Consider the following 288,358-nt stretch of genomic DNA (forward strand, 5'->3'; position numbering starts at 1 on the left):
TAACTTATGGTGCTCGGATTACAAATCCGGACAATTCCACGGCAGCCGATTGTACCTACCAGATTGGCCCGATGGACTCCTTCATCGGCAAGGACTGCCGCCTCAGTGTACAACATACTGCTACAACAACCAATCCGGAGTTCATGTCTTCGATTCCCACCAGAGGCCTGGTATCTCGCTACAAAAATTGGTTTAGAGAAACTTAGTAGATGAACCATCAAAACACTCATATTAATGATACTTACTGACAAAATATCCAACTTTATACTAATTTTTATTTCATGGCAACACTACTATAGTTGAGTTGCAATCCATAATCGACCCATTAATACATTCTGTCAGTGGAAACTAGCCCATACCACCATACATTCAGATTTCGTCGTTCGCTTTATTTAAATAAATCCACGAAAGAGTCCTATATCATAAAAGTGATGCCCACATCGAGAAAAACGCAACCAAACGATGTACGATGTTCCTTTGTAAAATGCATGAATACCTTCTATTTTTAGAATTTGTAATGCGCAGACGGCGTTATTGCGAGTCTTCAAGACATCCAATGGTGTATTGCTGAACACAGAGACAGCTCTAGCTATTGCTCCAAATATACAGTCTCATTGGAATCCTTGCCTGTGTAGAGGCCTTTCAGAGAGAGTGAGTAAAACGTAGAAACGAATAGCTTGGTTGGAGCTCCGCTTAAGAATGGTAGCCGTGAGGCCCTTGAAAATATCGCCGCCTGGCAACACAACTATAGTTGAGTTGTCAGCCATAATTGACCCATTAATACATTCTATGATTGGAAACTTGCCCATACCACCCACCATACATTCAGATTTCCCGTTCGTCATTCAATTAAGTCTCCTTATTTTATTGTTCGTTTTTATTTACTTTGTATCTTATATTGTATGTATATAAAGTATATGTATAAATTATTACATAGATAGTGGTTATCTACATATATTGTTTTTATTTTATTATTATTATTATTATTTATTATTATTATATTATGCATTTGTTTATTAATATTATTACTGATTTATTTAATAAATACATTTTTACCTCTTTTTAATGTTCTTCAAAAAAATGTTGTTTGTTTGTATTATTATTATTGTTGTTGTTGTTGTTATATCAATAATGATTAATCTTCGAAATATAATTTGTAGTAGTTGTAGTAGTAGTAGTAGTAATAGTAGTATGTAATAATAGTTGGTATAAAACAATTGGGTTTTTGTTGTTTTTCTTTGTGTGTGTTTTTGTTTTTTTTTTATTATCTGTTTGTATTTTACTTTAACTCGGTACAAAATTACAACAGAAAGAAAATAGAAATTATAATAGTAATAGTAATGAATATTCTTAAAGGAGTAAACACTTTCGCCTCCTTCTTTTTATTATTATTATTATGTATTATTATTACTACTTCAGCATTGATGTGTTTTGGTTGTTGTTTTTTTGCTTTCTTACGGGCGATGGAGAGTGAAGTGTGTGGGTGAGCGACTAATGGAGCCCTAACGAAAAATCAGCATCGCAAAAACGATGGTGGCAAACAATGTCTTCCGTGAAAGGTTCAATAAACACATCGACGACATCGACATAAGAAAATAGGTCTTGTTGTGGGCTCTCGATCGCGACGCTGCGCTGCTTTCAAAACGATTTATTCTCTATCATTAAACTATTTCGTTTTTAGTATGTGTTTGTTTGTTTATTTGCATGTAAATGTTGCTGCTTGCTTTCGTTATTAAACTATTTGTATTTTTTTTTTGTTTTCTCCGTGTTGTTTTTTTTTTGTTTTGTTTTGTTTTGTTTTGTTTTGTTTTTATAAGATAAATTTTCGCTATAAAGAATAAAGACCCTACAAAATTAAATTCTATTTTAGGCTGTTATTATTCAGTTAATAATTATGAATATTATTTAAGAAGTAAACATCACACGTCAGTCTGTCTGCTGCATGTCTGTCTGTTTCTCTGTCCGCATGTCAGTTAGTGCAGTCGTCGTTTGTGTCGTTTTGTTGAATTGATGCCAAGGATATTAGGATGTCCACGTTGCAATTCAATTTGCCAGAGTTTGCCTTTCACATTGAGTCTATTTTCTATGGATATACATCGTAGGCATGTAAACCGAGCTTATGTCTACAATTATTTACTTCTAAGTGTGACTATGTGTAAGGGTGTAGTGGGGGCAGAGTGTTGGTAGATGCGTACATGAGCGTGTTTTTGTGTTTTTGTATCGGTGTGTGTGGTTTTTTTTTTCTTCTCTTTTTTTTATGGGAAATTATTATAAATGAAGTCTCTGGCAAACTGTTAATATAACAGCTTTATACGTAAATTTAAAAGTGGAACTTATTTTCGTTGTTAACTTTGTTGTTGTTGTTGTTGATGTTTTTGTTGAATCATTTTCATGTTTATTGCAAATGGAAGGTGACTCTTGGCCTCTGAATTGCATTGTAACATCCATCTTGACAGGTTGGACATCTTTATATCGCCAGCATTTCCACTTTACGGTAAAGATTCTTTTTCGAAGTCAATCAATTTCATTAAAACTCTCATGAATTAAATACAATTCAGGAATTTCATTGTGTTTTTGTATGTTGTATGTTGTATGTCAATCTTGAACCAAACCCAGGACCATTAAATCGTTAGACAAATAAATATCCATTGTTAATATTGTTTTTTTACAAACCGCTTTAGATGGTAGTAAAGCGAAAACTATAGTTCACATATTTCCAATTCTCAAACATAACTAATTCCAATTCTAAAACATAACACCGTCACCTAGAATACAAATGGTGTAACTATGACAAAAACACTTTATCTCACGAAGGTTACAGAGATTTTTTCAATTAAACCAATTTTCAATGAATGACCGATTTTCTAAATTTAGATGTTCTCTCCTTAGGTGTACGTCGATAGTGGTGTGGGGCGGTGTATTATAATCTGCACCCTTTTTTTAAACCTAACCCAAACTGGGCTGTTCCATACATTTAAAAGATTCTATTAGAAATCTTTTCCTATTCAAATCAAACAAGAGCCAGATTTTGCTTCGAAGCAAACTTGTTGAAATTAAAAACTTCATGCGAACCTCATGCGAACTTCATGTGTGTGGTGCACGTGCCATCCTTAATGCTAGCATTGTATTCTTGTTTCCTTTGTTTTAGCCGTTGTTGAGAAAACAAAGAATGCGAGCATGTGACAAGCGATAGCAAATTTAAATGTCCTTTACATTAAGGCAAAAAAATTAATTTCTACTCATGGAGAAAGTTGGAGAGCATTCAATTTAATTTTTATTTTGTGCACCACTGATCGAAAATATTTTTTCAGTGTAATATCAGTGAAACTTTTGATGGAATTAAATTTACAAGCTTTGCTTTTAAACATTTTTTGTGGAAAATTAGACCGCAAAAAAAACTGACTATTCGGATTTTTCTTGAATTTGTATGCTTAGAAATGTATTTACGCTATAGTTGAGGTTAGGTTATATTGGCAGTCTGAAATCAAACTAACTTAGACCATATTTGTCCAATGTGACACCAAAGTAGCGACAGACCAAAGCCTCGAATTCACGTCCACCGTATCGATCAACTGAGTTCGCTACTAACTTAGCTACTGGGCGCCCATTTGCCCTCTAACGCTTGCACAATTCTGGTGACGGTGTTTGGATTTGGAAGTGAGAACAGATGAGACATATTATGGGAATCACATGGGTCACATTATTTCAACAAGGATAAGTGTTTCTCAATTTTATTTCTTCTTCTGCGATGGGTAGCAATGTTTTTTTTGTTGTTTTTTGGGTTTGCCTTCAATTGAAATCTGCGGATTTGGATTTTTCTGTTTATTTTTGTATTTTTGTTTTGTTTTCTTTTGTTTTTTTTTAATATATATAAAAATGTTGCTTCTTTACAATTAGACTTATACTTGTAGTGTGGTTTCCTGTTGTTGTAGTTTTTAAAGTGTGTGTGTGTGTATGAGTGTGTGTATAGTGTGCCTTTCGCGGTTTGCATGGGAAGAAATAGAGTTGGGGTATACCAGATGTAATATTCAGGCTATTTACTTTTTTTTCTTTTGAAAACAACGAGTTCACAACTGACCCGTCTGGACAAGAGTGTGGGGATTTTTTTGAAAATTTTCCTCATGATAATAGAGCAAACATTTGTTTGTCCTTTTTTGTTATAGAATAACATTTTTTCTTTTTTGTTTGTTTGTGTAGAGGTGTGTGTGTGTGTGTGTGTGTGTGTATTGACCTTTATGACTTTATTCGAAGCGAACATACCTCTGTTGTATTATAACAATAATATTCTTTTGTTATTAGAGAAGGGGAGGAGTGGGGGATATAGCAGTGTTGTTGCTGTTGTTGTTGTTGTTGACGTTGGCATTCTTCAATATTTAACTCAATCTTCTTGCTGTTGTTATTGTTGTTGTTGTTAATATTATTGTAGCTAGTAATGGTAGTGATAGCTTTAAGTGTCCTGTTGCGGTGTTTGTTTGTTTGTTTATGTTTTTGTTTGTTGTGGGTTTTTCTTTTGTTTCCTTGTTTGTCATTAGAGTGAGTGTTTATTAGGATTAGATCGCGTACATCGCATATATAGATCAAACGATCTCTGTGTGTGTCTGTGTGTGTGTTTGTATGTATGTTTGGGTGGTGTGTGTTGGGCGATAGACTCCTTTCGCGATTTGAATAAACGTGAACACGGCTTATATTGTTGTTGCTGGCATAGGCAATATGTGTTATGGTATAAACAAATGCTTTGCATCATTTCTATTGCATCGATGCCAGGGAATTGCTAATATGTGATGAAGTACCTAATGTGGAGGCCATGTCCTGGTAACTGAACTGTATATGCAAGCGGGCATTGAGGAAGAAAATATAAAAAAAGAGACAAAGTTTATGTTAGAAACGCATTCATTTGTACAAAAGCTCTTTGTGGCTGAATAGGTACCTGAGGGAAATGTGGTTCTTCTGCTATTGAACCTAGGGGACCCGTTGGATCTGGTGGTGTTAACTCGACACTTTCGCCAGTAAACTCTGTATCGAAGTAGCGTGTATCTGTGTCTGAGGTTACTTGGGGTTTGAAGGGGGGCTCAATCTATAGCGAAACAAAATGAAAAACACATATATATTTTTTTTTTCATTTTAAATCTCTGCTTTCACAGCCACGTACCTTCTTTTGCACCAGGTCTGTCCAATTAATACTGGCAAAGAAGGGGTGCACTTGTATTTCGTTGACATCGCCTGGACCGCCGCCCAAACGTTTTTTTGGATCCTTTGCCAAAAGACCGGCCAGCAGGCTTTTGGCCTCGTCGGAAAGTGTACGTGGAAATTTGACTTCTTCCATGAGAATAAGCGTAAAGAGGACATCATGATCGCGATTGTAAAATGGAAGACGTCCACACATCTAATATTTAATAACAAAAAAGCAAAACAGATATTTAAATAAAAACACAATCATAACGTTTATCCTCAGCTTACCATTTCGTACATAACAACTCCGGTGCCCCACCAGTCCACCGCTCGTCCGTAATCGTTATCTTCTAATACTTCGGGAGCCAAGTATTCTGGTGTTCCACAGAATGTTCTCGTCGTGCGCCCATATGTTATGTCTTCTTTGCACAGACCAAAATCTGCGATCTTAATGTGACCGTCTTTGTCCAACAACAGATTCTCTAACTTCAAATCTCTATAGATAATGCTCTGAGAATGCAGATATCCGAGGGCCGAAATTATTTCAGCACCATAGAAACGAGTTCGTTCTTCACTGAAAACACGTTTGCGACTCAAATGGAAAAACAACTCCCCACCGTTAACATACTGCATTACGAAACAAAGACGATCGTTTGTTTGGAAGGAATATTTGAGAGACTGCAAGTAATCATAGCAAGCATAGAGACATTGGTTAGGAAAAATATTGCAACAGGAATGCCACTTGAAACTTACTATTAAAAATGGGTGATTTGTTGTCTGTAGAACTCGACTTTCAGTGATTGTGTGGGCAACTTCATCCTTTTGAATGATTACTTCCTTCTTTAGGATTTTAATGGCATATAATTTGGCAGTTTCCTTCTCGCGACACAAAATCACCTTGCCGTAGGTTCCTTTGCCCAACACCTTTAAAAATTCAAAGTTCTCCAGAGTCTGCAAAGAAAAAATAAGCGTACACAACATGTTTAGAACGTATAAAAGACAAGTGACGGGTAGCTCAGTTTATATGAGGATTATTTAAGTAATGTGGCACATCTATCGGGACCATACTTGTAGTGATCATTGAAAAATCAAATTTACACCTATAAGTGTTCTCTGATGTCAGTATTTGAGGAAAATAACCAACGCTGCAAATACATGATTTAAATCCTTTTGATTAGCGTCGTAATCGGACATGGTATGCTCTGCGCCACGGTGACCTCCATGTATTAGACACTACATGACACAGAAGTTCTCTCACCAGGATTCAAATCCTTTTGATTAGCGTCGTAGCCGGACATGGTAAGCTCTGCGCCACCCTGACCTCCATGTATTGGACACTACATGACAGAGAAGTCCTCTCAGTAAAAAAAAGTTACAGAAAATAGTTCATACACTCTGAATATATGTATAGAATTTATTTAGAACTTTGGGTTTAAACATAAATGGACTTTGGGAAATCTGATGCGGTCTCACAAAGATAAAGAAGTCAGATCAGATGACTTTAAACAAATGTTAACATAAAGAGGTGCTCCTGCTTGCGTTATTTTTTCGCTCCCTCGGCGTCCTTATCAGAATTCGTTGCTATGTATCAGCATTTCTTATGATCAGATATTTTCCTGTCATAAGGCGTTCAAACCAAATTATAAGGGCAAAACGACTCGTTTCAACAAAAAACAAATGCCAAAATCGGGCCTCTAAATTTGGATGAAATTTGAGCTCTGATCTGTGTCGTGGTTATCGTTATCACGGATAGTGGAATGCTCCATACGAAGTAAGTGTAATTGCAGTGGTGGACAATCAGCGGTTTCAAGTGAAAAGTCTCCGTGAAAGGCCGGGCGGTATCGACTCTTGCTTAAATACTGAGTGCTCACCTACAGGAGCTTGACGAGGATCGCTACCTACAACAACACTAATCACGACTCACAAGTGCGTGGTCATGCGTAGGTAAAAAAAGTCGAGCGTAAGTGTGCGTAAATAAATATTGATCCGGATTGATCCGATGGAGTTCTTCATTTGCCGCCTCAGTGTATAACACCCTGCTACAACAACAACAGCTAAACTTGAGGTATTTCATATTTTTCTGCCTGTTCGGGCGAAGATGATTTGCTTATGGTTTCCTATTTCTGTCGAGACGATTTACGCCGTTCGGACTTGGCTATAAAAAGGAGGCCTCTTATCATTGAGCTTAAACTTGAATCGGACTGCACTCATTGATATGTGAGACGTTTGCCCCCATTCCTTAATGGAATGTTCATGGACAAATTTACAAATTTTACTTCTTACTACCAGAAAAAATTGCAACAAGTAAGAGCGTGCTAAGTTCAGCCGGGCCGAATCTTATATACCCTCCACCATGGATAGCATTTGTCAAGTTCTTATATATATACCATAAACGACTGGAATGCTGCTTGCGCCTTGTAGGGGCTCAAGAAGCAAAATCAGGAGATCGGTTTATATGGGAGCTGTATCAATGGGACACGTATGTTGAAGGTCATAGGAGAAGGCGTTGTACAAAATTTCTGCCAAATCGTATGAGAATTGCGCCCTCTAGAGGCTCAATAAGTCAAGATTCCGGATCGATGTATATGGCAGTTATGAACCGATTTGCACCATACATAGCACAGTTGGAAGCTATAACATAACACCTCATGCAAAATTTCAGCCAAATCGGATGGGAATTGCGCCCTCTAGAGGCTCAAGAAGTCAAGACCCAAGATCGGTTTATATGGCAGCTATATAAAAACATGGACCGATTTGCACCATTCTTAGAACAGTTGTTGGAAGCTATAACATAACACCTCATGCAAAATTTCAGACAAATCGGATGGGAATTGCGCCCTCTAGAGGCTCAAGAAGTCAAGACCCAAGATCGGTTTATATGGCAGCTATATTAAAACATGGACCGATTTGGCCCATTTAAAATCCCAAACGACCTAAACTAATAAAAAGGATTTGTACGAGCGCGTAGCTTTACTCCTTTTAAAGTTGGCGTGCTTTCGACAGACAGACGGACGGACGAACATAGCTAGATCGACTTAAAATGACATTATGGGGTCTCAGATGCACATTTCGAGGTGTTGCAAACAGAATGACGAAATTAGTATACCCCCATCCTATGGTGGAGGGTATAAAATTAGTTACGAAAAATAATACCCTACATGCAGAACCTTCCATTCACACTGAGGGGCCAAGCCTTGCCGATGAAGAGCTCTATCGGTTCATTCCGGTACGTATAACCGGCTGCCATGGTATTGGCAAAAAATTTATTCTTATACACATGCATGTGCATCTATCACATACAAATATATATACTTGAAAATATTACTCAAAATCTACAAAAAAAAATAAAGTATGAGGTCAATAATTCAATTATCAACTATTGAGTTGATACGTCAGTTATTTGTTTATTGCGATATTGGGGGGTGGCAGAATTGCTTTATACTCACCACTTTCTTGACTCCGCCACTGCTTCGTGTTGAAGTACCTTGCACAGAGAATTTCTCACACAATTCATCCTCTGCTATGGAAGCCATGTCAACATCTGTCATATCTGTGCTATTTGTGGTACTCATAGCTGTTTCGCCCAGCTCACTTAAACTACTGGCCACAGTTCTGCAAGTGTAACGAGCATTCACAAAAATGTTTGTTTGGTTATTCGACATAAATTTCATGTTCCGCTGCTATCGTTCGTACTCACCTGATAGCATCGGTCCATTCCTGTCTTTCTCTTTCCGTATCAACGGAAAATGTACGCTCAACCACAGAGGTCCATTGAAGGCCGCGTATTATAAATGTGTACGGCCTTGGCCTATCCACTGTCATTATCTGACAGCCCTTAATTGTGAAATCGTTCAAAGGCCTTTCGGGCGGTGCATTCTCGTTTGGCTTATTTCGCCATCCGTGTAGGGTGCCATCGGTTCGCAATATGAAGTATCGCGAACGCCATGTTTTGATGTGTTCTCCGCGCTTCTGCAGCCAACCCTCCTTAACTATTGTGGCATTTGTGTTTGCGCCGCCAGCTTCGTTTGCGGCAGGAATTGAGCCGATTTCTGACATGACTACTTTCTCAAATATCTGTGTGCTACTTGATGATTTGGCGAGATAATTTTGTGGCAATTGTTGCTCGGACACCGATAGCCGATGATTGCTGCTCGAAATGGGATTATTGTTGCTGTTTGTGCCGAACGCACTAAATGGACTGCTTAGCGAGAACACCAAGTTCGAGCCCAGCAATCCCGACGAGGTAGATCCTGAGGCAGAGGCTGGTGTTGTTGCCTTACTGTCGGCCTTTGCCACTACAGTCGATCTCCTCGATGTGGCAAATGGTAGATAATTCGTGATGAAGCCTTCCTATTTGCAGATAGTCCAATTAATTGTGGTTTTCTACCAACTGTAACGAAGAAGAAGAAGAAGACGAAAATAATAGAGAAAACAAGTATAAGTTGGATGTGTACAACTAATTGAACAGACTTTTTCAAATATTTCGCTTAATTGCATTCACATTTCGTTGTTTTTGTATTGTTCTTGCAGAATGGAAACCAACTCAAATGTGTGGTAGATAATATCGATAGTCAGCCTTCCCGTTATATCCCGTTACAGATGCAATTTCTTCACCTTTTCTGCTAAAGCACAAATGCGAATGCGAATGCGAAACAGCGAAAACATCATCCACAAACAAACATCATCCTACAAAACGCTAAGAGCAATGACAGTACAACACCACCTATTTGCTAAGAAAGACGAATTGCAGGCAGGCACAAGTCGCATGAACCCCTTTCCTCGCCTCGGTACACAGTTTCGGGGTATGTATGTTAATCGATGTTGACAGCCAGCGCCAGCGCCAGCGCCAGCAAAGCCAACAAAACGAACAACAACGACAACAATAGTGGCAGATCACTGATCTGTGCCAATGCGACTGACTACGGCAATGATTTCGAATAAGAAAAAGAACAACAACAAAATCCCATCACATAATTGCAAATACAGCTTTAACTCCTCCTTCGGCCGCCTTGGACCAGTGAAAGTACTATAATAGATTTCTCAAACTGACATTATCATCTTGCCATATTCCAAATTTGCCATATGTATGCATTTCACTTCTATGTACCATTACCAAGAGAAAACATAAAAAATGTCCTCAAAATCGCATCAACAGTAAGACATTGGAACTTCAGATAAAACAATTTTTGTCTACGATAGCAGTAACTTTGGACTCTTCTCTCTCACTTCTTCTGACCAAAACAACATGTTTCTGGCAGTACCACAACAGCTACAGCTAACAAGGATCTAAGCAATACATATTATAAAGGAATGCCATTGAAATTATAAAATTGTTGTAGGGCACTGCTTTCAAGTTACCATGTGATCATGTTTTGGAAATGACCTGTCTAATTTCTATAACATATAGTGCAAAGTTTATTAATATATTGGGTTGCCCAAAAAGTAATTGTAAAGTAAAATTTTTCACATAATCGGCGTTGACAAATTTTTTCAACGGCTTGTGACTCTGAAATTGCATTCTTTCTTCTGTCCGTTATCAGCTGTTACTTTTAGCTTGCTTTAGAAAAAATGTGTAAAAAAGTATATTTGATTAAAATTCATTCTAAGTTTTATTAAAAATGCATTTAATTTCTTTTAAAAAATCCGCAATTACTTTTTGGGCAACGCAATATTATCGGCTATGCGAATTTTTGCCATGCAGGAACTACATTGAAGCTTTCCCAACAGAAATATAATATCCAAATTTGCATCAAAATCGGCCGACACAAAATGGCATGTAATAAGCGGTACATTTACAAAAATTCAATTCAAATACCTCCCCCGTGGATTGAGGGTTTGTTTATTTCACACCCTTTTGAAATTTTTGCTACTACAATAAATCGCACCGGCACGGAATAGCTGTGAAAACCATACGAGAAGCTTAGCTGCGAGCGTCCACAAGTTGCGGATATTGGAATGCTTCATACGGAGTCGCTGCAACGGCAGTGGCGGACAATCAGCGGTATCGAGCGGAGAGTCTCAGTGAGAGGCCGGGCGGCATTGGCTCTTGCACAAATACTGCCTATGATGCTCAATATGATTTCTTTACTTTAGACCAAAATATGTGGTATTTGGGAACGTAGTGCGTTGGCAATGTCATGTTGTGCAAAATGAAAAGTAACTCCAGCCATTGGATGGTTTATCCAAAGGCAAAGGCTGAAATTTTGTTCAAGTGGGGAAAGATTATCACGGTATCAAATATTAGAAAACGGGAAAAAATAGTAGTAGTAGCTCGGCCGACACGGGGTAAGTGTGAGCACCACACGGGCTGGAACTTTGAGGTACGGGTTGTGTGATGTTCATCGTTACCACGTAAAGTTTAGCTGACGCTATTCGCGCCTTCAAATAACTAATGGTCAACATCAGCATATGTTCTCAGGGGGAGACGAGCGTCTGCTCTTGGAGCAAGCGGCTCGCGACATCGAGAGATACGTCTGCGTCCTAGCACCCCACATGCGGTTGGGGTGCTGGGTCAGTAACACCCGGAAAACTATAAGGATTAGTCTGAGAAACAAAAGAATAGTAAAAACAGACTCCCCTAACGTTGACGAGCCAAGCAAATGAAAAAAGGATCATGACCTATGGATCTGCAACGGAAATATTCTTCTGATTTTTCCTAGGGAAAGTGCAATATAGGCGCTGGAAGATTTATTGGAGACGTACAAGGCAGACATTAACGCTTTACAGGAAGTGCAATGGAACGGCAATGATGTCACAACAACACAAAACGGTGACAAACTATGTTCAATTCCATATGGCAGCCGATTGTACGTACCGAATTGCCCCAACGGATTACTTCATTGGCAAGGGCTACCTCCGCAGTGTACAACACTCTGCTACAACAACAGCAACAATATCCAAATAAAACCCAAATTTTTCAACATCGGCCTTTTTTGTGATTTTAATGCGAAGAAAGGATTAAGGCGAAAAGAAAATATCTTTGGTCCAACAGTCGAAAATTTTAACCTCCACACGATAACGTCCGATATTGGGTTGAGGCTAACAGATATCGCTGCGGCATAATACGTGGTTGTTAGCGATAACAGCTTTCAATATAAAAAAATTCACAAATCCCCAAATCAAGAAGTAAGAAACCAAATTGATCACGTAGTGCTGGATCTGGATCATTACCTTCTCGCGGCAAAAGTTCGCACCCGTTTGAAGATGGCGAGAAAAGTACGATCTGACACTGCACGAAAGCTGGACTTTGAAAAGCTGCAAATACGACAGTTGGCAACGGCATACTCAACTCGACTGAAACAACTGCTCGACGAAAGCACTCCGTGTCCCGATGATATAACGGCGCAGTGACAAACCATAGCCCACTCTATGGAAAGTGCCGCATAATTTGAACTTGTGTCGAAATGCTGTTGAAGCCAAGAATGAGACATACATAGATAACAACCCTGCAATCAGTAGCAACGAGCCATATGAAGGAGAGGTATCAGGAGAAAAGGAGGGAGGAGAAAGGTCTATTCTGCTTAAAGAAAAAGAAAATGGAAAGACGTGGGTGTGAGCGAATTGAGTTGTACAGAGTCAGAATGAAGTCAGGAAATTTTAACAATATAAAACCGATGGCTTTGTTGCAGGCACATCCTCTTGCAGATACAAAGAAGGAAATTTGTAACTATGTAGGAAATATTTAACTAATAGAGACAGCCTACTTGGGATATGTAAAGAAAAATTTTCCCAACTGCTAGAGTCCGACCTTGGCGGCGAAGAGGATGCCGCAGAACAAATATCTGTTGATGTATGAAAGATTAAAACCTAAAGTCAATTAGATAATTTGGTTATATCAATGCAGCTTTAGACCTGGCACCGATTTACGGCATACATGATCGAGAGCGCTTTCGTATGGATTCAAATTCCATCTCTTATTTAATGGGTATTATGCCAGTTTTGTATAAATTTTTAAGTCCAAATTTCCATAAATAATGCTCGAATTAAACATTCGTGATCATAAGTTTCAAAATTAACGTTCAATAAAGATATTCGTAATTCACAATAGTAATTCGATCCCTGATAATTCCACCAGACATTCACAGTGCGCCAAATGGAAAAGTTCCGAGAAGAATATGTCAAATCTTACCATCCCTTCGTTGACTACAAAGCCGCTTTCGACAGCCCCATACGTTCAAAGGTATTTCAAGCCATGTCTGAGTTTGGTGTACCTGCAAAATTAATAAGACACTGCAGGATGACGCTTGCTGATACACGTTCCTCAGTAAGAATAAGAAAGAATCTCTCCGGACCATTCAATACCAAACGAAGTTTAAGACAAGGGGACGCAGATGTGAATAGATATGACACACTACTCACAAGAAAACACATGTTACTCGCCACCGTAGCGCAGAGGATAGCATTTCCGCCTATGACGCTGAACTACTGGGTTCGAGTCCTGGAGAGACGATCAGAAAAAAAATTCAGCCGTGGTTTTCTTCTTCAAATGCTGGCAGCATTTGCGAGGTACTAAAAACTTCTCTCCAAAGAGGTGTCGCACCTCGGCACTTTGTTCGGACTCGGCTATAAAAAACAGGTCCCTTATCATTCAGTTTAAACTTGAATCGGACTGCACTCATTGATATGTAAGAAGTTTGCCCCTGTTCCTTAGTTCATGGGCAAAATTTTCAATTTTTTACTCGCCTTCGCAGACGACATCAGCTTGCAGCCTTTGAAAGAATCGAAAGAATATCAGTAAAAATGGGCCTGGCAGTGAATAGAGATAAGACAGAACTCCCAAAACGCCTTATACGACCGAGGAAACAAAAACTTTGAGATTATCAGCAATTTTATCTACCTCGGCTCCGTAACCGAAACGAATGACACCAGTTTTGAAATAAAGCGAAGAATAATATAGGCAAACAAATGCTACTTTGGATTAATTAGGCAGTTTAGAAACAAGGCCACCAGACAGTCTGACAGACGAAAATAACATTATACAAGACACTCAATCTCATGGCAGCATGTTGTACGTACCGGATTGACCCGATGAAGTCCTTCATCGGCAAGGGCTGCCGCCTCAGTTTACAATACACTACAACAACAACAACAACAACAACAACAACTATACAAGACACTGATACTTCCCGTGTTGTTATATGGTTCCGAGGAATGGATACTTGTGGAACCAGACGAGGCAGTGCTTGGAGTGTTTGAGAGAAGATTCTTCGTAAAATTTCTCTAAAATTCTCTATGACAACGTTAGCGTAGTTAAACGTAGTGAAAGTGAAAAAGTCTTTTAAAGGCGAGATTGTAGGAGAAGCGCAAAAGATCTAGGTGTTTGGATCGCTATTCTAAAAGTAGCAATATCTAGGCGGAGCACGCCGTAGCATTTTTAAGATACTACACTATGTAAAAAACTTTTCCCCAAAAAGTTGTCGCACTGTGTCACACCGGTCGAAAGCAGGTATAAATAGGTCCCTTTCATTGAGCTTAAACTTAAATCGGACAGCCCTCATTGATATACGAGAAGTTTGCTCCTGCTCCTTAATGGAATGTTCATAAGCAAATTTGCTGCATTTGCAATACCGAGGCGCTTAGACAAATTTATTTCATTCCTGACTTCGTTATTTTAATTTTTTTTAGTTCCCACTAGGTCTTCGGAGGAAATCCTCGGTTGAATGTGTGTTGTTGTTGTACCAGTATGTTGTTGTGTACACTGAGGCGATTGCCCTTGCCGAAGTAGGACTTCATCGGCTCAATCCGGTACATACAACCGGCTGCAAATTTTGGGAAATTTCGCTGACAGGTGATGACTCGACAAGACGCTATCACACAGGTATATAAAGCATAAAATGTTGGTGTAATTATCAACCAAACACTAGCATAGAAAAGCCATAACAGTGACTGGCAAAACTTTCAGAATGTAGCTCTATGAAACCCATTTATGCATAACACAGAGCATCAACCCTCTTTAAGCGAAATCATATCTTATACCCTTGCATAGTATTGCTTTCGGCGATATACTAAATGTTAGAACATTTTAATGATAAAAAAAGTTAGTGTACAACAGAATTGCTGAAAATTTCCACACCAAACATGTCGAGTCTCAAATAGAAGGTAGAACGAAACTAACATGGAAATATGACGTCAAGTCATCTGGGGATTTTCCCATCACTTAAACCGCCAATTTAATCTAATTCGAGGCATTTGAGTGTAGAACAGGAACTTGACATCCCAATTTTGGCTCAAGTATCTGTATGGCCGCCAAACCTCCTAAATAGGACATGTAGTAGCCTATTTATCTGTGTGGTGTTCATTGCTGTCACGAGGAGCTTATCTGCGAGCTACCGGGAGCGTCCACAGGTTGCTGATAGTGGAATGCTCCATACGGAGTAGCTGCAACAGCAGCCGCGGACAATCAATGGTATCGAGCGGAGTGTGAGTGAGATGTCAGGCGGCTCTTGCACAAATCTAATTGGCTATGATACTCGCTATAAGAAGGCGAGTTATTAGCGCCTATATGATATTTGTCGACCGCCGTTAAAGTGATGAAAATCCTATCCGCCTAGTCCGCCGTTAAACTGATGAGTCCCAGAAATCTTTTTCCACATATTAATGAATAACACAACAGTTGGTTTTACTTGAAACAGTTGAGCCTTTTTAAAATTGAGTTCCTTATCAAGGCCGCGCCAAAATCAAGCATTTGAGCAGGCCACTAACCCAGGCACATCAGGTGATTTTGTTGCTGTTGTACCAGGGCTAACGACGGATGTCCTTAAGGCTAATGGGGTTATATGTAAACCTTTCTGAGCGGGCCCACCTCAGCCCAGAGTCAATTTGATTTCTAATCCATGTCTAAGTACAGTACAGTAAACGAGGATTCTTTTTCCATCAGTGGGCTGATCTGTCGCTACTCATGGACTAAAATTATCTAAGTGAGTCTGTTTCAAACAAAAACAGTCGGTTACTCTAACCTAACCCATCCCCTTCTAGTGACATTCTACCTTACCTTAAGTAATCAGTCGTGTAAACTTCTCTCCCAAGTGGTATCGTTATGCAACTTGTATCGAGCAGCGCTCGTTGAAGTGAGAGAAGTATCCCCGTATTCCATTAACCATAATAACTATAAACACCACACAAATCTGAGTTAATCTGGTCTCGGTCCTGTAGAGCCAGTGTTCGAGCCTACAGCCCGCCCCGATCTGGTGGTCTCAATACACCCCCGAATGTGACACATTCCGGCACGGGATAGCTGTGGGCACCACTCAGGCTGTTGCATTGAGCTCCAATTTGTGTTGCATTGAGCTGTCACGAGAACCTCCGTTGCGAGCTACCGGGTGCGTCCACAGGTTGCGGATAGTGAATGATCCATACGGAGTAGCTGCAACGACAGTCGCGGACAATCAGCGGTATCGAGCGGAGAGTCTCAGTGAGAGGTCGAGCGGCACCGGCTCTTCCACAAATACTGTGTGCCTATGATGCTCGATATGACAAGGCGGGTTATTGGCGTCATTAAATAGCCAATGTTTAACGTTTTCCCGCGGCGATCGGTCGAGCTTACTCACCTACAGGAGCTTGATGAGGATCGCCAACTTCACTCCTATATATTTGACATTGTGTCATATTGGTCCACCTTCGTCTTTCTCGTCAACAGGCAGATTGCAGTCTTTTTTGGGTTGACATTGAGAAACCTTTCGCCCTTTCTACATAGCTGATTCGGACCCCTACCCCTAAGAAGTATTATAACATAGTGTGCGTAACAGATGGGTTCAAATCTCTTTTCAGTCAGCATCCGTAATAGGTTGTATTTGGTGGTTATTCATAGGAGTGTTAAACAAGTCAATCAATATCGGCACAGCTTTGATATATCCACATCTAATCTTTCATGATGCAAGACTTTTTGGTGTTTAAGAACACAATGGAGGCTTTTGAGCGGCGTGTCTATTTAATCTAGAACACATCAGTATCAATTGCTCAGAAAATTTGCATTGAAGGACGAAATCTCTTGGTTGTAGATACAAATTTCTTGATTGCTTCGTTAATAACAGCAGATCATTGATCATGGCATTCGCCAACCAAATGGATTAAATTTAGATTGATTCTGTTTTTTTAACGTACAACAAGATAACAATTGCCTTATAATTACTGTATGTGAGATATCAATGAAATTTAACTCAGTTTATCACAGTTTAATATTTGATACATAATAAACAAAAAATCGTAATAATAACAATTATTTTTTTAAGACTTAAGATTGCTATCTTAAATGAGTTCACGTTGCCAATGGCTTGAAAAGGTGAGGGCAAATTAGGGCGGAATGCGTTTGTAAAAAATAGTGCCTCTTATCTGGCTTGGTTTTAAGATTTCGCATGGGAACTTTCGGCATAAAACTCAAGTATGGTTTATAATCCCATATGAATATGGTCCGGGGAATTTGAATAGTCAGTAGGTAGTACCAACCAACTCTGCATTTCTCTGAATTTGGACGCTTTTTCAAATGGTTATCAGTTACAAATAACAGTAAGAATTAGATGCAAAAGCAACGTGGGCGAAGCACGCGTTCACGCAGCAGCCGCTCGCTTTATACCAGCCGCTCGAATATCCCAAGTGCGGCTCAATTTCCCGGCGCAGGCAGTGGTACTCGCAGACAAACGAGATGGGATTCGTTGCACGGACTCCACTAACCCCAGAATCAGCGAGCTGAGTCTGGAGTCGAACCCAAGCGTACTGTTACCGGTTTAGGCAAGCTGTGGTCTACTGTTAAGTCACTCTCAAACCCCGTGACTTCAATCAACCTAGGCCATGTGATAGGACGGTCCTCGTGGCACTGGATCTATCGAAGGCATTTGACACGGTCAGCCATGCCAAACTATTTGAGCACATCGCCAACTCGAGACAGACCTGAAACCCTGGGTCGCGAATTATCGTGGTCGCCAGTCTTTTGTGGAATTTAGAGATAAGAAGTCGAAGAACCGTAGAGTGAAATAGGGATTTCCCCAACGCAGGGTGATATCTCCGGCAATGTTTAACCTCTACCTATCCTTAATTTCACCCCTCACCATCAAAGATCCTACCCGTGGGAAGACATAACTACATACTGTCTAAGCAAAACCTTTTGGACTGTTCTGGCAGGGACCACCTAAATCATCATCTTGTGGATAGGTATCCACCGCCCAGAAGCCTTAAGGTAGATCTACATGGTCTAGAGTGTGAGGTCAGCGCTACAAAAGAGAACCTCTAGATCACGCGGCATATCAAGAGGATCTAGAGAACATTTTTGCAGACCCGGTAAATAGCTACCGGATAAATGTAGTTCTTGGAGAACGACCGCCTCCCAATGCACCTGAAGAAATTGACCTCCCCCGGCAAACCATAGTAGTTCTGGCTCAATTATGATCCGGCAGATGCAGCCACCTCAACTCCTACAGAGCAAGGATTGATGCTGACGTGCAGGATGTATGTCCCGATTGTGACCAGGGACCACACGATACACATCACCTATTTAACCGATCAGCCAGACCCAAATCTCTCTGGAGGCACCCCATTGTAGTCGCAGTGTTCCTGAATCTGGATACCCAAGAGAATCAAGAAGACGAAAGATAGAACACAACAAACCGCTACAACAACAACGAAGCAGATGTTAACTATTCAAGAACCATTTTGACTTGAGACTTTCGAAGCCTTTGACGGGCTCAGGCAAAGGCACTCGCAATAGAAGTGAATAAGTTTCGTAACATCTTCTCCGGTTGGCTACAACATAAATTAAAACATGATTTTTTCTCTAACCAACCGTTATGAGCCAAGCCTGTCATATGAACCTAACCTACTAGTGTGTGCACATGAGGTCCGAAAACAGAAAACCACGGCAAAAGTCAAATGTTAGTCTTTGGTTCGGCAGGATGTGAATGAAACCTTGCTCATTGTGATCTTTGCACAAAGACACAATTTTTTGGGCTGGTTTTTTTGTTTTGCTCTGGCGTCATCAATGTTAGATACGCTGTTTTGCAAATCAAGGCAACAATAGATTCCGAAGAAGACTTTTTTTTAATAAATTGAAGGTGTTACGAACGAACGAATGCATTAGCAAAGATTCATAAATAAAGAAATTAAATTTCTTTTTTCCCAACACAAGAAAGAGATTAATCAGCCAACATGTAAAAAAAAAGACAAAAAGTCAAACAAACTGGCAAACACACAACCCAGCAGCACACGCGACAAAAATAAAAATTAGAAAAACTAAAATAAAACTGAAGAAAATAACAAATAAAAAAAAGAAAACTAAAACATATATGATATATATGCGACTGGCGGTGTATTATATGCATGCATACAAATATAAATAAATAAATATACAAACTTATATATAGACTATATATATGTACAAGCGACCATACATACACCCATACACATACATTTGTACATAAATAACAAAAAAAATCTGAAAAGAATTTCCTTCGTCTAGACGAAAGACGGCGAATGTGTATGCCGTCGTAGTCTGCGAATTCTTTTTTTTTTTTGTGTTTTTTATTTTTGTTTTTACAGTGAGAGAATGTGTAACGTTAAAAACGTTTTATGTTGGCGATGATTGTGATGGTGTTGTTGCTCGTTGACGATGATGACGATGTGTGCTTTTTGTTGTTGTTTGTTTGTACCATCCATTGTTATTGTTGTGACTGTTGAAATTGCTGCTTGCTTTTACTTGCGGCGGCAATACAAACACAAATCATCGGTAATATCCCAAGAGGTGGCGCTTGTATCGATATAGCGACGATATGCACATATAGCGAGTAAAATTTTTAATGCACTCACCCCATTCCCCCATGGATTAGTCGATTCCTCTTGATCAAGGAACTGAATAAAGTATAATGCAGTCTAGAAATATTTCTCTCCTCGGAAAAAGGAAGAATCGTATGAGTGTATACCATTTCATTTTGGCAAATGTCTGTGCTATCATCACTCACTGTATTATGGTATTAGTTACCACTCCGACTCATAAGTCCCCCCCAAATCAAATGGAGACGGGGCTGTTGCAAATTGTGCATTGGTGCAATTTCACATTTAGAGAAACCACATTTTAGATGAAAAAACAAAACAGGACAACCTAAAAAGTCTAGATATGTGGAAAGTTTCCATCGTGTCCGCATTATGACAATCTAAAAAGACTAACAACAATTTTGAAGGGGAGTTACCTTTGTTTTGTCGGTGTTTATCCAAAGTATTGCGTTTGTGTGTGCGTGTGTGAGTTTGTGTTTATTCTTCGACTGGCTGAAAGTTGCAGATAACACGTTTATTATGTAGTTATTTTCAATGAATTTTTCGACGAAGTAATACTTTATTATGGTGGCATCACATCGAATTTATCAAAACCGTAACAGCGCATTACCAATCACACCTGTTTTCTGTTCATCAATCTCGCAAAAAACAAAACAACACACCTTATTGTATTTTAAAGAAATTTGATATCGCGTATGGGTCGAACGTTAAATAAATTCCGACTGCTTAAAGCTGTAACAAATTTTTGATTTCGATTTGTGATTTTTTTCACGCACAATGTCGACTGTATGACTTTTAACTGTGACGACGTTCCTTCAATACGCCTCGATTATTTCACTTCACATTCACATGCAACACTTTCTTAAAGAACAATTTACCATATAATTCATAGAAAAATGCGTAAACGGATAAAATTGTAGCGGCATTTGTTTGGAATTATATTAGTTATTACTTAAAGTATTTCTAATTATTCCTTGATCTCTGACGGCGGCCAGCTATAAAAAAATATTATGTCGCCATTTTTAATTTCGAGTACTGGGTACCGAAAATCGGGAAAAGTAACCAAAAATCGAAATTTGTCTTCCCCCAGTTATCGAATGGTTTCAGTACAATTGTGAATGTTTGCTTCATATTGTGAATTATATTTTTGTCCTGTCATTGTTTAGATGCCGACCACATTTAAAGTCCTAACAGCAAATTTATTTTACATTGCAAGATATGTTATCTATTTAAGCCTAGTTCTCTATCAAAATGCATTTAAGAAAGAAATGGTAACGAAGAAAATGCGAACATATTCCGTAAAGGTGGTAATGAGTTCTTTGAGTTAAATACCAGCGACATGTCGCTAGGCCAATACAAATTTCACATCAATTAATTGCCAATGTAAATAAATGCTCACGAAATGGGCACCAATCAACTCTGTTTCAACGATATTGTCGTTGTTGTGTGTTGTTGTTTAACTTTTGTTTGTGTTCTTGCAAAGAATAGAGTACGTCGGATTTCGCAATTAACAGGCATTTTCGCTGCGAATGAAGTCAGTACTTATAGGTGAAATGATTGATTGATTCTCCAATGGAGAACACAAAATTTCAATGCTAATTGACTCGGGTTCTTGATAAACAGGATTGGAAATTACGATGTGGAATATCCGAAGTGAACCTGAAAATCAGTTCCTGGAGACAATCACTTCTAGGGCAAGTAAAGGCAATCAAATTGGTTGTGTTCAAATAGTATTGAAGAGGTCGAACCATTTCCCAAGATTAAAGGTAACATTGCCAATAGAAGAATCCGTGAAACCTGTTCAGCAACTGCTACCTAGAATTGGATGACGCTGTAAGCATGGAAATCATTGAACCGGTTGTGGGATCGACCTTGAATATCTCCGGTGTTAAATGTATTTACAGGACATGAGAGGTGCTAATCAGCCCATACTTTCGGAAAATTACCCACATTCAGCTTTTGATATGTTAATGACCAGACTCCAAGGAGCGAGATATTTTCCAGGCTAGATCTTAAAAATGAATAACACCAGTTGGAATTGGACATCGGTAGCCGCGAGATAACAACATTTACAACAATAGAATCGCTTCGGCAGTTGAAGAAAAGGGATGTGAAATTCGACTGGAATCAACGCCACCACGAAGCATTTCAGAAATTAAAGGAAAAATTCTGACCTTTTCGTATTTCAATCCCAAGTGACAGACTTACAGCGGATGCGAGTCCTGTAGCTCTTTAGTTCATCGACGGTACGCCCCAAGTAATATTGTTTGTGAGACGAAGCGGCGGTACTTACAGACGGAAAAATAATGTCAGACCTTGGTTGGGCGGTGGAACGTTTCTATATTACTTGGCTGGTATTGAGTTGGAACTGGTTACGGATCAAAAGCCTTTTGAAATGATTTTCAAACCGACATCAAAGGTGCCTGCTTGAGTAGTACGATGTGTTCTACGCCTTCGATAGTTCAAATTCAGAATTATTTACCAATCTGGAAAATATAATATTGCCGACTCTTAATACAGGTTGTGTACCAGAGTGTGTTCAATAATCGAGCAAGTGGTTCCATGGGGCATTTCGATTGTCGAAAATAACTAGTGCGATCCACAGGCCCTTACGGGCCTGGACATCGCTGATGTAACATAGAAAAGACATTTTAATACCATCAAACTGGCCGGCTGTTTTCAGTTGTTCGCGTGAGACCACCTTTCTTAATCCACCATGCTGGAATCGTGACCAGCGTGAAGTTAGCGACGTCTACAACTTTCGATAATACAAAAAATTCTAAAATCACAGTGTGACAAAAGGTAATGAAAAATCAAGAAGTACGGAAATGATCAACTTTTTAATATTTTGTATCACCCTGTAATTTTAGAAATTTTGTGTTATCGAAAGTTAGCGACGTCGCTAACTACAAGCTGGTCACTATTCAAGAAAATTCGAAATTCAAATGCACCACTGCGTTTGTATTGAATACCGGTTATTATCGGTAGTTTTGGGCATAATTTTTTTCTACAACTAACAATTTCTAATCGAAATTATAAAATATTGTGGTCCAATATAAAAAAGTGGCTTCACTAATTTAGTTGCTGAACACAATAAAAATAAAAACGCTAATCGCAATAAAAACGTTGTTAAAAATATCCCTGCTGACAAATACGAAACACTTGAATCGTAGTATTAACGGGTTTAGGAGATTATCTCAAATCAAGTGGATTTGGGCTCTGGTGTAAACATGGTTGACAAAATGTCTGCCGGCGGAGGCAAGTCTTCACCCACGCCGCCGTCGGCTGGCGCCAGTTCGGCTCCGTTCTCTGTTTAGAACGGTCATTCCTTCATTCCACTTACTTTCGTGTGAGCGGCCATTCCTCCATCCATTCAAATTCTAAACAAGCAAAAAACAGAGAAAACCATAGTTACCTTCGTATAATCATACCTCCGTCCTTTTTTAGAATGTATCGCGTCTGGTGATGATTTCCAGATATCTTTTGTACTAGGCGAAGTGGCGAACTTACATCGATTATTTTAATAAATTTAAAATCGGCTTGCATGCTCGCATGCATGTGTAATTTGTTAATTGTTGTAAATCGTTAAATGGACTTTCTTATTGCGTTAAAAAGCTAAAAACATCGCTGGCAGATTAAGCGTTAAAGAACCGATACTAGAGAAAAGGTGTGTGTGTCATAATTTTTCACAACTACCAAATCAAGTAGCAAGCAAAAAAAATTGGTGCAAGCAAAAAAAAGAAAAGAAACGGGTAAGTTGAGAATAATTTAAAATAAAAGCAAACTAGCGGCAGGAATGTTTAAAGTGATTTTCTTATTTTGCTGAAAAACAATTTATCTCTGACAGATTAAGCTCTACTCTCGAAACAAAGTAGCGACTATTAGAGAAAAAGTGTCGTGTGGGTGTAAGCACTACATCATAATTTTTCACAACTACAAATCAAGAAGCAAAAAATTAGTGTAAAAACAAACGGTAAGTCGACGTCATTTTGTTTTTCCACAGCCCTTTTTGCATTATTAATATGTTGTGGTTGACCTGATCAGCCAGTATTCACTCAAATACCTCTACATTAAGGTACTATTTTAATATATTTTTTTTAGTAATGATGTATATTTGCGATGGCCTACTAACATTTGTCATAGCCAGCTTTCTAGTGGTGTGGATGCACAAACAAACAAAACAATGCTTTCCTCCTTTTCCGTTAAATTTTGATACTTGTGTTTGTGTTGAACCCCATGAGAGTCGCAGAGCGTAGTTGTTATTACTCAACATGACTAATTAAATGTTTTTTTTTCTTGGGTTTGCATTAAGGATTAAGAGAGCGTGCGAAAAGAGCAAATGGTCTGCATTGTTTTGTTACATGGTAAACACACAGTTTTGTAAAGCATTTTTTTTGCAGAATTTGGGAAAATGCCTAACTAGGTCCAACAAAATTTTGCAATTTTTCATCTTATCTATCTCCTTAGACACCGTCGGTACGCCGATCGGAATTTTCATGATTGAGTTTCATGAGTATTGGCCCGCGTTTGAGGTTCTTTCCAATTGGAATGCAATTTGCAGCTGCCGAAGATTTATTTCCATTGTTGCTTTACAAATACCTTCATACACATATTTCTATATCGACAGCACATGGCCGTTGAAAAGGGCAGGTCCGTTGCAATACGTTGTAATATGTATTTCAATAGCTTTGCAACGCCATTCTTCCTTAGATGGCTGAATAAATTAGCATTGTTCCTTGATTTAGGTATACAGCGAGTAAAAAGTGCAGCTCAATGTATACCTCTGTAAATTTTGGAAAAAAAAATCCAACCACACTAATACTAAAAGCTGTCTCGTTGCAAAGAAAACTGTTGCCCAAATTATCAAGCTGCTGATGACTTTTCAGCTAAGGCCAACCGCTACCATTGCGACAGCACGGAAGTAGACAGTGGCAAATTGTAGACATAACAAATTGCAACGACGTACTCCAGTCGGCTGACACCGTCTCCTGACAATAACGCTACACAATGGCCCATATTATGGTAGGAGTGCCAAAATCCCTACCATGACACGATCACCATGCACCCAACATCAAACGTTTTGTAATGAAGCGATTAGTAAGGAAGAAAAGTTTGTTTACTTGAAAAAATAATGAAATAGCAAGACATGAATAGAAGCAAAGCGAAGTATTCAGCAATCATAATAAAGGTAATCTTGTAACGGATACAATTCGACGATACCATCGAACAAATCCCTGATGACGGTATTGAGTGTTTATCGCTCTGCCATAATAAGATCTACATAAATCGATGGCTTAATATAAAAAGGACCTAACTCGATTTTTTGTTACTTGACAGGAGAAGGGAAAAACCATAAGAAGCCATTTATTAGACATAATTGAGTTAGGCCCATTTTCTTTAAGCCATAGATATGTATTGCCAATAAATATATAGGTTAGGTTAGAGGAGCTGTCTATTATTAAAAAAGACTCACTTAGGCAATTTTAATCCATTATGATACCACAGACAGATTCCTATGTAAATTGAACCCACGCCCCCCGCACTCGTAATCTGAGTATGCAAACAACTAGGCTACCGGAGCGAACTGTTAAAACGATAAGACTCATAAATAAAAAGAAATTCCTTACTTATTCTCTTTAAAGAAGCATCTTCGACTTCATTGTACACAATCAATTGAAGATGAAACTTTTATTACTAAAAGGAAGTTGCTTAGCTTTGTCAATAGAAATTTGTTGTTGTTGTACAATAATTGTGTCTTAATTCTTTAGTTGCTGCATAGACATCATATTCGACTTTTTCAAATAATGAGGGCTGATCGAATTAGGCTAAAAAAAACCACAAACTTTTCCATATTTAATATACACAGGCAAAATTGCAATAAAAATTTCTTTAAGCACAAAATATTAATGAAATCATCACCAAAGTCAACATTTTAAGAAATCTTCTCCAAAGACAAAATTAAACTCATATTTTCCTTAAACGCAAATTTTAATAAAATTTTTTTGCAAATTTCTCAAAGGACAAAATTTCAATGGAATTTTGAATGAGGGCTAACTTTCAAAATGGTAGGCAAAAAAATTCTAAAAATTAATTCATATTGCCATTTAGAATTTTTTCCGGAACTTATTCTATTATTATAAAGAGCTAATATAGTTCTGGCAAATAACTTCTGGCCTTTTTACCGAGATGGTAAAAACCCGACTATACACAATATTCAGCAAAAAACGTACCCCGTTTGCCAATATCGACCAGATGACCTCAATAATTATGTCACCTTCAAAGTAAAAAATTGTCGTCAAAACGTAAAGAGACTAAATGCCAAAATGGTCATGCGTGGGCTATCGGGCTCGAATCCCTAAAGAAAAAAATTAAATTAAATTTATTCCAAACTCAAATTTTTAATAAAATTTTCTTTAATGACAACATTTCATTTTGTTAATATTCATTATTCTTAATTTGGCGCGGGTTTAGGTCGTCTCAAAATTATTTTTCATAAGGACACACATATTTTTCATAAGGAAAACATATATTTCTAAAAACAAATTTTCAATGAAATTTTTCTGCCTTATTGACAAAACTTAATGAAGCCTTCAAATAAGTTTATTCGACAGTTAAAGGAAAAATGTCATATAAATCTATTTCAAATATTTGTGAATACCGGCCAAAATGTTGCTCAGGCCTGGGACCCTTTGAAATTAATTTTTCGGAAAGAAACATTTCAAGCAGTTTCTATAAAATCTTTGCAAAGACAACATTGTCGTCTAAAGACAAATATCAATAAAATATTTTTTAAAAAACAACAATTTGGTAAAGTTTCTTTAAAGACAGAATTGCAATTTAATTTTTCAAAAGATAAAATTTTTGAGATTGTTTTTAAAAAAATCACTAAAATTTAGCTCTGACTTTAAGACCAAGTGTCAACGTCGGACAGTGGGATATAATGCCAAATTACAATACAAACAATCAAATCCAAAAAAATTTTAAGAAAAGATAACGACTGGAGATATTTTAATAATTCTTATTGAATATTATATATAAACCTATCCTTAAGAAATCCAAAATTAATTTTGCCCGAAATGTTTCACAAAAATTACCCAAAATAGCCATTTTGGACTATTTTTGTGTAGTATTTAATTCCTGATTAATTTTTATGAAAGCTTTAATGAATTGTTAATTTTGTAGTGTTTTAGTCATATATAGTCTAACGACTTGACTAATAAATGAGCAAATTAAAAATTAAAAAAAAATCGGCATTTTTTAGTGAATTTGTTAGGAACGCTACAAATGTTGTTTGTTGCAAAAATTTGTTTGCATGGATACGTTTTTACAATTTTTTAATAAAAAACTGCCTATATATTGCACCCGTTTAAATGGACATATCTTATAGAAAATTTATTTAAAACGCATCTTCAATATGTCCTCTTTACAATAGGAGAAGAAAAAGTTCAGACACTTTCTCATATTTGATTTCCAAACTGTATAATTTTTTAACTGATTTGTCGGATATTGACGAATTCTGCAGCAAAGTATTTGTAAATTTTGTCACCAATTAAAAATCATGCATCAAAATGATATATTAGACTTAAATGTCTTCATTAATCGCCAGTCTTTTTCTTTTTTAGCACTATCCAGCAAAAAAAGAATTTTTGGAAATCGGACTACAAATATAGATAAATATTTGATAACTTAGTGCATTTGTTTGTAACAGAAGGAAAAGAGATAAACCCATTAATAAAATATACCAATCGACTCAGAATCACTCTCAGATTCGATACAGCTATGTCCGTCTGTCCATGTTAATTTGTGTACAAACTACAGTTAGCATTTTTCATCCGATTGTCTTCATATTTGTTACATACTGTTTTTTTTTTGGCGTAGAGACGAACCCTATTGAAAATGAAAAAAATTGGTTCAGATTTGGATATGGCTTCTATATATATGTTTGTCCGATTTGCAGTAATAATGCAATAAAATTCTTTCGACTGTCGATATTATTGTTTAGTTTCATAGAAATCGGTTCAGATTTAGGAATAGCTCTCATATATATATCGCTCGATTTTCACTACCAAAGCCACTGTCAGCTCATGACCAGTCTTCTCAAAATTTTGTACATCGCTTTCCTCGACGGGTTCCACAATGTCTGTGGAGTTTGGACGAAATCGGTTCAGATTAAGATATAGCTTGATTATTCGATTTTGAGAAATATTGCAATAAAGTGCTCATTTGTTAACTGATTCTCTTGAAATTTAGCAGGAAGAATTTTCTAATGACTCTCGAAATTATTTGTGATTTCATAGAAATCGCTGCAGATTTAGATATAGCTGCCATATATGTATATCGCCCGATTTTCACTTCTAGAGCCACTGCAAGTGGATTTATTGTCCAATCTCGCCAACATTTTATACAGCGCTTTCCTCGAAAACTACTACAATATCTAAGAAGTTTGCTCGAAATCGGTTCAAATTAAGATATAGCTCGAATATATATGTTCGTTCGATTTTGAGAAATATTGCAATAAAGTTTCCATTTGTTAATCGATTCTCTCGAAATTATTTGTGAATTTCATAGAAACCGGTCCATATATGTATATCGCCCGATTTCTAGAGCCACTGCAAGCGCATCTAAGAAGTTTGGTCAAAATCGGTTCAGATTTAGATGTAGCTCCCATATATATGTTTGGCAAATTTTGGGTAATTTGCAAGAATTTTGTCATTTGTCATCCATAGTTATTACAGTTTGAACATATGTGCTCGAAATTTCATAGGTCGGGGCCAAGGTCCATTAACATAGGTCAGAACTAGATATAGCTCCCATTTTGTATTTATAGGGTAGGTATTTTAAAGTCAGCACCGCCCGACTTTTGTCTGGTTTGAAATGCCAATTTTGCACATAATCTCGGTAACACTTTAGCTTCAACCATTTAAAATGTCAAAGAGTTATCTCTATCAGTTCTCAAATGGCATATTTTTTTACTAGTTATACACTCCACCATAGGATGGGGGTATACTATTTTCGTCATTCATTTTGTAACACCTCGAAATATGCGTTTAAGACCCCATAAAATATATATATTCTTGATCGTCATGACATTTTAAGTCGTTCTAGCAATGTCCGTCCGTCCCTCTGCCCGTCCGTCTGTCCGTCTGAGTAAAGCTAGGCGCTTGAAATTTTGAACAAATTCTTTGTATTAGTATAGGTTGGTTGGGATTGTAAATGGACCAAATCGGTCCATGTTTTGATGTAGCTGCCATATAAACCGATCTTGGTTCTTGACTTCTTGAGTGTCTAGAGGGCGCAATTCTCGCCCGATTTGACTGAAATTTTGCGAGTGGTGTTTTAGTATCACTTTCAACAACTGTGCTAAGTATCGGTTCCGATCTCCCGAGTTTGTTTCTTGAGCCCCTACAAGGCGCAATTCTTATCCAAATGGACTAAAATATTACACAATGACTTCTACAATGTTCAACATTTAATATATTTATGGTCCGAATCGGACTATAACTTGATATAGCTCCAATAGCATAACAGTTCTTATTCATTATTCTTTGAGATACCGCGCAAAGAACTCGACAAATGCTATATCCATGGTAGAGGGTATAAAAGATTCGGCCCGGCCGAACTTAGCACTCTCTTACTTTTTTTTTTTTTCGATTCTATCCCGCTGTGCACCGATGGGCGAGTTTCTGCACCCTTAGCGATCACATTTTTCAATAAAAAATGTGGAGTATCTTTACCAATTTCACAGTAACAGAAGAATTGTGGCAATTTTTGGATTTTGAAAAAAATATGGGTGGATAGAGAAGTTTTAACATGGAAGGACAAATATAGCCAGCGTTAGGGGACAACTACCGGCGAAAATTTTTCTGATGTTCACGCCGGGATTTGAACCCATGCTTTCAGCGTCATAGGCGGACATGCTAACGGCTCACTATTAAGGTAGATCTCGTCAGTTCCCGGTTGCTACCCACATAAATTTCATGTAGTTGTACTAACGTCAAACGTCTATACCGCACAGACCTCCGCAGAATCGGCTGTCATGAGATTGAACATCAATGTTTGACTTTTGCGGCAACTTTCATACGTGCCATATGCAGGACAAGGAGTGCTGTAGTGCACTTATGTTTATTTAATTGGTTTTGCAACTAATTTGGAATTTATTAAATGTGGGTTTGAGTTTAGGCTATAAAAATAAAATCATTTAAAAACCGCATGTGCTTATAAAGCACCAACAAATTATTGCAGCTCTTTCTCACAACTTGTGATTATCGGAAAATGTTTGGGAAATCAATAAAAGTGAGAAAAGAAATTGCAACAACATTGACCTAACCATCTTTTTCTTTTCGCACACTACTGCAATTTCATACAAGTCGAGATGATATTATAGAAGAAGAAAAAATGAAGAAATTGTGTGGAACAGCAAGGACTATTTTTAAGTTGGTTGAAGAAGACGCAGAATCATGCCAAGTTTAAAAATAAACCAAATTCTCAGTAGATAAATGGTGCTGATTTTGTTGTTAATGGTGGTGGTGATGATGATGATGATGATGATGATGATGATGACTGTGACGATGACAAAGCTAAATAAAAGACACACACTCCACATAGAAGGCGAGTTTGAAGACCATTATTGATTACTTGCAACTTGACTGAATAGGGGGATATAACGTTTTCCGGAATTTAATGAAGCATTCGGTTGGGCTGTGACTTTTGGTGCGATTCGTCAATTTGGTTTATGCTTGAGTGCGTTTCGAATTTGGTCTTGGTTTTTATGATTTTTTAATTTTAATTTTGACGTAATGCACGGCCACACATGAGCCACATTTCCATACCGGTGGCAAACGATTTGAACATCATTTTAGAATTCCCAGGCATTGAAATGGCAAATTTTGTTTCATTTTAGAGAAAACGTTGCGAAAAGTGAATTTGTGCGGCACATAAGTTTTGGTTTTGGCCATCGGACCAGCAGAACTCGGACAACGACATGGCAGAGGACACAGAGTACAAAAAGCTTCCGGTTGATGAGCGTTGCGTTCACAAACTATGGAAGGCTCGTGTGGATGGCTATGAGGAGGCAGCAAAGATATTTCGTGAAATCGACGATGAAAAGTCCCCAGAATGGATGAAGTTCCTGGGTCTAATTAAGAAAATGGTTGTCGACTCGAATGCCATGGCCCAGGAGAAAGGTCTTGAGGCTGCCCTAATTTTTGTAGAAAATTGCGGACATGCTGGTAAAACGGTTGGAGATGTTATGTCTGGCATAGTCCAGAAGTGTATAGCCGCTCCCAAAACAAAAACGAAAGATCTTTCAGTGCAGGTCACACTTATGTACATTGAGATTGAAAAGCACGAGGCAGTTCTAGAGGAACTCATTAAGGGAATGGAGCACAAGAATCCCAAAATCATAGCAGCTTGTGTTGCGGCCACAACATTAGCCTTGAAAGAATTCGGCAGTAAGGTGGTGAGCGTAAAGCCGCTCATAAAGAAACTGGCTCCCCTAATGAGCGATCGCGACAAGAGTGTTCGAGATGAAGGAAAACAGTTGGCCATTGAAATTTACAGGTTTGTTGTAACTCATATCGAAAAAAGATTCATTCCGCCTAATTTGGCTTTTTTTTCAGATGGATTGGTGCGGCAATGAAACAACAAATATCAACTCTTCCTCAAGTCACTATCAAGGAATTAGAAGATGAGTTCGATAAGCTCAAAGGCGAAAAGGCTGAGCCTACACGCTATCTAAAGTCACAGCAGGAAAAGCAACAGCAAATATCCGCGGCTGCTGCTGAAAATGAGGATAATGGCAATGGTAAGTTTTCATGATGTTTTATTGAGACTTATCTCCTTAACCGCTTGCTCCTCCCAATCAATGCAGATGATGACGGCGATGCTGGAGGTGAAGAAATCGATCCCATGGATCTGATCGATCCTGTTGATATCCTTTCAAAAATGCCCAAAGACTTCTATGACAAGTTGGAGGAGAAAAAATGGACACTGCGAAAAGAATCCCTAGAAGCTTTAGAGAAACTACTCACAGATAATCCCAAATTGGAGAGCGGCGATTATGGGTCCGTAGTTACGGCCTTAAAGAAGGTTATCACCAAGGATTCGAATGTGGTACTGGTAGCAATGGCCGTCAAGTGTCTGGCCATGCTGGCCAAGGGTCTGGGCAAGCGCTTCTCCCCATATGCAATGGTAAGTTTATTGCTTTTCTCTCTTAGTGCACAGATTGCTTCATGATGTATGGTTTGTGAGCAGGCCTGTATTCCGTCGCTGCTGGAGAAATTTAAGGAAAAGAAATCAAATGTCGTTTTGGCCTTACGCGAAGCTATGGACGCTATATATCCGTCAACAAATCTGGAAGCCATGCAGGAGCACATCGTAGAATCGTTGGGCAATAAAAACCCCAGTGTGAAATCGGAAACAGCATCTTTCCTAGCCAGAGCCTTTTCTCGCACGCAACCTGCAGCGATAAACAAAAAGCTATTGAAGGTCTTAGTTGCTACGTTAATAAAAACTTTGAATGAATCGGATCCCACAGTTCGCGATTGCTCAGCAGAAGCCATTGGGACTCTATTGAAATTGATGGGTGAGAAACAAGTGGGACCTTTCCTGGTGGATGTTGATGCATTGAAAATGGCCAAAATTAAGGAATGCCAAGATAAAGCAGAAATCAAAATTAAAGTTGCCGGCGCAAAGAAAGAAAGACCCTCCACGGCTCCCACATCGGCCCCTTCCAGTAGAGCAGCTTCGGCAACAGCCCCAAAGGGAGGTTCAAATGAGCCCAAGCCAGTTAGTCGACCCGCAACTGCTGGCGCCAAAAAGGTCGTGGCGAAAAAGACTGGCGCAATCGCGGGTGGTGGTGGCGGTGGTGGAGGCGCTCCCTTATCAAAGAGTGCCAGCACTGCAAAAGTGTTGGCCACAGAGCGCGAAATGGCACCCGAAGAAGTTCAGGGAAAGGCCGAAGAGCTTTTACCACCCAACATACTTTCGGGACTAGTGGACTCTAATTGGAAGAATCGATTGGCTGCAGTAGAAAGTCTGCTGCAGCAAATTGGCGATTTCGATCCAAAAACACCTGGATTGTCACAGGTTTTGGTGAGGACTATTAGCGGCCGTAAACCTGGCTTGAAGGAAATGAACTTTCAGGTTTTGAAATTCAAATTGGACATAATAAGAACGATAGCAGAGACATGTCCCATCACCGCCACCACAATCGATGTTGTGGTAAATGAAATAACCGAAAAATTGGCAGACGTCAAGAATGGTCCGACTGCTGCTGACGTTCTCACGGCCTTTGCGGAAGCCACCAAGCTTGAATACGTTGTGGGCAAAGTGCTTTCCTTCGCCTTCGAGCAAAAATCTCCCAAAGTTCAGTCAGAAGCAATAAACTGGGTCAATAAGGCAATTTTAGAGTTTGGCTTCCAAATTCAACCAAAACTCTTGATAGAAGATGTGCGGAAAGCAGTGCAAAGTACCAACCCAACAGTTAGGACCGCAGCCATTGGTTTAGTGGGCACCATGTCCATGTACATGGGCAATGCCTTGATGATGTTTTTCGATAGCGAAAAACCTGCGCTTCGATCACAAATACAAGTAGAGTTTGACAAAAACGTGGGCGAAAAACCCCCCAAACCCATCAGAGGGGTCAAGAAGGCTGGCGGTGCTTCGGCAGCTTCCGCCGATGTAGGCGGCGATACGGACGGAGCAGCCGATGAAGAGGAGGAACAGGAACAAATGAATTTGGCGGATTTACTTCCAAGAGTTGACATTTCTACGCAAATAACTGAGGCTTTGCTGAAAGAGATGTCCGATAAAGACTGGAAGACTCGAAATGAAGGTCTCAACAGACTGCAGACGATTATAAGTGAAGCACGTCTGATTAAGCCAACAATCGGAGACTTGGCGCCAGCTTTGGCATTACGCTTGTTAGACTCAAATGCTAAGATCGCACAGACGGCACTGGCTATTTGCGAACAGTTAGCCAACGCCATGGGATCTGGGTGTAAGAATCACGTGAGGGTTCTATTCCCCGGTTTCTTGCATGCTTTGGGAGACAGCAAAAGTTTTGTTCGAGCAGCTGCTTTGAATTGCATTAACTGCTTTGGCGAAAAGGGTGGTTACAAGGAGTTCTTTGAAAATGAAATGATTGCTGATGCCCTGAAATCCGGGTCTCCCGTCTTGAAGTCCGATCTGTGGGCTTGGCTGGCAGAGAGACTACCACAGATGCCGCCCAAAAGCATATCCAAGGACGAGTTGACATCAATGATCCCGCATTTGTACGCCCACATTTGCGATCGCAATGCAGATGTTCGCAAAAATGCAAACGAAGCTGTTTTGGGTGTTATGATCCACTTGGGATTTGAGGTAATGGTTAAGGCATTGGACAAACAGAAACCGGCGTCCAAGAAAGACATACAAGCCGCATTGGATAAGGCCAGACCGAATTTACCGATTAAACCCTTGCCAAAAGGTAAACAACAGGCACCCATTATTGAGGAGACCAAGAAAACCGTCCGCGGTGGTGGAGGTGGAGCTGGGGGAAGCGCTGCTGCCGGATCACAAAAGGCGGCAGCTAATAAAACTTCAGCTGCTGCCAAGGGCGCCAATACATCCTCATCGCGCAAGAAGGAGGAAGACGTCGACACTTCTCCACTACTCGCTGTAAACAACACCAAAAATCAACGACTAATTGATGAGCAAAAAATGAGAGTTCTGAAGTGGACATTCACTACACCTAGAGAGGAATTCATCGATTTGTTGCGCGAACAGATGACAACGGCTAATGTCAACAAGGGGTTAATGGCCAATATGTTTCACGATGACTTTAGGTGGGTGCATTCGACAGTAGAGTGTTTGAAGAGAGCGAGAGAGAGTTTAATTGTATCCCTTATTTAGATACCATTTGAAGGTTATTGAATCGTTGATGGAGGATTTGCCCCAAAACCCGAAAGCCCTTATTTGCAATTTAGACTTGATTCTGAAATGGCTTTCGCTGCGCTTCTATGATACCAACCCTTCTGTCCTCATTAAGGGCCTGGAGTATTTGCAGCAAGTGTTTGAGACATTAGTCGAGCATGAATATGTTTTGGCAGAGAATGAAGGTAGTTCATTCGTACCACATCTATTGTTGAAGGTAATTATGACAGATGAGACCGCATTTGCATATTTCCCACAGCCCCATTTCTAAATTTCTCCCTCTTACAGCTTGGCGATCCCAAGGATGCTGTCCGAAACGGAGTGCGCTCTTTGCTGAGACAAATAATTTTGGTCTACCCCTATGCTAAAGTGTTTGTCTACGTTATGGATGGTCTGAAGTCCAAGAACGCTCGCCAACGCACAGAATGCCTGGATGAGTTGGGATATTTGATTGAAAACTACACCTTAACGGTGTGCCAACCGTCGCAGCAAGCGGCCCTTAAAGAAATAGCAAGGCACATATCGGATCGAGACAACAGTGTGCGCAATGCCGCCTTGAATTGTGTGGTACAAGCCTACTTCCAAGCTGGGGAGAAGGTCTACAAACTTATTGGGCAAATGAACGACAAGGATCTGTCCATGTTGGACGAGCGCATCAAGCGGGCCAAAAAGCCTCAACGAAAAGCTCCCGAAGCCAACGTCAGTGCTAAATCGAGCCCAGTTGTACAACAGGACAGTATTGAAATTGAGGATCCTTCTCCGAATGGCTGTGACGAGTTGCCGCCACCAGAGGAGCACAATCAGAGGTATGTCCTCGACACTTATCATGCAAACTCCTTTCACTCATAAAGAACAACTCTTTGTCGCGTTGTAATTTGTAAATAATACCTTATCTGCTCGCATTTACTTGGCCAACTATGTTTACTCAAACTTTTTACCATTTTTTTGCTTTAGTTCTGATTATGAAGCGAATGATGCTAATAATTGCTCGTTGGAAGAAAAAGATGTGCGCGCGACATCGCTCATACGACAAGCGTAAATTTCATTATTGTTTTCAGTTTGTGCTACTTGTTTTTGTCCGTCCTTCTTCCTCTATATCTGTACTACTCTCCATTGTATTCATAGTTTGTAGTAACTTGGTTTCGTTTTTTTCTTGTTACGCTTTGCTTCGTTTGTTTCCAACCCATTGCTGGACCGCATATACCGCAAACATTTATTAACCACCTCTCTACCTACATACATTTGCCAGATATATACTAAGATAATGTTGCTGCCGCTGCCTCAGTGCAAGAATGATCGTAGCGCTCAAAATAGAGATGGTCTACAAAATGCATGACTAAGGCTCTAAACTATAACCCCTACGCGCCTATAACCCCCCTATGTTGACCACACAAATACGAATCTACCTCGAATGCATTAAGCTATGTACCATTATACCATTCCAACCAAAGTACCACCTCTCCAACCAAAGATCGCATTCGTTCGACTCAAATGAGGCACAGCTACCAATTGTCGCACCACAATTATTATTTGATATAAAAAGAAATAAAACAAGTAAGAATAGCTTAGTCGGGTTAACCGACTACTTTTGTACGTTCCCACACTGAATTTTGGGGACATTTCTATGGTAGGTATACGATAACAATTTTAGGGTCGTAATCTGGGGGTGGAAAACTCTATGTATTAGGCCAGAAGAACAAAACCACAAAGGGTTAACTGTTCTCATCTCTTTTTTAGGGCCCTTTTCACATGGCCTAAAAAGAAGAAGAAGGGTCCCCATGTTTCGCCGTATATCAGAGATTTATCCGAATTTTTGTTGTTTGTACCTTAATAAAAACCCAAAAACAATAATCGCATTTAGAATTTGGTGTCAAATACGTAGGGGGTACGCCCCTCCCCAAAAAACGGTCATAGAGACCGGTCGGTATAACATGGGACTTTAACGAAGTGTATTTGCGAGTAGAGTACGAGTCGAATGTACAAAATTAGGGGTCATATGTAAGTGGTGCCGCACCATCCCCATAAATGCCCGAAACCTTTCAATTCAATCTTATAATGTGCCATAAAGTCTATATGCCAGTTTTGTGTTGTTTTAGAATTTTAACGGGCCCTCTGGCACTTGGCCCCAAATTTTTATATTAGATTTGTACTCTACTCTTACGAGTAAAATTGTTTGAAATTTATCAACTGTGAGTCATGCATTTCATAGATTTGGGCATGTCACAACATCACACTCTCCAATGGAAATGTCAGATAACATTTAGTGTTGCCTGGGCCAGAAATATTCATAGCAGCCCTCGTATGAGGTAATTCGGCCCAAGATTTATATATAAATCTATTCGAATATGGATATAGCTTCCAAATACATATAGGAGGCCACCGTGGCGCAGAGGTTAGCAAGTGCAAAATTTGCATACACATACCTTATACCGATAGTACACCTAGTGAAGTCAAAATCTAATCAGATATCCTTATCAAATTCCATAAATACCGTCCATTCGATATGTTAAACTATTTAGTCCATTAACGCCTGACCCCCCTCCCTTGTTCGATTTTGGTGAAATTTTATTTACAGCAATTATTGGGTTGCCCAAAAAGTAATTGCGGATTTTTTAAAAGAAAGTAAATGCATTTTTAATAAAGCTTAGAATGAACTTTAATCAAATATACTTTTTTTACACTTTTTTTCTAAAGCAAGCTAAAAGTAACAGCTGATATCTTACAGAAGAAAGAATGCAATTACAGAGTCACAAGCTGTGAAAAAATTTGTCAACGCCGACTATATGAAAAATCCGCAATTACTTTTTGGGCAACCCAATATATTGATTTCTCTATGCTGCTGCAAAAAAATATTTTCTGTATAGTTTATGACCACTGATAATAATTGCGCCCTTTAGAGGCTCAAGAAGTCTAGATCCCTGATCGGTTTTTATGGCAGCTATATCAGTTTATGAACCGATTTACACCATACTTAGCACAGTTGTTGAAAGTCATAACGAAACATGTCATGCAAAATTTCAGCGAAATCGGATAGCATTTGCGCACTCTAAAGGCTCAAGCATTTTAGGACCCCAGATCGGTTCATATGACAGCTATATAAGGTTATGGGCCGATTTCACCCATACTTGGCACAGTTGTTGGAAGCCATAACAAAACACTTCATGCAAAATTTCAGCCAAATCGAATAAGAATGACGCCCTCTATTGGCTCAAGAATTCAAGACCCCAGATCGGTTTATATGGCAACTATATCAGGTAATGGACAGATTTGAACCATATTTGACACAGTTGTTGGAAATCATGAAGAAAAACGTCACGCAAAATTTCAGCCAAATAGGATAGAAATCGCGCCCTCTAGAGGCTCAAGAAGTCCAGACCTCAGATCGGTTTATATGACAGCTGTATAACGTTATGGACCGATTTCAACCATACCTAGCACAGTTGTTGGAAATCATAACAAAACTCCTCATGCAAAGTTTCAGCTAAATCGGATAAAAATTGCGCCCGATAGTGGCTCAAGAAGTCATGATCCAAGATCGGTTTTTATAGCAGCTATATCAAAATATGGTCCATTTTCGGACGGACGGACGGAATGGCTAAATCAACTTAAAATGTCATGACGATCAAGAATATACATTCTTCATGGGGTCTAAGACGAATATTTCGAGGGGTTACAAACAGAATGACGAAATTATTGGGTTGCCCAAAAAGTATTTTTTCTAATAGTCGGCGTTGACAAATTTTTTTACAGCTTGTGACTCTGTAATTGCATTCTTTCTTCTGTCAGTTATCAGCTGTTACTTTTAGCTTGCTTTAGAAAAAAGTGTAAAAAAAGTATATTTGACTAAAGTTCATTTTAAGTTTTATTAAAAATGCATTTACTTTCTTTTAAAAAATCCGCAATTACTTTTTGGGCAACCCAATAGTATACCTCATCCTATGGTTTGATTGGAACAAATTCCAATCAAAACAGTTTGGCCATTTTTTTTTTTTTTTTTTGGGAAATTTACTTAATTTTGGGTTCAAATATTCGAAATTTGGGGACAAGGTATCGAAAAATACTGGTAACAATGCTCTCGACGTTCCACTGCTTCCAAGACCAGAGTATGATGGCAACTGAAAGAAGCGGGAAACAAACTTGGGTACTTCCTAATCCAGATGTGCTCCCTTTTACCTCAAATATGCAAGTTTCTCTGAAGCATCCAGCATAGGTCTTGTTTTATTCTAGCGCTGGATAGGCAAGCCGTGGAGGACAAACAGAGAACACAAGAAGTTTTTTTATCTGACACGAGGTGGCAACACCGTTAGATTTATCCACTTAGGTTTATAAATAGTTGGTTGAAACTATACTCTGCCATTCACAATAGACATATTGTGGACCACATCCATTTGTGAATAACATCATGACATGGAGACAAATGTAATACTGATGCAGAATTTTTTGTACTGCATCATACTAAACAAAGCAGATATATAGTGGCAGTAGGGTACTGCTTTGTTAGTTATCATCGCTGAATAGGCTGTTGTTATGTTCAGGCGTTCGGCACGAAAGGCGAGCATGCTAACTTTCTTTTTAAAGTATCAGAGAGGCCTTATTGGCTTTATATTACATATTTGGTTAATAAATGAAATGAAATGAAATGAACTGTCTGTCTACCTGTAATTTTAATTGGAGTTTTTTACAATGAGCCACCATGAGATATTTGAAGTCCTAATAGACATTATTTCTCATTTCAAATTTTCTTTGCCTGTTGGGGTGAATATCATTAAATTTCACAATTTTTGTTTGTTTCTCTTTCGAGACGAGATCAATGATCGAAAATTTTTTTCTCAAATGGAAAGGGAAACCCAGAGATCGCAAAACACACCGTCTTCGGTTAGAAGAGTTTTCAACCATATTAGGTGTGATGGCTTCAAAGGCCGTATGTTGCATTTGTATGGTATTTTTTTTTTGCGAAAACGCCTCTGTGATACAAAGACCCCATTAACCACGCTCGACAGCCCTGTCTGTTGGCTGTATTTTTCCCAAAGCATGTGTTCGTGGAATGGCAGATTTTTTGTCTGCAACAATTACACTACTCCCATGGTGATACATGATTTAGTGCATCTGTTGGAAGTTATATTGATGGCTTCGAACGCTAGACAACGGCAACGGCTCTCGCTGTTGCTCCGTGTGACCAGGTTCGAATCCCAGCTGGGCTCTGCCGATTTTTTTTTTAATTTAAATTTTTTTCTCGCTTTGACGATTATGAACTAAATCTTACCTTGAATGGCCTTTGTTTTCTGGTTATTCCTGTTGGAGGAGAATCCCCTGTCTGTGATCAATTATTTTGAAAAACAAAAAGGAAACTTTTATTTGTAGTCCAAAAATTACAAACACTCCATAAACAGTTTGTAATAATCAAACAGGTGCTTGCTTTTCTATGCCTTTGTGCTACCATATTTTGAGCAAATTTGGATTTTTCAGAGCTACGACGATGTCCTAGAGTACGTAAAATATAAGCAAATATATGAAGCGTTTGGCATGGTGTGGTTTTGTTCGTTCAGAAATTCATTCATTTGCGTAGTGCTAGTAACATAAGCGTCGTGATGTCCTGATTCATATATGTATTGCCGAAATGTATAATGTTTATATATAGTCCAAGCATAATTGTTGGTATATTTCTTGCATATCGTTGTATTGCGTTTGTGGTTATCGTTGTTGTTGTTGTGGCATACTCTTTTTTACGCGCGATTTTAATCTCTCTAGGACTTTTTTGTTTCGTGTATTTTGTGTCTTTAGGACATTTGATCAGCCCGTCTCAACGCCAATGGTTAATTTGCAACAACATCACATACAAATGCAACCAAAGACAACGGGGCCATTTGGCTTGGATCCAAATAAAATAGCCGAAATTGAAGAGAACTGGGTTCGAGTCGATCAGATTGAACGAGTGGTGGTGCCAAACGTAGACATATCGCTGCTCTTTGAACCCATTAAAGTACTGCCGACAAAGGATGGTATTAAATATCCCCAGGAGAAATTCGATCAGTTGTTGTCGCGTTCGCGCTACATGCAACAAACCCATACCACACCTCCCCCGCCTTCGGCAATGGGCAGTGGAGGTGGCGGCATTATGGCTAATAATGTTTCACCCTATATGAGTCCCCAGCAACAGCAACAACAATTTAATGCCGCCCTCTACCAGCAACAGTCCTTTGGAAATAATTCGACCAAGTGCGTTGGAATTGTTTTTTTTTCTTGTAATACAACGTCTTAAAATTTTACCATTATCTTGCAGTTTGGCCGATGTTCTGCCAAAGCATGATCCACATTTGATAAAAATTATTAAGGCCACTAGCAGCACAGACACTCTGAAGGCGAGGGCAGCGATCAATGAACTCAACGAGATCATAGATTCTCCCGAAAAGCAAGCAGTTTTACGTGACTATGAGGAGATCTTCATACAAAATGTGCTGGCACAACTAAAGGTATACTCAGCGTCCAAAGTGTGGGTGCGTGTGTGTGCGTGAGGAAAATGTTAACATATTTATTTTTCAGAATCTTTCCCAAATTCCTATCTCAGAGTCGCTGGTTGTTTACCAACCTTTGCTATCGATTCTGTACTCATTCTTCCTCTCCAAAACCTTGGGCAAGACTTTGAGTGTGGCTTGTATCAAAAATCTTATGTCAGTCCTGCTGCATTTGCTGGCTGATCAGAAACTAAACACGGGCGATGACGGTCAATACAATAAAGTCATCAATGGGATTTGTGTTAAAGTGCTGGATAAGTCCAACTTTACAAATATGAACTGGTAGGTGGGGATCGGTGTGAGATCACGCAATTTTGTTAACTCTTTCCTCTTGCAGTGCTTTAATTCGTTTGCTGCGCGAAACATGTCCAGAGGCTGGCCTTCCCAAGTTCACGGATCTCTTGATGAAATGTATATGGCGCAATGTCAAAACATTGCCCGAACGTAGCAATGAGCTTAACTATGATGCCGTTATGTTGGAGGTACATGAATTTATGTTAGCTTTACCCAGTTCCTGGTGGCAAACGAGGCCCTCAGACACGCCCTTGCGAACCGTTAAAACAATCATACACAATATGGCTAAGGTAAAGGGCAATGCCATCCTGCAACATCTAAATCAAATACCAACACACTCGGAACTACATGCGTATCTAATTAAAATCCTCAAGGTATTGTATCGAAACTTTTAAGCACTTCCGATGTTTTGTGATTATAATAACAAGACTCCTTACTACTTGTAGAACCTGCAAAAGGAAGGGAATCTGCCAAGTTCCTCACCCCAACGTTCGATATCTTCCAAAGACTTATTGGCCAAACAGCGTATTTCCAACCAGGCTCACGAGACCATGTCCCAGATATTCAAGCTCATATCCGATAAAGAGACAAAGCAACAAGGACTGCAGAAATTATATGAGTTTAAGGTGAGCTGCTGCGAAATGCATGTTTGACATTTACCATGAACATTTCTTCTTTTAGTCCAAGAATCCAGACATCGATGTGTCGGCGTTCCTTAAAGGAGCCAGTCCAAGCTTCCAAAAATACATTGAAGAAGGCTTAGCCGAAATCCAGCGTAGCACAGGCAATGTAGGCGATGTCAATCCAGCGCAATGCAATCTTGCATCGCAATCAAATGACAATCGTTTAGGTAAGAATGGCAAATGCCTCACTCCCACCAACTGCCTTCAACTGACTCTTTCTGTTTGTACTTATGTTTATGATATGTTGACACGCAATTCCTATCTGTAATTCAACACTAAATGAAAACACTACACTTTCCACTACACACGCAAACGCACACAAACACACATGGCGCATATGAAACAACCTTTGATATGGTTTTTAAATAAAGCTCCTCGGTCTTCGTATCTCACAGAGCCCAACTATCAAAATCAACAATGTCCCGCAATTAGCGATAGCACCGGCGCTAAACCTGATCCCGACTTTTGGATGGATAGACTGAATCATTTGAGAGCAAAGGCTAACCTGGCCCCTCATCGAAATCCCGATGGTAGTCTCGTCAGCAACTCCCATTTCCCAATGATGGACAATAAAGTGATGGATGAAAATCTCAGCTTGAATTCCATGAATGCCCAAAAGGTATCTGTTATACGAAGAGATGTAAGTCCACACACACGCACACACATTGATTTTGGAAATATCTGAACTCATGTTATGTTTTTGCCTTTGCCCTTTAGAAACCGGAAATGTCACCAAATCGCTTGCAACACATACAGGCCAAACTGGCCCAAATAAAGAAGGAAAGCCACACCTAGATCCATCCATCCATAGATATAACCGTATATGGCTTATGACACATCTACACATATATTGAGTATACTTCAATTTTGCTCTTACTAAACAAACGTTGAAAAAAAGAAAAATTCCACACGTTCCGAATTGGTCTCTCCATAAGATGATGGGTGGCACAGACACACCCTTTTATTGCAAAATCGCACACTTCTATTTTGGACAAAAAGCCTTTGCGCTCCTCTCTTCTGTTCTTAGTGCACATAGTTTTGCAAGTGTATAGCTCAGAAGGAGTAAAACAAAGTACTTTTGTCAAGCCAATTTACTCCTTGAATCCAATACTCATGGTCGTCGTCATCATTCTTATCATTGGAAGTAAATTGGAACAACAACAATAGCTATAGAAACTCACACACACACACACACACACACAACACAACTTCATTGTTATCCATCATTAGCCATGCATTACATATTAAAACCCCCTGCCCCCGAACGTATGCGACCGCGTTTTTATCACAATCGAAAGCTTATTGGTAGAGCCGATCTATGCTGATCTGATCTGAGCCCAGCATCAATCAAGAAACAAACAAGAAATGGAAGAATAACAAAATAAATACAAAGAAAGCATATTTTCTTACTGATGATTACAGCTGTAGTTTAGATACATATAAATCTTTAAATATGATTTGCTTACAAAATTTTTGCCTTGTTATTTAGCAAATCAGCTCTTAGCTCATTTTGTTTTTTTGTTTGTTTTGTTTCTTCTTGTTCCTCATTAAATTGTTACTTATACAACAACCAATAAATACGAGTTTCCAAACTATCACAAGTGTCAACGATGAAAAGGAAACGCAAACAAAGCAAAGTAAGAAATGCAAAAAAAAAAAAGTTCCAAACTCTACTTCCTTAAAAAGCTCTCTCTTAAGTATTGGGAGGAAATTTCTCTTTAGGCTGCCTCAAAATGCGTTGTGTTCCCAAAGGGAACATCTAAGCGCAGGTCTGAGCATTGTTTGAAGTCAAAACTTTACTCCCCTCCTCGCCGCAATTGTGTGTCGTCGTTTAATTGTTCTTCATTATTATTATTATTATTATTATTATAATCATTATTGTTATCGTTAATTTAATTCTTCTCACAACATACATCCCCCTTCCCCCTTTGTCATGCGTTCATTATTACTCTTTATACTTGATTTTAGTAACCTAAGTAACTAGTATTGCTAACTTTTTTTCATATTGTTTTTTTTCTTTTTGTTTTGCTAAATAAGTCGTCATCACAACGGATGAAAAATAATATTTCTCTTAAATTTACTATTTAATTCATAACTACTATATTCAAATAAAATGTATCAAATATATATCCACATAAATGGTTTTTAATTTTCTTACTTCCCTTCATCGGCAAGGGCTACCGCCTCAGTGTACAATACACTGCTATAATAGCAACCACTAATGTTTGCCAAAAAGTAAGTGGTTTTGGCAGTTCAAATTAAAAATGTTCTTTTTAAAGCAAATCTTGACAGGGCACTTCACTGATGTTCATGTCGGGATTTGAACCCAGGCGTTTCGCGTCATAAGCGAAAATGCTAACCTCTGCGTCATGGTGGCCTCCAACAAATTAAAACACCACATTAGCTGATGGCATTAGCAGCCATTGCTATCATATCCCAGATATTAAATTTATATTTACTATAAGCTTAGTATTTAAATAAATAAAAAAAAACCCCTAATGTTGATTTTATTTTGAGCTTTATTTCTAAGAAATTCGCCTTGCCATGCAATTTTGTTAATGATTATCATATCACTTCGCAATGTATTAGTGGCAGTATTTAATCAACTCACCTAGATATTTTGTTGTTGGTTCCCTTAAGAAATGCATTGACATACGCTAAGCGAAATTTTCGGTTTCGATACCGTTAAATTACAAATTACAAATTTCTTTTGCAGGTACGCAGCTCAAATGAAATTTTCTTTTCGTAGCAGAGCGACATCATAGGCAATGAAATGTATGTTTTGATAGATCCATGCAACATGAAATAAAATTATTTGCAAAAACGTTTAATTTCAGTACATATGTACTTTATTAGCCAAAAATTATAAAAAAAATCTGACAAAAATTATAAATCGATGTTTGTCGTCATCTTGTAGTTTACACAACTATTTTCCAGTCGACACATGAATGCAACCGAAAATTTCATTTGATGAGCCTATTCTACTTTCAGCGATGTCACATGAACAAAAGAGGGAAGTAGAGGAGGAAATAAAACGCAACTCCATTAAATAGAGGCCACAAAGTACAAATTCAAAAAATTGAGTTTTTTGTAAAAAAAAAATCCGTTTGTTTGTTAAACAGACCATTCTGTTCAGCTTTTCAAGCGGAATGCTGTCAAACTCCAAATAAAAAAACGTCGGCGAAACATTGACAAAAAACTATTATATTGGCAACACTTGAAACTATTATCGGCATCATTTTTGCTGTCAAATTCCGCTCGCGGAACAAATAAAAATTTCAGTGGCTATTCCGAAAGCGGAAAAGAATACCAAACCTCAGTGATTTTTTTAGGAGTAGCGTTATGTGATGTGTTGAAATTTTTTCGTAATGGCGGTACTTTATTTGCTTTCAGCAAATTTTTTCATGACTACTTTTTTAGATTAATAGATTTTCAAGCACAAAAACCTGCTGATTACATCCACAAGGACATTCCATTTTTCCTTTCAAAAAAAAATTTATAAATCATTTGGGTTGTTTTATTTACCAGTCTAGCGGATTTGCTAGCTAATCATTCAGATTTTTGTAGTGTTTCAAAAAAGTAAACGCGAATAACATGTGTTTTCACCTATAAAAAGCGATTATAGTAAGTGTGTTCGTGTACTACAAAATGTTTGCAAATTTACACAAATTGTTACTGAAAGGCGTTCGCGTATTTTATATGCCCGTAGAAGGGAGAGAATTTTAGTCTTGTACATCGGTTTTTGGTTTTGGTCGGATTTTGTAGGGTTTTTTTTTTGAAATTTTGGTAGGAAATAATTTTCTTGAGTGGCAACACTGTTTGCTACTAATAAAAACTTCTTTCAACAACCACCATATGCTTAGTTTACTCTTGAAGATTGGTACTACGTTCATTTTTGTGGAAAAATTTCCGAAAATCGTTCTTTCGGTGGTTTGACAAGGTAACCACATTTGATTTGTTTTTGGCTATCTTTGGCCAAAATATTGCCATTACATATAAAAATGAATATGGCATCAAACAATTTATCAGCTGCTTACGTGCATGTGTATGTGAGTGTGTGGGTCGCACTGAAATCCATGTACGTTGTTGTAATTTCAACCAAAACCCACCCGTTCGTAACAAAACATTTTAAAAAGAGACAAATGCAGCATTTATTTGTAAAAATAATAAGATTTTGTAGTATTTTCACTGTTAGAAGTAAAAAAAAGCTCAATTTTCCAAAAACCTTTGTCAGCATCTTCCACTTTTATCCAAATATTGTTGTTGTTGTTATTGCAAGACCAAAAGCACAACACATTCTTTCACAAACCTTATTATTTCGAACAGATCGATTGAGAGTTACTTGTTGTGAATGAAATATTTATTTTTTTTCGAGTATATTTATTTATATTTAAAAAATACTTTCTTATTTATGCATTTACAAACACTTTTTTTTTGCCACCCAGAGTAAATACATGTGAGCAACATCACTAACACTAACAAACACTCAGTTACAATTAGAAGTTTATCGATCGCGTTTATTTTGCGCAAGAAAATGACTTGTTGCATAGCGACTGTGGTTGTGCCCTCAATGGGCGTCCCGAAATGTAAATTTTCCCTAGCTTTTCCCGGCCTTGAGATGGTAACAGTAAATTATTGTCGGTTGATCGATTTTTTACTCCAAAATCGATAACTTTTTGTAAAATTACGATTGCAACCCATCATTCAATGGGTATTTACGGAATGGAGTTATTCTACGCAAAAGAAAACTCGCTCGAAACGGATGCGAGAAATAGCTTTTGGAACATCCTTAAAAAATCCAACCCCCACAGATCGGACCTCAATGTTTCAGCTTGTGTGGTGCTCACAGCTATCCCGTGGCGGGGCTTAACTTGGTTGTTGTAGCAAAGTGTTGTACACTTAGGCGGAAACCCTTGTCGATTTAAGACCGGTTGTCATGGGATTGACTTAACTTGGTATTTATATATTGGAAAACCTTACCAAAAATGTAGGTCAGCCTACCAACCAACCAAGAGAATAAAACACTATAAACGTTCATAGGAACTTACCAAAAATGACAACATTGGTAGCAAAATTTTTATATATCGTGATTTCGTCTGTCGAAATCACGATAGCGGTCGAAAGCGTAAAGCTTGCCGCTTGAAATTTTGCACAGTTACTTTTTATTGATGTAGGTCCTTGGGGATTGTAAATGGGCCAAATCGGTTTAGATTTGGATATAGCTTACATGTGAGCTATATCCAAATCTGAACCGATCTCCGGATTTGACTTTTGAGTCCACTATTTTTGTCCGATATGAATTAAAATTTTGTTTTTTTTTCTAACTTCTAGTAGTCATGACAAGTACGGTTCACAGCTTGATGTATCTTCTATATACAGATATATGAAAAAGTCATTCAAAGGACATATCAAATTTAATCCATGATGGTAGGATTCGGCCTGGCCGAACTTAATGAGCTTCTGCTGGTTTGCTTTGGCCTAATCCATAACTGATGGCATCATCCAAAAATGAGCAACTGGATCGTAATAAACCGATTACGGATGCAGGAATAGGGAAACTTCCCAATAGTTGTGTCCTCAAAATGCATAACAAATTCTACAACACTTTCTTCTAGAGGCATATTCCATTTCAACTCGTCGGTATGTTCCAAGGTCTGTAGATGGATACGTTTTCTGGTTAGTTAATATTTAAATTAAACCTAATTTTTATATATTTTTTTTTGGAAAATTTAAAACTTGATGGACAATGGAAGGAGGAAAAAGTTTTCTTAAAACAAAAATAGTTTTTATAGTTCAAAAATTGTGTGGACACAAACATTTTTGCCACAAAACTTCTAAAAAAAAATCAATAATAAAACATTGTAACGTATGGAAATGTCTCAAAGACGGATTTTAATGCTGCTTCATTTGCTGTTTGTTTTTTAAGCATTTTTTATAATAGATTTTACAACAAGAGGAAAAAAGAGTTTTATTTTGTTTTGGAATAGGCTCAACAATAACAATTTGGAGTATAGAACTAAGTTTCGGCCTCCTCAGCGGAATCTGCATTTTCTGCTTCTTCGGCATTTTCCTTCAATTCTTTCGGTTTTGTCTTTTGGGTATCAAATCTCGACGATATGGTGGCCACTCGAATGGCAGCCTTGAATCCAACCTTTGGAGACGGACATTGAGAGGGGGTGTTAGTTAGCAACAAAGAGGGGTGCTATACAACTACAAGCAATACTACTTACCTTTGCCTTCATTTTGGCCAGCTTTGCTTTCCAATTCTCATCCCTCGATGGCAAGGCATTGAGCCATTCAACCATGCCCTCTTTGTTGGGGTCACAAATAGCCAACGTAGAGAGGCATCCATCAACCGTACCCAGGACAAGACACCGTCCGTCTTTGGTGCTCTTTATAGCGGTAAGCTCCGCCTGCATTCTGTAGTTGGCAATAAGCTCAGTGTCGGACGTTCGAAAGACTCGGATAGTCTTGCGGCCACTGTGATAGTAGCACACATACTCATCGTTTTCGGTGAAAATACATATGACGGAGAACACGCCCTCGGCCACTTTGGGTATGTATGTCTTGACGGTGGTGCCCTTTCGCAATTCCAGCATTTCTAGGCCGCCCCGTGTGGGCGCATACAGACCACATTTGCCATCCTTGGTGATGCTGCCACCCCATTTGGGAATGGCTCGCAGATTCTTCTTACTTTTGATGTCGAATATGTTGCCCTTTTCACTGCTTATCACCGCCACCTGGGTCGCTTTATGCGGCATTGGGACCAGGGATATGATTTCCTTTACACCACAACCCTTTAGCAGTACTTTCGATATGAACGAGCCATTGGTGGCACTGTACACGGCAATGCAGTCCTTGTTGGACTTATCAACTGAGCAAACTATGATGTAGGCACCGTCAGCAGAAATCACCGACTGCCGAAATGGCAAACCTGGCACCATTCGTATGGGAAACTCGAATCGAAACAGGACAGTTCCCTCTAAGGTTAGCAGCGTTAAAAGACAACAGATGTAAATGTAAATGCCTTGACAATCATCACATTACAATCCCTTACCAGGTACAGATCTAACTGTGGTGATGGCCATCAAACGATTGCCCTCATCGCCTTCCTTGGGGTCTCTCTGATTGAGATTGGGACAGGAAACAGTCATGACCTTGTAGCCAAAGTCCATGAATGAGATTTGCTGGATGCCCGGCTGGTCGTCCCTATAGATAACCTGCTCCGAAACTCTGTTCCAAATGAGAAATTTACCTGTTTCCGATGAAATGATGTATCTTCCGTCGGGTGTAATTTCCGCATGCGTCACAATCGCACCCAAAGGGCTATCTGCCAGTTTGGTTATGAGCCTGCCGGACCTAGTTTCCCAAACGCCCACACAACTACGCGTCACTGTCACAGCCAGGTCCACTTCGGAGAGGCTTTTGCAAAAAGACTGCATGAGAATCATCCTCTGTGGAGCATTAACAAGCATACCCTACCTTATGTCTTCGATTTGCAATTCGTGTCGCTCGATTACATGGACCTTTTCGAAAATGTTATTGATGTTCCACACTTTGACGGACCTATCGATGGACGATGTAACCACGTTGTTCCAATTGCCCACTGTGAGAGCTTCCAATTGGATAATACGGCCAAAGTGGGCATCCAACACTTTGGCCAACTGCAGCGTTTGCAAACACCAAACGTACAAATTCTTACGCACCCCGGCCACAGCATAGTCGAACTTCGAACTGACCATTATGGAGTTTGATTGCATTATCTTGGTGGTGATATTTCGCACGCCGTGCGGCAATGCCAAATACATGGCCTGATCGGTGAGGCGATTGCCCTCGTCATCGCCGAAATCCCAGAGAACGAATCCCTTGCCAGCGGTTCCCAGGAGCATACGGTCGTATTGGTCCAATCGCAGCTGGAGCAGCATCTCCTTTTCATCATTCTCAAATCTTGGCAACTTTTCCTCCAACACCCACTCTATGGACGAACCATCATCCACAAATCGATAGGCACTGACTTCGTAGTTTTCCTCATTAGCGCAACTATAAAGGCGATCTCCGGGCTTGTTCAGAACCAAAGCACTAAAGAACAACATGGGCTGCGTATAGGAGTCCCCATTTCTGCACGAATCGAAGCGTATGCGCGTCTCATTTATCGAACCAGACCAAAATGTCACATTGTAATCCGATGGAGTTGTGAACTCCATGTTCAATATCTCCCATCCGCTGCAATCACCGTTGACCGTAAAGATATCCACCAAATTTCCTCGCATGTCGTACTGAGCCCATTTCAATTTACACGTAATGAACAGACTGAAATGGAAGAGAATACAAACTCAAGCCAAAATATTTCGTTATGGATAAAAAAACTGAGCTGAGCTGAGCTTCAGGACACAAGACTCATATTCTGTTACATAATCGACCATTTTTACTCCAAACATTTTGTAATGTTTTTTCCAATAAAATCATACATCGGTACAAATTTTCTGCAACCAACTGATTGAAAAGCCTCTGTTCCATGTGTACGTCGTTTCGTTTAGTCTTGGGAGAGGCACATCCCGAAGTGCCCTCTCCAAACAGGACTGGACAACATTCATGCTGACACGGTAGCAGATGCGGTGAATAGCTACCGGATAAATGTTGTCCTTCACCTCTCCCGTAAACCGGGGCAATTCCGGCTCAAATACCATTCGGCAGATGCAGCCGCCTCAACTCCTACTGAGCAAGGATTGAATCTAACATGCTGCATGTGTGTCCCGATTTTGACCTGGCACCACACGGCATACCACCTAATTAACTGCTCAACCAGACCCATTCGACTCAGACCCTGATCTCTCTGGACACACCCGACCTAAGTAGCAGAGTTGATGGATCTGGATATTCAATATTCATCCAAGCGGACGAAAGATAGAACACAAAACATTGTTACAACAACAATAACAGCATACGCCCTGTATGTCTTCAATAAGTGAAATCTGTAAGGGCAACATTCATATATAAAAACGGGAGCTGTGTGCAAATATATTTGGAACAGATATAGAAGGGGCTAATACAACAAACCATTCCAGTACTCTTCAGTACTTCTAGCTTAAAAGATATCAAGATTTATCCCAATATATCATATCTTCGAAAGACAGACGGACAGACAATCATAAAGACACGTAAAATATGGCTCCAAAAACATAAAAAAAGTGGTTTCCAAACTCTGGGGGTGGTGGAGTCCCTTCCCTACATCTTTGCTTACCAAACTCCTCTATCGTCTCTGAACACATTAATTGTACCTAAGGTATAAAACATAGCCGAAAAGGGAGAAGAGCAGAATTGTGCACGCCAATTTCTCTTCTTTGATCAGTAGCCAAATCTCTTGGCGCACCACAATTATTTACACAGAACATTGTCAAACTGATACTAAAGTTCCCATGAACCTTACATTAAGAAACAGGGGATCTTCTCTCATATCAATAAGTGCAGTCCAATTAAAGTTTAAGCTCCTCCTTTTGTATGCCGAGTCCGAACGGCGTGCCGCATAGCGAAACCACTTGATAGAGAAGATCTAACATGGCAGGATACCTTACAAATGTAGCCAGCATTAGTAAGGGAATAACCACCGCTGAAGATTTTGTTGATATACACGCCGGGCGTTCGGCGTCATAGGCAGACATGCTTACCTCTGCGCTACGATGGCCTCCCCAGTTGAATAGAAGACAATGAAAGTGGAAATAAGTGTAATTTTTGAACGGATAAAGATATCACTTAACGAGAATATCATCTCAGCTATTCCCTGTGCAAAAATGCAGACCCTAGGGGGGTACGGTTTATTGGTTGGCTCATAATGTTGGTGGGGAGATGGGACTCAGCGGATGGTTGCCGGACCGCTAAGGCGCTCTTGCCTATCATCGACAGGAGAAGAACGACGATAAGGGATCGCTGAGCACATTGACAGGTATCACAAACAGACACAATCCAAGCCCCTTAGTGAAAGGGGAGCTCCCAAGTTGGGATAATATTCCCGGAATAGTTGAACATCTATTGCTCTAATAGTTGAACATTGTATGCTGATGGCATCAGGCACGTGCGTTAGGAAGAGCGGTTACCTTAAGGACAGTTATTTACCATCACATTTACCACCACTTTTTACCAGTGGGTGGCCAAAGAAAAGCGCTATGAATGAATATTACCTTTGATTTATCAAATACAGGCTGCTAAGCGGTCCGTCCAGTTCATCAAAGGGTGAATCGATGACAACAAACTCACTGGAAAGCATGTTCAACAGCACCGTTTGGTTGTTATTCGAGTAAGCTGCTGCCCATTTGTTGTCTGGACTCAGTACCAACTGTTGCATAATTCCCTCAATGCCGGGATTAACATCGCGCGTCAAGTCCGATGTCGACAGATCGAACGTTATGAAGTGTGTGGAAATGGAGACCATGTAACGCATGTCACTTGTCAGAGTGAAACCAAAGACGGCAAATTGATGACCTTCAAGGGAATACTAAGAACATTTTGGGTTACCACCTCAAATACCACATGGTGTCGAATTATATTTTTTCGCTGCATACCTTAAGGGGACCTCCGGGTGTATGCAGGCAATGGTTAACGGGAACAAGAGCACAATCTTTGGGCCCGCTATGATCACAAGCCCTAAGCAACATTTTGATGTTGGCATTGCCACCGATTTCTGGCAAAAGACGACCAGTCAGCTGTGGGGCCAACATGTTCGGGTAGACGGCTAATATGGCACCACCCAAGCGCAGGGCATCGGCCACCAGCATAAGCTCTCGCTTAGCCTCTTTGTCGTCCGTGTTACACGAGGCATCCTCAAAATCAGCCAACACTGCCTGAAGCGGACAACTGGATAACTTTGCGTGCAGCCATTCGTAGTTGAAGAGCACATGCTCGAACAGATCTTTGAAACGGCGTGAACGCACAAAATGGAACGGCAACTCGCCAAACTACAATGAAAAATGGGAGCTAGAATAGAACGACCACTGTGTTTGAGGATGAAGATTATTACCTTGCGCAGATTGTACCTTTTGGCGCTGCCATCCTTGCTGGTGAAGACCAACGGTTGAATGGGCACTTTGCGGTCGGCCGAACCTTCCTTTTCGGTCAGACCGAAGCGATGTCTTTGAATTTCCGTGAACTTGAAGGGCTTGGGAACACCCCCGCCCCATATACCCAGATAGTAGTCCGCAATCATGGAATGAAAATACATGGCCATATTCATGTTCTTGAAGTAGCGCTCCTTGGCGGTGTCTCGGAACTGCCTGTGGTACCAGTTCATGACATTTACCCCGTCAGCTTCGCGTTCGCTCAGATAGTTGGGCAAGTCATTGCGAATACGCGTCCACAGCAGAGGAGGAATACGACGGACCGGCGGCAAGTGATACTGATAGACATCGTCGAGCACCTTATCGTCCAGCGATATCAAATCTTCCAATTCACTTTCCGAGAGGCCGGACTTTGAAGCGGTTATATAGGCCAGGGCGTGGAATACCAAGATGCGGCCGTGCTGTTTCTCGATTCTCTCGAACAACATCATGATGGAGTCCATGACATTGTTCGCCAAGTGTGTTTCCTGGGGTCTGGTGTAGCTGCGCCATCGACATATTTCGGCGAATACCAACTTAACAAAAATCGGCAGCGAGCATTTGCTGATCGCATTGGCTACCAAACGCCATTGATAATTGTTCAGATCGCGACATGCCGTCCTCATCCACATTTTGATGACATTCATTGCCAGATCCTCGCCCAGGGCTGTCACCTCAATGAAATTCTCCTCCACATCGATCATTTTGCGCAGAACGTGGTATTCGCGAGACACTATGGGGTTGCTTTCCTCATTGGCACATGAAATGATGATCTGTGGGGGGCGAGAACAAAAAGTTTCTTTAGAACAGAGTCAAACTTCGCATGGACCTCACCACACGCACTTACGCACGCCCCCAATCAGGGCGTGGATGCAACTATTCTCAAATGTCAATTTAGCAGTCACAGTTCAAGCAATTTGGAAAAACTTATGTATCTAGGCCGAATACATGAGTCACCATCATCATCGGGTAGGCAGGTCGGTCATAGTTACGCCAATTGATCCGTCCGTTTTGAGAATCATTGATCGAAGAAGCGCGCGTGCAGCTGCTCTTGCCAAAAGAGCCCAAAGAAAAAAGGTCATACATACGTACCTTGCAATGAGGCGGTAGCCGCGTCGGTATCCACGACACATTGTTGGAGTCTTGTGTGCCGGTCAGTTGATCGACCGAATCCAGGTACAAGGTCAGGGGCTGATTCGGATTTGCATAAGTTAGTAATTGCTTAAAATGTGCTGTTAAAGGAACTAAATCGTCCGGAATGTTCTCGAAGGGTAGCATGTAATTATAGGAGATCTAGAAAGAAGAATATCTAAATGGACCTGTTGTGGGGGTGTCTCTCACTCTCTGTTACTTCCAGGCGCATGCAATTGCCAGGGTTTTAAGGACAACAACATACCTGTTGACATATCGATATCAGGGTGGGCGTCAGGGCGCTCGAATCGGGTGTGGTGCCCAGAAAGCGTATCACATTGATCGGCCTCTTGTCCGCAAACCATTCGCCCGCTACCAGTGCTGCGTTCTTAGCTAGAAGGGAGGTCTTGCCGCAACCTCCTTCGCCATAAAGGACAAGTGGTTTATCTGAATCCCCCAGCATATAACGCTTTACTTGTTCTAGACTTTCTTCGCGTCCGTAGAAAACCCGCACCGAATTGTTGCAAGCGTGCAAATGCTGAAGGATTTCAGTGACTATCTGTCCCTGTGCGCTGGAGTCTTCCTTGCGCATCGCGCGGTCGACTAACTTAACGATGTTCTTATAGAAGTGCGATATGAAGTGGTTCAGATACTCTTCGTGCGTCTCGATGTCGAGACCCTCGCGACCTATCCACTCAACCGTGTACTTTTGCATGTTGCTCGACTCAATCTTGGTCGGCAAACGATTGTCCCTCAAGTCGCCCAGCAACTTGGCCGATTCCGTGTCCAAGCTACGATTGATGATGTCCACAAAGAGTGACGCTTTTTTCAGATTTTGCAAATTGATGTTGTTTATGTAGCGCACATAAGCCAGACAATGATCTTTGGTGTTCTTCACATTAAGAACGCCGTTGATGACTTCACGTTCCGTCACTGTTGAAGCACATGGAAAACGCACAGGGAGAACAAAAGCAAAGCATTGACGACATTAATGGGGCAATATAGAGGCAACATTGTGGTTCGTTCATCAACGTGGAATGGAGACGCATTGGCGAACATTGAATTGCGATGGATTCGATTTTTTTTTGTTTGTTTTTGTTTTTGTTTTTGCAAATGTAGCGAAATATTTCTTGAATGGATCAAATTGGACCATGTCCCCTTGCTGTTGGTATGGTTTAGTTATGATGAGCCAATACAAATAGACTTATTCGATTACCAGCTTTTTGGTTTTTGGCAAGAACCAAAACCCATTCATCGGGGTTTGGCTTTTACTCATGCTTTGAGGCCAAACATTTGGTTGCCCAAAAAGTAATTGCGGATTTTTTAAAAGAAAGTCAATGCATTTTTAATAAAACTTAGAATGAACTTTAATCAAATATACTTTTTTTCTAAAGCAAGCTAAAAGTAACAGCTGATAACTGACAGAAGAAAGAATGCAATCACAGAGTCACAAGCTGTGAAAAAATTTGTCAACGCCGACTATATGAAAAATGCGCAATTACTTTTTGGTCAACCCAATAATTGCCAGCTCTTTACAGCTTCTCTATACATTTCAAAAAAAACTAGGGCTGATTATCTATTCAACAATATTTGAGCCGATATTCGACCCCATTGATTGTTAAATGTTGATATTTTAGCACTTGTAGGCATACCATAGAAAAATTAAAATCCCTTCTGACGCTGAACACAAGGGGTGGAAAAACACTGGCGAGAAAAAAAATTCAGCGATAGTGATTCTCCCACAGATGCTTACAACATTTGCAAGGTCTTCAACCATGTAAAACTTCTCACCCGTAGAGGTGTTGTTCAGAGGCACGACGGTCAGACACGGTTAAAAAGATGACTAGCACCCCGAAAATTTATGATAAACGAGGATTTCGTAAACTCTCAGGTTAATGAAGATAGTTAATCGATTGTTGCTTGGCATTGTTAAATTGTGTATAACAAAATATTGATCTTTTTAGTGGCTATATCTAAAAATAAACCGATCTGAACCATATGCGACACGGATGAGGAAAAGCCTAACATAAGTCACTGTGCTAAATTTAGGCGAACCCGCACAATAAATGCGTCTTTTATGGCCCCAAAACCTAAAATCCAGAGATCAGTCTATAAGGCAGCTATATCCAAATCTGAACCGATCTGAGCCAAATTGAAGAAGAGTGTGGAAGGGCCCAACACAACGCACTGTCCTAAATTTCGTCGACATCGGACAATGAATCCACCTTTTACGGGCCCAAAACCTTAAATCGAGAGCCCGGCCGATATGGCAGCTATATCCAAATCTGAACCGATCTGAGCCAAATTAAAGAAGGATGTCAAAGGGGCTAGCACAACTCACTGTTCCAAATTTCAGCAAAATCGGATAATAAATGTGGCTTTTATGGGCCTAAGGCCTTAAATAAATAGATAAATAAATAGTCCGATATAGCCCATCTTCGAATTTAACCTGCCTATGGACAAAAAAAGAATCTGTGCAAAGTTTCAGCTCAATATATCCATTTTTAAAGACTGTAGCGTGATTTCAACAGACAGACGGACGGACATGGCTTGATCGTCTTATATTTTTACTCTGATCAAAAATATATAGGGTCGGAAATGGATATTTCGATGTGTTGCGAACGGAATGCCGTATAGACCGATCTCTCCATTTAAGGTCGTGGGCCCATAAAAGGCGCATTTATTGTCCGATTTCGCCGAAATTTGGGACAGTGAGTTGTGTTAGCCCCTTCAAGACCCTTCTTCAATTTGTCACAGAGCGGTCCATTTTTGGATATAGCTGCCATATAAACCGATCTCTCGATTTAACGTCTTGGGCCCATAAAAGGCGCATTTATTGTCCGATGTCGCCGAAATTTAAGACAGTGAGTTGCATTAGGCCCTTCGACATCGTTCTTCAATTTGGCTCAGATCGGTCCAGATTTGAATATAGTTGCCATATAGACCGATCTCTCCGTTTAAGGTCGTGGGCCCATAAATGGCGCATTTATTGTCCGACTTCGCCGAAATTTGGGACAGTGAGTTGTGTTAGTCTCTTCGAGATCCTTCTTCAATTTGTCCCAAATCGGTCCAGATTTGGATATAGCTGCCCTATAGACCGATCTCTCGATTTAACGTCTTGGGCCCATAAAAGGCGCATTTATTGTCCGATTTCGTCATCATTTGGGACAATGAGTTATGTAAGGCTCTTCGACATCCTTCTTCAATTTGATCCAGATCGGTCCAGATTTGGATATAGCTGTCATATAGACCGATCTCTCGATATAAAGTCTTGGCCCCATAAAATGCGCATTTATAATCCGATTTAGCTGAAATTTGATACAGTGACTTATGTTTGGCTTTTCGACGTCCGTATCGTATATGGTTCAGATCGGTTTTTTTTGGATATAGCTACCGAAAAAAAAAAATATTTTGTTATGCAAAATTGAACAATGGCTTGTACCACTTAATGTCTGTGACGAATTGGGACCAAATCGGACCCTATTTCGATATAGCTTCTATGGAGGCATAAGTTATGCATTTTTCACCGGATTATATACCCGAGGTGGTGGGTGTTGAAAGTTCGGCCCGGCCGAACTTAACGCCTTTTTATTTGTTTTTGTTCCAAATTCATTTGATTCTGCGGCAGGGATTTGACGCACAGAAAAATGTGGTAGTGAGCTTCAAAGGAAGCCTGTTCACTTCTCTTTTAAAGCCTGTCCTCGTTTTGCGTACAGTTATTCAAAATTGTATACCTTTCTTGCTGCAGGTTCCTAGAAAAGGAAACCTGTTTGGTTTAGCGGCTTTGGTTTAGTTTTAGAATTGCTAGAATAGATAGCTACAACAAAAGCTTTTCAAAGGGCTGTGGAATTCGACGTGGTAATCGTTGCTATTGGGTTAATTTTGTTGCATAACAGACTTCAATCAGAAATTTAGATTCACCAATTACCTGAGACATGCTCTTCATTTCAAATGGAGTTTTATGGGGGTTAACATGAAAAAGTCCCTTTTAGGGGGACCCATGGACTTATGGCGGCGATATGGTTACCAGACTATCGTACCTGACATAAAATAGTTGTGCACAGCATCCTTGTCCATTTTACCACTTGCACCCAGAGAGGCAGAAGCCTTGCGCAATAACTTTTGCATTTTGCCCAAGGTGTCCCACCAAACTGCTTGATCTTCTGCTTGCAGTTTCGGCACTCTTTTGTTGTTAAAGTTGATGAGAATCGATGAGATGGGCTGCAGCACAGAAATCGGGGGCACCGCATTACTGTCCTTCTTATACCATAAGTCCAGCAGGGCTCGGTCCACGCCCATCGATGTCAATTCTTCACATATCAACTGCAGCTCGGCAGATAAAATGTATGTGGGTATGGGCCGATAGCCATACTTTTGTCCTAGAAACACCACAAAGTTGGGTCCCATGGACAGACGTTGACAATTTTTGATTTCACGCATGCAAAGCTCTGTGGTCATGTGATCATCTGTGGCCTCGTCACGCACACCCCATCGCATATCCACCACCTAGCAACAAAAAAAAACCAAAAACAATTGCATGTACACGACCTTGAAAAGTGTTTCAATGTCAGAAATGGGCTGCCAAAGTATACCTGAAACTCTAAGCCATGCTTCTCGCGGCAATAGTCCTTAATGCGTGGATAGCACTTTGCCATCAGTGAATTTCTCTCCATGGTGGTATCTATTGAAAACAAATTTAAAAAAAATCATCACTTTCACCGAGTGCATTATATAACCACCAATTACAAGACGGATGGATAGGAAGCATTGGTACAAAAAAACGAACCTGTGAATGTTGAGCTAGTGAATATGCGCACAATTTTGGAGCTAACTGGTGGCAGGGACTCCAAAGAGCCTGCAAAAATCGAGTCTATGGTTCGATCGTCCATTTTTCCTTATGCTTCATTCGAATGGTTTCCGCTGACCACAAATCGCTCACTTTCCTTGAATACGAATCTGAGAGGTGTGTGTTTTAGTCCGCAAATTTCGCCATACGTGTGTCCTGATGGAACACCTGCTCTCGACAGTTGGTGAGCTGACTATGTTTGGTCGATAATTTGGTAATCAACGGCAAGCGAGATTTGTTTAACAACCGAAAAGACATCGGCTGTTTGTTTGTTTGCGTTGCTATGTTTTTGTTTGCCACAATCAACAGGTCCCTTGGCAAAGGGCGAGTGGGCGTGGGCGTGTAGTGAGTGAGTCGTTGTACCAGGAATTGCGTGTTTGACTTTCCACCAACTTTTATTGGCGTTTTTCACTTTCGTCAGTCTCAGGTGTTGGCAAAAGTTTTTCAATATCCTATCCTGCCCCCTGGCGTTTTGTTTTTCTTTCAAAGTTCAAAGTCATTCTTATTTTGATGTGCATAGCTTAACGCATCCAATACACGAAGTATTAAACGATTGGCAAACGTTTCCAGGACAAAAATAATTCATCAAAAATTGACAAAGTGTTACACTTGCAAGGATTGATTTAACGCCATCGATTGGTGTTAAATCACCATATCCCGTGTTTGAATATATCGTGACCTTAGCCACTTTGGCACTATGCATGTGGCAAGTGACGTGGCTAATTCTATTTTAGCCCATTGGAAATTTTGTCTTAAAGTTTAGGCATACCTATATTGCCATAAAATTAAAAACGCAACTAGAGATATATTAATATATTGTCGGTTTGATGACGATTTGCTGAAAACGGCAAGGCTTTGATGGCCAACGTGGTATTAAAACAACGCTTCACTGTTCATTTATTTTAAAATAGAGGAATACATATATTGGGTTGCCCAAAAAGTAATTGCGGATTTTTCATATAGTCGGCGTTGACAAATTTTTTCACAGCTTGTGACTCTGTAATTGCATTCTTTCTTCTGTCAGTTATCAGCTGTTACTTTTAGCTTGCTTTAGAAAAAAAGTGTAAAAAAAGTATATTTGATTAAAGTTCATTCCAAGCTTTATTAAAAATGCATTTACTTTCTTTTAAAAAATCCGCAATTACTTTTTGGGCAACCCAATATATATATCAGCGTTTTGAAGGTATGCACACTGTGACACCCTAAAAACGAGGTAACAAAGTTCGGAACAAGTGTCGGGCGGCTGCGCAACTTCCGAAGCCCCTAAATGGACTCATAGTCCAATGGGAACATTATGGGTATCAAATTAATAGTACTTAGGAGAAATTGCGAACCTGACATTCAAATTTGTAGTCATGCGTCACTTTGAGGCAATGCAAGCTATTGACAGTAGATAACAAAACAGATCATACAAGGAAACCTTATTGACAACACATGAGATGTTTGCCCGGTAAACTATGCAGCGCCATAATAGACTCGCCAGTGAGCAACACGCAATAGAATAAGATCGAGACCATCAAGAGTGCTGCTCTAAGAGCTGCGACAGCGTGTCTCCTTAGTTCTTCTGTGAATCATCCATATCAGGAGTTCTTCTTTAGATCATCCATATCAGACAAATACAAGGGTTGCCTTTTATATTTCGGGATCGGAGAACACAAAAATAAATATGAATCATCGAAAATCGCTTTATTGTTTTTCCAAATATTCCCAATTAAGATTTATACACTTTTACATGCGTTCGAACTTTTGCCATTCTGATTCAGGTGTCTCCAAAACATGCATTCTGAAGGCATCATCCGCTTCTTCAGGAGTCGGGAAACGTTGGCCTCTCATTTTATTTTTTATGTACGGGAATTAAAAGAAGTCATTCGGTGCCAAGCCAGGACTATACGGCGGATGACTCATCAAATCGATGTTTTACAGTTGTTTCATATTTTTGGAGCATTTCTTTCGACCAATCGACACGAGACTTTTTTTGAGCGATTGAGAAATTGTGACGGTAACATATTCATGCAATATTGAATGTTTGCTGGTCCCACTCATGCCTAAGGTTCACATGACAATGTTGCAATACCAGTTGGCGCACAGCATCAATGGTTTTTGGAACAACAACTGATTTTGGACGATCTTCACGAAGTTCGCCTTGGAGTGAACTATGACCTCGGTTGAATTCACCATACCATCGATAAACACTTGTCCTTTTTGGAGCTTCATCGCCCAAAATTTAATTGAAGTTCATCGATGCGCTGTTGTTGTCGCCACGCCGAAAGTTGTAAAAAATAATCGCACAATAATTTCCACAATTTAATTTAATTTTTTGGGTGAGATGACGTCTTGAAGTTACTGTAAACAACACAAACAGCGCTCGTATGTCAAAACTTTCTGAGTACGTATAACCTAAAAAAATGTCAAGCTTTACGACAGAGCTGTGAGTTAGCAGATTGCAACACAATCTTTAAATATTAAAGGCAACCCTCGTATTATTCCAATATAACGACACAATTACAATTTGTCGAGCAGTGACTGACATCGCAGCAGTCGTTCAAATCACTATTTTCTGGTCTTCATGGCTTTGAGCGAGAGTTCCGGGCTGGAAGAGAGATCAAGTTTCAGGCAGGATTAAATTACATTGACCAGAATGAGTTAGCGATTAATAGCTGCAGATAGATCATGCTTGGTGAACATTCGCTATCCATGGCACCTGAGGAAATTTACTTGCGTCGCAAAAACTAGAGTAGCGCGGACTCAACTATCTTCGAGCTAAAGGTGCAGCCATCGAAATTCTTTTTGGACTCGAATTAATGCCAGTGTGCTAGTTATTACCGCTCAAGTTGAAGAGTTCCTAGGTCTGGATATTTAAGAGAACCTACAAAACTAACAAATGAAGGACGAAAATTCACCAAATTAGTAAAATAATAACGATATCCGGCACGGTATTACTATGCACTCCACACAGGTTGGAATTTTAAGCTTAGGTCTGTGTCATGTTCTTCGTTATCCTGAGAAGCTCAGTTGGAAGCAGTCGGGTTCGTCCACAGGTTGCGGATATGGAAATGCTCCATAGCATGCCATAATTACCAGGTAATGTAATGTTGTTCTCGCGAAGTGCACTATCTATCAACGAGTTTTGGTTGTGTGTGTGTGTATTATAGTTAAGAATCATAACACACAAACAACGAAAAATGGCGCGAACTAGTATTGGGTTGCCCAAAAAGTAATTGCGGATTTTTTAAAATAAAGTAAATGCATTTTTAATAAAACTTAGAATGAACTTTAATCAAATATACTTTTTTTACACTTTTTTTCTAAAGCAAGCTAAAAGTAACAGCTGATAACTGACAGAAGAAAGAATGCAGCTACAGAGTCACAAGTCGTTGAAAAAATTTGTCAACGCCGACTATATGAAAAATCCGCAATTACTTTTTGGGGCAACCCAATAGTATACACAAAATCAAAGTTGCACTAATCATTGATTTTGACAGATAGTGTACTCAATATTTTGTTGTTGGGCAACTGCCCCTACCTGTAAATAAATATTTCTTGCTCCATAGGTATATGGATTAGCTACAATTGCAGTCGCCTATAATTAGCAGTGTCAAGCCGTGATACTGTGTGCCAATGAGGCTCGATATGACGATGCACCCATGGCGAAACAATTACAGGTGGTCTCATTTGTACAACAACCCAAATCATATGGTGCAGTCCGCCATGTTTCATCAAGCTGATCGACGTTTTGCCAACACACACAAAGAAATTTGTGTGCGTGTGTGCATACGTGTGCGTAAATGAATATCCGAGAAAGAATGTAAGAACAAAGAGAATGAAAACAAAAATCTGACATCTTAATACCCTCAAACTTGACCGACTGTTAACAGCTGTTAGCGTGAGGGGTCCTAAGGACCGAAACGAGCTTGCCCACCGAAAGGAGCTTGACGGGAATCGCTACCTCCATCTGCATACATACATAAACTTGACATAACATTTATAAATGGCTAATAATGTTGTTAGGTGGTGTTGCTACAATAATCTTTTACAATTCATTTAGTTGCTGCAGGTTTAAAACAATAATACTGAATGAACTTTTATTTAGTTTTATATCTTCTAGTTGAGTTGCCATCCATGGTAATTATGCCTGTGATTGTTGTTGTAGCAGTGAAAAAACACTAAGGTAGCAACTCCAGGCCAATGTAGATGACCATTGGGTCATTAAACGGGTTCCCATTGGATTTTTAGGCCCAGTGGTGTCGCAGGCGCCCATAGCGAGAAACTCAGCAAACGTTCTGCGATCGATAACAATCGATAACCAATAGTGCTGGTAACATGTGTGAGGAATTCAGACGCGTATAACTTCTCCACGAGGAGGCGTCGTTCCGACTCGGCTTTAGATAACGAGTCCCCTAATAATTCTCATTGATATGAGACAAATCTCACTACTATTTTGAGTGGAATATCCGTGGGTAAATTTTTTGTAAGATTGCAAAAGTCCTTTTATCCTGCATTGCATTCCTGAGAAAATTGGAAAAAATTCCCCTCTGTACCAAAAATGTTTTTTAAACTCTAATTTTAACAGCAAAGTCTATGCGATACTTACATTTGATCAAAATTCCAACAAAGTCATCAAATAAAAGCCATTGGTTGTATTTTTTGTTTGTTTAGTTAATAACAATGTATTCCGCGGTAAAATGTTCCGTCGATTATGATACGATTATGAATGAGATGATTTAGTTTTTGTTTTTTTTTTTTTGCTATCGTGTTCACAATAAGTTTAAAAAAGTTTAAAATTTATTTAGGAGAGTTCATGTGACATTGAATTAAATAATTTCGAGTCTATAATGACAATATGAATATGTATGTCTGTATGTATGTATGTATGTACGAATATAATTAGTGGAACATAGGAATTTCAAGATATAGGATGAGATGATTACGGCGAATAAGTTTTGATAGGTTTAGGTAATATATTTATCTATTTTTTTCTTCTTCTCTTTAATGCCTTCCGTTATGATGAAATGGTGATTTATGATATTAAATACTTGGTAATATTCTTGTTTTTGTTGTTTTTATTTTTTTATACTCTTTTATTAGAAAGCATAATAATTTAATAATAACTATCCATTAGAGTTTGGAGTTAAGGGAGAGTTTTGTTTTAAATATATAATCAATAATAATAATAATAATAATAATCATAATAATGATAACAAACAAAAAAAAAACTGTTTAAATGAAACAATTATTTATTTATTTCTAAATATATTCATGGTTATTTTTCAGTTTTCACAATTCATTTTATTTGTATTATTTATAATAAATATATTATGTATGTACGTATGCACTATGCATCATGTTAACCAAGTGATAATGACATTTTGTATGAATAAATAATATTACAAATTATCAAAAAAAAAAAAAAATAATAATAATATAAATATATATATATATATGGTATAAATACATAAATACAATAAAACAATTTGAATTGAATTTAAACGAAATCAATTGAACTAAAATGAGCAGCAAAGAATTACAAAGGAAAGAAAAGAAACAATAATGATTTTATAAACGCAAAACAAAACTTCTTTTTCTTATGAGATACGCATGAGAATTAAAGCATTTTCAACCTTACTCGACTTTTGTGTATAGTGTTGTTGGAGAGTGGTTGCTGTTGTTGTTGTTGTTGTTGATGTTGGTTCCATTCAATTCATGGCTGAAATTCAAATATTTGTATATGTATTGTGGTATTACAAAAATAGTGGGATTATCATTTAGTTAGAGGAGAGTAGGCTAGAGTTGATTAATTCGAATTTACATGTTCGTAGGTGGTAGTGGCGTTGTTGTAGTTCTTATTGTTGAGGGTGTGGTTATGCTTGGGATCTTAGCAATTATCCTTTGAAATAATCGCTTATCATTACAATTCTTACTGCCGGTTAACTATCGTTTGCTTATGCGCACGCACGCACGCACGCACGCACATACGTAAGTAAGGAAGTATGAAAAGCATATGGTAGTGGTGTTACAATATTGTGCCACTCTCTCTATTATTTTGTTTGTTTATGTTTTCTTTTAAGTTATCTTTTGTTCACATGAATTACAACCGATTTATATGTGTTTTTGTTGTTTGTTTTGTAAAGTACCCATATTATCCAAATAGCCTTAGTAAGTGGCTACTTTCAAATAGTCCATTTTCCTCACAATTGAGGATTGCATGGGATGGTTGTCGGGCAGCTTTGCAACATATTGCGCCTGCTTATAAATGTGCGGCGAGGAGGGAGAGGTCAATGTGATTCTACAACAAGAGAGAGCCTTTGCTGTTGACATTACGTAATGCATATTTGGGGGTGGGCAAATTGAACACAGGCTGCGCAAATTTTAGGCGAAAGTAAGCATGAAATGCTGTTTGGAAACGTCTGTTTGTCTGTTGTATGCATGTAGAATCAAACAAGAGCAAGTTGACGTGTGCGAATGGTGTTTGTTTTTTCATTGCTTGAATGGTTTTTTTTTTACAAACAAACTGGTGATAAGAAGATGTCGTTGTTTATGGTGATGGTAGTGGTAGTGAACGAATAGAGTCATGGTATCTGGGCTTGCTCGGCGGCTTGCAGCAATATTAGGTTTGGCATGGGCAAAAAGTGCATGATTCCATTGATTAGTCTATGGCCTCTAAGTGCTGGCAACTAGCAGCTTTGATTAGGTTCCATAAAAGGTTGCCCAACACCTACCTGGGACTATTGTCAGACTTTTCATGTACTAATGTCTTAGTGGTGCTAACAGTAGTACCTCCATTTTGCCTCCGAGTTTGTAGGGGTTTGAGACGTTCCTCTAAATCGCTGATGGACCCATCGGAAGTGGGCGACTCCTCACTGTGGAAAAACAGAAAGGTTAGTGTTGTAGGGGAAGTAGTAGACTTTATAGATTACCTGTCCGACAAGTCCTCATCACCCTCCTCCATGGCTTGCTGAAGATCAGCAATGCGCTGTAGGGCCAGTCGCAAATCATTCTTTAGAGCGCTAGCCTCTGACTCCACCTGCTCGACTTTCTTCTCCAAGTCTTTACGTTTGGTTACAGACTCTTGCTCGCGGCCCGATACAGCATGGAATTCCTCGCGTAGTTCACGCAAACTTTTCTGAGACTTCTTGAGGGCTTCTTGTGCTTGCACTTCCCTAACTTTAGCTTGCGTTACATCGTTTTGTAGTCTTTCCAGTGCTTCTTTGTGACGATTGACTTGGACCTCCAGACGGGATCTGGTCGCCTGTTCCAGTTCCAAGCGGGATTCTAGTTCTTTGGAGCGCAACTCCAAACTTTAGAAAAATAAAAAAATTAACGGCGTTTAAATAAAAAGTCGTCATTACTCAAAGCATGGCATGAATTACCGTTTCGACATCATTGCTGCTGAGGGATCAGCTAGATTTTCCACGTTTTCTAGCCTGTGTTGCAACTCGGTTACCAGCTCTTTGAGGCTATTGCGTTCAGCCTCCAACTCTGAGAGCTTGAACTCATATTCGGAGGCGGCAATTTGCTCTGTATTCAGCTGTTTAACGGTGGCACTGTACTTCTTCATGAGTTCCGCCATTTCCTCTTCGTTTTCCTCGATTTGTGCCTGCAACTCTCCGCGATCACGTTGGGCAGCAGTTGCCCGATCTTCGGCTTCATTTCGGGCTCTATTGGATTCTTCGTACATCGCTTGCAGTTCAGTCAAATCAGCTTCAGCAGTTTGACGAGCTTTCATGGCGATACTTCGTGCGGCCTCGGCATCTTCCAATTGATTGCGTAACTGGCGTATTAATGTTTTGCCGGGCGTGTCCGCCTTCAGTCTTTCCAATTGGGCATGGGCGTCCTTAAGAAGAGCTTTGTATTTGCGTAAATCGCGACGCAATTTTTGATTAATCGCCTCCTCTGCCTGGCGATCCACTCGATCCTGATCTTCCATCGAGGAAAGACGACGCTCCAGCTCATGTTTCTCTCGCAACAGTAATGTTCTTTCTTCGTGCTCCGTTTCCAGTTGACACTCAAGAGCTAAAGTTTAAGTTTATATTAGAAAAGGATTATAAAAGTTTTCCCCTTACAAAAGTAATAAATCGAAGGAATCATTTAAACAATGCACAAAGTTTTTGAAAAAATAATAACAATGAATCCAAGTTATATATGTACATATGCCTTAAGAGTGACATAACTCATTAAGTGCATTTTTCGACTGTGTATTTCACTTTTTTTCTATATTTATTTTAATTTGCCATTTTTGGAAAGTGGAAAATAATTTTTTTTGGACTTATGCACATAAGGGCGGCCAATTTTTTGTAGTTTGTCAAAATCGAAATTTCAATAACTACGAATGTTGGAAGTTTCGCCCATGAACCATTGGTCTACAAGTTGGGAATTTAGTTTATATGGGAGCAAAAAGGTTTGTATAGTCGGACCTTGATTATGCGGATAATCGATTTTCTCGAATAGTGGACAATCGTTCATTACATTAAATATTTGTGTTTTATTATCGGATGCATCAACCATTTCGATAACTGAAATATATTTTCTGGGCAGAACAATTAATCGAAAACGTTTTTAAAGACTCCAGTACTCACATATTCTCAGCCATTATCAATTGACTAAAGTGCTTTCTTTACTTTAAATCCATTTTAAAGCTCATCTTGACTACTTGACGCGACTAGTCTTGCCATTTAAAGCTTCATTTTGTACCCTGATCCATCGGCTAAATTAAGGCCTAAACAAAATGAGAGCGTTGAGGAGCGTCGCGTTGAAAAATGCAAATCCGCAAAAAAATTCAAAAAATCAACTCAAAAAGTTAAACAATTTTTAACTTTGACGTCTAAAAGCACTACTTCACGTATGACAGCACAATATAACGCTCGCTTTTAAGCGTCACACGGTTGCTTTGCGGTATTTGTGTGCAGAGTTGCATTTTTGCAATGCGACGCTCAAAACAAATCTCAACGTTACGGCCTTTCTGTTTCTCATTCTGTTTCAGCTTTGTGTAGTTCGGTCGAAAAAACTTTACAATAAATATTTTTAGATTTGAGATCATTTACGTGTGGATAAGCCAGTTGCCTATTATCACAAGGATTTTGCTTTCATCTTTTAGGATAATTTTCTTCCAATGATCTCTCATTTCGGAAACAAAAGGGTACTCAAGCATTTCTATTGGCTTTATAAATAACGCCTATTTTTCCAATAAATAACGCTTGGCACGATAATGCCCATCTAAGCTTCAACATGGCATACAAAACTGCTTTCAGCCAAACACTTGAGCTTGTTGCACTTTTAAAACGTAATCGTAAAGTATGCATTTGCTTCCGCATAATTGAGTTAATCGAAAAAAAGACACATTTATATTTTCTATCCCAGATAATGGAGGTTCCGAAATAATCGATTCCTGGTTAATCGAAATCCGAATCCATTTTTAAACAGGAACATCGGTTTTTATTTTCGGCCTATGGTTTCTTGGACAACATATATTAGAATTTATCGTAGATTTCGCTTTTGGGCAACCGCCTGGTGAGTTTTTTTTTTGGTCCATATAATTTGACCCACCCCCATGTCCATACATACATAAATAGCTATTGAAATAAAATATGTATAGAGCAACCGATTTCCACAACATAGACATGTACCTTTGATTTTCTTATATGCACAACCACGAGCTTCTTCTAGTTCTTCATCCCTTTGTTGAGCCTCTCTGCGTGCGTCTTTGCGCATAGTCTCCAAAGTCATCTCCAGCCGCAATTTCGCCTGTTCTAATAATTGCACTTGGCCTGCCATTTCATCTAGCTCCTCCTCTTGCTCTTTAACTCGACGATCCAACTCATTTTTGGATCGTCTCAGTTGGGCGATCTCTTCCTCGGTGCCACCACCAAATGTCATCTCCTCCAACTCACGTTGCAATGAAGCCAACTTCTCTTCCTTGAGATCGAGCTCAAGACGAGTGTCCTACAAAAAAAAAAAAAAAAACAAAACAATGCAAAATATGTCAGAAAATTGTGTGCGATTTTGTCCCAAATTCAGTGTTCTGGAATACATTGAGATGAAAAGAATCAGCGATAACAACAACAATAACAGCAGTTCTATCTCTTGGTCTTGCTCCAGTGGCAGCGACTGAATGGTATGAAACGTGTTTACAATCGACAGACATATTAATAGAATTACAGTTGACAGCCATACACACACACGTCATATGTACATACATATATGTATAGTACATTTGACATATTTAACCATCTATTAAATGTTTAATATTGCCTTTTTGCTTCAATTTCTATTTACTTTGTAAAAATTATGCTTCGGCAAGTTCCATATGTATATAGCCTGTTCCAAGATTGCTGACTGGCGTTGGCTGTTTCAAGATTGTCGAAAGTCAGTGTGATCTACATTCTGTCTGTACATACTTACACGCAGCCATTAAAATCATTCAGCTGTTGTTTAAAGACCGTCCGTCCGTCCGTTCGTCCGTTCGTTACATACAAAGTGCACATCCAAAAGAATTAATTAAAAACTGTCATGTTTTCACTATTTCACAACAAAAAATAATAATAACAACAATAAATAAGAACATGTTCATTTGTAGCTTCATGTTTATACTACATATACATTCATCACACACACATCCATACTGACAAACGAAACAAACTAAACATGCAGACGCAAAAGAACGCATACTAGTTGTAGCAGCGAAAGATCATCTCAGCTCAAATTCAAACTTCGACGATGATGATGACAATGAAGAAGAGAGTTGCCAGCCAATGACGCACACACACATGGGCATACATATGGAGATACATCGATAGATTTAAATGAATTTTCATTGTAGAATAAAAGATAACATTCATAAGTGCATACAGACACATTCACACACACACACACACACTTTTAACATACTTGCAATAGTGCAGCACATGAAGTATAACGTAGACTCATCTTTTGATCTCGATTTATAAAACGATCTCAACAGGTAACTGACAAAAAAATTCTATACTGATGCTTTGAACCGAAATGTCTTGAAATGCATTCCAACTATGAAGACATTTTCCAAATTATTATTCCTCACTTTCTTTGGTTGAATGGGCAACAACTAACAAACTAACTGTCTACACCAACAAATGAATTGCTTATGGAATTCAACTGTTAACTCTGCTTGTCGACCGACCGACAGACAGACAATCTTTGTCGCACCGATCTTTTGTTCAACAGACACACGCAGGCAGGAAAGATCGACCAAGCAACCAACCGAACGACCGTCCGTATGCACAACAAAACGAAAAGAATGCCCGATGCGGAATGAGAGTAAACCATTCCAGTCAAGAACTCAGAACTAATATCAAGATTTGTACAAGCATACGCGCTTGTTCTGTAGATGGGGCAAATGCATGTCTGTATGTAAACACATCTAAACATACAAATGTACATGCAAACGTACTTCTTACTGTGCGTCGTAAAATAGAAAGAAGAAAAAAAAGGCATGAAGAGCGAGTGAGTAACAATCAACAACATGCCGCTGCTTCTTGGTATGAAACCAAGTCACAAGATATGGGAATATGGTATATGCAAGTTGGAAAACCTGACGGTGTTTTGTATATTCAGTTATGTATGAATGATATATATGGGCTATTCCACACCCAACGCATTGCATTTAATCTCAGTTCCCTGTAAATAAATTGAAACATATGCGATATTTAGGAGATGGAACACTAACTTGTGTCAAAGCCTAATACTAATAAGATAATTCGAATCCAAACAGACTCCATTCAATGTTATATCCTTAAAACCTGTCTGCCCCTGCGAATGAATGTGCATGCATATATGTATATAGTAAAAAAATAATATGTTGCATCAACAAGTTGCAGCGATTTCGTACAAAGAACTTCATTTAAAATTTTCGGAATATGTCTTCTGTTTATTAAGTTTAGTGGATATTGCTTAATTCATTCCTACAAAAATACTCAATTATTTATTTATGTTTTTGTTTTTCATTTCCTTTTTCGTTTTTTTTTGCACGAAATCCAACGAATTATTTCGACGTTACATTAAAGCCACATTTATTGAGCGATAAAAATGGGCATTTCAAACTGAAACTTGAAACGCTACGGCAACATGTCACAGTCATTTCGTGTTTGTGTGTTTGCATACTCAAAAAGTTGTGTAAATTTGTACAAATTGTACTGGAAGTCGTTCGCGTACTTTATTTGCAAGCATAAGAGAGCAGGAGAGTGCGTGAGAGCGACCAAAATTTTGAAAGTTTGGTAATTTAGAGTTTGCAAATTCCTATTAGTGGATTTTTCAACAGAAATTTTCAGCATGTTTTATGAAAACCAGCTGCTTAATTCAAATAAATAGCAAAAGTGAGTTAGGCTGTGCTTACTCTCCTGCAAATTTTTACTGAAAAAGTACGCGAACAGACCTAATACTTTTACAAAAAAAACCTACAGCCAGTCCGTTCACATTATTTTATTAAAGTCGTTGAAAATTACGTTAAAATTTGAAGCTAGCAGGGAAGGTGCGTAAATACCCTGTGATCACAGCAATACGTGAGACATTCACACCCATTCCGGTTAAAGATGGCGTAGTCGAATTTCAATATTTTTATAAAATTGACGAAAACTATAAATATATAAGTTAATTGGATTCTAAACAACACCACGCCTGTTTGTCGAAAGAGTATGGTGCCTACTTTTATATTATTTTGTTTTTTACCACAACATATTCCTATCACCAAACTGTCGAAGGCGAATAAGACACAGAATACCACGAAATGTGAAATTTGCTTTCGACTACGACTGTTGTCGACCGAAACCGAAAGGACAATGATTCAACCCAATTCTGAAAACTCCCAGGAAATAAATTTTTCCCTCGAATAAAATTCTCCTATTCTGATTGAATTGGGAGTGGAAAAATATGGGAGAGGGAATATCGAATTTTCGAAAACAGCTGTTTTGCGTCAGCTGTTTTATTTTGGCTAAACATTTGACAATTATTTTTTGGAAAAATTAACATAAAGTGGAAAAATAAACAAATCGAATTTATAAAGGTTGCTAAAAAAGTTTACAAACATGTTTAGTGTTGCTTTTTTAATGTTTGTTTTAATTTTTGGTTTTTAAAAGTACACAATTATGGACTACAGCTTGTCACCATATTTCTGTGTTTTGATAACAATTTTCCGTCTTCATCCAACAATTAGATGCTTCCCGAGTGGTCTGGTGGACAGATAAATACATTAACTGTGTCGTGTTGTTTACGAAGCCACATTTTCATGTGGATGTGGCGATCCTTGATAAGCTTCTGCAGGTGAGCTAGCTGCATGATACGCGCTTTATCCAAAATCCTTCTTTTATGGAGCTAGAACTTGAAGATCTAATCGACATTTCAGGACGGCGGCCGCTTTTCTTGGTGGTTGGGACGGCTGCTGGACATAGTGCTGCTGAAAAGCATCTTATGCACTTATTCCAACTCCTGTTAAGTAAATACTGCCAAATGTGGCGCCAAGTTATTATCGAAAAATTGCCCACGAATATTCCATTAAGGAATAGGCAGAAGACTTCTTGCATATCATTGAGTGCCGCCCGGAGTGCCACTTGGCGACAACACTTTATACATATGGGTCTAAGAATATTAAAATATGAACCACATATTTTGAAACCTGTGTAGTATATTTATATACCAATTCTAGAATGCTCGTCTTTTGTCAATAAAACCGAAAAACTTATGCAAATCTTCTATGGTGGGTACATGACATATTTAAACCAGGAGAACCTAACAAAATTTCTACTTGATCTTGATGAAAAAGTGAAAAATAATTTCCGTACATTTTAATTTGTTCGTGAATAGTAAGAACTGGTGCCACTTTTTTATAAAACAATTAAATTCATCATTTTTTATACTAGCTCCTTTTCATTTGTTTGGGGGAGTTTTCCCCAAGTTTTATCGTCTCATTCTCCCTTTTATTTCGATAGCTACTTTTTCCCTGAGAGATACATCCCTTTTTCGAAGTTTGTTTATAATAGGGGAAAAGGGAGTGGGGATCAAACTCCCAGTAAATTGTTATTCAGAATGGGGAAATGGGAGTAGCGAATGAACTCCCAGAGAATTGTTATTCAGAATAGGGCTGATTGTATAATCATACATATCTGTATGTATGTCTAACTGGTATTATGCTTTCGATAATATTTATAATTGTTGTTTTATTTTAGTCCTATCCAGTGCAAGTAAATGTCTTGGATAGAATTTCAGTGCATAGTTGTGCTTGATAGTTATCGATATCTTAACATACGATTGCAGATAATTATATCCGATTAACACAGCAAATATCTGTGTGTATCTGTAGTTTCCATTTCCCTCCAGTGTAAGCTCATTCGTGAATTTTACAATTATTTCTCCTAACCACACCTCTTCTTCGAGAAGTTTAAAAAGGCTCAAAAAATCACAAATGTTGCTATTATCATTTAGGAGATAACAATTGCTGCAAAATATTCCTGATGTTGTTTTCGTCAAGTTTCGTACTAAGACCAAACTGCCTACCAAACCAAAATAAATATGTTAAAATTTTTTTAAATAATCATAAAAAAAAATATTTAATATAAAACCCCTTTTACATTGCTCTTTAAATCCGGATTTAATGGCTCGATCATCTGTTTTCCCTTTATAAAATCAGCTGACGAGAGCCTTAAATCCGGATTTAATGAGGGGTGTAAACGGGATTTTGAGACTTAAATTAAGCTTCAATCTTAGAACTAGCCGACATATTTTGTCAATAAAATTTGTTTATAATAATACTTACTGCCAGTGATTGATCTAAAGCGAATTTTTCGGCAATTAAAATATCTTTTTCCCTTGCCAAACGCTCTTTGGCTTGGCGTTCTTGTCGTGCGGTGTCCTTAAAATGGGAAAAAGGAGAAAGTGTGATGTGTAGTACCAACTTATGATACACGTAGACAAACATCTTACCTGCAACGCTTGACATTCAGAGTCAAACTTTCTTTGTTTCTTCTCTAATAAATTATTGCGAGCATTCTGTTCTTCCAACAGCATGCGCAAATCGTTCATTTCATTTGTCATTTTTTGAGCCTTGCGCTTCCACTGGCCTACCACTTGTCTTTGTTCTTCGACCTCTTCATAGGCATCGGAGAGCTAAAATTAGACACGTCCTAAGGTCTGCGGACAAGATCGAAAATTGAGCAATGAGCCACAAACCTTCTTTTCCAATTGTTTTTTAAGACCGATCAACTGTTCCAAGTCATGCTCATGCTGCGTTTGCAAACGGCGCTTGGTGAATTCCAATTCTTTGGCTACTCGTTCGTACTTCAGTTTGTAGACCCCACCGGAACCGCCTTCGTCATTTTCAATATCTTCTTCTTCGGAAATACCATTAAGGTCAGATTTGGCACAAATCAACTCCATTTCTAATTTTTCAGTGTTTTCTTGTAGTTTTTTGACTTTGTTGTCCTTTTCGGACAATTCCTTCTCCAGACGAAGACGTTCAGCTGTCTCCCCCTCAAGACGCTCCGTTGCCATATTGGCAGCGGAACGTTCTTCCGCCAAATCCACCGTCATTTCGGATAACTGAAAATCAAAATAAAACAAAATTAAAGATCCGATGCGATTGAGATATTACATGAAACACAAAAATCAAATGAAATAAATAAAAAATAAAAAAATTGGGACCCTTTAAACCCTATATAAATAAAAAAATTTTGATTTGTTGGGGTGAAGTTCTTATCTATCTTTCAGAGATATGGGCGGTTTGACCTTAAGAATGTTTATCATTAGAATGAAATAAAAATATTGATTACACAAAAGAAATTGACATACACATAGGAGGATCAGACACAGACAAAGAGGGTGAAAAGACACACCTAAGCCAGTAATAGGCTTGTTGTGCGCTCTAAATAGTTTTACATTTAAAACAACTTTTTGTAATACATGAAAAAATACACGAAAAAAATTCTTTTCCACGAAATATTTTCAGAAGGGGCAGCGGAGCCGGCCTGGCTCCGCTGCCCCTTCTCTCACTCTCTAACACTTTTTTTGCATCAATATAGTGACATGGTCGGTAAATAAGTCTTGTTTGGGGCTTTTATGGCCCCTCAGACATTTCGTCCCAAATGTGGATATAAAATTCGTGCTTTACTCCCAAATACCTTTCATTTGAGTCCCATATTGCCATGGTCGATAAATATGTCCAGCTCGAGGGTGTTTTAGGGTTGGGGTGGACCCCCAGACACATTGTCCCGAATGTGAATATCAATTTCGTGCTCTACTCCCGAAGACTTCATTTGAGTCCAATATTCCCATGGTCGGTAAATGTGTCCGATATGGCTTTGTTTTGAAGTCACATTTGGATATCTGATTCGTTTTATACCCACCATCATAGGGATATACTAACCTAGTCCTACCGATTGTAACACTACAAAATATTGATCTGCGACCCCATAAAGTATATAATTTCTTGATCGTCTAGACATTTTGAGTCGTTTTAGCCATATCCGTTCATCCGCTCGTCCCTCCTTCTGTCTGTCTGTCGAAGTCACGATAGGGGCCGAATGCGTAAAGCTAGCCGCTTGACATTTTGCACTAGGTCGCTGGGGACTGCCATGGGCCATATCGGTTCGGATTTGGATATAGCTCCTACCGATCTGCGAATTTGACATATTTAGCACCTAGAAGCCGCAAATGTTATCCGATTAGGTAGAAATTTAGCATGCAATTTTTGTCGAATTTGGCTACAATTTTGCACGTGGTGTTCTGTTTCGACTTTCAACGGTTTGAATCGGTCTTTAACCTGATATAGCTCTCATAGAAACCGATCTCTCGGTTATCCTTGTTCGGTTCCTAGAAGCTTTAATTTTTCCCTGGTTTGACAGACATTTGGTACGTAGAGTAAAATGATGCCTTTCAACTAATTTAATGTTGTGTCAATTTTGCGCAGAATCCATAGTGGTGGGTTTCAAAGATTCGGCCCGGTCGAACTTAGCACGTTTTTACTCAAATTTTTCTCATTTGAGTTCCATATTGTTGGCCTATATATCCATTTGGCGGCCCCTCCATGCATTCCACCCCCAAATTTGGATACTCTAGTAAAAAAGTTGAAAATTCGGGACAAATTGAAGATAAAATTGTATCGGATTATATCTTATTTTATCTATTTAGATATAATTTGATCCAAAAATATCTGGTGCCAGATATAATTGGATATGACCTTATCAATTAAAATTGATACTAAATTGTTATACCCTCCACCATAAGATGGGGGGAAAACTCATTTCGTCATTCCGTTCGTAACACCTCGAAATATGCGTTTAAGACCCTATAAAGGATATATATTCTTGACATTTTAAGCCTATCCAGCCATGTCCGTCCATCTGTCTGTCCGTACGTCCCTTCATCTGTCTGTCCATACGTCCGTCCGTCCGTATTTTCGTCCTTCTGTCTGTGGTAAGCACGGTAACTTTCGAAGGAGTAAAGGTAAGCGCTGGAAATTTTCTTCAAATAATTCTTATTAGTGTAGGTCGGTTGGGATTGTAAATGGACCAAATCGGTTCATGTTTTGATATAGCTGCCATATAAACCGATCTTGGGTCTTGACGTCTTGAGCTTTCAGAGGGCCAAATTCTTATCCGATTTGGCTGAAATTTGCACGTTGTGTTTTGGTACCACTTCCAAAAATTTTGCTTACTATTGTTCAAATTGGTTCATAACATGATATAGCTGCCATATAGAACGATCTCCCGATTAGACTTCTTGAGCTTTTATAGGCGCTATTCTTATCCGATTTGGCTGAAATTTTACACATATTGTTTTGGTATGACTTCCAACAACTGTGCGTAGTATGGTCTAAATCAGTCCATAACCTGATATAGCCTTCATATAAACCGATCTCCCGATTAGAATTCTAAGGCTTCTTATCCAATTTGGTTTAAATTTTGCAAATGTCGTTTTGGCATGCCTTCCAACAACTGATAGTATGGTCTAAATCGGTTGATAACCTTATATAGCTGCCTTATAAACCGATCTTTCAACTTGACTTTCTGATCACCCATCATTGCCGATATTATTATGGAGGACCTACTTGACAACGTAATGGAGAAAATAGCCAAGCCAAAGAGAATAACGAAATATGTGGATGACATCTTCGCAGTCGTAAGGAAATCGGGAGTGGACCAAACTTTAGAAGCTCTAAAAGCCTACCACCGACAAATACAGTTCACTTCAGAGCTGGAATTAGAAAATAAACTACCCTATCTTGACTGTATGGCACATAGACAAAATAACGTAGTGAAAATTGATTGGTACCAAAAATCGACCGCTTCCGGGCGACTTATCTGTTTTCATTCTAAACACCACAGTCGAATAATAACCAATACCGCGACAAATTTTATCAAGAGAGTTTTTAGCATTAGCGACACTGAGTTTCACGCCAGAAACGAGGGAAGAATGAAAGACATTTTAAAAGCCAATGATTTTCCCAGTCACACCAAAGATTCAGAAGGAAAAATATACAAAACGGTATCATATGTAGAAGGCTTCTCAATGAGACTAAGCAAGTCCAATATCAACGATAAGACAAACAGGACCGTCAATGAGCTATTCAGCAAGACCAAGTCCAAAGTCGAAAAAAGGACAAATCGAATATAAAATTAAATGCAACGGTGACAAGACCAACATATGCCCAATGGCGTATGTTGGCATTACTGTGACAAAATTAAAAACTAGACTCTCTTCACACAAGTCAGACCAAAAAGCTGTACATAAACCGCTAGAGCAGAAAACCGCTCTAGCTGCCCATAGTGCCCAAACTGGCCACAAACCGAACTTCAAAGACGTAAAGATTCTCACTCAGGAGAATTATTACAAACGCAGATTCACTCTTGAGATGCTGCACATTATTGACATTCCTGCTGACGAGAGAATAAATTACATGAAAGACGTTGAAAGTTGTGCAAGAGTATATCGACACGTCCTCAAAAAACATAGAAAGACAACCGATATTAAGACGAAGAGAAACACATCGAATGTAACTCCTCAATTAAAATGTAAACATTTTTGTTAATTTCATTGTGATTTATTTTACTTAATTGTTTATTGTTTTGTATTTTGTAAAAAAAAAACAGCCTGTGAAAACGGTTAGACGAAGTCGACCGATATATCGGAAATAAATTCAAACAACACCCTAAAACACTTTAACTGACCTGCAGCCGAAACCATTAAGGAAGTCAAAGAAATTAATATAATAGTAATAAAATATGAGAGGCCTACAATGGCAAATAGACTAAAGTATATCGTACTTAACCTATTGTTGAACCCACTTCTCCAAATTTTATTATAATGGGTGAGACTATTGGACGTGGACATTGGAATTAAAGATTACTTTGTTTGAAGGTTGTTATATCGAGGAGTTATATGCTTAAACTTAACTTAAAATGGGTATATCAGTTTACATGGATTCTATTGTTGAGGTTACCTACTATATATACCAAATTTCGAGCGGATGTTGGAGAGGCTAACATGAAGTGCCCTTTACAGATATATAGAACGAATATTTCAATATTAGACCCAAATGGAAATCTCGCAGGTGAAGAATGCTATCATTTACAAGACCCTTTTGAGGAGCAAGTTCATTCCATTGCATAGACCCAATTGCTAAATAACCGTTCTAATGAAAGTTATTTAGGGTTGTAGTTTTATTTTGAAGTTGCTAAAATGAGCTGCAAGATCAAAGATGTGAACAGAAATTCTTGTAGTATTTTCTGTTAAGATGTTGACTCGTTATTCTAACAACAAATATTTTCCAATCGACAACAGTCCCTGTTACTAATCGACAAAATGGCTTGTTTTTGTCCAACTTGCACTACCTTTGCTATAAGTTATGTGCTACAATAATTTAATACATTTTCAAGGACCGTTCAGGCCAAAATTGTACACAAACTAAACACTTTTCTTGAAACGGGTAAATTTGATTTCATAAATACTTGGAGCGTACTTGGCACAGTTGTTAAAAGTCATAACAGAACACCGCATTCAAAATTTCAGCCAAATCGGATAAAAATCACGGCTTGTAAGGACTCAAGAAGTGCAATCGGGAGATCGGTTTTTTATGGTAGCTATATCATGTTCTTGACCGATTTGGGCTGTACTTGGCACAGTTGTTGAGAGCCATAAGATACAACTATGTGCAAAGTTTTAGCCAAATCGGACAAAAATTGCAGCTTCCAGGGCCCCAAGAATTCAAATCACGAGAGCTATATCAAGTTATAGACCGAAATTGGCACAGTTGTTGGAGACCATAACAGAATACTATGTATGAAATTTCAGCCAAATCGGACAAAAATTGCGGTTTCCAGGGGCTCAAGAAGTCAAATCGGAAGATCGATTTATATGGGAGCTATATCAGGTTATTGACCGATTCGGACCGTACTTGACATACTTTTTGAAAGTCATAACAGAACACTACATGGAAAATTTCAGCCAATTGCGATTTCCAGGGGCTCAAGAAGTCAAATCGGGAGATCGGTTTATATGGGAGCTATATCCAAATCTGAACCGATATGGCCCATTTGCAATCCCCAACGACCTACATCAATATAAGGTATTCTGTGTAAAAATTTCAAGAGGTTAGTTTTATGCGTTCTACCGCTATCGTGATTTCGACAGACGGACGGACGGACATGGCTAGATCGACTTAGAATGTCGAGACGATCAAGAATATGTATACCTTATTATGGGGTCCTAGATCAATATTTCGAGTTGTTACAAACGGAATGACTAGATAAGTCTACCCCCATCCTATGGTGGTGGGTAAAAAAATTGTGTACGAGTTTCTGAAAGAATTACTCTTACACTACTAAACAAATATTTGGTTATACTCAGTTTTCATCTTAACTTTCCTAAAAAATTTCAATTTGAAATGGTGTATTCAAACTTTAGTTCCTGACTGTTTTTTATGTATCACATTGAAAACAAAGACTATTTCAATGCAATACCCAACGTACAACTCTTGAAATTTTGTTTATTTGTTGTTGTTGTTGAACTCGATTATCTCTATAGATTTTCTGTACGTTCTTAACACTTGCCTTCCTTCCTGAAACAATAACCAAGAAGTGAGAAATTTCTTTAAGGTTTGAGTTGGCGTGTGCTGAGATGAGAATGCTCTCAACAAAAAACATCATAGTTACAAATATTTTAATTCTGGATATGCTGCATTTAAATGGGGCACAGTGTTGAATTAAAATTTCATGCAACTGACTTCATGATAAGAATACGAAAAAATCGAATTATTTACATGGAGGTATTTCTAAATAAGGACCTTCAATTTGATCTTTAGCTCAAATTCCTTAAAGTTTTCTTTTCCGATTTCAACCAAAAAAAAAAGGGTGTGAATAACATACAGGTAAATAAAGAAAGGCAATCTGTTTTTTGGTATGGCCATCATCAAAGGCCATGCCGGCCTGCTACTTATGATTCATTGTAAAAGTTTCTATCTTCACTAAATATTTGGCCTTATTTCTTCCGTTTGGATCCTAAAAATAAATATTCCATATAGAAAATTTATAGCTATAACAGAAATATTCAATGTCAGCTACATATAGCGGCCCCCCACTTAAGTATTCATAAACAAATACATACATATATGCGTACTGTACCAGTGTATGTATGTATGTATGCGTACAACACATGCATATAAAGATCTGTCGCCGCTCTATGCACACACAATGGTAAACAACACAAACTTTGGAGACTTTTGGGATGAGAGGCAAGCGTAGGTGCTTCCTTGGGACCAACATACCTCATCCATGGTGTTATCATCCTCATCACGTATGGTGCGGTCATCGTCATCGATATCCGAATAATCTCGGGCCATTGAATTGGATCTAGATGTGGGTGTTCTGGGTAACGTTTTCGATATTTGAAAGGCTTTGGTTAGAATGTTCTGTGAGGATTTGGTGCGACCCACAGAGGGACAGCGTTCCATGCTATTGCGCTCCCTTTGTCTTTCGATGAGGCTGATGGTGTCAAAGGTGTCATCGTAAATTGAGTTTGTGGGAGTGGCACGGCTGCTGTTGCTGCCAGCGCGGCTATTTCGAGTGGTTGTGCGACCACGTCTGCCAAAGGCAGACCACTCTTCTTGAACGTGGTCCGTTCTTTTGAGGAAATTCTGAATTTTCTCGCTGAGCGCAGATGAGGCAGTGCGTGGTTCCTCAAATGAGGGTGAGGCACGCAAACTCTGGCGTACCGGCTGCCTCTTGCAGCCCAACACAAACGACAGATTGCCATCGAATACCACGGGTGATTGTTCCAGGTGTCTCATTTCATAGGCATCCAATGAATCTCCGCCAACATAGGTTTGCGGGAACATACGTCGCGGAGGAGTCTGCAAGCGGGACAGCGATGAACGCGTGGATGTTGCTATGCTCGAGGTAATCGATGAAGCTCTGGATGATGTGCTTCGTATGGACATTGCTGGACTTGGCGAACGGGTCAATAGTCTCAGGCGATCCGAAGAGTTTCTTAGGTATCCATTGTGTCCATTGGCGAGCCCATTGGCCAAGGTCTGCCTTGAAGATGAGGCTGAGCCGGGCGTCGTATCTAATGTGGGAAGAGGAAGTGTTAGTTTCACATCCAATGGCTTGGCAGGATTTGTCGAGGTGTCACCATCGACTTTAGCAAGGGTGACACCTTCGACAGTTTGAGTGGTATTCGTGTAACCATTACATGGCTTTGATGGCATTGCCGACGACGCTGCCGCCGCTGCTGCTGCTGCTGCCGCCGATTTGAGGCCATCATCTGAGTCATAGTTTATGGAACGCGAGCTCCCATCTCCGTTGGACATTCTTATGGTTGGACTTCGCTCGCGTTGCTTAGGTATGAGTTTCAATTGTTTACGCATGCGATTGGGATCCTTTGGTGGCTTGGGAGGACGTGGGGAGGGCGATGTAGGAGGAGGCGACATAACAGAAGACGCATTGGTGTTAACAGACGAAACAGAGGAACTACTAGCATTGGTGCACAATGGGACATAGGGGTTTGGGGGGTGGTGTTGTTCCGTTGGATTTCCCATGCTCATGCCATATGCATATGCTGGGGAAGTTGAAGACGACTGCGACGTTGCTGCTGCTGCTGCTGCTGGGGTTGGTGTTGACTGACGCGATGTTGAGCTGCGCATTGCCAAATAAACACGATCTAAAAATTTTGAATTGTCCATGGGTGGGTCATTGTTCTGTGTGCTGCTGTTATTGTTTGTTTGGGATTGACGGTTATCTAGAGTTTCGGATACATTGTTCGGTGTCTGTAAGGATCTAGTGTTCTGGCATGTAGGGGCATTTGATTTGATCCTGCTGGGGGTGGGGGCGGAGCCTTTGCGGTCCCCTGACACCACTGCGTCGTTATGCAGTGGCGCCATAGGACGGACTTTTCTGGAGCTGGCACCGTATGATCAGATGAGCAGTATGGTCAGTTGGTCGTAGTCGTAGTCGTTGTCGTCGTCGTAGTAGTAGTCAGGTCGATGGTTTCGTAAAATTTTGAATATTCGTTTAAATTTTTAATTTCGTAATGCTGTCGCTTGAGCCCAATGCGTTCAGTGTCCAAATGAGTAACATGAAATGACTTCATTAAACAACAGTTCGTTGTGCCAAAATAAAAACGTTTCCATTTCGAGACTATTGAACTATTATTTTCTTTTTCATTTTACACGTAACGCATCCGAGTGTTGATCACACAACAACAAGTGTGATCCCAATTGAATGGATCTTCGGCTAAACGATTGGTTTTTCTTTTTTTTTTCTTCTTGTTATTTTTACGCGAACTCTTCTCTTCTCTCGCGAGCTCGCTGCACTCTTCTCTGCGTTAAAAAAAAAAAAAAACACTTTCCACTATTTTTTGTTTTTCTTCGCGTTCACCACGGCACTTAGAGGTTTTTCTTCCTCTACTGCTCGACTATGACTGATTGTGGCGATTTTCTTTGCGTTAAGAAAAATCATATCAACGCCAATATCATGTTGGTGTCGTTGGGTCCGAATCAGCCAGCAGCCTCAAGTGAGAGATAGTATGGCAGTGCCATTTGTGCGTATCTATCCCTCCCTCTGTAGACGTAGCGACCAGACACCGGAGGGTATCGTCGATTAGTTAGAAAGTTTGCTTCAAATTTGTATTTAGAAGTGGTGGTCCCATAAGATGTAATAACAAGAAGGATGACATTTGGCGTTGCCACATTGACTGCAATTTTAAGATGTCTTAACAGCAAAACAAAAAATATCAGGACTGATTGAGGCCATAGCCATCACGTTTACCACTCAAATATGTCAATGTGTTATGAAATATTCCGCTGAATATCGTTGAACGATTTATTTCAAAATCCCTTGAAGTGACCAATATCCTGTCGCCATATGGCAACACCAGGCCTGTTAGGGTACAGGTTTTTGTTAAAGAAAATTTCATATATTGCTGCATTTTATTGAAACAGGAATTTAAATATATAAAATTCAGCGGAAACAAGATCATTTAAACATTTCACCATAGTCGCTTTCGTCAAATCGGCAAAGAATTGTGCCGTCTAGGGGCTCATCAAGCCAATTTGTGAGACGGGTTAATATGAGGGCTACATATATCAGACCACCGTAGCGCAGAGGTTAGCATGTCCGCCTATGACGCTCAACGCCTGGGTTCGAATCCTGATGAGACCATCAGAAAAAATTTTCAGCGGTGGTTTTCCCCTCCTAATGCTGGCAACATTTGTGAGGTACTATGCCATTCCACTTTAGGTTCCCATTTCTTTGAGAACCTGCCTGATTTAGCGGATGTGAACATTCGCAAGTTTTTAGCCTTTTAAAGCGATCTGGATGGTTCAATGGTAGGAACTAGAAGGCATCTTCTTTCTTCTGTTCCAGTGATATCATAATGGACGAAAACGTCTAAGTGAGCCTGATGGCAGACTGCCACTTAAACTTTACCTAAGGCAACACGAGGTTCATCCGGGTTAATATATATGTGCACCCCAAGCTGCGACAATGTAAAAAACGTTATAGTCGTTTCAAGGTGTAAAAACAAACCAACAACGATTTTTCGCATTAATCCCCAGCAGTTCTCTCTACACAGAATAAATTAAAAAAGTTTTCAGTCACGAAATTAATTGATCCAATTAATTTCCTAATTGAAAGTGCTTCAATTACGAAAATGATAATATCAATCACCTTGTTTGGAAAAGTAATTGAAAAAATTTTCAATTAAAAGAAATTTTTGAAATTTGCAATTAATTTTTTGATTGATCCAATAAGTTACTTATTCGAAACTTCTTCAATTACGAAAATGATAATAATTGAATTTACTTAAGCACCATATATGATTATTCGAGAATAGATACATTTTTTACTTGAAATTAAAAAAAATTTTCAATCACGATTGTGATTAAAAAAAATTTCAGATTCAATTATGAAATTAATTCAATTAATTAATTCTTTAATTGAAAGCTGCAAACATTTCATTTACGACTGCAATTGAAATTCAATTAAAATATGATTGAATTAATTAATTTTTTAATTGAAAACTATTTTATCTTCAATCAAATATTCAACTGAAATTATTTTGCGATTTTCTTCTTTGTAAGCACAAAACTGTAAGAATTGGTCATCCTAAAGGTGCTATTACACGATATGTATTCTCATATGTTTTTTCAAATGTGGCAATTCTGAAAGTTGTACACATGGTGTGACAAGTATGAAAGATTAGATATGAAACATGTATTAAGGAATAAATATGCAATTATTTCGATTAAAAAAAGTTCAATACAAATGAGAACCTAGCAAAATAACTTGGAAGTTATTCTAAAAAAACAGCATTTATGTACTTCCAGAGTGACAATGTTTGTTATATTTTTACACCATTTGAAGTAAAGCTGCCATTAAACGATAATACATGTCATATGTAATTTCAAAAACAGCAACTCTGTAAACTTTACACAGCAACTTTGCCAGTTGTACACATCGTTTGGATTTTGCAATAAATATCAGATCAAATCGTGCTTTTATTTCATCGACCATACGTGTATATAAGAAAAGTACAATACATATGAGAATACATGGACATTAGAGCGCGCTCCTTCGTATTCAACGTACTTAAGACAAGGCTTATGAATACAGAAAGTAACAGTTCATATGACATGTCTTATCGTCTGATGGCAGCTTATTGAAGAATAGTATTGAATATGCTAAGTTTAAACGATCATAAACCTTGATCAGGTGCTGTATTTTTCATACACAATTTTTGACTATTTGAGTTAGGTGCAAAAAAAAGGAATTCGCTATACTCTTGCAGAATGTTTTGGTCGATTTCGCTTTTATATTGTAACCCGATTTAAAAAACATTGAAAGTATAGAATCTACATTACATTAAAAAAGGCAATAAAATTCGCTGAAAAGTATGTTCAAAAATGTTGAATATTTTTTGGCGACAACCCATTGTCCAAATCATAGCACTTGGGGCAGTTTTCGAGTACATCCAGATCCCCAAAAACTTATTTTTCAACATCTTTGGAAGCAAAAATTTGGCTGAGGATACATGCCGATTCGAGCGCACTCGATTAAAGTAAATAAAACTAAAGCAAAGTAAATGTCATGATGCTCTTTTTAAAAATTTACAAGTTAATAAGACTAACCGTTTAAATTGTATAGGAAAACCGAAAACATGTATTCGAATCGACCTATTCTAAACTACAAAATGCAGTGGGCCACATTGGAATATCACAGACTATATCTTGGATGCTGAATGGTGTACAGAATTCGACTCGTTAGTAGTTTGATGGTCGTGTTAATCACTTTTCGTCTCTGATCAAAAAATCAAAGTGTGTCTCTTTCGGAGCTAGAGTGCTTACAGACAACAAACATTCGCACACATACTACATACAAATTTAGAGGTATGAATAGATGATAAAATACATATGTATGTATGTATACGATGTAGCTAAGAAAATTTTGCGGCCAGCTTAAGAGCCAAAAAACATGGGCAAATTGATTTGGCTGTCCTATGCACGCGTACAAGTGAACCTGCACAAATCACCAAATCTCTTTGTATATGTCACCAAGTGATATCGTTTATCATTGCCTGCAGTATATAACAGAGCCTCGGCTGGCTGCTCCATGACATTTCCACAGACCGCATCGCTTCTTCGTGCCGCAGTCATCGCAAAATGGGTCCGGCATATTTTCTAAGTTTGTGCCAGCCATGCAAAAACATTGTGGCAGAGCCGATTTGACCAATAATTTCTTTTGCACGAGCACAATGTATATGGCCGGGGGTCGGATGAATGAATGGTTGGTGTGTGCACGTATTTCGCATTGCTGTTTCAGTAAACAAGTGAACAGACAGTTTCGATAGTTCTATTTTTGTCCATGTATACAAATATTAATTTTTTGCTCTAAATGTTTGTTCACTTCATTTCGGCACAAAACAGTGACATAGTGGAAATGTTGTTGTTGCGACTACTTACTCACCGTAACAGTATTCGGTAAAACTAGAGCAGTGTTATAGAGGCACTTTGGGCACTAACTTTTGTAATAACCGTTTTTATTGCTGAATAACTGCTGCATTAAAACTCTCATTCGAACAAAGTTGAAGTAATGCAGTGTTGAAGTCAATTCTAAGACGTTTCTTTGTAACGGACTAAAACCAAAGGGAATTTAAATATCTTGGAAAAAATAACTGAAGAAGTAAACCAATTACCTTTCACTAGTTGCTATTATCACCCGAACAAATTGTCAAAATTTTACAAATTTGCATCATGAAATTTATTTAATGAAGCCACAGACATTTTTCACCAGAAGAAATTTACTCTATGCACGTAATAACAACAAATTGCTTTAAGGGAAGTGTAAAAGTGAAGCCCAGAATACACGCGATTATATATCCTCCATCATAGATTTAATTTTTATACCCTCCAGCATAGGATGGGAGTTTACTAATTTCGTCATTCCGTTTGTAACACCTCGAAATACGCGTCAGTCTATAGCCTGATATAGCCGCCATACAAACCGACCTACCGATTAGACTCCTGGGCTTCTAGATGGCGCAACTGTTATCCAATTTGGTTAACATTTTTCATATGTCGTTTTGGTATGACTTCCAACCAGTGTTCCAAGTCTGGTCTTAATCGGTGGTAACTCGATACAGCTGCCACATAAACCGATCTCCGAATTTGACACTCTGAGCCTCTAAGAGGTGCAATTATTACTTGATTTGCCTGAAGGTGGTGTTCTTCCATGACTTCTTACAGCCATGACAAGTACGGTCCTCATCGGTCAATAACTTGATATAGCTCATTTAAATTTGAAAAAGTCATTCAAAGAACTTGAAGAGAGAAGAAAGCCTTATTTGATTTTTTTGAAGCATCTGCACGATTTTTTCAAAAAATGATTCGCTTGTGGAGCTATTTTCGAAAAAAATTTTCTGTTTGCGCTTTCTTTCTTGGTCTTTAAATCTTATTGAGATTCCATTGCAGGATATTGTCCGGCTTTACACCGTTGTTTAATGCTTTCTATTCAAAGAATAGTATAGCAAAAAACATTTAAAAGTCAGCAAAAAGTGTGTTGTGGCTAGAAGCATTTGACTCGTTTCTTGTATCGCGATTTCATTTTCGACCAAGAAAAATCATCAGCAGGAGATGTCAAATGGATCAGCGCCATGATCCAACCATTCCAACTAGAGTAAGTTGTAAAGCACACATCTGAATTTGAACAGGGCTCTTTAAGACGACTTGTTTCATAAGCGCAATAGAAAACAAATCAAATCTAACTTCACTTATTCAAATCCAACATCTTTTGCAAAACTGATTTGTTCTTCGCACGGCGATCGCCCAACGGTTGATTCTCCCAGTGCTGCTTTTGTGTAAAGGCAATCACCTACTCTACATGTGACGTGCCTTTCGTTTGGTTTGTTTGTTTGCGCATTTTTTTTTGTCTTAAAATCTTATTGAGATTCCAGTGCAGGATATTGTCCGGCTTTCAAAGAATAGTTGGAATGGTTGTAAAGCGCCATGATCCATTTGACATCTGCTGCTGATGATTTTTCTTGGTCGAAAATGAAATCGCGATACAGGAAACCAGTCAAATGCTTCTAGCCACAAATGGTAAAATTTTAAAAACATAAAATGTTTTTTTTTTTTTTACTGCAAAATGTGCTTTGCTACAGGAAAAGATGATTCGTTTGCTTTGTTTCTTCCTTGAGTCTCCTCCAATTGGCAGAGAGCGTTGGGGTGTCAGCATAGAGAGGTTTCGCTCAAAAGACTCTTTGGTTTTTTTCAATTGAGTAATGCTTAGTTAACTAGCAGTCAATATTGGTAGGTGTTTCATAAAAGAATTTTAATCGTTGAAAATTTCGTTAATGGCTAATGCATTTTTTTTTTTGCGTATAATTCTCATATCTCAAGAAAAAATTCGCTGGAAAGAAATTTATCAGCGATGAAGTAGTTATTTCCCAAACTGAGCCTAAAGACAAATCGTTATTCGGTAATCGAAAAAATTGTATGACCGCTATAATCGTTGAAGTATGTATGACCGCTATAATCGCCTTGAAGAAGGTAACTGTTTTGAATAATAAAATCGAATTGTATCAAAATTTGTTTCTAAATTGACCTACGAACTTTTCATCCCAAATGTTACATCGCTAGTTAATATCTGCGCCAAATTTCCAAGAGATAGCTTTATTCTTTTAATCCCTATCATCACTTTGACAGATGGACGGACATGGGAAGTTTTCGCTTTTTTGTTTATTGTATTGGTTTGCCCAAAAAGTAATTGCGGATTTTTTAAAAGAAAGTGAATGCATTTTTAATAAAACTTAGAATGAACTTTAATCAAATATACTTTTTTTACACTTTTTTTCTAAAGCAAGCTAAAATTAACAGCTGATAACTGACAGAAGAAAGAATGCAATTACAGAGTCACAAGCTGTGAAAAAATTTGTCAACGCCGACTATATGAAAAATCCGCAATTACTTTTTGGGCAACCCAATATAATTGATTTTGACATTGTACATGTGAAAAGAGGCTCAGAACATCTACCAAAATTTCTACGATAATTTGATTTAATGCTATTCCTATCAACATATTTCTTAGAGCGTATACATTAGTTGAGAAACCTATCAATTCTCTGCCACCATATTCTGTAGCAATTCGTTTTTATCCTTGACACGAAGCCAGAAACGAAAATGACAGCGTCAAACAAATTATTTATATATACATATATAAAATTACAAAATCACCAAAGAAATTAATGCATTGTGCTGTGTCGTTGATGCATTCCTAGCCCGCAGATTGAGATATCATATCTGGCAAAATAATTCGCACATACACAGTTCATTTACATATGTTCATACATAGCTCTTAAGTGGCTTTGGTTATGTATTGGGATGTATTGAAGTCTTTCCCAAAGAAATATGAAATGAAATATTTTCAATTGGACTAGCAATGTCAATATCATTTGGAATTCACTTCAAAAGCCTTCAAAACAATAAGACTAGTACTGACTTCAACTTTTTATGTCAAAACGCACTATAAAAAAAAAAATAGTGACAAAAATAATGCGAACACATTCCGCACAAGTGGTACTGCATGCATCCTCCTTTTAAGATGTCTTGACGATGCGGACTGCTGGGTGTCGAAGGCAATTTTGTGACATAATCCCAGCAGTCCGAACGCCTGTCCTGACATTGTCTTTAACGACTTTTTCAAGACTATTTTAAATATGTCACTGATATGGCATTTTTGCTGACATGCCTTGCATAAAATCTGTTATAAAATTTTATAATCGACAAATTCACTAACCGCGTCCACAAAAAAGTCAGTTTATATAGCAGGTATATCAAAACATGGACCGACATAGCCCATTTACAATTCCAACCGACCTACACTAATAAGAAGTATTTGTGCAAAACTTCAAGCGGCAAGCTTTACTCTTTCGAAAGTTAGCGTGCTTTCGACAGTCAGACGGACGGACGGACATGGCTAGATCGACTTAAAATGTCATGACGATCAAGAATATATATACTTTATGGGATCTTAGACGAACATTTCGAGGAGTTACAAACATAATGACGAAATTAGTATACCCCCACTCTATGGTGGAAGGTATAAAAATAAAAATATCTGTGTCAGATTGCGGGAGGCTTAAAACAACTCATTAATTCACATTTCAGTGAAATCGGGTAATAATTAGAGCTTTTATGGGTTCCAAACAATTAAACGGTCTAAGTATAGACCGATCAGAATCAAATTTAGGTCGTAAGACAGGAGGCTTAAGATAACTCAATGTTTCAAATTTCAGCGAAATTGGGTAATAAATTCAGCTTTTGTGGGTTCCAGACAATTAATCGGCAGATCGGTCTATATGGCAGCTATGTCTAAATATAGTCCGATATAAACCATATTTAAGTCGGACGTCGCGGGGCTTAAAATAACTCACTGTTTCAAATTTCAGCGAATTCGGGTAATAAATAAAGCTTTAATGGGCTTTATCGGCAGATCGTTCCATATGGCAGCTTTATCTAAATATAGTCCGATCTTAACCATATTCGTTTTAGATATCGGGAGGCTTAAAACTACTCTCTGTTTCAAATATCATCAAAACCGGATAATAAGTAAACTTCTATGGGCTTCAGACCCTTTGTCGGCAGATCGGTCTATATAGCAGCTATATCCAAATATTGACCGATTTGGCCCGAACTTAAGTCGGATGTCGCGGGGCTTAAAATAACTCACTGTTTCAAATTTCAGCGAATTCGAATAATAAATAAAGCTTTAATGGGCTTTATATCCTTTATCGGCAGATCGGTCCATATGGCAGCTTTATCTAAATATAGTCCGACCTCAACCATATTCGTGTTAGATATCGGGAGGCTTAAAACTACTCTCTGTTTAAAATATCATCAAAACCGGACAATACTTACCGGATAGTAAGTATATCTGTGCCAAATTTCAGGTAAATATCTCAATTTTTGAAGGCTGTAAAGTGATTACAAACAGACGGACGGACAGACACACGGACATTGTGAAATTGTCTTAGAATTTAACGACGATCCGAAATATATACACTTTGTAGGGTCGGAAATTGATATTTCGATGTGTTGCAAACGGAATGACTGAATTAATATTGTGGTGGGTATACAAATTATATAGTTCCCATGGTGAAGTATATTAAAAAAGTGAAATATTTTACGATACGCCCTAATGTCCAAGAGCAGAAGAGACATACATTCGTGTTTTAAATTTCTGTTTTCATTTAGGATGCCAGGCATACTTTTTTATTAATTTAAATTTGGTACGCCCATAGATAACTGAATTTAATGTCAATGTCAAACTGTCAAACGGTTCACGAATCTTGAGTGACGATGCTGCATTATGACAACGACCGACACACGCTACTGGGGGATTTTCTAGTTCTCGCGGCGTTCTAATTTATAGACGCCAATTGGTTTTTTCGTTGTATATGTGTGTAGATGTGTTCAACACACATATACAATACAGATTTATTCACATAACATCAGTAGTGGGGGGGAGGGGGGTTACTTACTCTTGCTTCCAGCTTTTGATTCTCAGTCTTAAGTTCGTTGCGATCATTTTCGATTCTTTCCAATTTGGCCCTCAGCGTAAGCAATTCTTCGTTGGCCGACTTCAATTGTTCCTCGGTTCGGTGGACATTTAGCAAAGGAGTGACACGCACCAAAAGACGCCACCATGGCCAATCGCGGACAGCCAAGAAGGCTTTCACATTTCGTTGAATACAACGCACCGCCAATTCCTAGGCATCATCAAAGAAAAATAAAAAAAAAATAAACAAATTATGCGACAATCATTTCAAATTTTGCTGTGCAGTGCTGCTCCTATATAAACAAATGAATTGCCTGTAGACAAAATGACTGCCGCTCACATAAGTGTAGAAAAAATTTATTTTTTTCTCTTGCTTGTTATTGTGTGCTGGCAGAGCTTTGTGATGTTTCTCATGGAACATAATCTTTAATTGCTGAAACAGAATTTCAGATTGTTTTCTCATATATTTTCCTTTTAGTGTCAGATAAAAATAAACAATAATAAGGGGATTTGCACCACAAACTTATAAATTTTTTAATGCTGAATTTCAAAACAAAATGAAAATATGCTATGAGATTTGTATTGCTTCTGTTTTTTTCTCCCCTCGAAGGAAAATAACATGCAAATGTGTCCAGATGATTTCAAAGATCATAGTTTAGTTGTTGGATCATTCTCTGGGTTTTTAGCTGCATTGTTTACAATCGCTTTTGCACTTACCTGCACTCTTCTCTGGGCCATTGATCTGCGTGCGAGATAACCGCGGCAATAGGCCTGCAATTGTATGATTCTGTCGGAAAGTAATTCATCTCGCTTCGCCTCCAACTCGCTTAAAACACCAGATCGGAATAGAATCTGCAAATTTTAAAGAAAAAAAAAAAGATAATCGCTTGAGTATTGAGTAAAAAGGTGCGAAAGCAATTCCAAAAATTTCATAAAATAAACGTTTCTCAGTATCTGAAGGAAATTGAATGCTGAAGGAATTGAATGCTGAACAATGGACTAAAGAACAGTCCATTCGGATAAGAATTGCGCCTTGTAGGGGCTCAAGAAGCAAAATCGGGGAATCGGTTTATATGGGAGCTGTATCCAGCTATAGATTGATTCAGACCATATTCATCATAGGAGAAGCCGTTGCACAAAATTTCTGCCAAATCGGATAAGAATTGCGCCTTCTAAAAGCTCAAGAAATCAAGATTCATGATCGGTTTATATGGCAGCTATATCAGGTAATGTACCGATTTGAACTATACTTAGGACAGTTGTTGGAAGTTATACCAAAACACTACGAGCAAAATTTCACTCAAATTGGACGCGAATTGCGCCCTCTAGAGCCTCAAGAAGTCAAGACCCCAGATTGGTTTATATGACAGCTATATCAAAACATGGACCGATTTGGCCAATTTACAATCCCAACCGACCTATACTAAAAAAAGTATTTGTGCAAAATTTCAAGCGGTTAGCTTTAGTCCTTCAAAAGTTAGCGTGCTTTCGACAGACAGACGATCGGACGGACATGGCTAGTTCGACCTAAATTGTCAAGACGATCAAGAATATATATACTTTATGGGGTCTTAGACGTATATTTCGAGGTGTTACAAAAAGAATGACGAAATTAGTATACCCCCATCCTATGGTGGAGGGTATAAAAATATCCAATACCGAGTTTTAAGAAATGTCAATCAAAAACTAAAAGCGTTTGTTTTGAAACGCTTCACCTCCATCTGTAATTTTTTTGAAATTAAGATCTCATTGTTGTCCAATTATCACTTAATTTTGCACATATCACTTTTGTAGCCCGAATGCAAACCAATGAATATTGGTAAAAATCGGTTCAGATTTTTAACCGATTTACGCTTATAAGGGCGTAATTACTACAATTTTCAATCGATTTGCACAAAAGTTGTTTGGAATGTTTTAATACCCATCTAAAAGCCCATGCTAAATATAACCATAATCGGTTCAGATTAAGGTATTTGAAATTGTACACTCAACCAAATTTGTTATTCAAAACAGCAAAATTGTTCGCTTAAACAGCAGTTTTTGTCTGCTGAAAATGGGAAAGCATACATTGCTGCTGTTTCAACAAACATAGGGCTGCTGTATTGGCAAACATTTTTTACTGCTATTTCAACTAACAAAATCTGCTGTTTTGAATAAAAAAATCTGCCGAAACAAACTTTTTCTATGAGTGTATCGTAAAATTTTAAGCGAATTTAAGGCCTTTTGGTATAAAAAAATGTAATTTTGGAAGAGTTAGGCCCTTTTTATATTAAGCCATCGATACATGAATTTATTCTCAATTGTTTCAGCATTCCAAGTCGATGAAGAAATCACGTCTGTCGAAATCACGAAAGCGTTGTAACTCGTAAAGCTAACCGCTGGAAATTTGCACAGATACTTCTTATTGATGTACGTCCATTGGGCTCAAAACTTTGCACATAGTGTTCTGCTATGACTTCCTTATACAGATGCCATATAAACCGATCACCTTTTTTTTGGCATTTTGAGCCCTTGTAAACCGCAAATGTTTTCAGAATTTGCACATAGTATTATGGTATGATTTTGCGCTATGGCCGGTCATCGACCAGTGGAGGACGAGGGAGTTTCTGGCGTTCGATAAGAGGTCGATGAGTACCTTGACAGGTGTCATAACCGGACACTTTGCCATAGGCCGCATGACGGCGCGAATGGGGATATCGCACAATGACTTCTGTAGGAGTTGTCTCGATGTGGATGAGGAGGAGACTATTGAGCACTTGCTGTGTTCTTGTCCAGGTTAGCAGAGACGTAGGCTCTCCTTTCTGAGGAGCCGTTTCTTCTGTGATTTAGGTGAACTTGCGAACGTACCTCTGGTATGTCTCCTGAGATTTGTTGAAGGAACAGAATGGTTCCGACGGTGGGTGCCATAAGCTCCGCCGTAGGTACATCCGTGCTTGCGTGGTAACGGGGTTTCTTCACCACCCGCTTTGGTTATCCATTGCTCCTCCCTTTCTTTTATTCGTGTATAACCTCTAGTCCGTGGTCTCACATCTTCTTTCTCTTCCCTTTCTCTCTCTAGGATATCACAATGGGCCAACCTGGCCTCCGAGTGAACTCACCTTTGGTGGGCAACCCATTCAACCTAACCTAATCCGTGGTATGTATGGTCTAAATCAGTCTATAACCTGATATAGCTCCCATATATTGACATTTTGAGCCCCTGGAAGCGGCAATGATTTAACTGAAATTTTTCACTTAGTGTTCTGCTATGACTTAAAACAATCGCGCCAAGTACGGTTCAAATCGGCCTTTAACCTAAAATAGCTCCCGTAGCTCCGATATATACCAATCTTCTGATTTTAAATTTTCGGCCCCTGGAAGCCGCTTGTTAAGCGATTATTATGACTTCCAACTTCCATTTTAAGTATTGTCCAAATCGGTCTAGCGATATAGCTTCCATATAAATCGACCTCCCGATCTCTATGGATCCAGAAGCTTAAATTTTAAAAATGGATATTTTTTGAAAGAATAATACGGAGTCATATTTTAACGGGGTCCCACCAAGTTCTAAATCTCTATTGTATGCTCTATGACGATAATCAAATACATTTAAAAATAGATAACAAGTAAAAGAGCTCAACAAAATGATTATTGTGGATCCAAAAGGGACCCTTGGTTATTGGCATCACCAAAAAAAAAACTACATTTCCAAAAGGGCATTTTTGGTGGAGCGAAGGAAACCGGGCCAACCATTAAATAACTTAGAAAATACTTATGTTCATCTACAACCACATCTTATACTGCTCAGTTCGTGCCAACAAACCCCTCATTAACCAATTCCCTGAGAGGATTTCTTGAGACTCCAGAAACCTTAACCCATTAAAGCCTGACCCTCGATTTCCTCGTTCGATTTTAATGAAATTTTATATTTTCATTATTTAGAGCATTTATATTGACGAAGGGTTTTTTCTTAAATTTTTGTTAATGGGTTAACTTTCATCGGATTGCGATGTACAGTTATGGACTGTTGTTTTACACACCAAATATGGTTCTTAAAGACCCATAAACTGATGTAGCCCCCACAAAAACCAATGCTTGCTTCACTTTTACTTCTTAGAAGAAAGACATTTTCTAGATTTATTTTATTGGTACATTTCGTAATGGCATTTTGTTTACAAAAGTTTGCATTCATCATGCTTCAGTCTGGGCCAGTTTTAAGCCTAATAACACATGGAAATATTCCCATAACGATCTCTGGAGATAGTTACGACATTTTTGGCTGGCAAATTTCGAATTCCAATTAAAATGCCAAGACATGCTGAATGTCTGAGAGTTTGCACTGCTTTTCGTTTTACTTTCGTTTGGTTTGGATTGCGATGATACTCAGAAATACTTTCCATCCTTTATGAATACGTGTGGCGCATAATTATTAACCCATTGACTCTGGCACGGGCAACAGTGACGACGACGACGGTGATGGGATGGTATGAATGACCAACAAATCAAGCGACCCATCCATCTATCGTATGCCTCAGACCCCCCTCCGCTCCTTCGATGTTGTCGACAAATGCGTGCCATGCAATAAAATCTAAATTTTCACATTTTAAAGGGGCGACGACAAATGAGTGCGGTTGTTTCAGTTGGCATGAGTCCATAACACACCACACCTAAATACTCGTCGTATCGGCCTGCGAAGACGCTTCAATCGTGGGGTCATCACGTACCAATATACCATCTATACCTCGCTGGCATATGGGTAAGTCGTATTCCTCTGTCAATCAACGGACAGAGTCGCATAAACGCCAAGTAAGCCGTTTGCGACTAACTGCAGGTGTGCCTTTTGCGGTGAAAAATCGTAGTATGGTGTTTGCAAAGTTAGTTTGCCATATGTGAATATAATTTTACATTCACTCGATGACCACTATGTGCATACGGAGACCATAGACCCTTATTGGTGTCGAAAGGGTTGTAATGTTATTGGTAACACATTTCTTGGTTGAATTGAAAAAGAAAACTTTTCAATAATAACTTGGTGAGCAAATCGTTTCGCTATTTCTACAGCGAAGCTTCATATAAAAATTGTAAAACAACATAACAACAAAAAATTTCAATTATATACCCCCCCTCCACCATAAGATGAGGGTATACTACACTCATAGAAATTTGTTTGTAAAAACAGCAAAAATGTCTGCTGAAACAGCAGAAAGACTGCTGAAAATGCGACAGCAGTAATTTGTTGCTACAACAGCAAACATTTTCTGCTCAAATTCAAAAAGGTTAAAAATGTTTTAAATATTTACATTTCATCTTGTTTTCAATTTTACAAGAATATATGTAGCTCCAATATTAAATCAATTCTTTTTTTATCCTTTGTTTGCCTAAAAAGAGATATCGGGAAAAGAACTCTACAAATGCGATCTATGGTGGAGGGTATATAAGATTCGGCCCGTCCGAACTTAGCACGCTTTTACTTGTTAAATTTAAAGAATAATGATTATGGGAGTATACATTCAGGGGTGATTATAAACATCGACTAAGACACTCATTTACATTTGTATTTTATTTTTTCTTCTAACATCCCCTTTATAATTATGCAGCAGTCATTTTCAGCAAACAACAGACTTTTTAGCAGTCATCTTGCTATTCTGAAATTGCAAAACTACCGCTGTAATAGCAGAACTACTGCTACAATAGCAACTACTAACCTTCAGCAGACAGTGTTTGCTATTTTTAGCAAAAAATTATGTTTCAGGCTTTTGCCAATGTCATGATTCGGTGTGCGAAAGCTCGGTAGATAGCATATAGGCTTAGCAGTAGATCAAATCACTACCAAGGCAAATTATGTTTTCGAAAACTAAAAAAAAAACTAAAAAAAAATAAAAACATTTTGTTTTTCGTTTCATATCTTTTGATATGATAAGTGACAGACAAGTGTTCAGCCTACACTCATAGAAAAAAGTTTGCTGGAAATAGCAAACACTGGCTGCTGAATATCAGTAGTTATTTGTTCCTGCTATTGTAGCAGTACTTCTGCTATTACAGCAGACTTGTGTATTCAAAACAGCAGATTTTGTAAGTTGAAGTAGCAAGAAATGTTTGCTAATACAGCAATTCTATTGGGTGCCCAAAAAGTAATTGCGGATATTTTAAAAGAAAGTAAATGCATTTTTAATAAAACTTATACTGAACTTTAATCAAATATGCTTTTTTTACACTTTTTTTCTAAAGCAAGCTAAAAGTAACAGCTGATAACTGACGGAAGAAAGAATGCAATTACAGAGTCACAAGCTGTGAAAAAATTTGTCAACGCCGACTATATGAAAAATCCGCAATTACTTTTTGGGCAACCCAATATGTTTGCTGAAACTGCAGTAAGGTCTGCTTTCCCATTTTTAGTAGACAAAAACAGATGTTTTAGCAAACATGTTTGCTGTTTTGAATAACAAATTTTGGATGAGTGTATGTGTTTGAAATCGAATTGCTCGAATTTGAATTTTTATTTGGTTTGCTTGTGCAAAAGCATGATGAATTCTAGGCTAAGAATTGAGAACGAAGGGCCTTAAGAGTTTGTTTGAGGTTGAATTATAGGTCTAATGGAAGATTCCTAGATGTGGGTCCTTCTCAAGATTCCCTAGAGTACGGATTTTTATGCCAAATCGAAATTTTGACATCAATTATTTGGCAAGTACGGTGATATTGTGTCGTAATATTTAGCCCTACGAAGTTCTTAAGCCATTCAAAGTCTACAAAATTAAATGTTATTTGAAAATATCAATGCATTTTCTAAAAAATAGATAGAAAAATTTCGATTTTGCATAAAAATGCGGGTTTTATCGCTTCTGATCGGTTAATTGTCAGAACTGTGGACACAAGTGTTAAAGATTTAGTTCTCTGGTAATACCATTGTGTCTTCGTCCGCTCATCTATAGACCATGGTAATGATAAAGAGCTTAACCTATAGGATGTGCTATCCAATTAGAGGTAATGTTTGCAATTTGTATTTCAATAACAAAAATTATTCCTCCTTTTTTATTTTTGGTGAACTAAATTTGTTGTTTTATACTTCTTGAAGGCGTATATCAAAATGTAGTACTATTGGGTTGCCCAAAAAGTAATTGCGGATTTTTTAAAAGAAAGTAAATGCATTTATAATAAAGCTTAGAATGAACTTTAATCAAATATACTTTTTTTACACTTTTTTTCTAAAGCAAGCTAAAAGTAACAGCTGATAACTGACAGGAGAAAGAATGCAATTACAGAGTCACAAGCTGTGAAAAAATTTGTCAACGCCGACTATATGAAAAATCCGCAATTACTTTTTGGGCAACCCAATACATAATATCATATATTTGAACTACAAAGTCCTTACAAAATAAATTCTAAACTTAAAATGTGAAAATAAGTATAAAAATATAAAATTTTGCAAATTTAATTGTTTTTGTTTTATCATAAATTTACTTTTCTTGGAATGCCTTATTCTTGGGAATACTGAAATCAAGCCGTATATAAAAGGGATACAATTTTTTGGGGTAAGATATTCAGGGGGAAACCAAAACCAAAGCTTTAAAAGTGCACAGCAACCAGTTGTTCTTCGACCTAATTACCAAGACCGTATCGGTCTTTCTTAACTCAAAGCAAAGATGGGATAAAAGTAAATAGGAAACTACCAATGGGACACCATTTCAAAAAAGATTTTCTTCAATTGCAAATGAATATAACAAGGGGTTGGGGTAGCATTTATTAAACCAAACTAAATATACAATAATAAGAAATTAATTAACAATAGATATGAAGGTGCCTACATACATACACACTTATAATACAATACGTAACAGTAATAAATAAGCAAAACAAACAATAAAAATTTGAATTTAAAAAAAAATACTATAAAGCCCATCAAGTGTAAAATTGCATGTAAAAGTTGCATAAAAAACCACCACACCACGCCATTCTACTCCATTGAGGCCGACCGAGCAAATCGACCGACCGGCCGACCGATCGACCGACTGACTAGTGAAGCCTAATAGTTACCTCTTTGGTGAAGTTGGGATAGATTTCAACATGCGTTCGTATTAGCCTGACCGACTCCACCTGGGCTATACGACATGTGGTGCAAACACGCTGAGGCTTTCTTGGCATAACGCTGTCAGGTTCGTCACTGGCCAATTGCATACTCTTTGCGGGGCAGTTTGAGGCTGATGCTTGCTGGTCGATTCCGCTTAAGCTGTTCGTCGATGAGGCACTCGATGGCTGGTGATTGATGGTAACTTCCATATTCTCATTTGAAATATGGCCAGAATCATCCGAATCATCGGACTCATGGTCTGTGGGTGTAGCTGCTGAGGCTTTGGGAGGCATGAAGTCTAACGAATTGCAAGCGTTCGTAGCAATGCCACTGTCTGCAGACATTTGTCGTTTGGGAGTTATGGAGCTGCGGGTGACATTCGTCAAGTGCACCACGTTCACCAGCAATGCGGCATTTCTCTTGGTGTGCTCGGCAAAGTCAGGTGGAATAATCCTGCAAGATTCCAATGAGGGCGGCGAAATCTTGTCCTCATTGGCATAGTTGAGTTTTTGCTGCAGCTTTTTGCGTCGCAGCGTGTTGGTCGCCTCCTTGGAGATTTTATTGCCGCCATTTGATTTGAGACGCACCACTGGTTTTCTATTGCCCGTCGTTGGGGAGCGTTGCTGGGTTTTCAACGACTCAACTTTTCTCAATATTTGTTGGCCCTTTTCCAAGCATTTGTCCAGCAGTTCATCGCTGGTTTTACTGCGACGAGGTGGCACTGGTGGTGACTGGGAAGCCGCAGCTCTAGTCTTTGCCGTAAGACTTGCATTTGAATTGGTGCGTCTGGGTTGCATGACTTGAGTATCCCCTGAACGAGTTTTAGATTTCGGTTCCTGCCTTACTTTGAGCGGATTGGAGGCAATGGATGTTGCAGTTTGTTTTGATTTCAATCCTTTGCTGTCATTCGAGGGCTTGATGTTCACATACTTCGACGTCCTGGTCATCATTTTCTTAGCAGCTGGCCCTGTTTTACTTCTTTCCAGACTTGTCTTTGCTGTCGCTGCATCCATTTCCCTAGGCTTTTCTTGCTTCGCCACAACCTCAGTGTTTTGTGATTGATAACAAAAACTTTTGCTTCTCTTTTGCAATGGCATGGCCTTCAGTATGGGGATCTTTGTGGAATTGGACAGTTCCCATACAGATTTTGAGCGTAGCCTCTGCTGCTGTTGAACAAATACATGCTTCATTTGTCGCAGGCAGGGCGAGTCCGGAGACTGATAACACTTTCGACGTGTCAACGAAAGGGAAGATGAGGATTTCTCCAGTTTCCTATTGTTTGCCGTTCGCCATTCGGTTTCATGGCGACAATCTGTCTGCTGGCTGCTCTCTACTGCTTGCAATTGTTCACTGAATTGATTTATCTCACTGCCTTCAGGGGGATCTTTTGCCATAGAACTGAGTGTGTTTGCTTGTTTGCCCTCATCGGCGGCAAAGGCCCGCGCCTCCGCCTCCCCCTCGTTTGTCTTATTTACAACCATCTCCACAGAGAGCTCTTGATCTTTTCCGCTATCGCTGGCCTTTGTTTGGGGTAGTGGGTCGTTGTAGTCAAACATGATTTTATCAAATGTTTTTAGCACCGCATTTAATTTGTGTTCGTCGTGGGCGACTTTTTCCAATTCCTCAAATATTTCATCCTCCAGCGATGTCTTTACCAGATTCAGACTCAGCTGCGCCTCATCCTCATCGCTGTCCACATAGGCCCCAGAGGCTTTTTGTGTAAAATAGTTTGAAATGCTCGAGCCAGAAGTTTCACAGGTGGTCAACGAGGGTCCTTGCTTAGCCGTTGGCTTGCTCTCCAACGTGTCGGAGCATTTGCTCGTCAACGTGTATTTACCCATGGATGATTCCAAGGAGCTCAGGGCGGTCATTGACTTGGAATGCTTGCCTCCTTTGTAAAGCTTTCCGCTAATCTTTGGCGTTAAATTGTCCTCTATGGTGTGTCTTATTTTCGAATAGAATTTGCCCACGCCCGTCGCTCGAGCATTTGCTGTGGCTGGATACACTTCGGCAGCAGACTTTCTCGATACCGCCCCCACAACGGAGGAGGCCAGTGTGGAAGAGGCGGCGGCGCCAGCCTTTAAACTTCTCTTGGGCTTCACATAAAACTTATCCATTCTGTCTTGCGCACACTCAACTCATTCTACTCGTCGGCACTATGACTGTAAGGTTTCGCTTGAAACCACCACTTTGCCACTGTTCAAATGTCCACCATAAAACGATCATCCACAATTTCAGTCAGTGGCTAAAAACACTTTCCATTTCGACCGTTCAGTTCATTTATTTCGTTTGCTAAACTCGCGTAAATATTTTCACATCGATGTTATGCCAACGCGCCTCTTGACCGACTGATTTGGGGCTGGCAGTGGCTGGTGGTGGTTTACGGTGCGCGCATGCGTATAATTGTTGCCGAAGAAAAGTTTGTTGGCATAAAACCGAATTCAGCAGAAGTTGCCCAAGTACCCTCCCCCCCCCCCCCCTCACCCGCACTGCTTCACCATCATTGGTCATTGTTTGATGAATAAACAGCGATAAGTTATGGAATAATGCTGTGCTGCACTTGGTATGAGATCGATCAAACATGTTCGCGTTGTATGAATCAGACAGCCCATGAGAGGCGAGGGGGTACTCGCGTTTGCAGCGAAAGTTTGCTCACAGACTACTATGGAAGTACATAAATGTTTGCTTCGCAATGTTGTGTTCGATTGTATTGATTGTTCCACGACTAATTGTCATTTTACATCAAAAGTGCTGGGAGGTGCAGGTTCACAGCGATTGCACATTCTCAATGGTCATAGACATGAAAACATCTACCAGCTAGGGGGATTTACGGTGAGCGTCAAAAGTACATGTTTCAAAATATTTGGGAATCGATGTAACCAACTTGATATAATTTTAAATTTACATAAAATACATAACACAATTTCGTTCAAAGTTGATTTTTATAGAAATTATAACGAAAATTTAATTTTTAATAAAAAATACGGTATTATAGACAATTTAAATAAAAATTTATTTAAAAAATCGACTGTACTTATAAGATATTTTGTCGAAATTTGATTTTAAAAGAAAGTTTTGTTGAACTTAAATTCGAATCAAACATTTTGTGAGAAATTGACGTCAAAATCAAATTTTTCTTGACATTTTTTCAAATTTTTGGTTAGTAAGAGTGACAGATTTTAAAAAGACTTGCATAGTCAATTTTAGTCCATTGTGATACCATAGCAGCGACATACCAAAAGCTTTTGGTGGGGATCGAACCCACCCAAAATTTCGCTTGAATTGCTCCGAACATATTCAAGATCTGGCGTTTTGGTAAGGGCGATGGTCCGCACACCCTTCAAATACCAAGCAATAGGGTAATCCATTTTCATTCTACACTACCTGTGAAAATCTCAAGAAAATCGGTTCAGGCATTTCCCCGTCTATACGGGGATCAGTATAGGTTTTCGCTGAAATTTGATATTTGTAAAGAATTTCGAATTTCTTTTACAAAATTTTACAAAAAATTTAATTTCAAATAATACTGGCAAAATTTAATTTTTTAGAACATTTCATCATGGCATTCATAGAAAATATTTGACACCTACTGTATAATTTTGTGGATACGATATCAGTGTTTGGAATTAACGCACATATTACCGGAATCCATATTTGACTCACCTAGCAGTACATTTAACTGAGCCAAATACGCTCTTTATTTCAAATGCACAGTCATCGTCACAAATTGCCACACATTGGAAAACATGAAGACAGCATTCCCTTCTTTAGACCTTAGAAGACGGTGCATGGTTTAACACACGGAGACCCATACCACAAGCCATGTATGTGTGTGTGAGTGTGTATAAGAAAAAATAAATTTCTCCACTCGAAAAACGAACGAGGGATAATAAATCATATGAACTTTTGTATTTACACTTTAAACTGCCTTCTCGGATTTGGTTATTGGCCACCACAGGACGGACAAAGTCAACGGCCACCACAAAAGTCTGTCTTTCGCTGTGGGTGTGCGTCTGAGTGAACGAAGAAGGCAAGCATTCAGGGTAGTGGTATTAAGGCCTCATTTAGACGAGGGGGCAAAATGGGGGAAGATTGTTTGTGGGAGCTGAAAACGCATGTTAAAATGACAATATTTCTGGAATTGGATATGCTGGTCGCATATTTACATAAAGAGAAACTAACAACTCATGGGGCAGGGCCCTGTGTGGGAGGTGACCTCACTCACAGCGTCTCTGTTCAGTCAAGTGCATTAACACCACAATTTTTGTTTATGACAAGCGGTAATTGTGTTTGACTCTTGTCATGATGGTCATGTCTTGAACTCTTCATTACATTGCGCGGCGGCAGAGTCCCCACATATTATCTCAAGATTGTGGTTGCCGTTGTTGTTGTTTAATCCACCTTATGACCAGTATCAACAGCCATTTAATAGCCAATTTACGAATGCTTACAATGAAAGCCTAGACAACATGTTGCAAAGATGCAGGCGGCACAGCCAACCACTATTGTTGCATACAAAGTGTACAAAATTAAGTGTATGAAAAAAAACGAACACGAATCTTGATGAAGCATTAAGCGAAGGGTATACATACGAAGAAAACAATTTCTATACAGCTTCAATCAGATATTTGCCTGAAAACCAAAGGGCTATAGGCACAATGTCATGTTATTATTCACCCATATTATACAGGTCGAATTTGAATATTCGTCTTAATCTTAAAAATTAAAAACCTTTCAATTAATACCCATATTGTCTCAAACTTGTCCATTTGAGTAGGTATTGAGGTCCTTCACAATGGTTGTACAAATTTTGTGTTTTTGGGTTACCAAAAGGGTGCATACAAAATTTGGCTTTAGTTGATGTCCTTATATAATAAAAAAAATTTATATATATATAAAAAAAATTTATATATTTATAAAAAAAATTTATATATATATATAAAAAAAATTTATATATATATATAAAAAAAATTTATATATATATATAAAAAAAAATTATATATATATATATAAAAAAAATTTAACAAATTCGATTTCTTAAAAAAATTTAGACGGGTTGCTTAGTTTTGGCCGGTACTGTATATGAAACAGAAGCATTGGTAAGTAACGACACAATTAGCTAAATTTTTGATAATATATAGTAAATGTTAAGAACTTAAAACATTTTGAATGGACTTATTCAAAAGTTTAAAATTTTCAGTAAATATCAGCAGACAGTGTTTGCTAATAGCAGCAGACGAATTTTTCTGGGTGTAGTTCTTTCTAAGAAATCCAGTTGAGTAATTTAGGTCCTAGCATGTAATTGGTAAACTAGGTATACATTTACATGAAATTTATTACAAAAACACAAACTCTACCTTGCACCATTACTGTGGCTGTGCTGTGGTTGTTCTGTTCTGCACTGTTTGTTCTTTTGTAACTAAGTTGGAGATCGCATTTGCTATTTAATCATCCCCAAATTTAATCACCCCCAAAGACAAACGTTATCAATTTTGGTAAAAAATGTTTCTGAGTTAGATGTAGCTCCCATACATATATAATTTACTCGATTTACACTTATAAGACCCTAGTTACTAAAATTTTCAAGGGATTTGCATGAAATTTAGTATAGAGGCGTCCAGATGAGTAATAAAACACTTCATGCCAAATTTCGTGCAAATAGGTAAAAACTTGCGGCAACTATGACCATTTAAGTGAAAATCGGGCGACATATATATACATATATATGGGAGTAGTATCTAAATCTCAACCAATTTTCACCAAAATTAATAGCGTTTGTTCCGCGTTTGTTAAAAAAGTGATATCTGCAAAATTTTGTGATGATTGAGTAACAAATGCTACCTGCACCTTGATTAGAAAACGCGGAAAGATATGCAGGCGAATTCGCGCCCAGACGGACATGGCTAAAGCGAACTAGTGGATCTAGAATCTGTTATAGAAGTGGATCTAAAAGTATCTTATGTTTTGTCGACAATAGGTGTCTTATAAACGTTAACTTTTTATTAAAATTGAATTCTACGACGTGAAAGCCTCCAATGGATTCCAAAAAATACACTTTTCCAATTTTGAATGCCATTGCGGCACGTGTTATCTTTAACCGATCGTCAATATATTTCGTATTTCGCTTATTAGGACCCAAAAGAAAAATGGGGGTACGCCCATTCTATGATGCATTATGTACTTGCTACATGGACGTCTGAGAACACAGCCAACATTTGGATATTCATTTCAACAGCTTTTGGAGACAGTTTATCGAACGTATATATTGATGGATAAAATTATCACAAATTTTGATTTAAAGAGAAAATTGTGCATAATAGTAGGTACATACACATACCACAAGGACATACGTACATTTTTACTAACAAGAAAAACACTGGTCAAACCATAGAGCAACAAGAAAAGACGCCACATTTCCTGAGCAACATTTCGATGGGAACACACTTGAAGCAACAAGTTGATATAGTCATGTTGCGCATGCAACATACTCAGCGTTATATTCAAATGCTGCTGTTGCTCTTCGAATGGATGCGTTGAAGAACATGTTGCACCTGCAAGGTCAATGAGTGCGTACATCAATGATTCGCCTGCAAATGAGGTGCAATCCTGTTTTCGGAGATGCTATGCTTTGTTGATATGTATCTTTTCTTTTTGACTTATGTTTATGCAGGATAATTGGTTACGATTTCGTTTCGTTTCTTAAATACAACCGATCAACACAAAACCCATCCATGTCTATGGCAAGACATTACAAAACTACACCAGAATGACCAGAGGTGTAAGCAAAGCAACAACTACTAGACCATATTTGTCATTTAATGTTATTGTGGCTGTTGATGTTGTGTTTTTTTTTTTCTTCTTACCAGCAAAATGGTAATTTCATCGGACCAAAGTATTAAATGATCTTTTGTGCCACTGTTATTCTCCATCTCTATCGCCATTCACAATGCTTGATGTTCCATTGTTGTTGTGCACATGATGCACATGAACTTGACCATGAAAAAAAGTACAAAACTTCCACAATCGTCGTATTGCGATTGAGACAGCAGCAGCAGCTTCATGTGACGTCAGCGCCAAAGAAACTGCAACATTGCAAATGTGCTCGTTTGTGTGTATGCGTGTGTAATCATGAGTATTATCACATCCATCCATACAGCTGTACAACTGTGTGTATGTATGTTAATGTTTTACATATTTGTATAGCACAAAAGGAGTGTCAATATAAACGCAACGGTGGGATTTTTTTTTAATAGCGGGGAAATGAGCTAATCGAAATAAAGAGACAAGCCCTTTTCATTAAAGCCTAGTACTGACTTTGACTTTGCGCCCGAACAACTGTCAAAACGCATTGTAAAAAAATGGTGACAAAGAAAATGAGAACACTGTCCGTAGAAATGGTACTGAGTTCAATGAGCAAAACATTAGCGACATGTCGCTGCGTCAGTATACATTTTGCTTCAATTGATTACAAATGTAATTAAATGTTAACGAAATGGGCACCAATCGACTCTGCTTGTATGCTGTTGTCTTTGTTGTGTGTTGTTCTTTGACTTTTGTTTGTGGTCTAGCAAAGAATAGAGTCCGCCGGATTTCGCAATAATTTAATACGCATTTTCGCTGCGAATGAAGTCAGTATTAGGCTTTACAGCGAAAAGCAAAATAACCAAACAAAATTTTCGCCAGATTTCAAGGATGACAAAAGCAAAAAAGCTAATTTTTAAGCATCTTATACGATGAGACATGTCATATGAGCTGTCACTTTCTGTTTTCATAAGACTTACGTAAAATACGAATATAGTGTGGTCTAATCAGCATGTATTTTAATACGTATTGTATTTATTTTTATAGACATATGTCTACATGTATGTTCGATGAAATAAGAGCTCGATTTAATCGAAAATTTTAAAAATTATTCCAAAAATCCTTTTGTCATATTAAATTTTTCGTACGTATCACACGATGTGTACATCTTTAAGAGTACACATAGTGTGATACGAATGAAACTAGCATATGACAATCACATTTCAAAATAACACGTGTGATTTTTTCGATTGACGCTTGCTATATTTCTTCGGACAAAAACATAGAAAAATCGATTGTTTTTGTTGTCAGGCGGATGAAAGCAACCCCAAATTAAAAAGTTTTCACAATTTTATGATTTAAATAGGCTTCGCACAACTTTAACAATTTGTATGCACAAAATAACAAATTTTGTCAAAATTTTTATATATTTTGTCATACAAAAAAAGAACATCTACATATGTATGTTTGTTTACTTTTCTTCACTTTAATTGTGGTTTTAAACTTTGTTTCCTCTGCTTTGGTTATCGTCTTAGAGTTATTTGTTAAGGTAACTTCCAAAAAATTCTGGGATTTTATTTCAATCTAAAATTTCCCCAAAAGAAAGCCAATCGACAACACTAAGCCTACAGCCACTAGCCAGTCAAGCCAGCCACAACTAAGGCTTATGTGATTTAAGATATGATTATGATAGTCAGCTTGTCTAGTCTAGCATCTGCACAGCGGTGGTGAACGCAACAGAGTTATAAAATGTACTGAAGACAAGATAAAACTCCCAAATAATCCTCTTGGCAGCATGCAGCAACTCTCATGGGGACGCATCGTTTTAACACAGTCTTTATTGAACAATGGAAACTTGTCACAGCCGATGAGCATCGAGGAACGAACGGATCGCGCGAACGCAGTTAATAAATATTTTCTATTAAATTTTTATTTTATTTCATTTTATGCTTCTATAATCTCAATTCGATAGTGAAAGTGGTATTGCAACAATTTGTCCCAGGCATTTGTCAAAGTGGGAATGTAATGGCCTGCCTGCCCATCACGAACGAAACACACAGGGGAGACGGACGATATGGAATATGTTTTCATTCTGTGAACGTGAGTCGAATTGTACATTGCCAAGTGAAATAATTTTGTGACTTTTTTTATTTATAAAAAAATATTTTTCTGTCTTCTAGCAGAGTTAATTCCCAATGTTGTGAGGTGCTTTATAAAACACATAATACGCTATAATAGACACACAATGGCCATAGATGTGTTAAAGGTTGGTAATTCTAATTACAGATGTTTCATAGAACGCTCCTATGCAATTTTGCAATTACAATTTTTAAGGCAATTTTGTGTCTTTAACCAAGTTGCACTGCTGTCTTGTCTCACAGACAATTTCCCAACTTTCAAAGATATTTCGATCTTCATTTTAGATTTTTATACCCTCCACCATAGGATGGGGGTATACCAATTTCGTCATTCTGTTTGTAACATCTCGAAATATGCGTCAAAGATCCAATAAAGTATATATATTCTTGATCGTCATGACATTTTAAGTCGATCTCCCCATGTCCGTCCGTCTGTCTGTCGAAAGCACGCTAACTTTCGTAGGAGTAAAGCTAGCCGCATGAAATTTTGCATATAAGTGTAGGTTGGTTGTGATTGTAATTGGGCTATATCGTTCCATGTTTTGATATATCTGCCATATAAACCGATCTTGGGTCTTGACTTCTTGAGCCTCTAGGATCGCAATTCTCGTCCGATTTGACCGAAATTTTGCACGGATAACAGCTCTTATTCTTTCTTTTTTGTTTGCCTAAAAAGAGATACCGCGCAAAGAACTCGACAAATGCGACCCATGGTGGAGGGTAGATAAGATTCGGCCCGGCCCAACTTAGCACACTCTTATTTGTTGTCTTTAATATCAAGACAAAAAGTTAAGGATTTCTTAAACTACCACTTTAAATAAAAAAAAAACATCCTTAATATCAAGGAAAATATATTTCCCTATAGGAAATGTTTCCTTAAAAAGTTCGAAAATTGATCATATTTGAATTAAGTTGTCTTATTTTTGGCTCGAATCATTATGATTAGTGCAGTGTATTACACTTCAATGTTGGAATGAACAAGCGGCAAGCAAGTTGTAAGTGTTCCAATGCTTACTGGTTTCTTTATTTTAAATCAATGCTACAAGAACTACTAATGAGAGCTTAGTAAGATGTATCAACTGATGACAACAGATATGAGGGAGAGTTTTAATGTGTTAAATTGTTAAGATTTCTGTACAATGAATATTAGAGTGGTACTTAACTATATATATTCTATAATTAGGACAAACAATTGTTCTGTGTATACATATACATTTTTGATTCAACCATGTTGACAGACGAACGAATTGTAAAATCATAGCATTATTAAAAAAAAAAATAAAAAAGTTTTTTTCAAACATTGACAAATGTTAAAAGATATCAATTATGGAACTAGTTTGTTGGAATAAGCAGAAGTACTAGTTCCAGGGTCTACTGGTTACTCCAATGACAAACCCATGTTAAATTCCCCAGTTGTATACACTGAAAGTAAACAAAAGTGGAAATACTCCTGGTTACTTTGGAACTAGTGAATAAACAGGTTTGGAACTAGTGCACTGGACTTCTGGGCGATGACTGCATTAAGTTGGATATTAGTAATAAATTTTACAATGACTACGAAATTTTAATTTTTTTGAGTGAATTATTGGCGGAGTTTTTGACAGAGAGACAATTGGAAATGCTTGTCAATTAACTCCTTTTGTGGTTTTTTATTATATTTAATGCTTCAAACTTATCAGATGGTGTCCGATTTTGACTATGGATAAGGTCAAATATTCTGTTGAATTTTCCTGTAGCACTTCAAGATACAAGACTTCCCATTTCCCAGAATTTAATAAACAACAAAGAGAACAACATTTTAATAAACTTCCCGCGAGTCAATCAAAACTCCCTAAAATCTGTACAAATTTTATGCGTTCATGAACCCCCAGTAGATTGGCATGCTTACGAGGAGCATATTGTTGCAATTCATTGAGCCATCAACAGTTGTCTGTTTTTCCCAATATGAAAACAATGGAAAACTATGTGCTGCAGTTTGGTAGTCATACTCAAGTGCTCAGTCGTAGCCAAGTGAGTTAGCAGTATACCGACGACGAAGAAGAAGAAGAAGTTTGTGCCAGTGTAAAAGTAGGTTTTAATTGCAACAAAATGACCTCAACAGAATGCAATGACATTTATTCGGGTGGTTTGCAGTGGTCGTTCACTCGCTTAAGTGGTGTTCTTGCCACCAATCAACTTTAGATACATTATTACACATGTACTCGTGTTCGAGTATAGCTACACAAACTAGCCGAATGGGATTACTTATTATTGGGTTGTACCGAATTAATAATTTCGAAATTCCATTTGCAACGCCTCGAAATGTTGATCTAAATCCTATATTTCATTGCCATGAAATGCAGAGTTGGTCATGTCCATGTTGATGTCCGTTCGTCTATCTGGCGGAAATACACAAACTTTGGAAAAAGTTAGGTAAGCCGCTTAAATATAGTTTTTCATTACATTTCTTTCAAGTGGTGTTATTTTGAATCATCCGGTGTTTCGGTAGTTTTCACTTTTGAAGCTATTATTCTTTGACAAGTCGAAACATAATCGACCCCTAAAGCATTTTTGGATTGTCGTGAAGCACCTTGTTGGACTGCAATACAGCAAAATTGTCGCATCTGGGGTTCGGAAATCTCAAAAGTAATTGTTGAGAAGCCTTTCCATTCTCAACGTGTGACTGTTTGGTGCGGTTTATGGTCCGGCGGGGTCATTGGAATATGAGGTAATATCAACAGTTACGGTGAATGAATTGCGCTTTCATGAGATTACTAACGATTTCTGTGGTCGGAGTTAATTGGTATTGATCTGGACAACATTTTTTCTAATATTACACTACCCGGGAAAAGTTTCCGGGTAGCGTTATCTTTGGAAGATAAGATCACAATTGGTCACCGAGATCTTGTGATCTAACCCCTTGCGACTTCTTCCCTTGGAGCCACTACAAATGTTTTCTACACTGACAATAGATTTTATTCTTGAACATGTTATTCGGGGTTTCAACTAGTTTTTCTTTACTTAAGTTTTATTGCCATGCTTATATATATGTACCATAAATTACTTATGGAAGCTGTTGTTTTCGCACATTTAAAAACCTACCTTGCGATGGATATTTCCTTATCGCGTAAATAACCAATCAAGTTATGTTTCTTAGACATTTTTGTAGTGATTTCTTGCACAAGGCAGCCATTTGTCCGTTGCTCTAATGAACATTTTAGTACCTAATGCGAAACTTTTAAAATTGTTGCTTTCCGACTTTACCATCCGCACTCGACCGTGCTGCTCAGCATACTGACTGCTCTTTGCTCAATCAAAGTTAAGGAAAACATTTTGTGTATGCAATAGTGTGAGAAGTTTTTCCCATCACTGGTCTTAAGGTTCAACTAGTGACCCTTTCTTTCTCGTAGGAGAGACACAAGAGAATAATTGTTGGTCCGGTAAACGAATATTTGTTTGCGGCTATGGAAACTTGTTTGCCATTTTACAACAAAAGAAAGGTCTTTTTACCGTAGGCCAACTGCTAAAGTGTTTACAATAAACAGAGTTAGTTACGTTCAATAATGCTACGTTTATGGCCAACGTTTGATATGTTGAAGTGAAACGTTTTAGAGTTACAATAAAAGAAAAACTTTGCAAAAAAAACTATTTTGTTTGTCGTAAAAATATCCCAAACATTTTATTTTTTTGTGTGTAGCATTAGTAAGTGGATAACCACCGCTGAACATTTTTCTGATGTCCACGCCGGGATTTGAACCCAGGCGTACGGCGTTACAGGCTGACATGCTAACCTCTGCGCCGCGGTGGCCTCCCTTGGTGCCACGTGAAAGATAACGTACACGCCAACAGCCCAGCATCGATTCAAGACCTCAAAAATAGAATTCGTGACACTATCGAGGACATAGGGCAGCCACTTTGCGATTTGGTTATGGAAAATTTAATGAAAAGGATATGGTCCTGTACGCGTGGTCGAGGTGGCCATTTGGCTGATGTTTTTTTTCAATCTTAACGGCATAACTTTTTCTTTGAAAACTAAAGTAACACCTCTTATTGGAAAATCCTTTTTAAAATTTACATTTACAACTGTCTTCTTGAGCCTCGAAGGCCATAGTTTTTTGGGATTTTGTTAAAATTTTCCACATGATATTCAGTTTTGATTTCGGAAATCCATGACGAGTATGTTCCAAATCGGCCCTTAGTCATATGTATGTGGGTGGGTTATATATATGAGGGTGGGTCATACATATAAGAGAATGGATCAAAAATTTGCCTTAGAAACCATGCGTCTATAATCAAATTTGATCTTCTGCTTTTTAACGATGAAAAATTGCCGCTCTTTAACGATTAAGTATGCCCGGAATTTAGAGAGGTTTTTAGATGGGTAATGGCACATTCCATACCAATTTCAAAACGGTGGAAAATTGTGTGAAAGATATATATGTGGGCTATTTCTAATTCTGAACCGATTTTTACTAAAGTCAATAGCGGTTTTTTAGGATTACAAAGGGATATATGGAAAATTTCGTGTTGATTGGATATCAAATGCGATATTCAGTTGGATTATAAAACAAGGATAGACGGACAAACGATACGGATAGAAAACACTGGTAGTCGAACATAGCCAAGGATACTTCAGCCATTTTGCCTGGGCGACTTTGTCTTTAAAAACCGGAAGCTCGATTTTGATTTTAGACCTATGGTTTCTTTGACAAATTTTCCGGTCCACACATACTGACCCACCCCAATATATATACCTTGAAACCTACTCTGAATTTGACTTCTTGAGTAGTATTTGAATGTTAAGTTCTGTTATGACTTCTAATATCTATGTTGAATGTATTCCGTAAAGGTTTATAAACTGGTAGGCTGCCACATAAACTGATTTTCCGAATTGACTTCTTGAGCAACTACAGAACTCCATTCTCATCCGAAGAGAAAAAAATGTGGCGTGAGAACTGCTGTTGTAAGCTTCTGTTGTACCATTTTAGCCTTTGGTTGAAGAAAGAAATCATGGAAAGAATTTAAAAAGCAATTCCGAAGGCTCGATAAGGTTTGACAGAATCGAATACAACGCCACGTTCAGAACCTTAGGCTTTAGACTTTTCTTATTTCTTATATTAAAAAGTGCCGACTACAAAGACAGCACTCGTATTTCTTAAATGAATTGCCGCCTCCATTTCAAAACGCTTGCACAGAGTTAACACAGTTGACAATAGTTGTGACCATCTTAAGCCATAGATGCTACATGAACCGAATATATTTTCGGTACAACCTAAGACACCTTTGAGTGCTCGTAAACTATCTCCTCGTATAGTGGCCGTTAGTGGTTTTCAGATGCTGAATTAAATATCCATAGCTGCGATAAGGCACACACACACACACGCACACATACGCTCGCTCCTTCGCACATACCAGCCTACTAATTGCTCATTTATAGATAGAATCCATGGTAGATGTTCATATGTTGAAGTAGTGGTTTTAGGCGAGTAGATGCAACTGCCAGAAGTTTTATGCTTAGGCCAAGAATATTTCAACGGTGCTCTGTGCATCCACAGTTCGATCCATCGACCATCAGATATGAAGTAAAACGGCGTGCTGATTAACATTCAAACGAGTTGCAGCCACAAAGGGGCCACAAAGTTCTTTTAACTAACATGCAGCCTTTAGAACCGATCGCATTTGTTGTCAGAACGCGTAACGCGATGGTCGTTTGTTTTCGCCTAAACAGTAGATAAAAAGTGTCTTGGTAGCAGTAGTTCAGAATTCTATGCAGATTTGAGGAGCCATCCATATTGCATTGCCTTTTTTTTGGTTTTGTTTTTTCGAAGACTAGAAGCCATGAATACTAACGCGCTCTACATTGTGCTACAAATAGGATTATATTGCAGTGGTTGGTTTTTGTTTTTTTTTATTTGCTTGAATAAAATTAGAAACAAAAAGCTAATAAATATTTTTTAAAATTAATGACGCCAGCCATATATAGAGCTGGACTCTCATACAAACCGGGTAACTGCGACATATCGATATTCAGTGTGGTCCAGGATATGCTGCGCAATGAAGTGAGAGCTCTCTTGAATCCACGCTTGCGTTATTTGGCCAGCCAGCAAATTCACTATGACCTATACACCACATTGAATGCCAATGAACGACAGATTCTGCGAACTGGAGACACTAAAAGGCTAAGAGGCTCATATTTCAATCCCAAATGGCCAGTAAGGTAAGTGACAGCAGTAGCAGGTAGGCAGACAGCGACCTCGTATCTATCTCAATCAAATTTATAGAATTTCTATTCATGGTTGGGCTGGTAAGAGCACATCTTGTTCCAATGCCGCCATCAAGGATGCTTACTTGGCCCGAGGCAAATATAACGTTGTCTTGGTAGATTGGAGTAATATTTCGCACGACATTAGCTATCCACGCATATCACAACAATTTTCCGAAATAGCTGCCCACATTGCCAAGTTCATACGATTCCTGCAAAAGGAGACCGGCCTGGAATGGAGCAATATCTATTTGATTGGCCACAGTGCTGGCAGCCATATATCGGGTCTAACAGGCAAACTGCTGAAACCTCATGAAGTGGGTGCCATAGTTGCCCTCGACCCGGCTGGATTGGCACAGCTTGGTTTGCCTGCCGATTTTCGTTTAGCCCCCAACGATGCTGCTTATGTGGAGAGCATTCATACGGACACCACACATTTGGGCAATCCGAGCACTGAACTCAGCCATGCATCGTTCTTTCCCAATTGGGGTCAAGGCCAGCCACATTGTCCAAATGCTACTGCAGCCGAATTTGATTTTGCTTGTGATCACTTTGCGGCCTTGTATTACTTTGCTGAGTCTGTGCGCCAACCAAAACTGTTTGGAGCTGTAGAAGTCACAACGCCGTCGTGCATCAAACACCACAACTGCACATGCCAACACCACCACCACCAACAGCAGCAGTCAGGGACAAACGAATGTTTGGCAGATGTTTACATGGGTGGCGAGCCACTGGTGCCCAAACATGGAGTCTACTACCTAAGTACGCGGCGCAATACACCATTTGGTTTGGAAGACATTGTGCGAATACGTACATCGAAGAGGCCAAATTTCTTAGAAAGTAGTGTTCTGCCCTATCAATTACTTTTAAGAGGGTAAATATTTGGCTCCCACTCAACTTCCACATAAGGAGGAGAAATTTTTACCAGTGCACCAACACATTAGAGTATTTCATTTTTACTAAGAACTAAGAAATCTGTATTTTGGCCTTTATTGCATAAGAAATATAATGGAAATAATAAATAATTGCTATTTTTTATTTTAGTCCTAGCCAGTGCAATTAACATGTTCTGGATAGCATATTATTATTGAGCTTAAACTTGAATCGGATTGCACTCATTGATAGGCGAGAAGTTTGCCCTGTTCCTTATCCAAATGCAAAAAATGCAAATAGAATATCGATAACCGATAGTAAAACCCGATAGCAAAAACCGTGATTTACCCTACTAAAATAAAAGACAGCATATATAACGGAATATGGAGAGGACAACCAAATATTGCACATCGATACTATCATCGACGATAGAGTAAATGAAGGACTAAAATCGTGTAAAGCTACATACCTTTCAATGTGCTATACTACAGAGGGTATAACAGATAAATAATATTTATATTATTAAACAGCAACGGCTTTTATAATATGTGGTACATATTACGGTCAAACAGATGACTGGATTTTAATGAAATTGCCATGAATGGAAAGTCCTTTTTCCAGAGATGTGAAGAATATATATGAACATTTAAATTGTCCAAAAAGAAAAGCCCCGAAAATAAGGAATTATTTTCAATAAAAGAAAAAGTAGCAGAAACACAGCAAATTGTTGTTGTTTTTTTTTTTCTTCTTAGGCATCCGTTATTTGTGTGAATGTAATGCCATATTGTGGAAGCATGAGGTAAGTGAGAGTAAGAGAAGCAATAGTTAGATGATGTGTGTGAGAAAGAGTATTACTATTTATTTAGGTGGGGATGTTGGGGGGTGTGATGAACGTGGCCCTACTTGGCATGAGATAAGTGAGAGTAAGAGAAGCAATTGGTAGATGATGTGTGTGAGAAAGAGTATTACCACTTAGTTGTGGGTGGGGAGGTTGTGTGGGTGTAATGAACGTGGCCCTACTTGGCATTAGATAAGTGAGTGTAAGAGAAGCAATTGGTGTTTTCACAATTTAAGGTCGACCAAGGGCTATATAAGATTATGTCTTGATAAAAATCCCAGGCTTAGTTGCTGATTTAAGGTGTATTTTTTAACCTGACTCGAAGAATTTTCATGGTGGTCGGTATGTAAAATTCGGCCGTAATTAGGGCGCTTTTATTTTCAGTGTTTGAATTATGCGTCTTATAGTTTAAAACACATTCCGATTTTTTAAATTTGGAGTGCCGAAATTGCCGATTTTTTTTTTAAGTGCTGATTTTACTCCAAAATAATCTGGCAGCACTAGATGTGTGTGAGAAAGAGTATTACTAATTAGTTGGGGGTGTTGTGGGGGTGCGATGAACGTCGCCCTCCTTGCCATGATATAAATGGGAGTAAGAGAAGCAATTGGTAGATGATGTGTGTGGGAAAGAGTATTACTACTTAGGTGGGGGTGTGATGATGAACATGGCCCTTCTTGGCATGTAGATAAAGCTCATCTTTGACGTGTGTGGCATCTGCATTTTTCTTGTTGTTTGTATAACTATCGCGAGCCTACACAACAAGACAAAAAAACCTTATAATTACAGTGCAAATCCTATGCAGTAGGTTGGTGGGTGTCAGTTAATCGCCCTTATTCCCGTTGTCGAAGGATATGGGAGAAGCAGTTGTACAAAATTTCAGCCAATAGGAATAATTACGCCCTGTGGGGGCTCAAGAAGTCAAGATCCCAGACCGGTTTATATGGCAGCTATATCAGATTATGGATCAATTTAAACCATATTTGGCACAGTTGTTAGAAATCATAACAAATAACGTCAAGGAAAATTTGAGCCAATTTGGATTAGAATTGCGCCCTCTAGTGGCTTAAGAAGTCAAGATCCAAGATAGGTTTATATGACAGCTATGTCAGGTTATGGACCGATTTTAACCATACTCAACGCAGATGTCGGAAGTGATAATAAAACACCTCATGCAAAATTTTAGCCAAATCGGATAAGAATTGTGCCCTCTAGTGGCTCAAGAAGTCAAGATCCAAGATCGGTTTATATGGCAGCTATATCAAAACATGGACCGATATAGCCCATTTACAATCCCCACCGACTTGCACTAAAAAGAAGTATTTGTGCAAAATTTAAAGCGGCTAGCTTTACTCATTCGAAAGTTAGCGTGCTTTCGACAGGCAAACGGACGGGCAGATCGACGGACATGGCTAGATCGATTAAAAATGTTATGACGATCAAGAATGTATATACTTTATGGGATCTTAGACGAATATTTCGAGGAGTTACAAACAGAATGACGAAATTGATATACTATAAATGTAATGCTTTAATTAAATAGACGTATCCCCTGAAGATGTCAACAAAAATTGACGAAACGTTGGGACAAATGAAATATAAAAAGAATTTTTATTTACGGAACTTAAATCTACAGAGCTTGAGATAAGATTGAATAAAATCGAATTGGACCAAGAAAATCTGAATACGAAATTAGTATACGCCCATCCTATGGTGGAGGGTATGAAAACAATAACCAGTTATGAACAATTCTGCTCAGTCAAAATAACAAAATAGTTGGTAGACAATAGAGGTGTGCACGTGTGTGGTGTGTGTGAAAAGTCGCTAACATTTTTAATTGTTTCGCGAGCGAAAATGTTTTTGTTTTCAAGCCAAAACACGTTTTTTTCATATGATCTTACTGAAAAAAATAAAAAAAAAAACTAACCGTATAAACCAATACATACCGGTAATGGTAGCCATAATGGTTTCAAAGATTGCTAATATAATTTTTTATGCCATTTTCCTCACTATAAGACGAGTACTACTTTTTCGTCAATACCTTTTCGCCGACGTTTGCAAAAAAAAAATTATTATTTGCTTCATGGAAAAATATTTTTCAGCCGTGATTCGCAAGTTTGTCGTGAGTCGTGAGTTTTTCTTGAGTAATGCGTGAGTAAAAAGTTTGCCTCGTGAGCGTGCATGGACGTGAGTCGGCATACAAAATCGTGCGTGAGCGAGTGAAAAATGTACAGGAGGTCGCTTTTCTCGTCGATATTTACTCCAAAGAGTAAAATGCCAAGAATAAAATTTCGAAAAACTGTCACTGAAGACTAAATTTCATTAAAATTCAATTGTTATCTACAGACAAAACGAACTGAAATCTTCGTTAGGGACAAATTTGCTATTTTCTCTAAAAACAAAATTTTGATGAAATTTCCTGTATTACTCTTTTGAGACGAGCTTACTGATCGAATATGCTTTAAAATAGAAAAGGAAAGTCAGCGGTTACCACACACCAAACATGGTGAGACACGTTTCGTTCTATATGGGGACTTATCAATCACCTTAGATGTGGAGACTTCAAACTCGTAGCTATAATGAATTTACTGCGAAAATGCGTTCCTATCTTTCAATGCAATTTCTCTGAAGACAACATTTTGATATAATTTTTTATTTTTTTTTAGAAAAAAAAAATTAATAATACATAAAAACACAATCCCATGGCCCCGGCACGGGATGACTAGGAGCACCACAATGGTTGGAACTTTCAGTTCCGATTCGTGTGATGCTCATCGTCATTACGAGAAGCTCAGCTGAGAGCTACGTCCACAAGTTGCCGATGGTGGAATGCTCCATATACCGAGTAGATGCAACTGAAGTCGTGGTATCGAGTAGAGTCTCAGTAAAAGGGCGGACGGCACCGGCTCTTGCTTAAATACTGAGTGTTTATGATACTCGATATGACAAGGCGAGTTATGGACACCCTTAAGCAACCAAAGGCCATAACGTTCCCACGGCGATCGGTGCTATGGATCGGAACGAGCCTGCTCACTTATGGAGCATGACGAGGATCGCCACCTTCACATTCAAATGTGGTTAAAACAGCAATCCGATGGGATTGGAAATAGTGTGCACATGTATAAGTGTGCCCACCACTGCTTTAGAGAAAATTTTATAGAAAAATTTGCTTTTACACAAAATGTCATGAAAATTTTAAAAAAATTATAAGGAATCTTAATTGCTACTCGAATTGAGAAATGTCAATAAAGACATAGCGCCTTTACGCCAATTTGGCCTCCTCTCTTACAAAACATCCCAATGAGTGTTTCAACTGGCTGCATCTGGTTCATTACAGCACTTTTCAATAATTTATTCATAAAGATCCTTGAATGTAAAAATCATCTGCATTGAAGCCGACAACGTTTAAAATATGCCTAATTAAAATTTAAACGGTCCCTTATAGCAAATATGCACCAGGTAGCACATTTGAAACCTTGGATTCGATTGATTTCATTCTGTCAACATTCAACGCAATTTCAAGTCGCATATTAGTGCTGATGGGCTTTTGCATCAACACTAATCACCACTCGAAAATTGATATGGAAACTTACCTGACTTGGACCTATTCGATAGGTAGCTGGATCTATTTCATTCGCTGATAGTATTTGTTCGATAACAACATCTTTGCTGCATTCTCCAGCTAAAAGGCCAAAACGCCTTTCGAACTCCGCAAGTGGAACTGATTCGGGGAAGCCCAATCGGTGTAGTCGTGCAGCATCCAAAATCTGTGAACCCCTCAACTGAAAGCAGAAAAAAGAAAAACAAAATACAATAACAACTTAGGCTTATATGAAAGAAGAAAATGATTTGTTCCGATAGAAAGAAAGTCTATTTAAATGTTTATACAAAATGTTAAAGAGTTTAGAAATTAATTTTACATTAAACATGCCATACTTACTTGACTTCTTAGAAGCGGAATGTTCACAAGATCTTCTTTGGCATTTTGCAGTGCCGAGGTATTTGGAGAACCGTTTGAAGAGTGACAAGAATGCTGTCCCGCGTTGTGTTGTAGCAGATAACAGTGCACAAAATGTGTTCCTGTGCGTCGCAGTGTGTCAATAATGCCATCGACTGTAAACTTCACTTGCAACATGATCGAATTGCGTTTAACACCGGCCGAAGTGAACGATCTGCGTATACTGGAGACTCGTCTTAGTGACTGAGTACCCTCGAGGCCAGCAAAAGAACCGCAAAAGACTATACCGCCCGAGCCACGTGTTAGCGAGCCAATATAGAGGCGGTTAATTTCATCACGCGAGGAATCCTGAAGCAATGAACCGGCATTGCGTATGGCTGGGTGTTCACGACTATTTCGCACCCAGCCATTAACACTGTACAAAACAGGATTGGTGCCCTGCAAGTGCTGTAGTACAAATTGTTTTGGTCCCGTACACTTACGCAAAAGCGTCTGATGCTCGCGATCGCCATAGTGTGAGAACAAACGCTCTAGGAATGTATCGTCGTTTGAGTTGGGATACATGGACTCCTCGTCCAACAGCCAGAGCAAACCTCGCCGATCCTGCTCTCTCAAATCACGCTGTGACGATCGAACAACATGATTTTGTGGTGCTTTATCGATAAGCGCTATCAGCGGCGCAGGATTTAGGTCGGAAATGCATTCGGTATCGATCTCTACCAATTCCTGGGCATAACGATCCCTGGGCGCCACCAAAGTGTTGTGGTGGAAAAGCAATTGTAAACGCTCTTGCAAGTAGTTGTGTTTGAGATCCGATAGCGTAGCTCCAATTTGGGAACCACAACTAGCAGGATTTTGGAAACCGGGTGTATCGACCAAAACTATAGAGGCTATTGTATGTGCAGCAGTGCAGATTGTTTTATTAATCAAAGCCACCACAGCTGCCAGCGCTTCGGAGTACAGACCAACCACCAGCGAGTCTAGACACTCCCAAGCCTGCTCGAGGCTATCAGTGATTGCCTTGGAAGGGGATGTACTGCCGGATGAGTTAACGTTAAATGCCGCTCCTGTTAAATCCTCAAAGGATACTCCCAATAGACCAGCCGCCTTACGAGCGGCCGATGGATTGGCGAACTGTGTACGTGCTGTAGGACCTGCCCCCACAATGGTTACTCCGGCCAAGCCCAAGTGGTAGATGGAAGCAAGTATGCTCCATATGCCGCGCACAGCTTTCGGATCTATGTTGAGTGTTTCGAATGCCAACGTAGTTCGCATAAAGTCCGCCGCAGCTCTTTGTCTGTCTTCCAGCTTTTGTGATACCGACACAAAGGGATGATTATCCTCGGCTGGCAGGCTATCTATTTGAAGTTCTTTTTGCAGGGATCCAGAAGCACCAGCAAGTAATCTTGACATTATGTGGAAACTGTATTCGTTGTTAAGGCGACGACCAGCTCTTTGACGTTCGGGCAGCAATACCTATAACAATGAAAAGATTCAAGTTAGAAACCGAAACGAGGGTCAAAATCAAAAGCTATTACCTGCAAAGATGCAGACGCGATTTGTCCTGATTGGTCGACATCCAAACTCAAAAGCTGCGTCATACGCGTAGCGTTGGAATTCAGACAGGTTTTTGTATTGCCAAATGCTTCCAGGATAATATTAATCGAGTTGACTTTCTCAGCATTTAGGAAATTATTTGCAGACCCTAAAAAAAAATTTCAAAAAAAAGAATATAAAAAAGACCATAAAAATAATACTTAAAGATAGGCTTTCAAGTTATAAGTCAGATGTAGATAATTAATACGCATGCAACAATACACATTTTTGCCATAGGTTAGCATTTGCCATAGATCCATACTTAAAATTGATTTTCTGATTTGATGTTCTATCTGAAATTGGCGCATTATTTCCAAATCAGACAGAAGAGTTTCTCTAACAGCTCTTGTTTATGGGGCCATGATTTACAATTTTCAACCAGTAGCATCAGGATAAGCCATGGGTTCCTTTTATTTTATGTCCGAAATGCGGGGTAAGTCTGCAATTATGTTACAGTGAAAAAAAGAGATGCTATACTGTCCACAGTTCACATGATTTGGCGATTTGATTTGCCAATAATTTTTCCCAAGTATTTTTTATATAAAAAATGAGTTACCCTGGTGGCGTATGATATATCCACATATGTCATATGCATATTTATCTAAAAGTAAGCATACGCAACTTAGTTCAGTAAATTAGGGAGAGAAATTCTTTTAAATTGTGGCTGCTATGTGAGAGTTTCACGCAAAATCAAGGCAAAATTTAAGGCATTTTTTTTTATTCCATTGGACCATTAGACTTCATACCATTATGGCCGTAAGCTATTTATCTTAAAAACAAGATCTGCTGGAATTCGGAAGCTGTTACCGAATTCGGAAATAATGCGCCTACTTGAATTACAACGCTTAAAAAATCAGAGGAAACAAAAGTCGTTTTGTGATACATCCTAATGTGTACACATGCATGACAAATTCAATATACATATTTGTATGGTGTGTGTGTGTGTGTTACAACAATAACAGAACAACAGTACACTACACTAAGAACACATACCCGCTGCCAACGCCAAATAGTAAAGTGCGTGTTTAAAACTAGTTGTCTTGCCAGAACCAGAACGTCCCATGAAAATTAGACTTTGATCGCGGCGAGATTCCAGCATGGCCCTGTAGGCGGTCTGAGCCAAAGAATATATGTGTGGAGGCATATCTTCAGTTTTGCAACCGCGAAACATAGACACCACCTTAAAAAACGAAAAGAAAAGTAAACAGAAATGATTTTTCAAATCTTACTGCGGAGATAACAATTAAAAAACAAAAACGAACGAATGCAAATACCTTTTCCGAGTACAATGACAAAGGTGCCATGGGATTGACCACCAATAAGGTGGGCCCCGCTTTGGTATGTATTAGGTTACTGGCAAAACGTTGGCGTAGACAATGCAACACTGACGCCTCGTTTAAATGCTTCAGCTCACAAATGTCCTCCACCAAATCGAATGACGAATCATTCTGCTTCTCAATGTCGTCCTCGTCCACAGTCATTTCTTCGCCATTGTGCAGCAATTGTATGACCACCTTGTGGGTTTCCAAATGGGCTTTGGTTTGGGGCAAACGCAGTGCAGCACAGAAGCCTCCTCGATGCACCAGCCACACACGATCGCTACTGCCATTCTTTTCTCTCGCAGCCGAGTCATCTTGGGAATTTTCATGTTGTAACTCATTTCCGTGGCGAGACTGTGCAAATAGAAAAGGAAATACTTGGTGTTATAAATCTTAATAATAATCTTATTAATATTAACATAAAATACACCGAGAAAAATAATGTGTCATGGTTTTAAAAATTCTTTAGAGAACAGAAAAATTGAGAGCTACTATTACTGTTATAATAGCAGCAAAATTAACTACTTACAGTCAGCAGAAAGTGTTTTCTATTGTCAACACATTTCTAAGAAGAAGACGAGGTAGACCCATTGATAAGTATACCGATCGGCTTAGAATCACTTTATCACTCAATCAGATAAAAATTCGTCTAAATGGTAGATATATCGAGATGTAATCCGATTTAGACCGGATTTGGCGTGGATGTTAGGGGTTTAATACCACTCTATATACCGAATTAAGGCAAAAATACGTTCAAATAAAATCAAGAAGCCTAAACGAACGATTTTCATTCTAGTAAAGTACATAGGGAGTAAATATAGGGTCAAAAATAGGTTGCAGATAGTGGAAAGCTACATACGGAGTAGCTGCAACGGCAGTCGCGGTCAATCAGCGGTATCGGGCGGAGAGTTTCAGTAAGAGGCCGGGCGGTTCCGGCTCTTGCGCAAGTACTGAGTGCCTATGATGCTCGATATGACAAGGCGAGTTATTGGCGTCTTAAATAACAAATAGCCACCCTTTTCCCGCGGCGATCGGTCCTTTGGACCGGAACGAGCCTGCTCAACCACAAGAGCTTGACGAGAATCGCCACCTCCACATGAAAATGTGGCTACGACAACGACTTATCGACCCGATAAACTCAAACAGATGACAATAACAATAAGCTGTTTTTTTGTTTACCGATTGCTGCGTAATATTAGGTGTGTTCGTGCACTTTTCCAGTAACAATTTGCCAGTACAAATTTCCAAGATATTAGAAAATTTGTGCTGGGGAAAAAACTTCCGGCAAAAAATTACAACTCCCCCAACAACTATGGGGGCAAGGAGTTCCAAAGACGTATTGCGTTGAAGGAGGAATGTCATTCGGAGGTCACCATCTTATGTCGAATGGATACTCCTTATTGCATAAGTCAGCAAATATATCCGCTTTGTGGAGAGCTCCACTCTTTGCCATGGTGAACAAATATGTCCTATTTGGGGGTGGGACGTCCTCGAGACAGTTGGTCCCGAATGTTGATACCAGATTCGTAGTCTACTCCAAAATACCTTTCATTTGCGCCCCATATTCGCATAATCGGCAAACATGTCCGGTTTGGGTGGTGTTTTGGGGGATCGGGCGGCCATTCAGTGACTTTCGTATACTACTCTAAAGTACCCCTTATTTGAGCCCCATGTTGCAATGGTCAGCAAATACTTCCTATTTGGGTGGGTTGGCCCCATAGAAACTTTTTCCCGAATATTGATATCAGTTTCGTGCGATACTTCCAAAGACCTTTCATTTGCGCCACTTATTGTTATACTCGTAAACTTGTGCTCTTTGGGGGTGTTTTTGCCGCATATTGCTATGGTCTGTAAAAAAGTCCTGTTTGGGGGAGTTTTTCGGGGAAGGGCGTCCCCCCCCCCCAACATTTGGTCGCACATTTTGACATCAGATTCGTATTCTACTCGTAAATATCTTTCAGTAGAGTCCTATATCGCCGTGGTCGGTAAATATGTCCGATTTAGAGGTGCTTTGGGGGTTGGGATGGTGCCCCAAAAACTTGGTCCCAAATTTGGGTATCAGATTTGTACTCAACTCTTAAATACCATATTGTCTTGATTGGTCTCCTGATTTTAACTTTTAGGGCCTTTGCAAGCGCGTTTATCAACCGATCTTCTCCAAAAAACTATGACTCCCACAATATGTACAGATTTTGGTCGAAATACTTCATTTTAAATTTAAACAAATTTTATTTCGACGACGATGTAGGCTAACTACGTACCCAGTGTCGTGTTGGGTATAAAAGAGTCGGATTTGCCTGACTTTAGTCCTTCTTTGCTTGTTTCCCCTTAAAATTTTGTGTTCAGATTTGACTGTCCCAAACTGATCAAAAACGATTAGCAACCGACATCTTTGTTTTACTCAGAACGTTTGGCATCTTTGCTTCATTCAGATAACTATTTCGTTAATACTTCGTTGCCCATTTGTAATATTTTACGGAAAGCGGCAGCAGTGATGCTTACTGTTTTTTAGACAAATGTTTCTTGTTTTTGCAACCTTTTTTACAATTTTTGTCACCCTTTTTTTCTTAATTGTGTGCATCACTGTTAACATACCATTCATTCTGTTCATCTCTCTGTACACCTTAAATTTATGTCCCATTTACACCATTGCTACATACGACATTCAACTTATTGGGAAGAAAAGCGCAAAAATGGCAATACTTTTCATAAATTAAAGTCTGATATAAAGAAAATATCATGTTTTGGTTGTAGGTAGATTCGATCATTTCCGGTGCGGCCAACAAAACTTCTATGCCAGCTAAAAGTCTGCCTTAAAAACACAACGAATGTGAAGACATTTTTCTACTCCAAAATAGCCAAGTCCCATGCAGATTTTAGTTGTAACACGACCACCATTACAAGCGATATTTTTATTACACTCTATGCTCTCCTGGTCACACACCAGAATGTCGCAGATGTCATGCACTCATCTTTAATTCTGGCCATACACACATAAATAACTTGGGCGCGCATTAGAGATCTCCATTCCGTATAGGCGGCGGAAAGCGTCTATTTTTGGAGTGGAAAGCAATTTTCCAAACCATCATGTGTGGAGAGATATAAAGACATTTGACTTTATATTCCTCTAATTAGCAGCAAATAAATGATGCCAAAGTGGAATACAAATCAGACCAAAATAGTAGCAGCCCAATACACACACTTTTGTCGTGGTGGACAACGTATAAAACAATTGATTGGCATAAACAGTTTAAGGCTGGCCTTAACCATTTAGGTAGGGGAAAAAGAGTTTAATCGCATTTTTAGTATTCATACACTTCAAGAATTTGTTTTACTTGTAATACAAAAAAAAACCGGCCTGATTTCAAACATTTTTTTCTGATATTTTACCCAACAAAATCTGAGGTTTTTACTACTTGTCTAGGGCGCCCCGGTAGCCGAGTTGGTAGCGTGCTTGGATAACCAGTGCAGGGGTCGTAGGTTCGACTCCCGCCAGAAGCCTTGGTCCGTCGCTACTGTGGTATCACAATGGGCTTAAAATTGTCTAATTGAGTCTGTAAAGGACTGCCACTATTACCTAACCTAACCTATTACTTGTCTGATAAAAGACATTCCAATTTTGCTAGGGGTTTTCGGATATAAGTAAACATGAAGTTCTGCTGTAATTGACTTGGGTTTCCTTTATTTGTTTGCACTTTTTATACCCACCACCATAGGATGGGGCTATACTAATCTAGCCATTCCGTTTGTAACACCTCGAAGTATTCATCTAAGACCCCATAAAGTATATACATTCTTGATGGTATCGTCGTTCTGAATCGATCTAGCCATGTATGTCCGTTTGTTGAAATCATGATAGAGGTCGAACGCGTATAGATCGTTGGGGATTGCAAATGAGCCATATCGGTTCAGATTTAAATATAGTTCTCATACAAACCGATCTCCAGATTTGACTTCTTGAGCCCTGGGAAGTCGCAATTTTTGTCCGATTTGGTTGAAATTTTGCATGTAGTGTTTCGTTATGACTTCCAAAAACTGTGCTAAGTACTGACAAAATCAGTCTATAACCTGTTATAGCTCCCATGTAAACCGATCTCTCGATCATCCTTGTTCGGTTCATACAAGCTTTAAATTTTGCTTGTTTGACAGAAGTTTGGTATGTAGAATAAAATTACGCCCTACAACTTAGTTTATTTTGTAGAAATTTTGAGCAGAATCCGTGGTGATGGGTTCCCAAGAATTGGTCCGCCCGAACTTAGCACGCTTTTACTTGTTTTATTATATTACAGAAAAGCCTCGCAATTCCAAACCCAAAAAATATCTCCATAAACTAAAGATATTTAATTTATCTGCCTTTTAGAGTGAGGATCATTTGTCTAAAGATGTGATCATTTTTCTTTCGAATTGAGTTTAATGATCGATAATATTTTTTGCAATGAAAAAATGAATAGGAGATAGGAGATACACCACACCAACCATGATTTAACGCGTTTTGACCCCTTGGTAGGGGCGGACACCATCACAAATCTTTAAGTGTTGGGGATTTCAAAGGCCGTTGTATTTATCTCGAAGATATTGCGAAAGTACCTCTATAAAATGTATATATGTAAGGAAAGTCGAGCTAAAGAAGAACGGCTTAAATAAAAAAGACAAAAAAGTGTATAAAAAGCGTATCCGTATTAAACGTGAATCTACAACTAATATCAGCTTAACATTTTTATTTTTGAAGGCCATAATGTGATTGCGGGGACAATGAAGCACTTTGGTTTGGCATAGGATTTTCACCTCATATATCAAAATATTAGATCCTAAAGAAAAACATCAGTCGAAAGATTAATTCACATGAGAGTGAACATTGGAACATGGAACTACGGTTCCATCGGCCGATGTATGTACTACATCTCATTTCGTCAAATCAGATATAAATTGCACGGAAAATATCTACAAAAACGGGAAAAATTCAGCTTTCATGGGTTCAAGAGCTTTAATCGAACATTTATTTGAATTTCTTCCTTAAAGTGATGGCACTCGTTCTTTATAAGCTTTCTTTCCAGTCACAAAGGGGAGTGGCAAGCGAAACAATCTAGGGTTTATGGAAATTATAGTAGAACACCAGCGAAACCACAACAATATTAGGCTGAAGAAATCCAATGTACACCGAAAATGTGCTGCAAATTACTGCATGGCATAAGCATGTCCCCTAAACACAAAAGCACTCAACCAACAAAATGCAGGACACACACACACACAACAAAAGAGCGACAATGACGATTGATGTAAACATGTGTGAGACACTGCCACATTCATGGGGGCCGTCAAAATTGTTTACACATTGTTTTGATTTCGTTTCTTCACACTTTGTCTTTCAGAAAAAAAAGAAGTTTCAATAAATGGAAACAAACCATATTACTAAGTAAAACATCTTCGTTTAAATGATTTTTTTACTATTAGAAAATGCACATATTTACATATATTTGAATAATCGTGTTTCTCCCTTGACACTACATTCTAAATTTGTATGTTAAATTCATATTCTACGCCAAAAGCCACACCAAGCTCCATAAACTTTGGATTTCGGATTTATGCTGTACTTTGTAATACATTCCTTTGAGCCCAACATTGTCCTAATCAGTCTTCAAGTCCTAATCAGTCGTTTTACTCCTGCCAGAATGAAAGTCTCAGGGCATTTATGTTATATATGTTGTACTTCAAGATATACAAAATTATCGATATCTAACAATACCAACTTTAACAAACGACGCGAGAGGCGCACTTCTCACCTGTCAAAAACACGCAGATTACTTACTTCATAATGTCAAAGCGTTGCAATTTTTAGTTCAAAACTGTAAAAACTCATCAAAATTCTTGCGTTGCCATATGGCAACACCAGGGCGATCCGGGTTGAAGCCAAAAGGGCAGAATGGATTATAAATGAAAGGTCTTTGGAAGTAGATAACCATGAAACTAAACTCCCTCTAAATTTGGGCGAAAAATTACATTTCGGCATTATTTCAAAGGATTATTAAAATAGATTTCGTCAACATTTTCTATGAATATTAAATTTCTATGAAATTTCTTAGCAAAACAAATTTTATCGAAATTTCTACCAGAACCGAATTCAAAAATTAAATTTATTTTATTTTTAAAATAAAATTTTAATGAAATGAAACAAAGTTTTCGACAAAATATTCGATATTTTTATGAATTTTAATTTAAAAAAAAATAAGTTTGAAGGAAATTTTTCTTTGCCTGCAATAAATTATGCCACTCTCCATTTAAACTTACGTACAGTGCCGCACAAAACTATTTGCACAAAAAAACAAGCAGAAACAAATATTTGGCAAATTTAAATGTAAAATTATTTCGAATGTCCATACCCTCTTTTCCACTTTCCTCCTTCCCATTCATTACTTCCGATCTGATAACACAATGGACTGCATAATATATATATTGGACGGTTACGTGTCGATAAAAAAGGGAGTTAAATTAAGTAACTTAATAAAAAGGTGTTTGCTTTCAAAATTTAATCTTAGAAAAAATAAAATTCCAGTTTTTTTTTGTAATACCCAATCCTTGGGTATTAACCCGGTAGAAATCCATCTCTATGTTTAATTAAACATTTATATAATAAAAACACACAATATTTGAAATTTTTGATAAGTCTTACAAAAATATACTCACACTTATTAAAAACACTGGAATATTATTTTTTCTAAGATTAAATTTTAAAAGCAAATACCTCTTTGTTTAAGTTACTTAATTTAATTTATTTGTAATTAATTCCCGATATAGAGTATTGAGCTCATAAACGGAGTATTGATGATGAAAAATACGACTTTTATGGGTTCAATACCCTATATCTGAAGATCGGTCTATATGGCAGCTATTTCCAAATAAGGTCCGATCTGGACGATATTCAACAAAAAGGTGTAAAGGTTTATCAAAACTCATGTTGCCAAATTTCATTGAAATTGGATGAAAAATTCCCATCTTATGAGCTGAATACTCTATATCGGAAGATTGGTCTGTATGGCAGCTATATCCAAGTATGGTCCGATCTGAACCACATTTGACAGGAATGGGTATGAGTCACCAGGACTCACTGTGCCAAATTTCATCGAATTCGGGTAATAAATGGATCTTTTATAGCCTTAGTACCCTATTTCGGGAAATGGGGCGGTCGGTCTATAGGGCAGCTATATCCAAATATGGGCCGATTTGGACCACATTTCACAGAAATGGATAGGGGTCTATCAGAACTCACAGTGTTAAAATTTTATCTTAACCGGATGAAAAATTACCAATTTATTGCCTCAAGACTTTAAGTCTGGAGATCGGTCTATATAGCGGTTATATATAGCTAAATATATACAAAGAATACGAAATCATCAAACAATTTTTGAAAAATGTTTATATCCCATGATCAGTGTTACCACTCAAGAAAATTATTTCCTACCAAATTTTGAGAAAAATTCTACCAAATCGGATTTAAACCTACCAAATGTTCCAAAAGCCAAGAATGCGGTATATTTTTTTATACCCACCACCGAAGAGTAGGCCATTTTCGGATTCCATTTGCAACACATCAAGTTATACATTTGCAACCAAAGAAAGTATATATAGACGATCTAGACATGTCCGTCCATCTGTTTGTTGAAATCGCTGGACTCCAGAACATCTGAGTATGGACCTGATGTGACCATATTTGTATGCAGCTGCCATATATCCCTGTTTTCTATTGAAAGCACAAAAGCCGCATTTGTTACCCAGAATTTATGAAATTTGGAAGAGATCCATTGATACTCGTACCAGTCACAGTAAATATCAGAACTTTCGCCCTTTTTCCTTAAATTTGATGCAATGAGACCCCTTGTAAGAGTATTTGGGCCCTCGACCATCTATGTTTTTATTCTGCTCTCTTAACGAATACACAGAAACGACAAGAGGTCAAACAATTTTAATTTATACCCGGCGCTTTTTTCAGTGATTAACTTTGTATTTATATGTTGGAAAACACTACCAAAAATTGAGGATATTTACCCAATTTACCGGGTAAAGCACTTTTGTGTATTTACCCATCGCCCGTCTCTAATTACACATAGTTTTTTGCTACTAACATTAGAAAAATTTACACTTAAATAAGTAACTTTTTTCTTTTGTTGTATATGATTTTTGGTTTTACAACATAGCACTGTGCCAATACTTTTGTGCGGCACTGTACTTAAAACATATACATACGTACAGACAAATATTTGCCGTTTTTAATAGTCCATATATGTATGCAGACTGCTTTTACGGCATTTTAATGTTGTTGTTATTGCAATCATAGTGTGGCTGGTGGGAAGTTATTTGTGTTACCGCACAGTATGGGCATACGAAGAACATACCGGGCAGCTACTGCTGGTGCAACTTAATCGTTCATAAATGAAAACTTCCGCCTCATTAATAGGCGAGGGCCCTCCAAACATTTTCTATCGTGCGAGTCACTAAATCTGCACTCAAGGAAGTTGAAAACAATCTCAGGCGATATCATTTTTTACTCTAATTAGTGTCTCGGTACGGGAGAAAACGTGCCACTTGGCGATATATACCTATGAGTGACTAAATAGGGACTAAAAAAGTGTAAAATTCGATTATCAACGTCATTTATAAAAATAAAAATTTATTTGCCAAATGTCTTTTTTTACCTTTTAGAGTGAGGCTTATTTTTATTTCTCTTTCTAATTTATTTCTTTTCCAAATCAAGATTAATAATCGAAGATTTTCTTTGCAATGATTTTCCCTGACTGGGATTTGAACAGCCAACCTTACGATTGTGAGGCGTATGCTATCCCTCTGTGCTACCGGCCTTTCTTCATTACAGAAGGCTAAGTTAACATACATTCTCTTGTTTGGGGTTTGTTGAGTTAGCGTCCAAAACAATAACAAAAAATCTATTTTTAAATTTGTAGCAATAATAGTTGACTATGAGAAACTAATTAGCGAAAAATGAATGATAGAATTTCGACAGTAATGCATTTTGTTGTTGTAAATCTTGAAATCTCTACAAACTATCATACAAAAGAACCTAAAAAGTGACTATTCTGCGAGGGAGTGAGAAAGTCACTTCCAAATGTTTGGAGGGGGAGTTCTTAAAAAAAAATAACACCAATACCAACCAACAGTTGTACACAAATTACATATACAGTAAGCGTCAAAATATTGTGCATTTGTTTAAAAAAAATCAGTATTATTATTTAACTCCATAATACAGGAGTTCCGTTTCTAGAACAACGTTTTGTTAGCGATGAAAAAAGTTTGAGGTACTTGGCCACAAAAAACCTAAAAAAGTATGACATTTGTACACATTATTTTGATGTTAACAGTATACGTGCATACATAAAAATTATATGGGACAGCTCTCCCCATAATACGCAAATCAATATGGATTGGTTGTTGTGGCGAAAATTGGTTAAACCGCCCTTCCCTAAATGGTTTTTAAAACGTTATGTGAATGGGCACTTAGACTTGGCATTAGAAAGGGTTATTTACAGTCTCAGAAGATAGTTGTCAGATATTTTGCCAATGGCCTGGTTGTTGTTAGTCTAATAAATCCAAGAAGAAACGGGTTAATGAGAGAGAGAGAGAGAGAGAATAGAAAAGTGCAAAGGAATCATGAAAGACCTTTTACTGGAATATGCGGTGGGCAAAATGGTTGAGTCTTGGGCATTATTCTCTTTCACCTAACTAGAGCTGGCAAAATATCGATGACTCTAACAATATTTTATTCTTTGTCTGAATATCGATTGATATTATTCCTAACAGTACAATCTGCAAAGTTCAACCTTTTGCAAAATTTAACAAAAATGAGCGATTCAATACTGAATTTATCCCACAAGATACATTGCGCCCATAGAGGGCGATGGAGACCCGATATGCATCGTCAATGGGGCCGAAAAGTTACGACACAAATCGGAATCATACCGTGAGCCTTTTGTTGTATACGAATTTCTTAATATCAGCATATATATGTAATTTCGTTAATTTCAATGAAAATTTTCAATAATATGCATTAAAGTGAGTTTGACAAAGGAATGTATCGTTTTTAGAGGCTGCAAAATATTTTTTGAATAGTAAACTTAACCAAATCATATGTTTAGAATCGTGAACGCATTTAAAAGTGACTTGACTTCATCCGTCCTATGCATGCGTGTCTTTGTTGTGTAACTCACAGAATAGAAACCTACATATTTTAATTGTTTTTTGGCAAACACGCATACGTGCGCATTAGTTCTGCGCGTGGTATGTAACTGCACTTTAATGGCATAAAGCGGATTGAACAAAGTTTAAAAATGATACTAAAATCGAAATAAAATATTCCTATGTTATGGGTTTGAATCTTGCTTTACCCATCTCTATATCAAAACATGCAGAGGAGTACCCTAAATGTATTAGATGGAAAACGAAGTGATATATTAAATGTTGGGTTAGCGTGGAACAAAAAGGCCAATACTTTGACATGAAGAAGCGATAAGACATCTACTATTATGATTACTTTCATCCCTTGGCTGAGTTCGAATGAAAAAAACTTATTATTAAATAGAAAACAAAAGTGAAAATTCAAACCTTCTTTTTAATCGCCTCATCGTAGTTTCTATAAAGACCACCGCTGCGCATCTGCAACGAACGTTCCCACAGCGTATGCCATTGTACTACATCATTGCGCCGCCTGAGAGACGATCTGAATATTCGATTGGTCAGCAGTGTCGTTGGGGAAGAGGATTTCGCGCCTGCCGCTGCACTGTTCCAGGGTGGTCTAATGTTAGTTGTGGCCGGTGTTGTGACACTATTTGACTTGTTTGTGCGAAAGCTGCGATTTTTCTGTGTGCGCTCAAATGTTGTGGCAGTGGAGGAATTATTGCATTCAGGACTTTTGTCACCATCACTGTGAAGCCGCATCCGTTGCATAGACCTTGCGCTGGGTGACCTATTGAGAGCTGCTGTTGTGGGCCCAGGTGATGTTTTGCAGTTTCTACGCGGCAGCAGGGGAGATGTTGCATAACTGTCACTCCTTTTCATGTTATTCACTGGCATTTCGCTGGCATACTTTTTCGGGGTGTTAAATTCTTCAGATGAATTAGAATTTCCAGGCGCCATAAACTGGTTGATAATAAAGCCCGATTTCTCGGAGCCACTATCACTGACAGTTTCGGAGCTGATGCTGGTTTTACGATGGCACTTATCTGACCTTGGGGGAGGAGTCGGCCTATTCAGTTTGGATTTCATTGTTCCGCACGCATGTGCCTTTCCCGTACATCCTTTGTGAAATGCTGGATTCAGGCCCGAACCTGGATTATTTGGAGTGGCTGGCACTATGGGCGAGCGTAAAGTGTGCTCGAAGCTTTTGGGTAACACAAACATTTTGACAACACTCTGTTTCTTAATACCTTTTATTTGGATATTTGCACTTCTTATTAACGATCTCTAGTCCGTCATTTCTTGTTATCATTATTTATTTAGGCATATTGGTTCAAACACACACACGCACACATTAGTTGGGGTTTATTTGAGACATATTTCAACATACAAAAATATATCTTTCTATCTACAGATTTTTTTTTAATAACCAAGATCAAATCCAACGCCAACAGTCGAAAGCTAACATCTACCATTGTTTAATTGTGGCTTAGTTACGGAGACTTGTAGGCAGCCCATGAATAGTGGAGTGGGGACAAGGCACAGACAGCTGCCGCTGCCGCCGCCGCAGCAACAGCAGCCACCTCAAGCATAACCATTCATCTATTGTAAGTGCTACAAAAAAAGTACTCAACAGCAGCAGTCAGCTTGCAATGATCATAACCTTGAGTAAGTCTCCGTCCGTCCACAAGCAAGTTATAGCCAAACGAATAAATAACAGAAAAAATTAAACCAAACCTACTCTAACAGAAACTCCCGACCAGATCTAGCAAAATACCTACTACTCATTCTTATATACAATTTACGTAAGTACAAAGTACCTACATTAGTACCTTCGTATGTACACAAGTGTGTCGCGTTTGCGAATTATGGATATCGCATTACAGGTAATTGTAATTTTTTAATCTTGGACATCGTGTATCATATGTAAGTGTTTGACTTGAATGAAGGCTTGAGGGTTTGCCAGTTGTTTTCATTGCTGCCCAGTGATTAACTGAGGCAGCATTAAGATGCTAGCCCACATCTTTACAACGTCATCAAACAGTGTTTTCACATTAGACAAAAAATGTTTTTTCCAAATAAGTTGATCTAATCCTCTAAATTGAAAACAATTTTTAGCTTGACATAAACATTTTGGGAAATAAAAATATTTCTTTTTTTTCAATTTGTTCTATTGGCTTATAACAAGAAAACTCAAACTTTATCTTTAGGTGTTTAATTTGGCGTACAAGAAATAAACAAATGTCTACTTCTATTGGCCATAGGTATTTGAATTTGCATTATATTAAGTACTTGCTGGTCATTGCTACGATTTGCTTAAAAAGCTAAAACAGACTTACAGGCAAGTAGTGGTTTTCGCCTTCAGGCTTCAAGTCCTGGCTTTTTTCTAAACGGTATTTTTTAAACTTTTGAGTCAGAGAACAGAGTGAAACCATTCGCTTTCATTCAACAACAGCAAGTAATGTTGTTGCTTTCAATGCACTCTTTGTTTTTTGTGAGTGCTTCTTTACGCTCTTTTTTTATAATGCCGTTACACCTGAAGCAATGAAATGAAAGCTCGCACACTAAAAATAAGAGAGATGTCTCCAATCATTCGCTAGGCATTCGTTGACATTTTGGTGTGGTGCGAAACTTGGAGTTTGAAATTTTAGAAAGAATTTAAAACGGTAGTTTCTTATTTTTAGAATAGTTAATAATATATGGAATGCTTTTGCTCTTATAGAAAAAGAGGAAAATGATGGAATGCATATTTTGAACATTGAATTACAAAAAGTGAACTGTTCAGTTTTGGAGTTGGGCAGGCCCCTTGGATTCGTAATCTACTTCCAAACACCTTTCTTTGAGTCCCATATTGTCCTGATTTGTGATTGTGATTTTGGGTGGTGCTCTTAGGGTATGGTATGATATGAAAATTTTGTATAGCCTATTGTTCATTCCACAATCTGTAAAAATCGACTGAGCCATTTTCGAGTCTATACGTAATAACCAAACAAACAAAGAAATATTAATTTTTATATACCTACAAAGGTTTTCAAATGAAGAATTGCAAATAAGAACAAACCTTCCCCTGTCGATGTAGAAATCCGGAAGAGAAAATGGACTTGGTTGGGTCATATTCTAATGAAATGTCCTAGACTGGAACCCGCAAGGACAGCGAAAAAGGGGGCGCCCGAAAAACACATTGATCTGCTGTATGAAAATAGAGTTGGAATCAACTCATATATCGCGGAGTCAAGGCAAGTCTTTTTCCAACGATAGAGCTCGATGGAGAGAGCTTGTAAACAGTTTACTATTGGTCATATTTTAGGGCAATATAATTTATACACTCCAATTTTAAATCAAGAACAGCAAAAAAACACACCATACGTTGCATGTTCCTTGCCTTTGATAGTGCAATTCACAGCTTTCGTCATATACCCTTTTTCAATGAATTGTATTGAATGTTGTTGTTTTAAATTTATGTGTTGTGATGAAAATAGGTGTGCAATTTTTAGCAAATGCATTTATAGGCAATGAAAATGGCATTCAACCCGGTATCTGGTTTGAATTGAGATCAGGAAAAAAGGATATTCCAAGGAATTGTGTGAGTGTTTTAACCTTTCAGTTCAAGGCCATACTGTATGTTTTTATACTCGTGATTTCCATCAAAAGAAAGTTATGTATATTTGCAATCCACCAGCAGTTAAGAAAGACATCATTCCATTTACATCAAAAGTCCCAGAAGGGTACTCCCCTGCATGCCTAGCAGTATTTACTAATAGAATGTTGTGTAAAGTGATCAGCTGATTCGCAATTTTTTTAATTATAGACAGCATTCGCATATCTTGTTCTTTGTTTACGTTCATTGATTGTTTACGTCTTCTATTTTTTGCGACAAGTAACGGTACGTTTTATCAATATGTACATATATATGTCCTACATGCTTAGGCAAACCCATCAAAGCAACACTTTTGCAAAATGTTTACACAGTTAGAGTATTGCTCGATTTGATACGGCAAAAATTAGGCATGCTTTGAATTAAATGCCGCCTACATTTTAACTCCTCTGTGTGCTCACAAGACTATTGACTTAAGCCAAGAAAAAAAATTCCAATAATTACACGTTAATCTGTCTGCACAACCAATCCCTTTGTATACGTCAGCTACTAAATCAACACCATCCTCCTCTAAACTCTTCCCATACATATGTTGTCATACTATGATAATCCATCTATCAAAATGTTCAGCAATATCTAACTCGAATAACTCTTTGGCTCTTTTGTACATCAACACTCCACTATTCTTCAATTGAATGCATCATTAAATCATCCATCGTAGTTGTCCTTAAACCGACCGGAACAATTTGCCTCTGGTGTCGTTTTCATTGGTATTTCAGGTCAATTACTGTTAAAAATGCAATAGCAACTCTTTTAAATAACACAACAGTGTTCTCCCCCCAAAAATGCTTTATTTGTTTGACTCAGAGCAGCAGTCTTGGAGTCCAACACACATACAAACACTGGTAAACACACGACGCGTTTATATCCATGTAATAATAGAAGAATGTCTTCTGTCTTTCTATTGTACGCGAGTAAACTGTTGAAGTCGAGTGTCAACGGTTTCAGCGAGACAAGTATCGTACATAGTCGGCGGTTTGAAGCATACTGATGTCTAGACAGTTGCTTAGCACGAAGACAATCCGATCCCCATCCATAACATCAGCACGATCAGATCATTGCTTTGCCTGGCCTGGCCAGCCGGCTAGGCTAGCTAGATGGTTGGCTGCAACAACACACATACTCCTAAAGCTCTTTTCTGTGCACTGCCGTTTGCTGTGTGTGGGGCGCATATTGTTGACGATTTGTTACTGAGTTAGATGCAGCGCTGAAGACGGGCATTACACTGTCGTTCATGACCATAAGAACAAATTCACGTTATTATCAATGCGAACATGTTGCAATAAAAACATTTGAAAATAAAAATGGATAATAAATCTCCTACTTTTGGAGACAAATTTTTTGAAATTTTGTTTTTATGAAAACCTATAGAGAAATTAGATGTTTAAAGCAACGTCAGACATTTTGTCGAAATTAAATTTGCGTACAATATTTCGTTAATATTTGATTTTTACAGTTAAAATTTTAATATTTTTATCACTGAAGCAGATTTGGTGGTTGAAATGAATGAGCATACTACAAACAGGCGCAACAGAGCAGGCTGGGCTCAGTTAAATTTCTATTCCTATTGAATTTAAACTTAATTTTTTTGTGAAAATTTTGTACAATTAAACGGTAAAAATCAAATTTGAACGATACTTAACCATACTTAATTACGAAAAAATGTTCTAGGTTTTGCTTTGAACGTCATATTTCCCCAAAAACTATCTATAATATGAACTTGAAAGTAAATGCCCGAAGACACTTAATTCGTAATTTGGATAGTTTGAATGCCAAAAACGCAATCCACTCCCAAATACCATCAATTTGCCTTCCTTATTGGTCGGTAGCGCAGAGGTTAGCATGTCCGCCTATGACGCTGAAAGCCTGGGTTTCTGACGAGACCATCAGAAAAAAATTTTCAGCGGTGGTTTTCCCCTCCTAATGCTGGCAACCTTTGTGAGGTACAATGCCATGTAAAACTTCTCTCCAAAGAGGTGTCGCACTGCGGCACGCCGTTCGGACTCGGCTATAAAAAGGAGGCCCCTTATCATTGAGCTTAAAACTTGAATCGGACCGCACTCATTGATATGTGAGAAGTTTGCCCCTGTTCCTTAGTGGAATGCTCATGGGAAAAATTTGCATTTTTTTGCATTTGCATTAGTCGGTTTACAAGATCTTGAATTATTCTGTCCACTACCAAATACCAAAATACTCAAGATTTGAATTTCTGGACCCAATATTTTAATGTCAGATTCGCACAGATGGGAATCTGACATTGGTTATAAATAACTAAACAAAAATTCTCTTATACAAGTGTACTCTTGACAAGCCTGGCACGGGATGCCGCACCAAACGGATTGGAACTCTAAGCTCCGATTTATATGTTATTTAACGCCATTACGAGAAGCTCAGCTGAGAGCTACTGGGCGCGTGCACAGCTTACGGATAGTAGGATGATGCATATACGGAGTAGGTGAAACGGCATTCGTGGACAATTAGCGGTATCGAGGCGGAGAGTCTCAGTGAGAGGTCGGCCGGCAACAGCTGTTGCATAAATACTAAGTGCCCATGACGAGGCGTTTTTGGCGTCTTTTAAAAACCTATGGACGGAACGAGCTCACTCAACTATAGTACTTGACGAGGATCGCTACCTCCTTACATAAATTTGACTACAGCAACACCCCTTGATGCCACACTTTGTTTTTGATAGGTGATGTTGTCTTTTACTATTGTAGTATATCATAATCTTTAAAAAAATAGGTAATATTAAATTTTTATCAATAAAAAAATCAATTGAAAAAATCTTTTGAAATTCAAACCTACTCAATTCTTAATTACACAAACACGACCGTACATATTCGAAATATGCACACTGTAAATGTGTGGGTAACTTCATATGAACAACGAAGAATGTTGGTGTGTTTTCTCCAAGTACTGCTGCTGCGGCAGTGCAGCTGATGGATATGTACACACTATAAGTAATCAAAAAGCGCCCAACCAAAGAAACTATTCAAATTCTACAGTTCGCTGTTCAGCTGCTGAACAGGCGAGAGCGCCAGAACAACTGTGTAACTCTATTGGTACGAGTACATTTTGTTATTGGTAACTTCTGCTGGTGGCTGGCAGCAATCGTTTCGTATTTTTACGTAGGCTCCACCAGATAGAGGTGTGGTGTGTTGTGTTGTGTGCTGTGCTGTGTTTGCCTCCAATATTCATATCGAACTTAAGATATTTTCCGTTTCTTACCTAATGCAAAACATCAATACGTACAATACCAAAGACACATACAAAGAATGTACAATAGAGTGTATCGGATTTTCTATTTTTATAGGGGTGGGCAACACACATGTGTTTGTTTATATAACTTCACATATTGACTTGACCGATAGAGCCACCTGAGATGAGGATGAATTTAGATAGATAGATTTACTAAAAGCCATATTGTCATTGAATTGTATGTATTAAAAATATCTAATATTGTTGCATTGTTTTGCGCGTTTTGTGTATTTCGAACATTGTCCTTTCTCTGAAACAAATCAAATGAATTGAGAAACTTACTCAATACTAAATTAACATTCCATTAAGGAACAGGGGCTACTTCTCTCATATCAATGAGTGCAGTCCGATTAAAGTTTAAGCTCTATGATAAAGGGCGCCCTTTTTTATGACGAGTGCGAACGGCATACCACATAGCGACAACAGTTAGTAGAGATAACCATCGCTGAACTTTATTAAGAAACTTAACCGTCTTAAATCTATAATTCCATCTTTTTATTTGATACATATGAGATGTTAAATGTGAAAACCGGATGTTGGCATAAATATTTAATTTTGTGATTCAGGCGAGATATATTTTCATAGAATATACATGTGACTACATGTGGATAAAAAGCAGTACAATACATGTGACAAATACATGTGGATTAAAGCGCGCATTATTCGTATGTGAAATGCATAAGCAAAGTCATATGGACACAGAAAGTGGCATGTCACTTGACAAGCACATACATATCGTTTCATAGCATCTTTTGAACTTCTGCTGGCAATCATTGTCATTCAAAGTTTAATTGTCAGGGACGATTAAGCCTAGTACTGAGTTCGACTTTTGCCCGAACAACGATCGAAATGCACTATAAAATGTTGGTGAAGGCAGCAACATGTCGCTGAATTATTATAGGTTTCGCTTAATTTACAAATCAATTGTGCTTCAATGCTGTTGCCTTTGTGGTTTATACTTTTGTTTATAGAGTCCGTCGGAATTTTGAAAAAAAGTTAAGAGGCATTTTCGCTGCGAATGAGCTCAGTACTAGGCTTTACCCATAAATGTTTGTGTTTACGACAGCTTCGGTTCTGGTTTTATTTTCGATTAAGGCTACTTTGTAAAAGCATCCATCCCTATAGAGCAAGAGCTAGAAACAGAGTCCAATGAACAGTCTATTGTAGGTCTTTAAAAACACACATCGGCAGGGTAGCTCTGGCCCAATTAGGGGCCTGATCTTAGGTAGATCTTATCATCTGCAATGGGTGGACTAAATTGTTGTGGCGTGGACTATTATTTTCGCAGTATGTATACAGATTTAATTACGCTAAGAATAGTAGGGATCCCATGTGATTCTACAGTCGGATTAGCCGGTTTTCCGGTTATGCAGATAGGTAATTGTTGTTGTTGTAGACACAAAGTACACTGAGGCCGCAGCCCTTGCCGATGAAGGAATTCGTCGGGTCAATCCGGTACGTAAAACTGGCTGCCATCGGATTGAGGTGATTGGTGTCGTGTGTTTTGCCTGTACGGCAGATATTGGGGATTGTATTGTCTAACCTTGAGCGATATGAGTTTACCCCATCCAAGTCTTAATTAGGCCAGATTACCTCTGGTTTTTCTAAGAAGATCTTTCTAATCATTTGCAATGGCTGGACTATATTCAGTATGAAGTCGCATTGGTTACAGTATACCGTTGAATATTCTGCAAGCCCATTCTAAACGAGGAGGTTGTAAGATGTTGTTGTTGTTGTAGCCACATTCTCACGTGAAGGTAGCGATCCTCGTCAAGCTCTTGTAAGTGAGCAAGCTCGTTCCGGGCCAAAGGACCAATCGCCGCGGATCGGTGATGTGTTGTCGGATCGAGTCTCTAAACATCTAGATACTACTCCTGGCTTGTATATTAGGGGGTTCTTGCTCATTGAGATACTGTTTGGTAATTAGCTCACTATGATCATTAACTTTAACATGTTTGTCATCTGTAAGCAGCGCATTGTGATCCTCGGGGCTACGTTTTGTCAGGTCAGTAGATTTCTCCACTGCTAACAGCTCACTCCCGCGCGCCACGTTGAAGGTGCATAATTCCCACAGAGTAAAGTTTTGGGTTATGCAATAGTAATTGTAGCAGGCGGACGGACTTGGCTAGATCAACTGAGGATGTCCATATATTCAATGCTTAAGATTATGTATTGGAGGTGTTTACATTGTTCGATCGCGATTTAATTCTGTCTATGTAACTGCAACGACCCAGGATTAATTGTATAACTCTGCGGCTACGACAACAACATAACAAACTGTCTTAAGTTTAGCAATTTGTAAAAATTAATAGGTTCTGAGGATTTGAAGTCACCATGGCGCATGGACAGCATGTCCGCCTGTGGCACTGAACACCAAGTGTCGAATCCCGTAGAGAACACCAGAAAAATGTTCAACGGCGATTTTTCCTTTGCTAATGCCGACAATATTTGTGAAGTGTTGTCGCTCTATGGCATGCCGTTTGGGCTGAGACAGAAAAAAGGAGGTTCCTTGCTATTGGGCTTATACTTGAATCTCTGATTTTCATGCCTTAATTTACATTACATTTGCATTTATATTTGCAAAGTATTGAGAATCTTTTATGGAATTTTATGTAATATTCATATATGCTCAAAAGAATATCTTCCCAAAGTGTTAAACGACGTACAATTGTTATCTTTCGATATAGCGAATAGCCCACACATGACAATGCCAAACTGATAACAAAAGGTTTAAACTTTTTTACCAGGCATTGAAACAAAATCTAATTCCTTGAGTATAAATTTAAAAACACAGATAAATATGAATAGCGTGAGTAAGATAAACTTAGTCTGGGATAGCGTAATTTGCTATGGGAATTTTCCCATTTAGATATTTTAGAAGAAAAATAAATCCATAGCAGTAGATGTTAGGCTGAGATTGTGATTTGAAAAACAAAATCGTCTTAAAAATGCCATGTGTTAGTGATGCAATAAATAATCATTGAATAATTGATTAATGTTAGAGTTATAAAATGGAATTACTACCTGATTATATTAAATCACTTTATCTATGCTAATTTTTTCTATATGAGAATTGCAAATCATATGAACCAAGTGTTTATCTAATTGGGACATTAGTTTAATACTTTTTCTGCGTATTAAAATATTGAAGCGATTGTCTGGCTCATTTAAACTAATTTTTTTTTAATTTTAACAGCCCACAAAAGTCGACTTAGATAATTAAGGAAAAGGTATAAACTTTCATTTAAAACCTATAAAATTAAAAAAAGACTATAAAATCGGTGTTTACTAAATGAGCATACCTATCTACTGCACAAGCCTATAAAAGAAGATTAATTTCTCATTTGATTCGATATGGCGGCGACAGGCACGTTTTCTTTGACGACTTGTTAGAATCTATTGAGCATAATATCACATGGCGGTTGCTATCCAGCACCCAGTTCTAGAGCGACAATTTGAAAACAACATTTCTGTTAGTTAACTGGCATTGAAAATATGCCATTTTCGAAACTATTAGGTCTGGTTCAAAACACACTCAGCACTTGAGGGTCAATAGTTAGTGATGATTTAAAAACTGTGGCGGCAACCGTGTCCTTAAGGTTAGCATGAGTTCGAATCAAAAATATTTCGGCGGTGGAAATTTCTCTTAAAAGAGGTGTCGTCCTGCGGCAAGCCTGGGACTGGGCTATAAAAAGCGAAATCCCTTACTATACCCATCACCATTGGATGGGGTGTACTAGTCTAGTCATTCCGTTTGTAACACTTCGAAATATTGATCTGCGACCCTATAAATCAAATATATTCTTGATTGTTTTGACATTCTCTCGATCTAGCCGCCCCTCCATCCGTCTGTGAAAAACACTATAGCAGTCGAACGCGTAAAGCTATCCTCGAAAGTTTGCAGATATACTTCTTACAAATGTATGTCAGTCCCATGGCAGCCGGTTGTACGTATCGGATTGACCCGATGGAGTTCTTCATCGGTAAGGGCTGTCGCCTCAGTATATAACACACTGATACAACAACAGATGTATATAGATCGTTGAGGATTGCAAATGAGTCATATCGGTTCAAATTTGGATATAGCTCCCATATAAAGTAGTTTTCCACTTGGCTTCTTGAACCCCTAAAAGCGGCAATTGTTATCCGATAGTGTTGACATTTTGAACGTAGTGTTCTGTTATGATTCAAACATCCGGGGAGTATAGAAATTGGTCCAAATTGGTCTATAACCTTATATAGCTCCCGTATAAACCAATTTCCCGATTTGACATCTTAAACATTTCGAAGCCGTATTTTTTATGCGATTGGCTGAAATTTTGAACATAGTGGTTTATTATGTGTGATGCCAAGTTGGCGCTTTTCACACAAGATTAATTGCTTTTCAGGTCACCAAAAACCCGAAAAGGAATCTTCTAGTGCTAAGCGAAAAAAGGCATCCAAAGGCATGAATCCTTATTGCATTTCTAGTTATTGCTTTTTACTCTTTTTGCAAATTTGAGTTTTTTGCTATCGCATTTTGTCACGAAGAGCAATATTTTAGGATATTTTATTTAAGATAAATTTCCCAACTAACATTCATTAAGTTATAGGAGATACTTTTCCCATTTCAATGAGTGCAGACCGATTAAAGTTTTAGCCCAAAGCTCAGGGACCACTTTTTGCTGAGTCCGAACGGCGTGCTGTATAACGACACCTCTTTGTAGAAATGCCTTTAGATGGCTGAATACTTCAATAATTGCAAGAAAACCACTAGTGAACGAAGTAAAAACTACTACTGAACATTTTTTTTTCTGAAGTCCTACGCGGGTTTTGAACTACGGGTTCTGATGGGTCACCCAACCCGGCACTGGATAGCTGTGAACACCACAGAAGCTGGTACATTGATATCCGATTTGTGTGGTATTTTTTGCTGTCACGAGAAACTTAGCTGCGAGCTACCGGGCGCGTCCACAGGTTGCGTATAGTGGAATGCACCATCCGGAATAGCTGTAACTGCAGTTACGGACAATCAGCGGTATCGAGTGGAGAGTTTCAGTGAGGGGTCGGGAGGCATCGGCTCTTGCACACATACTGAGTGCATACGATGCACGATATGATAAGGCGAGATATTGGGGCCTTTAAATAACCAATGGCCACCCTGTTCCCGCGGCGATCGGTCCTTTGGACTGGAACGAGCTTGCTCACCTGCAGCAGCTTGACGAGGATCGCCACTGCCACATGAAAATGTGGTTACAACAACAACATGGGACAACCAACGAAATCAAAAGCTAGACGATCATAGCGAAAAACATTCGATGGCGACCCCCTATTATATTGCGTCAAATCATAAACTCGTTGTGAATTTTGACTTATTCCAAGAAAAATTGTAATACCAAGCCCCGTTACCTCGTTAACACTATACTATACACCTATTTTGCAAACTTTTTCCAAAAATCGAAGTTAGTGCTTTTTCACTCTTGTTAAACAAAATTCTACTCTTTTTTTACCCTTTTTACAATTTTTGTTACGATTTTTGCTGGTAAATTGTTGCCATTACTGTTTCCAACATCCGTGGTGTGTAATGTCCAAATCGATCTATAACCTGGCATGGTTTCCATATACAACGATCTCCCGATTTTTCTACCACTCCTAGCTTTAAATTTTACTTGATTTGGCAGAAATTCGGTTCGTAAAGTACAGTTATGCTCTTCAAGATTTGCCAAAGATTTTAAGATGTTATAGCTGTTTCTTGCAGTAGTATGGACTAACGACAAAAAGAGGATATCGAGGATAGCTTCTAAGATCTTCGTGCGATTCAGTGTTGGAATTCATTGTTTATCGACTTTCGACTTCAAGCTCCATGAAAACCTTTTCGTCTTTTTCTCGAGAGTAGACATCGGAGATATAATCCGAATTTTCCACTCACCAAGCTGGAACCTTCTTCGAGTCATATCTCAAAGAATATCTGGATCTTAAGAGGCGCGATCCGAAAAAAACCTCACAGTTCCACTTACAACCTCTTTATAAGGAATGGATTTGAAGCATATTCACCTATATGCTGCAACCAATACGACTTCATCATATTAGCCGAATACAGACGTTGGTTGAAGGACAGCGCCTATTGCAGATGACGCAAAAAATGGGTAGAAAAATTACAGCTACTCTGTCTATTTGAGATCCGGACCAAACGAAACTCGTAAGACGATAACATCCCATATATCTACCCTGCGTGCAACACAGATTCTCATGACACCAATCACCTATTGGTGTCATGAGAAACTAAAGCTCGCCCCACTGATATTTGCAAAAATTTTGCATTTTCTTTAATTACCTCCAAAGTGTTTGATAGAAAGGAGAGTTTTGAATTTTCTTAGAAAGGCAATTTCGGCAAATCCCGTCATACCTTCTCACCAATAGTGATCTTCATAAAAATTCTAGGATGTATATTATCATATAACTTATCATCACTGAACTTCTTTAAGGTGATTAGAAAATTTTGTTGTTTAAAATCCAAAAGCTGGATGTTAATTATAGGCGCATGGTTTTAAAAAAAGTCTTAGAATTCGTCGTAGATTACGATTTTTTTAAAATTAAAAACATTGAACCACACTGAGGTAAAAAAGTAAATATTTTGTCCTACCTTTATTCGTTTGCTGGCACTTCGCTTCAGTGTGTTGCAATTGTCCGCATTCAGTATAGAGGGATCATTTTCATCCTCATCACCATTTGCACTTTTTTGTGGCATGCAACGTCGACTTAGTTCAACTAACTCGGAAACGGGTTGCACCTGAAACAGAACCATAAGCCAGAGTTAGTGATAGTGACTTATTTATGCATATTTGTTTTCATTAGATTTTTGATATTACCTCAACGGTTACGGAATCACCACTATTTCTGATCATTTCGATAATTATTTCTCGCGCCAAGTCACAAACCGATGTGCCATTTACTTTCAGTAAACGATCTCCAGGCAACAGACCAGTTGAGCCACCTCCTGCCCCTGGTTCTGCAAAAATGACTGGCCTAAAAACAGGATTTGCCAGTGACTCCGAGCGGTCCAAGCACATGGCCTTTCGTAGACTGAAACCAAAATCTTGTCTAGGCGATTTCTGGCGCCTTATGGTCAGGGTCCTGGGAGGAGGCAACTTGACCAATTTAATGGGAGGCAGAGGCAGGTCGGTATCCTCGAAATTTTGAACTCTAGACCACCGTTCTATGCCCTGAGACTCGCCGATGGGACTTAGCGAAAAAGGAGGTGTGGCAAATGATGAATTTGTAGTATCTGTAAGACTATCTGCACTTGGCGAAGGTGAAGTTAAGATGCGGAGATTACCATGAGATTGTATGTGAGGTGAATTGTATCGTGCATTGGTAGGCAGGGTCATAGCACGCTGTATACCTCCCTCTTCACTACGCAAACTCTCCACAGAAGTAAAAGACGTTCCGTGTTGGCTAGAACTTGAACCTATGGATCCCGCACCACCAATACTGCGACTCCCATCGAAAAGCATCTCGTTCTGCATAGTGTTGCGAATCAGGGCATCCGGAGATGCTATGGTGATTTCTTCATGTATGTTGCTAATATTGCTTCGGGAGCCCTTTAATATTCCACGTTTTGGCGGCTTGGGTGGTACGGGAAGCATAAAACGATTCTGAAATTGAGACACAATGCGAAAATATTAAACAAAGGACGAAGCAGAGAGATGAAACCATAATACCTTAGCTAAATCGCCTGCAGCACCAGTGAACGTTATGGATTCACTTATGGAATGTTTGGTAGTTGGAGTTCCGTTACCATTATAACGGCTCTCTATGGTAGTATGTACAGATGCTACAATTTCTTCATTGCCACGATCCAGCTCAGTGCCGACCGAGTCGGCATTTAAAGCAGCAAAAAACTCTGCACTGTAGTCTGCTGTAATTCCGCTGGGCAGTTTCTCCTTTTCCTTTCGCCGTCCTCGAATCTTCAGCGAACGCCGAACCTGCAAAGGAACCATCAAATTGCGCACCTTAGCTTCGCCATTTATTTGGTAATTTCATCGATTGCATTTTTATTACCTCGTCCAACCTAAGAAGTTCTTCTGTGCTCATACTGCCCGAGACACCGGGCACATTTTTGCCATCCTTCCTCTGTTTCTTTTCGCGTTTACGCTTCTCCTTTTCCTCCCTTTCGGCCTTTTCTCTATCGCTGGCGCTGCTGCTGGACACAGATACGCCTTTTTTCATAAAATTGAACATGATCCACACAAAGAGTCTTCACTTTATTTTCACTCCAGTATGAAAACTTTGGTGGATACTCTTAGCCACTCTAAAGATGCAAGGCTAACTAACACATTAATCGTCCCACTATTGCTTGAGCTGAAATTAGTTAATTAAAAATTTTTTTATAACTTTGCTGTAAGTGCTTTTGTGTGTGTTTTGGTAACATTAAAGTCAATTCCAACACCTCCCTCACATTTCTGGGCAGTAGGTGTGGCGTTTCTAAACAAACAACAAGAGTGCTTCGTCCTTTGAGGAGGCGCATGAGATTGGTTGTCTCAAAAAAAAAAAAAAGAAAAACAGTTTTCACTTATCATCCAGCTTAAAATGAAAATACATCATTTTTTTGTTGGTATTTCTCTCCGTGACACTATTTGCGAGTTCCCATTTCGGATGGCACAATTCATTTGTTCGCGTTAATTTCTTGTTTCTTTCGCGATTTGTGTTAGCAAGAAAATATGTATTTTTGCCGACAAAGCTACTAATTCGATTACATTTCTGTGAGTGTGTGTGCGTGTGTACATGCATTTTCTTGAACAATAACAGTAAACCCTCTACCCATTAACGAGCAGCACGAACACCACCACCACCACCCACCGGCGGCAATAGTACCAACAACAATAGCATGCAAGAGTTGAAACTACTTTTGCAGAGAATATGAACAGCGTTAATACACGACATGATTTCTTGTCTATTTGGAGAGGGTGTATCTCGATGTTGGTTTTGTTGTTGTTGTTGCTGTTTTTTTTTTTTTGTTTTGTTTTGCTTTTTGTTTTTATTAAAGGAGAAAGTAGACAACTTTAGATACATTTTGTTTATAATATAAGCATAGCTTGTTGTTGTAATTCTTGTTTTTTTTTTGTTATTGTTGTTGTTGTGGAATGATGCAATTGACATTAAAACTAGAATTCCAGCGAACCAGTTTTGGTTTTCATTCCGATTGCTCTAAGCAATAAGTCAAATGGCCATTGCTCAGTTGTTGGGTCTCGAACAATGGCTCATTGGTAATTCTGCATAGTTCCGTGTTGTTTGTGACTTACTGGGACTTTAATTTATTTTTTTACTTCTTCTTTTGCTTTCAATTTACGAAACCATTTCGAACGGCTTAAATTAAGAATATAAAATTCATTTAGTTAACAAATGTTTCACTTGAACACTTTTTTTTCGAAATGCTATACCTATTATTAATGAAATCCAAAAATGTTTAAATTGATGATTTTTTTCTATTAGGATCATAATCACACATACGAAATATTTCATTTCAATGTGTGCTGTGCGACTCAACAAGGTTTAGCTCAATTGTAGGGTCCCGGTATTTTTGAGCCTTTCACTAACAGCGCGAAATCTCTTTGTGAAGAGGCAGGAAAAATAACAAATGTCGTCAGCAAACCACAAAAAATAAAACTGACAATAAATGGGCCCTGAAGACTCTTATTGTATCCCACATCTGAAAAGTGGGCAAAGCGATCCTACTTCTGACGCCATGAAATGATTCTCTCACCAGTAGCCAAAACACTTGAAGCCTTGATAGAAAATATGCGAGTGCTTGTCATCAGAATAGTTTCCGCGAGTTGTATTACACGACTACGGATTTGCTACCTTGCAAAATCTTACATTTCAAAGATAATGTACGAGATGGGTTTTTAGTGAGTAATGAGCTAAAATGTGCCACGACTTCACCTATAGAACAATAAAAATATAGGTTGGGGCGTCGGGTTAGTAGCCCATCACCGGGAAACTTGAAGAGATTACTTTGAAAAAACGAAGAGGAAAACAAACACATTTTTCTTTCTGCACTTATTGTTGTGTATATTTGATTTTTTTCGGAAATAAATAAAAAAATTAACTATTTATTTAAAGCAATAAAACAAAGATCGTCAGTCGTACGTGAGTAAAATTTGTTCTCGTGAGTGTGCGTGAACGTAAGACAACATAAAAAGTTGTGCGTGAATAATTTTTTTGTCTCATGAGCATGTGTGAACGTGATTGCAAATTCACTCACGTACACATCTCCAATCTATAGCCTCTATTGCTTATTGATTTCAGAAAACGTTATTCATAACACGGGAGATGTCCTAGGAAAAGAAGACGTTATTTTTACATGTTCGATGGAAGCATTTTATAATTCGTTTAATAGAATAAATTACATTAAAATCTATTTGGAATTAATTATATAACTAATGCATTTTAATGCGGTGATTATCCCCTTCTAATGCTGGCGATATTTTTGAGGCACTGTGCCATGCTATGGCAGTCATGTAAAAACTTATCCCCAAAACACCAACACAGGTATCGCCCTGCGGCACGCCGTTTTGACTCGGCCCCTTATCATTGAGCTTAAATTTACTGGAAAGATAACCACTGCACTGTTGGACTGGATAGATTTTTATCGGTATCATGCAATAACTGTCGATAACTGGCGCTTTGCAATGTATTGTACAAAAAACAGGGACATAATATTTCATTGGAACAGTTGCTGTTTTATTTTTATATTATTATTTGTTTTATATTTATCTAATCCCAAATTTTTGCTCCAAATTACATACAAAAATTTAGTCCCCATTTTCGAAAATAAATCCCAAATTTTTGGAGAAATCCCCAATAGTGGCAACAATCCAGACCAACAGAATTTGAGGCTGTTAAAATTACTTTGTCAAGAGCTACCTTCTCTCGATTCTGCAACATTACCCATTTTTGTTTAAACCGTAGCGCAGAGGATAGCATGTCCGCCTTTGGCGTTGAATGCTTGAGTTCGAATGCTGGCGGAAACATCACAAAAATTTTGCAGCGATGGTAATGGTGCTGCTAGCGACAATGTTGAGGTACTATGCTATAAAAAAGCGCCGTTTGGGTTCAGCTAGAACCTAAGAAGTATCTTTGTTTCCTGGAGGAGGTGGCGGAATATCGGTTCGGAACTTGATCATCTTATTTTTTACCTAATCTTACTTTTTCCTACTAGGGTTACTCAATGGGTTGGATTGACTCACCTCAAGTGGTGATAGTAATTTTGAAATAATGGTTCAAGTATTACAAATGTGGAACCTTGTCCCTATTTTTTAAGAACTCTTGGTAATTTATTGAAATAAATTGGTGACTGGCCATAGCATTGGAAGAATGAAAACCATAGGGCAGCTTTATAAACACCATCACTTTTAAAATATGATAACAAAAAAAATTATTAATAAAAACACATTAAAAAAAAGATTATTTTTCTTCACGTTTGCACAGACACACATGTAGTATCGAATTGGTAATTATGCACATACATTAACATATTCATTTATTTGGGTTTCACGTACGTTACGGCAAATTTTGTGATATCTTCTGTTGCCTCATTTTGCTTATAACTTTCTTTTTTGTGCTTTTGGTTGGTTTTGTTTCTTTTATCATTAAGGTTGTGGGCATTCATCAGTAAAAACAAATAATTGATGATCTTTGTTATTGTGTTATTGTTGCTATTGCGCGAAAGAAGAAATAGCGGCACTGAATTAATGTTAACCGATTGTGGGTGTGTAATGAAAGTGGTAGCAAGAATTTTCGGATGTTAGCATACCAAACACACTGAATTTATATATATACACTTCTTCATAGATTGAATTCATTAAGAACCACAAACCCATTTGTTATATACTCTTATTGATTCGACTACCAACTACCAACAAATCTTGCTCCGAACACCACTATGTAAAAACAACAAAACACACACACACACACAGAAAACTAGGAAAATCAATGCAAACAAGTATGCCCCACAAAGACGGGGGGTATTGACCGAAAGGGTTTTGTTTGCAGTTTTCAGTCTCGTATCTCTTATCTAAATTTCATTTTGATGTTTGCCATTACGGATTTTTATGCACACACTTCATATTCCGGGAATAAATAATCTTGCATAGGTGGTAGTATAACAAAACTAAATAAAAAAAAAACCAGAAACAACAAAATCTAGTTTCACCTGGTATTGTTGTTGTTATTTGCAACACCTTAAAATTGTTTATTATTCTTGTTCCGTGTTATTATTGGTTTAGAAGCACATAAAAAACATTTGCACCGAATAATCGATTTTCATTTTTCATTTAACTTTTCTCTCTTTTAACAAAAAGCCTTTTGCATTAAAACAACTTAATAATAAATAGATTCATTGGACGACGACGAAAGAATGGTATAAAGTCGACAGGGAAATGATAACGGCGTCGGCTATTGCAAAGTCGATTCATTATTTTAATAACGACGTTGCTGTGTATTTAGATGAAGCAGGATGTCGCTTAAGGTAGAGTTACATACCTCACGCAGCACCTATGCGTACTTACGAGTGCATGTCGATCATCTGATTTCCCTTTATAAAATCAGCTGACGAATTTTTAAAATTTAGCTTATTTATGTCCTTTCCAAAGTCAATTTCAATGAAAATTGGCAAATTTCTCTTTACGGACTGCAAAGCAATTTTGAGCAGTAAACATATTCAAATCAAATGAGACGTTCGCGTCTAACGGATACCGACACTTAGGTGGAGACACAATACCAGGCATGAACCAATTTAGGGCAGTGGTATTGAAAACAATTAAGGATTTTGTAAGTAGCACAGAATTAACTTAAAAAGCCGGTTACTGGCTTAGGTGTATGTCCATAGTGGCGTGGGGCGTATAGATATCTGCACCCTCTTTTCAACCTAACCGAAATCATATATTTGAGCCCTGAAACGCGTTCAAAGTTGAGAGTAGGTTAACTAAACCTGTCGGGTGCGTGCGTGCATTTGTTGAGTAACTCACGATGTACAAACCAACCTTTTTTTAATTTTTTCTGACATCCACGCGTAAATACGCATAGGAGTTGCGCGAGGTATATAACTCCACTTTTATTGTTTTCTCTATTTAATGGCCTTTATTCCTGTTGGAATATATACAATAATAAACAAACAAAAATTATGCTGGTTTGTCGCTGGAATTTTTTCGCCATTTACCTCACTAAGTGTTGGTATTCCATTCTGCTTTCGGAATAGCCGCTGAAATTCTTGTTTAGCGAGCGAAATTTGACAGCAATCAAATGTTTTTTATATGGACTTTGGCAGCATTCCGCTCGAAAAGCTGAACAGTATACTCTGCTTAAGGGTTGGTACTCTATTCTGATTTCGGAATAGTCCGCTAGCTGAATTTGACTGATAAATTTTGTTATTATTTTCATACCAAAAGACGTTTTTTATTTGCACTTATGGTTTTATTTTTTTCGCAAATAAATCAAACAACAAAATGAAAAAAACGAACTATTGAAAGCCAGATATCCTAGTTAGTTGAATCAATCCCATGGCAGCCGGTTGTACGTACCGGATTGACCCGATGAAGTCCTTCATTAGCAAGGGCTGCCGCCTCAGTGTACAACACACTGCTACAACAACAACGAACTATTGAAAACAATAAAACAAAAATGATGCCGACAATATTGCCACTAAATTTCTTTTTGACTTTTTCGCCTATTTTCCTCCACCGTTTCGCTGACGTTTTTTTATATGGAGTTTAACAACATTCCGCCTGAAAAGCTGAACAGAATACTCAATCTAACTGGACTAAAACAAGCGTAATTGATGGCGTTCGAAGTTAGACTCTCTGATTGTGTTGAAGAATTTGCGTCCAATCGACGACGCCCATATAACGGCACAATTTCCTTTTCATGATTAATAGCGCGTATTTTAATGCACGAAGTAGTGAGTTTTTCCTCAACAAAAATAAAAAATATAATAGCAGAAGAGAAGGTAAGTCAACAGTTTTAAATTCGTTTAGATTCCATTGCAGGATATTGTCCGGCTATAGACCATTTCGTTGAATGCTTTCTATTCAACGAATAGCACAGCAAGGAACTTTCAAAAGTATTGCAAAATGTTTGATGTTTCATAAAAGCATTTGACCGGCAATCTATATCGCGATTTATGATACGACAAGAATCTTAAGCAGAATTTGCCAAATGGATCATGGTTTATTTTTAAATTGAGTTGGATGAAATTGCGTATGATAAACGAAAACACAATTCCCTATTATCTTTTGGATTGACACCAACATTTGATCTGGTATGTTGTGGAAATGTTTCCATTTCCCCTAACTTGTATTGTGAAACTTTGGCACTTTATTCGCTTTATAATTTAAAGTTGGTTTCCGCGCGAGAGGAAAGTTAGTACAAGATGCCAAAGCTACAATTAAAGCAAAATCAAAGTGAGAGGCTAAATCAAAAACAGCCAACAAGTCCATACAGAGGAAGTGTTTTGAAGTCTTTCAACGATGGGTGAATATCCTTTCACAGAGGATGTTGCTTATATAACATGCTTGGCAAAAATATTTAATTCATACAGGGTTCATTAGTAAACCCTGAATTCATAGAATTGGAACATTTCTCAGACATTAAAACATTTGACTTCATTTTGAACTTTTATATATTCATACAGAAAATAATACTTAAATTTTAACAACAACAATGAATGGGACAAAATTATCTCAAAAATATTGTATCCATGGGAATTTTTTCGAATATTCGGTTAGAAAGCTCCTTAAAAATCTTGCCAAAGCTTTTCGCATAGCCGACTTTCAGTTCGTTGAAGACTGCTTCCCAATTCTCATTCATAAAACGATTCATTGTTTGTGACAGCAGGGGATCGTTGAAGAGGTTTTCAAATTGCATGTAGACACGTTTTGGTTCAAAGTTAACTCGATATTCCTTAAGGCGCATGTATGGAATACCGTCCTTTTCGAACGGTTCTCCAATCAAACGATGCTCAATTTTGGTATTGACTAGTGTCACATTGCCACGCCCGCTGCCCGTAATAGGTAGTAAAAGAATGCGTCCCGACATTTCATAGTCGCCAACCATTTGTATGCGATCCGTAACACTGTCGCATATAATCAGATACTTATCTAAATCAGTCCTATCCGAAAAAGAAAATTTAATAATTAAATGACACTCGCGTCTATTATAAGCAAAGTGACGTACCTATATCTTTTAATTATACTGGTTGAAATCATATCCGTTACCACCACATTCTTAAAGGTTTGCCTCATATTAATTGGAGCTGTACCGGCATCTATAACCAGCGATTTCACTTGTAACGGCTCAAGAGGGGGTATCTCAAATTCCTTATTACCTGCAATGAAGTAAAGAATATGAGTGGTGATATTTCTTGGACAACTACTTCATAATTGCAGTAGTTGTGTTGACTTTTGTCTAATTTTACGATAAAATATTTCCAATAGTTTTATACTTTACCCGTCTTTAATATTTGTATCGCTTTATTTACTGCATCCACCAGGCATTTGTCAAAATTCGCATCCCTTTTGCATTTGTCAAAAGATTCCGCTGTAATATATTTAAAACAAAACGCAAATTTGTTATGTCAAATTATAATGAATTTTTAAAATGTTGTTAGTATCGAAACGATGGTCAAACACACATACATTATTGCACATTATTTTGTGCATAGATAAGAACACGAGCTGTACTCAATGTTTAATACTACTGCGAGTACTACTAAATTTCCCATGAACATTCCATTAAGGAACAGGGGATACTTTTCTCATATCAATGAGTGAAGTCCGATTAAAGTTCAAGCTCAATGATAAGGGGCATCCTTGTTATGCCGAGTCCGAACGGCGTGCGGCATAGCGAAACCACTTGGTCGAAAACTTTTAACATGGCAGGATACCTTACAAATGTGGCCAGCATTAGTAAGGGGATAACCGCCGCTGAAAATTTTGTTGATGTTCACGCCGGGATTTGAACATAGGCCTTTGGCCTCATAGGCGGACATGCAAACCTCTGCGCGACACAATTAGTGATTTCGTTCATATCTCGCACAACCATTAGATGGGGGTATGTCCATTTTGCTATTCCGTTTGCAACACATGGAAATATCAATTCCCAACCTCATAAAGTATTTATATGTATTCTTGGTCCTCGTAAATTCTAAATTCTTGCGATCCCCGTCCGTCCCTATGCCTGTCTGCCCGTCTGTTGAAATCACGCTACAGCCTATAAAAATAAAGATTTTGATTTGAACCTTGCACAGATAATTTTTATACCCACTGCCATAGGATAGGGGTATACTAATCTAGTCATTCCGTTTGTATCACCTCGAAATATTGATCTAGGACCCCATAAAGTATATATATTCCTGATCGCCTCAACATTCTGATTCGAACTAGCCATGTCCGCCCGTCTATCGAAATCACAATAGAGGTCGAACGCGTAAAGCTAGCCGCTTGAAATTTTGCACAGATACTTCATATCGGTGTAGGTCGTTGGGGATTGCAAATGGGCAAAATCGGTTCCGGTTTGGATTTAGCTCCCATATAAACCGATCTCCCGATTTGACTTCTTGAGCCCATGGAAGCCACAATTTTTGTCCGATTTGACTGAAATTTGTGACTTACAACAACTGTGCTAAGTACAGTCCATATAAACCGATCTCCCGATTTGACTTCTTAAGCCCTTGGAAGCCCCAATTTTCGTCCGATTTGGCAAAAATTTTGAACATAATGTTCTGTTGTGACTTCCAACAACTGGGCCAAGTACGGTCTAAATCGGTCAAGAACATGATATATCTCCACATAAACCCATCTCCCAATTTGACTTCTTGAGTCTTTACCACCCGTGATTTTTATTCGATTTGACTGATATTTTGCATATAGTGTTCTGTTATGACTCTCAACAACTGCGCCAAGTACGGTTCAATTCGGTCTATTACTATATATAACTCCCATATTTTAGCTGAACCCATGGTGTTGGGTTCCTAAGATTCGGCCCAGCCGAATTTAGCACGGTTTTACTTCTTTTAACATATGCAGGTCAAGTTCGCAGGCTGCATCTGCCGGTTCGTAATTGATCCCTACACTACTCTGATTTGCCGAGGGATGTAAATTTTTTCAGGTGCAATGGAAGGCTGTCGTTCTGCGAGGACAACATCCACCCAGTAGCTTTCAATGCATAAGTGTTGCCCAGACACGCTTGATCTAGAGCAGCGATGCCCAGCCCTTTACGGTAGCGTTGATGGCAAGCCACACATATTCTTATCCTCTTTGTTTCAGTCGTTGTCGAGACAGCAACGAATGATTATGCGCTGGGGTACCTATTAAAGGGCTGCATAAGCCGAATTACATAAACCATTGACAGTTTTGGCAGCATGCCTTGTCCTGTTAGACTATGCCGTACATATAAATTAAAAAAACAACAGGCCATCACAACTGAATACTACACTCATAAATATTGGGTTGCCCAAAAAGTAATTGCGGATTTTTCATATAGTCGGCGTTGACAAATTTTTTCACAGCTTATGACTCTGTAATTGCATTCTTTCTTCTGTCAGTTATTAGCTGTTACTTTTAGCTTGCTTTAGAAAAAAAGTGTAAAAAAAGTATATTTGATTAAAGTTTATTTTAAGTTTTATTAAAAATGCATTTACTTTCTTTCTTTTGGGCAACCCAATATATGCAGCCAAGCCCTAGAGCGACATGGCATGCAATAACAGCGACAGGTAGGTCACGATCATCACAGGTATCTAAAAAACAAAACAGCATGCCATCAAGCGTGAATGGTTGTCATGAGCTATTTCATTGCATGTTGCATGGAAGTGAGAAAAAAGCGAAGGATAGGGTTAATAAAGATATTGAGCTGAAACTTTGTTTTGTCCATAGGCAGATAAATGAAATTTTTCCTAAATGAATTTTTTTTATGTGAAAACTCTTGGAACTGGTATTTTGGTGGCACCGCAATGTGAGGGCTATTTAAAACCTTGATAATTTTTACTTTGCACATTTTTTTTTACACTCTTTGGGCCCAAAACCTTGCATCGAGAGATCGGACTATATGGCAGCTATATCCAAATCTGGACCGATCTGGACCAAGAGGAAGAAGTATATCGAAAGCCCTAACACAACTCACTGTCCCAAATTTTGGCGAACTCGGACAACAAATGCGCCTCTTATGGGTCCAAGAGCTTAAGCCGAAAGATCGGTCTATATGGCAGCTATATACAAATCTGAACCGATCTAGGCCAAATTGCAAAAGGATGGCGAGCGGTTTAGCAAAATCGAGAGATCGGTCTATGTGGCAGCTTTATCCAAATTTGAACCGATTGGGGCCAAATTAAGAAAGGATGTCGAAGGGCCTAACAAAACTCATTGTCTGAAATTTTGGCAAAATCAGACAATAAATGCGTTTTTGATGGGTACAAGACCTTGAATCGAGAGATCGTTAGTTTGATCCAAATCTGGACTGATATGTGTCAAATTGAAGAAGGATGTCGACTGGTCTAACAACTTACTGTCCCAAAAATGCAGCAAAATCGCATAATAAATGTGGCTTTTATGACCCTAAATCGGCGGGTCGGTCTATATGAGGGCTATATCAAGATATGGTCCGATATAGCCCATCTCCGGACGTAATCTGCTTATGGACAAAAAAGAGTATGTGCAAAATTTCAGCTCAATATCTCCATTTTTAAAGGCTGTATCGTGATTTCAACTGATAGACGGATGGACATGGCTAAATCGTCTTAGATTTTTACCACGATCAATAATATATATACTTTATAGGATCGAAAATGGATATTTCGGTGTGTTGCAAACGGAATGACAAAATAAATATACCCCCATGCTACGGTAAAAACTTTAAAAGCAGTTGAAATCGGTCGGTATTGCAATATGGGGGCTATGTCAAAACATAGGCCTACCTTCATACCATTTTGGTTTGCATATTTATTGCCCTCTGAGATGCCAAATTACAGCATAATTTGTGAAAAATACCTTCAAACGTTTCGAAAAAGGTGTAATCAGGCGGTACCGCTATATGGGGGCTATGTCAAAACATGGACCTATCTTGATAATTTCGGATTCGCATATTTTTTATCTCTAAGAAGACAAAATGGCAAGTTACATCGACATTTGTTGCAAAAAACAGCCAAACCCTTAAAAATAAGTGAAATCGGGCGGTATCGTAAATGGGGGCTGTGCCAAAAAATTAACCTGTCTTAATAATTTTGCACATTTTTTGCTCTCTGCGAAGCCGAAATGCCAAATTACCGCAAAAGTGGTTGAAAATTACCGTCAAACCCTTCACAATAGGTGAACTCAGGCGGTACCGCTATGTGGGGACTATACCTAAACATGGACTAATGTTCATGATGCTTACCCACTTTCGGTATCTTTATTAGAAATATTTTTGTAGCACCTTCCCACACAAGCGAGACCACTGTATGGGACCCCTTAAAACCTATGCCGAACATGATCTATAGCGGCCCATAATATTTGTAGACCTGTAGACCTATCCTCCGAAATTCGGTTTCATAAATGTAGCATTTTTCATCGGATTTAGACGAAATTCAGTTCGACCTGCTTGTGTAGTTGTTTATAGTTTGTGTTTGCAAACAATTGCCTTTTTTTGTGTCTTTAGTCTTAATGTCTTCTTAAGTCTTAAGTGTACTTCACACCACATTTCATGCCATCAATATACAATATATGTAAATGTAACCTTCGAGGGGCTCTAGGAATTAAAATCATGCATCATTTTGAAATAAACTATAAAGCTCATTTGCAATTCCATATAACTTTATGCGAAAGTCAGATGAACATGCGAGAGAGTCGCAAGCCAACCAAGATCAACTCAGAACTTCAAGACGAAATGGGGCACACACATAAGCGTAGAATATCTCTGGGGAGCTGTGTTGTTGTTGTTTATTTATGCTCTAAACTTCATGTCTGTCTATGTTTGCCTAAAATTCTGTTTAGATTTTGCAAATTGATCTCCCCAGACAACATTTGCTCCGCAGCGCAACGAATAATGTTTTTATTTGTTTGCTTTAAGTTGGCTATTTTAGGAGCGTATTCATACATCATTGCTGATGAATTTATTGTACTACTACTCTATAGCCATTGTTAACATAGGTCAGTATTTTTCGTTCATTTGTTTTTTTTTTTATTAATAAATAACAACTGAAAGTTGAGATGTGTGTGCGTGTGGGCTCGCTGGTTCGTGCGATTGTTGTCATTTAAATTATAAATTATTGGCTCTGTATGTATGGAATGTACTACGTACGGCCAACTAACACACATGGCAAATTGTGATGTTTGTTGTTAAGTTGTTTTGGCTAATCGCCTAATCTTTTTAGTCGGTAGGTAGCAGTAGGTACAACTTGACATTGAACGACGACGAGATGAAATCGGCTCGTCTTTGACTTGATTAAACAAGTTTCTTCAATTTGTCCATTTGTTTCATTTCAACCTATTGATAAGAAAACATTTTTGTTTTATATTTCATCAATTTAATTCTTGGTGGCGCTTGGCACCGGCCGCTGTAGGAAGGAACTCTTATGTCTAAACAAGGGATTCCTTTGTTTCAGAGGGAGATTATAAATTGCATTCTAATTGATATGGATCGACTTATCGCTTTCACTGATTACGGATTAGTTGAAAATATTGTGGGTAGTTCAAATGGCTAGGTTGTCGATAGACCTCGATAGGGTTGTCATGACCAAGACAAGCAAATGTCGATAAGAAGTACCGCATCACTGAATTTTGAGAAAATCGAAAGCAATAATAAGCCCTTGGTAATAGAAGCTATCACAGGCCACCGTGACGCAGAGGTTTGCACGTCCGCAGGGTTCAAATCCCGCCGTGAACATCAGAATATTAAAACTTCTCTAACAAGTGGTATCGCTAGCCCGAACGCCGTTCTGACTCGGCATTGAGAGGAGGCCCATATCATTGGGCTAAACCTTAAACAGTACTGCACTCTTTGATATGAGAGAATTATCCCATGTTCCTTAATGGAATGTTCATGGTAAAATATGTATGTAGTAGAAGGTATCTGTAAGTAGCCGCCTAGTTGGTTAATATTTTATCTATTTGCATAATTTCGTAATCTAAAATTTATAAAATTACAATGGCACTACACATTAATGTAAGACTGTGATGTAGCCTCTAAAGAACTTGAAAGGAATGTAACTATATTTGCCTGCACATTGTAAGGTGTATCAAGTCATCGTATACTTATTTAGAGCAATGGTGGGCACACTGACATGTTTACACTATTTCCACACATAAAAGTGTGCAAGTGTGTGTGTGCTTGTATTTTTCCACAACTGATTTAGAGCGATGACAGGTAGATTAGCCATAACATTATATTCCCATATAATAGGTCAAAAACCAGGCTCCAGAATCGCTCTGAGTACCAATCACTGACATCAATTAACGAATTTGATGTACTGTTGTAAATAATCTTGTTCTGGTTTCCGACCCAGAAGAAATGTAATCTATTCTCTTTTTGAGGGAAATATCCCTGGCCTTTAAATTTCCAGTGTTATCGCTTTGCTGAATCTTCACATTGAAGGCATTTTCAATTCAAGCTCTTATACCAGAGGAGAATAGTTTGCAAGCTATTGAGCAAATCCAAATTTTGCCATGAGCATTCCACTAAGGAACTGGGGCAAACTTCTCACACATCAATGAGTGCAGTCCGATTAAAATTTTAAGCTCAATGCTAAGGGTCCTCCTTTTTATAGCCGAGTCCGAACGGCGTGACGCAGTGCGACACCTCTTTGAAGAGAAGTTTTTACATGGCATAGTACCTCACAAATGTTGCCAGTATAGGGAGGCGAAAACCACTGCTGAAATTTGTTTCTAATGGTATTCGAAACCAGGCGGTTAGCGTCATAGGTGGACATGCTAACCTCTGCGCTACGGTGGCCTCCGAGCAGAATTCTAAAACAATTCGGTTGGTTACCAAAATAGCAACAAAACACATATTAATAATCCAATGTAGCCTTGGGCGCAGATTTAAAGTTAGAATGGGCCGTTGCAAATGCAAATTTTGCCCATAAATATTCCACTAAGGAACAGGGGCAAACTTCTCACATATCAATGAGTGCTGTCCGATTCATGTTTAAGCTCAATGATAAGGAGCTTCCTTTTTATAGCCGAGTCTTTGGAGAGAAGTTTTACATGGCATATTACTTCACAAATGTTGCCAGCATTAGGAGAGGAAAACCAACGTTGAAAATTTTTTCTGATGGTCTCGCCAGGATTCGAACCCAGGCGTTCAGCGTCATTGGCAAACATTCTAACCTCTGCGCTACGGTGGCCTCCAATGGGCCGTTACTTTTTGAAATCTCTTTTCTAAATCCCATTACCATTATCTTGGTGGTATTTTAAAATATATATGGGCTCTCCTCCTCTCCCATCCAAATACGCTTAAAACAATATCTCGAAAAAAAATATTCTTAAAAAAAAAAAAAATAATTTTTCAAAATAGGGATTTCAAATCACGAAATTTTTTTTTTCGTTTTTTTTTGCAAATGTTTTGAAAATAAATTTCAATCTCGAATAAATTTCAATTGTGAACAACAAATCCAGAACAGCACTATTCTTGTACGTATGCATCCTATATTCGCACTCAGATCGTTTTGGTTGGCTCGGTTACACTTAAGACGTTGTCGATTTCAAATCAAGATCTCGTTTTGGACTACTAACACTGGACCTGAGTACAAATATATATATATTTTTTTTTTATTATTTTCCAATATTTTTTACTTTCATTTTGGTCTGGTGGATACGTCTGTTTCTTTCTTCATCGTGTTTTGAGGAATTTGATTTTCTCGATTCAGTTGCGAAACACCAGATTTTTTTTTTATCACATGCACCACTAGTACGCATAATTATGGAAAACTTACGCAAATCTCTTGCAGCACAACACAGCAGGCAAGCCACCACGAAAACGGCCGTTGGCTGAGAAAATAGCCTGTAACGCAATCGCAGCTCCATATTTTGCTTTTGGGTTTTTGTTGTTGTGCAAATTACGGGTAATACTGAATTTTTGTTTTATTTAAGAGCTGCTGCTGTTGTGGAAAACGTTTGATTTCTGAAGCAAATATCACTCTTGACGTTACCTATATAATGTGGGGATGCTCTCCGGCCGGGAGCTTTTATACCATCAACAAACTAAGACTGCGGACTGCGGTAGGCGCATGTGTATGTGAGGCGTTATACACCAGCAGGGTAGGATGGTTTTTTAAGATAGTCTGTCGCTCACATTTTTATTGTGGATGGAGCGCACTCGTAGAACTTGGGAGATGTTTATTATCTTAACGGATCGAATGCATTTAATCGTGGATAGAGCGCAGTTTTGCAGGTTTCTTCTACTCGCTGTCACTGGTGGTTTTGTTTTGTTTTAGGCCAGTGTGTGCGTTTCCACTCAACTATGATATACACTGTTACAAAAAAGTGGGTATGCCAAGCTTAGTGTTTTAAGCGGCGGTATAAAGTTTGATCCCAGGAAATAAAACACCAAATCCAAAATAAATATATTCTCCAAAAAGGTATATGAAGAACATCAACAAAACTTTTGGGCCCATTTTCTTCTTTTTGGGACCTTTTTTCATCCAGCTATTGGGCCAATGTGGGGTTTCGTCAAGTAAATTTGAATTTTTCCAATTAAATTTGTGATAAATAATATTGGGGCACACTTTCATTTTACTTTGGGCTATAATTTCATAATGCAATGTAATCGTATCATATTTAGATATAGTTGCCATATAGACCGAACTGTCTATTTAGGGTCTTAAGCCCATATCAGGCGCATTTATTATCCGATTTCACTAACATTTGGAATAGGGAGATTTATTAAGTTAGTCGATATCCGAACCGAATGTTGTTCATATCGGGCTATATTTCATATAGCTGTCATATAAATCTATCTGCCGGTTTTGGGTATTAAGTCCATAAAACCCGCATTTATTACCCTATTTCGCTGACATTTGGATGAGTGAATGTTATTAGGTCCGTCGACATCCGAGCCGAATATGCTCTAGATGGCACAACATTTGGATGTATATGGCAAAATATCGATGGCACTATCGATATTTAATATTTTGACTGAATATCGATTGATATTTTTCCGATGGACACTATCATAAAAGTTAAATTTTTTGCAACACTTAACAAAAATAAGCCATCCGACACTGAATGTATCCTTAAAGATACATTGGATCTATAGAGGGTGCAATTTTCATCCGATTAGGCAAACATTTTGTACAATGATTTCCCTATTATTAACCTAATTTTTAGAAACGCCAGATCTCGGTGATTTGTTGTGCAAAAATTTCTGTACTCTCTTATTGTAACCTAAAAATAAAAATTTGGTATTGAAATTTCGGATAGGGTACCTAGGGGGGCCGCCCCACCCCCAAGACCTACCAAATATATATTTAGACCAATTAGGACAATATGGAACTCAAATAAAAAGTATTTAGGATAAGAAAACGTATCCGATATCCAATTATCGGATCAAGTGTTAGGAGGAACACCCCAACCCCGAAAACACCTCTAAAACGGACATGTTTACCTTACCGACCATGGCAATATGGGATTTATATGAAGGGTATTTGCGAGTAGAATACGAATCTGATATTCAGATTCGCCCGGGTGGGCGATGTTTGATTAATAAAAATGCATGAATGAATGAAATGTGGGACCATGTTTATGCTTTTGCGATATACATATATTATTTTCATTGCATGGTATTTCAGTAAGAGCTCCTTAATTGTCGAAAATAAATATTTTAAGGATAATTTTGTTCCATATAAAGTAAAAGAAGGCGCAGCGGAGTGGGCCCGGTTTAGCTAGTTTTCTATAAAAATTAAATTTTACAAAATCTATAAAAACCAAATTCTGGAAAAAATATATTATTTTAAACTTTCTATAAAAAGTATAAATTTGACAAAATATTTTCTAAAAAAAATTATTTCGAAAAAAATTTAATTTTAATAAAAACAAAATTTCGAAATTTTCTATGAAAGTTGAAGTTAGGTTAGTAATAGTGCGAAATCTATCTTCCCCACACGTACTTTATTTTATTTTAGAACTATTCAGTGCAAGTCAGATGTTCTGGATGGAATATCAGTGCAAAGTTGCACTGGTTAATTATCGATGTCATGCGATAACAGATAATAAGAAATGATTAATCGTAATTTGCATAGTACTAAAATAAATCACAGCAACTAATCCAAGCTTGCTAGAATTTTAAGTGTGAACAACGAATCAAATAACCAAAACCGCGGAGTGCACACATAGGCCGATTAAAACAGTAAATTAAATCAAATTAAATGTACTTGGCTGTAGAGGCTTTTTAAAATGTCATGTGGGACTTATAAAATGCTGCAGCTTCACATTTATGCAATGTGGTATCTAAAAGAAAGGTATTTAACATTAGTTTACAATTACAATATATCTGAATATAGAAACGGAAAGACCTATGGGTCTCTGCAATTTTTATACTTCCCAACCCCCAAACATGAATCCTAATTGGTATAATATAGAACACAAAATTTGCACAATTTCTTACTGGAAGTCATTCGCGTACTTCGTTTACCAGGAGAAGAGAGTGAGCAAAATTTTGAGTTTGGTAATTGAGATCTTGCAATTAGGCCTTGTTGGCTTTTATGTAACATAAGAAATGAAATAAAAATGAATGAATAAAAGGGATTAAATGCTGTTCCTTCTTTCCTGCAAATTTTTACTGGAAAATTACGCGAACGGACCTATTGGCAACATGGGTCACATCAATATACGACATTTCCAAGAAAATATTTTCAATCAAATGTAATCTAATTTCACATTTAAATCATTTCATTGTTATATTCTTTGATTTTATTACTTGAAAGCAGTTTATTTTTTTCGGTGTATATGCGGCAAATGCATTCATTCAGATTTGTAAAGCTTTGGCCCATATTTTGACTGGTTTCTTAGTGTCTGTATGATGTTCCGCAAAAAAGCTGGCTAATTCAAAAGCTTGTTTTTGTTTGAGCTGAGCCCACAAAAGCCAATTTCATGCATGCTAACAATATCTAATGAACCATCTTAAACACGTAAGAGGGTGATGGATGTTGTTGTTGTTAAATGTTGTCCACCATTCATACACACACACACACACACCTATACACATGCATGTATGCATAGATAAACACAAACGCATTAATCATGTCTTCTGGATGCTCTTTGCTCTGAATGCCCTTCCTTTTGAGTTTATTGAACTTGGAAGCCGCCAAGTTCTGTTTACCAACATGACAGTAGACAATCGTCAATCGGTCCAACATACTTGTTGGTTGGCTTTACACAGTTACAAGTAAAGTAAGCAAGTCGGATGGCATAGGGTTCGATTTTGAGCATTACAGATGCGAGTAGTACATTAGGTCAGGTCGAGAAATATTATTTTTTGTTACTTTGATGTAGGCTGAGGAATATAATAGAGTCCGGGTTTTTTTGCAAAATATTATAATACAATAACCATTATTTACCTTTTAAGCCTGTAAATAGAAAAGTATACATGCGACAACGAAGTTCCCAAGATGGCAAAAATTTGTTTATGGCTCTTTCGTCACTTTCGTGCTAAATCGTGTGTGTTTTAACATGTTTTAGCATACAAAAATAAATCCAATTCTAGATTTATACTAAATTCCAAATAAATCCGATTTCTTGGCTGAATAATCAATAAAGCACCAAAAAATGCAACTGTGCACAGTGGGAGAAAATCGAAAAAAAAAAACTTTTTAAAAAATATACCCTGTGAGAACGGGTAGAGACATGTGAAATGGTTAGAGCTTTGCGAGATTGTGTGCCAAATTTCAAAGCCCTATATATCCAGTGTAAACAGCTTGGTTTTGTTCTTGGATTTAGTTAAATGGAGTTGATTTAATTTGCAATGTACACGTGCTTAAGAATTTGAATTTGCTTATTTTACCATTATGCCGTATTTTTCAAGTGCCATTATTATTATTACTTTTTTTTCTTGCATCACAATCGAACCGGCCTAAGGCAGTTACGCGCGTGCGTGCATGCCTTATGCCGTCTTGGGAAGCGGAAGTAATCAGCAGTACTGTAATTGGATATTAAACCTGTAAGACTGAATTCTTTGTCTGCGTTTGCGATCACTTGTGGTCTGAAGTTATTCCGTTGGCCTGTCAACACTCACATCGCCGTTAAAATAACACAGCATGTAGTGGCTGTGGTATTAACAATGGAAGTAGAATGGACATTTATCACCATGTTTGTGTTGATTTTTTACGCGTGTATGTACTCTCCATATGTATGTAACATACAAAACATTAGCGCAATCCAATTGAGGATGTCAATTACAAAAAGTAAACCGCAATACAAACAACAGAACATTAAAACAAAAATAAAGGTCACCGGCAACGTGAGTAAATAATTCCTTTTGCGTGACATAAAAAGAGCAGAAGAGTTATGTTCTGTGAACACATCACTAGTCAAATGAAGTTAAACTGATTGGCCTAATTAAAAGAATACATGGTGTACATATAGATGCATGGTTTCCTCACAACAATCAAAGAAAAAACAAAATGAGGACAACCAGATCAAAATTCAGCTTCCTAATTAGTAGGCTATATTCTCATTTCCATAGAATTCCTCACAGGAAGCGAGGGACATTTTTCTTATATCGAAAATTGTTCAAGTGCAACTAATTGCTACGGGACAAATGTCTTTATTTCTACGACCAGTATATTCAACATTCCTGTTTCTTGCACACTACACGAGATATACCTATACATGAGGCGTTATTTTGAAGGATGTTGCAAGCAATATCAAACATTTAACCAAATTTAAAAATCGCACCACAAATGTGACTTTTACATGCCGAATAAAATTTTGCAGGGTCAATTGGTATTGAGGAAGTTGTTCTAGTTGCCAATGTTAAGGCCAATTGAATTTTTGACTAGTTAAAAAATTAAAAAAAGAGAAATCGCAATAATTTTTTAAGCTTTGCAAAGTTCGTTTTTGCGTTGTACAAAAATTAATGTATGCATATCACCATTCCTTATAATTTTTTACGTTTTTATACCCACCACCGTGGGATAGGGGGTATATTCATTTAGTCATTCCCTTTGCAACACATCGAAATATCAATTTCCGACCCTACAAAGTATATATATTTGGGATCGTCGTAAAATTCTAAGACGATTTAACGATGTCCGTATGTCTGTCCGTCTGTTGTTATCACTCTACAGCATTCAAAAATTGAGATATTGAGCTGAAATTTAGCACAGATAGGTCTTTTTGGTGCACGCTGGTTAAATTCTTGAACGGACAAAATCGGACCATATTTGGATATAGCTGCTATATAGACCGGTCTGCCGATAAAGGGTCCAATGCCCATGAATTTTTTATTTTTTATCCGATTTCGCTGAAATTTGAAACAGTGGGTAGTTTAAGGCTTCCCGACACCTGACCTAAACATGGTTTGGATAGACCAATCTCCAGATAATAGGTCTGAAGCCCATAACAGCTTTATTTTTAAACCGATTTCGCTGAAATTTAAAACAGTGGGTAGTTTTGCGCCTCCTAGCAAAGCACCCGAATATGGTTCAGATCGGAGTATATATATTTAGATATAGCTGCCTTATAGACCGATCTGCCGATAAAGGGTCTGAAACCCATTAAAGCCCTATTTATTACCCGATTACGCTGAAATTTGAAATAATGAATATGGTTCGGATCTGACTATATCTAGATATAGCTGCCATACAGACCGATCTTCTGAGGGTCTGAAGCCCATAAAAGCTTTATTTTTTATCCGATTTCGCTGAAATTTGAAACAGTGAGTAGTTTTAGCCCACCCGACCCAAATATGGTAAAGATCGGTGGGTTTAGATATAGCTGTCATATAGACCGATATGCGGGTTAAGGTTCTGAAGCTCATTAAAGCTTTATTTATTTCCCGATTTTGTTGAAATTTGAAATATAAAATTCAACAGTGACTTATATTTATTAGACCACTCATTGTCCGTGCCGAATTTGGGTGCATAAGTTATCCAATTTTCACCGGATTAGGGCGAAAGGAGGTTCATATATATACCCGAGGTTGCGTGTATCCAAAGTTCGAAACGGCCAAACTTAATGCCTTTTTACATGTAGAAGTTGCTGTGGTTGTTGCTTTTGTTTTTGCTTAAGGGCCTTAACTGAGTTATGACGGATTTGGGTCGAAATTCTTTATTTAAAATCTAAGAAAATTTTAACTGTGGCGACTTAGCCTGCATATCCAATGTACTTGTTGTTGTAGCAATATTGTGTTGTACACCGTGGCGACAGCCCTTTTCATTCAAATACTTTTTTTGGTCCTTTAAATTGAAAATTGTATATATACGTCCTTTATTTACAATTAGAGTATATTAAATATACAATATAACAATAAAATATAACCAATAGTAAACTGTTCAGTGTGAACACACAAAATTTGTATGGTCGTTATCAAATGAGGCCAAGGTCTGTGACATGCGTTTATTAGACATAATGTAATGTGGTCATTGATACGCATATATACGTATGTATGTACATAGGTGTGAGCATAGTTCTAACAGGTACTTTGTATGTGTCATGTGAGGAGGCGACAAATAGATCTAAAATTTTTATACTTGACGATTTTTATTTTCGCTTCTTTCTGTAGGGCAAAAGATTAGTTGAACAGAAAAGAACCATTTTAATATCTGATAATGTAGAATGGAAGTGATAAAATCGTTAATTCGTTTTATTTGAGATCGCCAAAATGTTTTAATTTGCTTTTCATTTCCTCTTCATTTTTTGACATTTTTTCGCTGCCATATTCTAAGGCAATTCCGGACTATCACGTAGAGTGGTCTGTCGCTACTATTCGCCTTCCTATGCCTTTTTTAGAGCTCTATATTGCCATCGTCGGTAACTGTTTTGGGGTAGGGACATTACGCCCCAAATGCGAATATCGAATTCGTGCTCTACTCCTAAATACCGTTCTTCAAAGTCCTATTTTACCATGGTCGGTAAATATATTCGATTTGTGGGTTTTGAGGATGACATTACCTACGAATGCAAATTGCAAATTTTGCCTATGAACATTCCACTATATATAAATGAGAGCAGTCCGATCTAAGCTTAAGCTCAATGATAAGGGACCTCTTTTTTAAAGCCGAGTCCAAACGGGGAGACCTCCTTGAAGAGAAGTTTTTACATGGCATAGTACCTCAAAAATGTTGCCAGCATTAGGAGGGGGAAAACCACTGCTGAAATTTTTTTCTAACGGTCTCGCCACGATTACCATCTATTGATAGGAATGTCTGATATATGTTTTTGGAGTTTGGCCGGCCCTCTGGTTACTATATTCGTACTCTACTCTCCAATACTTTTCATTGCATACCCATATTGTACCGATTAGTCCCTTTTTTATTTTGGATGGTATTTTAAGGTAAGGGGCAGGTTACGTCCCCTTCCTTTCAGACCAACCTGCTCAATCTGTGAAAATTTCAAGGAAATTGGCTTAGCCATTTTTGCCTCTATACGGTACAAACACAATTTGGTTTTTATATATGAGACTAGCTAAACCGTTAAGCCATGAACGGCTTATATTCTCATTTTGGAAGGGGTTTAGGGGGTGGCGCGGACTCTGATTACTTAAGGCGCTATTACACGGCTTGTAGATGTCTTATGACATGCCACTTTTTGTAATCACATGTAATTGAAAATATTCGTCACAATTTTAAATTTAAATAAGATTCATCATTTTTGCTATCACACCTGATAGCAAACGCTGATTTTTTTATGAGTAATAATTGTTAAAGTTGTGAGAAAGGTGGTCTCATTTGTACAACAACGCCATCTTGTCATCAAGCTGATCGACGTTTTGCCAACACACACAAAGAAATTTGTGTGCGTGTGGGTATAAGTGTGCGTAAATAAGCAGAGAATATGCAAGAAAGAAGGTAACAACAAAGAGAATGCAAAAAAAATCTAACATCTTAATACCGTCAAACTTGGCCGGCTGTTAACGGCTGTTTGCGTGAGACCACCTTAGTAAATCTGCCTTGGTTACATCATAAGTTTGTGAAAACAGCTTAATTTGGGGTTGCTGTCATTTGACTTACAACAAAAACAGTTGATTTCTGTATGTTTTTGTCAGAAGGAATAGAGCACGCTCTAATCGAAAAAAAATACATGTGCTATTTTGAAAAGTGATTTTATATGTTAGTTTCGTTTGTATCACACGACATGTACAACGCTACATGTGCTTAATTTGACATGTCATAAGACAAATACATGCCGTGCAATAGAGCCTTTAGATCTCATTGTTTATGTCATACTCGTAATCAACTCCCGAATAGTTTTCATATCCCATATTAATATAATCGTCTAGTATGCCTATTTGGTTGGTTTTGAGCTTGGGGCGGCCCCAATTTTGAAATCATATTCGTATTTTACTCCCAAATATCTTTTATGTGAATCCCATATTGTACCGATTGGTTCACTTTTGTGTTCGTGGCGGGCACCTATGTACTTGAATCCAATTTCTAATGTCGCATTCGTACTTTACTTCCGAATACCTTTCATTTTAGTGTCATATTTTCCCGATCGGGCACTTTTGATTTTGCGCGCTGCTGTTGAGATGAGGGCCCGGCTTTTTTTATAACCTATTGCTTCTTCCAGACCAACCTTTACAAGACGTGAAAATTTCAACCATATCGGTTCGGCCATTTTTGAGACTATATGGAACAAATAAAATTACTAACAAAAAGTTGCGATATCCATCGGGGGGCCAAACTCTACCATCTGTGAAAATTTAATGAAAATCTGTTCAGTCGGCAACATACAAACAAACTAAGCACAACCTTTTCATTAACCACAAATGTTTAAATTTATTATGGCAGCATGTGTGATAAATAGAGAGCGGATACATATGCAAATGCATGTGTTTTTTAGAGCAGCGGAAAAACCTGATCTATGAAAATGCGAAATTTAAGAATCGGATCATCTTAAATCGTAGGACCGTTCTATATGGGGGTCATATTAGGAGGACATCGACCGATCTTTACCATACTAAGTATATAGGTAGAGAGGTCTAATGGAACTCATTGCAGCAAAATCGGGCAATTATTGCGGTTTTTATTGGGATTATACCTTAAATCGGGAGATCGGTCTATATGGGAGCTATTTTAAGATACAGGCCGATCTGAACGATATTCGGCACAGATGTCAAGAATACTAACAAAACTCGTAGTGCCAAATAATAAATGCGGCTTTTATTGGCTTTATACCTTAAATCGGCAGATCGGTCTAAATGAGAGCTCTATTAAGATATAGACCGATCTAAACCATTTTCGGCATAGATATCCGGGATCTTAACACATCTCGTTGCGCCAATTTCAGCGAAATCGGGTAATAAATGCGGCTTTTATATGCCGCATATAACCTTATTTGGAAGATCGTTACAAATTGTGACCTTGTAGGTCCTCAGGGTACAATTAGAGGAAAATTGGTTTAAAGAGCATATTTACATTCAGACGCACTTAAAAACCTAAACGTTAACTTATTTAAGATTCTAAACGTATCTATTTTGGCTCGTAAATTTTGCATAAAAAATGCATATTTGAGATATGCAATCACACCAAATTATGCCTAAATACAAAATGTGTTCAAAATCTCATTAAAATAAAGTGCATATATTGGGTTGCCCAAAAAGTAATTTCGGATTTTTTAAAAGAAAGTAAATGCATTTTTAATAAAACTTAGAATGAACTTTAATCAAATATACTTTTTTTACACTTTTTTTCTAAAGCAAGCTCAAAGTAACAGCTGATAACTGACAGACGAAAGAATGTAATTACAGAGTCACAAGCTGTGAAAAAATTTATCAACGCCTACTATATGAAAAATCCGCAATTACTTTTTGGGCAACCCAATATATCCGCTGTCTAGTGATGAATTAGAAAATCTAGTGATAAATTAGAAAAAGAATAATTATGCATTTATTTACGAACCACTTATAACTAAGTTCCTCTCACCTCACTCACCTTCAGTGTTCGGTCGATCTGAGAACATAGTAAAAAAAATTCTCCGACAGATTCTTTGTTTTCTCATGCAGTAGGGAAGTGTATAATTTATGATAACAGGACGATGACATTGGACGACCACCCAAAAGGAATACCCAAATATATATACATTTTTTTTTTTCAAATATAATATTGTAGCATTCGGTTGAATTTATTTTCGTTTTCTTTTCTTAAATTATAAAGATTCGTTTATCTTCTTTTTATTTGTTGTTTTTGCTTACTTTCAGTTTGTTTCTTTATACTTGTATTTGGTGTAAGTGATTAAATTAAATTGTAAAAAATAATTGCGCCGTGTCTCGATACCTAAGAGGTTGATTTGAAAGCGGAAAGTATCAATTAAGTAAATCACAATAGGCAGGGAGAAGATTTGAAATCATAGAAAAAAGAACAAACAATAAATTATCCTAAAAATTAAAGTTGTACAATCATCAATATATGTGTGTATATATATATGTATATGTATATGTAGGTGTAGGTGTATTTAAAAGTAGAAGCAAATTTTTAAGAAAATGAGCTTTTTTTAATAAGGACATACAATAATTTAGTTTGTTAAACAAAACTATAAATATAAACATTTGCAGATAAAACTACAATCCTTCTGGCTTTGTACGACAAACGAAGGTTTTCGAAGGATTTTTTGTTGTTGTAATGAATGTATGTGTGTGATCTTGTGTGTGTGTGTGTTGTGTGTGTTTTCTTCTATTATTTGTGTTGTGTATATTTTGCTTTAATTAATTAACCACACAGGGTACGTAGTAAGTTTTGAACATGACATTTGAAATTTGAACTTTGCACTTATTTCTTTTTGTTTTTATTATTGGCACCTCGAGGAGGTGTTAGAGGTCGCCCCGAACTGCCGAAATTGGGATAGACAAATCGACGTTTGTCAGCTGGTTTCAAAATTTGGAACGAACACATTAAAGTGTCATCCACTGACATCATAGCACCTGCAAGCGAGATGTGATAGAAAAAAAAACGTATTAACTGCTGTTGAGATACATGATAACTGAAGTACAGCGTTTTACCTGCATTGTCAAATTCACCACAGTAATTTGGTGCAGAAAAGAGGGTGACCAGTTGTCGTTTAGCGAAAAACTCATAGCCATCTTCGACAACCTGATGAGCACGACAAATCAAATCAAAATCATGCTTTTGAAGAAATTTACCCACAATCTATATGAGGATCAATGGAAAAAAATAATGATTAAGCATATCGTCACATGGTTATCGATTTCTCTACTCACCTCAGCACCAAATGTAAAGCTAACTCCTCGATCGTTTTCACCCCAACCCATTGTGTCCTTGTCTGGATCGGACCATAGTAAATCACATAGCAGACCCTGATCGGGAACATCTGTCGGCCGCATTATACGCCTTATTTGTTCCATTGTTGTAAGGTCGGGACTGAGGCCACCATGACAGCAGAAAATTTTTTCATCAACTGCGAGCAAAGCGATAGTTAATTGATTACAGTTTCCTGTTTGATTCCATTGTTTACATTACCTATAGCTGCCACCGGCAAGCAGTTAAAACAATCTGTAAATGTTTTCCACAACTTGATTGTGTAACGCCTTTTGCATTCATCATAAAAACTAGAATGTTGCAAATTGATTATTGTTATTGGTTGATAACTATTCAGTTTTACTCCTAGGCATGCGAGAAACTCACCCATAAATTCTATTAATACTCGCACATTCGTGATTTCCACGCAGTAAAAAGAAATTCTCTGAATATTTGATTTTGTAGGCTAGTAGCAAGCATATCGTTTCCAACGATTGTTTGCCGCGATCAACGTAGTCGCCCAGAAAAAGGTAGTTCGACTCTGGAGGAAAGCCACCATACTCGAAAAGTCGCAACAAATCATAGTATTGTCCATGGATGTCACCTGCAGCAGATAGAAAATGTGCCATTAGCAAGGAAAGAATCTAGTTGAGATGTACTATACATATGTCACACATACACTCTATATAAAATGTAACATTGGATACACGGGCTATGGAAACAGGGATGAATTGCAATGCTAAACGGACTTTGTACAAATCGAACGTAAACAAATCTTACTTAATTATGCATGTAGCGGTTGTGTGTCTGTCGTGCACATTAATCACCAGAGCAAAATTTCTAATAGTCACGGAATTCGCAGGTTTGTTTTTTTCAAATCGCGAATTAATAAACCTACAAAGTAGAGTACTATATACATGTACATATGTATGTAGTCCAAGATGAACTTTAGTGCCAAAAACTCTTATCTGTGTGCCTAAGAACGTTCTTCATTGTCTCAAAAGATTTCAATAGAGATATTATTTGTTACCCAATATAAACTACCATTCGGACATTATTGCCGCTTACACTTACCGCAAATTTTAAGAGGTGCCTCCAGCTCCAACAGTATTGGCTGCGATAAAAATATCTCTCTGGATTTTAAGCATAAGCCCCGTATCTCGCTTTCGGACAGCTGGACATTTTTGCCAGGTCTTGCACCACGTACTGCTCGAAGATTACACAGACACAGTGGATATCATTAGGATATTCTCAATCAGCCTCTTCGGGATACTTACCCTCCAAAAGTCTTGAAATTATGCTGTCAATGTTCATATCTGACATTTCTTGCTGTGCTTTAGCCTATAGTGTGTGCTCCGTTCCTGTGTGACCCCACTGATGGTGGTGGCGTTGCCGCAGATGTACAAGTGTGTAACCAAATATAATGAACTGGCAATTGGAGGTTTTAGAAATTCGTTTGTTTGCCTCTTTCAATTGTATTTTGAGTTTTGTTTTCGATTTCGGATTCTTATTATTTTTTACTTTTTGGTATACCTTAACTTACTACGCACTAGTATGTGTGGAGGGAGGGGGTGTAGGCCTAACGTTAGGCAAGAAAAGTAGCTCCTTAGGTTATTTTCTCACACTTATCACGGCCAGGTTATCGCTGAACAAAAACACAGCAGCAAATCCCAAATTCCCCTCTTGTGCGCGTAGTAGAAAAACAACTACAAATAGATCTTATCGCTGTGCTTTTAATTAAATTCCACCAAATTATTTTTTTTTTTTAGCACTACAAGTAAAGAATTGGTCAGAGCACTGCGCCGAGTGTTTTTAGTTGGGGGCGTCAGCTGGCCATAGGGTTGTCGGCGACGGCCTAGCCGGCGGAAAGCATGATTGTGTCCTAGCCGCAGATGGGTTCAAAATTCGACGTCTTCTGTAAGTGAGTAGCCGTTGTTATTGGGTGCATAGGGAGCTGTACAATACGATTTGTTGTACGATTTATCGTAGAGTAACCGTTGCATGGTAGCATTTCTTGGCATTGAGAGTGTTTTCAATAATGCAAAACCAACGCCAATCATGAGGGATGGATTTCATCAAACAAATCAATACTACCGTAAGAAAATTTATTAAATACATACCTACTAAATGATGCATTACGGCAGGCTTGGGATCTGTAGATCTGAAAAGATGCGTTATCAGAGAGACACCTCAGGGAGCTGTACTGTCTTCACTACTTTGGTATATAACCATTAACAATATATTATTGTCTCTGGAAGAAAAAAGCAATTGCGGTTAGGACAAACTTTTCCAGAACTCTTTGAGATAAACTTCAGTAACCTCTTCGTACGACAGCGAAGTGGTTGCAGAAAGTGGTCTAGGCGTAAAATCCGTCTAACAAGGAAGTTTTTCTTTTCAGCAGGATATACAAGTTACCCAGAATGGCACTTGTCTCCTTGGGAGGAGTGAATGTTTCATTTGCTTAAAACGCAAAATATCTGGCATTTTGCTGAAAAGGAAATTGAAAAACATATTAGAAACGGCAAGAAAGGCAACTCTTACCTTACACCTGCAAGGAAGCCATTGGGAAAAGTTGGGGTCTAAAATCGCGTGTTAAGCACTGGGTACATACTGGAGTTGTCAGACCTATAATACTATGTGGTGTTGGAGTCTGGTGGACGGCGCTTCAAAATTCCATCTACTGTTCAATACTCAACCGGAGCCATCTTTACATCAGCATCACAGCCGCACTGAGTATGACATCATCTGATGCAATAAATTTAATTTAATTCTAGATAAATTGTAGCGACCACTGCTTGGGCTTTGGGGTGTACTCTAAAAAACTAGGATTGGTCATATCGAGAATGTTTCCCGACCACTATTATGCGGTGGTTATGCCCTCCTAATGCTAGCGACATTTTTTAAACATTATCCCATGTATAAACTTCTCCCAAAAGAGGTCTCGTTCTGGACGGATGGACTGATACATCCATCCGTCCATATATATATATATTTTGTAGGTTAGAAAATTGTGTAGCAAACAGAATCACTAAAAGAATATTCCTCTTATCGTATGGTATTGGGTCATACAAATATACAATTTCAATAAAAATCTACCATAATCGAAATGGGCTGTCCATCCGTCCAAACCCTTGAAATTGAAAGTAAATACTACCAAATTTGGTAGAAAAGCCCAAAACGCCAACGCTGCTTATAGCATGTCAACCCTTTACCAAGCGCCCCGTAGCTGAGCCAAGGCAGATTTGAAAAGGTGGTCTCACGCGAACAGCTGTTAACAGTCGGCCGGGTTTGACGGTATTTAGATGTCAGATTTTTGTTTGCATTCTCTTTGTTGTTATCTTTTTTCTCCCATATTATCTGCTCATGTACGCATACGTTTACACACACGCCCACAAATTTCTTTGTGTGTATTGGCAAAACGTCGATCAGCTTGATGACAAGATGGCGAATTTCTCCATTTGTGGTTGTTGTACAAATGAGACCACCTTCAATTGTTTCGCTATGGATGACCAGTAAGTGTTGGTTGGTTTCACAATGTACCAAAATTTGTATAATTTAGACTGCCGCGGAATTTTTGTTATTGCGAAACTTTCATTAGTTTATATTTCGGCATACACTTGTAGCGCTAGTTCTTTTACTATTTTTTGTTGCAAGCTTAAAGCCTTTTCAACCACATTTTATATTGTGGCGCGACTGTGCGACGTGTAAATAGATGCATGCTAATCATCTGGCAACTCTTGCGGGGAAATGTGCAAAGAGAATCTTTAAAAAATATGACGAAAATGGTGGGAATAACAAAAGTTGAAACAAGGGAAACAAATCGATTCAAATAGGGAAACTGCATAATTATTGAATCAAATCTTACTGGAACTCGCAAAAGTTCTGTGAAAATAGCTATGAGAAACCATAATTATGTCGTACACATACTTTAATTAGCTTCAACACTTGCAAAGTTTGAAGAATATCCATAAGTTTTTTTTTTTTATTTTAAGAGGTAAGGTAAGCTATTTTATTTAATTCTTTACAAGTAGTAGCAAAGAAACAAGTGCCAAAGCACTTGATTTGGGCTTTCTTCGCCTTTGGGATATTTTTGATTTCGTAGTTTATTGTGGGGAGAAATATTAGGAAGAGATACGAAAATATGCCTTAATTTTCTTAACCAATTACAAATGCTATGAATATCAAAGGAACCCTCCATGTAACCTTGTTGGACAAAGTAAACAATAGTTTTTTGTTCGATTATAAACTTCCCATAATGAAGTCCAGCATATGAAAAAGATGAGTGGCGTGCTAATCAAGACCAAATTATTGTTATCGGTTCAGCTATGTTTTTTGTGCTTTGTTTGCTTTCAACTGAAAACTACGCTTGGAGGATGGACACTTTAGTTTTCACCAAAAACTGAAAGGAGTTTGCAATCCGTTTGTCCAACAACACGAGAGTGTCGCCCAGTTAGTTGTTGTTTTACTTTCTAATATCGATCTAGATCTAGAGAGGTAAACAATAATCAACGCGTTCGCACATGCGCACATACATATGTACAGTATTTGTAAACATGTACGTTTGGAGCCTATGTCTATTGAGCATGACCGCCAAAGAAAACAAGTCAAACCAGTGCTGATGTACCTGTAACTGTGCCTAGTCGCTTGTTTATGTATGCATGTATGTATATCACATATCCAGTTGCGGAGTCTTCTACAGATGTTACTATTACTAGTATTTTATTATTATACTCTGTCGATGAATGCAAGCAACCCCACTACACCGCATAGGTGATCGCCATTCCCATACAGCTGTGAGACTCCAAAGTTGAAAAGACAGCTCAATAAGAAACAGTTTTATTCCAACATTCAACCGTGTCACGCGAAACTCTCTCAAAACAACTGGGCTTGACACAGCGTTTGCAGGCATTTCCTTCTTTTCCGTTCGTCGCAAGCTGCTGGCGAATAACTTCATTCATTCTTACCAACTAAGAAGGCAGAGCAAGCGCAGACAGAGACATTGTTGGGAATAAATGAGAATACACAATCAAAGAATCGCTAAATAGTAAAAAGAGTATGTATTGAATACAAAACAAAAAAAGCGATTGGCCAAACCACATTCCAAAGCAACGACGACCAGAGTGGTGTTGGCCATTATCTCCGTCGTACAGGCAAGAAAGAAAGGTAGATTGAAGACATATTTGTTGTGAATTAGAAAAGTTTAGGCAATTGCTTAGAAACTTTTAAGTTTAAATTCTGGATGTGGTCAAGGTTGGCCAAGGTGGACCCCTGAGGAAATACAAATCAATGTTTGGCGGTGAGTCTGGCGACATTCATTGATCTTGGGGGAAACAACAGATTGAGCACGTTACGCATACAAAACTCATCTACGTGTGTTTCCCACACCTTCACACATCCGTTTCGATGCGGAGTAGCAACTTGAGGTTTATTATTCAAGATGACTTGTTTTGTCTGGAATTCGAGGCTGGTTTTGTGTTATTGTGTTTTTTTTTTGTTTCTTTCAAAGTTGGTCGTATAAAGTGGGATTTTTTTTCTGCCCTCAGACTAAACAAAAGGTGCTTAGAAGAAGCGAATAAAGATGCCTCTGACAAATAGTTTGCCATCGATTGAACAAAAGCTACTGAGTGTATTGGCGGGACAAGACTTGGGTGATATTACACAGGAATTGTGTGACTTCTCTTTGGAGGAACAGAATGCAACCGCCGAAGCTCAGGGCATCCAGCCAACAGCTGCATCCGATTTCATTCCCGTTCTGGGCAAGACAGTAACCTATATTGTGGCATGCGTTTTGTTCAATGAAAATAACGAGGTTCTGGCCATGCAAGAAGCAAAACAATCATGTGCAGGTATGCTTGTGTTTATTTGCCATTAATGAATGAGTTCTCTTCATCACTATGTTCCACACAAAATGGCTTTCTTTAGGTAAATGGTACTTACCAGCAGGGCGTATGGAAAAGAACGAATCGATATGCGAGGCCGCCATTAGAGAGGTGTTTGAGGAAACAGGTCTAAACTGCAAAATAACCACCCTCTTGGCCATTGAGGCGGCAGGAGGTTCCTGGTTTCGCTTTGTTTTAACGGGAACAATTACAGGAGGAGTTCTTAAAACACCAGCCCAAGCTGATAGCGAATCTCTGCAGGCGAAATGGGTGAAAAATATACAAGAGCTGCCTCTAAGGGCTAATGACATACTCAATATTGTGGAAATCGGAAAATCCTACACAAATCGAGACCATTCTCCAGCGTTGTGGCACAACGAGATACTGCCCACGAAGTACTCACACCACAAAAACTATTTAAGAGTGGTAGCTGTCATTCGAAAACGAGCCACCAATGCCTTGAACGTGCTTGTAAGCGAGAAAAACGTACATCATTTCCCCACAGTGGAGGTTCATCCGCAGCGCAGCTTACATTCCACATTGCGAAAATTTATGGTAGAACTTTTCGGTGCCGAGCTACCACAACATCGTCCCCATGGCATTCTAAGTGTAGAACACTGTCCTTCGGCGCCACCGCACACAACCGACGGAATCTGTTTGAATGTGCTTGTGGTCTTCCGCCCACCATTGGAAGAAGTCGCCCTCATTGGCAAATGCACTTGGCATGAGTTGAGCAAAACACTGGAGGAGAAACTTGGTCGAATTCTCTCCAGCAAACACTCGGCGATTCCATTGAACGTTATTCGATAGATTGAGATCAGTTTTTGGTTGATTGGTTGATCGCCTTGTTTTTAGTTTTTTTTTTCTGTGTAAATACTGGGCAAAATACGTTGTTGTATATTTTTATAAATCTTTGTTCCACATAATAATAGTGTCACAATTAACCCAAAGACAGCAGCAGCGAGAGAGCTGTTTGCCCACTGTAAAAAGCAGCGTTAGCGACTCGCGATTGCGATTGCCCAAAGTCAGCGAGGGAGGAAAGCAGCGAACAAAAATAGTAATACTCGTCGTACCGAACAATCTCTTAGTGATGAACAATTTTCCCTACATACTTATTTTTATTATGTATCAAGACAAGTTCATTGATAAAAGCCTCTTTATTTCCATATAGTGTTTTATTACTATTATCATTTTTTTAAGAATTGTATTGTATTTTGTTGGCGTGTGTATAATTAAAAATGAAAAAAAAAAAACAACAAAACAAATAAACTACATACAAAATTGACAACGTTTTCAATTAAATGCAATTCACAACAGAATTCGGAATAGTCTCGTCTTACGCGGCTACGCAAATGATACATGAACAATGTAAAAATTAATTTAAAGTCATATCAAAATGTTGCTAAAACGATAGCGTAGTTAGTCAATTGGCAAAGGAGAAAGTCAGCAAACTTGGGGGGAAAAAAGAGAAATATACAACCAGGCAGCACAAGCGCTGAAACGCACACATACATACATTGTATATAAGCATAGGAGGAGGTTTGAATGGACATTGTCGATCGCTTTCGTCTTGTCAATACAGTCATTAAGAGTTATGTCTACAACATTAACGAGCGTTTATTTACAGAGGCGTCATTTGATGACAAGGCAGGACTTAATCTTTCCAAATTTTGTTAAACAAATCCATGAAGGAGTCGTAAATCATGAAAGTGATGGCGACATCTAGGCAGACACGGCTAAGGCGAGGCACTGTTCCCTTGTAGAAGGCGCTGAGGCCTTCGTTCCTCCAAATCTTCATGGCACAGTCAGCAGTGTTCTTGTATTTGGCTGCTTCCAAACCTTGCATGCGCGTCTTCACCACATCCAAGGGTGTGTTGCCGAAAACTGAAGCTGCCCCAGCAATAGCACCGAAAGCGCCAACAACCAATTTGGGCACATTCTTATTTTTGTCGTCACCCTTATACATGTCTTTAAGGGTTTCCATAACATAGAATCGAATAGCTTGGTTTGAGCCCTGTTTAAGGATTGTTGGTGTTACACCTTTGTAGATGCCGCTTATACCTGTGGAGATAAGAACATTAATTTTTTCCAACTATAAACGAACTACTGACATGAAATAACAACTAATTGGGCCTTTTTATTTAGTATAAAAAATATTATATTTTTCTAGGGTCTAGTGCGCTATTGTCGTCGAATACACCAAATCTGCCAAAGTATGTAAACGGAAATAAAACCAAGTACAATGTTCTAGAAGCCAGCTAAAGCCAGCGTTCACTTGGGCTAAACTAAAACTAAACGTTCATAACTATAACTGTGAGATAGTCGGTTACGCCATCTACCTAGGTAACACCATAAACAAAACAAACCACATCACGTTTTGAGAAAAAAAAATTGGAAGCTTTAAAGCTGCGCCATCTATTGGCAAAAGAAAATTACGTTCTACAAGACAATGATATTACCTGGTATGGTATCTCAAATGAAATGCTCAAGCATATAGACGGTGCTGGGAGTATTAGTCGGCATATAGAGCAATCTGTATTAACGGCGAATATCGGTGTCGTATAAAACATGACATTGACAAATTTTTGCGCTTTAAAGTTTAACGGCAACGTTGGCCAGGACTTTTTGTGAGAATGAGAAAAACATGCTCCGACCAGAAAATCTTCAGAGATGACTGAAACGTTGCAAGAAAAATTAAATGGAAGAATACGTGTTGAAGTAAGGGAAATAATACCTTACACCTACACTATACATTTAAAATGACCACATCATTATATGTCGTCTTTATCTAAATCTGAGCCTTCCCCTTACCCTTATTTTCAGAAATTCCAGAATTCGGAACGATTTAAGCAAAATGTGTGTATGTGCTCTCTTATAGTAACCTAAAAATAAAAATTTAGTGTCCAAATTTCGGATGGGGTGCCTAGTGTGGACGCCCCAACCGAAATCCTACCAAATATATATATAGATAAATCACGACAATATGTGACTGAAATGAAAGGTATTCAAGATTAGAAAACGTATCTAATATCCAATTGTCGGACTAAGTGTTTGGGAGACCACCCCAACCCCCAAAACATCCCATAAATCGGACATATTTACCGACCATGGCAATTTGGGACTCAACTGAAGGGTATTTTCGAGTAGAATACGAAACTGATATCAAAATGTGCGATGGGGAGGGGCGCCCCTCCCTAAAAACACCTTCCAACAGGATTTGGGACTTAACTGAATGGTATTATCGAGTAAAAACTAATCTGATATCAAAATGTGCGATTAAGTGTTGGTGGGGGGGGGGTCTCTAAAAACACCCCCAACAGGACTTATTTAATGACCATAGCAATATGGGGCTCAAATAGTAGGTATTTGATCCTCTCCTCCCAATAAATGCAACGCCAAACTGTCATGTAAGATGACCGAGAATATATTGTACTCAAATGAAAGAACTTGTCAGAGAGCAATCCCTCTCCCCCTATCCTACCCAGAAAAAAATAATAATATCAATAATATGAAATACAATAATATATGAAGGCCGATCAGGATAGAATAGGACAGAAATAAAAGGTCTTTGGTAGCAAAGTACACATTTTGCCCTCAAATTGGGATGGACACAGGAGGACCTGCGGATCTTTAAGAATGTAGTATCCCAAGTGGTCGCTTTGAAATATGATTTTTTAATGTGGATAACCAATACAAAAAAATTAATTAGTGTGATATTACTTCAGGGTCCGCCTCTAAACTCCCTTCAAACCGGTCATGATTGCCTACTATGGCGTTAGATAAACGAATAAAAACGAATTTGATATCCACGTTTGAGGCCAAATGTTTGGGGGTCGTGCCAACCCATAAACACCCCCTAAGCCAATGACAATTGGGGCTCAAATTAAAGAGATTTGAGAGTAGAGCACGATGCTGATATTTTTTCAGGGCTAAGTATGGACTAATGCTGGCAACATTTGTGCGATACTATGCCATGTTAAACTTCTCCCCAAAGAGGTGTCGTACTGCGGCACGCCGTTCGGACTCGGCTATAAAAAGGTGGCCCCTTATGATTGAGCTTAAAACTTGAACCCGCTGCACTCATTGATATGTGAGAAGTTTGCCCCTTTTCCTTAGTGGAATGTTCATGGGCGAAATTTGTTGCTTGTTTGTAAGTAAGTGGGTGAGCGCCCGATACTGCGTACCCCTCAAAACTAGACATATCAATCGAAAGGCATTTCAGACCAGAGCACGAATCTGATACATATGGATCCGCCTCACTCTCAAAACAACCCCCAAACCGGACGTATTTACCGACCATAGCAATATACGGCTCCAATGAAAGGTATTTGGGAGAAGAGCACCAATATAATATCCACATTGGCGCGAAATATCTGAAAGGCCGTACCAGCACCACCAAACAGGACTCTCTTCCTCACGTGACCGTATAGGTCTCAAATAAAATAAGAGAGTGAAAGAAGGCGCAGCGGAGCGGGCCCTGTCCAGCTAGTAATATTATAAATATAATTTTGTTTTACAAAAAAATAATGTTTTTATTTCAAAAATTTCAATACGACATCAATCTTAAGAAAATTCATACTTTTCTTTCGGTTTTTTCCCGTGATAATATATTTGTTGTCTAATTTCTTGATATTTCTATGTAGAACAGGTCTCTCGGTGTGTATTTGTAGTAGTCGAATTTTCGACTGCAACTACAGAACATTAACGATTGTCGTCATTAATAGTCAATCAATCACCTAGATTTTCAACAGTCGAGTATAAAACTTCCAGATACATAATAATAAAGGCCATTGCATTGAAATTTTGCTGGATTTAAAATTTCTCCCCAGAAGAGTTGATAGCTATATGTCATAACCTGCTACTATTTTTTAAGCTAAAGCAACTATTCATTGAATGTACATACCTTCCGATTTAATAATACAGCCTACACCATGCGCAAAACCTTTATACTGGGGCTTGGCACTACGTTGGTCATTGATAAATTTCACTTTAATAGTTTCCATTGGGGTAACTGCTAAAACAGCCTCACAAACACCGGCACCCAAACCGGCCAGCAGTTTTCCGGATGCACTTAATTGACCACTTTCGTCTACCATATGTCCTTTAAGAGTTTCAAAGGCCCCAAATCTGTAAGCACACAACAAAATGCGTAGGCTAATTACAAAAGCTCAGATGCGATATGGTTGTCTTTCTTACCTTGCTGCAGATTTCGGTATACTGCCGTATAACAAAACGCTCAAGCCTCTGTAGAGTCCAAAGAAGCCCTTTTGTTGCACAGTCTTTTTAATACAATCGGAAATGCCATTGTATTTCTTATTGGCTCCCTTCTCGTCGAGCTGCAGCTGTGTTTTAACATATTCAGTGGGATATGTTATGCATATTTCAATACCTCCAGTAATGCCACCAGCGATAATACCTTTCAAGCCCTTGCCACCGCCGCTGGGTGCTGCAGCGCCAGTTTGTGCCATCCAGGGACGTTGACCAAAGGGGTTAACAAAGGAACGATCCATCATTTAATTTTGTTCTAGTTTTCGAACCTACATGAAGATACGGAATAAAACATGATATAAGTATTTGTAGCTAAAATATATTCGAATCATTTAAGCCGAAAAGCATTGGCAAGGTTTGCAATGTGGTTTTGGCTACATTCAAAATGCTTGCACATAATAAATACAAAAACCCAAAAAAAAAAAAAAAAATAGTTACATATTAATTTTTAACCGCTTATTATAAATTGACAGCCATCGCACTATGGTCCCAATGACCAATTTTTTTGGTCAAAAGTAAATATGGAGTTTTGACACATTTGTGAGTTATTGTAATTGAAATACACTTCAAAGAGGATACAAACAGTTTTTGTTGCCAATAGGTGTAGCCATAAATTGAAAAGCTTTTTACAAATTGTCTGCCTATTATATGCCAGAATGTTCCATTTTCTTGCATAAACTGCATACTTCAAAGTAATACTCCAAATAAAAGGTACACAGAAGAAAAATCGCAAACAATTTTTCAATTAAAAATTTAATTGAAAATAAAATTGTTTACAATTAATTAATTAATTGACTCCATCATTTTTTTAATTGAATATGAAAAATTGTTTACAATTAATTAATTAATTGACTCCATCATTTTTTTAATTGAATATGAATTTTTTCAATTACAGTCGTGATTGAAATTTTTGAATCAATTAAAAAAGTAATGGATTTAATTAATTTTATAGCGGATATGAACATTCGCAAGTTATTGGGCTTTTCAAAGCGATCTGGATGGTTCAACGGTAGGATCTAGAAGGCATCTTCCTTCTTCTGTTCCTGTGGCATCAAAATAGACGAAAACGTCTAAGTGAGTCTGATGGCAGACTGCCACTTAAACCTAACCTAACCATGTAATATTTAGATAAATTTCACACATGATGACCTTTGTCATCGATACAATCTCACATTCACAGCCGTATTCACCCAAATTACTCCTTATTCACCCAAATTACCCAAAGATTACTTGGTTAGGTCAGGTTTAAGTTTATTTTACAGTTCTATAGAGGAAATGTGTCAAAGAACCCTGTTTCAAATCTAAATTAACTTTTGTGAATAAGGCCTTTAGTAAATTGGACGTCACATTTGTTTTAACTATCTTGACTGTATTTCGATTCCACAACCGCGGGCATGAAAGACAATATTGACGAAAAATGTTCTGCAATAAGCAATGCAGCATAAAGCATATAAAAACCAAACGATTTAAAGATCCAAATCAGCAGAAAAGCAATTAAATGCGAACGTTCCATTTCGAATATATAAAGAGAAAGTTTTCTTGCGAATATGTTTAGAGCGCCAAAAAAAACAATATCTCATGTTGGCCACATTGTGTTGAGGTTATTTGGTATTAGTAAGAGTATGTGTGTATATGGCACACCTACGCGGTTTGATGACTGAGTGGAAACCACTATCGAATCAAATGAATTGAGCGAGCTTAAAAGAAACACCGCAACGCATTTCTTCTTCGAAATTATTAAATTATCATCTGGGCTGTTTGTTTAGATATCTTCTTAACGATCCTATGTAAAATTTCCATACGTGAATTTGGAGTTTAAATTCAATCTATTTGCTATTTCAATCACGTTGAGTTTTGAAGGTCATCAGTGTGAGTTTGTCACCTGGAATTGAAAACATTTTCAGTATGTCAACGAACTGACTACATTTTTATGTGCATACCAAAAACACCTGGTTTCTCTTCATTAGTGAAATCTCTGATTTGTTTACAAAATACAAATGTGCTGTAGGCAAAGGGGTCGATTAGGGATGGCAACTCACTTATGGTTGCGTCGCCAGAAAAAAAAAAATAAAAAAAATACCATAAAGTTGAACATTTTTGTTAGTTTCATTCGATATCAGTGTTTTGAACGTTCAACTACTAAATAAATTGTAAAAAAGTATGCAAAACAGAAATGGACATTTCTATAACAAATTTTGGCCTTTGGCAACTCAACTGAAGTTGGGTTGCAATCTATAATCGACCTAAAAATTTCTCAATCCCACGGCAGCCGTTTGTAAGTACCGGATTGACCCGATGGAGTCCTTTATCGACAAGGGCAGACGCCTCAGTGTACAACATACTGCTATAACAACAACAAGGTTTCTACCATAGCTTCTCAGATGCTACTTTTATACTTTCTTACAGCTTTTAATATGCTTCCCGTTTTAAATGATTGTAAAATATAACCGATACCAGGATTCTAAAACCAAACGCCCGATGGAAAGATCAAGTGGAGGGAGACACCTCGAAACTTGGTGTCAGTGATTTTAGAATGAGCCGAGAAGATTGAGGCGCTTGGAACGCTATTCTACGTTCGGCTAGTGGAACAAATGTGCTGTCATAACCAATTAAAGTAAGTAAGTAAGGAGTTAATATTTTTTAATTGAGCAAGATCCTCTTTTTCTCTTACAAATTGTAGCCGCTAACATAAACATATATGGAATAACTTGTATAAGGAACACTCACTCTGTTTGTAACCCCTCAAATTTTTTATTTGCGATCCTATAAAGTATATACACACCGATATTGTGGATGATCTTTGAGTTCGTCTATCGAAATCACGATTAAAGCAATCAACTTGAACAAAATTTTCTAGGTTAGGTTAGGTTAGGTTGAAAAGAGGGTGCAGATATTAATCCGCCCCATGCCACTATGGACATACACCTAAACCAGTAATCGGCTTGTTGTGCGCTCTAAATTCTTTGCAACTTACAAAATCCTTAATTGTTTTCAATACTACTCCCCTAAGTTGGCTCATCTCATGGAATTCTGAATGAAGGTAACAAAATGTGCTAACTTAAGCAATAAATGAGACAAGAATCATGACAATAATTTCGAACTTTTGCTAAACACAAAATAGATTTAACATAAAATTTAGTTAATCTAATATGTCTATGAGGTAATAATCTAAGTAAAACACTATTTTTCATTCTGCATTTCTATTACCTCCTTTTTTTGCATTGACCAAGGTGCCTACATAACTAATAAATAACAATAGGTAGTATTAATTTATTTTGGCAGTCCAAATAAATGATAATTAATGAGCATCGAGAACGTTAATGACTATACCAAAGTTTTAAGTGCGGATTTTTTACGGCTACTTTCAAAGGGGTTTTATGGTTGACTTTTCAAAAGCATCAGCCGTAGTCATAAGAATTAGAATAATAGCTTTTTATTATCATCATTTTTGGGACTTCAGATAAATGAACATAGAATTCTGAATGAAGTAAACCAAATGTTTTAAAAAAAGATAAGCTGTATACCTTTGATTTTTAACAAATTGTCTTTTGTACATTTAGAGCAGTGGTGCCCGCCACTGGTTGAAAAAAACTATTCTTGTCAACAATTCATAATGTTATCTTGAGACCGGAATCGCAATTCTTTTGGTCTAAACGAATATTATATAAATATTTCATACTAAAGTTCGTTTGACCAAAGGTTATGAGCAATAAGAACATTTCGCGCATCAACTCAAGTATTTCTAAAACAATTGGGCGTATACATACATATGTGTGTATGAATGTAAATCTATAAATAATCTATAAAAACAAAATTATATACAAAAAAAACATAAGGGTGTGTATGTTTGTTAGTGCAGCGTTTGCTTAAATTAATTTTGTTTGGCTCTTCAACATGATGATGATGTTTCGAAATACTTTCAATATTCTTAAAAAGTTGCATGTTTGTTAGGGAAATTATGTAGTCTGTGTCATAATGCTTTTCGAAGACGGCAACAAAAGTTTATGGAATTTAAAACTGATACCTAGGTATCAGGGACGTAGTCAGGATTTTATTTGGGTGGGGGGGGGGCACACCACATTTTTTCAAAATCGAAATTTACCAAAATTCCTGTTACTGCGAAATTGGTAAAGATACCTCAATTTTTTCCCCTCTTTGAAAATTGTGGTAGCTATTGGGTGCAGAAACTGACACATCGGCGGTGACATTTGGTCAAAAAGTCAGAGCTGAATTTTGCACTAATTACCAACACAGTGCAAATATCTTTTAAAAGTTGTTTTAATGGCTTCGAACGGTATACAACGGCTGCTGCTCTGTGTGCCCTGGTTCGGATTAACGACGAAAAATACCCAAGAATAGAGCTGCCTCAGAAAAATTCTAGCTCGAGTTAAGAATCGTAATGAAATTTGGATTGGCAGAAAGCAGATGACTAAAACCAGTTACAACAATATTAACAACATATTTTGAGGGAAAATTGGATTCTCAAAAAGATGTACCTGTATCTCTAACGTCACAGATGTAGCTCAGTCGGTAAATAAAGTACCGCTTTGTACGTTTTAGTACCAAAATGAATAAATATGTACAACAAATCTCCTAGTCGCTCGGTACATAGTGCATATAACTGTATTCCAAATTTCAGAACTGTAGCTCAATTCGTAAAGAAGGTGCCATATTGTACGTTTTAGTACCAAAACGTGCAAATATCAACAAAATCTTCTAGCCGTCCGGTACATACTGCCAAGATGTGGCTGTATCCCAAATTTCAGATCTGTAGCTCAATCTATGAAAAAAAGTGATAAATGGTACCAGTTACAGTACTTAAGTACTTTTTGTTCCACTCCTTGTACGATTTCAACATATTTGGAACAACTTATCGTATATTTGTCAAGACATTGTTAAATTTTAGCAATTTTTTTAATTTTACCCTTCTCCATTCACTATTAAAGCTATTTCAAACTTTTTGGTACCAAAATGTATGATTTGTTAAAAATTACTTAGTCAGCCAACATAAATTTCTTAGTAGTATATACAGGTTACATTTCTGAGCTCTAGTTCAATCCGTAAAGAAAGAATGAAATGGTACCAACTACGGTACCAAACGTAAGTTTCTTTCGTATCCATTTTTATTTTTCATATGTTTTCTCTCTATTCGCAACAACAATCATTTAAACCAAATTTCGAAGTTCTAGCTCTAATCGTTCGTCCTATGCAAAGTTCACCTATTTCGTACCATTTTTGGTACTCTTTTGTTTCTAAATGTCCAAAAACTCTTTTGGCATCCCAATTAAAATTGCCATAGTATACCTAAATTCCAAATTTTAATTTAATTTAATTAAAAAATTTTAAAGAAATTTTGTCTTAAAAAAATAATTTCGAGAGGGATCCGTGCTAAAGTTTTGTCATAAGAGAATATTACGCTGAAATTTTGTCTCAAGCAAAATTCCATTAAAATTTTTTTCGAAAAATTCATTAAAATTTTGTTTTTACTAAAAATTTCTTTACAATTTTGTCCTTAAGAAAAATAATTTTAAGGAGGCCCTGGCCTCAGCAAAATGTTGTCTTTGTAGAATATTATAAATACAAAATATTGTGATATAAAAAAAATGTCGGGCCCGAGCCCCCCTCCCCTGGCTACGTCCCTGCTAGGTATACATATTTTGTTTTCCTTTTATTGCAGTGTATGCAGCAGACTGATGGAATATTTTAAAACATTTAAAACGTCCAACGGTTGTGTGTTGTTAAAAACCATCAGGTGATAATCTCTCTTTGATAGGGAACTGGGAATAATATAATCATTTATGTGTATGTATTCGACTGGCGCTTGCCTAAGACCCAGCCAGCCGAGCAAAACTAAATCACGCTATTTGAAGTCTTTCGATGTAGTTGTTTTTTCTCCAAGTGTAGTCGACAAAAATAAACACAAATGACGTTCAATTTCGATTGAAAAAATGAAAATTCAACTATCTTTAAAAGCGCATTATTCACTCCACTCCACTATATTTAATTACCATTATTTAAATGAAGATGTTGTTCTTTGACCTCTAAAACCTGTCATCTTAATACCGTCATACCTGGCCGGCTGCTAACAGCTATTCGCGTGAGACCACCTTTTTAAATCCGCCTTGGTATTCACATTAGACACATTTTGTGTGTCCAAAAACAAATCAATTTGCGTTTACCATCAGATCAAAAAAGGCTTTTTATTTGCCCTACATTCGATGTCAATATTTGACTAATCTGAACGTACCATTATACTAATAGATTTTTGTTTGAAAATCTGCTACCCATATAAACCAAATCACCGATTTGGTATCCGATTTGATAGACATTTTTTTGTAAAGTAGACTCGTGCCCTCCAACAGCCACACCAAACAACGCACAAACAGCCCCATAAAAATATGATTAGAAAAATCCATTGTGTTAGGTTTCCAAGACTCGGGTTGGAAACTAAAGTCCGTGATTCTAAGTAAAAACTATCTTAAAAAGCACAGGGTGCCTGTATGCGTGGAGGCTCAAAAGCAATAACATTTTGTACGGCGTTAAATTTTAATTAGCATTATTCGTATGAAGATTTTGTTGTTTGACTTGTACTAATATGTTTTTTGATTTTTTCCGAAGATGTTTGCTACCCATATAAGTCAAATAATCGATTTGGCTTCCTGAGCCTATGGGTGCCTCAATTAGTATCCGATTTGAAAGAAATTTGGTTCTAAAGAACGCTCATACCCTCCACGCCCACTCCAAACATCGCACAGATAGTCCTTTATTTATATTTTTAGCAAAACCCATGGTTGTGGGTTCTCAAGATTTGATCCGGCCGGTTTAAGGATGTTTTTAATTGTCCGTGCCTCTCAGTAAAAAAAAAAAAAAAAATTTGCCTAGTTCCTAACCAAGATATATTCATTTACCAGATAGTGGCATTTGCCAACAACAAAATATTGAGTGCACTACCTGTCAAAATCAGTGATTAGTGCAACTCTGATTTTGAGTATGTTACTAGTTCGCGCCATTTTTTGATTGTTTGTGTGTGCAATGGCTCTTAACTATAATACACACACACAACCAAAACCCGTTGACAGATAGTGCACTTCACGAAAAAAATTGTACTCAGCTGTTTACGGTACATTACCTTGTAATTATGTCATGTTCCTAACTATAATCGAAACTTGTTGACAATAGTGCACTTCGCTAGAAAAAAATTTGTACTCAGCTGTTTACGGCACACTTCTTGGTAGTTATGTCATGGTTGTAGTCCATAACCTAAAACCACGTTTACTTAATACCTGTTTTAATGGCTCAACGATTCTGTTTTCCCTTTACGAAAACAGCTGACGAGACCTTTAAATCCGGTTTTAATGAGCAGTGTAAATGGGGTTTAAGCCAGTAGTACCAGTCATAAGGCTATGAAACTCGTACTTAGTAACAACTTAGTAATGAATCCGCAGCATTGCTCATTCAGTTAATGCACTTTTAAGGCAAATGAGTGCCCGGTTTGCAAATAAGGGCAGGTCTAATACATACACACACATGCATAGAACAAATTCCATAGGATTAGGAGTGAGTACAAGCAATAACTCAGACATTTAAAAACTCATCGAACATTAGTTTATGTGTTTATGACACGAGAATCAAATCAAACGCCAGGCGCAAGTACATCGGAAACTAAGTGAATATTTAACTTAGCCAGCCAGCTGTATGTATGTAAACATCTAGCACGTAGTAGTAGTCTTTTTGAAATTATCTCGGTACTGATAAGCCTTTTGTTTTCATGGCCAAGATGTGATGTGATGTCTTTTGCCCATTTTCTGCAATTATGTCATAAATAACGATCGCCCCTCATGCGCATTCAATGTACGTGTGTATAGTGCGTACATTGTTCCCTTCTTCTCTTATATAACGAACGATCGAGTCGAATTGCAAGAGAGCAAGGGCAATGTGTATTTCCAGTCCTCAAAATTTTGTTTTGAATGCGCTACATATTGACTGATAATTGAAAACGTTGATGTAATTACATCTTTTATAGCTGCAAACGGCTGGAATATGCCTTTTGCTTAGTAAGAACCTTAGACCACATATCTTTAACTCTTTTTATATTTAATTTGTTCCAAGTTCACTTATTTATTTTTTGAGCTTTCACATCTTTCTTTTTTTTACTTCTACTTTTGCTTCCAAATCTATTTTGCAATCTTTGTTTGTTTGTAAAGCGCGACCACAAGTAGTTCATATTTCAAATGAAATTTCAACGCGATAAACACAAACCTGGAGTCGAGCGGTGGAAACGCAGTCGAACGATACCAATAGGCAACTAACTAACCCAACGACCATCGCCAAATCAATTCCAATTAAACGTATTTTGGAGAGGAGGCAAAACGCCAATGTATTTCATTCACTCTCTTTTAGCAAACGATCCAACGTTGTCCAACCGTTGAGCTAACCAAAAACATATACAAATTGACAAACGAATGAATACACGAACGTACATAAACATTTTTCCATCGTAAATATGTACAAACAAACGTGCATACGTACCTTAGGCACATCATGGATGTATGTATGTATATATGCATGGGTTTGTTCATTCACTACGTCACAGTGCTGTTTTACACGTTGATGGATTTTTGGAATTTGCTTATAAAGTCCCCTTATAATAATAATCATTCAAATTCTTAAAGCTCCCACACAATGTATTTTTCCCTCGAATTTCACATTCTTAATGAATGAAGAGAGAGGGAAAGAGAGAGGAGGGATCTTTTTAGAGAACAGCTGTTTTGAACGATTATTTCGAATATTTGACGATTATTTTCGAAAATAGAACAATTTTAATTGCAAAAGAAGCAAAACAATATTTAAGTGTTGCTCTGTATTGTTTTGTTTTTTACTTTTTTGTATTTTGATGGTACCCAATTTTGGCCTAGCGACATTTTCCAATGTTCTGTCTTTTTCCATAGTTGGCTAAGACTCTTTTAAAATGTATTTATATCTAGGAAAGCGGCAATTTGAATGAAATTCCTCCAAAGTTATTATAGTGGCTAGATGGTGGTTACAGCCGGGACACATCCGGTACTTTGGCATATATTGATGAATTGGCGACTGATTTTAGAGAATCGTTCTTGAGCCGAAACTGCTCCAGGGAGTAGGTGTTTACTTGTTCTGAATCATCAACACTATTGTGAAGACCTGCCTGATATGCAGATTGATTTGAAGCTTATTTGTAAAATTGTATCTTTCGCCCTAGAGTGTTAAGATCTAATCTGGAATTATATTGATTCACATATTTCAATATTTTATTCACACTTATGTAATGTATTCACACAAATGTAAATGTTTGAACATTTACATTTGGTCACGATCAACCAATATGTCCCTTTGATGATAGTGGGGATTCCCTTAAAATTAAAACATGAGATTCGTACTCTACTTCCAAGTGCTTGAATATTGTTATTTACATCTCTTTGCTGTGATTGCTTGATTTGTTTGAGGTAATGTAAGTGCATTTCGCTGAATTAATATTAAATTCGAAACTTTTTTAAGGTAACTTCCTTGCATTTATTAGAGGGAATTTGTCGAAAAGGAAGATGGGAAAAAAGCTAGTAGGGGATTGTTATTCAAAATAGACAAACAGAGAGTAGAGGAAAAATCAAAGGTAATTGTTCAATCGAATTTAGAATGAAGACACAACATTCTGAAACAACAACCGAATCTACTTGTAATCGACGTCTTCTTTTTATTAAAATATGTTTGGGTAATGTACGAATTATTCTTTCCAAAAAACTTTGTTAAATGTTGACAAAATAGTTTTAAGGAATAAATATATAGTTATAACTCATCCATAAATTAAAGAACCAGCTAACTTATTAACAAGTAAAGTTTTCTTAATTTTTTAAGCATAAAAATTTAATTTGATAATGGCAGAAGGAAACAACTAATTAAATCTTTTTTTTTTTAATAACTGATTATTCACACTGCATCGTAACGTGGAAAATAAGACTAGTCACATGCAACACAGTCTTTAAAGACTACCGTTACAAAATTTTAAATTTCTTAATGAAGTTTAGTGCCATATAGAATAATTATTTTTCGTAAAATTTGTTTTGTCTGTAAAAGGCTTATGTGGTGCCTTTTACAGACAACTTATCGTCAAATTGCGTCGGATCCCTGGTCGGTCGTGCCGCTCTTATTATTATGAATTAGGTTTTGGTTTTCTTCAACGGGTAATTGTGGGAAAGAACAATCGTGTATACACTTTTTTTCTAGTTTTGTAGAAAAGGCCTGCATATCAATGATATAATATGGAGGTAATAAAAATTTCATTTTGATAAGTTAATCACTCATATGCACTTTGCAATTTCTCTAAAAATCTATGTTCATGCTTATAGCCTCAATCGCTCGGTGTTCTTAAAGTGAAAACTTTTGCGGATAAGTTTTAAATAAAGTGAAAAGGTTTTGGAAATTTTCGATGGAAATTGATTTCAGTTTGTAATATGGGATTAATTACCAATCCTATCCTGTTACAACCTATCACCTACTAATTTACTACATTCTTTGCTTTACTAAAGGGCACACTTTTCCTTACGCATAGTGCACTGGGGGCCGTCCGTTGAAAGACTGGGTTAAATCACGGTGGAACCATCTTTGTTTGTCAATTTTATGCAAGGACCGAAAATACTCAACTGGATTCCCATAAAATCACTACAACCAATCTGGAAGTCATGAAGACACGGGTTAACTGATCGCTGTAATATTTCGTATTTTGCTTATTGGTCGTTGTCTTAATATAGCCCTCCTATACACCGATTTCCCGTTTTAAGGTCTCAGGCCAATAAAGGCGTTTTTATTGCACGATTTCGCTGGTTTTCGAGCACAGCCCCCATAAATGCCGATCTTCCGATTTGAGGTTCTAAAAAGCCGTTTTGTAGGATCATTTTGGGTATGGCCCCCATAGAGGCCGATCTCAAAGGCAAAAGGTCTTTCACCCATAAATAATGTATTTATTACACGATTTTGCTGAAATTTAGTACAGTGAGCTATGTTATTTGGATATAGCTGTCATATACATATGTATATCGACTTCTCGATTAACGGGTTTAAACCCGAACCCATTAATTATCCGATTTTGAATAGTGAATTGTGATCGAACCCAATGTTGATATAGCTGCTGTATTTTCATAATGATGCATTATGTTTGTCGTTGTTGTCATAACAGTGTGTTGGATTTCATCGGGTCAATCCGGTACGAACAACCGGCTGCCATGAGATTGATTATGTTTGTATATAGACCAGGCGATAGGATACAAAGTTGTTGTTGTTTTTTTTTTTTTGTTGGGCTGTTGTTGAAGTAGTGTGTGTTACACTGAGTCTGTTGGACTGTAGCACCCCCCAGGAAAAATGTCTAGCTACGTCAATGGTTATCAGCCATGCAAACTTTTTTACTAATGTGTTACCGTTCTACGGTAAGCCGTAAGGTAAGGAGGCCCCTCATCATTGAGCTTGATCTTGAACTACTTGTACCGGACAACACTTTTTGAAAAAGAGAAAAATAACCCCGCTGTTCCTTAATGTAAAGTTCATGGGCAAATTTGCAATTCGCATAGTCCATTGCTATCCTTGTCTATTAGGTCAGACTGTTGATGAGCAACAAATTTTTGGCGAGAATTACAAAAAATTATGTTTGAATAAATAAATATAAACTCGTAAACTTTAAGGTTTATGGGCAAATTTGCAATTCGCATAGTCCACTAATATCCTTGACTATAAGGTCAGACTGTCGATTAGCAACAAACTTTTAACGAGATTTTACAAAAAATCATATTTGATTAAATAAATATAAACCCCTAAAGTTTACGGTGGCGGTAAAAAGCTACCATAAACCCTATAATAACTAATCTAACTGCAGAATTGCTATGGAACGCTTCAAATGGAGTAGCCTTATTCCTAGAGCTAGATTTGAGGGCCTACCGCCAGGGTCTTAACATATTGATTTAAATCAATACGTATGTAGACCCACAGCGAACAATATCCATCTAGCTTAAATCTTAACATCGCTAGTAGCTATTCTTCAGCTCAACTCTAAGTTTTCAGTCAGGCTCATCTACGTCGAAGTTGGAAGTCAAAAAACGTAGGTTTCTTAATTCAATTTCTCAAACCATTCTTTTACAAAATAAACAAATTTCATTCAGAGTTATTTCAGTATATTTTTATCAAATGCAACCAAAAGCTTGGTTTTACAAAGACCTTAAATACAAAACTAGAAAATTGTTATCTAATAACAATTATTACTTGGAACTTAAATAAAAAACAATTGGAAATGATCTCAGTCGTCTCGAGGTCTCCATGCAGAAAATGGTCAGAGTTATCCATAATGAAGAAGGCATTTGAGGAGTTTTCGGCTTAGACAGCTTTGTACACACGCACACATTTGATGTCGCCAAGAGTTAGGGTCTGAAAAACAAAATTTTCGTTTCATACACACAAACATTTCAAAAGAATTTTGAGTTTTGCTTACAGTGGTGAGCTCAGTATCGGTAAATTCACGAACAATGGTTGATGGCTTATCACCCTTTTGCTCTTGGGTCAGAGTGTTGCCCTCCAATTTGCAGACCGACTTCACTTTACGGCCATCCAAAGTTTCTTCATCGAACTCCTCGCCCAACTTGAAGCTGATGGTAGATGTTTTGAAAGTTGAAGATGTTGTGAAGGTATAAACATCGCCATCCTTCTTCAACTCCACAGTGGGGGAAACAGTGTTGCCCATTTTGCGGAGCACCATGCCAACGCCTTCAAATATATGAAAAAGATTTATGTTAATAAGTAATTTGCACCATGGTTATAATTTGTGTATCTATGTACATAATATTGCACTTGAGAAAATTGAAGGGGGAAAGCACACACACACCCATAACCTGAAGATAATAATTTTAATTCTGATTAGATTAGACGCAAACTGATCGCCGTCTAAAAATATTATACCAACTAACTTATCGCGCAAGGGCAAGATAATCAATTTTAGAAAATAAAAGCCATTTTATTCATAAAATGTCTCAATTACCTGCTCTTTCAAATATCGGCAATTCCATCAACGATTATTTTATTGATAAGATAATTAGTTTTAATATAAATGCAGGGGTTTTATTATTACCTTATTTAGAAATGTATGCAATTCTTTATTCTATATAGTGACATAATAACGACGACAAAAAAAAAATGTGCTATATACCCATTACTACCTTTCAGCCTTTTCAGAACAAATATAATTTTTTCGTACTTGCTCGAATCACATGAAACCCTTAAGGGAACCTAAGTAGAGTTAGACCCGGGAAGATAAGTGAAGTTAAAAGCAAAAAAGATTAATTAAAACTTATATAATGCAAATCACGATCAATCGTTTCTTTTAATTTGTTATCGCATGAGATCGATAACTTGCCAATACAACTTTACACTGATATCTATCCAGTACACCTGACTTGCACTGGATAGGACTAAAATAAAACACAACAATAGTAAATAGTATTTTGTTGTCGCAGTGTGTTGTTCAGTGAGGCGACAGCCATTACCGGCGAAGGATTCCATCGGGTCAATTCCATACGTACAACCGACTGTATGCGATATTATGGTTATCTTAACTTATTCTGCATATCAGACTGTGATCATTGTAGACTAAACTAAAAATGGTAATTACACGATTAGACTTTTCATATGAGCTATCACTTTCTGCATTCATAAGACCTGTCTTATATGCGTCAAATACGAGTAGAGCACTGTCTAATCGGCATGTTTTCTCATATGTGTATCTCCATGTATGTCCTATGAAATAAAAGCTCGATTTAATCGAAAAAGTTGCATAATTATCCCTAACTCCATTTGTCATATTAAATTTTTCTTACGTATCGCACGATGGGTTGCTATTTTTAAAATTAAAAATGTTATTTTATTTTTTTGCTTAAAAATTGAGAAAGCTTTTAAGGTGGAGTTACATACCATGCGCGTACACTAAAAACGCATTAAACATGCAACTCTGCAAACAAAACCCACAAAACCGAGGGGTAAGTTTTGTTGCAACGGTAGTCGCATATAATCAGTGGTTCGAGCGGGGAGTCTCAGGGAGAGGACGGGCCGCACAGACTCTTGGATAAATACTGAATGCCTATGAAGTTGGATATGACAGGGCGGGACATTGGCGCCTTTAAATAACCAATGACCACGCTGTTGCCGCGGCCATCGGTCCTTTGGACCGGAATGAGCTTGTTCACCTACAGGAGCCTGTCGAGGATCGCCACCTCCACTCAATCCACAAAACTACCAAGATGGCAGGTTTAAATAGTTTCCATAAGGTTATTGTAGCCGTAAATAGCTACCAAGCAAAGAAGGAGCTAAATCACCACAAGAAGGGGTTGTGTACCCCCTTTTTGGCTCTTGGATACCTGTCGGATTTTCAGGTCATTTGAAAAGAGCAGTTAAACTTGGTGTGTGGCTTGTCATAATGGTATGTTCAGAGTACCTCTCATAGATGGAGCTGCAGCTCTCATGATTCAATGTCATGAAAAGTCATGAAACGTCATTCAATGTCATGACTTTGACCTTACGCTAGTCACATAACGGACTTAAGCTTGAATTGTGGAGATAAGGAGGAGTCACAGACGGTTGTGCACCTATTGTGAGACTGCCCTGAAATTGCGAGAGTAGACGAAGGATTATGGCTAAACAAACACCAATTTTCCTGCCTAAATTGTCTTCATGCAATAGGGCTTTTGCCATTTTGGGCTACTACAGCTTTAAATTGCATAATGGAGGGAGCTTATACAGCTTCTACCTGGCCTGGCCTTTTTGTCATCCTTGTTGGCTCCTAATATTCTTTATTTTAATGTCTAGCATTGCACTGACGTATATTTTATCAGTGTTCTTCTGTGTTTATTGTATTTTTCGGGGGCGACACAATAGACAAAAGTTCCCTAAGTGAAACTGATATTGAATGAGTTTGCTAGACGCGTGCCATTATATACCCTAAGTTTAAAACCCATACCAGCAGCAAACACAATATATAAAATATTTATTTTGAAGGTTATATTTTTGTACGGCGAATTCAAAAATGTGTTGACATATCAAATTCTCTCAGCTGGGTTGATGCGGCCACCTGTTAAATACGCCTTGGGCTGGCTGAAACAATAAATGTCATTAATCGCACAGGCCCTTGATTTCAATTTCCCTTTAACTCTTGGAAAAACAAAGAAATGAAAATTTTTGAAGACTGGATTGAACTTTTTTACCGAATGGTATGAATTTCGGTACTGTACAATATTAAATTGGCTCCAAAGATATATTGGAAATTATGTTAATTTTTTGAAATTAGTTTTTTTTTCCCAAACAATAGTTGAATAAAATATACTCAAATTCAATAACCGTTACCAAACGTTAAATCAACCATTACTTTTTCAAAAGCTTTTTTAAATGTCCTAAACTCTTACACAACCTTAACCTTTAAAATCGGTTTATCTAAATACAATAGCAAAAAAATGAAATATTTTTCAAAACAAAAAAAATTTAACATTTTTTGTTTTAAGCTTTATTAGACCAAAAGAGAACAGCCACTAATAATAGGGATCGTCTACAGTTCAGCTTTGGGTAAATTGAAAGTTTTTTTTTACTTTTGTTCATATGTCAACAGGTTATAAAAGTTGCCAATAAATAAAAAAAAAAAAACTTCACAACAACAAAGCAACAGCACAGCACATTTTCACATTACAACAACACTGCCCCATTGCTGAAATCAAATTTCCATAAAAATATGTATTGACTAAATTGTCATTCTTCAATAATTCATACGAAAAAAAAAAGAATTTTCTTTACTTGTAGGTGGGTGAAGCACAATTATGGGCGATAGTTACTCCCCCATATGTGACGATGGGGGCGGCAATCACAGCGCTTAACTGCAATCGAGTTATGAAACTCGCCTGGAAATCAAGAAGATGTTCAATGCTAGAAATGCAATTGATAGCCAAGTACTCGGACAATAATTCCTTATTTGTTTTAATTGCCAAAAGCGGCTTGGCTTGGTTACTACGACGGCAAAGGTTTTCATTTAAATTAATTTAATCCATATTCCAGAGACATGTTCGTTATGAAACCTAATAAGTTACTCTTCCAACAACTGTGCATGTGGTTTACTTCGTTTCGATATTGTCAAATGAGTCGAAAAGATTTTTTTTCTTGCTGTGGTTGTTGTTGTTATTGTTATTGCAGTCGGGAATACGATATTGTCATTAAAAAAGGAGAGGAAAGTACAGTTGATATACTTAACATTGGTGGTGTGGTCTCGGTCGTTATGATTATAGTGGTGGTGTGTTGTAGTGTAACCTCTTATGCATGCATGCATGATCCCTCCGCCCGTACGGCAGCAGAATTATTTGAAGAATTCACAAGTGGAGCTGTATAGAGATTCTTATGACCGGTTGTCATCAATTTATTAAACTTAAACAAATTAAGAATGATCTCCCGCCCATCATATCGCAAATATGTGTGCGCGCACTCTGGTGTGAGACTGTGTGTGTGCGTGTATGCGATTCTTAAAAGTGCCGGTTACAGCGTACCATGCACTCCATACACACAAGGGGAAATTATCGCATGATGATGGCCCATGTACAATAGTGCTGGACAGAAAAAAAGAACGCGACAAAGGTGGGAAAATGTTTATGATAAATGGAACTGAAACCAATTTAATTAAGATCGAAAAGAAAAGCTCAATTGACTTTAATTGATTTATAGAATTTCGAGACTGTATTTAATGAGACATCACCCCAATAACACATTGTCCCTGCCCTATCTCTGATGATAGCCATCCAATGTTCACACGTACGTACGTATGTACATCGTTTGCAGGCAGATACCTATGTGTGTTCAGAGTTCATTTGGCCTGCAAGCAACAAGGTACATGTTGTATGATTCAAAAGTTTATTAGTATATAACAGCGTTTGATAGGGCGTGAAGATAATATTGCCGTTTTGGTGGCGAAGTGTCAAAGTTGCCAAAATTTAGATAAGAAAGCAACGAGCTGACTCTGCAAGTGTATACCTTATATATGCAATGCATTTGTGCTTTCGGTAATAATGTGTGTGCACAAATTTTGATATCACACAAAATAGAACTAATCACTTAATACACGTCATCGTAGTGGTGGTGGTGGGGTGTTTAAATCAGACAAAAATTAAAGAAAACCTTTATATTAAATTTGCTGGAAATTCGGAAGAAATTCAAATTTACCCACTTATCGCACTGTTCTTATATACAATATCCATATGGTTAGGTTGCCGAGTGTGGCCTTTGGCCGATGTAGGCCGGGTAGGCAAGTCTCAGAAGCAACACTAGAAGGAAATTGCAAGTCTTTCAGCCTATTATATGAAATGTGCATTCCAAAGTCCGAACATTTCCAATAATAAAGTCGCGACAGTTTGCTGCTTTTCCACAATTAAAGATTAAGCAGGCGAACAGGGAGGTATAGCGCAGAAGTATTATCACAAAATATGGCCGAATAAAAATGCACTCTAGAAATGTGATTTCGCTTTTATGATGGATACTTTGGATTGGCGGTAATTACACATTATCTCATGGACTTTGGACAGTTCTTAATAGCATCTATGCGTCGTATTATTATCCAACTTCTATCTATGTTTGGCTGTCTGTCATGGGTGACTAGAACCATTTTTTCAAACTTTTTGGCAGTGGACCAGAAAAAAAAATAATGGTGTCACAATTCTTTCTCTTCTTCGAAAACCCCCAAACTAATTAACTAACTGAATATATAGCGGTAACGGACAAACAATTGTAAAGTTGTGTGAATGTAAAAACTAAAGGAAGCATGTACATGATGGCATAAACCTGTTTTTGCCGAAAAGCCGGTATATACTTGTTGTTGTTGTTGTTACCGAAACACAGGAGAATTGCTGTACATTGTGATTTTTTTTTCTTTTTCGTTTTTGCACCATTTATTTGATATGTGTGAAATGTGTATGTATGTGTGTGTGTATATACATTTTCGCAACTTTTCACATGTTTTCCCCCATTTTTCACTGGCGTGTTAAGGTGTGGTATTATAAGGATGTTGTGCTTTCTTGCATTGACTCACCCAATTCCTTCATGTACTCATCAAAGTTTTCACTCGAGTCCAATTTGTATTTCTTTCCTTCCCAGCAGGCCATTTTTTTTAAATTTTAAATAATACTCTACTTTAGAACTTGACTTGTGAAGTTACGGCTGATGGGCACTGGTGCAGCTCAACGACTCAACGACTGAGAATACAATAAGCTCTGGACGAGGAATGCCGGTTTTTATATGGAAAACTAAATACCGAACACATTTAGCTACGCCGGCGGCAGTTGATAACAGGGATGATATACACAGCTGATACTACAACAGTGTGCGACAAAAATATACGTTGTCTACTAAAGAACTGTTTTGTTATTTGCTTTTTGAATGGCCAGTAGATTTTGGTATCCAAGAGAATTTTATATGAGCGACATTCAATAGTTATGCTTGAGTTTTGTTTAAAAGTTTCTGCATGAAAAGCATGCATGTTATGGATATATCAATTAAGAGATATTCGGGTATTTCTCGGAATTCTCAGAAAAGTAAAATTACAAGCATTTATTTATATTTCATTTTTATGAAAAACTGATTGAGCCGGTGTGCTTCGTTACATTCTTAAGGAGCTTTTTAAAAAATCATATCAAGTCGGATTTACGTTACTTTATTTGTTCGTTGTATTTGCTATCGACTTTTAAATGCATGCCTTTCAAATATCACTTGCGATACAGTTTTAATGATCAATAGGCCCCTTCCTGGATTAATCAATCTTACAACATCGGTCTACTCTTTGTTTTGGGGTTTTTGTAGGTAGAGCGGAAACTTAGTAACAAAATTTCGATATCGGAGTCCCATATTGCACCAATCGGTTTATATATCAGTTTTGCGGGCTTTTTGGGTGGCTCCCCAAGGTGGGTTTAAAAAGGTGGTCTCACCCTAACAGCCGGCCAGGTTTGACGGTATAAAGATCTGGATCTTTGTTTGCATTCTCTTTGTTGTCATCTTCTCTCTCGCATATTCTCAGCTCATGTACGCACACGTATACACACACGCACACAAATTTCTTTGTGTTCGTTGGCAAAACCTCGATCAGCTTGATGGCAAGGTGGCGGATTGCACCATATGATTTGAGGTTGTGTAAATGAAAACACCATTAATTGTTTCGCCTTGGTGGCTCCCCCAGATACTCAGTCAATCGCGTCAATAGGCGTATTTCTACGCTAATGGCTGGTTTTTCGCGACATTTTTCCGTGATTACTTTTTTTAGATAATAGATTATGAAGGAAAAAACTTGCTGATTTCATTCAGTAGGACATTCTCTCATTACTTATGAAAGAATCTTCATAAAAGTATTAAATGTGTGTTTTAAGCTGTGGAAAACGAATATAGCACCAGCCTTAAGTCTCACATATAATTGAGCGCAATCCGATTCAAGTTTTAAGCATAGTATCTCACAAATGTTGTCAACATTAGGAGGGAAAAACCAATGTCGCGCAGTTTTTATACCCACCACCGAAGGATAGGGGTATATTCATTTTGTCATTCCGTTTACAACACATCGAAATGGATATTTCCGACCCTATAAAGTATATATATTCTTGATCAGCGTAAAAATCTAAGACGATCCAGCCATGTCCGTCCGTCTGTCTGTTGAAATCACGCTGCAGTCTTAAAAAATAGAGATATTGAGCTGAAACTTTGCAAAGATTCTTTTTTTGTCCATAAGCAGGTTAAGTTCGAAGATGGGCTATATCGGACTATATCTTGACGTAGCCGCCATATAGACCGATCCCCCGATTTAGGGTCTTAGACCCATTAAAGGCGCATTTATTGTCCGATTTGTCGAAAATTTGGGACAGTGAATCGGTCCAGATTTGGATATAGCTGCCATATAGACCGATCTCTTGATATAAGATTTTGGGCCCATAAAAGACGCATTTATTGTCCGATTTAGGCCCTTGGACATTCTTCTTCAATTTGGCATAGATCGGTCCAGATTTGGATATAGGGGCCATATAGACCGATCTCTCGATATAAGGTTTTGGGCCCATATTAGGCGCATTTATTGTCCGATTTCGCTGAAATTTGGGACAGTGAGTTGTGTTAGCCCCTCGATATCTTCTTGCAATATGGTCTAGATTGGTCAAAATTTGGATATAGCTGCCATATAGACCGATCTCTCGATTTAAGGTCTTGGCCCATAAAAGTCGCATTTATTGTCCCATTTTGCCAAAATTTTCGGACAGTGAGTTGTGTTAGGCCCTTCAACATTCTTCTTCAATTTGGCTCAGATCGGTTCCGATTTGGATATAGCTGCCATATAGACCGATCTCTCGATATAAGGTTTTGGGCCCATAAAAGGCGCATTTATTGTCCGATTTCGCTGAAATTTGACAGTGACTAATGTTAGGCTTTTCGACATCAGTGGTGGTTTACATATATACCCGAGGTGGTGGGAATCCAAAGTTCGGTCCGGCCGAATTTAATGCAATTTTACTAGTTTTATTTTTATTTTTTAGTGCTTAATTTTTTTGCATACCTATCGTAATCCTTCGTACCTTTCATTTGATACCCATATTGCCTAGCTTAGGTCACTTCTCCCTAAGGGGGTATTTTTCCCCAAAAAAGAGGTCCGCCCTATAAATTGCAGATTTGCCATTAAAATGTGTCGACATCTCCTATTACAAACAGGTACCTTGTTAAAAGTGCGCACAACAATGTGAATGTTTTCCCCAAATCGCAAGTTATATTGTACTAGACATGTACCTTCATATGTTACTACTGTGTACTTTGGTGCTAAAAAGTGTAAAAATCGATTTTTCATTCTAAACATATGTGAATTCTTAGGCTACAGTCGCGCTATCATCCAAACTGGGATTTTTATTAAAATTTTGTTATTTAAGCTCCAGTCCGTTATCGGAGGCTATTTTTTCGGGGGTTATCTATGTATATCGAGTAAAATAGTTTCGCTTACCAAAATTGATATCAATAAGGGTGTTTTCGTGCATCAATAAAGATAAAGCAGATGAAAAAATAATGAAAATTCAACGAATATTATATTCTATTTATCGTAGAGGCAAGCAATGCCCACTGTCAGTTCTGTTCTCTGCAAGGCGCTTTCGGCATAATTAAATTTTTAAAATTTCGTAGATAACGATTCGCTTTATAAATATGTATCACATAAAAATGTTTGCTTTGGATTTATTGGCCCATATCATTTAATATGTAGACCCAATTGGAAGGTATAATCAAATGCAACCTAAAGGTTGCCCACTCTGAAGTAAGTCATAATTATTAGATGAAATTAAAAGTGTCACCTTAAAGCTAAGAAGGCATTTTCGATAATAGACAAAGAGTCCCTTTATAACCTTCTCTCACACGTACTGATGCACGGCACATGGGGGCAGTATGTGGTGTTTGATGACCGACTAAATCACTTATCTTTCTTTCATTCAATTAATTTTTATAACTATAATTGTTATGACACAAAGGGAAATGCCGTTCAAAAGACAGCAAATAGGGCATTATTATTTGAACAGTGACACACACACACACACACTCGTGTAGAAACATAGGTTCACGACACCATGCATTCTCCGAAAATAAAATTGACAAATGATAATTGTTGTTATCGAAAAAATTCAACGCCACATAGCTTTGCGCAAATGAATCATGTTTTGTATTAGTCCCTTAATAAAAGGTCACCAAAAGTGAGATAAAACCTGGTTTACATGCGTAAACACCAAGCAACGGCTTGATCGTCAAGCCATATCCGTCCGTATGTCTGTTGAAATCACTCTACAGTTTTAAAAAATTGAGATATTAAGCTAAAACTTTGCACAGATTATTTTTTTGTCCTTAGGCAGATTAGCTTCAAAAGATGAGCTATATCGGACTATATCTTGATATAGCTCCTATTTGAGGTATTGGGCCCATAAAAAGCGCATTTATTTCCCGATTTCGTACAAATTTGGCGCAATGAGTTGCGTTAGGCCTATCGACTTTCATACCAAGTATGGACTAGATTAGCCTATATTTGTATATAGCTGTCATACATACCGATCTCCCGATTTAATGTCTTGTGACCCTTAAACGCCCATTCTTTATCCAATTTCTCTGAAATTCAGTGAGCTGTATTAGGCCCTTGAACATCCCTATCAAATACGGTCCAAATCGGTCTATATTTTGATATAAATTTCAAATATATCGATCTCCCGATTTAAGGTCTAGGGGCCATAAAAGGCGTATTTATTTCTAGATTTCGCTGAATTTTGGCAAATTAGTTAGTTTAGATCCCTACACAACCTGAATATGGTGTAAATCGAACTATGTTTAGATATAGCTACCATATTGACCAATCTCCCATTTCATGGTTTAGGATTGTGTTAAACCCCGATTTTAGTACAGATCGGGCTATATTCCGATACAGCTTCTTCATCTAAAAGCTAATTTTAATAGAGTTGAGATGGCGCTTCCCTCGGGGCTAACCAGATTGAGTAGTAAGTAGTGCTTTCGTTTCCCCAAAAAGACGATTTCGATGTCTGACAAGGTTAAATACTTAGGTGTGATCTTGGACAGGAAACTGAATTGGAAGTGTCACATTCAGGAGCGTACTGAGAAGGCTCTCAGATTTTGGGCACTGTGTAGACGGACTGTAAGCTCGAAATGGGGCCTGAATCCGAGGATAGTCCACTGGCGCTACAGGAGCGTGATTAGGCCAATACTTACTTAGCCTCAGTAGTTTGGTGGACTGCTATGGAGAAAAAGTGCAACAGAAGGGCCATACAACCGGTTCAGAGAATATGTTGTCTTGGCATATGCGGAGCGATGAGGACCACGCCCACTAGGGCACTGGAGACTATTCTAGATATATGATCCATTGGCACACAGATTAAGTGTGACGCAGCCACTGAGGCTACGTCACATAAGGCGATGGGAGAATGGATTGAGGATGGGAGCAGCTCATACCATCGTGGTATAATCGAGGCGACGATAGCAAACCTAGAAGGAAGGGGAGAGGTTTCCGATCGGATACCTGAGATGAACCTTGAAGTCGAGTGCGAGGCACTGCTGCCAGAGGCACAGTCTTGGATTGACGGAACCCTAGTATTGCCATCTGGAAGATCATGTTACACGGATGGGTCAAAGCTAGAGGTTGTCATCAAGCTGATCGACGTTTTGCCAACACACACAAAGAAATTTGTTTGAGTTTGTGTATACGTGTGCGTACATGAGCAGAGAAGAAGCCGGAAAGAATATAACAACAAAGAGAATGCACACAAAAATTTTTCAACTTAATACCGTCAAACCTGGTCGCCTGTTATCAGCTGTTCGCATGAGACCACCTTTTTCAAATCTGCCTTGAAAATAGGCAAAAATTCGTTTTTTAGATAGGTAAATTGCTGCAGGCAAAAACTCGCACATGATATTGTATTGTAAAATATGAAAAAGATGGTCTCTCTCTATGTGGTCCGATTTTCAAAATTCTTTTTTTGTTGGATAGTGCTCGAAAAACTCTTAAGAAAACGAATAAAGACATTGTTTTTGAATTTTGCAAATCAAAATGTCCATAAAAAACTTAATAAATTCTGCCCGAATTATTTCACAAAAATCCCCAAAATACCCCTTTCGGGTAAAGATGGTTCCAAAATCGGCATTTTTTAGTACATTTGTTGTGAAGGCTATAAATATTGTTTTGCGTGGGTTTATGGGCATATGGAGTAAAAAAAGTACATATGCCAAATTGGGGGGATCTGGACTTTGGAATATTTAAACTCGAGGGATGTTTCTGATTTTAGAATAAAAAATTGGCTATTTTGAAGTACATACAGCAACCTTTTAAGTCGAGACATCTTATTCATATTTCACTTAAAACGCATCTAAAATACGTTTTTTTAATAAAAAAAAAGAAAAAATAGTAAAACGAAAAATCGAGTGCAACTTTCTGTCAAAATCAGTGATTAGTGCAACTCTGAGTGTGCTGTAGTTCTTTACTATTGGGTTGCCCAAAAAGTAATTGCGGATTTTTCATATAGTCGGCGTTGACAAATTTTTTCACAGCTTGTGACTCTGTAATTGCATTCTTCTTTCTAAGTTATCAGCTGTTACTTTTAGCTTGCTTTAGAAAAAAAAGTATATTTGATTAAAGTTCATTCTAAGTTTTATTAAAAATGCATTTACTTCCTTTTAAAAAATCCGCAATTACTTTTTGGGCAACCCAATATAAAGCACACACACAGCCGAACGTTATGAAATCTCGTTGCCAGATAGTGTACTCCGCGATAAAAATTTTTACTCAGCTGTTTGTGTACACTACCTGGGTAAGTTTGTCTTGGTCCAAACCATGCATAAAATTGAAAATCGAACCACAAACACATTCATAAATTGCAAAATACGACGCCAATTTTGGCCAAAATTAAAACTCGTACATCCCCGAAACCAGTGGAGAAACCGAAAAAGAAGCTAACAACAAATTTAAGTGTTTTGTTAAAATAAATTAATGTGTAAAAGCAAAAAATGTCCACAACCGATTGAAAACTTACAAAATCACTTTCATTGTTCATTCTCAGTACTCTTAAAATTCTCTGTTCTCTCAATTTTCATTGTATTTACTCGTGTATGTTCTTTGCAACAAGCTCATTTTCAAAGTAAGTACAGCCTTTTATTCTCATTGTTATTTATAAAACAACTGGTTTTCATAAAACAGCTGCTCAATGCAGCAAATTTCTGCTCGAAAAAACCAAACTCAAAATTTTGTTCGCTCTCACGACTTTCAACAACAATTTGTGCAAATTTGCACATATTTTTGAGTGCAGTAACACACACACTACCAGCTTCTCGAACGGAATGCTGTCAATTTCCACATAAAAAAACGTCGGCGAAACGAGGAAAAGTAATACACCGCTTATAGTGAGGAAAATGGCAAAACATTATTATAATGGCAACATTTGAAACTATTGTATTACCGACATTATTTTTGTTTGTTTTATTGTTTTTAATGGTTCGTTTTTCTTTATTTATTTGCGAAAAAATATATTCCCCCTTATTCTGGTTAGCGATGGCGTAGTCGAATGTAGAAATTTTTACAAATTGGTATTATGGTCGTTGAAGACGAAAATTCGTATACATTTTTGATATCACCTAAGGTAGTTTAGTTGGGGGTTTTTTTGTTGTGCTAGTGACAATACTTCTTTTTTTATTGTACCATGAGTCGAGGTCTCGATAACATTATCGATTATTTCAACCACTAGAAGTCGACTTCGAGTTTTTCACAAAACAGTCGAGTAATCGATTAGCTCAAAGTTGATTTACAGATTTCTAAAGTGTGTGTTTAATTTTATTATATTTTAGGAAGTAAGATATAAAAAAAGTCGGAATTTTTTTAGCCAATGGCAGACGATGCGAACGAAGACAGTTGGTTGTACGGTACATCGAATCCAGATTCCACAACAAATGAAGAGGGGGGTGCCGATGAAGACACCGGGTTAGAGAAAGAGCAATTGCAGTTGTCGGAAAAAGCGGAAAACGAAGCCCTCGCGGCAGTCACACAAGGAGATGATGTCAACAGTATACAAAACAAAGATGACGAACCTGCCGGCGATGCTGAGGAGCTGGTGGAATTTGAAGATCCGGCACATGAAATGGAAGAGGAAGAGAACGATACTGCTGATACAACTGAGAATGAGCCAGGGGAGCAGGGCGAAAGTAGAACTGGAGATGATTCGGAACAAGATCCTGATGATGACGACGACGATGACTCGGACGACGACATAAATGTTGTTATTGGAGATATTAAAGCAGCCCCCAGTACGTACAATATCAAGCAACGTTCAAATTTATTAGCTACTGCTAGTGGCCAGGAGAAAGCAAAAACAGCCGCCCAAGTAGGGAAGTTTTCCATAGAGGATTTTGAGGGGGTTGGTTCTATAAACGGTGTCGCAGCGCATGAGTTTAGTATTGACTCATTGGAAGATAAACCATGGCGAAAACCTGGTGCAGATATAACGGATTACTTCAACTATGGCTTTAATGAGGAGACCTGGCGGGCTTATTGCGAACGTCAGAAAAGATTTCGTGTTGTTGAGAGTGGTGTTGGTTTGGCGAGTTTGACACAGAATCTGAATCCGCCAGGCGAAAAGATTGGAGATGGCAATGCGTCCATGGGCCAGCCAATGGGTTTGATGCCGCCGGGTCATACGCCTCCAGGCCATATGGGCGAACAAATGATGCCTCCTCCGGGCATGATGCCACCACCGGGATCCCACCAGGGCCCACCCCCTAGATTTGGCATGCCTAGAGGACCAAGACCTATTTTGCCCATACCAGGTGCTAAGGAAAATGCCATACAGGTTATGACTGCTGAATGTAGAGAATATTCTCGACCGGGACAAATGCCACCAAATTTCGGAGGTCCAGGTGGTGCTGAAGAAGCATTTTTCCATGAGCCAGAACCTTTTGATTATGGATATGAGCCCACGCAGGATTCACAATGGGGTAGAGAAAATCCCAATTGGGTTCCAACTGGTATAAAAGAATTGACGCCTGGGCCGAATCCTTCTCCATCACCACAAATATCGGGTCCTCCAGGCATGATGCCAAATCAAATGGGCATACCCCCGCCACAGATGTCAGGGCCACCGCCTCAAATGCGACACCCGCATCCTCAACAAGCGATGGGTAATATGCCTCCTCCTAATATTGGTATGGTACCCCCACCCATGGGCATGATGATGGGACCTGGTGGTCCTCCAATGCGCATGCCAATGGGCCCACCTAGAATGATGGGTCCCAATGGGCCACCTTCAGATAGAATGGATGACGAAAGGGAAAGGAGGCGGCGCGAAAGAGAATGGGAGCGTGAACGGGATAGGGACAGAGATAGAGAAAGGTATGTATGTTAGGACAATGCTCAAGGAGCAATTACTAAATACCGTATTTCCAGATCACGAAGAGAGCGGTCGCGAAGTCGAGAAAAATCACGACGTCGATCCAAATCTCGTGAAAAGGAAAGGGATAAGGACCGCGAAAAAAGGGATCGAGAAAGAGACAGAGATCGAAGCGAAAAGGAAGGGGTAAGTTTTAAAATGACAAAATTAATGCCAAGTCTATGTATTTTTCCTAACCGAAATTGTGTTTGTTAAAAGGAAACTACTGAACGTTCCGACGAAGAACGCGAAAGAAGAAGACGTGATCGTGACCGAGATCGTGAAAGGTGAATATGTGAATATCTCCTTAGTGTTTTTACTCATTGCAATAATATATTTTAAAGATCCCGGCGTGAACGCTCAAGAAGCAGAGAGAAATCCCGTCGACGCTCCAAATCTCGTGAGAAAGATCGCGAACGTTCCAAAAAGTCTAGTACAACAACTGCGACGTCATCAAGTCGCACTGAAAAGAAGTCCCATCGCAAGGAAGAAGAAGAATGAAAATATCCTGTAATATGGAATAAACTTCTAACTATGTTAGAAAAATATAAGTTTTGTTGTCGTTTTGTGTTCTTATCATTGATACCATACGGAAAAAAGAAACCGTACATTTATCGGTAGTTGTGCGTTTAAGACAACAAAATGTTTTTGTTACATAATACAGATGTAGTCAAAATTCCGGGTTTCGAAGGCGTATTCGAATTTAGACATTTTGTTTACAAAATGTATTGTGGTCAAAGACGAAAAATCTTTTACATATTGCTATCAAATTTGACAAAAACGATAGATATATAAGTCAATTGTCCCTAAAATACATTACGCTTGTTTGTAGAATGAGTATGGAGCCTACTTTAATACTATTTTGTTATCAGCATCCAGTTGTTACCAAACTGTCGAAGGCAAATAAGTTGTATAACATCACAAAATGTACAATTCACCTTCGACCGCTTACGATTGAAGCCTTCGAAAACCGGGAAAAGGGCGAACATTTCGCAAATAATTCAGGGGCCAAATTACCGCATACGTGAACAAGTGCGCTTTCGATTGAATTTCTATCTTGTATATAAGGGATGTATATAAATTTTATTAAGTTTTCTTATTCACGTCTAACACTGATATTCTTAAAGAACCACGTTCAGCCCCTTATAGAACCCCTATAACTTGGGTCACCATTGATAATTCTGAAAAAGTTGATTATTCTTAAAGAAGTCGCACCAAAAAAGGAGTGTTTTCAAAAATAGTCTCGCAATGACTATTTAAGGATCTACAAAAGAATAAACCACTAACTAAGGTAGTCGGGCGATCGTGACTTTTAGAAACGCTAAAATTGGATTAAGAGAAGTCAATTTTTCGCAAACATTTGAATAATGAGCTCACCTTTAAAAAAATTGAGAAATAAACCGTCTACGTTGACTGGGATTTGAATGAATCGAAGAAGTTGCTCCAATTAGAAATTCATGTGAGTAAACATCTGGCTGTTCTCAGAGACAGGAAACACAGAAACAGTGAGCGGATACAGATATCTCGAAATTCTAATGGAAAATAAAGAAAAAAAAAACCACGAGACTGAAGCGCTATAGGATTTTCTACCCTCAATAAAAAATAATTTTCTGCAAATTGTATATAAGTTGCATTTTTGCAGAGAAAGTAGCACATTTTGTGAAAAGTGTAAATTTCAAAAGATAGCAAAAACTGATTTGACTGGCCGGTGTTATATTCGCTTTTCGCGATATTTTTTGCCGATTACTTTTTTAGATAACAGGTTTTAAAGCAAAATACTTTCTGATTTCATCCAGTGGGACATACCCTCAATACTTATAGTACAATTTTTGTTTATCATTGTTAATTTCGTAATGTTTCAGAAAAGTAATCGAAAAAAAGGTTTTCAACGCATGGCGAAACAAAGGTGGTCTCATTTGAACAACAACCACTAATCCTATGGTGCAACCCGCCATCTTGTCATCAAGCTGAACGAATATATTCGTTTTTCTTTTTTGGGAATCTAAACAAACAACAATGATAAAATCACAATTTTAGTAACATTTTAACATAAGTAATGGGGGAATATGCTACTGAATGGAATCCCCAAGTTTTTTTACTTTAAAATCTATTATCTAAAAAGCGTAATCGGGGAATAATATCGCGAAAATCGAATAACGCCTTTAGTCGCACAACGGTAACGCTGCCTATAACTAAAAATGTGATAAATGGCTAGTTTTGCTGGGTAACTCTTTCTTGACGGCAGTCAGCTGTTCAACAGATGACAGCTTTTGCTCGTGTTGTTATTCCTCTTTGATTTGGCCCATCAGCACAACACAACACATCTATAAAATGCCTTTGGGAAATTCGTCACCGGAGAATAAAACGGAAGCGTAGGTCTATAAAATTCTTAGCTTTGAGTGTTTATTGACAACTTGACTCTTTTTTTTTGCCCCAATTAGAACGTTAAAGATTCCATTCGACTCGGCGAAACACGCTGAAATAGCCTTCAGAGTTCTAAAGGTGGACCAAGAACCGAAAAGGAATTTCGTCAAAAAGGAACTTACTTTGAATGGAAGTGTTCTCGAGGTGCATTTGGAGGCTGATCAAGTGAAAAGTCTACGCACTGCAATAACGTCATTTTTTGAGAATTTCCTACTGTGCTCCGAAACTCTAAAAGCTTTTGATGCCGGAGCACTCGCCAGCGCCAACTCCGCATAGGGCGGTGTACGGCTATTCGTTCTATCTCTTAGTAATCACACTTTTTATATTTTATGTTCTCTGGGCTCTGCTTCCCACCAAACAATTTGGATTGTCGTATTTACCGGACAAGTATTTCGCTGTTCTTCTGCCAATGTTGGTTCTGGTAGGACTGGCCTTCTTCGCATTTTTCATATATCCCGCTATAAATATGTCATTGACACCCGATATTGATGCGATGTCCTCTGTCGTCGATGTCCCATTAATATTAAAGGGTAAAACGAAAAAGTCCGTCTACTCATGGAGAGAAGTGCAAGCTATTCTAGACGTGGGAAATGTTCACACCCATGTGGGCAAACCAAATGATATTGATAATTGCAAATTTTGTGCAAATGGTCATAGCTTTCCAGATCCTACAGAACAAATTGCAACCTTACGTTTTATGGATTTGACAGAAGTAAATAAAAGTTTATTTAAGTAACCCATAGCCGTGAGAGATTATTCTACTTTTCAACACTAGCAACATTAATTGCCGTCGGCTCTATATAATTGTATTGGCACAGAATCATTCGTCGCAATAAAAACCCATTTGATGTGTTTCCGAGTTAGAGAGATTTATTGGCATCCATATCTTAATACTATTTCCTTTTGCTTCTTACGGTGGTCCAACCAGGTTCAGGTTCAACAAATTCGTCTTCCTGTTTTGTTTTGCTTGTCCTTTTGCTGCTGGAGGAAGGCTCATCGACATCCATGCCGTCGTCTCCATCTGTTGATTCATCAGAGCCTTCATCCTCCGATGAATCGTCGATGGGGGTATAGTTGATTTTCACATCTTTTCGCAGCCAAACATTGCCTTGTGGCAGCCTACTCAACTCAGTCTCGATCTCCGCATATTTGCTTTGAAGGCTCATCTCTTTGTAGCGTAGCAAATGCCTGCATATCTCTGAGACAGATCCATCCTCACATATTGTATCGAATTCTTGATCCATCAGTTCTTCAATGACGTCTTGAAGTTCACCTTCAGTAATTTTGTCATTGCCAATGCAGTACTGATAGGTATAGTCCATGATATCAATGGCTATCTATGCGCGAAAGAAATAGGGTTGGTCGTTAGCAGTGGAATGAGTTAAATATGCATGTAGACGGTACCTGATGTCCATTGCGTCCGCCCATTCCATGTTCCACGGCCAAGCGTAAATTCTGCCAATTGTTGAAAATCTTTTCAACAATTATGCGATAGTTGTTTTGGAATTCTGTTTGATCCATTGTTCCTAGTTGATGACCAAATTGAAATACAACACGTGAATGAGGCGGCTTACCCAACATCTGTGATTGACGTATTAATGAAGAAGAAGAAGCATTTGTTTATACTTAACACCTGTGTTATGTTTTGAAAAATCTTCCCGCTTATTTTCTTGTTTTTTTGTGTGTGCGTGTGTGTGTTTTAGTTTTGCCAATTGCCTTCTAAATGTCTGGGGAAGACGACGACTATCCCGCACCAAGTGATCCTCTGCATAATAATGATGACGACGACTACGAAGAAGACGATGATGGCGAAGAGATTACAGCTCAAAAAGTGCTGGAGTTTTTAGAAACCGCATGGACTAACGAAATGTGTGCTCCTGACATCTTGCAGCATCAGAGCGATATGCTGGAGCTTATGATGGGTCAGGTGGCCCATATGGAGGAGAACATGAAAGACTTGGACAAAAACGACTTTCGTTACATAGTGCATCAAATGGAGTTGGAACGCATCCGCTATATTATGGCGAGTTATTTGAGGTGCCGTCTGCAAAAGATCGAAACATATACGAAACACATTATCAACGAGGAAGCCACAAGGAGTGCAGAGGAAAAACGTTTATCGCCCGAGGAAACAAAGTTCGCTCAGGAATACCATGACAATATGGAGGAATGCTTTCAACACATAGCCCTGCAGTATATGCCCAATACACAAAGATCCGAGACGGATCAGAGAATTGTTAGACCGAACCTCATGAGTCATGTGTTTATCAAAGCAAATGTTTCTGGTTGGTGGTTATTGGTTGAACATTTCATATTTGGTCTAATTTCTGTTTTTTCGTTATACAGTACCTGCTGTGGTCGTCGGTGTTGATGACGAGGAAGTCGATTTGGCGGCGGGCTCTCAGCATATAATACCCTATCAATTGATTGCAGACCTTGTACAAAAACAACAGGTTCAACTTATATGATATGGATTCTTACACATTTTAAGGCACCCATGCACGTTTCTTCTTTTTTTATTTTACAAAACAAAGCGAGTATTAATGGAAAATAGATGCAAAATTTGCCTCCAATTTTCATAGAAAGATAAAGCCAAGTAAATCTCTCACGATATGACTTCTATAGTGTTTGGGTAAAAACATTTTTGGGAAGCAAGGATGATTCTTATTTGAAATTATTTTCACTTTCAGACTCGGAGGCGCTGAAGATGTCATTGGTTTTCTTGTCTGGTTGATTAAACATCACCTTTTTTGTGCGTGGCATAGGGATGGGAATAGGATATTTTTGTCCACTGCGCTCAGATTCTGCAGCATGTATTATAACCCGAGTATGTTCATCCGGTTTACGAATGGGTGATGCTAAAATACTTTCTAGACGTTGCTTGAACTGCTTATTATGCATTGCATGTGAATCAGGCGTGGACGTAGATGTTTTATATCGGCGATCACTCATCAATGGTTCTTCTTCCTCAGATGAGCTCCCTTCCAAATGTTTTGCAGCCAATTCCTGCTTATTGGTGGGTCGCGTTGCCTTCAATAATGCCTGGGCATTGTCTGGCAGTTTTGAAGAGCACAATTTATCAACAAATTTCTTAATTTTATTTCTCGTTATGTAGAAGTTGGGATGTTTCTGTAAAGAATACGCAAAATCATTGCTTATGGTGTTTTGGTCTCGGTTCATTTCAACTCACCTCTTTCAATTTATGCCGCCTTTCACTGAGTTCGTTCGAAATTAGCTTCTTGGAGGTGTGACTAAGATGGGTGGATTTCAAACTAATCCCAAGTTCAGCCAAACGGGAATTCACAAGTTTCCTGGATCCATTTCTGGTAACAGGCTTCGGCTTAATCGGTGACCTATTATATGGTTCAGTCAAAAGTCAATTCGCATTTGAATTAAATTAAGTTCTTACTTGGTGGTCTGACTTTTTTCCATTCTCTTATGGTGGCTTTCTATTTCTTTTGAATGCTTTGGTTTGGTGTCCAATTCAAAACTATCCTCGGATGCATCTGTGGTGTGTCCAAAACTTTTTTCCATATCCGTGGTTTTGGGTTTGACAAAGGTATGATTGCTTACTAAGCTGGACTCCTCCTCCGAAGAAGAGTCAGTTGAAGTCGGTTCCGTTTGCTTTATTGATTTGACATCTTTCTTTGTTGGTTTTGAGTCCTTTGCTTCCTGCACAGTTTTTACTTCTGGCACAGCTTTGACCTGCGGCAATGTCTTTACTTCCTCCACCGGTTTCACTTCCTGTATAGATTTTTCGGTGGCTTTTAATTCTGGCATTAAGTTACCGGGTGTTGTCTTGGCGGTGCTTGGATTGGTGCTTGGAACTTTTTGATTTGAGCTTTTTGCCAAAGTACTTTGCAGCTCCTCCAGTTTGTGTGTATAACTCGATTCCAGCCTAGACACCACATCGCTAAGTCTAGCCACAGTACTCTCGCCAATTTCCTCTACCTTTTTACTCAAAAGAGCATCCAAGTGTTCCATGGATTGGGATGGCGTCATGATTTCACTTTCGAGTTTCCTTTGTCTCAAGTCTTGAGTGCTTTCCATGACATTGTTGAATAATTTGTTAATTTCATCCAGAAATGTTGAATTTTGTATTTTTTGCTCCTCTTTCCACTGATGCAGGTCCTCAAGCTTATCTTGCAAGTCGACAATCTGACTGGCATGTTGACATTCGTGAGTAGCAAGCTTTTCAGTTTGATCATCCTGTTCTTTGACTTCGGTCAAATTGCTTTGTATTCCCACGCTGACCATTGGCGAACTTTTTCCGGTCTGCTTGCCATCGTCTCTGTTGGTGGCTGGCGGAGTGGTGGTGGCTTTCAGGCCGTCTTTTATTTTCATTTCGGCATTGTTCAAGCGTTCCTTCAAGTGCTTGATTTCCAGTTCAAGTTTTATGGTGTTTATTAGGGTCAGGTCATTTCCTTTGTCCTTTGCAGATGGTGTTTCGTTTCCCTCAGATTTCATACTGACTGCATGCTTCCGAGTTATGTGTAGATTAAGGGCATCGTTGCTTACGAAGTTCTTGGTGCACAGGCTGCAGGGGTAGATGACTTCATGTATGGCCTCCATTTGCGTAATTTTTTTATGTAATTGTATAATCTCATTGTTGGCTTCGGAAAGGGCTCTCTTCAGGCTGGCCACTTCCATTTGGGCAGCTCCGTGACTTTCCCTAAGCTCTTCGACAGTCTCTTCCAAAAATTTGCGACAAAATAAGAGATATTGGATGGAAAACTGCGAAAGTATGAAATATTTTGCTATGCCACCATCCAAAACCTTATTTTCCAGAATGGAACCCAGGGGAGCTTCCGCCAGATGCCCCAGCACTGAGTCTATTTGCTCCAAACATTGATCCCTTACAACACGCTCGATTTCAACAGTACCTATCTCGAACATACCGAATACGTAAATTGGTCTTTTATTGGACAAATTTTCTATGTTACCTATCAAGCGCCAATCCAAAGGTCCATCTTTATAATTTCTTAAATGGAATCCAGAATCCCGTGCCACTTGCGGATAATTATATTTAAAGGCAAAGGACATTTCGATTGTGTCTTTCCACACTAAAGTCGAATGTCAAAATTCATGTTGAATTCATTTCTTTGTTGCCTAGTAACGGCTAGCAAACCCAGCATAAATTTTAACCCCAAAAGGGTTGGCACCCTATTCTGCATTTCACGCGAACAACTGTCAAAGCTCATATAAAATAAATTGTAAATGAAAAATATGTGAACAATTAAAATGCTTTTTTTCCAGGCTAATGACTTAAAGTAGCAATTAGGCACAATTAATCAGTGTGCAATATGATGGCACGAGAGTGCTGGTTTAGAATATTTTTTTTATTAAAGGTTGAGATTAAATTGGATCGGGGAGTGTACCTTAGGGGAGTCCCTCGACTACCTCTACGGCGCTTCAAGCTTATGTTTCTAACCTCTACGTACGAAGATCATTACATTTTACAATTTTTGTTTGTTACTCTTTCGAGACGAGCTCAATGATCGGAGATGCACACGGAGCAACAGCGAGAGCCAATGCCGTTGTCTTAGCGTTCGAAGCCATCAACACAACTTCCAACAGATGCTCCAAATCATGTGTAGTACGGAAGAAGTGTATACATGCATTGGGAAAAAGTACAGCTAATAGACAGAGTTGTCGAGTGTGGTTAATGTGGTATTTGTATGATAGTTGCGTTTTCGCTGTTAATACGATTCAAATACAACATTCCAACGAACGGCCCTTGAAGCCATCACACCTAATATGGTTGAAAAGTCTTCTAACCTAAGACGAAACGCGTCCCATAGTGATTGGTGTGTGTTGCTATCTTTGGCTTTCCTTTTCCATTTGCATCTCCGATCATTGAGCTCGTCTGGAAAGAGAAACAAATAAAAATTTTAAAATTTAATGATCTTCGCCCTAACAGGCAAAAAACTTGACAAATGATAACTCCACTACTATATCCGGAGTTATATCTTAATAGGGGCTGGTCTCGATCATATTTTATTCAGGTCCCGAGAACTAATTTACAAGTCACATTTTCAGACAATAAATATTAATTTTTATGGGATTAAGACCCTAAATTGGAAGATTGGTCTATGTGACAGCTATATCTTAATAGTCTGATCTGACTCGTATTTGGGTCGAATGTCGGAAGGCTTAAAACAACTCACTATTTCAAATTTCAATGAAATCGGGTAATAAATAAAGCTTTTATGAGCTTCAGACCCTTTGTCGGCAGATCGGTCTATATGGCAGCTATATCTAAATATGGTCCGATCTGAGCCATATTGGGGTATAATGGCGGGAGGGTTAAAATAACTCTCTGATTCAAATTTCAACGAAATCGGATAATAATTGCAGTTTTTATGGGTTCCAGACCCTTAAACATCAGATCGGTTTATATGGCAGCTTTATCAAAATATAGTTCGGTCTGAAACATATTTGGGTCAGATGTTGGGAAGCCTTAAACTACTCACTGTTTAATATTTCAACGAAATCGGATAAAAAACAAAGCTTTTATGGGCTTCAGACCCCTTATTGGCAGATCGGTCTATATAACAGCTATATCTTAATATAGTCCGCTCTGAACCATACTTGGGTCAGATGTTGGAAAGCCTAAAATAACTCACCTATTCAAATTTTAGCAAAATCGGGTAAAAAACAAAGCTTTTATGGGCTTCGGACCCTTTATATGCAGATCGGTCTATACGGCAGTTATATCTAAATATAATCCGATCTGAACCATATTAAGGTCAGATGTCGGGAGACTTAAAATAACCCACTGTTTGAAATTTCAGCGAAATCGGGTTATAAATGCAGCTTTTGTGGCCTTTAACCCTTAACCGGCAGATCGGTCTATATGGCAGCGTTATCAAAATATAGTCCGATCTGAATCATATTTGGGTCAGATGTCGAGAGGCCTAAGACTAGCAAGACTAAATAAAGCATTTATGGGCATGGAACAGGGTCTATTCTGGCAGATCGGTCTATATAGCAGCTATATCCAAATAAGGTCCGATTTGACCCGTTTAAGAACTTAACCAGGGTGCATCTGCGCCAAATTTCAGCTCAATATCTCAATTTTTGAAGGGTGTAGAGTGACTACAACAAACGGACGGACAGACACGCGGGAATCGTTAAATCGTCTTAGAATTTTACGACGATCCGAAATGTATATACTTTGTAGGGTCGGATATTGATATTTCGACGTGTTGCAAACGGAATGACTAAATGAATATACCCCCTACCCTATGGTGGTGGGTATAAAAAGTTTACCTGATATACCATCATATATATATGACTGAAACACTACAAAATTAACTATTCCCAAAAGTTTGCTTAAAAATAAATCAGGAATTAAATACTACTCAACAAATAAAAGCATGCTAAGTTCGGCCGGGCCGATTCTTATATACCCTCCACCATGGATCGCATTTGTCGAGTTCTTTTCCCGGCATCTCTTCTTGGGCAAAATAGAATATAAGAAATGATTTGCTCTGCTATTAGATCGATATCAAGATATGGTCCGGTTTGAACCACAATTAAATTATCAGTTGGAGACCTTTGTAAAATGTCAGCCAAATCGAATAAGAATTGCGCCCTTTGGGGGCTCAAGAAGTAAAACAGAGAGATCGATTTATACGGAAGCTATATCGGGCTATAGACCGATTCAGACCATAATAAACACGTATGTTGATGGTCATGAGAGAATCCGTCGTACAAAATTTCAGGCTAATCGGATAATAATTGCGACCTCTAGAGGCTCAAGAAGTCAAAATCCCAGATCGGTTTATATGACAGCTATATCAGGTTATGAACCGATTTGAACCATACTTGGCACAGTTGTTGGATATCATAACAAAACACGTGGTGCAAAATTTCATTCCAATCGGATATTCGAATTGCGCATTCTAGAAGCTCAAGAAATCAAGACCCAAGATCGGTTTATATGGCAGCTATATCATAACATGGACCGATATGGCCCATTTACAATACCAACCGACCTACACTAATAAGAAGTATTTGTGCAAAATTTCAAGCAGCTAGCTTTAATCCTTCGGAAGTTAGCGTGCTTTCGACAGACAGACGGACGGACGGGCGGACATGGCTAGATCGACATAAAATGTCGCAACGATCAAGAATATATATACTTTATGGGTCTCAGACGAATATTTCGAGTAGTTACAAACAGAATGACGAAATTAGTATACCCCCATCCTATGGTCGAGGGTATAAAAATAGGCTGAAACTATGCTCTTAAAAGTATTGTCCCTTTTTAGATCAGCAATACTCTGCATAGTTTCAGCCTAAAAGATATGCTTTTTCATTGATTCGCAGATAAGAAAAAGGCATTTGTCCAGTTTGAAGGATCCTACCGATGAGTTAGGTGTGGTGCCAAATGAAATAGCGATCTAGGAAAACAGTCGAATGCTATTACAGCAACATAGCAACATTGCCAACACACGTTAACAAATATGTATGAGTGTGTGTATACGTGTGCCTACATGAGCAGAGAATATGCGAGAAAGAAGATGCAACTGTAAACTGTCATCTTAATACCGTCAAAGCTGGCCGGCTGATAACAGCTGTTCGCGTGAGATCATCTTTTTAAATCCGCCTTGGACTAAGATCCTATTCGTGATGTTATGGCAAATTTGAATTCACTTATAAAAATTTTCTAACCATTTATTTGTTTTATTTGAAAAAAGGAAAATTTTCAGTCACATTTATAATTAAAAATAATTTCAGCTGTAATAAAAAAAGAGGGAATCAAGTATTTTTTTTCAAATAAATATCTAGTGAACATCGCTGATGGAAAATTACCTAAGGCACACAGTGACTTTCCAACTTTGTACATGGTTGTATTCCATTGGGATGCTACTGCTACACTCCAGCATCAGCATCCTTTGGAATTTTTGTGTTCAGTAGTGATTTTACTCTCGTAGCTGCAGCATCCAACATCGCTTAAGAAATCGGGACGTTTTTTGTTTAATCAGCATTATGTAAAAAAGCAATTATACTATACAAAAGTAAAATCTTTGAGAAAAGATTTACAGCATTCTACTAAGATCCCCCTCACACTACGCTGAAAGTGGACACAATGACGAAACTTTCGGTTGTAATCATTTGGTTGTGCATTTCCGGAACTCTTTGCATGCGTAAGTTAAAGTATTTGCTTAAATTAGAAAATTTTGCACACCATATATGGCTGTGTATCCGTCATGGTTGGGAAAATGGAAATGAAAAACAACACCCTTACTTGAAGAGCGGAGTCATTCCAAGACATGCGCATGGACATTTCCGTAGACAGCCGGTTGTATTTGTTTACAAACAAGCCTGCGTTGTTTATGGTCAAAACAAAGCAATGGAGAAGTAAACAGGCAATCGTGGTGTTCAGAATGCTACAGGTGGAGAAAGATGTAACCCCACTTTGGAGTGGGGGGTGAAATGGCATTGTTTTGAAAACGCATATGAGTATGATGAATATGAACTCATACAACAATAAAATTTTAACCGATGTTAAACTAATTGGGACAGAAAACCAGAAACTCAACAGAGGTTCCACTATCTTATAACTCTTCCCTGGTATGGGTTTTTGTACATGTACATGAGGATGTGTAAATGTATGGGGGCTAAATTAAGACAAAGGCCGACTCCGGATATCTTGTGGGTCTAAGACCTTAAATCAGTAGAACGGTCTATGTGGGGGCTATATTAAGATATATTCTGATTTGGAACATATACATATGTAACGTCTATTCACTGGTATTTTCTGCTTTCTACCTTTACAGCACCGCTGAGTTTTGAAGCCAATCCCGATACAAAGCGCCTTTACGATGATCTATTGAGCAATTACAATCGACTGATTAGACCCGTGGTCAATAACACAGAAACCCTGACCGTTTGGCTAGGTTTGAAACTTTCCCAACTGATTGAAGTCAATCTTAGAAATCAAGTGATGACCACCAATCTGTGGGTTAAACAGGTTCGTAGCATACGCCACTTCAGTTGATAAAAGATCTATTGACTCTACTCGTTTATGACTTGAATTTGCAGCGATGGTTTGATTATAAGTTACGTTGGGATCCCGAAGAATATGGAGGCGTTGAACAACTATATGTGCCATCCGAACACATCTGGGTGCCGGACATTGTGCTCTACAATAATTGGGATGGTAATTATGAGGTAATTAAAAAACACAAAAACTTAAGACTAATTAATCAACTATCAATTTTTAAATTTTAAAAAAAAATTCATAATTTATTTTTTTGAAAAATTAAAAGATTCGCCAAAGCCCGGCCCGGATTCGAACCTGGGCACACGGAGCAACGGCGAGAGCTGTTGCCGTTGTCTAGCGTTCGAAGCCATCAATACAACTTCCAACAGATGCACAAAATCATGTGTAGTACGGAAGAAGTGTATATGTACATGCATTGGGAAAAAGTACAGCTAATAGACAGCTTTGGCGATCGTGGTCAATGTGGTAATTGTATCATAGATGCGTTTTCGCTGTTAATACCATTCAAATACAACATACCAACGCACGGCCCTTGAAGCCATCTCACCTAATATGGTTGAAAAGTCTTCTAACCAAAGTCGAAACGTGTCCCATAGTGGTTGGTGTGTGTTGCTATCTTTGGCTTTCCTTTTCCATTTGCATCTCCCATCATTGAACTCGACTCGAAAGAGAAACAAACAAAAATTGTAAAATTCAATCTTCGCCCTAACAGGCAAAAAACTTGAAAAATGAAAAGGTTTGATTTTATTGTGAACTATTTACGTTATTATATTTTTCCCAAAGCTAGAAGGTTGGGTTAGGTTGAAAAGAGGATGCGCATGTTAATCCGCCCCATGCCATTATTGACATACACCTAAGCCTGTAATCGGCTTGTTGTGCGCTCTAAATACTAAAAAAAGTAACCTCGATATTGTTTCCATGCTACGCCCCTAAGTAGGGTTATGTCTGGTAAGGAAATGCTCCAATGTCTCATCATCTTCCCCGCATGCCAAACATATGCTATTACAGCACGGCATAGCTGAGAGCACCACACAGACTGGAACATTGAGGTCCGATCTGTGTGGTGTTCGTTCCTGTCACGATAAGCTTAGCTCCGAGCTGCCGGGCGCGTCCACAGGTTGCGGATAGTGGAATGCTCCATACGGAGTAGCTGCAACGGCAGTAGCGGACAATCGGCGTTATCGAGCGCAGAGCCAGTGAGAAGTCGGGCGTTACCGGCTCTTGCTTAAAATACTTAGTATCACGCTCGATATAACAAAGCGAAATAATGGCGACTTTAAATAACCAATGGCCAACCTGTTCCCGCGGCGATTGGTCCTTTGGACCGGAACGAGCTTACTCACCTACAGGAGCTTGGCGACCTCCACATGAAAATGTGGCTACAAAAACAACAACAACATGCTATCACTTGCCGCACGGATTTTACATAAGTGAGCTCGAAATTCTATGTTTCCCGTTATGATACCAACAGCTATACTGAACTCCTTCTTACTTCCTCTCAGTAATAGCCTTGTCTTCTAACGATCTGGATTCCCTCATAGAATTTTCGGCGTCCTACTGACCGTTTGGCTGTTCCACAGTGTCACAAGCGCATTTGTGGCCCACACCCTTAAATCGGACTTCGTCGACCCGAAAGGCTTCGGGGTTAACCAAGTTTATTGATGGTAGTCCTCCGGCCTTCACTGCAAAATCGTCTGACCTTTCATTTCCCCTTACTCCGTTAATGGCCCGGCACCCAAATGATGCGAATTTTGCCATAGTCAGAGAAGGCGTTAAACTCCTTCTTACATTGCAAGACTGTTCGTGACCTTACCGTCCTGGTTGTTATTGCCCTCATGGCAATTTTACTGTTCGTACTACAACAACCAATCCCATGGCAGCCGGTTGTACGTACCGGATTGACCCGATGAATTCCTTCATCGGCAAGGGCTGCCGCCTCAGTGTACCACACACTGCTACTACAACAACAACAACTGTTCGTAAGGATCTTAACACTCGACGTCCTTGCGTTACCACTACATCACCTCACGCATTCCGTGATCGCCCGGATGTCCGCTTGCAGGACCGTGTTATGGTCAGGCAGTCTGAAACAGATCTCAGTCCCTGAGTTCTCAATGTAGACCCCCAGGCCCACTCTGTCCTCTAGCTTTGATCCATCCGTGCAACATGATCTTCCAGATGACAATTCTAGGGTTCCGTCAATCCAAGACTGTGCCGATGGCTGCTGTGCCTCGCACTCGACTTCAAGGTTCATTTCATGTATCCGGTCGGAAACCTCTTCCCTTCCTTCCAGGTTTCCTACGGAAACCTCTTCCCTATCTTCCAGGTTTCCTATCGGAAACCTCTGCCCTTTCTTCCAGGTTTCCTATTGGAAACCTCTTCCCTTTCTTCCAGGTTTCCTTTTGGAAATATCTTCCCTTTCTTCCAGGTTTTCTATCGAAAACCTCTTCCCTTTCTTCCAGGTTTTCTATCGTCGCCTCGATTTTATCGTGATGGCATAAGCTGCTCCCATCCCCAATCCATTCTCCCACCGACTTAAGTCTCATAGCCGCAGTGGATGCCTCACACTTAATCTGTATGGGTCGGATATCTAGTCCAGTGCCCTAGTGGGTGTGGTCCTCATCGCTTTGCCTATGCCAAGACAATATAATCTCTGAACCTATTGGATGGCCCTTATGTTGCACTTTTTCTCCATAGCAATCCACCAAACTACTGAGGCGTAAGTAAATATTGGTCTAATCAAGCTCCTGTAAAGTCAGTGGACTATCCTCGGATTCAGGCTCCATTTCAAGCCAACGGCTCGTCTACATAGTGCCCAACATCTATGAGCCTTCTCAGTACGCTCCTGAATGTGACACTTCCAATTCAGTTTCCTGTCCAAGATCACACCAGGTATTTGACCTTGTCAGATATCGAAATCGTCTTATTGAGGATACGTGGTGCGTTAAATTGGCCCACCTTCGTCTTCCTCGTGGACAGGCATATTTCAGTCTTCTCTGGGTTAACATTGAGACCTCTGGGCATAGTCCAGTCATTTGCCATATGCAAGATCCTTTCGACCCTTCTGCATAGCTGGTCCGGATCCTTACCCCTAAGGAGTATTATAACATCATCTGCGTAGCAGACGGGTTCAAATCCCTCCTCAGTCAGCATCCGTAATAGGTCATTTATGGTGATCACCTATAGGAGCGGCGATAAAACGCCCCCCTGTGGCGTGCCTTGTACCACTTTCTCCCTTATATTTATGTCATGGGACACACAATTTATTCACCTGTTCCTTAGCATATGGTTTATCCAGTCTCTAAGGATCGGGTCCACCCGGCACTGGTATAAGGATTGGATCATTGTGTCGGTCCGCACATTGTTAAAAGCCCCCTCGATGTCAATGTATACCGCCAGTGTGTACGTTTTGGCTTCGAAGGATTCTTCTAACTTATGCACAACCTCGTCCAGGGCAGTCTCCACCGACCTTCCCTTGACATATATATATATATAGGCATGCTGTTTGTATTTGAGCAGTTCGCTGAATGTTCTACTCTTTATCATGGTGTCCACAATACGTTCCATGGTTTTGAGTAGAGAGGACGCAATGTAAGACAACATTGAAGCATTTATTCGTGATATACCGGCCGAACTGTTGGAAAGAGTATGCCAAAGTTGGACTAAGCGGATGAACCATTTGAGGCGCAGTCACGGTCAACATTTGCATGAAATAATCCTCAAACAATAAGTCATATGGAGTGTAATAAAAGTCCTTCATTTCTTGTGATATTCATTCGGCATCTTAGCTTATATAAATTTGAAAAGAATTCTTTTTAATTATACTTGAATTTCATTTGTTTTGCTTTCGACAGGTAACCCTTATGACTAAAGCTACTCTCAAATATACTGGGGAAGTTTTTTGGGAGCCACCAGCCATTTACAAGTCATCGTGTGAGATGAATGTTGAGTATTTCCCATACGATGAGCAGATCTGCTTTATGAAATTCGGCTCGTGGACATACAACGGTGCTCAAGTGGATTTGAAACATTTGGACCAGGTTCCTGGCAGTAATCTTGTGCAAATTGGAATTGATTTAAGTGAATTTTACTTATCCGTCGAATGGGATATTCTAGAAGTCCCAGCTACTAAGAACGAGGAGTACTATCCTGATACACTGGAACCTTTCTCAGGTAGGTATTGCTATCGATGGCTCTTGATTTGTTTCAAAACTAAAGAGACAGCATGTTTTGGAACTATAAAAACTACCATAGGGTAAGTGCTTCAAAGTTCGGTATGTACCAGAAGTCGGCAGTTATGTTTTTTAAACTCCAAAAATAACTAAGCATATGTAAAACTTTATATTAAAAAATGGTCAATAAACGTCAATATTATCCTCAGTTCTCCCTGCGAACAAAAATATTTGAGCTGAGATTACAGACATATGCATATATTGGAAGTTGTACCATAATCTGATGCGATTTCATCAAGACATAGTGGCAGGGGTAGAAGAAAATATTGTGTGAGATTGGTAAAGAAAAGGGGTTGTAATTGCTCTCGAAGTGAAAATAGAGCGAAATATTTAAATGAGAACCGATTTCTATTAATTCGGTACAAATTTTAAGTGCCATAATTGAATCATAGGAGCCAAATTTTGTGAGGATCAGTGGACAATTGACCACATAATTGCAATATTACCCGCAATCAAATTTGTTATTAAAACAGCAAAAATGTTTACTAAAACAGCAGTTTTTGTCCGCTGAAAATGAGAAAGCAGACATTACTGCTATTTCAGCAAACATAGGGCTGCTGTATTAGCAAACATTTAGGTTGGCTCAATCAGCAAACAAAATCTGCTGTTTTAAGTAGAAAAATCTGCTGAAAAAAATTGTTATGCTATTTTTATACCATCCACCATAGGATGGGGGTATACTAATTTCGTCATTCCATTTGTAAACCTCGAAATATTCGTCTTAGACCCTATAAAGTATTGGGTTGCCCAAAAAGTAATTGCGGATTTTTTAAAAGAAAGTAAATGCATTTTTAATAAAACTTAGAATGAACTTTAATCAAATATACTTTTTTTACACTTTTTTTCTAAAGTAAGTTAAAAGTAACAGCTGATAACTGACAGAAGAAAGAATGCAATTACAGAGTCACAAGCTGTGAAAAAATTTGTCAACGCCGACTATATGAAAAATCCGCAATTACTTTTTGGGCAACCCAATATATATATTTGATTGTCATGATATTTTAAGTCGATCTAGCCATGTCCGTCCGTCTGTCGAAAGCACGCTAACTTGCGAAGGACTAAAGCTAGGCGCTTGAAATTTTACACAAATACTTCTTATCAGTGTAGGTCGATTGGGTTTGTAAATGGGTCATATTGCTCGATGTTTTTATACAGCTGCCATATAAACCGATCTTGGATCTTGACTTCTTGAGCCACCAGAGGGCGAATTTCTCATCCTATTTGGCTGAAATTTTGCACGACGAGTTTTGTTATGACTTCCAATAACTGTGCCAAACATGGTTCAAATAGGTCCAAAATCTGATAAAGATGCCATATAAACGATCTTGGATCTTAACTTCTTAAACTTCTAGAGGGCGCAAATTTAGCATGGCTGAAATTTAGCATGACGTGTTTCGTAATGACTTCCAACAAATGTGCTAAGTATAGTTCAAATCGGTACATAACCTGATATAACTGCCATATAAACCGATCTGCGATCTTGACTTCTTAAGCTTCTAGAGAGCGCAATTCTTATCCGATTTGCCTGAAATTTTGTACAACTACTTCTCCCATGACCTTCAACACACGTGTTCAATATAGTCTGAATCGATCTATAGCCCGATACAGCTCCCATATAAACCGATCTTCGGAAAGTACTTCTTGAAAAGATAATTCAGTGGTGATTATAAACATCCACTGAGACAGCAGACTTTTCAGCAGTGAGCCTGCTGCTCTTGCAGAACTACTGCTGCTCTTGCAGAACTACTGCTGTAATAGTAGAACTACTGCTATAATAGCAGCAAAATTAACCACTAATATTCGGCAGACAGTGTTTGCTATTTTCAACAAAGTTTTTTCCAGAAGTGCAGCTAAAATCGGACAAACATATGTATGGGAACTATATGTAAATCTGAACAAATTTCGACTAAATTCCATATATATAAAAGGAGTCAGAGAAGAAGACATTGCGCAAAATTTGATTAAGGTCGGTTGATAATGCGCTTGCAAAGGCTCTAGAAGTGGAAACTAGTCGACATTTATATATGAGAGTTATATCTGAATCTGAATTCTGAATTCTTTAAAATTCACCAGTAATCTAAAGAGCCATAAGAAAATTTTGCGTTCCAAATTTCGTGAAGATTAGTTGACAAATGACCAAATTATTGCAATATTAGTCCAAATCGGACGGAAATATATAAGAGGGTTGCATTTTATATTTCGAAATTGGACAACCTTTCTGTTGCAATCTGATCGTAATGCTTGACATATTTAAGGTTATACGTACTCAGAACGTTTTGAGATACGAGCGCTATTTGTGTTGTTTACAGTAACTTAAAAGATTCATCTTGCCCCCAAAAATGGAATTAAATCGTAAACATTTTTGTGCGACTTTGGATACCCACCACCTCGGGTATATATGTAAACCACCTTTCCTTAAAATCCGGTGAAAAATGCATATCTAACACATCTCACCGTCCCAAATTTCGGCAAAATCGGACATTAAATGCGCCTTTTATGGCCACAAAACCTTTAATCGAGAGATCGGTCTATATGGCAGCTATACCCAAATCTGAACTGATCTGAGCCAAATTAAAGAATAACGTCGAAGGACCTAACACAACTTACTGACCCAAATTTCGGCGTCATTGGACAATAAATGCGCATATTATGGGCCCAAAACCTTAAATCGGGAGATCGGTTTATATGACAGCTTTATCCAAATCTGGACCGATCTGGGCCAAATTGAAGAAGGACGTCGAAGGGCTTAACACAACTCTCTGTCCCAAATTTCGTCGATATCGGACAATAAATGCGCATTTTATGGGCCCAAAACCTTAAATCGGCGGATCGGTCTATATGGCAGCTATATCCAAATCTGGGCCGATCTGAGCCAAACTGAAGAAGGATGTCAAGTAGTTATAGTCCGATAAAGCCCATCTTCGAACTTAACCTGCTTATGGACAAAAAAGAATATGTGCAAAGTTTCAGCTCAATATCTCAATTTTCAAAGACTGTAGCGGACAGACGGACGGACATGGCTAGATTTTTACGCTGATCAAGAATATATACATCTACAGGTTCGTTAATGGATATTTCGATGTGTTGCAAACGGAATGACAAAATGAATATACCCCCATCCTTCGGTGGTGGGTATAAAAAATATGTTCGCGTTGACACCCCATCCCACACATCGCTCAAAAAAAGGCTCGTGTCGATTGGTCGAAAGAAATGCTCCAAAAATACGATCGCGGTGCTTCGAAACACGTCTATGATATCGTGACAGGTGATGAATCGGGGATTCATGCGTATGGGCCCCTTAAGTAAACAACAGTCGACTGTATGGGTGTTTTGAGATGAGCCAAATACAACAAAATTTGCTCGCGCACGAAGCACTTCCAAGCAAACGATAGCCTGTTTTTTTGGAAAAACTGAACATATCGCAATTGTACCACTAGAACGAGGCAAAACAGTCAATTCTGAGTGGTACACAATTATTTGTTTGCCAGTTATTTTCCAAGAAATCAGGAAAACCAACCGCCGAAGACGGATCACTCTTCACCGCGACAATGCGAGCTCTGACACATCGGATATAGATTTGATGAGTCATCCGCCGTATAGTCCTGACTTGGCACCGAATAACTTCTTTTTATTCCCGTACGTAAAAAATAAAATGAGAGGCCAACGTTTTTCGATACCTGAAGAAGCGGTTGATACGTTCAGAATGCATATTTTGCATTTTAATGTATGTAATGATGATGTAACCGCAATTTTGCTGCCAACTAGCCTTCCAGCGTAACCGCAAAAAAATGATGTAAGCGACATAAAACCCCTTTATTCGGAAAATATTAAAAACATTTTTCACTTCCATGAATACGCTTTAGTAGACGTCTAATATGGCCAATCATGAATAGATCAAAATTTATTCAATAAAAACCGTCTCCTGTAAAATTTTGATTTTGTCGCTTACATCATTTTTGCAGGAAGGGCTCGTTATGTATCTATTGGGTTGCCCAAAAAGTAATTGCGGATTTTTTAAAAGAAAGTAAATGCATTTTTAATAAAACTTAGAATGCACTTTAATCAAATATACTTTTTTTACACTTTTTTTCTAAAGCAAGCTAAAAGTAACAGCTGATAACTCACAGAAGAAAGAATGCAATTACAGAGTCACAAGCTGTGAAAAAATTTGTCAACGCCGACTATATGAAAAATCCGCAATTACTTTTTGGGCAACCCAATATTAAAAATATACTCAAACTAAGAAATATTTCAGTTTTAAAATCTCCTCACTCTCACAGACTGCAGAGTGCCCGGATTTTACCATTACACAGCCTGTTTTATTCACTTCACTAACACTTGTTCTCTTTTAATTGCAGACATCACATTCAAGTTGACAATGCGACGAAAGACTTTATTTTACACGGTCAATTTGATAATACCGTGTGTGGCTCTAACGTTCCTCACGGTGCTTGTGTTCTATTTACCAAGTGATTCGGGAGAGAAGGCAAGTAACGCTTCACTACTACTGATATTGTGCTCTGCTTTGTGACTCTGTTGTTGTTGCAAGCGCTCCTTGTTGATACTATGCGTCTCGGTGGCTGCTCTCTAAGCTGAGTATAGAGCATTAATTGGCTATAAATGTGTTTCGAAAACTGTCCTTGTTTTTCTTGTTCATATACTGTGTATGTAGTTGTTTATGTTTGTTCCATAGATTCAATCATTTGTTCAATCATTCTCTTACACACACGCACACACACACACGCGCTCCCGCATACTCATAGACATGTACTCTAAGACGCCCCCATTCATATCGATTTGTGCATGCCGCTCATATCTCATCCTTTCATCTCCCATCATTCCAACTCGAACTGATTGATCTCTCTAACTACTGCTGCTCCGCTTACGAATTTCGCCTATGTAACACATATAAATTTTGTTTTTTGCCACGCTACTTTCTATGTAGGTGTTTCCTTATGATTTTTGCTTTCACAATGCTTCTCTCCCAATTTCCCTAACATCTTTCATTTAATACCTCCCCACCGCAATTAACACAAAAGGATAATTTTGAGAGTCATATAACGTAACTCGTATATGACGAATGAGCGAAAAGGTGCCGCAAAAAGCAGAGAGCGCCTTTAGACCTTTTGTGTTAATTCAAACCAAACCAAAAAAAAAAAAAAAGAGTAGTGAAATCTCATAACGTAAATATCATCGAATGTAAAGTCGATAATTCACTCGGATTCTTGGATTATACGAACATTTGTAGCTGTCCATCCGTCCTTACACGCTTGCGCTCATACAGGCTTACTGGGCGTCTGTGTGCCCCACTACCGAAGAAATGTCGAAGAAGCAAGTTGTATTGCGTTGCGGGGAATGCGGGAGGGCGATATCGCTCGGGATGTCGGTTGGGACGGCTCATTATCAACCATTATGCTGCTTCACATACATACATATACATACTTACATACATATATACAAGTTGCTTGTTCAATACATACAAACATACATATATCGAATGTCCTTGTGTAATGTTGACTGTCCCTTTTGCCATCAACGGGGGCGGTAATGTGGGAGTAGCGTCCAAGTATGCCTGTGGCTCCAAACATCGAAAAAGTCATAGGAAATTTTGCGCTTAGAGCTTGTGAATTGTTTTTGGGAGGGAGGGGGCCATGATGTTACGTGTTCTTGATAGAAACTCAGGATACACCTATAAGGTGAGGTCATGCGAACAGCTGAGTAAAATTTTTTTTATTTTCCTGTACATCAAAATGTCAAAGGCTTGATGACGCATGTGGGAATTTTTTTGAAATCTTGAGGGGATGTTCTATTTGATCCGATATTCGACACAATAGCCACAAAACAGTGTTATAAGGATGAAAATACAAAAATAAAACACATTTGAAGAAGAGGGTTAGTTCTAGAACAATGTTTATTTCTAAAACCACTTTGACATTTCAATTTACGGCATTTGTCACTCAAGGTAGTTCCGTTGGGGGTAGATTTTTTTACCATGATGGAAATTCTCAACATCTAAGTAGGTAACTTTTACGTATGGCACATTTTGCAAAAGTCAGTAGTTACACGCAAAGAAATAATACATTGGCCATAGATGAAATTTTCGATCAGTAAACAATTTTTGTGAGAAACGTTGGACTTTGTTTACGATAGAATTGCAAGAACTTTGACACTCAACCAGCAAAAATGTTTGCTAAAACATCAGTTTTTGTCTGCTGAAAATGGGAAAGCAGACATTACTGCTCTTTTACTGCTACTTCAACTAACAAAATCTGCTGTTTTGAGTACACAAGTCTGCATTTAGGCATTTTTTAGTTTTTTTTTAGAAATTTTGTTGGAAGAGATAATTTTTATTTGTGGAAAATTACTGTAAAGAATCTACCTGATCCATTTCGAAATGTGGCTGAATGAATGCTAGCTAGGCATTTACATATGTATTAAACTTTTTCTTCTTACATCCCCTTTATAATTAAGCATAAGTCATTTTCAGCAAACAACAGACTTTTGAGCAGTCAGCCTGTTACTCTGAAATTGCAGTACTACTGCTGCAAAAGCAAAACTACTGCTAATATTCATCAGACAGTGTTTGCTATTTCCAGCAAACTTTTTTTCTATGAGTGTATGATAAATTCAAGAATGAATTTGTGACAAATGCGCAAATTTTTTTGCCCAAACGATTTCATTTGTTCCCGTTTTCCCCAACAATGCAATTAACTCATTAGTGAAAACTATTCATTTTGTTTAAATTTAAAAATGGATAGTGCCTATTCAAGCTCAAATTTAACCACATTTCAATTTTATTATATAAAAAAACTAAATTCGTCCATTTTCGAAGGAGTCGATGTTTTTGTTTTATATTCTGCTATAAGTAAAGCAAAAAATTACTACTTACTGTAAGATCTATTTTTATACCCTTCACCATAGGATAGGGGGTATAAAAATTCATTTGTAACACCTCGATATATGCGTCTAAGACCCCATAAAGTATTGTATATATTGTATATTCTTGATCGTCATGACATTTTAGGTCGATCTACCCGTCTGTCCGTCCGTCTGTTCGTCCGTCTATCGAAAGCACGCTAACTTTCGAAGGAGTAAAGCTAGGCGCTTGAAATTTTGCACAACTACTTCTTATTAGTGTAGGTTGGTTGGGATTGTAAATGGACCAAATCAGTCCTTAGGTCTTGATTTCTAGAGCTTCTAGAGGGCGCAATTCTTGAAATTTGCATGAAATGTTCTGGTATGGCTTCCAACGTTTGTGTTAAGTATAGTCTATATCAGTCCTTAACTAACCGCCATATAAACCGACCTTCCGATTAGACTTCTTGGGCTTCTAGACGGCGAAATTCTTATCCGCTATGGTCTAAGTATGATAAAGCTGCCATATAACCCGATCTCCCAGATTGACTTTTTATGCCTCTGGCGTAATTATTACACGATTTCTACAGATGAACCGCAAGATTGAGGTGCAGAAATCTACGAATAAGTCCTTTATACATGCCTCGCACCGAAAGGAGATCCGCCTGTGGTTCAATTTCATTTCTGACTAGAAGCCAACGAAGTGAACAATCCATTTATTCAAAGGGAGTAACTAGAAGACTTACTTTTTCTTTTATACTCGTGGTATCAACCACATTTTCTAAGCGTATTAGGCTACCACCTTAACCTTTGCTTAATTTCAGTTAGATAATAGTGGCAGTCAGGGTGCAATGGGACTTACATAGGCAGTTTTTATACTCAGCACCGTAGGATAGGGGGTATATTCATTTAGTCATTCCGTTTGCAACACATCGAAATATCAATTTCCGACCCTACAACGATCCGCGTCGTAAAATTCTAAGACGTCCGTCTGTCCGTCTGCTCTCCGTCTGTTGTAAACACTCTACAGCCTTAAAAAATTGAGATATTCAGCTGCAATTTGGCACAGATACGTCTTTTTGATGCACGCTGGTTAAGTTCTTGAGCGGGCCAAATCGGACCATATTTGTATATAGCAGCTATATAGACCGATCTGCGGATAAAGGGTCTAATGCCCATAAATGCTTTATTTTTTATCCCATTTCGGTGAGTAGTTTTAGGCCTCCCAACATGGAACCCAAATATGGTTTAGATCGGATTATATTTAGACATAGCTGCCTTATAGACCGATCTGCCAATAAAGGGTCTGAGTAGTTTTAGGCCTCCCAACATGGGACCCAAATATGGTAAAAATCGGACTATATTTAGATATAGCTCTTATATAGACCGATCTCCAGATAAGGGGTCTGAAGCCCATAACAGCTTTATTTGTTACCCGATTTCGCTGAATTTTGAAACAGTGAGTCGTTTTGAGGCACCCAATATAGGACTCAAATATGGTTCAGATTGGATTATATTTAGATATAGCTGCTAAATAGACCGTTCTGCCGATAAAGAGTCTGAAGCTCATAAAAGCTTTATTGATTACCCGATTTTGTTGAAATTCGAAATACAAAATTGAACAGTGACTTATATTAGACCACTCAATATCCGTGGCGAATTTGGGTGCATAAGTTATCCAATGTTTACTTTACAGAGACAAACAAAAGCCTTTGAGGGGGAAATGAACGCACAAATCACACAATCGAAAGCAAAGATCGATTGCATATCAGGCACCGGGGAGGAAATGTACAAAGCAGCTGATTGATACCAGGAAATTTCACATTGACTTACTGGATATGGTAGTTGATACATTTACATTTTCGAGGATAGAGACGCTAATTGGTAGAGTCTAGAGAGCATTTATTCTGCTCGTGTGAAGCACTTTTTCATATAACTTTTTTGCGTGTTTAGGAGCCACTTGCCGCGTTTGAAGCCATTTAAAAACGGTTCATAAGATGTTCGGTTGCAGGAGTTTAGCATTGGGGCCATGTATTGTCTAAATGTTTTGTTTATGTATGTGTTCATTGTGACACTCCCTTTAAGCGGGACTTTCAGCCGCCAGAGGTGTAGTTTGAATGCAGAATTCCTTTCGCTTCTTTACAGACAATTCCATACCAATTGAAGCCATTGAGTTGAGTTCTATATAAGAGGTTCTTGTTTCGCTCGCTCGCTCGCTCGTTCGTTTGTTCGTTCGTTCGTTTCATTCCCGTTGTTGGTTACATTTGTGTTGGTTATATTCCCGTAGTAATTCTGAATGATGGTTGTATGGTCTGTGTATTTGGGCCGTACATCGTCGTACCGTATATCTACCGTATGATGACGTATGATGTACCCTGTATGTATTATTTAACAGTTAAATTAAAAAAAAAAAAAAATATATATGTATGTAATTGTAACTAAACGTATGAACGTAGACGTGAGATGAATATGACTACCAAGTATCTGCCTACCTAACTGTATTTGTTTTTTGAATTTGGATTTGAATTTGATTTTGTGCCATTTGATTAGTTGAATTATTGGATTATTGAAGTATTGATTGATGAAACCATAATTGATGAATTAATTAATTAATTAATTGAGTATGTATTTGCCATCACGAGTATGTGGATGAATGAATGTTCTTCATTGCGTTGGTGAACGCCAACGCCACCACCACCTCTACCAACAAACAACACCGATCGATGCCTGCGTGTGTGTGTCTGTCTGTCTGTGTCTCGGTGTTTCGTTTTTGTTTAGATGCCAATTGCAATAAAATATAAAAATTATAACAAAACAAAAAACAAAAAAAAATACAAACCATAACTAAAATTAAAAAAAAAAATTGAAAAATACAAAATGAGTATAACAAGAGTAATGGACATAACCACTCCACACATGTTGTGCTCGGCTTCCTATGCGGTCTCAATGGCCGCATGGGACATGCCTGAGTACATGTGCGATTTACATATCGTTGACAGGTTACGTTATGTATTTCTATTCTTGTGTCTTTGACTGTGTTCTTCTTGCTGTTGGCCGAAATTATACCGCCAACCTCGTTGGCTGTTCCGCTGCTCGGCAAATACCTCCTATTTACAATGATCTTGGTATCGTTGTCTGTTTGGACAACGGTTTGTGTTTTGAATATCCACTTTCGGTAAGTCAACATACCCGAGTCGGGTGACTTCAGCTTCTTCTTTTGTTTGTTTTCCTTTCCGACTCTCTCTCTCTCTCTGTCTCTGTCGCTCTCTCACACTCTACATTACGTCTCTTTGTCTCTCTCTCTCCCTCACTCGTTTGCCTTTGTGCATTTTGGCACAATATGCTAATGAATTTTCACTTGCTATTGCTACGCCCAGTTCACCATCCACCCACAACATGTCACCGTGGGTGCGCACCGTCTTCATAACGTTCATGCCCAAAATTATGTTCATGCAACGATCACCGATTGACATGCCGGATTTTGTCAATCTACCGGAGTACAACGGCTACACCAATGAGATTGATGTGAGGTAAGTGCACAAAGGAAATATCTGTCAACTAGAGCTAGCAAAATATCGATGGCACTATCGATATTTAATTTTTTGACTAAATATCGATTGATTTTTTAGATGGATGCTATCGCAAAAGTTAAATTTTTTGCAAAGTAAAAACAATAACCAATCCGACACTGAATGTATCCTTTAGGATACATTGCGTCTATAGAGGGCGAAATTTTCATGCGATTAGACTAACATTTTGTACAACGATTTCTCCCATGACTTCCAACTGACTTTATTAACTTTTGTTTTATTTGATCTGTGCATTGATATTGCTTCTATATAAATCGATCTCCAGACTTTTACTTCTCATTTTCGTTTGAAATATGGGTGATGGGAAATGAACGATAGTATCGATACTATTATTAAAACTTTCGAAAATATCGAATGTTGCCATTATCGATAGTTTGCCAGCTCTAGTGTCAATACCACAAAGCGGTATGCGTATATATCGATAGCTAACGATTACAGTATAATCCTTTCGTTGGGAAAGAATTAATCAAAGGAATCCCTAATTTAATTGCTGACTTCCCAAAAATTATCAATAACGAGCACATTTTTGAGGAATATTTTTAATTTAAGTGTTACTGCTACCCACCAAAATGCTTTGTGTGCTATTCGCTGGGCAAAGCAATACATAGGACTAGACCAAGACCAAGAGCTGATTCGATTAACTTTGCCATTCGTCGTATTACTAATAAATGTTGATTATTATTTAATTTTTTCTTGAGGATTGAATTTAACTTGGTTCTTTAGGAGGATACCTAATCATAAACATTTCAATTATAAAAGTTAAAATAAAGGAAATCTGCGATCATTAAGCTCAACTGGAGATATAGCAAAAAAAAAAAACATTATTTCTGCACTTTTTCTTGTTTTTTGTTCATTCTTTTTCAGGGATAGCATCAGCGATTATCCATGTGATTTTAAGGATGGGCAGGATACTGTCTACGATAATGGAGTTCAAGCGGCATCCATAGGTCGGTGTACAATGTTGAATAAAATAAAATTTAAAGGGTGATTTTTTTGAGGTTAGGATTTTCATGCATTAGTATTTGACAGATCACGTGGGATTTCAGACATGGTGTCAAAGAGAAAGATGCTCAGTATGCTTTGACATTTCATCATGAATAGACTTACTAACGAGCAACGCTTGCAAATCATTGAATTTTATTACCAAAATCAGTGTTCGGTTCGAAATGTGTTCATTCACCGTTCAGCGATGAGGCTCATTTCTGGTTGAATGGCTACGTAAATAAGCAAAATTGCCGCATTTGGAGTGAAGAGCAACCAGAAGCCGTTCAAGAACTGCCCATGCATCCCGAAAAATGCACTGTTTGGTGTGGTTTGTACGCTGGTGGAATCATTGGACCGTATTTTTTCAAAGATGCTGTTGGACGCAACGTTACGGTGAATGAACACATTTCGAACCGAACACTGATTTTGGTATTAAAATTCAATGATTTGCAAGCGTTGCTCGTTAGTAAGTCTATTCATGATGAAATGTCAAAGCATACTGAGCATCTTTTTCTTTGACACCATGTCTGAAATCCCACGTGATCTGTCAAATACTAATGCATGAAAATCCTAACCTCAAAAAAATCACCCTTTATTTGTGTTTTTGGTGGTTTTCAACGAAATTACCTTAAAGGTGATATCACACGTCATGTTTTGTCATAAGACATGTCATTTTGGCAAAAATCTGGAAGTCGTACACGCTGTGTGATACGTATGAAAAACGTGGAATAAATATGCATTTTTTTCGATCAACACGAGCTCTTGTTTAATCGAACATACACCCAGAGAAAAGATGATATCAAACGTGCTCATTTCAGTACCATACGGTATTGATTTACTATCAATACGGTGCATGCATACGGTATTGATTTCCTATCAATACCGTACAACACCATATGGTACAACATAGTATGCTACAAAAACAAAACCGGATGGTATGGATGGAACATAAAACGATTATTACTGTTTGGTACTATCCTTATTACCGAACTGGTATTGGTTTTAATACCAATCTGTTATTGGTTTTAGCAACAGACCGTTATTGGCTTACTAATTTTAATCTAATTTTATTTTCATTATTTATGTTAATAATTACAAAAGAAAATGTTACACCAACTTCAATACTTTGTATTCAGCAATTTATTCCATATCCATCGATTCCCAGAGTGGGTTTCATACGAGTACACCAACTTAGCATCGTTTTCCACACAATGGACAATCATGTTTTTGATGTAGAATGTCCTTCGAATTTGTATAATTTCGATTTTCTCCGCTGTACTTTGAGTACAAAGCTCAACAACACTTCTGGCGCGATAACAAGAATATTAATTTGACGCCGTCAGTTCTTAATCCATAATAGGTTATTTTGTCTGGCATTGAATTGATACCAAATGGTATTAAAAATCTTTGACTCGAACAAAATAATACCAGCCGGTGTTGGAAAAGTACCGTAATTTTTCTATCAGTGTACATATGACTCATGTGTAGGATGGGGGATGGGTAAATACCTAAAATGTATTTACCCGATAAATTGGGTAAATACCCGGCGATTACCCATTTATACCCAAAAGCTGGGTATTTATAATTTTGTAAATATCTTGGGTATAAAAACATTTTCCAAACAATTTTTGATGATTTCGTATTCTTTGTATATAAACCTGACCTTTTGATCATAAAATCGGATTTTAGTTATATATAGCCGCTATTTAGACCGATATCCTAACTTAAAGTCCTGAGGCAATAAATTGGTAATTTTTCATCCGATTTCGATGAAATTTAGCACAGTGATTTCTGGTAGATCCCTACCCATTTCAGTGGATTGCGGGTCAGATTGGATTATATATGGATATAGCTGCCCTATAGGCCGACCAACCAATCTCCCGACATAGGGTATTGAGGCCATAAAAGATCCATTTATTACCCGAATTCGATGAAATTTGGCACAGTGTGTTTTGGTAGACCCCTATCCATTTCTGTGAAGTGCGGTTCAAATCGGACTAAATTTAGATATAGCTGCCAGGAATGGTTAGGGGTCTACCAGAACACACTGTGCCAAATTTCATCGTATTCGGGTAATAAATGGATCTTTTATGCCCTCCATACCCTATGTCGGGAGATCGGTTGGTCGGTCTATAGGACAGCTATATCCAAATATAGTCCGATATGAACCACATTTCACAGAAATGGATAGGGGTCTACCAGAAATCACAGTGGCAAATTTCATCGAAATCGGATGAAAAATTACCAATTCATTGTCTCAAGACTTAAAGTCTAGAGATCGGTCTATATAGCGGCGGTATATAAGTAAAATCCGATTTTATGAGAACAGAAGGTCAGGTTTATATACAAGGAATACGAAATCATTAAAAATTGTTTGGAAAAATTTTGTTTACCCATGTATTTGCAAAATAATAAATACTCAAGCGTTGGGTATTTACCAGGTAGAAACCCATCTCTACTCATGTGTTTCAGAACACGTAAAAAGGCGTTAAGTTCGGCCGGGCCGAACTTTGGATATCCACCACCTCGGGTATATATGTAAACCACCTTTCATCAAAATTCGGTGAAAATTTCATACCATAGACAATAAATGCGTCTTTATGGCCCAAAAACCTAAAACCTAGATATCGGTCTATATGGCAGATATATCTAAATTTGAACCGATCTGTGCGATATTGCAGATGTATGTCAAGGGGCTTAACTTAACTCACTGTCCCAAATTTCGGCGACATCGGACAATAAATGAGCATTTTATGGGCCCAAAAACCTTAAATCAAGAAATCGGTCTATATAGCAGCTATATCCAAATCTGAACCGATCTGGGCCAAATTGAAGAAAGATGTCGAGGGGCCTAACACAACTCACTGTCCCAAATTTCAGCAAAATCGGGTAATAAATGTGGCTTTTCTGGGCCTAACACCATAAATCGGAGGATCGGTCTATATGGCAGCTATATCCAAATCTGAACCGATTTGGGTCAAATTGACAAGGGATATCGAAGGGCCTAACACAACTCACTGTCCCGAATTTCAGTGGAATCGGATAAAAGATGTAGCTTTTATGGCCCTTAGACCCTAAATCGGAGGGTCGGTCTATATGGCAGCTATATCCAAATCTCGACCGATCTGGGCCAAATTGACAAAGGATGTCGAAGGGCCCAACAAAACTCACTGTACCAAATTTCAGCAAAATCGGGTAATAAATGTGTCTTTTATGGGCCTAACACCATAAATCGGAGGATCAGTCTATATGGCAGCTATATGAAGATATAGTCCGATATAGCCCATCTTCGAACTTAACCTGCTTATGGACAAAAAAAGAATCTGTGCAAAATTTCAGCTCAATATCTCAATTTTTAAAGACTGTAGCGTGATTTCAACAGACAGACGGACAGACGGACGGACATGCCTAGATCGTCTTAGATTTTTACGCTGATCAAGAATATATATACTTTATAGGGTCGGAAATGGTTATTTCGATGTGTTGCAAACGGAATGACAAAATGAATATACCCCCATCCTTCGGTGGTGGGTATAAAAATACAAAACATAGTACATGCCGATTAGACCGAACTCTATTCGTATTTGACGTAATAAAGGAAAGTCATGTGGATACACAAATTGACAGGCCATAAGACAAATACATTTCGTGTGATAGCACCTTCAGTGGGATCCCGCTTTTAGGAGCTGTTAACTTGCTCCTTGAGTTTAGGGTACTTTTGTTGAAAACCCTTAAGGCTGGTACGCAGCTCTAGCGAAATTTTCGTTGCCATAAAAAATGCAGAGACATATCCTAAGCGAAATGTTCAGTTTGGTTTATAATGCAGGCTGACACTGTAAGCATTGGAGATTTTTTGGATTCATTGAAATAATGAATATATCGTTTTTTTTGTGACCATGTGTTTGCTGCCAAAAATTTCGCTAGAGCTGCGTACCTGGCTGAGAGTCGTAATGATAACTTCTCATCAACATATATGGGATTTTTTGCCTTTTGCCTTTTATCTTTTATGTCTCCACTCTCTCTGTTCTTTTTGATGAAGAAGATTCGGACAATGTTATTCCACGTCGTTTGACGCCAGAAGTTTTGCAAGCCTTACGTGCAGTCCGATTTATTGCTCAGCATATTAAGGATGCTGACAAGGATAACGAGGTATGTATTGTTGTTATTTTTAAACTATAAAAAATATTTTTTATTCAACTTTTTGTTTGGTTTAAGTAATTCATAGTCATTATTATAAGTAGGAGAAACAATTTTTTAAAAGTCGACCAATGTGCTTAAAATATATATTTTTTATTAAAATTTATTATAATTATATCTTCATTTAATTTTTTTGCCAATTCTTGATACTCTTTGATTCTCAATATATTGTAATATTATTTATTTGTCTGTTTGCGCTCTTTTATTTTTATCTTTAAAATCTGTTCGTGATTTTTCGAACATCTTCCAACTCGAGATCATATTCAATGCTTTTATTCAAAGAATAGCATAGCGAGGAACTTATAAAAGTTGAGTAAGTGTGTGTTATTTTGAAAGTGTGGATGGCGATTTCTGTTACGCCATGTGACTTCATCAGCACCTTTGTCAAATTGATTGGAAGATGTCAGTCAAAATGAGTATTGAAAATAACATACACTTGCTGAATTTTCATAAGTTATTTGCTATGCTATTCTTTGAATAGAAATCATTGAATATGATCTCGAGCTGGAGGATGTTCGAAAAATTACATAAAATTTTTTTGTTTTTGAAACGCATACCCTCCATTTTTCGATGGGAATAAGCAAAATACGAAATAATGAGGCCTGCTCCGCTTTTCGAATTCGGAAAACACAAACAAATCCTTAGCGTGTATTTTCCAAATCATACACAAATCACTTGAAGATCCTCCTAATGGGTAGAAATTTGATTATAGTCTGCATTCGAACTTTAAAGTGGCAAGATTTACAAAAATTAAGATGCCGAAAACCTTTCGCTTTGCGTTTTCGAATGTGGCGGTTATCGATAACAGTTGCGGATACGACCTCAAAGTTGAATGTAGTACTTTCTAAGGCATCCAATTGAAGATGAAAGTCGAAAAAAGACACATTTATTTGGCATTCATGATTTAGAAATAACTTTACCTTGCACCACTACTGTGGCTTTCAGGAAATGTACTGTTCGGCTCAGAAATTCTTCTTGATGCGGCTTAATTATGCCTGTCTGTCTGCATATCCTTTCTGTGACGTTTCTCTGTCTGTTATGTTTTTGCAATCAAGATCGCATTTGGTACCCAATCATCATAAAATTTTCCAAAAATGATTTTTTTTAGCCCAAGGAAGAATGCAAAAAATGTTGGCAAAAATCGGTTCAGATAAAGATATTGATCACATTACATTTCTCATTCGATTTGACCGCAATTTGATAAGTGCACTGCAATATAAGGCATTAATAGTTACACCATAAATTGATATTTCCCCTTATAAACCGATCTGACATCTTAAGACCCTAGACGCTTCAAGGTTAATTTCTTCAAAATAATTCCAATATAAACTGAGTATTATAAGAAACACAACTGAATTGTAGTGGTTACCTAAGATTCGGCTGGGCAGAACTTATTCCGTTTCAATTCAACAAGTTTTTATTCCCTATCCTCAGAGTCACACGTAATTCAATATAGCCAGTTGCGTCCATTCTGCATTAGTGAGCTCGTAGTTCTATGTATCCCGTTATGATGCCAAAAGCTATACTGACTTCCTTCCTACTTCCTTTCAGTAATAGCCTCGGCAGACATGCTAACCTCTGCTCTACGGAGGCCTACGTTCTTCTGGATTTGGGCGAAATCGCTCCTGTGTTTATTTGTAGTCGTTACAGCTACAATTCCGAACCGATCTCTGCGGAGTTTGAGGTTAAGCTTGCTACTAGTCTGCAAGTCTCGGTCTAGCATCATCGAAATCAGTTTCAATTTAGGTGTAGCTCCTATATTTATGTATTTCCCTATGTTCAGTCTTACCTTGTTGTTTTCATTACCTACTTTTGTTTAATTCCGTTTAAATCGGTTTAGCTTTAGCTCTCAAATAACGGGTGTTTTTTTGTGAGTTAAGTTTTTCGGGGTGGCAGCTCTGGTTGATAATTGTTTTCAAGCGTCATCTGTAAAAGTGAAGAGTGTTTAGTATACTCTGCCATTTTACATTGGAGAAACTCGGAAACGAACAAGGACCTCGTGAATCAACAATTTGTGCTGTTTGCGCTAAACTTCGCCCCAAAGTTACTTTGCAAACATATGTACATATCAGTATTAATGAGGTAGTACGGCGTTGCCAGACTTTAGCCTTTCCTTAGATTTGGATTTAGATACAGAATCAATCGAAAGACTCGCTTAGCTAAAGATGACATTTGACAAAGCAACCGATTCTCTTAATATCGCCTCTTTAACTATATTAAGGACATTACCAAGAGCTATGCCAACAAATTAAACACAGAACGGAGCATTTTTCCACAGAAAATGAAATGGGTTTGGCAGTGTGGTTTTAGTTCGTTTTTTTTCCTTTTCTTGGTTATTGCCTCCCGAAGAGGACCAATTTCATTGATAACCTCGAAACTTTCACATCTGTTGTAATAGCCTCGGGGTGCAGACGAATGGGTTTGGCAACTGAGAGGGGTGGACAGAGTGGGGTAGGCGAAATTGTAATTAGAGCTAAATTAAGAAAATTGTGCAATTCATGCTTAAAATGATGAGTTTTTAGTGGTTTTTCATTAGGCTTAATTGAAAATGTTTTCGCATTTCCCTTGTGTTGTTTTCGGTTTAGAGTGTGTTTGAGTGTGTCTGTGTGTGTTTGTGTGTGTCTGTGTTTGAGTTCTTTTTTCCGGGTTTTGTTTCTGTGAGCTTTATTCGTTTTGGGTTATTTGGCTTTTTGTGGTTATTCGTTCCTTCGTTTTGTTTTTTTTTATTTGCCACTCTTCACCATTATTTTGTCTTTCAGATCATTGAGGATTGGAAATTCGTTTCCATGGTCTTGGATCGGTTCTTTTTGTGGACATTCACTTTGTCATGCATCTTTGGGACGTTTGCTATTATCTGCCAATCGCCATCGCTGTATGACACGCGCCTTCCCATCGACCGCAAGTTGAGTGAGATACCATTGAGGAAGAACAATTTCATGTTGCCGCCGGATATTGTGCGTCAGATTGTTAATTAAATTTCGCAGCTCCAAACCAACAGCCACACTCTTTGTCTAAGCGTTGGCATCCTCCGCCTTCGTTAGTCTGTCTATTTTATTGCGTTCCTATTTCCCACACCAGCATCCTTTGCTTGGCTAAAATGACACCGCTGATGTTCCTGTCGATAGCGATGATGTGCAATGAGGGAGTGCTTCGGGAATAATTGAAAAATCCACGGCTTTTTGGATGGCAGTTTAAGACTGAAGGCTTCTTCCTTTTCGCTTATGATTGATGTACAAACCCCTACCCCTCCAGCCCTCAGTTGAATGGAGCATAAAAGCCACAAATCATCCACCAGGACTAGGCAGGCCAATATCAATGGAAATTAACCAGACCAAGTATCCATCGTCGGAAACCATTTTAAAGTCCTGGGCAATAGGGACGGGAATTTTAACAGCAACGGCAATAGCAACAACAACAACAACAACAACAATATATGATATCCTAAAATAAACAACGACGATATGACAGTCTGACAAATGAGAGGATTGTTGTTTCTCATTTTTAAAATAAAATGGAATTTTAGCACCCACAGTTCACGGCTTACTACATTCATGGCAGACCATCATAACATCATCTTTCACTAGTCTAACATTTTTTATTACTTACCGCCTAAGAAACACCAGGATGTTACAGTGTGTATTGGGTTGTACCGCGGTGAGGAGGAAACTCGAAATAATTGTTAATTTGTTTGAATTTGCTTAGGCGGCAATGTCTTCCTTCACATTTAGCTCCCAAAACCAAAGTGGCCTAAAATTCTCCATCCCTCTCCCTCCTCCTCTGTGAATGCTGAACACATTTCGGTACAACCTAATAAATTATGAGCAGACGCCATACTTTGGCATGTGTGTGTGTGTATTTTTGCTGATTGTTTCTGAGCCTAAGGCATCGGCATTAGCGAATGAAAAATTCTGCCACTGTTCATCCTTCTCATAATAGCATTGAATAGAAAAGTTTATAAAAATAAAGAAAATTTGAAATTGAAAGGAAAAATAATCGCAGCGGGAGCACCATCCGCAGTTTAATCAAAATCTTGTTCTTGTTTCATTTCATTGTGGGCCTTGCAGACGAGATGGCTTTCAGTTGATGTGCCATATGTGTTGACGTGGCTGGCAAGTAAAGCCAAAAAGCTTAAAATAATTTTGGCAAAATGTATTAGGGAACATCCAATCGAATTAGAAAATTTCCCGAAGCGAAATAGGTTAAGTAATAGAAAGCGTTTTCTTTAGGCAAAGCTGGTTTTTCGTGAAAAGTGTTTTTCAGCATTCAAAATTAAACGGTCAACAAATGGCTGTCGATTTTAACTGCAATCCTTTCCATTGAAAATAAAAAAGTACAAGCGAGTTAAGTTCGGCCGGGTCGAAGTTCTTAGAAAGACTCCGACAAGTTCTTTGAATGACTTTTTCAAATATATAGGAGACACATTTACAGATACAGATGGACCGAACTTGTCATGATTATTAGAGATCATTGAAAATACCACGCTTAAGATTTTAGTCAAATAATTGCGCCCCCTAGGGGCTTAAAAAGTCAAATCAGCTGTTGGAAGCCTGAGCAAAACTTTTCGTTCAAAATTTCAGCCAAGTCGAGTGGTATTTGCCCCATCTAGAGGCTCAAGAAGTTAAAGACCGTTTTATATGGCAGCTGTATAGGGTTATGAACCGATTTAGACCGTTCTCAGTAAGTTATTGGATATCAAAACAAAATGTCTCCTGCAAAAATTTTTACGCCCTCTAGAGGCGGAAGATGTCAAGATCCAAGAATTGTTTATATGTCAGCTCTGCCAGGTTATGAACAGATGTGGACTAATTTTGGCACAGTTATTGAAAGTCAAAACAAAATAACTCATGCAAAATTTCAATCGAATAATAATTACGCCCTCTAGAGGCCCAAAAAATCCAGATCCAAGATCGGCTTATATGGCAGCTAAATCAAAACATGGACCAATATGGCCCATTTACAATCCAAATCGACGTACACTAATGAAAAGTATTTGTGCAAGATTTCAAGTGTGAAGCTTTATTCCTTCGAAAGTTAGCGTGTTTTCGACAGGCAGACAGACGGACGGACGAAAATGGTTAAGTGGACTTGGAACGTCAAGAGGAACAAGTATATGTATATACTTTGTTGTTCCGTTCGGAACGACGGAATGGTGGAGGGTATACAAAATGAGATAAATTTTAATTGAAAGTGGAAGATTGTTGCTTTTTTTAGGAAGCATAGGTAGCCCAGCAATGAAAACAAGTATGAGGTAAGTTTGAATCAAGAAGAAGGAAAAAAGGAAGAAAGAGAAAAAGGTACAAAGCAATAGCCTCTCCCATACTCCCACATGCAGGTCGATTTCACGGATGAGTATCGATCCGCACCTAACAAAGCGGCAAAGCGGTGTGGGACAAGTCCGTACGTCCATACAGAAATGTACGATTAAAAGGTTTATTGTGCTCCCTATCGAAATAATGCCGTTCTGTCAATATGTTTATGAAGACCTCCAACAGACGTTTGCATCGCCTAGATGGGGGAAGAACCACTTCACAAAGATGGGGAGCCTGTGCCACTGGAAATCCAGGCATGAAGACATCAAGTGCGGATCCTTTCATTGTCATCATGAGAACTTCAAAAGTTATCATTAAACGGAATACCCATGTTTGCTACCGATTATGACTCTTCTTATAGTACTGAGTAACCCAATCAGTTTGTCCTTTCATTTCCTTTTGATGGTAGACCAGAGATATCTGGTAATGCGGTAATCATGTATAGATATGCACCTTACAATCGCCACCACATTGGCTATCCCTTAAACTGCTATTTCGCCCATTTCGAACCAATGTTAATGCTATGTCAAGAGCTTGGATTTTATTTATGGATCCTGTACAATCCGCCAAGTTCTTCGACCTCACTGTCCTCGATTTAAGGCCCTGGGCTACGTTATATTGTTTATATAAATCTGGATTTTGGAGGGTGATAGATCCATTTCCGACTAACATCAAAACAAAGATCTTTGTCTGAAACACCGTATACTTGTCCGGCAATCTTAACGGCATAGCGATATCCAGCCCCTCGTTATAGACCCCCATTCCCGTCTCTGTTGCCGTTTTGGTGCCATCAATGTGTATTGGAGACTCACCGTCTTCAAAAACAATATTCGCCGCCCAGTCTTCCCTATTAGAAACTGAAATTCGGATCTTATCTGAAATCGATATCGGTGCCAGGTAATTAAGATCCGTACTCATCTTTCCCTTCGCATCGATTTTATCCTGTATGGAACTCATTCAGCACCCTGAGTCGTCTTCGCCTGAGCGCAACCTTGCCAGCATAGTTCCGAAGATTAATCATAAAAGGCTGCATTATCTTCATTGCTTTTAAGTCGGCATGCGGTGTGGACCTCAGCGATGCCATGATTCCGGCGCTGACAAGTCTTTGTACCTTTTTGAGGTACCTAATGATAGTTCGCCAATCCACACCGACGGCCGTATACGTTCCCACCTAATTTTCCACACAATTTTGGTGGCCACCGTGGCGCAGACGTTAAAATGTCAGCTTATGACGCCGTACGCCTGTTTTTCAATCTTGGCGGGAACATTCGAAAATATTTTTTTCTGCAAAATCTCAGTTCAAGTTTGGTGATGTTAGCCGAAAAAACAGGGCAAAGACATAGGAAATGCTCCAAAGTCTCAGCATGTTCCCCACATGCACTACAGTTGCCACGTGTCCCATTATGGTACTAAAAACTGCACTCATCTCCTTCGTAACGACCGTTCCACTGTTGCAGAGTGTTATAAGCGTGTTCGTCGCCTACACTCATAGAAAAAAGTTTGCTGACAATAGCAAACACTTTCTGCTGAATATGAGTAGTTAATTTTGCTTCCATTATGGCAGTTGTTCTGCTATTACCATACAAATTTTATTTCAGCAGACTTGTGGATTTGAAACAGCGGATTTTGTTAGTTGAAATAGCAGTACGAAATGTTTGATAATACAGCAGCCCTATCTATGTTTGCTGAAACAGCAGTAATGACTGCTTTCCCATTTTCAGCAGACAAAAACTGCTGTTTTAGCAAACATTTTTGCTATTTTTAATGTCAAATTTGGTTGAGTGCACGCTCTTAAATCGGCCTGCGTCAACCCGAAAGCCTTTGGACTCACCATGTCTATTGACGGAACATAAATTATGCGGATTGTTCCATCCTCAGAGAAGGTGTTACACTGTAACAATGTTCCATCGCGAGTCGATAGGCATATCAAACAAGTTTTCAGACAAGGATCTGAAGTAAATTTGCCCACGATCATATCATAATGGAATACAGGGAAGACTTCTCTATTATCAATGAGTGCTGCCCGATTCAAGTTTTAGTTCATGAAATAATCTACTAAAGTTGATCTTCGCTTTCTAGAGTTTCTAGAGTCAACATTAAAAGAATCAACTAAACACAAGCGTTTAGTGGTCGATTGACGCTTGAAAAGGGTCCTGTGCGTTCTTATGAACAGGACGAAGTAAACAATGAATGTTGATAACTACAAAATAGAAATATTCAGCGAATTTATTGAATGTACATAAAGTCGCTTTCTCTGCTTCAGCTTCAGACTACCCTAATGTTGGCAATCATCTTTGGATTGGGGAAATAATTTTCACTCAGGACGATGCTGTATTGTTTTGGCATTTCGTTGAGCAATTGTTTTGTCTCTTTATTTTCGTTTCTATTTTAATTAGAAATTATTAATCGTCCCAAGTTTGGCAGCAGCATGTGCGAAATTCTTTTCCAAAATTCTCCATATGCTCAACATGGCCATGCGTTGCTCTGATAACAGCCATCCTATGCCAGTAACATGACATAGAAATGAGGGGAGGGGGACTTTGAGAATTGGGATGGTGGCACATCTTCTTCTTCTTCTTGTTCTTTATTGGTGGCACATATTTATGTTAATTTCTTGAAATTACTTTTAAACAAAAAATTTACGAAACTTTGAAGCGGGAGTTCATTTGCTAACTTTCGAAAAGTCGAACAGTAAATTGGTATACAATTTTCAAGGATTATCATTATGGGCCAAATTGTGTGTTGAGTGTTCTTAATTTTATTATAAATGGCAAAATGTCAAAACAGCGGTAACAACATTTGTGCTCAATCAATCTCATTTGCGAAGAAATGAACTCGCAATCCAATAGAACGCCAAAGTATAAAGAGGGGCAATTTTTTAGATTTAATTTTCGTAATGTAGGTACTTGGCAATGGAAGTACTTAGCAATGTAAATTTACAAGTTGTAAGACCACTAATTGTCTGACGGAGGATAGTGCCTTATTGATATCATCGACCTAATGTATTGTTAATGTGCAAATGAACTATGAAGGCGGCTACATTTTCTCGAGAATGAGAACTTGATGTGGCGTAGCAATTGCAATGTCTTATAGAGCGGATGTAGTTTAGCATAGGCTGGTATCCTGCAGCAGTCCACTATAATAGTGGATCCATGCAATGAGCCACATTAAGACAAAAATGATAGAAGGAGCAAAGTGTATTTCTAAATTTGAATAGGTTAGGTTGAAAAGAGGATGCAGATATTAATCCGCCCCATGCCACTATGGACATACACCTAAGCCAGTAATATCTAAAAAGAAAATTTTAAGTTATGAATTCCGTGCTACATACTAAATCCTTAATTGTTTTCAATACCACTCCCCTAAGTTGGCTCATGTCTGGTATTGTGTCTCCACCTAAGTGCCGGTATCTGTTAGACGCAAAAGCCAGGCAATGACAAAGGAAATGCTCCAACATCTTATCATCTTCTCCGCAATGCTATCACTTGCCGCACCGATTTTACATAAGTGAGCTCGAAGTCCTATGTGTTCTTGCTTCCATTTAGTAATAGCCTCGTCTTCTCACGATCTGGATCCCCCCATAGGATTTTCACCGTCCTCCGACCGTTTCGCTGTTCCACAATTTTGCATGCGGATTCGTCGCCCACTCCCTTAACTCGGACTGTGTCTACCCGAAAGGCTTCGGGTTATTCAAGTTTATTGACGGCAGTCCTCTGGCCTTTACCGCCAAATCGTCAGCCCTTTCATTTCCCCTTACTCCGTTATGGCCCGGCAACCAAACGATGCGGATTTTGCCATCCTCAGAGCAGGTGTTAAACTCCTTCTTACACGGCAAGACTGTTCGTCACCTTACCGTTCTGGGTTTTATTGCCCTTATGGCAATTTTACTGTCGGTAAAGATGTTCACACTCGACATCCTCACGTTAGCACCACACCACTTAACGCATTCCGTGATCGCCCGGATCTCTGCCTGTAGGACCGTATTATGGTCAGGCAGTCTAAAACAGTTCTCAGTGCCTGGGTTCTCAATGTAGACCCCAAGGCCCTCTCTGTCCTCTAGCTTTGATCCATCCGTGTAACATAAGCTTCCAGATGGCAATACAAGGGTTACGTCAATCCAAGACTGTGCCTCGCACTAGACTTCAAGGTTCATCTCATGTATCCTAACGGAAACCTCTTCCCTTCATTCCAGGTTTCCTATCGTCGCCTCGATTATACCGCTGATCCCATCCTCAATCCATTCTCCCATCGCCTTAAGTCTCATAGCCGCAGTGGCTGCCTCACACTTAATCTGTATGTCAATGGGTCGGATATCTAGAATAGTCTCCAGTGGCCTAGTGGGTGTGGTCCTCATCGCTCCGCCCATGCCAAGACAACAAGTTCTCTGAACCTGTTGTATAGACCTTATGTTGCACTTTTTCCCAATACTTACGCCTCAGTAGTTTGGTGGACTACTGAGGCGTAAGTAAGTATTGGTCTAATCACTCTCCTGTAGAGCCAGTGGACTATCCTCGGATTTAGGCCCCATATCGAGCCTACGGCCTGTCTACATATGTGAGCCTTCTCAGTACGCGAATGTGACATTTCCAATTCAGTTTCCTGTCCAAGATCACACCTAAGTATTTGACATTGTCAGATATCGAAATCGTCTTCTTGAGGAAACTTGGTGCGTTAAATTGGCCCACCTTCATCTTCCTCGTGAACAGGCATATTTCAGTCTTCTCTGGGTTAACATTGAAACCTCTTGGTCTAAGTCAGTCATATGCCATATGCAAGACCTTTTTGGCCCTTCTGAATAGATCGTTCGGATCGTTACCCCTTAGAAGTACTATAACATCGTCTGCGTAGCAAACGGGTTCTTAAACTTTTCAGTCAGCATCCGTTATAGGCATTTATGGTGGTCACACATAGAAGTGGCGATAACTGTGGCGCGCCCTGTGACACTCTTTCCTCCTTAGTTTATATGGTTTATCCAGTCTCTAAGGACTGGGTCCACACGGTGAATTTGATTAACTCAGAAACCTTTCATATCTTTGAAATCTGTTAGCAAATTTTCGTTAACTTTTAATCACTTTCTATGGAATTGGAGATGCTGATTATGGTTCAGTTTTGAGCATTAAAGTTAAGCTCAATCTTGATCGACCACCCTATGGGAATAAAAGATTGATTCCGAAAGCCACCAACTATCAATGTCCAACAACAGATTCTGAAGTGTTGTTGGACATTGATAGTGGCTTTGGTCTAGGCTCATCTGAGATGATTTGGCAACGCACTCTTCCTCATCCATTTAGAAGCTAAGTGAGGTATGCTCATTGGCTTTTATGTGCAACTGCTCTACGTAACTCATCCAACTTTTTCCAACAATGAAATTTTGTTTAAGAATGCCTAAAAATTTCGCCTTGTCATCACTCCTTCATGTCGGGCAATTGTGCTGGGTACTTTTTGTTTTGCTGTGTTTGTTTCTTCACATTTGCCACACTTTTCACATGTGGCATCGCAAATCGTAGAAGTGAAGCGAGGCGTTGGAGGTTGGAGTGCTCAGTGCCCACCTCAGGGGCAGTTGGGCATTCGCATCATGTGCCATGAATTTCGATAACTGACAAGAGGTTAAATCGTAAAAAAGGGTTCATGTCCAAAAGGGATCTTGCATGCTGTCCCGCCGCTGCCACGCAAAAAACAAAAAAGGAAGCATGGCCAAAGTTTATTAGACAGTTTTGTGGTTGTTTACGCACTAATACACTCACACAATGTCAGAGGAGTGCCATACAGACATACGTGCATGCGACTTAATGTACATACAGTGACTCACATAAGTATTCGTTTTTCTGTTTTCTTCAAAAATATTTGTTTTTTGGTGAACCTATGCAAATTTTTGAAAAAATATTTTTATCGAGATGCACAGCGAGATGTAAATAAAGAAGCGAACTGTGTCAAAAAAATTAGAAAAAATCTTCATTGTATTATTTCTAAGGATTAATAGAAAAATAAACTAAAAAACTATGCTCACAAAAGTATTCGTCGGTAAGTTTTGATCCTTGATCCTTATTTGTACAAATGGCCCCAAATCGCCTTGTCATCGAGTCTACTTATTTTTGACACATTTGTGGAATGATTTTGTCCCATTATTCCTGCAGCAGTTGTTTAACGGTTGGCCTAAATTACAATTTGACTAAAGATTTTATATCTGGTTGGTGTCAGGACTTTGCGGTGGTGTTTTGATTTAATTTGTGTCCTAAAAAAGCCACATGTTGACGTCCGATGCTGTGTGGCGGGGTCGTTATCTTCTTGAAACATAAACTCTTTACCTTGGAAACCCTTTAAACCAACGCTCAAGGGAAGACTTAGCCTTCAAATGTTCAAATACACTGTGTAGTCCATTGTTCCATCGATAAATACTATATTTCCAACTCCTTAGGCCGACATACAACCTCAAACCATTATTGAATCACCACCATGCGTAACCGTTGCACTTACATTAATCAGTGATTCCCCAGGATTTCCCAAATAATTTTTTTGCCATAGTTCACTTTTCTATACACCACTTAACTTTATTGAGATGAATCATGTATGGAGAAGCGAAATATGCCAAAAAATAGATTGGGTTATCAAAAATATGAAAAAAATAGAATAACAAATACTTATGAGAGTCACTGTATGTATATATCCTTTGGACTGTGGCAGTAGTGTGCGAAACTGCGAGTGTGTGCGTGTACATGCCTTGGGGTATTATAAATTTGAACGTTAAAAAATACGAAAAGAAATGGAAAAAGACACTCACACAATGCCAAATAAAATACAAAGAAAAGGCAAGGCAAGTCAAGTCAAGATGAAAATTAAAAAAAACAAAAGTAATGCCAAGCTAGGGCAAGCGGCAAGGGAAGGCAAGAAATAACTCTGGGTCATTTGATTTATTGTGCCACCGGGTATTGTGTCCAGAAATTAATTTATATTTAATAAACGCCTGGTTATAACTGCACCATCACCACCAACCCCCCCCCCCAACCCTCACAGCCACCACCACCTCCATCATCCATCTACAATTTACGACATTCAACTAAGTTGTGGCTGACAAGGACTTCCTCAATTGCTTTGAGGCTGGCGCAAGGGATAACGAAGTGCTGTTACAGATATTTAAATTATATTTGCCCCACCACTGGTTTTTATTGGATTCGCAATGCAACAAAATTCAGTCAACGCTGAAGGGGCCACGCATCCTTTATTTGCGAGCGAAGTGCCCGTTAAATGTTGTAAATGAAATTCGAGCATCATTGTTGCCTAATGGTCTTTGCTAGGTGTGTAAGGTCAGCGTTACACAGGAGTACATCTTAAATTTTTCCAAAAGGAGTATTTTATGGTAGCCACCAGCATTTTATTGGGAGTCACCGTGATGCATAGGTAGGCATGCCCGCCTATTGTACTCAAACGCACGGGTTCATGTCGCGTCGGCGAGAACACCTTAAAACATTTTCAGCGGTTGTTATCCCCTCACCAAGTGCTGGAAAAATTTGTGAGCCATGTTCAACTGTACACAACAAAGTGGTGTCACTTTTCAGTGACACGCCTTTCGGACTCGGCATAAAACAGGAGGTCCCCTTATCATTGAGGGGGTCCCCTTATCAATGAAGAGGTCCCCTTATCATTGAGCATGCCCGCATATTGTACCCAAACGCACTGGTTCAAATCGCGCGGGCGAGAACACCTTAAACCATTTTCGCCAGTGGTTATCCCCTCACCAAGTGTTGGCAACATCTGGGAGCATTGCAGCCATGTACAACTGTACTCAACAAAAAGGTGTCACTTTTCAGTGACACGGCTTTCGAAGAATGTAGTCAGATTTGCAAAGGCTGCCGCAATGATTAGGTTGAAAAGTCGCCGGGTTACCCTTCGTAAGAAAGTCGTTGGCCGTTTCCAGCTGTGGACGTCATTGGAGGACTTTCCTATGTTCCCTAAAAGGATCTTTGAGTGAAAAGGTCATAGCCGTCCTAGCAGCACCATCAGCCAGTTCATTGGTTTTGCTCATATGAGAAGGGATTCAAAGAAGAGTAATAACAGAAGATGGCGAAATTGAGAAAACCGAGTGAAAGGTAGCCATAGAATTACACTTAGAACACCAAGGTTTTCGCTGCGGACCAATGCCCTGTCCCTATTAGTCTCAAAATTGGACGAAGAAGACTTTCTTATAATCTATACAGACGTGTGGAACCCATTGCAAGAGTCATCAGTGAAATAAAAACATTCGGGTCAATGGCTGTCATCATTTCTGAAAAAGAGCCCAATATTTAGTGAAGCCGAGGCGATCAATTTTGAGCGCCCAGCAATAAGCCCAGAGACCATTAACTGGCTTGAAATGTTCCAAAACATCACACTTAACTTATTCGACAGTCAGAAATCGGTTTCAGAAAACTTATTTTCATTGTGATACTACCGTAGAGACAGACCAAAAAGCCTGTAGTGAGAATCGAACCCCCGACCTTCCTACTGGAGTAGAGCTGGCAAACTATCGATAATCTAAACATTCAAGATATTCGATATTTCTAATAATAAATATCGATATTATCGACACTATCACCTATATTTCAAACGAAAATGAGAAGTAAAAAGTGCAAGCATGCTAAGTTCGGCCGGGCCGAATCTTATATACCCTCCACCATGGATCGCATTTCTCAAGTTTTTTGGCCGATATCTATTTATAGACAATTATAGACAATTGGCCGATATCTATAGACAAACAAGGGACAATGGATAATGGATAAAAATGGCTATGCTGTTTAAGCTATACCAAATTATGAACCGATTGGGGCCATACTTGGTTTGGGTATTGGAGGCCAAAGTGAAAGTGAGACCACAGCCAAATCGAATAAGAATTGCTCCCTCAAGAGGCTTAAGAATTATAACCGAGAACCGATTTAAGTCACACTTGGCACAGTTGTTAATGGTCATACCAAACACTTCATTCAAAATTTCAGTCAAATCGGATAATAATTGCTTCCTCTAGCGGCTCAAGTCAAGATCCGAGATCGATTTATATGGGAGCTATATAAGGTTATGAACCGATTAAGACCATAGTTGGTACAGTTGTTGATGATCAAACCAAAACACTTCATGCTACATTTCAGCCAAATCGGATAACAATTGTGCCCCCTGCTCCTCAAGAAGTCAAGATCAGAGATCGGTTTCTATGGGAGCTATATCAGGTTATGAACCGAATTAGGCCATATTTGGCACAGTTGTTGATGGTCAAACCAAAACACTTCATGCTAAATTTCAACCAAATCGGATTAAAATTGCTCCCTCTAGAGGCTCAAGAAGTATTAACGGGAGATCGGTTTAAATGGGAACTATATCGGATTATGAACCGATGAGCCATACTTAGCACAGTTGTTGATGGTCAAACCAAAACACTTCATGCTAAATTTCAGCCAAATCGGATAATAATTGCGCCCTCTAGCGGCTAAATAAATATAATCGAGAAAACTGTTTTTATGGGAGCTTTATCTGGTTATGAACCGATTTGAGCCATGCTTGGCGTAGTTGTTGTGGTCCAAATAAAACAATTGATGCAAAATTTCAGCCAAATCGGATAATAATTGCGCCCTCTATCGACTTAAGAAGTATAATCGAGAGAACGGTTTATATGAAAGTTATATAAGGTTATGAACCGATTTGAGCCATACTTGACACAGTTGTTGATGGTTAAACCAAAACTCTTTATGCAAAATTTCAGTCAAACCGGATAATAATTGCGTCCTCTATCGGCTCAAGAAGTCAAGATCCGAAATCAGTTTATATGGGAGCTATATCAGGTTATGGACCGATTTAGACTATACTAAGCAGGGTTGTCCAAAGGCACAATAAAACACTTGGTTCAAAATTTAAGACAAATCGGATAATATTTGCGCCCTCTATCGGCTCAAGACGCCAAGGATCGAAATCGGATTAAATGGGAGCTATACCAAACAGGGTCCGATTTGGCCCACTTACAATCCCAACTGACCTAAAGTATTTATGGAAAATTTCAAGCACCTAGCTTTACTCCTTCGAAAGTTAGCGTAGCGTGCCTTCGACAGACAGACGGATGGACGGACAGACTGATGGACAAAGCTAAACCGACTAAAAATGTCAAGACGATCAAGAATATATATACTTTTTTGGGTCTCCGATCAGTATTTCCACCTGTTACAAATGGAATGATGAAATTAGTATACCTCCATCATATGGTGATTTAAATAGAAGCAATATCAATGCTCAGACTGACCAAAACTAAATTTAATAAAGTCATTCGGAAGGCATGAGAGTTATCATTGTAAACAATTCTAGCCTAACCGGATGAAAATTGCGCCCTATATAGGCGCAATGTATCTTAAAGGATATATTCAGTGTCGAATCACCTACTTTTGTTAAAATTTTGAAAAAAATTGAACTTTGCCGATAGTATCGATAAAAAAAATATTAATCGATATTAAGACAATATATTTATAAGATAACGATAGTGCCATAGATATTTTGCCAGCTTCACACTGGAGATCGCAACCAACACGTTAGAACAATTCTATTTTAAATTACATAAGGATATCAACATCCGTTGTTGTTGTAGCCACATCTTCTTGTGAAGGCGAACTTCCTTAAGCTCCTGTGCGAACAAGCTCGTTCCGGTCCAAAGGACCGATCTCAGCGGGAACAAGGTAGCCATTGGTGTTTATTTAAAGGCGCCAATACCTCATCTTGTCATATTGAGCGTCATAGGCACTCATCATTTGTGCAAGAGCCGGTGCCAGCCGGCCTCTCACTAAGACCATCCGCTTCATTTCGCTGATTGTCCGCGATTGCAGTTGCAGCTACTCCGTATGGAGCATTCCACTATCCGCAACTTGTGGACCCGGTAGCTCGCAGCTAAGCTTCTCGTGACAGCAAAAAACACCACACAGATCGGACCTCAATGTTCCAACCTGAGTAGAGCCCTCAGCTTTCCCGTGCCGGGACATAAACCTTCGCCTTAATAGTTAATAGTTAATAGTTGTCAAGTTACTTTATTCTCCATATAGCTTCCTTTTGTAAAAAGTCAACTTCCATGGCAAAGGGTATTTCAGTTAAATTTCATGCTTCATTTTACTTTGAAGATTAGTGTAAGGTCCAAGATCTTTAGATACTGGATTACACTAATCCTCCCCCCTAATCTTGGCTGTTACGTTAGAGCCATAATGCTGTAGAGCGACAGCCATGGAGCATTTCTTCGAATTCGACTGCAGGCTACAAGCAACAATGAACGGCGAAGGAGGTAAGAATAGAAACTCATTAGAGATTGAATTAATTTCAATTTTATTCCAAAGCTAAGCAAACAAGTTGCAAGTGCTGATAGACAAGCAACCGCGTTGACTTGCTGCTTGCTGAGTGACTGCCATTATCCTTGACTGCAACACGGCCAAGTGAATGGATGGTTGATGGTGACGATGATGATGAGCGGCGTAGTCAGTACTCGCAAGTGAGTGCTGGTGTGCTGGAGGCCATCAAGTGCAAACAAATGAATGTGAATGCATATAGAAACAATTAAAAGTTATTTCTTCGTTGCTCTTGACTTGTGTGTAATTTTTTTTGAGAGTAACAATTTGTGTGCTCCTTGGAGAGTGACTGACGTGCATATGTAAAGAAAATCGAATTAATGATGTCAAATGGCCATTAAGAGTTAGAACCTTGACTTTTTTGCATCAGTCGACGCAGGTCTTTAGGCAGTCATTGTGAGGGAAAATCCATTTTGTTTTTGGAGAACATTTAAATTGAGTCAATATTGCCTTCCCCCCCCTCCCCCCCATCGCTAAGAAACAAGGGGAAATTGTATCTGATTACAAACATAATTATGGTTGGGAAAAGTTTGATAGATATGATTTTTATATGAAGCGCCTCACTATTTGCCGATAAGGACCAACTTGCAGATGATTTGAATATTTAATACCCCGAAACTTTGTTTTTATGTCAAAGTTGTTTGTTTATTTAACCGCTCGTTTGTCACTGGCGGAGAGGGCCGGGGCGGGGGCATTCCCGAGTTCTTCTCCTCAATCAGACCGCTGTTGTGTCAGCTGCGTTCAATAGTTTGCCAACTATCTATTTCCAAACTCATATCTAAGGTATTCGCTAAAACCAAACACACACACGCACACCCACACAGCCTCCGACTACATGCCTTGCCAGATGGAGTCATCAACGTTTTCCTTTCAGCGGAAACACATTTAAAAGTTATTCAGGGTAAATATATAAAATGTTAACCCCCCACCTCCACTTTCACCTCGTCTATGTCTCGTTGTCGCGTATGTTTGCATGTGGGCTGTGTAGGAGTTCCAAACCAATCAGTGCGTCAATGTGAGGCCACCCCTCCGACCACTTCCCTTCCGAGAAGTTTGGAAAGTTATGCCGGATGGCAAGCCCTTTAAGAGAACGAGAGAGAGAGATATGAACACCTTAGATGGGGAATAGTAAGTGATGTTGTCTCTAATTACTTGGAACTGCCAAACGTTTAAAGGAAATGGCTTTTGAGCAAAGTTTTGTTTGGAAAACAGCAGCGTTGGCAGCAAGGCATCTCTACTTACGCCATTTGGATTACAGTCGAATAACAACTATTTTCAAGGTAAGCCAAGGGCCATAATGAGAAACACACTTTGCCTGCTAATGATGGCAAAAACTTTATTTTAATTCCTGCTTGTAAGACTTTTCGATGTTTCTACTTCTCAATGCAGCACCAGCAGCTACAGCCATGGGTCAGCGCATAATCAAACTTAGAAATGAAAAAAAAATAGTTTCTTAAAAATTTGATTGTCGTAAAAGTTGAAGACAAATTTGGTATCAAAGCCGCGTGTTTTGTCAATAATTAATTTAGTGGAATATTTAATACAGACAAAATATCTACAGTTGGACTTCGATTATCCGGTATGCTCGGGATCGTAGGCATAAACGGATAATCGATTTTCAAGGATAATGGAGTAACATATTGTTGACACTTTTGTATTCCTTTTAATATTTAATTTAAATTTTTGATGAAAAAAAAAACTAAAACTTGGAATACAAGAATTTGCTTTAATAACATAAACAATATCCTGGAAAAGCAATGTTTCCGGATAATCAGTTCGCGGATAATCGAGGTCCAATTGTATACAATTTATTGAAAGTCAAACGTTTAAAATGGATGGTGCATATTGAAACGGATCAATTTAGTGCTGTAACGTAATCCAAACACAAATGTTTACGTATTATAAGCAGATTTCAGTTTATTTGGATTTATTTCGATGTTAGGATACACAATTAAATATATTAAAAGCTTTCCATTTTCGCACAACTTCATTATGGTTTTGTATCATAATCTGCTGTATTTCTTATGCTCTGTGCCTTAGAATTTCTTGTTGTGTTTTCTTGTACCTGGCACCCATTTGTATGTTGTTCTAATGATTTTTGTCATTGGACATACCAACATTTTTGTAACGAAAGTTTAAAAACTGTCACTTTCCAAATTTTCCATCCGCAATCGTCGGAGCTGGTAAATATTATGACTATTCTTTGCTCACTCAAAGCAAAATAGAAAAATATTGTGTGTGAGAATTCATATATACTAGCGACGAGCGCACAATTGCAATTATTTGCTAGCCTAGGGTCTGCTTGGGATTATTTTTTTGTGTAGGTACAAAGTAATGAGTAATAGAGGGAGTATTTTCCCCAACCATTGGTCTATATGCTCAAATACTCACCCTTTCTCTCTAGCAGAAGAGACACAAGAGAATAATTATTGGTCCAGCACACAAATAATCGTTTGCGGCTATCGAGGAACTTTTGCATTACAAGAGTTTTTGGTTTTGCAACGAAAGGAAGATCCTTTTACCATAGACGAAGCTGCTAAAGGGTTTGCGTTAAACGAAGTTACCTATGTTCAATAATACTACGTTTATGGCTAACGTTTACTATGTTGAAGCAAAACTTTACAAGATTACAATAAAAGTAAAAAGTATTTTCTTTTTAGTAAAAATTTGCCAAACGTTTTATTTTTTTGCTTTTTTATTATGGAGTTTATCTCCATATCAAATTATACATTAATTTTGAAAGCGTATTTAAATGCCGAATAGACCTTTGTAGGATTTTCTTACGATAGGACAAAAATTGGGGCTTTCAACAGACTTGGAAAGCCATATCGGATAAAAGATATATATGGGAGCCGTGTCTAAATCTGAAATTTTACACACGTATTGGGACGTCAAAAAAACTCCTCGTGCCAATTCATGTTAAGATTGGAATAAAATTGTAGCTTCTATAGCCTTAAAAGGCCATATCGAATGAAAAATATATGAATATGGGAGCTATAACTTAATCTGGACCGATTTTAATGAAATTTTGCACACATTTAACGACGTCAAAACCTTATGCAAAGCAATAGCGATCTTCCTTGGCCCAAAGAAGTGATGTGTGCAAAATTTTGTGACAATCGGACAATAAATGCGATCTATACCTTGGGCCCATGAATACTTAGACAGACGGACATAGTTAAATCCAACCAGGAAGTGATTCTATGCTCTCCTCCCTCTCCTTTTTAACGCTGCAAACAAATTCACAAAGTTCCCCTGAACCACAGTGATGGTTTGGCCGGGCCAAATCTTATATACCCTCCACCATAGATCGCATCTGTCTAGTTCTTTAATTGACTTTAAAATTTATATGAGCTATATCAAGTAGAAAAACACCACCTCCAAAAATTTCAGGCAAATCAAGGCAGAAAGTCAAATTTGGAGATCGGTTTATATGGCAGCTATGTCAGGTTATCAACTGATTTAAACAATACTTGGAACAGTATGTGGAAGTCATACGGCCCGTTGGGTACTAAAATTCATTTTTTATTTTAATACCATATTCGTATTCTACTCTCCAATACCTTTCATTTGGTACCTATATCGTCCCGATCGCTCCACTTTTGATTTTTGGTTGTGTTTTTGGCATAATGGGAAGGGTGCGTCCCCCTTCCGATACCGAAAAATTATATAGCCCATGTTTTCTTCCAAACCAACCTACACAATATGCTAAAGTTTCGAGAAAATCGGTTCTGCCGTTCTTCAGTCTGTACGAAACAAACAAACCGAGTCCCATATATCCGTGATTGGCTTATATGCCCATTTTGGGAGTTTTTGTGAGGGTGGGGAGACCCCCTATACGTCGGCATGAGTTTGTATGCTAGATTCGTTATCTACTCCCGCATTCTTTTCATTTGATACCCACATTGTCCTTATCGGCCCACTTTTGATTTTGGGTGGTGTTTTTGGGGTAACGGGGTAAATCAATGAATTATAAAGCCTATTCCAACTTCCTGACCATATTCGCAATCTACTCATCTACTCCCAAATACCTTTCATTTGAGTCCCATTTTGTCATGATCATCAAATAAATATATATTAAGGGGTTTTGGGGCTGGGGCGACCCCCCAGTTACTTGGACCCAACTTTTATTATGAAATTCGTACTATGCTCTTGAATACCTTGCATTTTAATCCCATATTGTCTCGATCTGTCCACTTTTTTTTGGGTACTGCTTTTGGGGTAAGGGGGAGGGTCCGCTTTCCTTCCAGACCAACCTACACAATCAGTGAAAATTTCAAGGTAATCGGTTCAGCCGTTTTTGAGTCTATACGGAACAAACAAACAAAGTGACAAACAATCAAACCGACAAACAAACAAACACAAATTGATTTTTATACGATTTTTATAAGATTTGCCTAAAAAGAGATACCGGAAAAGAACTCGACAAATGCGATCCATGGTGGAGGGTCTTTAAGATTCGGCCCGAACTTAGCGCGCTTTTACCTGTCTTTCGCCAATTTTTAAGTCACAATGTGGTATTTCATAGAATTTTTGGTATCAGAACATATCGAACGACGGCTGTACTAATTCATAGTCCAATTTCTTAATTTCGCCTTCAAAGAGTAATGCAAACTAAGAAACCATCCAAAGATAGATGTGTGTTTATGCATGTACATACATATGTTTGCATGTGTTGTTGATTGAGGTTTATTCAGGCTCCCGCATATGTGCCTCTTTCGATGTAGTAGGGGGAAAAGACGAGTGAGAGAGAGAGAGATAGAGAGAGAGAGTAACTTTGAATGGTTGTGTGCATTCGAAGTGTCGTTTAACGCTAAGTGACAATTTACATAAATATGTGAGTGTTTCTTTACGAAAGTAATGTTGCTGTTTTGCCGTCTTCCCTGCCCTTGGGGATGAATGGTTGTATAGATAATGATGTTGATGGTAATGGTGACGGTGGCGATGGCGATGATATTGCAGAGCGGTGAGGCATAGGCAGTACAAACGATTTAATCGTTATCTAAATGTGAGCCTATTTAGCTGGAAGAGATGTTGAACGGCTTCCACCTCCACCTTCACTCTGCCTTCGCCGACGAGAACCAACCGCAACCGCCAAAAGTGTGTGACTGAATTCTTGCCAGACGAAATACTTAAATGGCAATTCGCATTCGTTGGCTCCAGCCTATGTGTGTAGAGGGAGCTAGGGGCCCCGAGGGCTTGGGGTTGTCTCTGTGATAATCTTCAATTAAATTAATAGAATGCCTAGAAAGGCCTTAAAACAAGCGAATTTTCAAAGTTCCTTTATTTGCCTCCAAAACAACGGAAAAGAAACTTCGCAGAGCTCCAACCACTACCACCACCATCACTAGCGCACGCACAAATGAATACCATGCTCGTTGTATTTTATGAGTGTATCTTGAGCTGTTCCATTTCTCATTTCTCTTTGGCTAAGAGGGAGAAAAAAGAAACCAGAATGCCCATCCTCTGTCATTTGTTTGAGATGTTTTGCCTTTATGTGGGATATTTAAACACCATGACCATAACCAAACTTGAGGCCGTATAGACATAATAGGTTGGACAAGGGATGCTTTCATAAATTTTCTGTCCAAAGAATTATTGAATTTCAGTTTTGCAAAAAAAAAAAAATCAAAAAATGTACAGGATTTTGGACAAAATCTCACAAAAGTGAGTATCTGAAAAGAGAGGCAAAAAATAGTTAAGCTGGTCGCATAGTGTTAGCGACCAATGCCCTTTATCAAAATTGGTCCGAAAAGTACGTACATTGTGTGGCGCTTTGTATAACTTGGGGAAACCCTTAGTTGAAACCATTGGTCAATCAAGTGCTAAATCCTTATTGATAATTGCAGCCCACTGTTGCACAGTGAGATGGAACCGAAATAAAGAATCGACAAAATATGCCATTTGCCAAAGATAACTCTTTGAAAATGGTTAAATGGCTAAAGCTGAGGTGTTATTAGAATCATGTGCATGATCATGTTATGATCATGAGGTGTTATCAAGATCATGGGCGCCTCTTGGCAGGCCCCTAAAGGTGGTCAAATTTCGTGTTCAGCCTTTAAAATTCTTCTTTGCTGGATTGTGCTCAATAATCTCTAAAATACCTACAAAAAAGTGCCTCCAAATTATTGTAAAGTCGGAATGGATTACCGCTTAGAAATTCAACTGAATAAAGAACAAATGTCGTCAACCAAGATTCGAACCCAAGCGTTCAGAGTCATGGACATACTTCCTAACCTCTGTGTCATGTTGGACTTCCAACAACTTGATATAGTTGCCATATAAAGCAATCTTCTGAGTTGACTTATTGAGCCCCTGGAGGGTACAATTCTAATATGGCTAAGTTTCTAAATAAATTCGGCCAAAGAATTTGGTGAAATCGATCCATTGTGGCTGTTATACAAAATTCGGCCATAAAAAAACAACTTTGTCCATGAACATTCCATTAAGGAACTGCTGCAAATGAGTTGCGTCCGATTCAAGTTCAAACTCAATGATAAGGGACCTTCTTCTCATAGCCGAGTCCGAACGGCATGCCTTTTTCGGGAGAAGGCCTTACATGCATAGCGTAATACCTCGCCTGCATTAGAAGGCAATAACCACAGCTTAAGTTTATTCCGATGTTCTTGCCAGGATTTGAACCCACTCGTTCAGCGTCATAGGCGGACATGCTAATTTGTTCACTACGCTGGCGTCCATATTTCGCCCTCATTGCACTTACAACAATCTTTTTAATTTCTTTCATCGGTCCATACCAATGTCTGCTGATTGCTGTGTATGTAGCCTTTCTTGCTGGTCTTATTTTCTGCCTTACACTCTCAACTGAGAATGTCATTTGTAATAGAATTTTTATGAAGCTCTATGAAATCTCAACTAAATCCTTATTGTGAAAACGGAGTGGAAAAGATGTTGCTGTTGTTGTCATTGTTGTTATTGTGCCACCAGTCTATGCTATTCAAGGAACCACGTACATGGACCATTAATAACAATAAATTGCCTTCTATTTCTGAGTGCGAGCACACTCATATACTCACACACACACACACACACACACATACTCTCCTCTGACCCCTTAACTGAAAGATAGATAAACTCAGCTGAACTGAAACCGAAGTTGAAACGGAACCAAGCGACTTTGCCAGAATATGCCTTAAAACACAAACAAACAAACAAAAATAAATGCAAAAACACAAAGAAAAAAAAAAACAAAACAAAACAAAGAAAACACTCCCAAACAAATATCTAAGCAACACTAATACCCACACACACACACACAATGTTTGCTGCAAACAACTCTCTCATCATTAATTTTAAACATTCGGGTCCATCCAACTGCCACTGCGGTCGTAGTGGGGGACCATGTGTTTTATTTGGGGGGTTAAGGGTTGGAGTGTGAGGGCTCCAGTTCCTCTTCCCGAAAATGTCAAAATAGATTTGTAATTTAATATTCCACTTTGTTTTGTGGAATTGAGCAAGTTTTATGTTCGGATTATTTAGGCAGCGAAATGCGAAAACTCCCAATTCTTTAGTTTTTTTTTGTTAGAAATCATAAATGAGTTAGAAATCATAACTGCAGCTATTTTTCGAAAAGTGATTCTGAGTCGATTTTTATCAATGGGTCTCGCTTGCTTCCTTTGTATGTTACAAACAAATGCATTAAGTTATAATACTCTGTACCACAGTAGTGGTGTAGGGTATAATGAACCGATTAAAGCAATATTGGATTTGTACCCTTCTTGTAACGCTAGTTTCATATCTGAATTTAGGTCCAGGTAACTGCAATTCCTATGAAGGCCATCGTAGCACAGAGGTTATCATGTCCGCCTATCACACTTAAGGTCTGAGCTCAAATCCCGGCAAGGACATCAGAGCAAACTTTCAGCGGCGGTAATCACCTCCCTCTTTTTCTGATGCCGACATTTGTGAGGTACTACGCTATGTAAAAACTTCTCCTCATAGACGTGTCCGACTTAGCAATCAAAAGGAGGTCCCTTATCATTGAAGTTTAATACTTAATGGAATGTTCATGGAGACCACCTAAACGGGCATGAAAGATAATCGTTAGAATATAGAGGTCTAAAATGAGAGGTCTTCGGAAGCAAAGTTTTTGGGGGCCAACCCATCCCTGACACCTTCTAAGAGGAGTTGTTAGCCAATCCATATAATGTGTGACTGAAAAGAAATGCTTTTGTGGCTTTAGTGGAAAACCGATATCCAAGCAGGCTCGTTGGTAGAGCTGGCAAACTATCGATGTTGGCAAAATACGATATTTTCGATATTTCTAATAATAAATATCGAAAGTATCGATACTATTGTTAATTTCGTATCACCTATATTTAAAACGAAAATGAGAAGTAAAAATCAGGAGATCGGCTTATATACAAGCAATGCCAATGCATAGACCGATTAAAACCAAAATTTTTAAAGTTAGTTCAAAATCATGCGAGAAATTAGTGTACAGAATTTTGACCCAAACGAATGAAATTTGCCTGCTCTATAGGTTCAAGAAGTAAAATCGGGAGATTAAATAAGAAAGCAATATCAGGTTTTGGGCCGTAAATTTCCTATCATAAGAGGTAAAAGTCCGAATATCGACTTTTATAGAAGCAATATCAATGCACAAACCGAATAAAATCAAAGTTAAATAAAATCAGTCGGAAATCGGATGCAAATTGCGCCATCTATAGGCGCAATGTATCTTAAAGGATATAATCAGAGTTTGATCGCTTATTTTTGTTCAATTTTGCACAAAAATTTAACTCTGCCGATGGTATCGATAAAAAATATAAATCGATATTCAGACAAAAATTAAAGTATCGATAGTGCCATCGATATTTTGCCAGCTCTAGGTCTAACAAAACAATATGAGACACCAATCGAAAGTCTTTGGGACTACACTACGTGGCTGGTAATAAAATTTGGAGGCCCTCATGTCCCTTTAGAATTCGTACCCCTCTCTTTAAAACTAGGGCTGTGGACTTTAAAAAGGTTATGTTTTTTCGATTTTTTTTAACCGCCATATATGTTTTACCAATATATGGTGTAACTTTTATATCAGACAATTTAAAGAAGACAATTGCAGAAGAAACAAAGCAAACGTTTAGTTTCAATAGCTAATTACAACGAATACATTTGCCAACATTCAACCATAGATGAGTGGAATCAAGCTAATACGTTTTGGCCCATAAACGTTTTACAATTAGCCATCTTTTTGCGTATGAGTACGTATGTGTGTGCATTGGATTAGGCAGTAATGAGTGTTGTATCTAAGCATATGATACGCCTTTCAACTGATGGAAATGTTTATCCTGCATTTCTAATTCCATTATGGCATATTTCCATTCTCCATCAAAAGCTGTGTCTGTGCCAGCGTGTTTTACGTAAGCACCCACTCAATGTGCATTTGTGCGTGAATTCACTTGGCCTTGTTTTAGATCGAAGACATCTTAATGATGTTTATCAATCAATACCTTCGAGGCAGCTGCTTCTGCATTTGTCTAGCCGTTTGGGTCATCCATCCCCCAGTTGGCCATAGTGCTTGCTGCAAGCTAATTGCTATTTAAGAATCTCATTGTTAGTCATGGTCGGTGAAATTTATATCGAAAGTACAAAGTCCATGGATTTGATCCATGGGGAATAACACGCACGAATGCATTGAATATAAAGTGGCAATTATGAGTAGTGAAGAAGTACAAACAAATGTTACACAATTTTGCAAACAATTTTTGTGGAAAAAGTGATCAACGAAAAAATTTAAAAACTTTTTTGTATAAAAAAAAATTTTGAAAAAAGAAAAAAATATATATATTTAAAAAAAAAAAAAAATGTGTGTAAAGACAAAGAATTTTGAAGAAATCAAATTCTGATAACTATATTAAAAAACCAGTAAGGAAAGACTGAAGGGCGGAGCCGACTATGTAGTACTCTACATCACCGAGTGTACGTTCTATTTTTAATACATAGAACTAACGAGTATGTCCAAATCTTGTCAGACTTTAATTTTTAATACCTATTGAAATGTCGAATGGAGTATAGTAAGTTTTCTTACAAAAGTACTTAAATTGTGGCATAGCTTAATCGAATCAGAAAGTGATTCTAAATCGATTGGTATACTTATAAATGGGTCTAGCTCTTCTCCTTCTTAGTGTTGCAACAAATGTAGGGTAAATAAACCAGCCTTCTGACCTAATATCCTTGTGGCCATGAACCCAACCAAGGGTCATCTTTTGTTGCCTGTGCAGTCGCTTCAGATAATTCCGACATCAATACAGCGCTTTAGATCATGTACTCGTACCCTTAAGAGCCTTAAATGCCGCACAGTGGGATAGAACCGAAAAAAAATAGTAAAAAATATGCCGTGTAAGAACGGGTAGAAATATCTCTCTAAAAATTTGAAGGGTTAGAGAGATCGTGTGTAAAATTTCAAGGCCTTAGATTATCCGAGCGCCTTTTCGAAATACCCCTTCAGTATTTCAAAAATTTGTTGGGGCTGCCAATCGTCATTTGAGGTCCTATTTCCAAATTTCTGTTTTTGCTGGAATCAAAAAAGTCCGCTTGATTTCTAAAGTATCTCGTTTTGTTTCAAAGATATTCAACTTTTAATTTTTTTGGCAATTTTGACCGAGACCTGCTTCGTACTTTGTAGTTACGAAGGCTTTTGTGGTGTATCGTGTGTGTTAAACACCTCGGCTATAACTATTTTAAATTACAAAGAGATATCTCTACCCGTTCGCACACAGCATAGTTTTTACTCGCTTTTTTGGTTCTATCCCACTGTGCTACCGAGGACCAAAGTCAGCACCGCCCGACCTTTGTTGAAACTTACTTTAGAAATAAAATTTTGATAAAATCTACTGGAATACAGAATTCACAAAACATTAGCCATTAGGCCATTAGGTTACATTAGATTGAATGGGTGGGTCACCACTCGGAGGCCAGTTTGGCCCATTGTGGTACCCTGGAGAGAGAGAGAAAGAGAAGGAAAAGGGAAATGTGAGACTTCGTACTAGAGGTTATACACGAATAAAAAGAAAAAGACAGGAGGAGTGGCAAAACCCTAGCGGACTTACCTACGCAGGAGCCTATGTCACCCTCCGTCGGAACCATCCTATACCCTCAACAAACCTCAGGAGAGATACCAGAGGTACATTTGCAAGTTTACCCAGATCACAGAAGAAACGTCAAAAGCCTACGTCTCTGCAGACCCGGACAGGAACAATGCAAGTGCTTAATAGTCTTCCCCTCATTCTCATCGAGGCAACTCCTACAGAAGTCATTCTGTCCTATCCCCATGCGCGCCGCCATGAGGCTTATGGCACAGTGTCCGTTTATGGCCCCTGTCAAAGTACTCATCGATCGTTTATCGAACGCCGGTAACTCCTTCGTTCTCCTCCGATCGTTGACAGGCCAGAGCACCCTAGCAGTCCGGCAACCATCCACCATGTCCCACCTCGCCACCGACGACGCCCTAGCTATCCCCTCTACTGTGTTCAGTAGCTCGACAAATGGAATGGAGGCAAGACCGATGACTGGTCCGCCCGGCGCAGACGAACCCCTACTGGCGCACTCGTCCGCCCTCTCATTCCCTGGACTCCCCTCATGCCCGGGAATCCATGTCAGCGTCACATCATGCGCCCGGAGCCTATTCAGTGATACCAAACAGTCCGCCACGCATCTCGACCTTACCATCCTCGACCCCTTGGCGCCCTTGAGCGCCGCCATACTGTCCACATAAATTCTGAGTTTCGAGGGCGGTAGGCCCCTTGTCAGAATTTTTCTTGCGGCTACTCCAATGGCACAGACCTCTGGCTGAAAGACCGTACACTCGTCCGCCACTCTCAGAGACAAACAGATATTGAGAGCATCAGAGTAGAACCCCAATCCAATCCTTGACTCCATCTTGGAGCCATCTGTGTAGATCGAGGTCTCATCCTCCTCAAGTACACCATCCGCCCTCCATTCGTCCCTCTCAGGAAAACGAATCGCGAATGCCCTCACTCCAGTTGACATCGGTGCCAGGTAGTCAGAGATCCTGCTCAGTCTACCCTCCGTATTCATAACACCCAGAAGCGAACTGTGGCCGCAACCATCCTCCTTCAGCATGCCGAGCTCTCTCCGCTTAAGCGCGACCCTGGCGGCGCAGTTCCAAATATAGGCCCCAATGGACTGCATATCCAACATCGCCTCCAGGCCTGCCTGCGGTGCGGATCTCCGCGCCCCTGTGATCCCGACGCAGGCCAGTCTCTGAACTTTCTCGAACTCTTTCGCACTTTTAGGTATTTAAATGAGCGGATATATCGCCTCGTCATATCGAACCTCATGGGCACTCCAACTATCCGCAACCTGTGTACGCGCCCGGTAGTTCCCAGCTGAGCTTCTAGCGATGACGTTGAATACCACACAAATCGGAGAAAAAAGTTCCAACTCTTGTGGTACTCATAGTTTATTCAATAAAAACATCACTTGACTGAACATTGAGATTCTCCTCGTAGTATTTGTCTGTAGCAGTCACATTCACAATAATTGGCAACTTTTTCTTTTCCAAGAGTGAATGACTCTCTGAAAGGTATAAATTCGCCATTGCCAGCCGAAAGTGATTAATATTCAAAGAAAACTAAAACCAACTGACATTTGATGACATTTTCAATGGGCACAACTGCCTACTTTATGACTTAACCTTCTATTAGTAAATCCTGACTGAAATAGAACGTTGGCAAAATTTTAAAAAGAAATATTTCGATTTTGCAAAACCATTCTGAATCGATTTTCGAGGGAGTGAAATCCTCTTTTCTAAAAGGAGATTATTACTCGAATTTGATTAAACCAAACGTCAATTGGAAAAAAATTAATTCTTTTGGCCATTGATGGAGCATAAATGTGGCTTTCCTTGACTCAATAATCCCGTTTAATAGAATTTGCTGTAACCCACATGTTTTTTTTTTGGTATTTCTCTTCATCATCTATGCTTTGCAGTTTATCCCGTTTGTTTGACATTGCAAAGAATGGCCACTGTCAATTGGAGAGCCACAAATGTCCATTGTCCATTGATGCTCGTCTGCTTGCTGAGGCCTCTCAAGGACGGCATATGCTTTTCAAAGATTTGCTCTGTCACGAGATATTTTGCTATAGAGCAATGGCTTTTAATTTGTCGCGGCGGATTTATCTGCATAAAAAAGAGGAATTCTATTTGTGCTGACTTGACTTTCAGTATTAGTTTTTTCGCTCTCTTAGTATACACCCTCATTTGGCTTATAGGCCGTGCGATTCGCTCTAATGGTTTGCAAACATTTGTCTAACTATTCGGGCGAACATAATTACGAGCCCAACAATTATTCTTTAGAAAACCCTGCTCTTGCTATTTTTTTTTGTTGCCAAGTGTGGCTTTGTCTGCAGCAGCAAGAGAGTCTTGTTATTTTCTGGCTAGGCATGTTTATGCAAATGCAATAGCACCGCCTGAAGATATGCAATGAAAAGATTTGCTTTTTATTGCACTCCCTTACATATGCCATGAATCAGCCGTACTCGATTTGTCATTGTCGTTGACATAGAGCATTTGCGTTAAGCGGAAGACTTGAATGTTTAGAGCTGTCGTCGAGCGAATGGTGGTCTTTGGTGTCTTTTGTGTTGCTTGAAGGACATATTTTCGAGTACAATTAAACAGCACATGTTTTGGGTGCGACCATATACCAAGTTGATAATAAAAGAAATAAAAATGGGTTTGGTTCGTGGGGTCGTATAAAAGGAGGCCATAAAAGAAGTTTACATATAGAATAATTTTAAAAACAAAATAGAAATTACCTCCAGTAGGAACTTCTCAGGAGATCGGTACATATGGCAACTGGATAAACTCCAGTTCAGTGTAAAAATCGGACAAAATGAAATCTTTTGTAAATGCCATGATGACAGAAACACGAATATGAATGAAGTCTGTTTTTGGGGCTCGGACCTGGTGGGCTCTCTAGGGACTCACTTTTCCATCTATGTGTAATGTAAATTTAGTATAGAACTGGAATATAATAAATAAAAGGGAGAAGTGGTGCCTTCAGAAATTGGGACCCTGTTTTAGAAGAAATTTTTATAAAAAAATCGAAAAATTTAATTTCTATAAAAGATTTTTCGCCAATCTCACCTTTTAAATTTTGATTTTCTATTTTTTCAAGCTTTTAGCCTTTTTTTTACAATTTTTGTTTGTTTCTCTTTCGAGACGAGCTGTAGGATCGGAGATGCTAATGGAAAAGGAAAGCCAATGATAGCAACATACACCAACCACTATGTGATGCGTTTCGTCTTTGGTTAGAAGATCTAATATGGTTGAAAAGTCTTGCTATCTTTGGCTTTCCTTGCCCATTTGCATCTCCGATCATTCAGCTCGTCTCGAAAGAGAAACGAACAAAAATTTGAATTTTCTTTAAATTTTGCAGAAAATTTAGTGAACATCAAAAAATCTTGTTTGAGTTTAAAGGTCTTTAACATAAAAATTAAATTGCATACTAATTGGGTCAAAGTTAAATTCATTCACACCATTGCTCTTTGATGGAATTGTATTTTCAAAATTTGCTTCAGCTTCTAATGAAAGATTCAAATTCACATTCATCCGTTCACAGAAATGTGTCTCTGTTTGCAATGATTGCACCGAAAAAAACTTAAATGTTGGCCATGACTTTCCTTTGCACTATCAAAGGGAGATATTTTTATGCACTCGGCTTTAAGCATCCGTTGAGATTTTGGCTCTTAACCATGGCGACAAAGACGTGCGTAAATAAACCATTACCCGCATAAAGGCGACACAAGCACAGAAAATTGCAAAACCCCTTCAATCTGCAGTGCGTGCATGTGTGTGTGTGTGTGTGAGTGAGAGTTTTTGTAAAACGCATCGGATATTAAAGACATTCTCTTTGTGATCTGAAAAATGTGTCGTCGTTGGTTTTTTCCCGCGCACTAACATTTCTTAATTAGTTCGCTCATGTCTGTATGTCTGTGTTAATGATATCAGGCAGAGTTATTTATTTTTAACGACTTAACCGACCTTAACCGACATTCTTTTCTGGCATCCACCCACCCACCACCCACACACGCACGCACACCTTTATCACAAGCCTATGTGTTGTGTGGTGTGGTGTGGCGCAGTGCAATGTGGTGAAGTGTATTGTAAAGAGCCATAAAGATAAGATTGTCGTCGGCTTTGAGAGCCGAGCGGTGTAGAGAAAAAAAAAGCAAGAGACCAAACCTCCATATGACGAACGAAGTAAACATTAGTTGCTGTGAAAAGATTCGACAGTTCGAATAGACAGAAATGAAGAAGGCAAATGTGAAATGTTGCAGTGATGTGACAGCTTTTCAAATTGGGATGGATTATTTTAGTAGAGAGAATGTGAGGGGCTGTTGACTAGGCAATACCAGGATGGAGTATTGTAGTATTGGAGCTGACCTTTTGAGAGAGCTGGTCCTCAATGGAATGTATGGGAAATATGAACAGACGAACTTTAATTTGATTTGAAATACCCATACCTGAAAGTATCATAATTGGATCACCCATATCTTGAAGTATCAGTGTCAGTTAAAAATTTCATGTTAAGGTTTCATTCAGGATTTACTAAATAAGGCTAATCCAAGCGATCAGCCCTCGAAATATGCGTCTGAGACCCCATAAAATATATATATTCTTGATCGTCATGACATTTTATGTCGATCTAGCCATGTCCGTCTTGTCCGTCCGTCCCTCCATTCATCTATCCGTCCGTCCATTTATCTATCCGTCCGTCCATTCATCTATCCGTCCGTCTGTCTGTCCGTCCGTCTGTCCGTTCGTCTGTCCGTTCGTCTGTCCGTTCGTCCGTCTGTCCGTCCGTCTGTCCGTCTGTCCGTCCGTCTGTCCGTCTGTCCGTTCGTTTGTCCGTTCGTCTGTCCGTTCGTCTGTCCGTTCGTCTGTCTGTTCGTCTGTCTGTTCGTCTGTCCGTCCGTCGGTCAGTCCGTCTGTCCGCCTATCCATCTGTCTGTCGAAAGCACGCTTACATTCAAAGGAGTAAAGCTAGCCCCTTGAAATTTGGCACAAATACTTCTTATAGGTATAGGTCGGTTGGGATTGTAAATGGACAATATCGGTCCATGTTTTGATATAGCTGCCATATAATCCGATCTGGGATCTTGACTTCTTGAACCACCACAGGGCTCAATTTTTATCCATTTTGGCTTAAATTTTGCACGACGTGTTAAGTTAGGACTTTCAACAACTGTGCCAAGTATGGTTTAAAACGGTCCATAACCTGATGTAGCTGCCATATAAACCGATCTTGGATCTTGACTTCTTGAGCCACTACAGGGCGCAACCTTTAACCAATTTGGCTCAAATTAAGCATGAGGCATTTTTTTTATGATTTCAACAACTGTGCCAAGTATGGTATAAATCGGTCCATAACCTTATATAGCTGCCATATAAACCGATCTTGAATCTTGACTTCTTGAACCAACTGTACTTAGTATGGTTCAAATCGGTCCATAACCTGATATAGCTGTCATATAAACCGATCTGGGATCTTGACTTCTTCAGCTTCAGCTAGAGGGCGCAATTATTATCCGATTGGGCTGAAATTTTGTACTTAATGCCTTTTTACTTGTTTTAATTAGGGTATGAGGGAGCAACCGCTTTCCCTTCGCATAACAAAAAATTTTGTACGTACCCTGTTTGCATCGGGAGCCTAAACCTACATTCTGTGAAAATCGCTTAAACAATTTTTAAGTCTGCCAGAAACACACAAACAAACAATGTGCAACATTTAAATCTTTTTGTTAACTGAAAAAAATCTCTTGAAACATTTTGAGGTCAATACAGCATATGCTTTAAATATAAAAACGTAGGGACAGGTGGACGAATATGGATCTATTTGAGAAGCAATTTCATGCCTAGAATTTTTACTATTTGATCTATGGTCATAATACGTTTGTACCTTGTATACCACCAACCCCTTTTTGGAGCCTAAACTGGTGATGTGTTTGCTTTATAAACTACAACATGTTTCATAGCAATTGAGGACATTTCAATGTTCTCAATAATGGCTCGATACCCTCCATTTGCTTCAGCGAAATTCTATGTTCTGATAGTGGGTTAAGTTGTCCGCATAGATTTTCATGGTGAAAGCCATTAAAATTCAATCGCAAACGAATATGTCTCACTCGTCTCTGTTGCCTTCACATCCATGCACTTGGAAGCGTGTGTCGCAGGTGAAGGGATTTGTGTATGAAGCAAACGACGATGCTCGAGCATAGAGGGCCTGCTGCCTGCAAGCTGAGATTGATTGCCAGCAGAAGATTTCTAAATTTAATTTCGTACTCAATAAGAAATGAAACATTTGGGGCCATAACACAAAATCCAAGATAGCTCTTAGTCACGAGTTAGCACAGAGTTTGTTTGGCCCTGTGCAAGACTTTGCAACCATTTGGGTGGTGGTTGCCCTCTTGAGAAGTTACCCCGTAGGCAGGCAGGGGAGCATAGTTGTGTCAATATTACCTCTCTTGGCTTTGTTGTTGAAGAAATATTTGAATGCTGCAAGAGGACATCTCGTTTGCTTTTTCCTTGATTCGTTTGCCAAAGTCGGGCCCACCCAGTCGGCAGCATTGTCATCCCACTTGACTGCAAATGTTGTAAAAAATTAAACATTTCCAAATATATGATGTTAGAATGAAGGCACAGCATTGGGTTGGTGAAATATGCCCCAGGGAGATTTGTGACATAAAGCTACAAACAAAAGGCAGTTACGAACAAAAGGCAGCTGTTTGTCACAGAAAAAAAAGAAGGTTTGATTTCGCAGTAAAAGTTTTCCAATATTGAATTTTCAAAGAAACTTTCATTCAAATGTATTATGCATGGAAATTTTTGAGCAAATGCAAATATCCATAGAAATTTGTGTTTTAGCATTTCCATGTAATTTTTCAAAGATTTTGTAAAGTTTTATGTTACAATCTTCGATATGCAAAATTGTGTGAGAATCGTATAGAGGTTGTGGTTACTACGGCCGTAGAAGGATGCACCAGACGTAAGATATATATGCAAGAGACATATAAATCGGGTCTTTCGTAAATATCAATAGCGTGGGAGCTTGTTTACAAAAAGTGCGATATGTACCTTGATTTTTACAAAAACAGATAGATGGACAGACAGCAGAGAGACGGACATACACTTCACCAAGGAGTTACCTACTACAAACACAAAAAATAACAAGTAGAAGCGTGCTAAGTTCGAATCTTGGGAACCCACCACCATGGAGCTATAGACCGATTTGGACCGTATTTGGCAAAGTTGTGCACTTTGTGCAAAATTTCAGATGAATCGGACAAAAATTGCGGCTTCCAAGGGCTCAAAAAGTCAAATCGGGAGATCGGTTTATATGGAAGCTGTATTATGTTATAGACCGATTTAGAGTGTAATTGGCACATTTGTTGGAGGTCTTAACAATCGCAAACCATGTCAATACCAGCCAAATCGGATGAAAATTGAGGCTTCCAGGGGCTCAAGAAGTCAAATCAGGAGATCGGTTTATATGGGAGCTATATCAGGTTCTTGACCGATTTGAACGGTACATGGCACAGATATTGGAAGTTTTAACAGAACACAAGGTGAAAATTTTCAGCTAAATCGAACAAAAATTGCGGCTTCCAGGAGCTCAAGAAGTTAAATCGGGAGATTGGTTTATATGGGAGCTTTATCCAAATCTGAATCGACATGGCCCATTTGCAATTCCCAATAACCTACCTCAATATTAAGTATTTGTGCAAAATGGGGCGTAGCTTGGCTCCAAATTTGGATATCAAATTAATTTTCCACTCTCAAATACCTTTCATTCAAATACCATATTGTCATAATGGGTCAATCAACCTATTTGACTTATTTTTGGAAAGAAAAGCGCCACCAAGACTTGAACTCAAATGTTAATGTCATATTCGTTATCTACTCCCAAATACCTTTCACTTGAATCCCAATAGACATGGTCGGCTAATATGCCCATTTGGGGGTACTTGGGGGTGGGGCGACCTCCCATTACTTGGACTTAATTTTTTATGCCATATTCGTATTCTAATTTCCAATACCTTTCATTTGATACCAATATTGTCCCGATCGGTCCACTTTTGATTTTGGGTGGTGTTTTTGGGTGAAGGGGGAGGCCCCCTTCGGAAATCAACAAACCATATAAGACACTATGTAAAATTTCAGCGAAATCGGATAATAAATGCGTCTTCTATGGGTCCAAGACTTTAAATCGAGAGGTTGCCTATATAACAGCTATTTTAAAATCTGGACCAATCTGGGCCATCTGCAAGAAGGATATCGAGAAGCCTAACATAACTCACTGTCCTAAATTTCGGCGAAATCAGACAAAAAATGCCTCTTTTATGGGTCCAAGACCTTAAATCGAGAGATCGGACTATATGGCAGCTATATCCAAATTTGGACCGATCTGGGCCAAACTAAAGAAGGAAGTCGAGTGGCCTAACTTTACTCACTGTCTCAAATTTCAGCAAAATCGGATAATTAATGTGGCTTTTATGGGCCTAAGGCCTTAAATCGGCAGATTGGTCTATATGGGGGCTATTTTAAGATATGGTCCAATATAGCCCATCTTCGTACTTAACCTGCCTATGGTCAAAAAAAGAATCTGTACAAAGTTTCAGCTAAATATCTCTATTTTTAATGTCTGTAGCCTGATTTCAACAGAAAGAGAGATGGACGGACATGGCTTGATCGTCTTAGATTTTTACATGAATGTATGTACTTTACAGAGACGGAAATGGATATTTCGATGTGTTGCAGACGGAATGACAAAATGCATATACGTCCATCTTTCGGTGATGGGTATAAAAACAAATTTTCCCTTGAACATTGCATTATGCAACAGGCTCAAATGTTATGACATCCTGCCTGTCTCTCACAATAGTGTTGTAGGCTTAATTTTTTTTCAACTTTTTATTTGATGTTAGAAATTCCAAATTAAGTTTTAGATAATTCCCTACTGCATCCTTTTCTTTAAGGACTCTGGAGAGCATCTCCCTTTCATCATTCCATTTCAAGGACATGCGTATGTATGTCATCATTGTCCTAATGCTGTAAGTTTTTGTAGACATTCTTGGCTTTTTAAATGCAGAGTATAAAAAACTGTGCATCACTTGTTGTTGTTGTCTTACACACTTGTGTTTGAACGACTGTGTTAGCTGGCATATCTTTGTGTAGGAGTATGTAAGTGTGTCGTCTTTACCTTTGTAGGCATACCAGCCACCTAGCCAATGCACACATACACACACAGACACAGAAGTAAGAACGTAAAGTAGTAGATAGCCTTAATGCCATGAGCAACCGAAGTGTAATGGAAAAGATAATTGCATAAAATGCAGAAACTGATGTTTGCTTAGCTGCTGCTGCCTCTGCAGAGAAGGCCAAGCAGACGGTTGAGGTTGATGTTGCTGGTGCTGCTGCTAATGTTGTCCTTGCGTAGTAGAGGGGTCTTTGCAGTCGTCGCTTTTACTAACTTGCCGCCCAACAATGGCCATAGCAGCAAGGATTTGTTCAGCACTTCTTTAAAATACTGAGCACTTAGTCCAAGAGTTGGAGCATTTCCTTGATTGAAAATGAAATTTTGCTTTAGTCAGTGGGTGGACTCCAAAAAATTTTGGTTACGGGGGAAATTGGTTGTGGGGGGAAGTGGACGTGTAACCTTGGCAAAAACTTCGCACTTCAAATGGCACGAGCGAATTCAATTCAATGCACGAACCAAGGAGTTATCAAGATTTTTGTTAAGTTTCACTCACACAAGAATGAGAGAAACAAAGTGTCAACATTTCTTCGGACAGGTCTTTAGCACATACATGCGTAGTTATATAGGCATGCACAGTTTTAATGCAGAGCGGTGAAGTCTTTAATGCTAAATTTGTTTTTTGCCAGTTCTTTGGCCAATGCTTGCCATTTGCCTTTAATGACAATGTGTGGCATTGTAAAAGTTTCTTATAAGACAAATCGCATCGCTGTGTTATGACCGTTTACTTTTTATTTAGGCATATACGAGGGTTGTCTTTTATATTTCGGGATTAGAGAAGACAAAAACTAATATTATTCGTTGAAAATGGCTTTATTGTTTTTTTAAAAGATTCTCCATCAAGATCTGTACAATTTTGCATGCGTTTGAACCAATTGTCGAAGCACTTTTGCCTCTTTGATTGAGGTATCTCCAAAACGCATTAACCGCTTCTTCAGGGGTCGAAAAACGTTGACCTCGCATTTGAGTTTTTAGGTACGGGAATAAAAAGAAGTCATTCGGTGCCAAGTCAGGACTATGCGGCGGATGACTCATAAAATCGATGTTTTGAGTGCTCAAAACTGCATTTGTTCGAGCCGACGTGTGAGAGCTCGCATTGACGTGGTGAAGAGCGTTTGGTTTTTCTGATTTCCTGGAACTTTCAAACCAATGATTGTGTACCACTCAGAATTGACTGTTCTGCGTAGTTCTTGTGGTACGATCGCGGCATGTTCAGTTTTTCCGAAAAAAAAAACAGGCGATAATTTGCTTGGAAGTGCTTCGTGCGCAAGCAACTTTTGTTGGATTTGGCTCAACTTGAAACACCCATCCAGTCGACTGCTGTTTACTTTCGGACTCATACCCCCAAATCCACGATTCATTACCTGTCACGATGTCATAGAAGTGTTTCGAAGTACCACGATCGTATTTTTGGAGCATTTCTTTCGACTAATCAATACGAGCCTAATTTTGAGCGATTGACAAGTTGTGTGGGATCCAACGCGAACAAATTTTATTTGACTGTCAACTGTTCATGCAATATTGAATATATGCTGGTCTTACTACTGCCTAAAGTTGTCTCAATCTAACGATAGGTCACATGACGATCTTGCAATGTCAGTTGGTGCACAGCTTCAAGAGTTTTTGGAACAACAACTGATTTTGGACAAAATTCATCTTGGAGTGAACTAAGACCTCGGGGTCTGAGATATGTTTTAGACCGCCTGACCATAACGTGAGGTCGTCGAGTGTGAACATCTTTACGGATAGCAAAATTGTCATAAGGGCAATAACAACCAGGACGGTAAGGTCACGAACAGTCTTGCAGTGTGAGAAGGAGATTAACGCCTTCTCTGAGTATGGCAAAATCCGCATCGTTTGGGTGTCGGACCATAACGGAGCAGAGGACTGCCGTCAATAAACTTGATTAACCCGAAGCCTTTCGGGTCGACGCAGTCCGAGTTAAGGGAGTGGGCGACGAATGCGCATGGAACATTGTGGAACAGCGAAACGGTCGGTAGGACGGCGAAAATCCTATGTAAAATCGGTGCGTTAAGTGATAGCATGTGTAAGGCATGAGGGGAAGATGATGAGACGTTGGGCATTTCCTTCGACAATGCCCGGCTTTCGCGTCTAACAGATACCGGCACTTAGGTGGAGACACAATAACAGACATGAACCATCTATGGGGAGTTGTATTGAAAACAATAAGGGATTTTGTAAGTAGCACGGAATTCCTAGCTTAAAATTTTCTTTTTGAGAGGTTACTTTACAGTTTTTAGAGTACACAACAAGCCCATTACTGGATTAGGTGTATGTCCATAGAGCCATGGGGTGGATTAATATCTACGCCCTCTTTTCAACCTAACCTAACCTTACTAAGATCTCGGTTGAATTCACCATACCATCAATAAACACTGGTCCTTGATGGAGCTTCATCGCCAAAAATTGAATTAAGTTCATCGATGCACTGTTGTTGAGTTAATCCACGTCGAAAGTTGTAAAAAATAGTCGCACGAAAATGTTCATGAGTTAACTCCATTTTTTGGGGGAGTACATTTTTTAAGTTGCTGTAAACAACACAAATAGCGCTCGTATGTCAAAACGTTCTGAGTACGTATTATTTCAAAAATGTCAAGCTTTACGATAGAGCTGCCAGTTGGTAGATTGCCATACAAGGATTGTACAATCCCGAAATATAAAAGGCAACCCTCGTAGGCCTTTAAAATTTTGCACTTGATCTCGATAACACCTCAGCTCTAACCATTTCGAACTTCAGAGAGTTATCTCTAGGCCACCGTAGCGGAGAGGTTAGCATGTCTGCCTATGACGCTGAACGCCTGGGTTCGAATCCTGGCAAGACCATCAGAAACAAATTTTCAGCGGTGGTTTTCCCTCCCTAATGCTGGCAACATTTGTGAGGTATTATGCCATGTAAAACTTCTGTCCAAAGAGGTGTCGCACTGCGGCACACCGTTCGGTCTCGGCTATAAAAAGGAGGCCCCTTATCATTGAGTTTAAACTTGAATCGGATTGAACTCATTGATATGTGAGAAGTTTGCCCCTGTTCCTTAATGGAATGTTCATGGGCAAAATTTGCAAATATCTCTAGCTGATATATTTTTTACTAGTTTTTTTCGATTCTATTCCACTGTGCAATGGCTGTTTTTGGACTACGTTCTCGGATTTCGTCTTTGAGCAAGCGTCGGCCAGATTGAATTCATTCAACCAGTTGTACAGAGTGAAAAATGGTCGCACGAAAATGTTCACAAGTCAATTCCATTTTTTTGCAACATCAACTTGGCAAAACTTAATGTTGCCCTGGCCCAAAAAATATTTATAGCAGCCCTCGTAGTAGGAGTTTTGTTTTTTGCGATTTCGATGAAATGTAAAATAATGAGCAAATGCGAAAGGGCTAGTAACATTAGCGCGCCCCAATACACATACATATCAAATATGGGATCACATTTAGAGTAGGAGAAAGCATTCCTGCAATTTTGCAGTTGTGCTGTTCTACTTGCGCTTTTTGCATTGTCGTAACGTTATGACTTTTTGGTGGTGTTAGTTGTCCTTTTTCCTTTAAAGAATATTAGTTAGATCCTGTGGCATAGCAGCCGTAGATGAGTTTTCGGGAATGGCAAGCTACAAATGTCAGATGGCTGTGACTAATTGCCTTGTGTTTGCATTGAGGCTGTCGCTTTTACTTGTGCTGCCACATCAAAGTACTTAAGAACATTTGCACACAGCCACACATACACATGAAAGCGCACTTACACACACACACACACACATATATATATACACATGTGAAGTTTGCAAAATAATTATTAACAAAAGTTTGCAAATCTTCGTCTCTTTGTGTCAGGATTTATTAATTTATTTATTTTGCTTTCTTCTCCTTACTTCTCGAGTGCAATCAAGCGTTCAAAGTGGGGCTTATGGAATGTGGGCGCATGTAATATTGGCGGCATAGGGATTATGGGCTTAAAGATGGGAGCTATGTGAATATGCAGATAAAGGCGGAGCGGAGCAGGTGTTGCTGTGTGAAATGATAATAGAATATGGCCAATGCTGTGGCTGTCTTGGCCCAATGTGTAGTAGGAGCAGGAGTGGCCCAACATAGCCGAAGACTAGTGAATAATTAGTGCAAAACGCAAGCAAATAAACGAGGTTTTCTTGAATTTATGAAATCTTTGCCTGCTCTCTCTGCTGGCAGTTCCTTGATTTCAGGCATACCTGCCAACCAAGGCTGGCTATATTTTTCTGTTCATTATCATGGCGAGACTGTTACATGGCCTTTGCAGGCAGTGCCATGGCCACTCGCCACTTCATTGCTCCTGCATGGAGCACAGCTGACAGTTGTGCTGTGTTTGTTCCATAACTCACAATTAGCAGTGTCACGCCAACGAATGTAATTAAGCTCTGACGTAGCCAAGAAAAGCGCAAATGCCCACAACATGCAACATTTTCTAGTTTCCACTGTGATTTCCTGAATTGTCAGTGTTTACAAAAACGGAATGGAGCATCAATTAAGACAACGTCTTGATGCAACTTGGTGTAAACATGCACTTGAGGGGGCAGTGCGAAAATGTCTTTATTTAGCACCCATCTGAACCCATAACTGAAACAGTTGGCAATATGGAAATTTATAAAAATATACCCTTCGCTACGAGGAAAATAATAAAGTCATCAATCATATACGACATTTTATAGAAAAGCCTTGACCTTGGCGGAAGTGAGAAATGTCATGTCATGCCTTAAGAATATCAATTACGAAAATAAATTAATTAGGCTAATATTTGCTGCTACTCTTCCTCTTTTTTGATGACAGCAGAATTTTCTATTCAGCCATAAATTGAAAGAAAAATTGCCAACCCTATGCTTGGTACTTCCTTGCAAATATCTATCAAAACAAGAGAAAGGGAAATATTTCTATTTTAGGTTAAGGAATAGGTGAATAAATTGTGGGGTTCCATGACATAAGCCAAAGGGACAAAACGCACGCCACATTGGGGCATCTTATCGTCAGTTCTATGGCTGACCACTATAAAGAGTCTGCTACGGATCCTGACTGAGGAGGGTTTTTAACCCATCTGCTAGGCATATGATGTAATTACAGGTCCAAGGGGTAGAAGTCCAAATATGCTATTTGAAAGCGCCTAAAGAGTCTTGGATATGGCTAGATGAAGGGGTCTCAACGTAAACCCAGATATGACGGATATCTGCCTGTTTACGAGGAAAACGAGGGTGTGCCAATTAGAGGCTCTAAATTTCCTCAATCGACAAGGTCAAATACTTGAGAGTGCTATTGGATAGTAAATTGACAGATAATAGGCACTATGTGTGCTATTCACTGCTGCCAGAGGCACAGTCTTGTATTGAGGGAATTTCTAGCATTGCCATCTGGAAGTTCATGCTACACGGATGGATTAAAGCTAGAGGACCGATTGGGTCTGGGGGTCTTCATTGAGAACCTAGGGACTAAACTATGTTTTCTACTGCCTGACCAAAATACGTTCATGAAGGCAGAGATTCGGCCGATCACGGAATGTGTGAAGTGGTATAGTGCTACGCGAGGACGTCAAGTGTGGACATTATAATGGATAGTAAAATGACCATCAGAGCTATACCAAAGAGTACTACGGTGAGGTCACGAACGGCCTTGGAGAGTAATGATTAACGCCGAAAGTGCAGACGAATTTGCCATAGGGGCCAAAGAACTGCGATTAGTAAACTTGGTGAATGTG

The 288,358-nt window shown here is 38.4% G+C and overlaps 18 protein-coding genes and 3 long non-coding RNA genes across 51 annotated transcripts; 11 read left to right on the forward strand and 10 right to left on the reverse strand.

The window, feature by feature from the left end:
* Positions 1-2,351: 2,351 nt before the first annotated feature.
* LOC106081609 (RAC serine/threonine-protein kinase) lies at positions 2,352-9,834 on the reverse strand. Its single transcript, XM_059361804.1, has 8 exons — positions 9,784-9,834; positions 8,867-9,519; positions 8,616-8,781; positions 5,923-6,120; positions 5,458-5,847; positions 5,150-5,383; positions 4,928-5,074; positions 2,352-4,821 (listed from the first exon to the last, which is right to left on the reverse strand). Exons 1-8 carry the CDS (start codon positions 9,832-9,834, stop codon positions 4,747-4,749), a joined length of 1,914 nt encoding a protein of 637 aa, XP_059217787.1. The 3' UTR covers positions 2,352-4,746.
* Positions 9,835-23,379: 13,545 nt separating this feature from the next.
* LOC106081608 (protein mini spindles) lies at positions 23,380-43,594 on the forward strand. 6 transcript variants are annotated; one of them, XM_013243687.2, is made up of 17 exons: positions 23,380-23,675; positions 23,771-23,896; positions 30,824-31,482; positions 31,542-31,726; positions 31,793-32,112; positions 32,176-34,748; positions 34,816-35,053; positions 35,125-35,642; positions 35,791-35,871; positions 40,618-41,052; positions 41,117-41,306; positions 41,377-41,630; positions 41,686-42,016; positions 42,089-42,268; positions 42,324-42,492; positions 42,697-42,965; positions 43,043-43,594. In XM_013243687.2, exons 3-17 carry the CDS (start codon positions 30,905-30,907, stop codon positions 43,118-43,120), a joined length of 6,399 nt encoding a protein of 2,132 aa, XP_013099141.2. In that variant the 5' UTR covers positions 23,380-23,675; positions 23,771-23,896; positions 30,824-30,904; the 3' UTR covers positions 43,121-43,594. The 6 variants fall into 6 exon arrangements, with proteins under 6 accessions (XP_013099141.2, XP_013099144.2, XP_013099146.2 ...); XM_013243690.2 differs by lacking the exon at positions 23,771-23,896; XM_013243692.2 differs by lacking the exon at positions 23,771-23,896 and having other exon boundaries at positions 42,721-42,965.
* A 4,598-nt stretch (positions 43,595-48,192) lies between these two features.
* LOC106081578 (NACHT and WD repeat domain-containing protein 2) lies at positions 48,193-64,066 on the reverse strand. 2 transcript variants are annotated; one of them, XM_013243632.2, is made up of 12 exons: positions 63,981-64,066; positions 59,136-59,224; positions 58,584-59,049; positions 54,809-55,476; positions 54,505-54,705; positions 53,337-54,185; positions 52,882-53,274; positions 52,501-52,814; positions 49,808-50,635; positions 49,383-49,747; positions 48,556-49,307; positions 48,193-48,476 (listed from the first exon to the last, which is right to left on the reverse strand). In XM_013243632.2, exons 2-12 carry the CDS (start codon positions 59,214-59,216, stop codon positions 48,342-48,344), a joined length of 5,052 nt encoding a protein of 1,683 aa, XP_013099086.2. In that variant the 5' UTR covers positions 59,217-59,224; positions 63,981-64,066; the 3' UTR covers positions 48,193-48,341. The 2 variants fall into 2 exon arrangements, with proteins under 2 accessions (XP_013099086.2, XP_013099084.2); XM_013243630.2 differs by lacking the exon at positions 63,981-64,066 and adding an exon at positions 59,330-59,661.
* Positions 64,025-153,206, reverse strand: LOC106081576 (unconventional myosin-XVIIIa). 15 transcript variants are annotated; one of them, XM_013243617.2, is made up of 20 exons: positions 153,036-153,206; positions 148,883-149,182; positions 148,543-148,806; positions 147,691-148,476; positions 147,465-147,611; positions 123,709-124,107; positions 123,428-123,614; positions 122,377-122,543; positions 120,821-122,314; positions 120,474-120,662; positions 92,665-92,799; positions 91,931-92,158; positions 74,576-74,944; positions 74,330-74,512; positions 74,163-74,258; positions 69,010-69,325; positions 66,757-67,399; positions 66,304-66,684; positions 66,106-66,246; positions 64,025-65,672 (listed from the first exon to the last, which is right to left on the reverse strand). In XM_013243617.2, exons 2-20 carry the CDS (start codon positions 149,060-149,062, stop codon positions 65,540-65,542), a joined length of 6,438 nt encoding a protein of 2,145 aa, XP_013099071.1. In that variant the 5' UTR covers positions 149,063-149,182; positions 153,036-153,206; the 3' UTR covers positions 64,025-65,539. The 15 variants fall into 15 exon arrangements, with proteins under 15 accessions (XP_013099071.1, XP_013099072.1, XP_013099073.1 ...); XM_013243618.2 differs by lacking the exon at positions 153,036-153,206 and adding an exon at positions 149,421-149,508; XM_013243619.2 differs by lacking the exon at positions 153,036-153,206 and adding an exon at positions 149,280-149,508 and having other exon boundaries at positions 64,025-65,093.
* On the forward strand, positions 96,592-116,234 carry LOC106081580 (pancreatic triacylglycerol lipase). Of its 2 annotated transcripts, none has more exons than XM_013243635.2 (3): positions 96,592-96,682; positions 114,883-115,126; positions 115,191-116,234. In XM_013243635.2, the coding sequence occupies exons 1-3, from the start codon at positions 96,679-96,681 to the stop codon at positions 116,047-116,049; spliced, it is 1,107 nt and encodes a 368-aa protein (XP_013099089.2). In that variant the 5' UTR covers positions 96,592-96,678; the 3' UTR covers positions 116,050-116,234. The 2 variants fall into 2 exon arrangements, with proteins under 2 accessions (XP_013099089.2, XP_013099088.2); XM_013243634.2 differs by lacking the exon at positions 96,592-96,682 and adding an exon at positions 114,405-114,799.
* Positions 99,730-102,389, reverse strand: LOC106081579 (uncharacterized). The gene has a single exon (XM_013243633.2). The coding sequence runs from the start codon at positions 102,106-102,108 to the stop codon at positions 99,937-99,939; it is 2,172 nt and encodes a 723-aa protein (XP_013099087.2). The 5' UTR covers positions 102,109-102,389; the 3' UTR covers positions 99,730-99,936.
* LOC106081581 (uncharacterized) lies at positions 119,163-120,175 on the forward strand. Its single transcript, XR_001220386.2, has 2 exons — positions 119,163-119,386; positions 119,547-120,175. It is a non-coding gene; the product is annotated as an uncharacterized LOC106081581 (long non-coding RNA).
* A 1,530-nt stretch (positions 153,207-154,736) lies between the features above and the next one.
* LOC106081600 (8-oxo-dGDP phosphatase NUDT18) lies at positions 154,737-182,177 on the forward strand. 7 transcript variants are annotated; one of them, XM_013243677.2, is made up of 3 exons: positions 154,737-154,826; positions 180,797-181,099; positions 181,176-182,177. In XM_013243677.2, exons 2-3 carry the CDS (start codon positions 180,832-180,834, stop codon positions 181,940-181,942), a joined length of 1,035 nt encoding a protein of 344 aa, XP_013099131.2. In that variant the 5' UTR covers positions 154,737-154,826; positions 180,797-180,831; the 3' UTR covers positions 181,943-182,177. The 7 variants fall into 7 exon arrangements, with proteins under 7 accessions (XP_013099131.2, XP_013099129.2, XP_013099126.2 ...); XM_013243675.2 differs by lacking the exon at positions 154,737-154,826 and adding an exon at positions 179,040-179,252; XM_013243672.2 differs by lacking the exon at positions 154,737-154,826 and adding an exon at positions 179,040-179,247.
* On the reverse strand, positions 155,481-163,983 carry LOC106081604 (protein takeout). Its single transcript, XM_013243684.2, has 4 exons — positions 163,779-163,983; positions 156,326-156,415; positions 156,053-156,203; positions 155,481-155,987 (listed from the first exon to the last, which is right to left on the reverse strand). The coding sequence occupies exons 1-4, from the start codon at positions 163,867-163,869 to the stop codon at positions 155,555-155,557; spliced, it is 765 nt and encodes a 254-aa protein (XP_013099138.1). The 5' UTR covers positions 163,870-163,983; the 3' UTR covers positions 155,481-155,554.
* Positions 174,079-177,073, reverse strand: LOC106081602 (serine/threonine-protein phosphatase alpha-1 isoform). Of its 2 annotated transcripts, XM_013243681.2 has the most exons (8): positions 176,787-177,073; positions 176,531-176,681; positions 176,328-176,459; positions 175,641-175,857; positions 175,476-175,564; positions 175,217-175,413; positions 174,998-175,145; positions 174,079-174,919 (listed from the first exon to the last, which is right to left on the reverse strand). In XM_013243681.2, the coding sequence occupies exons 2-8, from the start codon at positions 176,574-176,576 to the stop codon at positions 174,768-174,770; spliced, it is 981 nt and encodes a 326-aa protein (XP_013099135.1). In that variant the 5' UTR covers positions 176,577-176,681; positions 176,787-177,073; the 3' UTR covers positions 174,079-174,767. The 2 variants fall into 2 exon arrangements, with proteins under 2 accessions (XP_013099135.1, XP_013099134.1); XM_013243680.2 differs by having other exon boundaries at positions 176,531-177,073.
* Positions 182,178-182,270: 93 nt separating the features above from the next.
* Positions 182,271-194,765, reverse strand: LOC106081603 (putative tricarboxylate transport protein, mitochondrial). 2 transcript variants are annotated; one of them, XM_013243682.2, is made up of 4 exons: positions 194,660-194,765; positions 186,329-186,669; positions 186,036-186,259; positions 182,271-183,193 (listed from the first exon to the last, which is right to left on the reverse strand). In XM_013243682.2, exons 2-4 carry the CDS (start codon positions 186,643-186,645, stop codon positions 182,787-182,789), a joined length of 948 nt encoding a protein of 315 aa, XP_013099136.2. In that variant the 5' UTR covers positions 186,646-186,669; positions 194,660-194,765; the 3' UTR covers positions 182,271-182,786. The 2 variants fall into 2 exon arrangements, with proteins under 2 accessions (XP_013099136.2, XP_013099137.2); XM_013243683.2 differs by lacking the exon at positions 194,660-194,765 and adding an exon at positions 186,839-186,918.
* A 1,072-nt stretch (positions 194,766-195,837) lies between these two features.
* LOC131995023 (uncharacterized) lies at positions 195,838-196,234 on the forward strand. Its single transcript, XR_009397072.1, has 2 exons — positions 195,838-195,879; positions 195,932-196,234. It is a non-coding gene; the product is annotated as an uncharacterized LOC131995023 (long non-coding RNA).
* Positions 196,235-196,534: 300 nt separating this feature from the next.
* LOC106081565 (uncharacterized) lies at positions 196,535-197,261 on the forward strand. The gene is made up of 3 exons (XR_001220385.2): positions 196,535-196,695; positions 196,777-196,876; positions 196,957-197,261. It is a non-coding gene; the product is annotated as an uncharacterized LOC106081565 (long non-coding RNA).
* Positions 197,262-198,566: 1,305 nt separating this feature from the next.
* LOC106081618 (probable fatty acid-binding protein) lies at positions 198,567-204,692 on the reverse strand. The gene is made up of 3 exons (XM_013243713.2): positions 204,513-204,692; positions 198,903-199,174; positions 198,567-198,838 (listed from the first exon to the last, which is right to left on the reverse strand). The coding sequence occupies exons 1-3, from the start codon at positions 204,583-204,585 to the stop codon at positions 198,788-198,790; spliced, it is 396 nt and encodes a 131-aa protein (XP_013099167.1). The 5' UTR covers positions 204,586-204,692; the 3' UTR covers positions 198,567-198,787.
* Positions 204,693-211,758: 7,066 nt separating this feature from the next.
* LOC106081558 (pre-mRNA 3'-end-processing factor FIP1) lies at positions 211,759-213,944 on the forward strand. Its single transcript, XM_013243582.2, has 4 exons — positions 211,759-213,356; positions 213,411-213,540; positions 213,613-213,680; positions 213,738-213,944. The coding sequence occupies exons 1-4, from the start codon at positions 211,858-211,860 to the stop codon at positions 213,892-213,894; spliced, it is 1,854 nt and encodes a 617-aa protein (XP_013099036.1). The 5' UTR covers positions 211,759-211,857; the 3' UTR covers positions 213,895-213,944.
* A 1,739-nt stretch (positions 213,945-215,683) lies between these two features.
* Positions 215,684-216,093, forward strand: LOC106081599 (uncharacterized). The gene is made up of 2 exons (XM_013243671.2): positions 215,684-215,765; positions 215,835-216,093. The coding sequence occupies exons 1-2, from the start codon at positions 215,725-215,727 to the stop codon at positions 216,091-216,093; spliced, it is 300 nt and encodes a 99-aa protein (XP_013099125.2). The 5' UTR covers positions 215,684-215,724.
* LOC131995022 (phosphatidylinositol N-acetylglucosaminyltransferase subunit P) lies at positions 216,059-216,559 on the forward strand. The gene has a single exon (XM_059362570.1). It carries the CDS (start codon positions 216,059-216,061, stop codon positions 216,551-216,553), a length of 495 nt encoding a protein of 164 aa, XP_059218553.1. The 3' UTR covers positions 216,554-216,559.
* Positions 216,560-216,669: 110 nt separating this feature from the next.
* On the reverse strand, positions 216,670-217,399 carry LOC106081598 (pre-rRNA-processing protein TSR2 homolog). The gene is made up of 2 exons (XM_013243670.2): positions 217,222-217,399; positions 216,670-217,154 (listed from the first exon to the last, which is right to left on the reverse strand). Exons 1-2 carry the CDS (start codon positions 217,396-217,398, stop codon positions 216,711-216,713), a joined length of 621 nt encoding a protein of 206 aa, XP_013099124.1. The 5' UTR covers position 217,399; the 3' UTR covers positions 216,670-216,710.
* A 93-nt stretch (positions 217,400-217,492) lies between these two features.
* LOC106081597 (DNA replication complex GINS protein SLD5) lies at positions 217,493-218,428 on the forward strand. Its single transcript, XM_013243669.2, has 2 exons — positions 217,493-218,102; positions 218,164-218,428. The coding sequence occupies exons 1-2, from the start codon at positions 217,541-217,543 to the stop codon at positions 218,283-218,285; spliced, it is 684 nt and encodes a 227-aa protein (XP_013099123.1). The 5' UTR covers positions 217,493-217,540; the 3' UTR covers positions 218,286-218,428.
* LOC106081595 (cilium assembly protein DZIP1L) lies at positions 218,278-221,008 on the reverse strand. The gene is made up of 4 exons (XM_013243666.2): positions 220,761-221,008; positions 219,227-220,700; positions 219,008-219,170; positions 218,278-218,946 (listed from the first exon to the last, which is right to left on the reverse strand). Exons 1-4 carry the CDS (start codon positions 220,858-220,860, stop codon positions 218,482-218,484), a joined length of 2,202 nt encoding a protein of 733 aa, XP_013099120.1. The 5' UTR covers positions 220,861-221,008; the 3' UTR covers positions 218,278-218,481.
* Positions 221,009-224,751: 3,743 nt separating this feature from the next.
* On the forward strand, positions 224,752-249,718 carry LOC106081596 (acetylcholine receptor subunit beta-like 2). Of its 2 annotated transcripts, none has more exons than XM_013243667.2 (10): positions 224,752-224,972; positions 225,606-225,799; positions 225,871-225,999; positions 229,687-230,005; positions 234,423-234,550; positions 239,919-240,094; positions 240,297-240,449; positions 241,374-241,456; positions 245,533-245,642; positions 248,450-249,718. In XM_013243667.2, exons 1-10 carry the CDS (start codon positions 224,915-224,917, stop codon positions 248,663-248,665), a joined length of 1,566 nt encoding a protein of 521 aa, XP_013099121.1. In that variant the 5' UTR covers positions 224,752-224,914; the 3' UTR covers positions 248,666-249,718. The 2 variants fall into 2 exon arrangements, with proteins under 2 accessions (XP_013099121.1, XP_013099122.1); XM_013243668.2 differs by having other exon boundaries at positions 245,536-245,642.
* The last annotated feature ends 38,640 nt before the right edge of the window (positions 249,719-288,358 follow it).

This window comes from Stomoxys calcitrans, chromosome 2, assembly GCF_963082655.1.
Source record: "Stomoxys calcitrans chromosome 2, idStoCalc2.1, whole genome shotgun sequence".
Lineage (NCBI taxonomy): Eukaryota > Metazoa > Arthropoda > Insecta > Diptera > Muscidae > Stomoxys > Stomoxys calcitrans.

Coding starts and splice junctions, on each gene's coding strand:
- LOC106081609 (XM_059361804.1), bottom strand. CDS start 9,834: ATGTTTTCGCTGTTTCGCATTCGCATTCGCATTTGTGCTTTAGCAGAA. Junction 6,121..8,615: donor GTGGCGGAGTCAAGAAAGTG/GTGAGTATAAAG, acceptor TTTTCTTTGCAG/ACTCTGGAGAACTTTGAATT. Junction 5,848..5,922: donor CAAATCACCCATTTTTAATA/GTAAGTTTCAAG, acceptor GATTACTTGCAG/TCTCTCAAATATTCCTTCCA.
- LOC106081608 (XM_013243687.2), top strand. CDS start 30,905: ATGGCAGAGGACACAGAGTACAAAAAGCTTCCGGTTGATGAGCGTTGC. Junction 31,483..31,541: donor TTGGCCATTGAAATTTACAG/GTTTGTTGTAAC, acceptor CTTTTTTTTCAG/ATGGATTGGTGCGGCAATGA. Junction 41,053..41,116: donor TTTGGAAATAATTCGACCAA/GTGCGTTGGAAT, acceptor ATTATCTTGCAG/TTTGGCCGATGTTCTGCCAA.
- LOC106081578 (XM_013243630.2), bottom strand. CDS start 59,432: ATGGACGATCGAACCATAGACTCGATTTTTGCAGGCTCTTTGGAGTCC. Junction 49,308..49,382: donor CACAGTTAGATCTGTACCTG/GTAAGGGATTGT, acceptor TGCTAACCTTAG/AGGGAACTGTCCTGTTTCGA. Junction 48,477..48,555: donor TGGCCAAAATGAAGGCAAAG/GTAAGTAGTATT, acceptor CCGTCTCCAAAG/GTTGGATTCAAGGCTGCCAT.
- LOC106081579 (XM_013243633.2), bottom strand. CDS start 102,108: ATGGATAAGTTTTATGTGAAGCCCAAGAGAAGTTTAAAGGCTGGCGCC.
- LOC106081580 (XM_013243634.2), top strand. CDS start 114,748: ATGAATACTAACGCGCTCTACATTGTGCTACAAATAGGATTATATTGC. Junction 114,800..114,882: donor AATAGGATTATATTGCAGTG/GTTGGTTTTTGT, acceptor TAATGACGCCAG/CCATATATAGAGCTGGACTC. Junction 115,127..115,190: donor AATCCCAAATGGCCAGTAAG/GTAAGTGACAGC, acceptor TCAAATTTATAG/AATTTCTATTCATGGTTGGG.
- LOC106081576 (XM_013243617.2), bottom strand. CDS start 149,062: ATGTTCAATTTTATGAAAAAAGGCGTATCTGTGTCCAGCAGCAGCGCC. Junction 92,159..92,664: donor TGGCCCAGAGAAGAGTGCAG/GTAAGTGCAAAA, acceptor GATGATGCCTAG/GAATTGGCGGTGCGTTGTAT. Junction 66,247..66,303: donor GATGAGGACTTGTCGGACAG/GTAATCTATAAA, acceptor GTTTTTCCACAG/TGAGGAGTCGCCCACTTCCG.
- LOC106081604 (XM_013243684.2), bottom strand. CDS start 163,869: ATGGAGCTGCGATTGCGTTACAGGCTATTTTCTCAGCCAACGGCCGTT. Junction 156,416..163,778: donor TTGTGCTGCAAGAGATTTGC/GTAAGTTTTCCA, acceptor AATATATTACAG/CGGAATCTTTTGACAAATGC. Junction 155,988..156,052: donor AGTATAATTAAAAGATATAG/GTACGTCACTTT, acceptor TTTTTCGGATAG/GACTGATTTAGATAAGTATC.
- LOC106081602 (XM_013243681.2), bottom strand. CDS start 176,576: ATGTCAGATATGAACATTGACAGCATAATTTCAAGACTTTTGGAGG. Junction 175,146..175,216: donor GCTTTACATTTGGTGCTGAG/GTGAGTAGAGAA, acceptor ATCCTCATATAG/ATTGTGGGTAAATTTCTTCA. Junction 174,920..174,997: donor TGGTGAATTTGACAATGCAG/GTAAAACGCTGT, acceptor TCTCGCTTGCAG/GTGCTATGATGTCAGTGGAT.
- LOC106081600 (XM_013243677.2), top strand. CDS start 180,832: ATGCCTCTGACAAATAGTTTGCCATCGATTGAACAAAAGCTACTGAGT. Junction 181,100..181,175: donor AGCAAAACAATCATGTGCAG/GTATGCTTGTGT, acceptor GGCTTTCTTTAG/GTAAATGGTACTTACCAGCA.
- LOC106081603 (XM_013243682.2), bottom strand. CDS start 186,645: ATGATGGATCGTTCCTTTGTTAACCCCTTTGGTCAACGTCCCTGGATG. Junction 186,260..186,328: donor ATACCGAAATCTGCAGCAAG/GTAAGAAAGACA, acceptor GTGTGCTTACAG/ATTTGGGGCCTTTGAAACTC. Junction 183,194..186,035: donor CTGTATTATTAAATCGGAAG/GTATGTACATTC, acceptor TTATCTCCACAG/GTATAAGCGGCATCTACAAA.
- LOC106081618 (XM_013243713.2), bottom strand. CDS start 204,585: ATGGCCTGCTGGGAAGGAAAGAAATACAAATTGGACTCGAGTGAAAAC. Junction 199,175..204,512: donor TGAGTACATGAAGGAATTGG/GTGAGTCAATGC, acceptor ATATATTTGAAG/GCGTTGGCATGGTGCTCCGC. Junction 198,839..198,902: donor CCGATACTGAGCTCACCACT/GTAAGCAAAACT, acceptor TTTGTTTTTCAG/ACCCTAACTCTTGGCGACAT.
- LOC106081558 (XM_013243582.2), top strand. CDS start 211,858: ATGGCAGACGATGCGAACGAAGACAGTTGGTTGTACGGTACATCGAAT. Junction 213,357..213,410: donor AGGGACAGAGATAGAGAAAG/GTATGTATGTTA, acceptor CCGTATTTCCAG/ATCACGAAGAGAGCGGTCGC. Junction 213,541..213,612: donor ATCGAAGCGAAAAGGAAGGG/GTAAGTTTTAAA, acceptor GTTTGTTAAAAG/GAAACTACTGAACGTTCCGA.
- LOC106081599 (XM_013243671.2), top strand. CDS start 215,725: ATGCCTTTGGGAAATTCGTCACCGGAGAATAAAACGGAAGC. Junction 215,766..215,834: donor CCGGAGAATAAAACGGAAGC/GTAGGTCTATAA, acceptor TGCCCCAATTAG/AACGTTAAAGATTCCATTCG.
- LOC131995022 (XM_059362570.1), top strand. CDS start 216,059: ATGCCGGAGCACTCGCCAGCGCCAACTCCGCATAGGGCGGTGTACGGC.
- LOC106081598 (XM_013243670.2), bottom strand. CDS start 217,398: ATGTTGGGTAAGCCGCCTCATTCACGTGTTGTATTTCAATTTGGTCAT. Junction 217,155..217,221: donor GCGGACGCAATGGACATCAG/GTACCGTCTACA, acceptor TTTCGCGCATAG/ATAGCCATTGATATCATGGA.
- LOC106081597 (XM_013243669.2), top strand. CDS start 217,541: ATGTCTGGGGAAGACGACGACTATCCCGCACCAAGTGATCCTCTGCAT. Junction 218,103..218,163: donor TATCAAAGCAAATGTTTCTG/GTTGGTGGTTAT, acceptor TTCGTTATACAG/TACCTGCTGTGGTCGTCGGT.
- LOC106081595 (XM_013243666.2), bottom strand. CDS start 220,860: ATGTCCTTTGCCTTTAAATATAATTATCCGCAAGTGGCACGGGATTCT. Junction 220,701..220,760: donor TTTGGATTGGCGCTTGATAG/GTAACATAGAAA, acceptor TGTTCGAGATAG/GTACTGTTGAAATCGAGCGT. Junction 218,947..219,007: donor GGCGGCATAAATTGAAAGAG/GTGAGTTGAAAT, acceptor TATTCTTTACAG/AAACATCCCAACTTCTACAT.
- LOC106081596 (XM_013243667.2), top strand. CDS start 224,915: ATGACGAAACTTTCGGTTGTAATCATTTGGTTGTGCATTTCCGGAACT. Junction 225,800..225,870: donor CCAATCTGTGGGTTAAACAG/GTTCGTAGCATA, acceptor TTGAATTTGCAG/CGATGGTTTGATTATAAGTT. Junction 241,457..245,532: donor AGTTCAAGCGGCATCCATAG/GTCGGTGTACAA, acceptor TTTTTGATGAAG/AAGATTCGGACAATGTTATT.